This window comes from Cyprinodon tularosa, unplaced genomic scaffold (genome assembly GCF_016077235.1).
Source record: "Cyprinodon tularosa strain WSP-4 unplaced genomic scaffold, ASM1607723v1 ctg392, whole genome shotgun sequence".
Classification (NCBI taxonomy): domain Eukaryota; kingdom Metazoa; phylum Chordata; class Actinopteri; order Cyprinodontiformes; family Cyprinodontidae; genus Cyprinodon; species Cyprinodon tularosa.
Genome location: NW_024039110.1, coordinates 6,977 through 295,334, shown reverse-complemented (window position 1 = coordinate 295,334; position 288,358 = coordinate 6,977). Strand labels below are relative to the sequence as shown.

The window sequence follows — 288,358 nt, the reverse complement described above, 5'->3', positions numbered from 1 at the left end:
TACTACAGTGTGTTGAATTCATGTTAACGTGGATTTAAAGACATTTCAATTAGTGGAAGATATTGCAGGGGGGAATAAAAAAAAAAAAAGCCTAATCAACCAAAACTTTTGCGACCCCCATGCAGTACCTCCGTGGACCCCCTAGGGCTCGCGGACCCCCTGTTGAAGACCTCCATATTAGAGCAACAAACACAAGCAACATGGTGACGTCTGTTTAAACATACTTATCTAAATATAGATTACAGTAGTTTTACTGTAATACTATTTAAAATAAATATCTTTCATATAAAGGCAATTGTTACAACTAATTGTGGCTCCCCTTAAAGCCTGGTTTATACTCAGAAACCAGGTTGTCTGCATGTGTGTCGCAGTTAACACAGATACAACCCCCCCCTCACCCCCTTCTGCAGACCACAGAAAGTGCCGCAGATAGTGTCGCAGGGACGAGAGAAAGGAGGCTTCTGACTGGTCAATACTACAGCTGCTGTACACTATGCGTATTTCCTGTTTGGTACCTTACCAGCTTGTTTTGTTTGTATGACCGCCATCATGGAAAACGACTCTGAAGTTGGACCAGCTACGCTGGGACCCTTTTTCCAGCTGTATCCCTGTTCTTTTTATGTCCGTCCGTCATGTCCGTCCATTGTCACACAAACTTGCCCCCACTTCCTCACCGTCTTGGCCGTAATTACGGCGTGGCATAACATAGCGCAGACCACGCTTCAATATTCAATAAAATATATATATATATATTTTTTTTTTTTACACAATACATATTCCACACAGCACCAGAAGTAATGACCTGTGAAAATAAATAAGAACGGAAGAGTTTAACTGTTGGTAAGCCTATAGCGTCTCCTTCATTTGCAGCCTGGGGGCAACATTATCCCCCTCCTCCTGCTGACCCACCAAACAGTCACAATTACCCTGATTTTGCTGCCGAGATACAACTCTGACTATTGATCTGTCTTTCCCAACCTCCTAAACTCTACAGGAAAAAACAGATGAGGGCAAAGGTCCCTAAAATCTACCAAGCGATGAATTTGGCTGACACAGCTCACAGCGACCCCCCCCCAGGTCTTCATTCCCAAACACAGAGATTCCTGTTCCCCCTCTCAAAGCTTTATGTTGACGCGAACCTCTGAAGGACGCCAACATCTGCAAGGCAGTGACTTGCTGTTAACTCCTCAAATACAGGTTTATTCAGACAATCTATTGAACAGTTAGCCTTTTAACACTGGGAGGATTTGTCTACTTTGGATGTTCATACAATCTGTAAAAATAAATATCTCAAATAGAAAAATAAAACAAATCTGCACATCCATTGTGAGCTGTAGCCCTGACTAAATGTGGACGTCAGTGTGTCCTTGTGTCAGCAGTCGCCTCGCTGCCTTTTGTTGCTAACAAAGAACCTGGACAGTTGAGGACGTAGAGGGAAGTGATGGATTAGAAGACAAATCCATTGGCTGCCGGGGCCATGGTGGGGTCAGCCCCTAGGGGGAGTGGGGGTTATGAATACCACAGGGAGGAGGAATGAGGGTTCAGAGATAGTTTAAAATTGTCTATCATGGACTGAATGCACTGCCCTGACAATTTGATAGCAGTAGCCTACTGATGACGAGGCGTGTGCATCTGTTTCTGTCCAAGGATGGCACTCTGGATCTAATTATATTTAAATCGCAGAAGTATCCACATCCCTTAAAGTAAAGCTCTCTGTTTACATTTTTAAGCTTTTCCCCCCCGAATATTTCCTGAGAAGAGAACAAACATTTGAAATAAATACACTTTACAATGCATATGCATTAAATTACTATTAGACATGACATGAGATTTCTCCTACTTTGTTTTTGGATAATAAACCATATGGACCAACAATCCACCAGCAAATGTGAAATCAAAGCTTAAGAATAAAGGTTTGTGTTTTGACAAGTAAAAACCTCAAATCTGTGGCTTCTCTGCAGCCCTCGGTCAATGCTCTGTAGATTTACCCTAATGTGCAAGGGATCAAGTATTTCGGGCTATGTTTCTACCTGAGAAATAATTAATTCACCATAGTGCAGATAAGGTTAACAATCCTAAAGTTGTTCTCTAGATTTGATTGAGTCATTACAAAGCATGAAACCTGGTTAATCTGAACACATCCATTGCAGCTCTGGCTGTATGTTGTGGAAGATAAACCGCCTATAGTCTCTGGGTTTTTGCAGACTCCTCTATTTAGTCTTTTTGCGACACTGGAGGGCGGTGCAAGCTTTATGCCCTCTGTCTGCAGATGTTTGAGATGTTATAGTCAGTACCAATTTCCTACAGTTCAAACATAAAAAAAGATTTGATGTGACTTTTTTTCCCTTCAAACAGAGTGGTTTTATTTTATGGAATGCATAAGCAGTCATCAAAATGTGACCAGATGAGTCTGCTAGGACTCCTCCTCGAGTAAAAGGGGGAATTGTCAGAGTCAAGTTCGTGGACTTTTTTGGAGCCTTCAGTCTTCATCAATTAGATATTTGGGTCAAACAATACAAATTATCATTCTCATCTGTCCAGGGCACCTTCTGTTCCAAAGTGAATATGGAACTACCTGCTGCGTTCCTTCAGTAATAGCCCCACCATTAAAATTGTATTCATAGGGGGCATAACTAATAGCTGTGACTCTCTAACTTATTTAAGAGATTATCTATGATTAGGATAATGGCTTTATATCCTTCCTTACAGTTCTTCACAACTTTCTGCCGGCCAAATCTGCTTTGTTTCATTGGTCATCATGATGCCTTTTATTCACTGATGTTCTCTAACCCCAGGGGTTCTTCTGAAAAATGGAAGAATCTAGAAAAGCACTCTGAGAGCACATAATTCTGCAAACATTTTGCCCCATATAGTGACTTACAGCTATAGCTAAAAGTTGCACATGATCTGGATAATTAAGAACTTTTAATTAATTGTTCCTTGAGGTGCACCTTTGGTTAAAAAAAATTTCCTTAAAATGCTTTTATAAGTCCATAAGTAAGGGACTGTGTGTCTGCAGCCTCTGGTGTCTGTTCTGTTCTCACCTTCTTTGTCTTTAATCAGCAGATTGAGACTTTGAGTGAGGCATGGCAATATTTTCTTGTGTTTTTTATTTTATTTTTTGTGTTCAATATAATACATCTGGACTTTTTAAAACTGGAACTGTCAATAGTCATACGATTATGTATGTGATCATAATGTGGATTATCTCCAAGATTTAATGGATTTTTCCTTAGCAAGATTACTTATGTAACAGATTTCAGTGAAATTTTTACCAGAGTTGCAATTCATTAGTCCTACTCAATTCTAGTCAGAATATGAGTCTGATACTGCTCCATAGAGCTGTGATTATGGGGCGTGTTTTGAACGGACCAGGAAAAAAAATGCCTCTGCACTCAATTGGATAGACCTACAACCAATATGAGCAACGGAGTGCGTGACGTATGTTAAGCCAGGCATAGTTGTTGTCAACAAAAATCAAAGCGTGCAGTTGCGCGCCTAGAATAAGAAGATGAGCCTTGATCGCGTTTCTCCTTTCCTCTTTTAAAATTAATTTGCTGTCGATATCTTCTAGAACAGACCTAATAGCAGAATCTACTCACCTCAACTCTCAGGCGGCAGCCATTGTTGTTGTCGCCCAAGCGCGCTTTGGTCACGTGGTTGATTACGTTACTGTTGATCATCTGTCCATCATCGTATAAAGCCCGCCCTGACAATTTGATTGGATCGCCAGAGGGTGGGCGATCTTACTCGCGCTACTATGGAGCAGAGCCAGACCGAACTTCCCGACCTCATCTCTCCATGACCTCAAACCTTGTGGGCGGGACCAAGTTCGGAATGGCACCCAGGCTAGCAATTCATGCCAACAGACAAAAAAATATGACCAAAGACATAACTTCCTCAGCAGAGGTAAAAATATGCAAAAAAGCGTAAAAAAAATCATGACATTTTAAAACTGATTTAATTTTTCTGATACATTTATTTTACGATTCCAATATATAAAACTTCAATAATACATCATTTTAACATGAAATTCCCCATAGTGGGACAATAAAGGGATTTTCTATTCTATTCTAGATTAAACTGTGAGGATTTAAAACTTAACTTTGAGGCTGTGTAAGAAAAGACTATCCCACCTTGTACTGAAATAACTTTAATCAAATACGGGTTTGAGTCTGGATATTTGACTATAAAGTATCTTTAGAAGCAGACAATATTATTATAGCGTACTGTCAAAGCCCAGCTCTCCCATCACACACAAACTTGAGAGGTGTGATTTACTTTATTCTGTTTTTATCATTTATTCACTGGGAACAATATACAAAATGTATTATCTTAATATTCTCATGCTAAAGAACATTATCTACTGTACATTTTGTTGGCGGGGAGCAAAAACGCCCTCACAAGGAAATGGCTAAACGGGAACCTCCAACAATTAAGGACTGGATTAACGTAGTGAAAGAGATTCATGTATTAGAGAGACTTATTTCATTAATGTGCAGAGGGACGCTTTCTACGAGATGTGGTCAAATTGGAAAGAATATGTCAGACCTGTTATGAGTGATTTTTCGTAAACCTTGCTTTCATTCAGTTTGATGTTTGATTGGATTTGTGATGTCATTGTTTTGTTTTTATTAATATAAAAACGAACATTCTCTAAGCTATATATTTTTTATATATCTATTTTCTAGCATTGCCTGTTAGTATATGGGCAGAGTAATTATATTTTGATCAAATAATTTTTTTTAAAGTCTTTCTTTTTATACATTATTCTATAAATCGTTCCTTGTCGCCTGAAAATTGTATCTGAACATAAGGCAATAGAAGAGAGAAAGTGAGAGAGACAGAATGAAAAAAAAACAAAGAAGATCCACCAGACCTTTCTCTGGCAGGATGCAGGCTGAGTGTCAGCCTCGCCATGGCAACAGGACAATCTGTCCCAAAGTAACCTCGCCAGATCCTCTTTGTAGCTTTGCATGCTGATGCCTAATTGCTCGCAGGCATCTGTATGCAGTTGTTGAACTTTGGCCCAGTAAAGGGATTCTGAGTGTGTGTGTGTGTGTGTTACAGAGGACTTGCTTAGACCGGTCACATGGACCGCAGGCCTCTGAAACTGCCAGACTTTTGTCCACTCGGTCAGATAATATGTCCTGCTGGGAACAGCCGAGATGCCACAGCAAGCTGACAGTACACCCACAATAAGCCACTGTAATAAGGCGGCTATGGTAACTATGGCGACTGACACATGTTTCATTATTTACAGGACGGATGCAGCTTCCAGGTTTTTTGTCACTCTTAACATAAAAGTATTAGTGGTGCAGTTCTGCAAGCTACAGAAAAACAAACAAACGGATAGTAACCACTGGTGCACACAGACTTGTATGTGGTGCTCTGTAAGTTTTTTTATGTGGGTCATATGGGCAGTCGCCCAGGGCGGCAGTGGAAAGGGAAGGTGGGGGGGGAGTGCAGAGGAAACATGTAAACACACAAATCTCTCTGGACTAAAAGCACAGCCAGAGGACAGTATGGTAGCATGAAGATCTGCAGCTTCCTGCCGGGGGGTATAAATTAGCTTTGGCCACTTTTATCAGTGAGCCATGTAAGGCTGGTAACTGAGGACTTTTCTTTGCAGAAAAAAAAAGATCTACTTGATTTTTGTTTTCTTCAGAGATTTGAAACAGCCTAAACAAAGACAACAAAGTTTTCAGTTTGTGGTTTACTAGTAAGAGAAGCATTTTGGAGCAAATCTGGGGATTACAGTAGTTCAAGCAAGAGTCGGACAAGGCAAAGCCTCTGTTTCAGTCTGACGGATAATGCATAGGTGGGGCATGGGGATTTACGCAGTGAGCAGTTTTAATCGAGCCCAGGGAGCAGGAGGAGGTCAAGCTCCAGACAGTGAGGCAGGCACCAGAGCGTGCTCAGATCCAATTTGATCCTAAAGCCTCCGCTGTGCCGCTGGGTCCCCAGATACTGTCAACACAGCTGTCCCATTCAGTGAGCATTAAACTGCTACACTGATACAGAGCTCACCTGTTAGATCTCAGAAAGATCTGCATATGCTCTTCTCATCAAGACTGCCGTCGTGTTAAGGCGACATCCCTGAACGGCTTATCTGCAATCCAACACAGCAGGAGGATTTTTCAACATTCATTGCAGCAATAACGACAGGTCATCCATTCTTGTGCTGCAGCACCTGTCTGAGTGTTTGCATAACAAATACAGGTGGAGCTACCTGCTTGGGAGCAGAGTTCAAGTTGTTCTAGATCTACTTTCAAACGAATTCATACCTGGTTATTCATGTTATGTTTTTTAGATTTCCTGCCTTAGGATGAAAAATTCAACTTCTGTTTAGGTATAAAGTGGAAGACAATAATATATATATATATATATATATATATATATATATATATATATATATATATATATATATATATATATACAGGTGCTGGTCATAAAATTAGAATATCATGAAAAAGTAGATTGATTTCAGTAATTCCATTTAAAAAGTGAAACTTGTATATTATATTCATACATTACATACAAACTCATATATTTCAGATGTTTATTTTGTTTAATTTTGATGATTACAAATGACAACAAATGAAAATCTCAAATTCATCATATCAGAAAATTAGAATATTACTGAAGACCAATAAAAACAAAGGATTTATAGAAATGTTGGCCAACTGAAAAGTATGAACATGAAAAGTATGAGCATGTACAGCACTCAGTATTTAGTTGGGCCTCCTTTGGCCTGTATTACTGCAGCAATGCGGCGTGGCATGGAGTCGATCAGTCTGTGGCACTGCTCAGGTGTTATGATAGCCCAGGTTGCTCTAATAGTGGCTTTTAGCTCTTCTGAATTGTTGGGTCTGGTGTATTGCATCTTCTTCTTCACAATACCCCATAGATTTTCTATGGGGTTAAGGTCAGGAGAGTTTGCTGGCCAATTAAGAACAGGGATACCATGGTCCTTCAACCAGGTACTGGTAGCTTTGGCACTGTGTGCAGGTGCCAAGTCCTGTTGGAAAATGAAATCTGCATCTCCAAAAAGTTGGTCAGCTGCAGGAAGCATGAAGTGCTCTAAAACTTCCTGGTATGTGGCTGCGTTGACCCTGGACCTCAGAAAACACAATGGACCAACACCAGCAGATGACATGGCACCCCAAACCATCACTGACTGTGGAAACTTTACACTGGACTTCAAGCAACGTGGATGAAGTGCCTCTCTTCTTTTCCTCCAGACTCTGGGACCTTGATTTCCAAAGGAAATGCAAAATTTACTTTCATCAGAGAACATGACTTTGGACCACTCACCAGCAGTCCAGTCCTGTTTCTCTTTAGCCCAGGCAAGACGCTTCTGACGCTGTCTGTGGTTCAAGAGTGGCTTGACACAAGGAATGCGACAGCAGAAACCCATGTCTTTCATACGTCTGTGTGTGGTGGTTCTTGAAGCACTCACTCCAGCTGCAGTCCACTCTTTGTGAATCTCCCCCACATTTTTGAATGGGTTTTGTTTCACAATCCTCTCCAGGGTGCGGTTATCTCTCTTGCTTGTACACTTTTTTCGACCACATCTTTCCCTTCCCTTCGCCTCTCTATTAATGTGCTTGGACACTGAGCTCTGTGAACAGCCAGCCTCTTTAGCGATGACCTTTTGTGTCTTGCCCTCCTTGTGCAAGGTGTCGATGGTCGTCTTTTGGACAACTGTCAAGTCAGCAGTCTTCCCCATGATTGTGTAGCCTATAGAACTAGACTAAAAGACCATTTAAAGGCTTTTGCAGGTGGTTTGAGTTAATTAGCTGATTAGAGTGTGGCACCAGGGGCCATCAATTTTGAACCTTTTCAATATTCTAATTTTCTGATATGATGAATTTGAGATTTTCATTTGTTGTCATTTGTAATCATCAAAATTAAACAAAATAAACATCTGAAATATATGAGTTTGTATGTAATGTATGAATATAATATACAAGTTTCACTTTTTAAATGGAATTACTGAAATCAATCTACTTTTTCATGATATTCTAATTTTATGACCAGCACCTGTATATATATAAAAAAAGTCATTTTTATCACCCTTTACTGTAAATCACCGCTGAAGACAATCCAGTTCCACCTACTACCTTCAGTCAGCAGCTAGTTAGAAAGCAGTGACATCCCAAAGACCAATAATTCTGCCAGACAGCCACAAGGTGAACTTATAGAGAGGTGTAAAGCAGGGTATAGAATAATATATATGAAGGGGATAGTTGGAATAGTGGTTAGAGCAGCACGATTGTCCTCTGAGAAGGTTTGCCAGTACCTGGTTCCCCACAGCCTCCACTCTTGGTCCCTGAGCAAGACCCTTAACCCCAGATTGCTCCCCGGGCGCCACACAATGGCAGCCTACTGCTCCCCAAGGGGATAGGTTAAATGCAGAGGTAAATTTTTTCAGTGTGCGATCAATAAAGTTGGATTCTTATTATTTTAAGAATTAATATTCCAAGCTTTTAACACATCAAAGTAATTTAATTTATTCAACAAAAACAGAGAAAAAGAAAGAGCACAGCAGCAAACCTATAAAGACATGCTTGTCAAACCAACCAAAACACGCCTGGCAAAGATCAGAAATCCGCCCTTTGTGGAAGAGTTGCATGAAGGAAGCCAGAGGTGAAAAAAAATAAATAAATAAACAAACCCAGTTTTTTTTAACAAACCACGTGGAGGAACCTTCTGTAGTAGTTCTGAAACCAAAAACAAACTTTCTGTGCTCTAAAAAAGAAAAAAACTAAACAAACAAACTATGAGTAACTCTTTATCACCCTGAATTAAAGATCCCCACTGTAAAACATAGCAGTGGCAACATCATGCTGTGGGAATGCACATCAACATGTGACAGGAGTAAACTGGGATTAAGCTGATGACTGACTGCAAGGCCTTCCCGCTGCTAGTGAGTTTTGAAATCATTTCCTTTGTGCATAAAGGGTTATCCCAAACATACCGTCCTGTAATAGTTAAAGCTTGAACCCTTAATGGACGAGCTGGACAATAAAGAATCATTTGGACTCAACGTCTTGGTCCTTCTCAAGCTTTGTGCACCACAAAAAGAACAGCCAGAAAAACAAGAACAAACTTGAACCGGCGAGGTTAGGAGCAGAGCCAAAGTGTGACTGGCCGTGTGCAGACACAAGCGGAGAAAAACAGTTTAAATGACCTACATTAGCAGTGCTTAGTGTGTCGCCACAATGCGTCCCACAGTCCTTGGCAGTTGGCTTCAGTAGATGTGGAAACGGGGCGGAGGAAGAGGAGGAGGAGTAAGGGGGTGTGTGAGTGGACTCCTCATAGTGCTGATTAGGTGTGTGTTTCAGGCAAACAGAGGAATACAAAGAAAGAGGAAAACTGGCAACGCTCCAGTTCAGCAGAAGTGCAGACAGCCAGGAGAACAAAGTTCAGCTGTATTCTGTGTGCAGAAGATGATAAAATGGTGGAGTCTGTCCTGGAGTGCTGAAGCAAACACACATGCCGGCTCTCCAGGGCAGACAGCCTGGGCTTGCTGCCAGCTCATTACTGTCAGTTCCAGGTGAGTGTCAGAGTTCATACAGCTCTCCTGGTGAACCAACATCTCAGGACTCACGTGTACGCAGCTCAGAGCGTCTGAGAAACCCCAAACATTTAAAAGTCAGGCTCAAGATTTTATCCTCATGACAGAGGGAAGAGAAATAAACCTCATTCTGATACACTGAGAATTATTACTTATGGCATTAAGCCATATGGTTAAAAAAATATTTTAACTTTTTAAAGTGAACTGTTTTAACTTGCTTGACATTCAAATAAATATTATACTCTGATACATAATGGCAATGCAGGCCACTAGATGGATGGCTGTAGGGAATTTCTGATTTTTTGTGTGTATTTGGTGTCCCACAGGGCAGACCTTTTAACCTCCTAAACTTCCTACAATACATCAGGCCAGGATGAATGAGGTCACTTAGAGGCAGAACGCCAGGATGTGATTTATGGTCAGACACTAACTTCAGTCAGGTACTGTCTTACAGCTATGCTAGAAAACTAAAGAAGGAGCTAAATTTATTCATCAAGGATCCCAAAAGTATTCCTTGGCCAGAAGAGTTAAATTCTAGAAAGCACCTTCCGAGTCTCCCAGTGATCTCCAGTTTGGAAACCAGAACCACCTGAACTGCCTATTTTTGATGCGGATCCACTGGCGCCTATTTCAGCAACTTATATCCAAGAACTTATATTTTTCTTCATGAATCATACATCAGGACTAAAGGAGAGGGTAGGGATATAAAAAAAGCAGTACATCAGATCTTTCTTCGCCTCTGCAGACCAGAGCGGTATCCCAATATTTTCCTCCAATCTTTCTTATCCGTTTTTTTTTTCTTCTGATTATTTGGGTACAAAAAAACATATATGAACATTTTTGTACACTAATCTGTCTTTGTCTTCGGTATTTACTCTACATGCTGAAAAATTATGAGTTTGAAGTTGGCCTCAATTCTAAAGTATTTCATGTTTTTTTTTTTAGTTCTGGTGAGTCAGCTTAGATTGGATCTATTGTAAAATGAACAAGCTGAAGCAGACCTGGATTATACTACACATAACTGAGTTTTCTGCCTCAATTCTCTTTGTAAAAATAATAATAATTATAAAGGAGTTTTATTTTATATTTATATTTCGTGGTAGGGTTAAAAAGAATTAAGAGGAAATTTGGTGCTTTTATTGCAGGCTTTAAACTCTAAAACACTCTAAACAAAATACCAAAGGCTAAAATATAACCTCTATGTTTTTTTGTTTAACTCTTCAGGAGTGTATTGGAATTCTCCTCATAGAGGAGCTGACTGCTTAATAAAATCTGTTTTATGTTATTGTTTATATTTTCTTATGACATGGAAAACGTTTCATTGGAAGTCAAAGGATTTATGTTCAAAAAGCCCTTAAAACTAAATAATCTTTTATTAAAAATATTTGCAATCTGAAATCTGCAGTTTTCCCAAGAAAAATCTTTGTTGATTTAATTATGTTTTTCTACCTGCTTTATTATTCTTGTTATTGTGCCTGGTGGAAAAAAAACAACCCAAACATTGATTATCGTCAACCCTTGTCTGTCACTTTTCTAGCTTATTGAAACCTTTATCACTCCTTTCACTGCTGATGTGGCCACAATTAGACAGGCAGCTAATTTTTCAACCAATTTCTATGCTTACGAAGATCTAAACAATAAAGAATCTGCCTTATTTGGAAGTCATCTTTTCTTTGCCTTCTTCATTTTCAGGAACAGCTGAAAGATGTTTGCCTATGTACCAATTAGCATCCATATTCCAAGCAAGAAGAAAGTCTGTTATAACTAAACAGTTCTAGATGCATCTGATAAAAAAAAAAGTATATACAAAAAAAAAAAAAATTATTAAAGACCATGAGAAAATGAGATTTTACCCATTAGATAAAAGGGCTCAAAATAGAAAATAAAATACATGATATGAGCTATGCTACTGCAGATTAAACAGTACAGTTACATTAAAGCTTGTTCCAAATCTTAAATGTAGTTGCAGAACGATGCTTACTTATGATCTATGATGGTGACTCTGGAGGCTGGTATCCCCAACACAGCACAGCTGCTTAGAAGCTCTTCCCTCCGCTGAGCTCCCTGGTTGTAGTAGTTTCCTGCACAAAAATTGCAGATAAAACCAAAGCTTGGCTTTCCTCGAAAATTTTTTAAAAGTTTACATTTCCAGACGGCATTTAGGAAATATTTATTTTTAATACTTTTCCCTTGTCAATAGTTTCTGGTCTGATTAAAACGCAGCGCTGAAGAGATGTAGAATAATAAAAAGGAGGTAGGGAGGGAGTGCTGGCTCACTGAGTCCTGCTTTCCAAATATGCTATATCTATTTTTCAACCCGGATGGCCCCTCAAGCTTTGCGTTTAAAGAGGGAAAAGGTCTACAGTAAAATGCTCAGAAGTTCGAATTTGTACAAAGTATCTCCTTTAATCACAGTTTAATATATCAGATTATGATTTTAATAAAAGCGTGAATTTTGTGGGGCTGATTTCAGTTTTGAGGCAATCAAATGCTTTTTTACTCACTGTAGAGCTTTTTGCACCTTTCCTATCTTTTGCAAAGAGCTTCCACTTTGGAAAGCCTCCTTATCATCACCATAATCTTTAGAAATTAGCAATCAACTTGAGTCTACATTATGAGTCAATAGATAAGAGAGCATACAAAAAAACCCATCATGGATTTAATGAGTCCCTAACAGGCAATTACCTGCAATCTATTAAAAGCTTACAAAAGTTCCCAGAATAAACGATTTAATATTAAAAAAACAAAAACAGAAAAACAGATGTATGCTTTTGTTTTCTCTGTTATTGGATATGCTGCCTGTATCTTTATGTTTGTACATAAAAGTCAGTCAGACTGCTGCTGTTTCCACTTTAAATACAATGAAACAGGGGCCGAGCTAGATGGGGGGCCAGGGGTGGCCATGGCCACCCATAGCCAATCATTGGCCACCCACACCATTTATTTCCCCCTAATACAGATAATAATAAATACAGTAATAATCTCAAGTGGAATATTCAAAATATTTAAAATTTTCACATATTAACAATTACCTGACGACAAAATGGTTAATTCTGCACATCAATAAACTAACATTAACAATGATAAGTACAGAATTTACGCAGAAATGGATTTTGTGTTTTATGTGGTAAAGAGAAAATAATGTGTCTCTGCAAGTCATTCAGTAGTCTTCAGTGAAATCATAGATAAATAACTATTTTAATAAAAAAGTATTAAATAATCATTTTATGTAGATATTAGTACTTGTAAATATCAATTATATGCAGAATTATTCTTCATAAAAGTAGGTAAGTAATGACAATGGAAGACATGTTTGCCCAAAACTCAAACCTGAAAGAATTTAATCCACTATACCTTTTATTTAGAAAGCACGGATGTTTGAATATATTTGTCTATTTGTTAGCAAAGGTTGTAGGAAAGTATAGTTTGTCTTTATTTAGAAAATATGGATGTTTGCTGATTAATTTTCCTGTTGGAACAGTGTAGATTGACTTAGAGGTTTTGGTGCCTATCTACTTTCGGCCACCCCTCAGTGTACATTGGTTATTGCCTGGCCACCCTTATAAAAATTTTCTGGCTACACCTCTGCAATGAAAAACACTAGAATAATATCATATCACACCATTCTTTAATTTAGTGATACCCTGTTTAACAAATGATAGGATGTTATATGTTGTTGATAGGGTGGTGATTTTGAACTATACAAACTCATGTTATAAAAGACAAAGACATTTTCATTAAATATATCCAAAGGAGGAGCAAAATTCAACCAGGGAGCATTTAGTTTGAATGCTCCTCAGCTCTTTGTCTTTTAAAAAAATATGTGTTCAAGCATTCTATTACTTTTAACCTCTGCTTATATAACTTTGATATAAATGATTTTCCCAATTGTTTAAACACAGCTCCTACATTTACCTGCAGAGCATGTTAAATAACCCATGTATATATGATGATGTGTAAATAATCTTGCATTGCTGCAGAGAATACGTATTATTTTCTTCAATCTACTATTTTTTTACTCATTAATTCCCAAAGATAAGGTCATGATCCTTTTCAGGGTTCACAGATCAAAAAGTATGGGGTCAGGAGATCCTTTAGATAAATTAGAGATAATTAGAGATATTTCTATTCTGACCAAAACTTTGAGCCATGAGACTTTTTTAAAAATCGTTTTGTGGGTCAAAAGCAAAAAGGTTGAGGAACTTTTGTGTTATATAATCATGACTCTCACCTCTGAAGTTTATAAATATAAAAAGGGAGGTTTTCTATGTCTTCATTTGAACTTCTAAAACACACATAATCTATGTTATTTTAATTTACAATAGTTTTGAACATATGGATTTATAAAAATATTTTGAAGGATTATTATTCCTAGTATTCCTGGCGTGTTAAAACCCCTGCAATATATATATATATGGCTGAAAGTGATTTTTAACATTCTATTAATCGATTTGATTGTCATGTGTGATCAGTGTTCCTCCAGTGATGTCTTAGCTTTAAAAGGCTCGCTGTTTTTATCACCCATTGTGTTCTGTCACCATACCTTCAGACAAACACAGCAGATGGACGCGGGCATTTAACTCAGCCAGTCGTATGATTGTCGGCGCGAAGAACATACATTCATCATCCGGATGTGCAGTAACAATCAGAGCTCTGACGTCAGCGCCGTCATTTTCTCTTCCTGACGAAACGTTCATCGCTTGTTCCAGTGACTTCCTAAAAGTGTGCCGGTGTCGGTCATATATTAATTTTATCCACACCAAATACCATAAAGCTGCAAAGACCACTAGGTAAACATACATTATTTTGGCCGTTGCTGTAAACGATCCGTGTAAGTACACGATTCATACTTGTAATGGTTCCGGATGTGAAAGGTAGAAAAATAGGAGATAAAAAAGTGTGTTAACTATGCTACTACACACAGAAATGATCTGTTAGGAAAAGTAACGATATCTCATAATAATATCTACATTTGCATACACAGTTATAGTCAGCTTTACGTTTTCCTTTACAACATTAGGATGATCGGAGGGGGGATAAATACAGCAAAACCGTTTAATCTAATATACCTTTTATTAAAAAAGATTTTAGCTAATTATTTTTTTATTTAATCTTCATTAAAAAAATAAAACATTTAAAAACACAGATGCATTACCGTGTTGTAGGGGTGATTTAGGTGTAACACTCAACCGTCCTTACAGGTATATATAAAATGTTTTTTAATCTTTACGATATTAACACAATCAGATACATCCACCATATGTTATGTTGTTGTATTTGTAGATTAACATTTTCATGTAAATAGATATATTTTAGGCATCCCATATACATTTCTACCGAAAACTATTGTTTGACGCTGTCAGGACGTCGAGCGACAAATGCGGCGCAGCCTTTAGTCTGCTCAGTCGTTCACAGCCCACAAACCCGCGGATTTACATTCAACAGCTAAAACAGATTTCTGCCCGGTGTTCCCATTCTTCCCAGTTTCTACAAACTTCAAATATGGGGTGAGTACATAAGGCGGACATGCAGACAGTCAGTGAGTGTACTTAGCACACTATTTAAGCGACTCTCTGTGCGCTGAAATCTTCCTTGCAAGATGGCGACGTTGTTGCGAATTCAAAGGTGAAATACAGGCTGGGTAAGCCAGTTAGCCAAAACAACATCCTTAACGTGCCAATGTGGGCTTTAAAGTACGTACGAAAAAGCCTCGCTTTGCTTGACCTAAAAAAATTTACTCATTTGATGAAGATGCTCCCTGTTTTTTTGGTAGCAGCCCCATCCCCCCCGTTATCATGATATGCTCTAAATCCAGCTGCAGCTAACTATGTTATGGTGTCGTCTTAAATGTCCATTAGACAGCTGCAGAATTTAGTCTTTTTTTATTAGAAGCACTCCAACTATCATGGAAACAATCTGGAGGAAACAATGGTGTTATTGCATCCTTTTAGTTCGACATTATAACTAACTGGAATAGATTCATGTTTACAACCCAAAGCTGCTTACTTCCTATCTCCAAATATCTCAAATCTGCTATAAACCGATGCATTGGGGCTACAATGCATGCAAATAAAACTAATTTTTGCCTCACCGTGCTAATTTACAAAAAGGGATGCTTAATTGCACATGATAAAGTCCCCTGAGAAACATTATTAATCTTTTACAGAAAGGTTTGTGATACCTTGATTCCTACGTCCTTTAAATAAGTAATGTATTTTACATCCTGCTAAACTGAATCATTTATATAAGCATTTATAGTCTAAAGGGAGGGGTTGCTTTTAATCAAGATCGACAAGGATTACAAGATGGGCTTGCAGAGATATTTAGAGAGCTTAAACTTCACTGCCTTTTTCTATCTACAAAGGCATAATTCTTTATTTGAATGTAAATATTGACTAGTCTATGGTGGGAAATTCAAACTGACAATACTTGAAGTAAAACAGCTGGATTATTGAGGTATGCACATAAAAATATCAAATGAAAATCAGCAAAGCGATCCCCCTGTATGAAGCCATGGCTTCTGATGGGCTGAATGTTCAACTTTTCTTCATCCTTTTTGTGCACAGAGAGAGACTAAAGTATATCTGTTTTTTATTCGGAGAGGTTGGGTTTAACAGACATGTTGTCTTTCTATGTTGTTGGTCTCCACACTTTGACCGTGTTTTGCAGTCAGACCATTTTAAAATAGGCCGAATAAGTTTCTTTGTTGGATATGAAAAAAAATGTCTTCTGTTTGCCTGCTGACCTGTAAGAGTCCAACAAAAAGCTGAGCTCTCTGTCTCCTTTTTCTGGAAAACCTATTTCCTTTCTATATTGTCTGCCTGTAGCCTTATTAAAAAAGAAAAACAATGACTTATCGAAATATCATTGTGATTCAGCATTTTCACTTTACTTATAAATTCTCTGGGCAGTTTTTCTTTGCTTTTTTTTGGTGCAAACGTTTAGTTTTTTTTTTTTATCAGCTTGGATAGTTTTTTTTAGGTGCCTCTTTTACACTAAAAAAATGTAATTTGCAAAAGTTTTTAATCCTTTAGGTGATTTGTGAAGTATTCATGAAGATCTGTGGACTATTGAGTGGAAATTGGTCTGTGTGTCTGACCCACCCTGATGATTTATTTTAATAATCTGTTAATCTGAGATTGGATGCTCAGGATAAAAAAGCCCAGACAAAAGAAATGATTGTAGCGGAATGCATTTTTTTGTTTTGGTTTTGCAGAAACACTTGAAAGGAAAAGAAAGGAAAAACAAAAAAATTTTACTCCTACCGCTGCTAAAACCTTGCCCCACAGTGACGATAAGTTATCTACGAGGAGCTCTTCGGCCATCATCATTGCATCTGAGTCTTTGACTTTAAAGTAAACCGATAAAGACTGCTGGCTTTGTTGTGGGGACATTTCTGGAGAAGACCGTACAAAGATTGATGCTTTATACAGCAAAAAAACAAACAAAAACACAACGACTAACCCTGAGCAGCCTGTTCACAAGAAAATAATACACCTGCCCTCTGTTAAAGTCATCTTCAAACCTTTTTAAATCCATCAGCATCTACAAAAATCTCTGAATCAGGTAGGATGAAGGTTACATCTTAAAGCACGGTGGAGGTAGACTGATGATACAGTTATTGTTAGATGATTATTTTTCCATTTGGGGTTCATAAAACATTTTTTGATTGCAGAAAAAAGATTGGATTATTTTATATTAAGGATTAAGCTTTATTTAGTTTTTTTTTTTTTTTAACACAGTTCTGTTCTTTATAGAAAAACACACATCTACATGAGGATACTGTCTGTTTGGTTAGTTAGGCCTGCTGCAATCAGCAGCTGCTGGAGCCTCTTTCCCAGCAAACTGGTTCCACTGCTAAACTTGATTTACTAAACCACAGTACTTTTTCTTTCCACCCAAACTGTGGCTCCATTTCGCTGCTGTGCCAGTGGAAAGGACCGCTCTCATCAGGTGCTAGGGGGGCGCTTAACTACTAAACGTTTGAATACCATGTTTTTTTTTTTTTTTTTTTTTTTTTTTAATAGGTCAAATTCAAACCAAAAAAAAAAAACTGTAACAAGACTAAATAAACACTTTAAGATCACCGAGAATGACACGAATACAGATATGTTGCATTTTTTTGGTTGTATGTTAATTTGCTGAAAGTGACTTCATACAGCTGGAGAAACTTGTTTTTATTGTAGGAGTTTCTCTTCCTAAATGGGACTAAAAAGCTTGGAAATGGTTAAACAACGTTTTTAAAGCTGATAATTTTAAGACTTTGCTTTAAGCGCACAGATAGGGATGTTTTAACAGCAAGAGCTGAAAAAGGAATGAAACAGCCCTACAGTGCCAATCGTCAGAAACTCGTCTCCCTTCTATGAAGTTCCTCTATTGCTAATTGACAGTTGAGAGGAAGTTTTTTTGTTGTTTGAACATTAACATCATAAAAGTAATCATAGGTGTTACTATAAGTCTTCTCATTTCATGGTTCTTTTTATTAACACCCTGGTTTTATTTTTTGTTTACTGCTCCTGCTACTCCAATTGATCCCTGTTTTTTTGTCTTTGCTATGCTCCTCTTGTTTCCATCAGTTTTTTGTTTTTTACTCCATCTACTCTATTCCTGTTTGACATCATCCAGGAAACTAATATCAGCTGTGCTGCTACCATCGACATCTTTATTAATAGTTGATAGTTGGGCCTGCTTTTCAGTGTTGAGTCCTGTTTCTCTCCTAGAGATTAGCTATGGAATCAGCCTTCTCTATGACTAACTGTATGTGCTCTCTTTCGTCATTTTTCTGGCGTGAAAAATGTCTCACCTCGTGTGCTTAAATGTCTCGTCATCTCCTGTTTCACCTGGGACCATGTCACAGTTGGCAGCAGTATCAGTAGAGACCCTCAGTCTTCGCTCTATGCAGACACCTCCTCCAGCTCTGCTGGGCGAAGCCAGAGGTGCTCCTAGGCCAGAGAGACGGTTGTTTCCTGGGTCATCCCCTCGGCCTCCTCCTGGGGGCGACCCAGGGAACTTACACCGATGAATCAAGAGCTTTACTTTTTTGTTCAGCTCTTTCTTCAACACGATAGACCGGTAGTTGGCTGCTCACCCTGTTCCTTCTTGTTAGAAAGGAGTTTTTCCTCTCCACTGTCGCTGCATGGATGATCAGTGTGAGGGATTGCTGTTGAGTGGATAAAATGTCCCCACATGCACATGCGGGAGAGTTTTTTTCCCCAGATAGCGACTTTTTACCCCTCTGACTGAATGATCATATTGAATCGTCTCTGACTGATGCCTTGAGATGATGTGTTGTGTACTGATGTTGACCCTAAACAATATCAACACAAATGGTATATACTTTGAATACTCTTTAGAGAGTATTTTAGAATGTTAGAAATGGTTTGATCGTATCATATTACTGAAACAGAGAATAATAATCAACAACAATAACATCTGTAATAACAACTGACCCTTCAATTATTAACCAATGAGTTACATAAACCTAAAACAGGAGATGGAAGCAGTGCTCCTTTCGGCCTGCTTATATTAGAGAATATAGATCAATATGTTCCGATATTTGTTTTTATTTTGGCTAATTTTGGATCGATTGAGCCAGATATCAATATGGGATCAGGAAATGCCTAATATTTACCAATTCTCTCTTCAACCTGTCGTTTTTTGCGCCATGTTTCTCCTTTTTTCGTCAGAAATCCTTTGCGTTTAGTTTAATGTGCAAATATCTGAATGTCGTGACTGATTTCTTGTCTCTGGTTTGGCCAAGCTTTAACTTACAGTGACTGATTTTACCAGCCCCTTATTTGAAGAAAGGTGTTCAACCTTTGCTTTCTTTAATTCGTTTATGGTAAGATTATTTATTATGTGTTAGACGAAGAGGTGACGTCAAACCATGAGCTTGAGAGACCAGCTGCTAAGACTTGGAGGAGGCTAAAGAGACGAATACAACAGACATATACTGCAGTAGAACATCATTTGTGTACTAGGCATTGGTTATGCATGTGACAGCCTTACATTTTAAACTGATAAATTATAGTTAGAGCAAATTCATATTATAAGTTTAAAAATGTTCCTGTACTTGTAAGTATGTACTTCACCCAATTTAGGCTGGGGGTCTAATTTCAGATGCGTATACGCTCCTGTTTGGCAAGGAATACACAGAAAACTGTGTTGAAGCTCCTTTAGCATCACCTCAAGCAGCAGAAGAAAGTGAAAGTGCACCTTCTACCTGGTGCACTTTCTACCGAATAATATACAAAAACCTAAAGTTGTTCATTACTTATGAAGGTAAATATGTGCCAAAATGAACGAACTTGTGAATTTAATGTGAAAACTTGAGAATGCAATGTGAGAATTTGTACCATAAAAATCTGAACTTGTATGCCAAAATGTTCTGCTGTAAAGAAAAACCGCACACACACAAACTGAATTTGAAGTTGCACTAAAAGACATATCAGGCAAGAACATGTAAAAAAAAATTACACTTGTCAGTCCAATCTTCACCTGAAGAGGATTTTCACTCAAATCTGATTTAAATGTGAATGCACAAAAAAACTATTTACTGGTGTGTTCATATAGTTTTACACAAATAAAATTACAGCTGACAAATGATTATTGATAGTTTATTTGTAATTATTATTTTTTTGCATGTGTTAATCTTGCATTACAACCTCAATTTAGCCATTACAGCTTCTTGAATCTGCTGCTTCAAGAACACAAACGCGCTCTCGCGAGACACAGCACGTTGACACCGCGCTTTGACTTTTGTCACATTCCTTGCGAGATATTTGTGCCAAAACGAACTTGTGTTTGAAGATGTGAGAGCAAATGTGGGGGGGGGGGTTCTATAGGCCAACCAATCACAGGCTGCGTCTCAATTCGCAGGCTGCGTACTTGGGAGGATGCCTTTGGAGCACTTCCTGGTTACGACACGACGTCATCACGTTTACCCCAAAAACAGCGCCAAACAAAATCCGACAGCTCGAGAAATACGGAAAGAAACAACAAAAACAAAAAAATAGATATGGAAATTTTTTTTATTTTTTTTTATTTACTTGTTATTGGAGGAGGAGAGTCGCTTTGACGGCTTCGGCGGCAGCAAAACCTGCGACGGATTTTTCTCAGGCTGGCAGTGCGCAGTGGAGAGGTAAGATCTACCTGCTATTATTCTAACCCACAGGGGCCTGCTAATGATCAGAATATACAAGTTATTAAATAAACGCTTGTCAGCAGATTGATGAATATGTTTAAATATCAAATTTTATATTTATTTTTAAGTTTGTAATTTATTTGTTTGTAACTTTAGTAATTTGAATTGAATACTTAAATGTGTACAAACCCTGTAAATAACTGACTTGAATAACTACTTTCACCATTACTAATGTTTTGTTGAGAAGCCAAACTGTTGAGAAATAAATCATTTTTTGTCTAAATTGTTATCCCCTTACTGCCTGATTTTATTTGCAATTATATATATATATAGATATATATATATAAATATATATTTATATATAAACATAATACAGGAAAAAAAATAAAAATATAAAAATGAAATAAATAAAAAACGAAATAAGTTAAATAGTGGATCTAGATTAAGTGAAATTTAATTTCTAATAAATCATGTAATAAAGATAGATGCCTGAATAAAAATAAATATTTTTGTCTATTTTTTTCTACAGGTCAAAACGGCATGTGCTGTCCTGCACAACATCTGCCCGGGAGCTGGTGATATCACGGCCCCAGAGGATGACATGCCAGAGGATGAGGAGGGGAGAACGTGTTGGAGGCAGTCAGTGGTGCTCCATGGAGGGACCAGCTTTCTATGGCAAGCCAAGAAGGTCATATTTAGCATTGAATTGTCGCGTTAAGATTGAAGTTAACCCGCAAAAAACGCGCGTTCTCCCGAGATTACGCCGCTTTTTACGCCGTCTTTTACCAACAAGCGCCGCCTTTTACGCGCGTCATGATAGTACCACAAGACGCGCGTTAAATACGCGCGTTGTGTCGGTCAGAACGCGCGTATTTAACGCGCGTTTTCCTAATATGATAATGATGTCCTTCCTTCTTTTCCCACAGCCAATGCATTTGAACTGGTTGCATCCAATATCTGATCAAGGCAGCCAGACCAAGAAAGTTCAGCACAGATCTGCTTTGTGGAAAACTGCACAGAGCTCAATGTTGCAGCATTGTCAAAATTCACTGCATTGCCGTTTCACAAAGCCTTAATGTTAGGAATATATCCACTACTTACACTTTGCTGTTATTTTGAATCCATTCCATGCCTATTTTCACGTAAAAACGTTTTAATATTACCGAGAGGTGGCGTAGTGGGTTAAGTCACCGCCTTCAATGCGATCCTTTTGCTTCGTGGCAGGTTCGAATCCGGCAGAGGCCGTCCGACTTTTCCCTTTATGTTCTGTCTTGTCTCCAACCAAGCCCATTTATTTATTTATTTATTTTCTGAGAATATAATCATAAATGTAGCCTACTTCACTGTTTTTGATCCATCGCCATGCATTCTGTCATGTAATAACATTTTATATTGTACTAATAAAATGACAATAAAGGGGACACTTGTCTTCCAGAAAATTTGTCGGTCTGACTTGTTTTCTGTATATTTTCCTGCAGATCACCAACCTTTTTCCATAATACTTTATACAGCCATGGAGCAACTGCTGTTAAAATTAAATTAACAGGAACATTTCTTATTAAAAGTGTTATTAGTGCAATGAGAAAAAACTTGCTTAGTTGAGCCAGTGGAGGTTTGATGATCCCCATAGCTCATGTTCTCTGTCTCCTACACATATATATATATATATATATATATATTAACCACGTCACATAAATGTTCTTTCAGTCTGCAGATGGCGCCATATAACGAGTAGGCTACTGGCAGAGCAGCAAACAGGTGTTTGCACCAAAGCTGGGGAACAATATAGGCAAGGTGTGTCTCTTTTTCAAGAGAGAACTGGATACTGGATTCTTTCATCTTTTTTATTTATTATGAACTATTATCTATTTCCCACTACCTTTGACCACTAGTCAGTACCTTTACTTATGTGTACTAGAACAAGATCCAAATGTGCAAGAGTCTAATTACATTTTCATTGTGGAGTAGGAGACAAGGTATGGGTGCAGCACCTTCCATTGGGGGTGTATCCAGAAAACAGGTACTACGTTATTTAGATGTTACATTTAATTTTAACAGCAGTTGTTCCGTGGCTGCAGAAAGCATTATGAGCTTGGGAAAAGGTTAGTGATATGCAGGAAACATACAGAAAACAAGTCAGACAGACACATTTTCTGGAGGATAAGTGGCCCCTTTAATGTCATTTTATTAGCACAATGTAAAAAGTTGTTACATGACAGAATGCATGGCGATGGATCAAAAACAACAGAGAAGTGGGCTACATATATGGATTATATTCTTGGTTAAAGGCAAGAGAGAATATCAAAGGCATAGGTTTGATTTCAGCTTTGGTAGGGACACTATTGGTCTTCAGTTTCATCGTTCTAATGTCATTGGTCCTTTGCAAAAAGATGCATACTCTTTTTTTTAATGCTTAATGTGAGCATCAGGCTTTGATGTGTTTAAAGAGAACAGCATAATTTCTTCCTAGATTAATACAAATCTTATAAGCACTACACTCACTAGATGCTGTTTAGCAATGTTTGAAGCATCACTGGCTCTGATCAATGTGCAATTAGGACTTTTTTCACTTTGAAAATGTTTGCATTTAAACTTACCACTAAGACAGAAGGTAAATACATTCCTATTTAACCAAATATAGTCTAAATATGCCTGTTATATGTTGACGTATCATGGGTTTTCTTTTGAAGATGTATAATTGTGCAGAGGTAAACAGGTGAAACCCACTCCAGTATCCAGTATCCAGTTCTCTCTTGAAAAAGAGACACACCTTGCCTATATTGTTCCCCAGCTTTGGTGCAAACACCTGTTTGCTGCTCTGCCAGTAGCCTACTCGTTATATGGCGCCATCTGCAGACTGAAAGAACATTTATGTGACGTGGTTAATATATATATATATATATATATATATATATATATATATATATATATATATATATATATATATATGTAGGAGACAGAGAACATGAGCTATGGGGATCATCAAACCTCCACTGGCTCAACTAAGCAAGTTTTTTCTCATTGCACTAATAACACTTTTAATAAGAAATGTTCCTGTTAATTTAATTTTAACAGCAGTTGCTCCATGGCTGTATAAAGTATTATGGAAAAAGGTTGGTGATCTGCAGGAAAATATACAGAAAACAAGTCAGACCGACAAATTTTCTGGAAGACAAGTGTCCCCTTTATTGTCATTTTATTAGTACAATATAAAATGTTATTACATGACAGAATGCATGGCGATGGATCAAAAACAGTGAAGTAGGCTACATTTATGATTATATTCTCAGAAAATAAATAAATAAATAAATGGGCTTGGTTGGAGACAAGACAGAACATAAAGGGAAAAGTCGGACGGCCTCTGCCGGATTCGAACCTGCCACGAAGCAAAAGGATCGCTTTGAAGGCGGTCACTTAACCCACTACGCCACCTCTCGGTAATATTAAGTGGTGAAACATTCCTATTAATAGCTGTGAATACAAAACATTAGTTGACGATGCATGTTGATCCAAAACGTTTTTACGTGAAAATAGGCATGGAATGGATTCAAAATAACAGCAAAGTGTAAGTAGTGGATATATTCCTAACATTAAGGCTTTGTGAAACGGCAATGCAGTGAATTTTGACAATGCTGCAACATTGAGCTCTGTGCAGTTTTCCACAAAGCAGATCTGTGCTGAACTTTCTTGGTCTGGCTGCCTTGATCAGAGATTGGATGCAACCAGTTCAAATGCATTGGCTGTGGGAAAAGAAGGAAGGACATCATTATCATATTAGGAAAACGCGCGTTAAATACGCGCGTTCTGACCGACACAACGCGCGTATTTAACGCGCGTTCTGACCGACACAACGCGCGTTAAATACGCGCGTTCTGACCGACACAACGCGCGTATTTAACGCGCGTTCTGACCGACACAACGCGCGTATTTAACGCGCGTCTTGTGGTACTATCATGACGCGCGTAAAAGGCGGCGCTTGTTGGTAAAAGACGGCGTAAAAAGCGGCGTAATCTCGGGAGAACGCGCGTTTTTTGCGGGTTAACTTCAATCTTAACGCGAGAATTCAATGCGAAATGTGACCTACTTGGCTTGCCATAGCTTTCTGCCAAGGTGTCTGCCCCTGGAGGAGGGTCTACCCGACCACCATTACATTTAGATTGTCACATTTTAGCACATTTTAATCACATTTTAGCTGTTATTTCAGGGTAATGAAAACATTTTTAGTAAAGTCATTATTTTCTTCGTCATTTTAAACTTTTTTAGTAACATGGCAGCCGTCAATTGGGGCAGCTGTCGATTGGGTCAGCCCTGCAAACCCTGATGGATGATGTGGTGAACAGTGGAGAGAGGCACCCCCACCCCCCAGATGATGTCCCACTCACAGTCAGAAGACTCCAAGGTCATCTGTGTGGCATCGCATCCAGTCCAGCAGCACCACCAGGGACTCCTGCTCAGTCACAATTGTATATATATATATATATGTTCTCTAGTAATATTTACTGTATATCTTCTGTAAATAGTTGTAGTAGTTAATTTTAAAATCTAATGTCAATACTTAAAAATGTTTTTAATAGTTTATTGTAAATACTTGCTTCTCTAAAAATAAACTGATGTCACTGAGAAGTTGTTCTAAGTTTACTTAAATTATAAAGAAGTGATGAAACAGATAAAAGACTTTAAGAACACACCGACAACAATAACTTTTATAAACAATTTAATAATTTAATTTAATAACAGCAACACATAACCTGAACTTGTTAAAAAAAAAACACCAAAAATAATAATGTCTGTCCACCATCCTCTCCAATAAATGAAATAATCTGTCCATCCTTTCCCGCTTCCCTCTGCCATCTGATATCCTCCCTGATTAAATCCACCAACTCGTCTCTCCTTCTTCTCTTGCTCCTTTCCCTCCTCTCTCCTGGCCTCTCATCCTCATTCTCTTCCTCATCGTCAACCTGGTGCTGCTCAGCCTCTGCAGCACCTGGCCCTGCTGTGTCCTCAGGGATGGAGGCAATTAGGACAGGTGGGGCATTAGGGGGCCTCTGTCCTAATACCTCATCTATGAGGACAAACCAGGGCCACGTGGCAGCAGTAGGCTTCCCACTGACCCCCTGTTTTCTGTAGTGTTTCTTTAAAGCTAGAAAAAAGGAAGGTTTCATGATTTGGATGGATTAATGAAATTCTACAGAAAAAGACTTTGGAATGGTAACCTGGAGATTACTTTTTTAAGCTTACTCAAAATTAACATGAATATAATAAATGTAAGATGTAATTTCCCTACACACACACACACACACACACACACACACACACACACACACACACACATATATATATATATATATATATATATATATATATATATATATTGTGTGAGTGTGTGTCCCATTACATTATCCAAACCTGAACATACTTTGTTTTGTTTTTTTTGAAGTTGTCCCACACAAGGATCACTTCTATCACAAATATGAGATTTACAAAAAGTGGCATCTGGGCATCATTTGATGCGATCAAATTATTATATATTTGTACGTTGGTGTTTGAACAGGACTTCTTTTAACTTGTGTGACTTTTACATAGAAATGCAACATGTAGATGGAATTCTGCCTCAACTTTTCGCTCCATCCGCCTGCAGCAGTATTTTAGGCCCCGATGATGAAGTGGTCATTTTATCCACTCCTCTGTCTGCTCCCTGGAACAAAATGACATGTAAAGCATATTTCTGTTATGTCAACAGGCAAAATGACTGTTCTGTATAATTACACTGGTATTGTTCTTCAAGTGAATTATACTTTAAACTTTATTATACTGTACTGTAAATTAACTATACATTATTCAGTATTAAAACAAAACGTTTACAGTATTAACAGCCCAGTACAGCTGGACTAAAGTTATTTCTTCAGCTGCATTAAGCTTTAAAAGTTCTAATACTTTGTAATAAACTGTTTGAGAATAAACAGATCTGATTAGAGAGGGATACGGCTATCAGTACAGTAAGATGTAGGTTAAAATAAAAAATAGTGACATTTGTATGAAGGCTTTCAATTGTTGATGAACATCACGTATCAACAAGTTAGCTTTAAGCTTTAGCTTTAGCTGGTCCTACACATCCCGGTGGCACTGTTACCATCATGTATTTTAATAGATGTTCATTTAAAAAAAGCAAAAACAAACTACTTACATTTAAAGGTGTTCTCCGCTCTACTGCCGGCGCTGCTGCTGCTTTCGGTTGTCCGTAACTTCAAGAAAATCCGACTTTCTTCTTCTTTTTCTTCAACTACTAAAAAAAAAAAAAAAAAAAAAAAAAACAAAGCCAGGAAGTGCTCCAAAGGCGTCCTCCCAAGTACGCAGCCTGCGAATTGAGACGCAGCCTGTGATTGGTTGGCCTATAGAGCCCCACCCCCCACATTTCCTCTCACATCTTCAAACACAAGTTCGTTTTGGCACAAATATCTCGCAAGGAATGTGACAAAAGTCAAAGCGCGGTGTCAACGTGCTGTGTCTCGCGAGAGCGCGTTTGTGTTCTTGAAGCAGCAGATTCAAGAAGCTGTAATGGCTAAATTGAGGTTGTAATGCTAGATTAACATATGCAAAAAAATAATAATTACAAATAAACTATCAATAATCATTTGTCAGCTGTAATTTTATTTGTGTAAAACTATATGAACACACCAGTAAATAGTTTTTTTGTGCATTCACATTTAAATCAGATTTGAGTGAAAATCCTCTTCAGGTGAAGATTGGACTGACAAGTGTAATTTTTTTTTACATGTTCTTGCCTGATATGTCTTTTAGTGCAACTTCAAATTCAGTTTGTGTGTGTGCGGTTTTTCTTTACAGCAGAACATTTTGGCATACAAGTTCATATTTTTGTGGTACAAATTCTCACATTGCATTCTCAAGTTTTCACATTAAATTCACAAGTTCGTTCATTTTGGCACATATTTACCTTCATAATTACTCTACATTCAATCAGAAGATCTTTGTAGTTGTGCCATAAGAAAATACGAGAATTCAAATCTGATGTTTTTTAGGTGATCAACATATTTCATAACTTATCCAAAATATCATTGATTAAATTACTAACCCATTTAGTGAAAGTATTTCTCTGCTAAGAAACCTGTGGCTGTGTACTTTGCAGCATCGGGTGTGAATTTCCGTTTGTTTTAAGGTTAATTGGCCATTTCTATATTTCCACTGACCTCATTTGAAACACGTTGCTAATTCTTAAAATGGTGAATTTTAAATTTTTGTCTCTCAGTAAAAGCTTTCATTTCAGAGAGATGTTTTTCCCTCCTACTGTTAGAGCTGAGGTAGGGTGATCTCAGGACAATCGAGCGAATCCCCACACCCTATTTTTATGATATGATTTTCACTTCTTGGTGTTTGAAAGCACTACAACAAGGTCTGTTAAATTTTTAAGAATAATAATTTTTTTTTCCCTTTAAGGCTAATTAAGGAAGGTTGCCTGTGTGTGTGTCGCAGTTAATGCAGATAATAGCAGACACTCTGGTGCACCTCTCCAAAATTGTAGGGGACCGCAGACAGGAGGCCTCTGATTGGTCAAATCTACATCCGCTCTACACTATGCGTATTTCCTGTTTGGTACCTTACCGGTTTGTTTTGTTTGTATGACCGTAGGGCTGGGCAAAAAATCGATTTAATCGATTTATCGATTTTGTAGTTTAAAAAGATTTTTATTTTGCAAACTCGAGTTTTTTGTCAAAATAGTTTTTTCGGACTTTTCCGCGTTTCTTCCTTGTGGGTTACCGTAGCGCGATATTATGAGCCAGTCCCCGCCCTGCGTAAACACAGTCAAAACAACATGGCAGCGTGTAGCAGAGAACTAACGTCAAAGAAAGGCACAGGTAATTCCGTAATTTGGAACTGGTTTGGTTTTGATGCAGCAGACCAAACACAGACGAAGCCTTGCTGCAAAATTTGTTTCAAGGCTGTTGCTACTGGAAGCAGCAGTACAACAAATCTTTTCCAGCACCTGAGGAATAAACATCGCGAAGAATGGGAGAAGTGCAGCCGGCTCCGTAGCGAAAATGCCTCCTCTAGCACACCTGCTAAAAAGCAAACTACACTTCCTGAGAGCTTTACAAACTGTGTGCCTTATGATAAGAAGGGAGCGCGATGGAAGGCGATTACAGAGGCGATCACGTTTTATATTGCCACAGACATGCTGCCAATTTATTCTGTCGAAAAGCGAGGCTTTAAACACATGTTGAAAGTATTAGATGCGAGGTACGATGTCCCCAGTCGCAAGTATTTCGCCGATGTAGCGCTGCCTCACCTGTACAATACAACTCGGGAAAAGATCCGCAGTGAGCTGGAGGAGATGCAGTTTTACTCAGCCACAACGGACCTGTGGTCCAGCCGGACAATGGAGCCATATCTGAGTCTGACGGTTCACTACATCAACAATAGTTGGACTCTGCGCAGCATCTGCCTTCAGACAGCGTATTTCCCTGACAACCACACTGGTGAGATAATTGCCCATGGCTTAAAAGACGCTCTCAGCTCCTGGGGACTTTTGGAGGAACGACTCGTCTGCATGACAACTGATAGTGGCACCAATATCATAAAAGCCCTTAAGGACAACAACTGGCCCAGCTTGCAGTGTTTTGGCCACAGACTCCACAATGCTATAGGTAAGAGTTGGTGTAAGAATAAATAGGTGCACATACTTGCACATTGTAAAGTATATTTCAATAATATATATATTTATATAATATATAATATAATATATTTCATAATTTAATAGCCAGAATATGTTATATATTTCAACAGGTTTACACACAGACATAAATTCATATTTACAGTTTATCTTAGTTTATTTACATAAATAAACCTGACTTTTCCATAATCTTCAATGCATTCATTATACATTATGTATTAAACTGTGTTATAGCTATTAAAATTGTGATAAAAGTACAAAACAATTTTGAAAACTCACGTAATCAAATATATAGTTTGGAGTGACAAAGTATTCTAAATATCTTTTCACATTTATTACAGAGAATGGTGTGAAGGATCCAAGGATCGATCGGGTATCAGCCTTCTCCTACAGCTGGAAAAAAAGGCGAGACATGACAGAGGTGCAGGCTGAGCTTGGACTTCCCCAGCATCTTTTGATCTCAGAATCCCCAACACGTTGGGGGTCTCGTCAAAAGATGATTGAGCGCTTTCTTGAGCAAGAGAAGGCAATAACTCGTGTCCTGGGTGCAGACAAGAAAACGCGTCATCTTGTTCCCACGTGGCAAGATTTGGAAGTATTAGAAGCCACCAACAAAGCAGTGAAACCTCTCCAGGACTTCACTGATGCACTGTCAGGGGAATCATATGTCAGTGTGTCATGCATCAAACCAGTGCTGCATTTGTTTAAAACAAGTCTCCTCCTGCCAGAGGAGGAAGATTTGGAGCTAACAAAAACAATCAAAGCTAACATCATGCGTTACCTCGAAAGTAAATACTGTGATTTGGAGAAAGAGGAACTTTTGGACATGGCCACACTTTTAGACCCGAGGTTCCGTACAAAATACATTGATGCTAGCAAACTGGAAGTTGTCAAAAAAAGAGCAGTGTCTGAGATCGCTGCTCTCTGCAACTCTACCACAGAGGAAGCTGGTCCCTCAACTGTTCAAGAGAACACCCCGGCAAAAAAGAAAATGACTCTGGGTGCCTTCTTTAAAAACAGTGCACCATCCACCACGCCACACCCATAATCTGAGAAAACAAAAATTGAGACTGAGCTTGCAACATATTTCCTTATTCCAGACATAGAGCCAGACACAGATCCTCTTGAATGGTGGAAGCTGCATCAGCCAAACTTTCCAAGGCTAAGCTTATTGGCTAAAAAATATCTTTCTATTCCAGCCACTAGTGCCCCCTCAGAGAGGCTATTTAGTGTGGGTGGGGGAATAGTTACCTGCAACCGGGCCTGCCTTAAGCCAGAGGTTGTGGACAGGCTCATCTTTCTTGCAAAAAATGTTTAGAATGAGCATGCACAATGTTTCAGAGATCTAACAAGCATGTGTTTTGTTGTTATAGATAAAAGTTTACATTTGTTCACTCTTTGAGCAGGCTTTATGTCTGCCACAGGCATGTTTAATTTTTTTATATTCACACTATACTGAGAAGATTTTATTTTTTCAATTGTAATGTTATATGTTACAAAATTTGTAATTATCTGATTTCTTGAACAGAAAATTTAAGCTATTGTAAAGTTACTTGAAGTTGCACTTTTACTTAAACCTGGGTTAAAGCTTGAAATTGTTGAATGACAGAGCCTTATTTACTTCTTGTTTTGGGATTCTACGCATCTTGACTCTTGAGTAGAATCATAGCAATAAAGTTGCACTTTTGACACTATATCTGATGTCTTCAGTCATTTTTAAGTGCATTGAAAAAAAAAAATCGAAAATCGAATCGAAACTCGAATTTTTCTTTAAAAATCGAAGATTTTTTTTTTGGGCAAAATCGCCCAGCCCTATATGACCGCCATTGTGGAAAACAACTCATGAAGTTGGACCAGCTAGAAGAGCGAGGTGTGAGAACGCTGTGACCGTTTTTCCTCCTGGATCCCCGCCCTTTTGGTCCTCATGTCGTTCCGTTGTAGGACAAACTTGCCCCCCCCTTCCTCACCGCCTCGGCCGTATCTAGACCCACAGCTAGTTCCTGATTGTCCCTCTTGCGTTGTGGCGTGGAATAACATAGCGCAGGCCACGCTTCAATATTGGGCATAAATTAAAAATATCTGCGATAAGCTCGCTACGACACACTGCTGCGGGAGGATAACCAGCCCTTTAGACCCTTAAGCCTCGTTTATGTACCTGCTCTAATGTCTAAGAAGCAGTAATTTATTCTCTATGTTTGTCTTTCAGGTGGTTTGCGTCTACAAAAATGGTCTAGACAGACTCTCTGATTTGTGAGGCCACAGCCGCCCGCCAGCGTCTGAACAGGATGTCCAGCAGCTCGGGCTACCCCCCCAGTCAGGGGTCCTTCAGCAGCGAGCAGAGCCGGTACCCTTCACACTCTGTGCAGTACACCTTCTCTGGATCGCGCCACCAACAGGTAAACCAATATTTCTTCAGTTGATGCATATCTTCTTAAAGCTGCCTCTTTCTGATGATCCTTTCTGACGAGACTTGGCTCTCATCTGTTAGGATTGTCTTTAAAGCATACGGTATAGATCTAAGAACAAGGACAAACATGGGGAGAAGAAATTTAGGACTAGGATGATCTATGTCGCACCTTGTTTTTTTGCTCAGCTTGTTTTCCAAGAAAAGAAAATCCCACTTGTCACTCTAGATCTTCCTCGACTCTCAGGACGGTTTAATACCAAAGCAATTTGATGCTCTTCGTCCGTGTTCGTGTCTTCGGATAATCTGCTCAGTTTGGGCCTTGGGTCTCATCAGAACTTCCAACAAAACAAATGAGCTCTTAAAGGGAGAAAGAAACTTAACTAATTAGAGGAAATGACATCACAGCTGTGATGTACAGGCAGGTTTATGTAATCTAAAAACGTTTCAGTGCTGGGCTAACCACAACAGCGCATCTTAGTTTCTCCTTCTTTGCTGTCTTTTCCCCTCTTTCTCAGTTCTTCTCATTTATGTTCCTGAATCGGAACCCTTCTTGTTGCGTTGCATTAAGTAGTATTTTGTAAAGACGTCCCTAATGACCAAATGTTATAACTGTTGGTTTAGGCCACTGTGAAGTGTAAATAAACCTGATGTAAAAGCATAACCCCGCCTCCCGACATAGCTTGAAAAATGCCACCAAAGTGGGCAGTGAATAAGAGACGGCTTAATGCGGGGATGAGTGGCGAATGATAAACGGGTGGTCATGATGAGCGAAATGATAGTGGGTTTGATAAAACTAAATCATCTAAAAAAAATAGAACCCTGTGCTGACTGATGGGTGTTGTAAATACTGAACAGAATCGATCTTTGCTTGCGTTGCTTGCTTCTGGTTTTATGATGCGTTCCATGTGTTCTCTGAGCTCAACTTGGAGAACCTCATAGAACAATGTTTTTGTCCTTGGTGTTATAAAACTGACCCTAATGGCAATATATGAACAACTTCCACAGCATCACCTCAGAGATGATGTCACCCAAACGTTCCAGCTTCACGTTATGAGTGACGCATTCATGAACCAAGCTGCACAGTTGTAACCAGTGGGATAATTCAGCCACAGCAGCCATCTTTAACTCAGGGAATAAACCAAGTTTTTTTTTTTTTTTTTTTTTCAGGGTTTCTTGCTCAGTGGATTTAACTTCCAACTGAATAGCCTGATTTATTTTATTTTTTTAACTCCCCAAAGATGCTAACTTACCATTAATACCTTTTCATGCGATTCTCTACAAACTAGTGATAGGACTCGATTAACACTTTTACACATTAATTATACTTTAATCAAAAACCATATAATTGACAAAATAATCCAACTTTCAATAAAAAAAAAAAAAAAACATTTTCCCTCCCTAAATATTGGATATAAAATTATATAAGCACAACAACATCAAAAACGCATATTTTTTATCCAACTATTTAAGTTATCCAACCATCAGATTGGTTAAAAGTTATGATTTAGCTTTTTTTTTTGTAAACCAATGATATTTTATACAATATATGTGAAAAACTACTTTTATAGCAGTGTGAGGAGTGCATGAACATTTGTTATAACATGATTCCTTCCAACAAATATGGAACAGAATATATACAGCCAAAAGTCATGCGATGTTGCCTGTAAACCGAAGATAATAGTTAATTAGTTGTATTTCAATGTGTCCATCAAACCTGCTAGTAAATTTCTGAACAAACTTGAAATTTCGAAAAATCTTTAACTTAAAAAAAGGAGAACGTTTTTTTCAAATCTTGCTGTTACAAATTGTTTGTTAAAACAATATGAAGAATTTTATCGAAATTTCTACTAAAATGGATATGAACCTATTTTAAATACTTTTGCAATAACGTATAACTAGATGTAAAGGCTTAATAAAAAAAAAATTTTCGGACTGAAAAGTTTAATCTTATCAATTATTTGAGTTTATTTTAGTATTCTTTAGCACAAATATGTTCCTGTTCCTAATTTTGCAATGATAAAGCAGAAATAACATCAAGTACTGAAAGTGATAAATTGTTTATTATTTTTGCAATGATAGTAAACACATTATTTATTATTATTATTTAGTTTAATGATGAGAAATTAGCGTTTTTTGCCAATGTTTTAGGTGTAAAATGATTCATCCTGGTTTGAGGACCTGATGTCTTTCAGCAACGTTAGAGGACTAAAGCACTGTTTTTTATTTTTGTCTTTTATATCAGCCTATATTGAGATCTTTTGATCTTTAAGGGCATTTCTCCTCATGGCTGCTGTAAGTAAGCAGCAGCCTTGGAAACAAGCCCGACTGATCTGGCTTCACATGCGTGGGCTTGTTCTCGTACTTCCGTCCTCAGTTGGAGGAAATGCACTCAGAGAGAAAATAGTAGGAAGGTGACGTTACTTTTTCTCTGAGTTATGGTTTTAAATCGAAAGGAGTTTGTTTTCCGTCATTTGAGAACCGAAAAAAAATAGCTAAGATTAGAGTTAGTCTATTTAGTTTTTTTTTTTCTTAAAACCTGATCGGACAAGTGGGGTTGGAGTCCATTGACAGTGGTTTGTACAGATGATGGTTGGCCTGATTTCTGATGCTGCGTCCTGTTTCAAGTTACCAGGTCAGAAACTGATTAGAATGCAGAGCTTTTCTGTCCAGATGATTTTATTATATATTTTTTTGCCATGGCAGCTATTGTTATTCTTGCTTTTATGCAATCACACCCATTAATTTCAGTCGTAGCTTCTCTAAGAGCTGGAGTGTATTTAGAGTTGATTCCTGCACTCTTGCAAATAATTGTCCTTTTGTAACAGCTGGATAATGTTTCCCTGCATTTGTTTTGGATAGCATCGTTTTTGGAAGCTCTGTTTCACAGAAAACTATCAGTAGCAAAATTCCTGGCGTTTTGATTGTTTGTTTAAATCCAGGAGAAGATCAGGAATTCAAAATATTTCCTGAAACAGCAGTTTTTTGTTTTGTTTTTTTTGGCAGTTGCAATGTGCTGATAATATTGTGGACTTTATCTGAATTATACAAGTTTTTCTTTGTTAAAATTCTAGATGATCTTATTCTATTTATTATTAAAGTTTTAATTAAAACTGAATATTCTATGAATTTCTAATATCAAACCTCTCAGTTAAGTCAGCCTTACTGTTCTGTTCAGTGTGACTGACTGTGGAAGCAATTAGTGTAGCGTTAATTGGGACTTATTGCTTTTATTACATCATAAACAGAAGGAGCTTACAGGAAATTATTGGGTGGGGTAAAAGGGTCTGCCATTTTGTTTTTGCATGACTCTGAATATTTCCTCAGGACATAGTTTTCCATTCAAAGTGAGAGGTTAGTGTCCAGAATATGAAATTAAATCTGAGTTTTCATCGATTTTACAAATGTATGGTTTGCTGTTTACAACCAGTTTTTATGTAATGGATTAGCAAGATATTTTTGTGCAGTCAAACTATAAAACAACATATTTTAACAAATGAGGAAACTACATTGTTTAATTCGATCAAAATTGTTCCCTTTTGAACAGAAAAAAAGCAGACATTCATGCTGCTGCTAAATTACTTTTTGCTTTTATTAATAATGTTACTTAAAATGTTATTTTTGTTATGTTGATACACATATTTGATAAAAGACATGCCTTTATTGCCTCACGCTGGGGAGATTTTGTTGCAACAGCAGCAATAACGAGGTAAAGATTAGAGGAAGAAAAAAACTAACAGAAGACGAAGTAATATGGGGAATAAAAATTTAATTCAGGCTGTAGAGTTAAGAAAAAGATATGTCTCTCAGAAGAAAAAAAAAATTATAACCGTTCAGTTGGTAGTAAGAAAACCCCTATTTTTGTTATAAAAAGATATAGACAATAGAAAAACAGCAGCTAATTAATATAAAAAACTTAAAAAATAAATTGTTAAAAAAATACAACCAAATATTTCCAGGGCACGTTTAAAAAAAACATCCATGAGACATGAAGCATCTGGTTTGTAGTTTGTAGGTTTTGCTCTAAAAGCAGATCAAAAACTGTGATTCTACACCTCAAAACTGGACTTTATAGTCACTCTTTCCTCACTGCATAATGTTGCTGCCTTAGTGTTGCTTCAGTCAGGTTTCAGAGTTATCAGTGCAATCGACAGCCATTTCCAGGTGTTAATCCACCTATTATTAGAGCTACACTGTGAAAGAGAGGAGGGGGAGCATTTAAAACAGCCGTTAGAATTAACCCCCATTATTACCGTCCCTATTTGTTGTATGTCATCTGCCATCAGGAGAGCGCTAAAACGGCTGTCAATGCATGACCATAAACTGGGTTTCCGCGGGTCATCAGACATGTGTGTGTGAATGGGTGAATGACTGAATGTAGTGTAGAACGCTTTGGTCAAGTCTTCTGACTTGTTAAAATAAGCGCTGTATAAGTAGACCCCATTTACCATTTTATTTTCGTCAGATATTTCAGATATAAATGGTTCTAGGTGTTTGTGCGGATCTGCTTCCGGTTGATAAACGTAAAGCCATACGTTTGGAATAGAAGCTTTAGGCATAAAGCTAGAGAATGGGAAAATGCAAATTTCAACTAAAGTGGCTGGAAAACAAGGAATTCGGGGCAAGGCTGCAGCCTGTCGACAGTTAAGATGACAAAGGATTTTGCTGTGTTGATTTACTTGTCTAAGAGTGTTAAAAGGGCATTAAAAAACATTAAATTACTCATTCCTGTATAAACCTTGATAGATTCAAGGTTCACGACTAGCAAATCCATCATGATGCTTTCATTTGTTAAACCTAGTCTGTCAAACCCATGTTTATTGGTTGCTCTGCTTAAAGGAGAAGTCATCACTAGGTTGGCTGTTGAGCAATTTCTGTAGACCAAAACAAGATGTGTGACGAGCGACACCCGTATCATCATATGTAGATATTTGCAAAGGATAAATTAGGACGGTATGGTCAAAACTACTATTACTTAGTTTTGGTTTGGGCGATGCAATTGTAGTATCAACATAAACGATACAAATACCTTAGCCAAAACTGTGAAGATAAACATTTGAAAAAGTCAACGAACAAATCCAGTTTAACATTCTAGAAATAAAAAATGAAAAACCTATTTGTTGTTGGGGAGCTACAAGCTGAACAGATTAGACATTTAACCGGGTGATTTTTCTCTCTCCTCATATTTATCCGTCCATAACTTCTTGTCTCTTTTAGTTTCTCTCTCATTACTCTGGTTTCTCTCATAGCAAAACAACTTTTTAACTATCTCTGAAAATGCAACACATCATCCTCTCTGTGTGTCATACCCCCAGCTTTGACTCATTGAATCTGCATTATTACTCTGCTTTTCCTTCCTCATAATAAAGGCTTAGTTTATTTTGCACTTCTCATATTTGTCTAACCATATTCCATCTAGAAACATATAGGGTTGTCACGATACTAAACTTTTCAACTCGATACTAGGGATGGGCGATATGTTATCGTGTGCGATATATCGTCAAAGAAATTCCTCATGGTAACAATTTGTCATCTCGCGATAAAAACGATAAACTCCCGCCGGTGACGTATACTGCGCGTGACACACCTACAGTACAACTCAAGTGAGAGCCATGCGCAAACAACAAGCATGGCGGAAGGTGAAGGAGACGTGCCCCAAGACCTGGTTCCTAAAAGAGGCTCCAGCTTCGTTATCTGGAACTGGTTTGGATTTAAAAAGTCTGATACGGAGCAGAAAGTCGTAATATGCAAAAGGGCTGGGCGATAATTCAATAACGATATATATCGATCGATAGACGTGTGGTGCAATAGAAAAAAAGAGGGTCGATAAAAGTTCGATAAAAAAGAAACGCAGTTTTCCTTCCTTCTCATTGTAGCCTAGCATGTAGGTTTATGCTAATCACTACTTCCTCCCAACCAATCACAATCGTGGACCCAGACACGCCGTCACCAAGCGCCGCCCTCTCAAACCACAACACAGAGCACATGAAGATGCAGCAAGGAGAGGCGGAGGAAATTGTTTCAAAGAAGGGTTTTTGTAGTTCGGCAGTCTGGCAGTATTTCGGTCATGGCAAGTCGGACCAAAAACAAACCACAGTCATCTGGAAAATGTGTCGGGAACCAGTGAAAACCAGTCTGATAACACAACCAACTTTTTTTTTTTTTTTATCATCTCAGCCGCTCACACCCGCAGGAGTACGAGCTGTGTAGGCCCCGACGCGGCTCTCCTCCGAGGAATCTTCGGGAAATAGAAATATATTTTCAGTTCTGGGCAGTTTCCCACGTAGTTCTAACAATGGAGATAAAAATGCTGAGGGGCCAGAAACTTCAAAGTAATAACTCAGGTTAAAGCAGGAAACGGGGGCGGCGGTGGGGGGGCATTTATTTATTTGTTATATTTATTTTGGTCCCTTTTCTGGTCACTTTAGTTTATTCTTTGTCAGTATTTAATAACATAACACAGGTCTCTTAAGTTATTTTTCTTTAAAACAATTCTGTTATGGTTAAAAAAGTTGGTTAAATAAAGATTTAATTCGAAGTCTGTGTTTGTGTTTTTTATTAAAATTAAATCATTTAGCAATATTATAAAAAGTCCAGGCAGAGCTGCACATAAAATATGGTTTCAAATCTTTTCAATAATTATCGATATCGATCAATATGCATTTTTTTTATCGATAAGCTTTTTTTCTATATCGCCCAGCCCTAATATGCAAAGTTTGCAGACAACCTGTGACGACAAAGGACAGCAACACTACCAATTTATTTCACCACATAAAACACAAACTGGAACATGATACTAGTCAGAAGATACGCTGCGATGCAGCAGAAGCATCAACTTCGAAAACCTCTATTAAGAAACCGACTGCCACTCAAACAAAACTTGCCGACGCGTTTGCTGCTAAATAAAAATTATTTATTTCTATTTTAGTATTTAGATTTTTCTGTTTTTTCCCCTTTATTTATCATGCCATTTGCACATTTTTGTAGCCCAACAGCAAAAAATTTTGTTACAGGTTGATATAACATTTGAATTTTATTTTTAGTGAAGTGAGTGTAATGTATGTTAGAACTTGCACTGCTATTTATTTATCCAATATATGGCATGTTCCAGCAACTGGTAATTTACACATCTATTTATATTAGGAGGTGATTACTGATTAGTTTTAATTTTCAGTTAAATACTTTTAAGTTCTGTTTCTCAATTTATCCGGTTGTATTTACAGTTGTACTACTTTGCAACTTTTATAAGCCAAGTTATATTTGCTGTGTAGCATTTAAATAAATGTGAAATTTGTTCTCATATTTCAGACTTGTTTGATTGGTTTGATACATTAGGCTGATATTGTGTTTTTGCTTTGTTTTTTATCGTCACTTATCGTTATCGTGGTAAAACCTAGAAATTATCGTGATAAATGTTTTAGTCCATATCGCCCATCCCTACTCGATACCGATACTAAGGAAAATATTCGATACTCGATACCATTTTCGATACCACAAGGATAAAATTTCAACAGAAATATTTTGATTAATAATTAAAATACAATAAATAAATAAATACAATAAACAATAAGAACAACATTTTGAGGTTGTTTGCTGTGCACATTATTTAGCAAGCATGATAAAAAACGTACAAAATTAAAATTAAGTTTTCCTTACTTGGCTATGCTTTGCACACATAGCAATGACACTAGCCAAACCGGTTAAGAAACAAAAATAATTCTCAGCAGCTGCAGCTGTTACAAAAAAAGTCTGAAACTGAAAAGTGCGTAGAATTATTCAATCACACAGTGTTCAGAAAGAGCATTTTCCTCTATTCTGCACTTTAGATGAATGACTGTTTAGGTGCCACTGGTACTCGATACTTTTGAAAATGAGTATTGTATCCAGATACAACATTTCAGTATCGATACTTTTTTGAGTATCGATACTTTTGACAACCCTAGAAAGATACCATTAGTTCTTCACATAGATCTTTCTCTCTTGCTTCTTTAGTAGCTACCTTCAACATGGGACATGTACCATGCTATCTGAAACTGCTTAGCTTCTTAAGTCAACATAATAGAGAAGTTAAAGTATTAGAACTAGTTATTTTGTACCAAAGAGCACCTGTACAGACTAAGACTGTGTTTTTATTTTATCCTGGGTGTGCTGTAATATTAGCATCCTTTGCTGCCTTAAAAGGGGATGCATCGAATGATTTTCATCCAAAAATAACAAAAATGCACCGAAAATAGGTATTTTTATGCTTAAACTACACGGTTGAAACTTGTTATGACGCAGGGAAACGGGTCGCAATTCAGCCATCACGCAGACATGTTGTCATGCACACAAAGAAAAGTAGTGAAGCAAAAGAGCGGAGCAGTTCCTCAGAGTTGAGCAAGTGACACACAGGTTTTTATTGATGGTGTGTGAGTTTAGAACGCTTCCCATCCGTCTCACTGCTCGCTCAGGTCGGTGACACAAAAAGTACGCCGTAGAAATCCTAACAACCCCGTCACCATTCTGAACATGAGAGGAATGAGACACAGAAAAGGAACCGGATCCCGAACCTGCCCACTTTGTGGTGGGCGTGTTTGAAAGTGGTTCTGCTAAGGCAAAGGGCGTAATACAAAAATATCAGGGGTAAATCAATATTATAATTCTGTGATTAATTCATTCCAATGCCTTGATTTTTAGTGAGGTTAGTGCACATCATAGCCAAATATGCTCTGGTCCCAATCATTGATATAATTTCTTCTGGTGTTTTGGTTTTTGACATGTTTCTTTCTTTTAAAAATTTTAATTTTTGTTTCAGTTCATCCCTAGGTTCAAATACTGCACTCTACTCTGATCACATTCATAATTGTGTCGCACCAAGTGCACCAGGCTCTGCAATACGAACATGCAAAGGCTAAGATCTAAAGCTAAAGATCCAAAAGGGCCCCGATGACAGGCAAAAACCCCACATATATCCAGCAAGAGAATAGCTTTTTTTTTATTATTTTTTTCAAAATTCCTGAAATCTTTGAACTTCAAAGATGCGAGTGTTAGAAAGCAATAGCAACATGGCTGCATGCCATCACCACAGGATACAGCCTTGCATTAAGAATGGAACACATGTTACACAACCACAACATTGACATAAAAACTGTTTTATCTGACTTTAAATAAAACACTTTTTTTTTCTGTATCCCTGTGTTCTGTGAAGGAAACAATGCAGGAGGGTGGGGGGAGTTAAAGTCAGCCTCCTTTACTGCCTTAAATCACCCACAGTGCTGCTAGCAACAGCAGACTTGTATAGGGGTGACCCGGTTCCGTAGGTCAAGGGAGTGATGTAGTGAATAACTTTGTCACCTCAAGCATTCAGAAATAAGATTATATGTATTTAAAGCCTTTAGTTATCATTGTTGCTTTGGAAAAAAAAAACAACAGGAGGAAACTTCAGTTGGGTTTTATCCGCCACTGCCATTGATCCCCCAGCATGCCTCCTGTTGACCTTCACTTCCAGCCGTGCTTCTGAAAGCTCACAGCTGTCCGTCTTTACTCTCATCTAATAAATGACCTGACAGAGTTTAGAGGTGACTTTGCAGGCCCCCATTCAGCTACCTGAGGTGAGGGAAAGAGCTGCTTTGCTCTGTGATACAGCCATCAAAAACGACTTTCATAATCATGTTTTTTTTTTAGTCCTTAGGCGTTTAAATGTTGGTAAACGATATATGGTTCTTGTAACCAGCTTCATCCCTAACTGGAGCTGTTAATCTGTAGGATTAAGTGTTGTTTTTCTCTGGTGAGACCATTCTAGTGTTGACTGTTCTGATCTTCACCATATTGTCTTTTGTTTTCTTCCCCTTCAAGGATTTCCCCGTCCAAGATTACCGCACACACATGCAGGATCCGCAGGGTCGGAGAAGACTGTCCTTACTCTCAGAGTTTCACCCTGGAGTTGAAAGGTTGTCTAAACAGCGTTTTTTTTTTTTTTTTATCTAATGTGTTCATGTTACTGTTTTATTGTAGTTTCTTCTCTGAATGTTTCATGTCTGCTTTTATACTCCAGGCCTCCAGAGAGACGGCATGTTTATGAATCGCAGTTTCCCTCCGTCACATCCCAGGCAGAGCATGAAGCCCTGGAGTCCAAACGCCCTCGCATGGAGACTGTTGCCGAGGCTCATATCAACCGCACCCCTCCCACAGCTGGGGGCGTGGTGCTACCGATGCCCCACAGTGTACAGGACAGCTTAAGAGCCACTGTGGAGGTCAAAAAGGTGGGGCTCTGTTTTTTTTTTTTTTTTTTTAAGTTTGTCCTTTCCTTCATATTTGCCTTTTACTAAGTAAGATTAGTTTTTGAATTTATTTGGGGGAGGATGCTGAAAGGAATACAGTCAAAACAAATCATTGGATTTATTAAAGGAAACAGAAAATAATAGATGTCAGTAATGACAATTTGAAGTTGGATGCAACGTTACACAAGTTTTATTCTCATAAATTTTAGGATTCTTGTTCTCTTGTTTTGTTAATCAGGAGTCTCCATTCACCGTCAAAGTGGAGTCAGCCTCCCCTGGGGGACATGCGCTGCACATGGGGGATGATCAGGACAACTCACCCTCCAAGCTGTCCAAGGAGGAGCTGATTCAGAGCATGGACCGCGTGGACCGAGAGATCGCCAAAGTGGAGCAGCAGATTTCAAAGCTGAAGAAGAAGCAGGTGGGTAAAACTGGACTATAATAAACCATTTAATAATGATTCAATCTTAAAAGAAAAGGAGCAAGAAGGCCAAAATGCTTTGTTGATATTCTGATTAAAATGCAGTCGCATGAAAATGATAAAATGACAGATGTTTAAGGTAATTAAATATTGTTATTCTGGTTGCAGAATTTAATAAATTCTTTTGGAGGTTTTGTTTAAGGCAACTGTGAGTCTAACAGATGTAACCGATATAATAATGCAGGTATTGTGGTTCAGAGCCGTTTGTTCTGTTTAGCTTTCTTTTCACAGCCCGATTGACTGGATTTAATTATAAATCTGAACAGTTATAGAATAAATTGGTCTTTAATGTAGGTGTAATTGGTTGCTTAACATGCCAGCCTTTCTCTCTGCATTGGATGTTTATGCTAACCACTTTTATGTCCCAGTTTTGTCAAATAAACTCAGTTTGAAATTTTCTTTTAATGCTTTTGCAGTGATGCTGCACTAAGAGGGTATCCTTTTTTAATGTATTTATTTCTAAAATCATGACACATTATAGCCATGAATCCTTAGTATAACCTTGCTGTTCATGTGGTTTATCATGACCTTTATAGTGTGACTGCTTGGGTTCAAACTATCAGCAGATATCCTGATAAAGTCTTCATAGACTTCAGAGATCCGGGTGATTCAGCACAAACTTAATCAGATGCTATTAAGCTTCTTCTTTTTTTTGCTCTGCAGGAATAAAAAAGAATCAAAACAAAAAATGCTGCAATCAGAAAATGTGACTATGCAAAATCTGGTTCTTTTTATTTCTTGTAAGCTTTTGGTCTGAAGCTCTTATTCTGACGTTGTCTCTTAGCAACAACTTGAGGAGGAAGCAGCAAAGCCAGTGGAGCCAGAGAAGCCAGTGACCCCACCTCCTGTTGAGCACAAGCACCGCAGCATAGTCCAGATCATCTACGATGAAAACAGGGTACGTCGTCTGAACACACCACCAGCAAAGTCCAACTTTCCTCCCTTTCTGTGGAGTTTTCCCCATCATGACGCTCTTTAATTGTCTACATCCATCCATTAAAGCTGTTTTGAACAAGGAAGTGGCAAACAAGCGAAGCAGATGTGCATTTCTTCTCCCTCCCTGTAGCAGAAGGATAACCACAGACAGGCTCTAAATTTAGTTTTTCTCCATTCTGCCTGTTTCTGCTTTAAAATAAAACGGTCCATTTGAAACTGTTTTGTTGCTTCTACCATGAACTGATAATTTCTTTCTGCTTCTGGTCTCCTGCTCTAACATCCCGACACAAAGCACAGCAGTAGTATTTCTTCTCAGAACAATGATTCAGCTGTACTCACTTTTGGAATATGCTGGGCTTTCTAATTAGTTTACATGTGGAGAGAGAAAAAATAAGTGTAAATTTTTACAAGAATCGATTTCATGTTGATAATTTGTTTAACTAATTGCTCAAGAAATCATGTAAAATAGTCTACATATCATGAGAAGCATTTCTAAAGGGTAGTGCTGGGACTCTCTCTTCTCAGTCAACCATTAACCCCTCAAAGATGCGAAGGAGCTCATGCCGTTATTCTGGCAGCTGGGCTTGTTTGTCCTTGTCTGTCGACGGTCCCAGAAAATTAAACACTAAGTCATTATGCTACTAATGAGCTTGTGTAAACTGAAAGTCTGTTCCAATCAAGCAAGAGTTTCCAGGCAAGCTTCATCATAATTTTTTGACATAATAGTTTTTGCTCTTTTTATCCTGGCATTGATGCTAAATAACAGAGCTTTAAACATTTACAGACGTCGTCACATCACAAACAAACATCAATGCATTTTATTTCGGTTCTCTATTAGGGGTGAAGAAAAAAATCGATTTGAGCTCACATCGCGTTTCTAACATTTAAAGATTCGGAATCAATTCTAATTTTCTTTAAAAACGTTTTTTTTTTTTTTTTGGTGGGTGCGGTGTAGGTACCAGATTGACTCGGGCTGCCAGATTGACTCAGGGGCCTGCGCCTTTTGATGATGTCACAATACATAATTGTTTTAACGTTTGCACAATTGCGCAAAACATTTTGATTGGTCTGGACAGCTTACTAAAGTAATTATAGCGGGGTGTAGGTTTTATTCGAAAGCGGGATTGCGGTTTGTAAACGGACAATTTTACGAAGAAATTCTCCATGGTCCCTGCCCCTTCCGATGACGTCACCGAATTCGCCATGGGCCTTGCGCCTCCCGATGACGTGACATTATGGCAACGCCACTCAAACAAACTACATTGAGCCCGCGGTCTGCATTTGTAACGACAATAAATTCAGGAGAATGAAGCTAAAGGGATACAAAAAATAAACTTGTAATATTACAAAACCAAAAATACTACGAATACAAAGTATATTCAGAAATTAAAGTCCCTCTGATACTGTTTAAGTGACTGAGAAACTGCAGATTTGCCACATTTAAGATGGCGGACGCTCTGACGCATCTCAAAAGGCGCAGGCCCCCGAGTCAATCTGGCAGCCCGAGTCAATCTGGTACCTACAGCGGATGTGCCTTATCAGGCAGCGTGAGCTATGCACAGGCATCCAAGCGTTAGCCTAGCAGGCTACAGAGTGGTGCGTAGTGTTGTGTGAGCTACTGTGTTTGTTGCCTCTAAAGTATGGAGGACGAAGAAAAAGAAATTAAACCGCCTCCGCGGTCTTTAAAAGCAACCATTTGGAAACACTTTGGATTTTACCTTCAATCCGGCCCGGGTAAGAAAGGGCTTGACATGACTCATGATTTGCAGAGATTGCAACGGTAAAGTTAAGTATTTTGGGAGTATTTCCAATCCCCATTCTCATCTCGAAAGACATCACCCAGAGTTGTTGGTAAAATTTACCTTTAGGTGTTTACATTATTGCAATAGGTAAATAAAACATTTACAATTATATAGTCTTAATAAATTTACTCTTCTTTCATGCCAGCAGACTGGAATAGATCCTGAGAATCGTTTTGAATCGTAAATGAATCGTTTCTGAATCGAATTGTTTGGATTTAAAAGAATCGGAAAAAATTGAATTTTGACCCCAAGAATCGAGTCTAAATCGAATTGTGGGAATCCCAAAGATTCACAGCCCTATTCTCTATTCACTAGGACCTGCTCTTTATTTGGGGGTAGCAGACTAAACAGGGCTGAATCCATTTGAAGGTGTGTGTGTGTGTGTGTATATATATATATATATATATATATATATATATATATATATATATATATATATATATATATATGGATAATATTTCTTCAAAATACACTGGTCCTTTTTTGCCAGTATAGCTCTAGGAATAGATGCCCCAGATCTAGATGGCAGTTCAACAGCTTTGCTTTCATAAGCAGACCATTATAACTGTAGCCATGAGGTTCCACTTGATACTTGTATATTAACATTTTTTTAAAGTGGTTTATGGAGTAAATCATGAACAACTGAAACTGAGATGGAATGGGAAGTGAGAAAGGAAGGGGGGATGAGAAGTATGGGAAAGAAAGAGATGGAGACAGGAGAGAGTGCATGAGTCTTTCTACTCATGCACTCAAATTCACCTACCATCCATGTCTTTCATTATCTCTCTTTTTTTGTTGTTTAAAATTGACCTTTACCTTTTATTTTTCTTCTTTTTAATCTTAACAAAGTCTGGACCCTCCTGTGAGTCCTGTCGGGATCTTAGCATTGTTCAGATTGAGGCAGGCTGGCAGTTGTTTTGAACGGCCTCCTCCTGTAGAGTTTTTTTTCAGTCAGAAAGGCTGATTTTAAATTAATTGAAGGCAACTTTAAATTAATTACCACAGTCTTACACTTCTATAGTCTTCTTTTAGTTCTCACCATCACACTGACAATCACACATTCGCAATCATATCGACAACCAGGATCACACTGGACTAAATATCTGAGGTTTGAATAAAGGAGGTGTCATTCAGAATGCCTAGTGTGGATCAGGGCTTTGGAGCTTAAAGTTATAATGGAGGATTTCCGCAAAATTTTGAAAAGCCCCACCCTCTCCACTGATTCAAAAATGCATTTGGGCGTGCAGGTGGCGCAGCGGGTAGCGCGCACGACCCAGATACTTAGTCCTGGATGCGGCTGACCCGGGTTCGAATCCCACCTGTGGTCCTTTGCCACATGTCTCTCCCCCTCTCTCATACCCCTTTTCCTGTCAGCCTACAGTCCTGCAAAAAAAAAAGAAAACGCACATGCACAACCCTGTACTCTCTCCTGAAAAGGAACGCCTATTAAACGCATGCGAGAGCATGCAGGAGCCCATTTCTCAAATGTTGCTGTTTGCATCGCTCATACAAGCTTACTTTCCAAAAGAAGATTTGCAATTTTTCACACTATGTCACTCACCACCAGTAAGAGGAAATGGGGACAAGCACATGCGTTAAACTCCAAAGGTTAAAATGAAAATGTTTTGATGCTATTGGTCACTGAATATCTGTTTTGATGTTGTTTCTTTTCAGAAAAAAGCTGAAGAGGCTCATAAAATATTGGAAGGTCTTGGCCCCAAAGTTGAGCTGGTATGTTTATTAATTCCTACCATTTCCTTTGTTTTGGAGCTTTAAAAACATGACTAGAGGTGCAGCAATCATAGGTTTATGAACAGATTTAGAGATGCTAGTGCTGATTTTTGGCAAGTTTTCAGTATAAGAGCTGCGGTACAATATGGTATAAAACTGTTTTTCTTTAGGCTTACTGCTGTAAGACTTTGATTATTCGTACTTGCAGCCAAGTTGGTGTCTGTGTGTGTGGCATAGTATTCATAAGATTAGCATTCAGATTGATGTAAAATTAGCATCATTGTCGCAGGTAGTTTTACCACTGTAAACAGCTGTCTCCATGTTTTGAGAACCATTAGTTAGGCAGACATATAAAACTTTAAATTGTATGGTAATACTGTATATTTGCTGTTCTGCCTTCTTCTCAGCTGCTTAAAGTTTAGCTCTCTCTCTTTCTCAGCGCCTGAATGAACCATAGACAGTTTTTGGAAATAGAAATGTCAACAAACGACTCTCTTGCTGTTAAATGATTCCTTAATGAGAATCTACTCAAAAATGGACGTTATTCTTAGCACAACCTGGAAGCACCTGCATGCAAGACTTTTTCTCACTGACTTTTCGTGGATTCTGATTACCAACTGAGTTTTTATTTGTTTGTTTTGGTCAGTGATGAATTCAGTTCCTGTTCTTTTTTTTTTTTCCTTCTTTTTTGAAGCCGTTGTACAACCAGCCGTCAGACACGAAGGTTTACCACGATAACATCAAAACGTAAGTTTCAGCTTAATTTGTTCATCTTTTTTTTATTTTTTATAAAAAGATAGAGATGTTGGTTTATCGGTGCAGATGTGACCTTCACAATGAGATCAGTGGGGGAAACCGTGTAACTCTGACCTGAGTTCCCATAATCCCCTCTGATAATTCCGTCTAATCTGGTCGGCGTTTCACCTGATTGACCTGCTCCTCTTACACCAAGCAGAGCAGCGGGGATAGGAAGCAGCGATGTGTATTTGTCTGTCTGTGTCAGGCATGTTTGGAGTAAGTTGCCTGAGGGGTTGAAGGCCATGTTGTCTGGAACTTAAAAAAAAAAAAAAAAAAACCTTATCAGCGTGTACCACGGGAGCGGCGCATCTGGTTGGGCCTTTTATCAGGACAGAGACCTATTCTGTGTGAACCTGCTGAAAGGCCACGCTCTCAGGGTCAGCGCCCTCATGGTCCCGTCCCACCGCCACCAGCATTTGTAAACAATACTTCCCAGTATTTTTATCTATTTGTCAAACTTTTAGTAAAATTGTTTTCTTATTTTGAAAGGTACAAATCAAACAAACTTTAAATCAGATTTAAAACAGACTTTAGATTTTGCTACACAATCTTCTTTATGCTTTTCTTTTAAAAGTTACAGTTAAGGGTTCTTTATAAACACAAAAATGATGGATATCTGCTTTCTTTTAGAAACCAGGTCATGCGGAAGAAGCTGATCTTGTTTTTTAAAAGGAGGAATCATGCTCGTAAACAAAGGGTAAGTGTCCAGGATGCAGGTTACATGATGTTGAACTTGGATGTAGTTTTATATGTTTTGGGGACAACAGGAGAAGCTCTTTCCTTTCCCACAGTGAGTGGAGCCGTCACAGCACAATGCAGCATGTGACTCTATGTACTCGGATGACCTCTGCTCAGACTATTTAAGCTTCATTCCTAAACTTGATGGTTTAAATGAATATGATAGACTCTTTTTTTCAGCTAAGAATATAAACCAAAAAAGGAACTAGTAGGTGTAAATGTATACAGAATACAAGATTAGTCTGCATTGGTGCTATGAATTAGAATTTCAGGTTATGTTTACCTCTGCTTCAGCAGGGTTGCTGTTAGCAGAAAACTGATTATCCACATAAACCTGTTGACCTGCTGTCGCAGAGTTGGTTGGCCCTAAATGACATTATGTGGTGTTTGAAAGCCCAACCGATATCAGAGAAAGCAGCATGGATTTCAGAGTCTTGTATTTTAGCCATAGATGTGCCAGATCTATCTCATTCAAAGCTCTTCTACTGTCTCCTTTGGCATTAAGGTGCAAATTAAAACCAGTCAGCACTTATTGAAGTGTGCAATCCCAAACCTCAATTTTAATACACTCACATTATTTTGTTGATTTATGTCAAACAATTAAGTCATTTTTCTCCTTGTCGATTTACACTAAAGCCTGGAGTTGAACTGCTGCCCATAGCATTGCTGCTTTGCAAGCTATGCTATGACACTGGTTGGTGTAGAAAGACCTGCACGCTTAACTGGAAATGCACGACAGCTTTTATGAGGGAAATTATCAAGAAGCTATGTCTGTAAGACAAAGACTAGACATGCCAACGGCTGCAAATCAGTTTGTCTTGAAAATATTTTCAGTAGAGGAAAGATATGGGTTGATTAAAGGCTGTAAGTGTCCTCTCTTCCTGTGCTTTCGCAGAAAGTGGATTATTGTTAGGATTTTACTGTAAGTTCCTTTATCTTCATAGACATTTTAAAGTCTTAAAAAAGAGGCGTCCATGCCTTAAACCTTTTAACTTTCTGTCACGTTGCATCCACAAACCTGGTTTGGTGCTGTAATTATGTGTTGGAACAAAGTAGCACAGAACTGTTTTTAGAAAATGGTGTGCATTTGCTTTCTGCATAAAGTTGGATTCCTTGTTCCTCCACAGTATAATGCTGCCACCACCATACTAGATTAGGATCAGGCATTTGTTTTTTCAAATTTAGAGTCCCTCTTCATTTCGTAAATAAAAAGGTTGTAGCTTCCTTCCTCCCAGTGATCCTTAGCTTGATGCAGGACCTTTTTTTTTTTCTGAGTTGTGACTGAGTAGTGACTCTTTTAATCTCGACTGTAGCTTCTGTAGAACTGACACTTCATGTCTCTGCTTCCAGGCAAGGGAAACTACATAAACTGGAAGCCTTTTCAGCTTCTTTTGACTCAGTGGGTCATGGTTGTAGTTTTAAAAATCATCCAGATGATGTATTTAGGGAACAGGAGGCGCCTTGGTTTCCTCTGTTTGTTTGGACTCATTGTGTGGCGCAATAAAAAATTTTGTATGCAGAGGAATAATAAATATTGTCGTATCGAACGGTGTTTCTAAGAACTGCTTTGCCAAACTGCTGCCTTATCGGTTGTTTAAATTTTGCAGAATCACATAATGTTTGAATACAAAGATCTTTTTTTTTTTTTTTTTTTTTTTTGCTGCTGTGGTTCAGTGAAGCTAACCTCAGTCGGACCTTTCTGGCTCTGAACAATGGCAGAGTGCTCATGGCCTCTTGCCAAGAGGAAGGTTAACTGTTTGTCCCTCGCTGCGGACAGCGTTTTACCCCGCCTGACCCTCTTTTCTGAATCTCTTCCAAACATTTGAACTCTTTCACATCTAGACATTAAAAGATTTAATTTGTTTTTGCCACCTCAGTGAGGAACAAACTGTGTTTGGTTTAGATGATTTCAATAGAAACTTGTTTAATAAGCAGGCCTGTTGGAGAGGGATTGTAAACACAACGATCGCATCAGATCCGACCGTGAATGGGTCAAGAGACAGAAATTGAGTCAATGACAAACTGACAAACACCACAAACACAGCTCAAAGAGAGAGGGGGGCATGTAACCCACCCGTTATGCTGTTTACATTTTTCCATTCAAAAGTTAGGATTGTTTGTTGAGGCCATTATTTGAGCAGGGTCTTCCAGATTTAGTCTTCTTCGAGGTCAAACCTGTAACTTTAGATATTACAATACCCAAGAATAGCCAGAAATTAAGGAGATAAGCAGCTTTCTTAATTGAGCTCATAGATTAGAATTTACCAAATGGTCATTATCATTTATGCTTTAACGTTTATGTCAGTAGCGTTTATATTATTTATCTAACTTAAACAGAGCATCATAGGCCTGATTTTCAGCTGCTGGTGGTGGGAGTCCTACCAACCCCTGCCTAAAGTTCTCATTATTAATCATTGATTTGGGGACATCAGTAATTAGATCAAGGGAAATGTATTTGATTCTGATCTGATTGATTGGTAGACATTTAAAAACCTCCAGTAACCTGTTTCCTTAAAACACATTATATTGATATATTCAACACAGACCAATGCTTTCAAGACTTTGAGCTTCTTTATGAGGTTCTTTTGCTAATTACTTATGAGAACAATGCATTTAATGGGAACATTACATCAGTACAAGAAGGAAAAGTTTAAAGAAAATCAGGAATACAGGTTTGATATAAATTATGTATGATAATTGAATAAAGGTTGTTGTTTTCAAAAGTTTTTTTTAGTCTGACCAACAATCAGATCCTATAATATACTATACAGAATATAAATATATTCATCTTAATTTAAATTGAGTGCCATAAATCTAGTTGGGACATGACATTTAGATGTGTCTTGAGTTCTTTATTTTTAGGTTGATTTATGGAGATCTGTACTAGAATAAAATTGAAAAAACAATTGGCTAACTTAACTTATAGTTCTTTTCTGGGATGAGAATAAGCATCAAACAGATAAGAGTTTGTCTCGACTTTCCACATAAGAGCAAACAACCCCAATAAACGTGTGCCGTTTTCCTTTCGTGTGCACAGGAACAGAAGATCTGTCAGCGCTATGACCAGCTGATGGAGGCGTGGGAGAAGAAGGTGGAGCGCATGGAGAACAACCCCAGACGCAAAGCCAAGGAGAGCAGAACGCGAGAGTACTACGAACGACAGTTCCCCGAAATCCGCAAGCAGCGAGAACAGCAGGAGCGCTTCCAAAGGTGAGCATTATGGCCAGCGATTGGGGGGAAATAAAGTGGCTGTCTGTTTGGGTGCATCATCTTGAATGAGCTTTATGCACAACTCCACTACTTCCTTTACTTAAGGCAGCTCATGTTTACTGTCTTTTTCTACTGGATGAACTGATTCATCCAGGTGGTCCTGACCTCACTGCACACACCTGGATGAATCAGTTCAACCAGTAATGAAAGACGGGAAGCAAAACATCTGCCCTAAATTCAGGAAGTAATGGAGTACATAGAGCCCGTAAAAAAAATAAACATTAAAGATGTATTTCAACCTATTGTTTTTTATTTTATTTATTTATCTTTGGTCTTAAGTTTTGTTCCAAGCAAAATATTTGTTCTATAAATATATAGAATACATACATGAATAGTAGAAATAAGTTTTTTGTTGTAACAGTAAGAAAATTATTAGGCAATTACGCTTTGTTTCATGAATGGCTAATTATTCTAAAATTGATTTTCTGTTGATATAAACCTTATGGCCATCAAATAACAAGTAGGACATCTTTCTCTATAACATTTATTATCCCTAATATGAAAAATTGGCTTCTTTAAAGGGAAACGCCATTTTTTATTTTTTATTTTTTTTTACATTGGGCCCTTGATTTTACGTTATTACATCATGTTCTTCTCGCTCATATTAGTTTTGTGTCATTTTGAGTCGTTCTGAAGATATTCTGTTAGGTTATATCCAAGTAACGTCTTCCTATGAGAAACGACTTTAAGGCACAAACTAAACTGTTCATAATTTATTCTTTATGGTACGTCAGCATTCATAACATGTAGGCGAATCTCTGTCCCCCAGACATCCGCGGTTATATTTTTCATATTTATATCTTTTAAAAACAAAGCAGAGTGTGTATGACGACATCCGCGCGCCGGACTGGAGTCGTAACAGGCAGCCCGGGCCACAGGCGGCTACGCTCTACCTCTTCTATTGATTCGGCTAGCTAATCTGAGTCGTTTAATTGCATTTCCAGAGCGAGATCCTCTGTGGTAGTAGCACTAGACATCTTCCAGGCATGTGAGTAAAACTAGCAGCAGTTCAGCGGACAGGAAGAATAAACGGTAGCCGGCGTGCGTATGACGTCATACATGCGCCGCTTTGTTTTTAAAAGATATAAATATAAAAAAATATAACCGCGGATGTCTGGGGGACAGTGATTCGCCTACATGTTATGAATGCTGGCGTACCATACAGAATAAATTATGAACAGTTTAGTTTGTGCTTTCAACTCGTTGCTCATAGGAAGACGTTACTTGGATATAACCTAACGGAATATCTTCAGAACGGCTCCAAATGACACAAAACTCAAATAGGTTAGTAGAACATGATGTAATACCGTAAAATCAAGGGGCCAATGTAAAAAAAAAAAAACGGCGTTTCCCTTTAATCTCCTAGAAATGTAATCACTATCACTCAAGAAAAGGGAATGTATATTTTAATCCATTGTGCATATATTTAGCTTTTAGTCATCAGTTTTCATTCTGGCAGTTAATTTAATGTATTATTAAAGTGGATCTTCATCAGTAAAAGGTTTCTCCATGTTTTGTCTCCTCAGCCGCCCCCTTAGATAGAGGAAACATGGTGCTATTTAATGTTAGGCTGAACAGTTATTCATAAATTTATCATCATCTCAGTCTCTGTCTTTGCAATATTTATTTTGCAGAGGAGTGTTTGGTGCACGAGGATTTTTCACTAATGTGCACCAAGTGTTTTGAATTTCAGGTATTCATGCTAAACTAATATTTAGCCTGTTGGGAAGCATCTCACAGCATCAGAGGCTCATAGAGAGTTTGTTGCTAGAAATGCTAAAGGTCAAAACGTTATAGAAGCCCTGATGAAAAAAGGAGAAGGGCGAAATTGCACCTCAATATTTTATTTATTGGGGTTATATTCTACTTCTTGTTCTTGTTTTCCCACAGAGTTGGACAAAGAGGAACAGGTCTTTCTGCAACTATAGCCAGAAGTGAGCATGAGATTTCAGAAATCATCGATGGTCTCTCTGAACAGGAGGTAGGAACCGACTGCAGGATATCTGAAAAGCTCTTCAGCTGTTTCCAGTCATGTTCATGCTGGTTCATACTGTGAGGTTTTCACTTTTTTGTACAAAGGGAAAGTATTTAAGCAGCACAGGATTTTCAGTAATGTTTTCCCAACTCTTTCACAACACCATTCCATCATAAACACGCGGAGAATAGCCGACCCTAAACTCCCCCTGACCATTTATTGGTCACAATGAGATGGCTGACCGGCTGTTTGCCTCAAAGTCATATGATATTTCTCACCTTCTCCCTCCTTAGATTGGGAATGATTTCCAAATCTTGTTTAGGATATTAATGATCACTACATCACTATTTCAGCTTATTCTATTGGGGATCTGAACAATACTGGATCTGATTCAGAGTCTTGATAAATGTAAAAGATACAAAGGCTAGAAGCCAGCCTCATGAAGACCGACATGGGAAAATTGTCGCGGGTTATAGCGGTAGGCCTATATATTTAGTTGATCGCTCAGGGCTAATAAGCCAACAGTCTTGCTGCTTAAAATCATGCAATAGTTAAGTAGTTTGTCCAGCTAACGCTGCTGCTTCTTGTGGATGGTCTTCATTAGGGAGTATTTCTCCCCAAATAAGGGCATGGTGATTCGGGCTCTGCATGTGCCAGTTACGTTACACTATATGATTGGCTAAACATTGCCACAATGACATAAAACATTGTGGTTTCCCAGACAACGATAACAACGATAATAATGCAGAGTCTGTATGCCGGATTGGGAGCATCTGTGGTGTTAGTGTATGTAATGAACGATAAAGTTTTTCCTGATTTATATAAAAACTGAAAAAATCTGTTTATGGTGAAGGAAGTAACTGAAAGACCCTGATGTAAAGGGGTGAGCTGGGAAGCCCTGTGGCTAGCTGATCTCTGTAGCTAACAGGTTAGCCTCTTTTAGCTCAGTCAGTTGCACATATTAAGTCACCTTCATAAATGGCAGAGCTCAATCTGCCTTAGAACGCAGACTGATTGGAGATCTTTAGTAGTTGAAATTAGGAAACAAAGAAACCTAAAACAATAGAAAATATAGATAATGATAAGTTGTAAATCCATTTATTGTCCCACAATGGGAAAATTCAACCCCTGCATTTAACCCATCCCCTTGAGGAACAGTGGGCTGCAATTGTGTGGCGCCCTGGGAGCAGTGTGGTATAAACGTTTTTTATTGAGGAACCCAGGGTGGAGACTGTGGCGTTCAAACGTGGTACTTGTAACCTTCTCAGAGCACAAGTGCACTCCTCTAACCATCTTAATTATTAATCATTCCCCACTCCCCAGTTGAGCCTCCCAAAGAGATTTGAATCAAATGAAACAGGTGTAATACAGTTTATATGAGTGGCTTTGCCATATTGTGATGTCATCAGCAGGGGCAGTGCCCCCGAGCAGATCTGACCACCCGAGCAGATCTGGTACTTACACCATTCCTTTGGTATCAGAGCACATTTACAGAAATGAGTACACACTCGTTTGCCCTTCTGGTCTGAACCTCTTCTCTGTGCCACAGAACAATGAGAAACAGATGAGACAGCTGTCAGTCATCCCTCCCATGATGTACGACTCGGAGCAAAGGAGGGTGAAATTCATCAACATGAACGGCCTGATGGACGACCCTATGAAAGTGTTCAAAGCTCGACAGTTCATGAACGTTTGGACGGAACATGAGAAGGAAATCTTCAAGGAGAAGTGAGCCCGTGTTTCATTACCCTCCTGGTCTAGTTACTGTGCCATTAATGGATGTTTGGTCCGTTTATGGGTAACGGCTACATTTGCTTCTTTCAGGTTTATGCAACATCCCAAGAATTTCGGTTTAATCGCCTCGTATCTTGAAAGAAAGGTGAATGTAATGTTTACCCTTTTGGTCTAAATAGATAACTTAAATTAATAAAATATTGACGAAACCAGTATAAAAAAACGACATAAATGTATTTATATACCTTTTTTCTTGTTTCAGTGTGTGGCTGACTGCGTCCTATTTTACTACTTGACCAAAAAAAACCAAAACTACAAGGCGCTGGTCAGGAGAAACTACAGAAGAAGAGGAAGGAACCAGGTAAATTAATCTTTTAAGAAGATATGTAGCAGCCATTTCTCTCTGTGTAGTAAATTTTTCACCAAATAACACAATTTAAAATGCTGATAAATCACACCTTTTGGTGTGTAGATTAACAAAAGTACTTCTTATCTATCTCCCCTTAGAAGACTCTCTTTTTTTAAAACATGCATCTTTATAAAAGACCTAAGATCAAAAGAAGAAGTCATTACTAATGTTGAATTCTCCATTCCTCCACAAAGTGAGTTGTTGCAAAGTTATGGAGGAAAAAAGGCTTGTCAGAAAATATACTGTACAACTCCCCAAAAAATCTTGAGCTAGTCAGATATTCTTATCAATCGGCCTCATCAGCTGATTTATTATGAGTCTGCTGGTATAAAATGACTAAACCAACTACAAAACTCTAGAAGCACAGCATTATGGAGGGTGACGGCTTCCATAATACAATAAATAAATACCTTATGAAATTATTACTTAAATTGGTCATTTATTTATTTAAACTGGAAATATATTATTTATTTAATAAATATTTAACCTCCATTGAATATATTGGTTATATTTTCCAAAGGAAATATAATTATTTCATGATTTAATAAATTATTTCATATACCTTTGTTAAAGCACACAATGACTCAATTGAAAACTGTCACACTTCCATCAAAGTTAAGGAGGCATGACTAAGGCTATTTCTGACATCTGATTTATTAGATAAAATGCTCAAAAAAATAAAACTTGCAAAAAAAAAAGTGAATCAAATCTAACTTTTGTGAAATAAAATTGTCCACTTAGGAAGCAGCGCTGATTAAAGATCAATTGGACATGCAGTTGTGCAAATAAAATAGACAATAGGTGGAAATTATTGGCAATTAGCATTACACTCTATAAAGGGGTGGTTCTGCAGGTGAAGACCACAGACCACTTCTCAGTACCTATACTTTCTGGCTGCTGTTTTGGTCACTTTTGTGTGTTGGTGGTGCTTTGACATTCGTGGTAGCATGAGATGGACTCTACAAACCACACAACTAGCTCAGGTAGTGCAGCTCATCCAGGATGGCACATCAATGTGAGCTATGGCAAGAAGGTTTACTGTTTCATTCAGCGTAGTGTCAAGAGGCCTGAGGCGCTACCAGGAGACTGGTCAGCAAAGCAGGAGATGTGGAGGAGCACTGCCAGAGCCCTGCAAAATGACCTCCAGCAGTCAAAATTATGCATGTGTCTCTACAAACAGTTAGAAACCAACTCCAAGAGGATGGTATGAGTGCCCGATGTCCACAGATGGGGTTTGTGCTCACAGCCCAACACCAAGCAGAATGCTTGCATTTGTAGAAGAATTCCAGGATTGGCAAATTGGTCACTGGCGCCATGAGCTCTTCAAAGATGAAACCAGGTTCACACAGAGCAAATGTGACAGAGTCTGGAGACACCATGGAGGGCGATCTGCTGCCTGCAACATCCTTTAGCATGACCGGTTTGGCAGTGGGTCAGTAATGGTGTGGGGTGGCATTTTTTTGAGGGCCACTCAGCCCTCAGTGTGCTCGCCAGAGGTAGAATGACTGCGTTTAGGTAGTGAGATGAGATTCTCACACCCCTTGTTAGACCACAGGCTGGTGCAGTTGGCCCTGGGTTCCTCTTGATGCAGGCCAATGCTAGACGTCATGTAGCTGCATTGTGTAAGTAGTTCCTGCAAGTTGAAGGCATTGAAGCTACGGACTGGGGCCTGCTCCCCAGACCTGAATCCGATTGAGCACATCTGGGACATCATGTCCCAAAGTAGATTCTATTTACATAATTTGAACAAAGGGAAGCTGAAACTGCCACTCGAAGAGTTCTCTATAGAAAAGCGTTTTTTCTTTTCTTTTTTTACTTAAATTTAAAAGGTGTACTTTTTTTTTTTTTTTTTTTTTTTTTGGTTTACTTGCGGCTCCAGGTCTGTTGTTCTCTCAGCAAAGGGTATTTTTTTACAGCCTGTATACCAGTTCAAAGATTGCAATCTGGACCAATGATAGCTCTCATCCTCTCTGGGCTTTCTACCCCTTTTGCATATGCCAAAATCCTCAGTAGAGAACACTGTGTCCAGTACAGCTGCTCTGCAAAACAATTGTGTGGTTGTAGACTGTCTTTACATAGAAGGAGGCTCTTAGCCGAAGTTTTTGTAATGACTCTTGAGCACTAAAATATTTGTCATATTTTAATAAATGCCTGAGTTTCTTCAGAGTTTAACACTTTATATTCTGCAAGTACGTAAGCGTTTAAGACAACCTTGTTTAAAAACATGCAGGGAAATGTCTCTTTTTTTTGGTCTTGTTTTAGGTTGTAATTTAAAGAATTGCTTATCAGTGTTTGACTGACTTCCAAGCTTCAGCAACTGGCGTTTGAGTGAGCAGAGTGAGTCATTAGTGTGGGTTGGGAAGGGATGGAGTGAGCAACAGCAAGAGCAGAGGAATGTGGGGCAAGTGAGTGAAACTGAGTGGAAAAAGAATCTCAGTGAGACCGAGTCAGCGCTGGCAGCCTATCTGCTGATTGTGTGCTCTTTCTTCTTTGCCTTTTTTTCCTTCAGTTTTAGTTTGCTTTTACTTCTTTGGAGTGTGTGGGAAAAGGAGAAATCCACCCCTCCTTGAAATGTTGAGTTGGTACAGTCCGACCATCTGACGGGCCCAGAAACCTCCCTGTGCTCCTGTGAGTGCCAATCACAGAGGAGTGCTCAGCAGGGATTACCTTGAGTGACCCTGCATAGATTAGTGCGTGCATGTGAGATGGACGATTCTTTGGGCGGCTTAAGCGGCCTGATGACACGCTTTCCTGGAATATGTGCAGCCGTGCTGCGGCCCGGCAGCCCTTCTAAGGAGCTCTGCTATGGTGCCGTCCTGCCCCTCCACTGCTACCAGTCCCATGGAGGGACTGGAGGCTAAATTCCCATTTGGAACACGAGTTAGCGCTGGCGCTGAGCAGAGGAAAGGGCCTTTTGTTGCCAGCAAATGAGTGTGCAGGTATGTCACTAACTTTAACCCCAAAGCCTTTACTTTTTTGGTCAAATTAAGCAGTTTCTTCAGGCTCTATGTCTGGGTCTTGCCGTGTTCTGGCTGTCCAGCAAGTTTCCTAACCTAGATATTTATTTTCGGCCTGTAGGCAGTGGAACACGGCTATTTTAGGCTATGTTTTCTGGGACATGTGGGACTACCCAAATCAAACCTCTGCGGTCACCTATGTGTATTTATCTTGTGGCCTTTGGATTGTTACCCATCTTGAGAGAAAAGATTGTGGCATTTAAATTTGATCCAACACTGTTTGAGGTTTCCAAAACTACTATGGGACAAACCAACCATGAGATATCCCGTGTTCTCCGTGACACGAGAGTAAGCTTTCATGAAATTAGCCACCTGCTCAAAGACGATTATTTATACTGATGTAGAGACTTAGTTTGGAGCTGTTGCATTTGTCTTAAGGTAACATTTCATTTTATTCCCATAGTGTGTTTGGAGGTCGGTTTATATGCGTATGAATTATTGACTTAGTTATTCAGCAGATCCTCCTTTTAACACATGGGGGCATTCGTTCTGCAAAGCATATCATTCAAGCTTTGACATGTAGACTCTAAGGTATGGTAAGCTCTGAAACTGATCCTGGAAAGAGGGTAGAGATATTTAGCTTCCCTCACTCTCCTCTATAGGACACCTTTGGCTGCCATGTTGCAGAGAGAGCACTGTGCTGAGATGCTGAGCAGTCTTAACCACAGCTATGGGAAATGGTGTGAGGATGCAGCCATCCAGGTGATGGAAAAGTAGAAGTGAAGTCAGACTTGCCCACCCTTTTCCTTTCATTGCTTGGAGTTGCCCTTCCGAAGCGCGTATTGCCGATTAGCAGTGCCATATGCAGCAAATTAAATTAAATATCATCTTGCAACATGTTTGATTCAGCAGATATTAAAAAATGGCTGCAACAGTTTAAGGTCTAGCTTTTTATCCTCTCTGTCTCCGCTGTAAAATGATTTACCTCTTGTTGGGTCCTGACATCAAAGTGGAGCGTTTTGCTGTCCTTTATGTTGCAAGAAGACGTGACCTTAAATGCTTTCAGATGGTGCATTTGAGGAACCTATGGGGTGTAGCTTACAACTTGCTTCATTCACCAGAGGAATATGGTAATGCATGTGAGGGATATCCTTGAAGGAACTCCCCGAAGGTCTGAGCTCTGTTGTGATCCTTTAAGATGCATTCAATGCTTTAAAGGCATACATGGCTCTTATCGTCCCCCACGTGTTCGCTACATCTGATTCTGCAGATGAGCAGTGCTCTCAGATCAGACTCTAGAAGATCATGTCATGCCTAAGTTCTCTGCAGCCGTAGCCTTCTGCTTTTTCTGCAGCTGTTTTTGCTGTTTTCCACCACATGCTCAATTGTTTATCAGCCTTTTATTTGGGATTGGTTACGTCTTTTCTGTTGATGTTGTTTTTAGTTAATAAACAATCCCTGATCCCATGTCGGGAACTTATGGTTGACTGTAAGACTTGACGAACGTGTGCATGAAATGAAGGGATGATCTGAAAGAGCAGCTATTTTAAAAGGGCTTGTAGGTATTCATTAAAGTATAAATGGTCCTGTAATTTAAATTCTACTGGAAAACTTTGGAGCTGGATGGTGGGGGAGGTTTACTACAGTGGAGGTCCCTCATAAAGCCATCTCAATGGTGTCATCAGGCATATCCAAGAAACTTTTTGAAATGATCAACAAGAACAATGGAACTGCTCTGTCTTTCTTTGACATTTTATGTTATTTTTTAGGATGGTTTGAGTAGAGGTTCAAATCCTTTGATTAACTAAGAAACAACCTGTTATGGTGCATTCACACTGACCATCAGAAGGCAGATTCTTCTGTATAATTACAGATGCAACCAAGAGAGTTGTTTGGCTTTATTTGATGAATACAGCGAGGAAATGTCGTTGTTAAGCACCTTTTGGAAAAAACTATTACTGTGGTCCAAGTTTTTTAAACTTCAGATCTGCAACTCCTTGCTTATTCTCCTCGAGGCAAGTTGCTTTCCTCCGCCACAAAGACTGAGATAGAAAGGGCCTCATCTGGAGAAAAATTAGGACTGGCACAAACCGGGGCAATACATTTGCCCTCCCTTGTCTTCACGTGGGATTTATTGGGTTCTTTCAGGTCCTTCTATAAAATAAACAAATAGTTCACTAAATCACAAAGCTGAGCTTTTCTTCTTCTGGTTAATCAGAGAAGCTCATTTTGTTACTCATTTATGACTAGGCAATCTAAAGTATTGAGTTTTATGATCTTGATGTTTATTACATGCAGTGCGTGCAAAAAATCATTTTGAACCAACATTTTGTCTGAAATACTCAGTTTGCTGCAGGGAACCAGGACTGAATTGAAAGAAAGAAATGACTTCTAGTATTTTTTATTTTTTTTTCAAATATTTCCATTAATTTATATAGCTATATCTATTTTACTCTTTTCTAAATGTAATGCAGTTGGCTTATAATTTTTTTAAATTATTTTGTGGAAAACAAAACCATTTTGTTTTGTGAAATGTATTTTGCAAAAGAACACCAGAAAATACTGGACTACTAAATTTAAAACTCTGCATTTAAAATTCATTACACATGGGGTGCATCCCACTCAAAGATGCTCTACATGTCACATTACAGGTTGTTGTTGTTTTGCAGCTGATGGATTTAAAATATATTTATTTACATATTGATGCAGATATGAACTCTTCTGACCAATTTGCTCAAGATGCTGCAGTGCCCACATTTTTTAATAGAGTTTCTTATTTATTTTTAACCTTTTTCTTTGTTAAAATGCAGGTCCTTTAACCTCTTTTACCTTACAGTAAAAGTTATGATGCCATCTTTAAAACATTGTGCCACAAGCGACCTTCATCCATATGCAAAGCGGGCCTTGATGGGAGACCGTATCACGCACACACCATTCACCACCTCAGCAAAGGGCAGACCAAATATTTTATAGCCTGTTTAAAAGTTTACCCTTTGCTTATTTTCTATGATCCTTGTGAACAAGACATTAATTTACTTAAATGTAGAATGCTGTGTCACCCCAAATAGAGGAATAAATGGACAGAAGTCACCAAGTAGTATCAAAGGCTTTTTTTTTTTTTCCATTTCCTGCAGCTTCATCCTTTGAAACAAGAGTGAAAGGCTTTTCTGGTGGCCCCAACGCTGTGGCAGGAAGTTGAAGGTTGACTTGTGGCGTTGTCATTTCCAAACTCAAACAGAACTAGTGAATCAGCAAAAGAGGGCAGCTATTAAAGCTCTTAAAATATTTCAGGACAGGTAGGACAACTGTTTTGTTTAAAAACACAGAGGGACCACAGACACTCATTTAGGTTTTGGAGGAGATCCTTGCAGAGGCTCTGCAGAGATGTTTAGTTAACTCGGTACGGGAAAAGTACTGGGAGTGCCGTGGTCCTAGCCCAGAGGCAAGTCTAGGTATTTCCTAACCCAGCTGGTGCGGCTTTAAAATTAAATCGGACCTCTTGGCTTAAAAAAAAAATATCACACTCATGATTTTGATTTAGGAATATTCAAAGGCAGATTTGTCTGTATATAAACTGAATGAACATCAAATAGAAGTAGAAATCCTGTTAAAAAACACTTTTATAATAGTTAGAGTTTCAAATTAAGCTTTTTACTCAAATAAAAGTGTAAAAATACCATTTAAAAATTACTTAAAGTATAAAAGTTAAGGTAATGCAGGAAAAAATGTTAAGGACTGAGACTTTACTGTACTAATCTATTAGAGCAGGGTTCTGCAACCCAAACTGTTTAATGAGCTACACTGGACCAAAAAAAAGAAAAACAAATATTTCTGAAGCCGCAAAAATAAATGAAAATAATTCCATAGTTGCACAAGGAGAGGGAGGAGCAGTGAACGCTCTTACCTCATGGAGGTCACCACTCTTCACTGCACGGTTTGTATGTATTAGGTTTTGTTGCATTGATGAAATGATAGAAACACGATAAAGGAATCTTTCTATGGTGGACGTGTTTCTGTTGGGAGGAGTTGATGAGGAACCAAGCAGGAACTAACATCCATCAGTGGAGTGATCTCTAAACCCGAAATCTCACATCCTCCATCCCCAGCGTTCCTTGGTGTTATTTTTATTTTGAGGATTTGGGGAAAAACTGGAAAAAAGTTTGTTAACCTGCATGAGAGCGTTACCTGTTCGATCTGTGAACAGTTTTCAATACTTGCAGGAAAACTAGCAGCAATAGTGGAGTTGGAGATGCAATCTGCTTCTTAAATCTATCTTTGATTTCCTCTAATTTATCCTGAAGTTCTTTAGTCACACTTTTTCTTTCACTTCCAACTTGATTGTCTGCTGCATATTTTGCATCCCTTTCCTGGAAATGCCTTCCAAATTACGCTTTTTTTATTTCTTGACAACTTCTCATTACAAAGCAAAATTGCAGGCAATCCTTCCGCATTGGTAATGAAAGCAAATGATCCAGTCCATTCTTCTTTGTATCCTCTATTCTCATCAGCCATCTTCCTTTTTCTCCCTTTGGGATCCATGGTCCAAGACACACCCGCCGCTTTGTTTATGACAGCCACCTGCCTGGCACCGCGCCGTGCCGAAAGGTGTGCTGCAGCTTACGACGCAAATCTTTGTTGACAGAAATGTTTAGATTTGTTGTTTAAATTTATGTATTTAAAAAATTTTGAGAATTGGAAAACATAATGGATGTTTGTCTGACCTCGTGCACATCATATAAAAATAAACAAACAAAAAGCTCCATCTGTTTCTATTTTTTATAAGTTTTTGAAAATCCTCCAGGGAACCGTAAGGGGGACGCTAAGGAGCTGCATGTGGCTCCGTAGCCGCGGGTTGCTGACCTCTGTATTAAAGGATTATTTTTCTACAATTCTGAATGGTAACTTCCTTATACTTAATTTTCTTAGTTTTATAAATAATGGCAGTTACAAATTAAAATTTGCATCATCTTAAAAAACGATTTATTTTGATGTGTGGTGAACAACTAATTAATGCAGCACACATAAAGTAATTGTCTGGATAAAACAAATAATTTTTTCTTTGTAATTTTTTTTCCAATACCAACAGGTCATAATGAAGATGAGCTTAAATTGAACTATCTCTATTTTAAAATATAAAGAGTAGAAAGTAGAAATAACTGCAATAAAGTAAGGACTAGAAGTAGAGGTGGGTATTGGCAAAGAAGTCATGATTCGATTCGATATCACGATTCACATGCCACGATGCGATTCTATCACGATGCATCACGATACTTGAAAAATTGCGATGCATCGCAATATTTCCACTGAACACTGTAAGAAAACGATACAGGGGCAAATTTTCATAGTGTCCTCCATGTTTTATTTCATATGACTCATCGCAGTATCCCACGGCCGGAAATGCTTGTGACACAAGGCAACGTCAACACATCCGCAGCGACATCTGCTGGACTGGAAGTTGTATTACACTTGGTTTGGCTGATGTGCGCCAACCATTCATGTATTTTATTTGTTCATTTTTTGAAGTTAAGAATCGATTCTTGCCATCAAGAATCAATGCAGTAGATCACAAGAATTAGAATCGCGATGCATTGTCACGGCGATTATTTTGCACACCTCTAACTAGAAGTAAAGGTTGTCTAAAAAATTATTTCTCCAGTAAATTAAAGTAACAAAGTATTTGTACTTTGTTACTTGACACCTCTGATGAACATACATCAGAAATGCCGTAAAAACCCTCCCAATAAATTAATTATTAAATGGCCAGCTCTTCGGTTGGTTGTAATATCTGTCCACCAGTCGACTTTTATTTGGTGACCAACCAACCCTCCAGGTTATCGTTGGGACCCTAAGCACACCACATTCCATGTGCTCCCACTCCACCCCCTCTACTTGCCAGACATCGTCTTAGCGAATGGAGCTAAAAATAAACCTGGCCTTCTGTAAAAGAGAGGCTGCTGCAGATGTGCATGCAGTCAATTTCTGAAAACCCCCTCACATAAACTACTGTTACTGCTTTGTGTTTGATTTAATAAATTATAACTAAGTCTCTGAAGAGTTTACTGCATAAGGAGGAAGCTCAAGTCTACATATTTTACTCTAAGATGCACCACCATCAGACGTGCACTATTCTTTTTTTAATATAGCAACATTTTAACCTCCATGGTTCACTGAGCAGCCCCAAGCTTTTCCTTTACATTATGCAACGACTGTCTGACTAGGCTGGATCTAGTAATATATTTATAACATGGAAAAAATGGAAGCGGCGATTACATTAACAGAAGGTAGTGGGTCAATGCTGTGTCTGCTCAGCTTAGTACATTGCATAAGTGATTTTAGGAGCAGAACATTTCTTTATGTAACGGCCAGTCATAGCGGTCCTACATGATTTCTAGGCGCAGCCAAGGGCCGGAGGGGGTCTGGCTTTGGGACCAGCGGATTTCATCCCTGCTTTTTGTGGCTCTGCTGGCTCCTTCTTGCCAAGACCTACTGCGTGCGCTGGGGTGGTTTGTCAGGATGAAGATCAGCTCCTCCATGCTTGGTTCTCAACCAAAAGTTGCTGGCTCGCCTCCTTCATGCTGGACAACCATTCCTGCCTCAAGTGGAGGAGTTTAAGCATCTTGGGATTCTCTTCATTAGTTAGGGGAGAGTGGAACGTGAGATCGATAGACTAATTGCTGCGTCTGCCGCGAAAATAGAGGTCCTGCATCAGTCTGTTTGGGTGAAGAGAGTGATGAGCCATTAGGCAAAGCTCTTGATTTACAGGTCAGTCTACGTTCCAACCCTCACCTATGGTCTTTAATTCTGGATCATTACTAAAAGAATGAGATCCCAAATACAATCGACTGAAATGAGCTTTTTGAATTAAGGGGGGCTGGACACTCCCTTAGATATAAGGTGAGGAGCTTGATCTTCTGGGAAAACCTCGGAGTAGAGTCTCTTCTACATTATTCCGCACAAACCTCGAATTGACACCATCACACTAAAAGAGGAAGTAGAAAACAGCCGTTTACAACTTTATCAAAGCCTCTTTTGTCGTTGGATAGCCACAGCAATTTCTTTCCACAATATGTTGATAGTGGTGATGTTTATGTGTTAAAACACAGGATGTCTCCAGGTGTCTACATTTGCAAACCCTTGCTAGCAGGAGTTGCTGCTCGCTCACGATATTTTCGGCACGGATCTGTCCACGTAATAACACATTTTCATTGGTCAATGGTGCCGAAATTCTGTCAGCACGGAAGCGGCGCTGAGGGCCTTGGAAGCTAAATTTTACTTAATGTATGCATTTCGCAACTCACAGACGCATCAAGCATTAGACAAACTTAAGTCTGGCCAATCACTGGGATTTCCTGCCACTGTTCATAGCTGCTGGAAGTGACTATAGAGCTTTTAAACAGCAAGTACCTGATAGTATAATTTAATATTTTTCACCCCAAAATTTTGACATTTTGAGTTCCTGAAGATATTAATTTTAGAACTTTTTCACCACATTTTAAATATTTTAGTGCAGTGATCATTTACATATATTATTTTTCTGGATTTATGCTGACGGCTCTGCAGGAGGAGCAATAACAGCTTGGCTGTTGTGAAATTCTTCCAATCAGCTTATCTGATTGGTTCATGCACCATGTTGAGCTGCAGCATTTCAGATTTTAACCACACACACACAACAGGGTATTGGCGCCAACACAATCCAGCATTTCTGACTTCCATGATCTACAATCGCAGTGGTCCCGATAATTCTAACCAAAATACATTAGGCAGGATGTCTCGAAGGGGAAGATTGAACAAAAAAAAGTCCAGCCTTTCTGTTATCTTTAGAAAGTCGTGCTCTCTCTTGCCTTCTCAATCATGTTTTTTAATTGTTTCTTTCATCTTTGAAAATCCTTTAATTTTCAAAAGTATTGCTGTTTCTAAAATTATTTAATTATAAGCTTGGCAGCGGCAACAACTAAAAAACATTGTTTTTTCATGACCTAGTAGCGCTAATGTTGTGTTCGTCAAAAGTTCATCGGTCGTAGAACAGATAAAATTTTGCTTTAGTCTGTGAATAGCTTTAACGGTCAGAATCAGTCTGATTCCAGTCAATGAAATAAAAAATGTTGCTGCTTTGAAGCTAATGCTGATGAGTTCATTTGGACCTTCCTCATGTATAATCATGTTTTAGCTGTTTTTTTTTTCTTCCACTTTTGTTCCTCTTCCAGAAAAGAAGTACCCCTATCTGTCTTGTCTTTACCTCACCTCATATCTTTCTGCCCAAACCGTTGAGTGAAGCACATTCCTCAGCCCCATCTGGTACCAGCATGGGATGTTTGGCTTGGCATAGCCAGACTTGTTCCAGCGCCGCACTTTCATGGAACAGTCAGGAGGAAGCATTCTGTGGCGTACCGCGCCTGCACTGATTATCAGGAATGCTGCTCTGTCCTCCATCACGCCATCACCCCAGTTGTTAAAATTCATAAATGTCGTTCCCTTTTACCCCATATTACATATTAGCTGGTTAAACTAAGGAGTAACACTGGGGTGCTTATTCTGTTTGACATAAGGCCATTTGTTATTGTCAGAGTATATTAATTTTAAAATTGAGAGAAATTATGACCGTCTTATATTTTTGATCAAATAGAAAATCTCTGATTTCTGGTAAACCTCTTTAGAGGTATATTCTGGTTCTATATGCTTCTAAAACAGTGACATTAAAGCTGAAAATCATCACAAACACTTTGATATAAAAAGCAACTCATACTTGATTTCCCCCATCTTTAATCATTTACATTAAAACTAAACTAAAAGGACAATTGTTTCCTTATCTCTGAAGTTCTCTTCTCCATTGCATAAAAAGATAAGATTTGAGGGCTTCTAAAGATTTTTTTACAAAGTGAAAAACATCAGATCATTTTTGAAGTCCACCTTTTTTTTTACCTGAATCAGTTTTTAAATGTTTTTTTGGTTTTTTTCCCCCTGCAGCAAATAACACGTCCTTCACAAGAAGAAAAGACAGAAGACAAGAACGAAGAGGACAAAGCGGAGAAGTCTGAGAAAAAAGAGGAGGAGGAAAAGAAGGACGAGGAAGAGAAAGATGAAAAGGAGGATTCTAGGTGAGCTTTGCCTGATGGCATGGTTAAAGCTTCCCTCTGTCTGTTATTAGCCTTTTTCATCAAATGCTCCTGAAAAACAAGACTAGGTAGACGTCATGGTGTTACTTTCTGGACAACAAGAGAGATAGCTGTACAGACAAGGCCAATAACTGGAGTGACTGCAGCTTAACAGTTGTTAATAGCTTTCCTGTAGCTTTCAGAGTTGATTTTATCTGCCAGTCAGCTAATATTTCTCACAAGTTAGCTATAAGAGCTTTAAAAGCTTGAAAAAATTAGCAAGTGGTCAACTTAAAATAATCATTTATATGCACAGCAATTAAATAATGTGAAATGAGTAACAGCTATGCTACTGTAAAAATGAAAGTAATAAACTCACCGTTGAGTTAGGGTTAGCTCGCATGACCGGCTCCGTCATGCTGGTTTTCCTTCAGTATGAGCGCCACAAGCGTCACGTCATGTGACTAAGAAAACGTAACGGGATTGGCTGGGTGTTGGACACCACAATCCATTGCTAACGTCTGTGACCTGAAGTAACCCCTTCCCTTTTTACACTGAATTTAGACGCCGAATTTAAGACAGTGAAATAGAGCCAGTGGAATCTAAGGAGGCTGAAAATATTGAGTTTGAATTTTAAAAGGTTGAATTTTTTTATATGCAGATTTTTTTAACAGTCAAAAATTAAACTGAAAAATAAGTATTAAAAATGTAATCACTTTGAAATAGTAATGTGAATTTTTAGCTTGAAGAGAAAATAACAAATGAAATTTCAACTATGTAGAAATAATGACAATAAATTTTTTTTAAGTCAAAAATGTGTTCTGACTATTCTGACAGTAAGTACAAACGTACAACATTTAAATTTCAGTGGCATTTTTAATTCAAATTTCAGCGACACAGATTTACTTCCATAAAAACACCCAGAGTTGGTTCTCTATAGTTTACTTTGAATCACTTTGATGTTTGGACCAATTCACTTACCCAATTTAAATGTCCAGAGGCAGACTGGTCTGTGGACAAGCATTTAACAAGGGATAACTGGTGAAACTGGAGATGCAGCAGTTATAGATTAGTGGACGATTTCTGATCTCAGTGTTTTCTGTGATCGTGAAACTGTTTCTGTGATAGTTTAGGCCGTGTCCTGCTGCGCTTCACTCAGCTGCAAACCAGCTGAAAATTTTTGATTTTTGTCACCAAACATACATCACTAGTGTAGGTAATGCTCTGCTTTTCTTCTGCCTAGCACGTCTCAAAATCAGTACAGGTGTGCATTTAATGTTTGAAAGCTCAAAGAGTTATATTAGAAGCAGTTCCTTCTGAATGTCGTGCATTTAGAACAAACTTTAAAAAGGTTAAAAAAAAGAAATTGTTAGACGTGTTTTATCATATAACGTTTTTCCATCATACAATGATGCTACGTTTGGCTGTAATAAATAGGAAGCTGAGTTCCAAACTAGCATGAACCACTGATTAGTAATGGATCAAGGCTTAATGAATGTCTGGCAACTTGTAGTTTATCAGGTCAGCTCTACTTTATTGGAAACAGCTGATCAGTCAGATGGCGTAAAGGTTCTCTACGTCTGAACTTATTCTACCAATCTGTTTCCATTTCATATTTGCTGTTTTCTTTTAAAAAGTTAAAAACCACCTTAAGAAACATAAAAAATTTTTCCTAACATTTGTGCCTAAAGATCTGTATGTTTCTTTTTTTTTTTTGTGAAGGGATACTCCAGCACCCCATCTATTCATTAGTCTTCGGTTTTCTTTAATAAAAAAACTTGACAGCTCCCTTCAACAAGTTCTGGTTTTAAATGACTTTTTAGGAGTCTTAACTTGTCCAACGTAAAAAAGAAAAGCTTTTATTTAAAAGAAAGAAAATTCTCAGTTTAATTGGTTGCCTGAAAGTAAAAGTAACCCGACATTAGCCTTATGCATCCTGTATAATTTCATCCAACAAAACCGCAGATTTCTGACAGTTTAACATGTCCATTCGAGTTGGATATTGACAGGTTTTATATGCTTTTCTTGTATTCGGTCAGTTGTGAAAAAAGCCGATTCCTAGAAAGGCCTTTTATTGCTGCATCATGAGGGAATAGATATTTGCTGCTGCAGCAGCTAAAAGCTGTGTTTTCCCCCCCTTTCCAAAAACCACAGGGAGATTGGCAAGGACAAAGACAAGTGTGACGGTGGGGAGGACGAGGACGGAAAGGAGCAAAACACGCCGCGTGGCAGGAAGACTGCCAACAGCCAGGGCCGCCGCAATAGAAGGATCACCACACGCTCCATGGCCAATGAGGCTGCGTCCGTCGCAGCCGAGGACACGCCTCCTCCTGCCTCTGAGCCTGCCTTGCCAGATCCTCCACAGCTCCCTAAATCTGATCAGGCACAGAAAGCCTTGAAGGAGCCTGCAAAATCCCTCACTCCGGTTGCAGCAGATTCTAATAAAGGTGAAAAATTTTCCCTTTGCTCAGAAATCAAAAGTTTCTCAGTGGTTCTTGCTTCAGCTGCTGTCTGGATGAAATCAGTAAAAATGGTTTATTTTGCCAGATTTGTTAGAATATTGCAGATTTTAGTTGAGCGGCTCTGATTCCAAGAAAATGCTCTTATCTGGTATGACCAAAAAATAAAAACCTTTTAGGCTGACGTGCAAATCTATCTCCCTTGACCTGCATCTATATGCTGAAACATGTGCATTGAGGTGTGAAAATGCTCTTAAATATGCACAGTGGAAATGGTCAGAGTTGTTGGAACAATAAATGGAGGAAAAAAGTTAGAGGAGGCTTTGAGAATAGAGGGCGTGTTCAAGTGGGATGCAGTGGACAGATTTGGCTGAAAAGAACGGCCTAGTCAAAGTCCAGACCTAGACTGAAATGAGAATCAAGGAGCATTTTCATTGTTAATGTTTTTTGCTCTTTTGCAAAGAAAAATAGGTGATGCAGATAAATAACTCTGGTATGGGATTCATAAAGCCTTTCAGCTGTAGATGCAATACTGAATATTGCCTCTAGGGGAGCTGACTCAGAACCGATGCCAGTGTTCATTGATTTGTTCTTCAGGAAACACATTTCAGGGACATAAATATGCTCTGGAGGACTGTATTTGCTTGCTCTGTCGTAACCTATTGTGCTTCTTAGAAGTGAGCTGGCCCAGTTTTAAAGTGTGGCTGTGGGTCAGTGTTGCCTAGTTGAAGGCGTGCCAGGCAAGTTCAACAAGCTGATACAATGGGGGTTGAATGATTGTTAATGTGGGTTAATGTCAACTTCTAGGTGGTCTGCCACGATGTTGCACATATCAGTGACTCTCCTTACATATTAGGGAATATCAGTCACACGAGGTGGGTGGCTGGTCCGGCTGTTAACCCCCTCTTTAATTAAAGGGCAGATCTGCAGCTGCATTAGTCCAAATGTTTACGCAGTGTCAGTGGGCGCTGTAGAAGAGAGCAGGCTAGAGTTCATTTGCCCCTCTCCTCTCTCACTGTTCACTTCTGTGAATTTTGCTCCGAGGGGGGTGGTGAACTGTGCAGCCAAGAAGAGGAAAGGAGGAGCGTGTGTCTTGTGTTTGTGTCAAACACCCAGCGTCATAGTCCAAGTGGTGGGAGGGTTTGGGTCCTGGAGGCTCTATTTGCCCATTTGTCTCCATCCAAGGCCATTTCCCAGAGAGGAAGGCCAGCAGAGCTCGGTTCCTCCAGCGTCTGACGCCGCGTCAGCTGACCAGGAGCCCTCCCCTCCTGGATCAGAGAGGAGGAGAGAGAGAAACGCAGTGGGAGGGTGAAAGCAGGCGAGTAAGTGAGGGAGCAGGTCTCAGCAGCCCTGAATGTAAACAGATTATTAGATTAGTGGCCATGAGAAGGCGGCTGAAGAAAGGGCCTCTCTCTCTCTGCTTTTCTCCCTCTCTCTTTTATTTACTGTCTTTTTTTTCCCTTTCTTTTCCCTCTTTTCTCGCTGTGAGTGCTAATGGAGCTGCCTCTCCTCCTTTTGTGATTTAGCTGGCGCTGGTGAAACCGGAGAAACTTCTCGCTGGACCGAGGAGGAGATGGAAGTGGCCAAAAAAGGTAGCGTTTGATTCATTTCTCCACTTCTTTTGTTTTTCTGTGTCTTTCTGCAGCAGCTCTTCTTCAGTTTCTGGTCATGCAAAGCCAGTTTTGTTCATGAATAATATATATTTCATCACCCTATCTGTTTTGTTGCTTGCACTCAAGTATGAGTGAATACATCAATTTGCACAGAAAGAGAACTCCTTGCACTTTATTTTAAGATGTATAAAATCCATCAGGATTTCTTTTCCTCCTCAGCTTTTCTGCTTTGCTTTCTTCTCAGAAGTGATCAATCATTCAAGAAGCAACAGTGTATTACATTTAGATCAGCTGAGAGTTACTTTTACCCTGCAAATACCTTCCCTTATTGGATATTTAATGTTTGCTTTGATGATTTTTAAGCACATTTCATTACAATGTCTCACACTTTATGTCTTGGTCCAGCCTCTTAGAGCAGATTCCTGAGTCTTGGTAGCTTTTAGACCAGGAGTGAATAAATCTTGGCTTGATACAAAGTTTTCCTCTACAAAAATCCGTCTACTGGATTAGCGTAGCAGAGAGAGGCCAGTCATATGACAAGAGCTGGTTCAAAAACGCTTTTTAAGCCTCAACACATTTTTGCTTAGGCCAACATGGTGTGGAGTTTCTTTCCTTGGTCATAAAACATGTTCATCTGCATTAAGTGTAAGAATGCAGGGTGAAAACACTGAAATCCACAAACTGGGAGTTTTTTTTTGTTCTTTGCGTTTGGTGGTACACTCAAAGTGTGGCTCGTGGGCCATTCATGGCTCCTGGATGAGTTTTATGTGGACACCAACCACAGTTCAGGAACGGTACATATTTAGCAAGTCAGCACATGCAGTTTTTTTCTTTTATGGCAGGACTTTTACAGATAGATTATATGAAGCATTACACAAATGATTCATCCTTTATTAAATCCTTTTATACTTTTAATTTTGATTTTATATAAACAGGATCAGAAATATCCAGTGACTTTTGCTGCAGGGGGCGGGAGCCATTGTGTTTTCCAAAAAAGAGGGACCCAGTCTTTGCTTGCTTTTTTTTTTTTAAACAAAAGAAAATCAATCCAAAATATGTCAGGAAGTCATAGGACTTATTTTAATATAAAAAATAGATACTGTATTGGACTTAAAAAGATGTTCCTTTATTTTTACTGTGGCAAAAGAGTTTCACACCTTTTATTTAGATTTGATTAGAAAATCAGCCCTGAAGATGATTGCTCTGTGTTGTTCATGTCTATAAAGACAGTTTTTATCAAATGTTTTTTTGACAATGGCTTATATGATTGTTGGAAATTGTGATTGTTTGCAATAAAGCTGAGCAATCAGTTGTGAAGTTGTGGTCCTTGAAAATGAGGAAAGCTGCCTTGTTAACAGAAACGGCAACATTTGGCTATGCAGGAATTTTGGAAATAAATCCTTAAATATTTCAATGTTTGCTGATGCAAACCCCATTAAAATGCTTTGATATAACTTTATTTGTGTTTGTTATACTGCTGGTAATCACTAATAATCCTGTGGGACGAGTGTTTTTGGCTGATATAAATGAAATAAGACATTAGTCTTTCAACAATCCCTTTATTCCACCATTTAACAGGAACAGTTCTGGCGTTTTGTGATTATTTGGTAAGCTGCCAGCATCCTTGATTTAAGTAGGGCCGGTGGGGGGAGTAAGTCAACGTGGGTTACAGGATATCAAACAGAGACACCCTAATGTCAAAGGTCAATGGCTGTCTGCCAAGTTCACTGCAGCTTGCTGAGCAGTTTTCTACAGTTTGGTCAACTCGAAGCTAATTGGTGGTTTTTCCATTTCTCTCTAATGGACCATGGCTGAGCGCACAGTTTACAAAAGCAGCAAGGCTGACATAATAAAAGAGCTTAGATATTTATTTTCGGTGCTTTGACCTTTAGAGATTTGCTGTGACAGTACATCTGAGATAGCTGCTGTTCCATTTAGATGAAATGTCATGTTGTACAGGAATATCCAGATCCGCAAAATCTTAACCCTGATGCCGTTCTGACTGATTAAAGATTTGTCTTAGCAGGCCCCTTGTCTGGTACCCTTTTAAATCTAACCAATGCCTGTGCTTTAATAAATAGATGCCCAAGAAATGCAGTAAAATACAATAATATATTTGATCAGTAAAGCCTTGTTTCTGAAGTTTAATAACGCACATATAGATCTAGATTCCTCAGTGAAATCTGTGACTTGCCAAAGTGCTGGGCTAACACTAGCATGTTTCAATTATATACGACTTGTTGATATTGAGGTAATCCATTATAGTTAGTTGCTGTACAGATAAGCTGCAGAGAAAAAAAAAAGCTTAGTTGATTTACTTAGAATGTGTTGCAATTTAGCTGCTCTCTATACATCTTATGCCTAAAGTCCCCTTAGCGTCCAGGAGGCGTCCAAAGACAGTCACATAGCAAACCGACAGGGAGCTGAAGCAAGCAGTGATCTCTCTCTATCCCTGTAATGATCTAAACTTAAAATAAGCCTTGATACATTAATTCCCTCTCATTTTTTCTTTTTTAATTAGGCTGTTTTCCATCAACTGTTTTATGCATATTTTCAAGTATCACATTAGAAGAGCTTGATAGCTACGGCAATAGTCAAATTAACTAATTTAGCAAAAACCTCTTTACGCTCTTTTTGAAAAAGTAAACAACATCAAAAGAGTATAGAAACCCATTTTTTTTTTTATTTACACATTTAGATTCATTAACTCATCTGTTAAATAAGTTCTGTTTTATCAAACCTTTATCTCACCTGATGATCAGCTATTTCCCTCGCCGCCATCATGAATACAGCATTAGAAAAGCATTTCATACCTGACTGGAACACATTCATTTAAACCTCAGTCCATCACTGATCTTTGTTCTGGGTTCTACTTGTTTTTTTATTACAGCAAAGCTTAACCTAAACATATGATGACTTTCCTGTTTGCATCCCCCAGTAATCCACTCCAATTGCTGGAAACCCAGCTAATTCATATTTTATTTTCTAATGTTCTCTTTACATGAAACTTAATGGAAGCACGGCAACTGACCATGCAGTTTTTAACTACAAACTCTGCTAGTTATGGGGCTGACATAAAACCACATACAGTCGGCTAACATGCATTAGGAGGTCAGTTTAATCTGACACACTCCCATAAAAAATGCCTCGATGAGGACGGTTATTAAACTATATGGAACAGATCAGATCATCACTAATAATTTCAGGTCTTTCCAACTAGTCCCTATCCGATTCTGACATTGGAAAATGGTCTGATATTAGCCATATATGAGCTTTCCTCTTAATCCTCTGATATCAATAAAGCTGATTAAAACATTCCACTTCTATCCGCTTCTTTTTCAAGTTTAATAACCCATTGCTTAGTAGTAAGTGGTCATTATTTTTACCTAATATTGTTCTCTGTTTGATAAAATCACCTGATTAAACATTTTCTAACATTCCATGCATCAAAATGAGTAATGAAATCACGTATAATTTGGATTAATATCAGTAGTCGATATCCAAATGAGTCGATCCTACGTAAAGCAGTATAATCTGCACCGTATTGGACAAGTGTAAAGTTTGCCAGCTCAAGTGTAAGCCATCCGTCCTGCAAACAGTAAACCTGAGTTCGTATTCCAGCCGGGGCGAATGAGCTGAAAGACCCTTTACTCTAATGCCTGCTTTGGGGGAGTGGCGACCTAGTGGTTAGGGTTAGCGTGCTTTGAATCCTGAGGTTCTGAGTTCAAGCCCCACTCCCACGGACTGACACTCTTGGTCCCTGAGCAAAGACCTTTGTGATGTCCGCACTGCTCCCCGGACATCACACAATAGCTGTCCACTCCCACTTATGGGTTAAATGCAGAGAGTTCATTTCATTGCTATGTACTTGTGACAGTGTATGACAATAAAAAACACTGTGCTTTCTGTGCCAGGGCTCGTTGAACATGGCAGGAACTGGACAGCCATTGCCAAAATGGTGGGCACCAAAAGCGAGGCACAGTGCAAGAACTTCTATTTCAATTACAAAAGACGTCATAACCTGGACAACCTGCTGCAGCAGCATAAGAAGGTAAACTCCAAGACGTTCTGCTTCCTCTCAAGGTCTGTGCCGTCGCCCGTAGCGTGCAGCACGTGTCTACAAGGCAGTAATCTCTGTCTGTTTCCCAGGATACTCGCAGAGCTCGTGCCGATACGTCTCAAGGGGAAGGCCAAGCCACAGCATCACCTGACGATGACGAGGACAATGCAGATGACAGTGAAGGTTAGGCGGATGAAGGATGGGGAGCATGTGCTCTTTCTCACATGTTCACACAATCTTTCATGTTCCCACACTCTTTCCTTCCTGTTTATCAGAGGTCCAAGTCCAAGGGCAGTGAGGGGGAGTTGGAAATGCACATCTGCGACACGTTTGGTTTTGGCTGCATCTCTTGTCCCCGTTTAAGGGTTGCACAGCTTGAGCACAGTCTGTGAAAAGAATGTCAGATAACAGGTCAAAGAGTTCGGGACGAGCAAAGTTCTAACTTTAGAAGCTTGTCGTTCTAAACAGATGCAGGACTTTAAAAGCGGACTTGAATACATTAAGAAGTCATCTTAAGGTGCATAACTAACTTTTATGCTGCGCTTTTAGTGTATCTGCTGATATTGCTATGGAAACAAGCTTCAACAGGCCTTTTCTTCAAAAGATTGTAGTTTATTGAACGAAGACCAGCTGCTTTAGACTTTTTGACCTGCTGTGTATCGCAACAAAAATCATTATTCTAATGACCCTCCTACACTGTGCAGTTTTAGCAGTCTTATAAGGACTATTCAAAGACTATTTTATAGCATACTGTGCAACGCACATTTAAAGTAAATAATCTTTGATATGGTGTCAGATTTGTTGTGTGCATATTTTACAATTACTGTCTACTACCGTTATGTTTTTCTTCTATCAGTATGGATAAATGCATGCTAAATGCAGGGAGGGAGTGTTGGCTTAGCGCGCTTTTGCTCTGAGGAGGTTCAAAGTAATTGGTTCGATCCCAGCCGGCACTGTTGGTCTCTGAGCAAGACCTTTAACTCCATGCTGCTCCCCGGGTGCTGCACAGTGGCAGCCCACTGCTTCCCAAAGGGGATGAGTTAAATTCTGAGAGTTAGTTTCTCCATTGTGAGACTAATAAAGTTCAATTTCTATCCTTTTGTCCGATTCAAAGGTGTATTCAGCAGCCCTATCTTAAGATCCTGCGGAGGGCATGCATTGCTGCTCCCTTGCATTTAGCAAAATTGGGGCCATAAAGTTGATTTAAAGGCATCTTTTGGTAAAAATGAAAATCTTTTTTTAAAACTGAAGGTTAAAAAAAAAAAGTTAATTTGGAAACATGAAAGAAAATATTTGAATCTGAACAATGTTCTTAAAACTGAAAAAAATGGTCAAGTATGCCTTAAAGACATTTCTGTTGTTTAAAACATTTTTTCCCCCCAGTATCAAATCTTCATTCAAATACATAATGTTACCAGAAAAAAGAAAAAGCAATTTTGGCTTAAAAAAAACCAGCGACAAAATATCAGAAGCACATATCTGTGATCAGTTAGACTGAGGTCAAAATAATCGGTTCAATATCTCACCTCTATGGGCAAAATTACATCAGCCTACATGTTTGAATCTTCCTGAAGAATCACCACAATCCAATAATTTCAATGATAAATTGTTCAATTATAAATTAAAAGGGTATATATGATGAATATGTTTAATTAAATTCTGAAGTCCTTTAACAAATAAAAGAAAAAGTTTAAATAAAAAGTCCATAATTATTCAGCGTATCGAAGTTCGCTACTGATGGATTAAGAAGCAATTCAAGACAAAGGACATCCCCCATCCCATGGGGGAAAATGGCCGAGGGTTGTAGGAGGAAAAAGTGGAAAAATTGCAAATCTTGTTTTAAAGTAAGCTTGTATGAGTGATGCAAACAGAGCGTGCACCAGGGGAAATGAGCTTGTGCATGCTCTCACACGCGTTTAATAAGCGTACCCTTTTGGGAGACAGGGTTGTGCATGTGCATTTTTTTTTTATAAGTGGAGAGGGTGGGTCCTTTCAAAAAATACGGAAAACCATCCATTGTACCTTTAAATTCTTGCAGTTCTTTGTTAAAAAAAGGTTGCTTTTGTTTACATATTAACACAACACAAACAAACCTATATTTCTTTCATGTCTATGGCTCAACACGGCCATTGTGGAAATTTTATATTTATTAGGTTGCTCATTTCTTACTGCTTGGACTTTCAATTGATATGTGATGTTCTGCTGGTTTTTTACATGCTTCTCTTCTGTGGATCATAAAAAAATCCTGCAAATGGATCAGCTTACATTTATTTTCTCTTTCTGATCTTATTGTGGTGCATCTCCAGCAGCAGCTGCATACCTATTGGATGGTCATTAGACACAGGTTGTGGCAGCTATCATGCTGATCCTTATTCTAAATATCAGAAACTGTCAGACGGTATCTCTAGTCATCTTACAACCTGTTTCACAGTACGGCTTAAGACCAAACATTTAAATCCATTTTACTGGCCCATAATTGCAGCGTGTTCTCATCATACTATATTCTAAGAACAATGGAGGCAATAATGTGCTAGAATTCAGTCAGGATGAAGGAAATCTGACTTTATATGTTGACAGGTGATTTTTAAAATGTGAAATATACCTTTGAGGTTAATTGCCTGATTCCTCCTCAGGTGGTGAAAACAGCTCTGATACAGAAAGTGCACCTTCGCCGTCCCAGGCAGATTCCTCAAAACCTGTGGATGCAAAGAGACCAGAGAGCAGCACGGGGGAAGCTCCTTGCACCGACCAGGAAAAAAGCCAGGCCAGCACAGGAAAACCTGCAGAGTCTTCATACGGGGAGCTTCGTGTCAAAGAAGAGAAGAGCCCAGAGAGGGAGAGCGGATCTCAGGAAGAAAAAGTCAAGCTTCCCTCTTTTCCTCTTTCTGGCCCCGTTTATCCCAAAACCGAACCCCAGGATGTGGACCTGAAGACTGGAGAGGTTCAAGTCAAGGTGGAACCCGAAGTCAAGGAGAAAGGGGAAAAGGGAGATCCTGGTGAAAGGCAAAGAGAGCTCCACTCTGACAACGACTCGAGTGCCACCTGCAGTGCTGATGAGGATGTGGAAGCTGAGCCTGATAGGCAGAGGTGAGTCTCCAAAGCATATTTTTACTCCACATATAATCTATTTTGTTTAAAATCAGAATTTGGAGGGTTATACATTGTTTGGCCATCTCTGCAGAATGTACCCCATGGAAAAACCGTTGATAAGCCCCCAAGGGTCGGTGCTAGTGTCGTCTCCTAAGCAAGCCCAGCTCAGTATCCAGCAGATGCAACACAGGGCAGCCTCCATCCCATCCATGGTTGGTTTTAGCTCTCTTTATTTGGAAGGCTGCTTTATCAGTTTATACAAACAAATATTCAAGTTTATTGACATTCATCTGTTTCTGTACACTTTTCTTAATGTTTGGCTTCCAGAGTTTATTTTTCCATCTGTTTTCATCCAGGTACCTGGTCCTTATGGCCCAGGCGGCATACCCATCAGTGGTTTAGTCATGCTGCAGCACCAGATCAAAGCAGTGCATGACTCTTCACATCAGGAGGAGAAGCAGCGGCAGGAGCAGGGAGACCTGGAACGCAGACCTGCCTTTCGGACCCGCAGCCCTAATGTGCTGGACAGAGACGGTACGACAACGGCTGATCCTCATAGAGGGCTGTTTTATTTGCACACTTTATTTGCTATTCCATTGATCTGTATAGCAGATCCATTATTTGAAAACTGAATTCTTTAGAAAAAAATTCTTCTAAATTTATTTCATGACTTTTATTGTTAGATTTTGTAAATTTAAATGAAATGCTGGACTGAGAATTATGCAAATTAAGTATGATAGAGCATGAAAATTTGGCAGTATGCGTCCATCAGAGGATTTTGTGGGTTTTGTGCATTATTCAGTTAAAATGAGATGAAGTCTTCTCTGATGATCCTCATAATGTGACTTTAGGTGAAAGCTGCGTTGTTTAGAGCGCCGAATGCTTTGTTCTCCTGGGTGGTCTGACATCGTTTGGATTCGGAGTGTGAAGGAGCTGCAACGTCGTATATTTGAGTCGGAAAAGCTTTTAGCACCCTAAAGCCAAAGTCCTGTGAGGAGCAGAGCAGTTGGCGAGCTGCTGATGGAGCAGACTTTTTAGCAGATATGTGTCCGGGGTAAGGGGGGGGAGTTGTTTACACAGGTTTGTCCACTATAGGTCAGCATCAGTTTTCTGCCTTAATCTTCATTAGTTTTACTCAGTCTTTATATCTGTGTACCTGACATGATGCTGATTTCAGCAGCTGGAAAGCTCAGCCAGACTCTAAAGCCTCTTTCCCACAGAAATTAGCAGAATAAGGCAGGTTTTTAAAGCACGAGTAAACCGGCTAACAAACAGCGTTTGGCTCCCTTCCTACATGCAAAAAAAAAAAATGGGTCTAACTCCTAGCTGGAAACCTGCATGGCACCTGTCCCCCCACAGCTGCGTATCTGGTGATGCCATTATGCTGGGTTAGCTTTGATGATGTCACCAGTGCGACAGAAATCAGGAAAGTAAACAATGGAGAGAAACATTGAAGGGAGCCAGGGCGTAGTAAGGCCCCGTCCACACGAAGCCAAACCCTGGCCTAAACGCACAAATTTTTCACCAAACCAGCCTCTCATCCATACGAAGCCGGCGTTTCGGGGGTCTGTAAACGATCTTTTTTTTATTAAGCCTTCAGAGTGGGAAGATTTTGAAACGCTTTTTTCCCGTTTCCATCTTTAAGCTCTAACCGTATTTTTTTTCTTACACGCATGCGTCATAGCGTCGCCTCTAAACACGCATGCGCGACACAGTATCACAACAACAATGGCGCCGTACTGTGTTGAATGGTTGCTGCTCATGCTACTCACCCTGCTGTCGGGCTTACAACAGAATCTTCTTCTTCTGGAATATCTCCAGGAAGAACAGAGCAATATCGACGACATAGTTCAGCACCTGAATTTGACTGAACCACGAAAATGGACCCGCAGGGCAAACAGGTATAAATATTAGTGCGCATGCCCAACATTTCACTCACTCATTTCACATTTCACTCATTTCACTCACCCTCTGATGGCGCCGCAGATGGCAGCCACGGTGTGTTGGTGCGCACTTTTTAGTTTATTTTTACTACTTAACTCTGGTTTTTGCGATGCTACCCGGAGCTCTTTCACCAGAGAAGAGCTCATGAACATCAGGGCAACATCACCAGAGGATTTATTCCCCACTTTTCTTCTCCCTACGCTGGAAATTTTGGACATTCTGGTCAAAGGTGCGCTCACCTTTGCTCATGCAGCGAAACGCCGGAGGAGAGGAAAACGCGCTGGGGCGCTCGTGCGGCACCGCAAGCGCGGTCTCCGCTCAGCGCTACCGGGCATGATCCTGTCCAACGTGCGTTCCCTGCCCAACAAACTGCACGAACTTCAACTGATGCTGGGATATAACAGGGACTTCTCCTCATCTGCTGTTTTATGCTTTACGGAAACATGGCTGTGTGGATTGATCCCAGACTCTGCGCTGCAGCTGGCAGGCTTCCAACTCCACAGAGCGGACAGAGACGCACAGCTCTCCGGCAAAGCGAAAGGTGGAGGGATCTGTTTTTACATCAACAGCGGCTGGCGCAACGATGTGACAGTGATCCAGCAGAACTGTTCAACAGACCTGGAATATTTCATCATAAACTGTAAGCCTTTTTATTCACCCCGCGAGTTTGCTTCATTCATTCTGGTCGGTGTCTACATCGCGCCGCATGCAAACGTGCAGGACGCACAGCGCACGCTCGCTGATCAGATACTGAGTGTGGAGCGGAGCAACCCGGACTCCTTAGTTATTGTCCTTGGTGACTTTAATAAAGGTAACCTCAGTCATGATCTTCCTAAATACAGACAGTTTATTAAATGCCCGACCAGAGAGGATAACATTCTGGATCACTGTTACACCACCATCAGGGATGCTTATCATGCTGTCCCCCGTGCTGCACTGGGCCAATCCGACCACGTCATGGTCCACCTGATTCCTGCTTACAGACAGAAACTAAAGCTCTGCAAACCTGTGGTGAGGAAATCAAAGAATTGGACCAGTGAGGCTGTGGAGGATCTTCAGGCGTGTTTGGGTTCTACTGACTGGGACGTCTTCAGGGCTGCTACCAATAGTCTGGATGAGTTCACAGAGGCTGTGACATCATACATCAGCTTCTGTGAGGACTGCTGTATTCCAACACGAACCAGGGTGAATTACAATAATGACAAACCCTGGTTCACTGGCAAACTCAGGAGACTTAGGTTGGACAAGGAAGAGGCCTTCAGGAGCGGAGATAAATGCAGATTCAAAGATGCAAAATACAAGTTTAGCAAGGCGGTGAAAGAGGGTAAACGACTGTACTCTGAGAAGCTGCAAAACCATCTTTCTGCCAACGACTCTGCCTCTGTCTGGAAAGGGCTTAGGCAGATAACAAACTACAAGCCTAAAGCCCCCCACTCCATGAACGACCGACAGTTAGCCAACGACCTGAACAACTTCTACTGTCGTTTCGACAGACAAAGGGACAGTCATGCATCCACCCCCCACAACACCACCCAACAGATCACCTCCACCTCCTCAGTGACAACTCTTTCCATAAAAGAGAGAGATGTAAACAAAATCTTCAAAAAACAGAACCCCCTGAAAGCTGCTGGACCAGATTCTGTCACTCCATCCACTTTGAAGCTCTGTGCTGACCAGCTGTCTCCAAATTTCACAGACATTTTTAACACCTCACTGGCGATATGTCACGTGCCAGCCTGCTTTAAATCCTCCACCATCATCCCTGTCCCCAAGAAGCCAAGGACCACAGGACTTAATGACTTTAGACCCGTCGCCCTGACCTCTGTGGTCATGAAGTCCTTTGAGCGTCTTGTGCTGTCACACCTGAAAGAAATCACGGACCCCCTCCTGGACCCCTTTCAATTTGCCTACAGAACCAACAGGTCTGTAGATGACGCTGTCAACCTGGCCCTTCACCACATTCTCCAGCACCTGGACTCCGCAGGAACCTATGCCAGGATCCTGTTTGTGGACTTCAGCTCGGCCTTCAACAAAATCATCCCAGCTCTGCTCCAGGAGAAGCTCTCTCAGCTGAATGTGCCTGACTCCACCTGCAGGTGGATCACAGACTTCCTGTCGGACAGGAAGCAGCACGTAAAGCTGGGAACACAGTTCTCTGACTCACAGCTCATCAGCACTGGTTCCCCCCAGGGCTGTGTTCTTTCTCCTCTGCTCTTCTCCCTGTACACCAACAGCTGCACCTCCAGTCATCAGTCTGTCAAGCTCCTGAAGTTCGCAGACGACACCACTCTCATCGGACTGATCTCCGATGGTGACGAGTCCGCCTACAGGTGGGAGGCTGACCATCTGGTGACCTGGTGCAGGGAGAACAACTTGGAGCTCAACGCTCTAAAAATAGTGGAGATGGTTGTGGACTTCAGAAAGAGCGCAGCCCCTGCTACCCCCATCACCCTCTGTGACTCCACCATTGACACTGTGGAGTCTTTCCGCTTCCTGGGAACTATCATCTCCCAGGACCTAAAGTGGGAGCTGAACATCGACTCCCTCACCAAGAAAGCCCAGCAGAGGATGTACTTCCTGCGGCAGCTGAAGAAATTCAACCTGCCCAGGACAATGATGGTGCAGTTCTACTCCTCCATCATTGAGTCCATCCTCACTTCCTCCATCACCATCTGGTACGCTGGTGCCACCGCTAAGGACAAGAGCAGACTGCAGAGTGTCATCCGGTCTGCAGAGAAGGTGATTGGCTGCAACCTCCCATCTCTCCAGGAGCTGCACGCCTCCAGGACTCTGAGGCGTGCAGGGAAGATTGTGGCTGATCCCTCGCACCCCAGTCACAAACTATTTCAGTCACTACCCTCTGGCAGGAGGCTGCGGTCCATCAGGACCAGAACCAAAAACAGTTTTTTCCCATCTGCTATCGGCCTTATCAACAAGGCCAAGACCCGCCCGTGACACTGGACAATGTTTCTCTCCCCCATTCAGGATTTCTGCGTTACATTAACACACAGTCTACTGTTTCTATATAGCTTCTGTATATATATATATATTTATATATATTCTATCTTATTTTGTTATTTTGTTTTGTTTTGTTTTTTTTTTTTGTCTGCACCAACAACACCAAGTCAAATTCCTTGTAAGTGCAAACCTACTTGGCAATAAACTTGATTCTGATTCTGATTCTGATAGGGATGGGAATCGAAAACCGGTTCCTGTTCAGAACCGGTTCCGTATTTTCCGATTCCATGGCATCGTTTGGCAGCTCTCTGAACAATTCTTTTTTCGATTCCTGCAGCACCAGAGCCTAAAGCGCCGGCTCTGGGGAGCACGACTTACGTCACGTTTTTACGTAAGTTACGTAAGTTACGCAAGTTACGCACGTTGGAAGAACTATTCGAGGAGGAAGACAACGAGCTGCGGTCACTTTGTGAATCAAAGCCCCGTCTTTCCTTAGCCCAGAGGGTAGATCAGGAAATCCAGCTCTATAAAAGCTTGCCCTCCATCCCCTGCAGGGATAGCGCCACACTGTGGTGGTGGAACAAGCAAGATACGCCGCCCTTGCTATCTGGACTGGCTGAAAACTACCTCTGTGTGCAGGCTTCCTCCACCCCATCTGAGAGGGTGTTCTCCACGGCTGGAGACACCATAAGACCTGAAAGATCCCGTATCCTTCCAGAAAAGCAGATATGCTCATCTTTCTGCAAAATAACTGTTAATTTTCCCTACTACTGTTTTATAATTAGTATTTTTTGTTATTTAAAATAGGTTATTATCCCATCATTTGTTATTAGACATTGTTGGTTATTAAGTTTGTTCTTGTATTCATTTTTCATTTAAACACGGATGTTACTCCAGTTTCACATTTCCTGTGGACATCTTGATCTTGTTGATTTTGTAAGATTGTGCAATAGTTAAGTAAACAAAGTTGATGCTGATAATCAAACTGTTTGTTCTCCTTTTTCCCCCAATTTGGAATCGAAAAAAGAATCGATAAAGAATCGAATCGTTTCATAGAATCGAAAAGGGAATCGGAATCGTGAAAATCTTTTCAATTCCCAACCCTAGATTCTGATTCTGATTTCGTCGCCTATTTTTGCTTTGGCACCACAGCGCCACTTACAGGCCTGACATACATTTAGCAGCGTTTTCATGCATTCGTGTGGACGATCACATTTATTTTACGTCTCCATCTTTACGACAAACGTTCTGGAAAATATTAGCGTTTCGTGTTCGTTTTGACTTTGTGTGGACAGGGCCTAAGTGTGCTTTATTCTTATTATTTATACTAATTATTTCGTCCCTCCTAATCCCTCTTACCAGTGCTCCACCATGTTTATGAAATGTAAACAGAGTTCTTTCATCTTGTTGGATCAGACGGGACTGGCACTGTGTTGATGTCCGTGTGTGGCGCTCGTAAACTAGCAGGTCGGCCTGGGTCTGATGTTTCCTCTGTATGCAGATTGGTGCCAAGTCATTTGACGCAGGTCGACTCGGGTCAGTGAGCCGTTCCCATGCCACTTAGGAGCTGATTGTTCCCGGTTTTAAACAGGTGTTTGGCCAGTGTGAAAGGGGCTCTACTAAAGACTTTCAAGAGCAAGACCTAAAGCCTGACTCCTGTGTCCTTCTCTTAAAATATGCTTAGAGGTGAAAGAAGCCCACATCCTCACTGGGTCCACTCATTCCTGCCTCTGGTGGAAATAGTCCTTCTGACAGCTGTTCCCTTTTCTCCTGGACTCTGTTACCTCATGGTCGACTCTGTTAGCAGCATGACTTTACTCAGTAGGTTATTTTAAGTGGGTATTGCCTATATCTCACTTTAATATGAATATTACTTGAATCTACCAGCCAGTGTTGGTGATGCTGCTGACGAACATGAAATTAGAACTCTGTTTTTTTTATAACGGCATGAACAGTTCAATGAAAACTGTTTTATCACAGGTTGATGTACGCTATATTGTAGAGTTGATATGTGGAGGGAGCCCAGCATTAGGGTAAATAGGCCTTCCAAACCCAGAAACAAATCTTAAGAAATAGAACTGTAAGCACACAAAAAGCCTGGTTGGCCATTAGAAGCAGCATTTTAATGCAATAAAAAAAGTATCTATTGATTATTTAGACAGGAACAGATGATCTAGAGGAAGTTTTTTTTTTTTTTTTTTTTTTTTAATGATCCACCTTTTGCACCGTCTTCTACAGGTGCCATCATAATTCCGTCAAATAAAACAAGCTTCCTGCATTAGGTTTAGATGTTAGCGTTAGCTATGTTGGAAGTCTATGAATAATGAAGTAGACGACTGTAAGGTTGTTATTGAGGCAGCAGCTGACCTGATGGCTTCCTGACATCCATTATGGCAGAATCATAATTTTTTGTCATTGTTTCTCATGTTTAGTGTAAGAAAGATAAATGGGCATTAAAGCTGAGTTTTACCGTTTAGTTTTATTTAAACTGAGAGAATATTTTTATTGAGTTAATGTTTACGTCTAAATCATGGCCGGGATTTTTAAGATCATTTTCCTCCCCACACAAAAGTTTTAAAGCCTAAAAGGATAAAATGCTCTGATTCAGCCTTCCTGTAATCTGTTTGAACTGTAGCTCTCTTTCAAAGATAGATGCGTCATAGAAATGTGAACTTTCCTTTAAGCAGCTTCTTACATCTACCTAAATCATGATTAGTATTACTATTGATTATATTTACGTTCTGTAAGGTCCCCCTTCCAAAATGACATTTTGCATCTTTGAAGCAAACATCCCTGTTTTTCCTCTGACCTCATTTCTAGAGTCACTCACTGATGCTGAAACTAGCTGGTGCTCGGCAACAACCTCTGCCCTGTTGTTTTATTGGCTTTGTGCAATGCTTGCCTTCAGGCATGGTGCATTCACTTATCAGAAGACAAATGGATTTGTTTTTATGTTTTCAACTGTCCACTCATCCATTAGAGTTGATTTACCTAAAAGTCACTGTTTCCGAATCCCAGACAATTATGTGCGGCTTTTAAAAAGTGAAACACTAAAAATTTTGTCCAAATTTGGCACTTGGACTAGAATTTGATTGATACAATTATTTTTTTAAGGCTGCTACCAATTATAATGAAATCAGTCTAACCGATCCCGAAACCGAATCGATACGTTTTTGCCGATTATTTTGCCAGGGCTGATTCTTGAAGCAGATAAATCCTTTTCTTCATTTATTTACATAATATAAATAGCAGAATGAAAAAAAATGCTAATCAAAGTCCCCATTTAAATAAAGAAACACAAATGAAACAAAAAATGAACAATAGTTGGCAAATGAAGGAAGGAGAAATGCATAAGCTTCACATGATCTCAAGGCATGGGTGCAGAATGCCCTAATGAATTTGGTAATGTACGCCAGATTGGAAGGTACTGATACAAGGAAGACAAAAGATACTTCTATTAACCGGAAATATCAGCTTATATATTGTTCAGTTTACAATTTGGGGGGAAAAAAACAACCTTGTTATGTTTGTTCTTTTGTCTATCAAAGACTTTGAATTAAGCAGTTTTAGTAGGACCTGGATGGAGCACTTTTAGGATATTTTTTCTTAACTTTCAATAAAATCAATCAATCAATAAGATGACCAATATGGAAGCTCTACCTTAAATTGAATTTTAAATCTGTATTCAGGTTTGTTTTAATGGTGCTGCAGCAGTGAATGGGTACACAGGCAACTGCAAATTGTTAGTATAGTTCCTTATAAAGCAGTGGAAACAGAGCAGTAAGTCGGAGCCATTTGGGTTAGCTGTGTCCATTTCTGCATTTCTCTTTCTAATACTGAACTTCTGACAGACATCCGCACTGCTGCAGGGCTTTATAAAACTTCTTATTAGTTTCCTTTTTGAGCCGCCATCGTGCCATCTGCGGCCGCTGGTAGAAATCTCCCCTCCGTTTGCATTTTTTATTTTGCCGAGTGCAGAACACGAGGTGCTCTCCCTGCAGAGAGGCTGCTCAGTCTGAGTGGCCGTGTATCTGTGGTTTGTTATGAACTGTTTTGTCTGCTCTGCTTTCCCAGGGTGCATTAAATCAGACAGGGAGCACAGGCCAGTTACTTCTGTCTGAAGAGAGGCCATTAAACTTGGAGGCTTACCTCACCGCTCGAGAGTGCTATCAGAATGACTCTGAATATTTGCTCCTGCAGGCTTTATTGGAAAAGGAACAAGAGACGTTAAGAAAGGCTTAAGTGATTTCCATTGTAGACACAATAAATCTTTCTTTTGTTAGATATAGTTTCATCTGCAATGATTTCATTGCACACTTTAACATATTCATATTTTCAAGAATGGAGGAACTCTTTAATATCCGCCAAGAGGATTATACAACACTGCAATAAGATATGAATAAAAACCCAAAATAATCTAACTAGTTGTTGAGTTTCCTGTTTTTGTCTTTCTTTGTCTCCAGTCCTTCACCCCGCCTCCAACCAGCTGGTCCAGAGCATGAACGACGGGGTCCGTCTGCCGTTCAACAGACACAGTCGGCCTCCTAACATTCCCTCTCCTCCTCCGCTCATTCCAACCAACAAGCCCACAGACAAGCCCTCCTTCATCCACGGAGGCTCCATCTCCCAGGTAAGGCCCTCAGCTCTCTCCGTGGAGCCGCAGTGCTGTAACAGACTTCACGTGGGCAGTTTAAATACAGTTAAAGCTGTTTGTTTACTTCAGTATGACACACTCCTCTCTTTAAAATCTCATTTTATTCATGCATTTCTTCTTTCTAGGGTTAGGGCTGTAATTGATACCGCACTTATACAATATTCTCATTAAATGAGTTTTCTTGGTTAGTTTTTTTTTTTTTTTTTTACCATGTGAGATGGTGTTGACGCCATAAAGATTATCGGTATCACTTGACACCACTTTATTGTTCTCATAACCGCTGTGACCTGAACATGAGATGAACTCTTTGTCCGCTTTCTTTTCCAGGGAACTCCTGGCACATATTTGCCCTCGCATGCCATCTATGGGCCAGAGGGGACTAAGAGCTCTGTGGGCTCCATCTCTCTGGGGCTGCCTCGGCAGATGGATCCCAACAAGCCCGGTAGGTCCAAAGATCATCACATGATTACCCAAAAATATCAGCATTAAAACCCAAGTTAGTATAAAAACAGAAGCGTGCCTCATCAGACAGAGACCAGAAGAGAAGATGGCTTTTAGTTCTGAAGAGAATAAGGATCACTATGCGCTTTTTGGCTTTGGGGCTGATTTGGAAGCTGCAGTATAAGCTTACTGTTGTTATATTTCAAATCTGTGGCATTTCCTCTCCAGCAGTCTGTGGGAAAAACATTTTAATCTGGGATTACATCAAGAACATTAACCAGTGCGCATGTCCTAAAAAGTCCAAGAAAAGTTAAAATACTTTTATATTATTTTATTGTCTGGATAAGAATTAAAAGCATTGATATAATGTGGAAAATATTTTTTTTTTAACTGTGGAGGAAGATAAAATTTTTCTAAAAGGTCCATAACTTAATCATACCTTGTTTTTCCATCTACTCTCGAATGTACACACATTAATCATTTTAGTCTCTAAAGACAACTTTGATGTTAGGTAGAATTGGATCAGTGATTCCTAGATGAGGTTTCAAAAAGCTCAGATTGATCCAGGTTAGCCTATATGGGCAAACATTTCAGATATCCCTGTATCATAAATCTGATGCCATATTTAACATTTTCCTGTGGTACCAGCCAGCATGACCCAGCTAATATTGTTCTCATGGTTATATAAACTGTGAAAAAGCATCAAAAAACTTTGAAAAAGAAAAAAACAAGAACTCAGCACTGACAAGATAGTAAAAGGGCTTTTGTTAGTTAAGCACTTAGTTACATCTATCATCAGAAACAGTGTTTTATCGTAACTCTTCTCCTTTGCCACTCAACCTGGTTCTGCAGGTTCCTCCATCCAGGACAGCAGAGGCAACCCATCAAAGGTTGGCGAGGGCCTTGCTTTCAGAGGATCCATCACTCAGGTAATAAACTACTTTAAAAATGTTGTTTTTGTTTCTATTCACCTAACATTGTTTTGCTCTCCAATGAAACAGGGCACTCCGGCCCTGTCCCAGCCTAGCATAGCTGCTGACCTCCTGAAAGGCACAATCACAAAGCTGGTTACAGAGGACCTGGGCAGCCCAGATAAGGCCAGGGGAGAGCAGCTGGCTAAAGTTATTTATGAAGGAAAAAGTGGCCACATCCTCTCCTACGATGGTATGTCACTTTGTTATCATTTAAACACATGATAGCTGTATTTCTTTACCACCCATTGAGGCCTGATGTTTTCGTGTCCAATAGGTATAAAGAACCCCAGGGAAAACACAAGAAGCCCCAGAACGGGTCATGAGCTGAAACGCAGCCATGACATGATGGAGGGACCTATAGGAAGAGCACATCATGGCAGAGAGGGGGCTCCATTTGAGGGTACTGCAATAATCCTTTTATCAAACACATTTTCACATTTCACTGCAATGCATTTTGGAGGCTTTTATGTGAAGGGTTAACGTGGTACCGCATAAAAGCAAAGTTAAAGTAAAGCTATCTATGTTCATTACATTTTCTTTGCAAATAAATTTCTTATCAGTGTGGTTATCAGGTCCATTAATGTTAGGCCACTAAAAAGAAACTAGTCCAACCAACAGGATGGTCATCAGACATCCACAGCTCAGATAGATGGATCAGAAACCTCAGCAAAGCAAAAGTAGAACAAATATTTAAAGTCGTAGGGAAGTCGTATTTAAATGTCAAAGCATTCAGGCTTAAACATGTATATAAATGTACTCTTTATCAGACGATATTGTCCCAAAATTTAGAAAATTACTATTTAAAAAAAAAAATCCTGTCTTAAAATCTGTTTTTTTTTTCGTTATCTTATGCAGGCCAGTTAGTTATACGTCAGCTTGAACACCTAAATTCGGCCAATCATATATCAACGGTCATCTGTCAATCTTAATTTTTTCGGTCATAGGATTTTGATTCATATGTTGCAGCTAATATACGCAACGGTTGAAATAAGAAATAAGAATCATTATTTACTTAACCATTGAGCTACATCATAGTGTTCACAGGGATGGACGTCTGTGTCTTCGGCAGGCGTAGAGCTAACAGAACTGGCAGCGTTATGAGACAAGGGCTCAAACATGTACGGCTGTAAGCCTTCTACACCAAAACAAGCTTCTGCTGCCCTGGCGTCTTCTTCCATAACAACTTTGTCCCCGCTTTCCTCCTCTAAATAAAAAATGTATGACGGAGGAGACTCATCCACGACATTCGACACAAAACTCTGTGTTTCTGCTGTCCATAGTGTTCCTTGACAGTGTCGTTGCTAGGTCACCAATGTGATGCTACTTGGTCCCAATGGAATTTCCCATTGGGAACCTACTAGCACTAAGTTGCTAACTGGTTAGCAAAATGCTTCTGAGACACCGGCCACAACCAAGCATGCTTGCGAACCTCCCGCCACAATATTCTTGACCCCTTGATAAACGACCAATCACATTCACTTTATTCACTGGTGTAAAGTCGTGCAACACTCGGGAGAATTCGGGAGAACGGTTGGAATGGCCGTTTCCCTTGGACTTTAAATCATATAAAACTTCACCATAACGGTAAACCATGGTGATCATAGAGTGATGGGTTTAGCACTGAAACAGTCAGATTAATTGTTATTTATCACAATTAATCAGCATCTAATTTAGTAATCCATCAATAGTTAACTGGTGTATAGAGACTTTTAAACATGTTTTTAGCTGAAAGAGCAGCAATTATACAAAAAATATATAAAAATTTCGCGTTTATCTTAGTTTAAGAAAAAAAAAAAGAAAATGTTTTGGTCTGTTATTAGTCTGACTCGGTCACCACTCGGGAGAATTCGAAAATGCAACGGTTGGAACAGCCACTTCTCTACGACTTTAAAGATGAAGCGAAGATATGAAATATATGTTAAAATACTCACTAAGCGAAGAGATTAAAAAATTAAACTCAAAGGGTTATAAAAATTAGATGTTTTTAAGTGAGTAAAAACAAGAAACAAGGGGTCGACTAAAACCCTGAGTTCATGTTGGAGTTCATGGGGACTCTTTACCCCCACACTGCTCCCCGGGTGCAGCATAATGGCAGCCCACTGTTCCCAAAGGGGGGAATGGGTTAAATGCTGAGAGTTCATTTTGTTGCTCTTTACTTGTGACAGCGTAATGACAATAAAATACTGAAAAAAAACAGGAAAACTAGCCGTTCATATTGTGATGATCCCCACAGGAAAATACGGCAGTGGTTGCTTCTTTTCATGAACAGAGCTGGTCAGAGATGATGGGGAGAAACAGGGCAAATAACCAAAGCAGAAGCCAGGAGCCGAGGTGGAAACCAGGTTTCACTAATACAGAGTTTATCCATTTTACTTGCTCTCCACTCCCCTTTCAGGCTCCTGACCACATCTTCCAAAGCAACCCCACATGATCTAAGCAGGGCTGGGCGATATGACCTCAAATCAATATCACGATAAATTGGACAGTTTTACCTTGATGAATATAAATTATTTTTATTTATTGAATAAAGCACATTACATATTAGTTTCTATTAAATATTAAAGTCTTGCACCCATTCAGCTTTAAACATTTAACAGTGTCTCATTGAACAGGAGAAAAATGTTACCTCTCTTGCAAATGTTGTTGCGCAAAGCTAATGGAGCCTTTTGCACATCTTAGAACTCAACAGCGTGGTTGTGCTGTAGGGGTGGAGGTTGGATGTGTTTCTTTGGGTACTCCTTACAGTTTTCAGACAAACCTTGCATTTCATGATTTTGCTCAACATCTATGGCGTAATTTTGGTGCCACTGAACTTGCCGTGCAGTGAGAACAATGTGCATCGTTTAAACTCACACACCCTGGCTCAAAACTGGTCTGCCGCTCGCTCAACTCTGACAACGCGCTCTTCACTTCTCTGCGCACTCAGCTTCATCTCTGCTCTCACTCGGCTACACAGGATTAAATGATGTAGTTTCATTTACAGCTGTGTTACACGCTTCTTCAATGGGCTCATCCGCCATTTCTCTTTGTTTACGCTTCTGACTGGATCGGCGGAGTCACGTGATAACACACATGTCACCGCGTCTTAAAGGGAAAGGAAATACCAGCCATCCTCGGACACAGGACAAAAACGGCAGAATTAATTTTATTATTTTTCCGACATGGGGATATTGTCGCCGGTTATCGTAGTGAATCACGGTAACGATAAAAAATCCGGTTTATCGCCCAGCCCTAGATCTAAGGATGCCTGGTCTTCTCCTTTTCTACACATCCGATAACATCCTCTTGTTGAATATCAAAGCCCTCGGTGAATTTCCATCTAGATTACGCCTGGTCTTGGAATGATTATAAAATATAAAAGATCTTAACATTTTTCTCACAAGTCTGTTGGTTATTTTCACAAAGAGGAATTATGAAGAATTTTAGTCTCTAGAAAAGCAAAGTTGGTGAATAAAGTCCACAGGCTGCAACTAGAGTGGAAGGTGGTTCTGCAAAGCAGCAGCTTGGAGGCTGTTTAGAGATTTACTCCGCACTATTCAGATTATTTGTAAAGAAATATTTAAATCTGTTTCATTTTACTTTTGCTTTGCAATTTTGTCCTAGCTGCTTCACATAGTATCCTAATGAAGTAATTTGGGGCTTAAGGCTGCTAGTTTAGGAGCATCTGAGAGTACCATAAATGTATTTTCTAATTTTTAATGAGTAATTCTTTGTTCACAGGCTTGATTAGCAGAGCTCTACCAAGAGAAGGGCATCATGGAGACTCCAAGGAAAGACCTCTGATCCCTGGATCCATAATGCAAGGTGGAGAGCCGTAAATCTGGCAAACATTTGAAGTTTCTTGCATCAGGAATGAATCAAGGCTGAAGTTTTTGGTGTTTTTTTTCCTTATTTTTTAAAACCTTTTTCCAGGGACGCCGAGAACTACTGCTGACGTTTATGAGGATGCTGTGAAATACAAGCGGATAAAAACAGAAAGCCCACCTATCCCGACGTTTGAAGAGGTTATTGGCAAAGGCAAGCCGTACGAAGGAGTCAACACGATCAAAGAGAGGGGACGCTCCATTCATGAAATCCCCAGACAGGACCAACCTGGACAGGACTTGTGCAAAACTCCTGAACTGCCAGACAGGAGGGTGATAGAGGGCACAAGCTCTCAGGTTTGTGGAAAACATTAAGTCAGTTTACAAATCAAATCCATTGAAATGTAAAAAAACTCGGATGATATTCTGATTTATTGAGATGTGGCTGTAACGCAATGAACCAGCACATTTCTTATCGTTGGATTCGTTCTCTTTAACGCTGTGTCCTCTCCTCGGCAGAATTACTCCATGAGCCAGCCCACCATCAAACACAATGTCAAGTCCCTGATCACCAGCCCCAGCAAGCTTCCCCACAGCATGCCTCAGCTGGAGGCCATGGAGCGAGCCAAGTACGAAGAGAGCAAGGCGGTGCGGCATTCTGTGGTCAACAGCACTGCCTCCGTCCTGCGCTCCACCCACCAGGAGGCCAGCAAATCCCAGCACAGCCCCAGTATGTATGAAGACAACAGCGCTCGACGGACCCCCGTCAACTACAGCACCAACCCTGTTTCCAGAGGATCCCCTCTGCTGGTCCGGACCTCTGAAGGTAAGTTCTGCAATCGTTAAATGGTGCAACGGATTGTTAATTTGGTGCTTTCTCTGCGAGGATATGGTGTTAGATCGTTCTATCAACTCATTGAGTCTGTTTCTCCATGAAGGGGGCATGAGCGCTTCCAAATCTGCTGGGCATGACAGAAAGAGCGCCATGACCCCGACGCAGAGGGACAGCATCCCATCCAAGTCCCCCGTGTCAGTAGGCGACCCTGTCGCCTCCCACAGCCCTTTTGACCCCCACCACCGGCCTGTGGTTCCTGGAGAGGTGTATCAAACCCACCTGCCCCCACACCTGGACCCTACGCTGGCCTTCCGCCACAGAGGGCTGGATCCTGGTACGGTGTTTAATGATTTGATATTTTTTTCCACTTCAGCTATAAATAAAGCAGGTCTTTAAATGTGAGCAAACTGATGAAAGCAGATCAGGTGGTGTAATTCATAGTCATCAAGTATACCAGATCTCTTTCAGCGATTTACGTCAGCGATGGAGCCTTCTCTTCATATTCATTGTTTCGTTTTTGTTCTTCTGCAGCAGCGTTCATGTTCTCCAGGCAGCCCTCACCGACAGGCTACCACAACTACCCGCTGTACACTGTGGAAAACACGCGGCAGACCATCTTCAATGATTATATCACCTCGCAGCAGATGCAAGTCATCCCTCGGCCTGACATGGCCAGAGGACTGTCACCACGGGAACAAACTGTTGCCATCCCGTATACCCCTCGAGGTACGTTTCCCGGCAGACTAGTAGTATGCAAACTGTGTGCTTGTGAAGTAGTGGCTACCTTTTGCAGACGCCCAGAAGCAAATGACCTTTATAAGTGTCCTAATTCAGCTGATTTGCTCATTCAGTCGGGGCTGCAACTCATTTGGCTTCTTACTCTTTCATTGAATCGGAAGTAGAACTCAAAAAATCTCCATCTGCTGAGTGGTTGCCTCTATGCCGCTCCGTGCAGCCCTGTTGCTTTCTAATCAAAGTGTATTTGGGATGAAGGTGATGGGTGACAGCTCAGTGTTTACATAGTTTCAGAAATTGATGGATCGGTTCTTGTTGTTCACCGTTGGCCCTTTGCTTCTGTCTGTAAAAAGGGAATATTGATCTAAACCAGATGCCTCCAACTATCCTGTTGCCTCACCCTGGGGGAACAGGTACTCCCACTTTGGAACGCAGCGCCTACTTCTCTGGAGCTCAGCCCCCTTTCCCTCCTAGGGCTTTCAACCCAACCTCCATATCGCCAGGTGAGGACCCCTCCCTATTCCAAACCTACACCCTGTCTTCCCTTGTTTCTACTGCCACAAACACTCAGGGCGAGTCTCATCTGCTCAGAAAGCTCAGGGGTCACACTGGGAACGAATTCATATGAAGAAGTTTCTGTCTAAACGGTTCAGGAAGAATGAAATTACACTCTAGTTCTGGTTTCACAGTTTTAAGATTTCTGCCTGCATTTGTTTAATTTCTTAACTTTTAAGTCTGAATACTGGCTTTCTAACTCATAACTGCTTTAAAGGGCATCAGCAGCAGATTTGCAAAAAATACCTAACTGTCTGGAAACAGTCATAATCTTTTGCATGTGTCCAAATTTGCAGATTTCTCTCTCACTGCATGCAGGTGTGCAGCAACTGTGTTTTTCTAAATTATAACAATGCAGGAGCGCTCATCTTTCTGCTGCGGTGGGGTTGCAGCTCTGAGTGCAGCGGTTTCCTATATTTCCAGAGCATCACACAGTTGGAACTATTGATGATGCTGAAGGAAACTGATACAGGATTTTTCTTTAACTTCTTTCTTTTAAAACGGCATCTTAGATTGTGTTGTTGTTTTGTATTCATTTTCTGGACCCACCTGTTGGTGCAGTTAAAGCTGCAGGTCTCTTGTTGGATGTTTCACTCACCTTTACACATCAGAAAAAGTTCATCCAGTCCTCTTTGAAGAATAGCTCAGCCTCAGGGTTGGATGGGGAGCATCTGTAAAAATCTGCTCTTAGATAATGCCTGAGACTCATGAATAGATTTAGATCTGTACTTTGACTAGGCCATTTTAACATTAGCTTGATCAGAACTATTCCATTTTGAATGTGGCTATATATTGACAGTCGTACTCCTGCTGGAGGTTGAATCTCATCCAGGATCTCTCTGTATTAAGCTTCCCTCTTCCTCCCAGCCTCCATGTTGCTGTTGAACATAATCCAACATTTTATTTAGGGATATCAGGAAAAAGAGAAATGATGACATATTCAGACTTTGACAACTTTCATTGTCGTTTTGTATACACAGTGTATACAAAAGGTAATTTCGTTTATATAGCTTTCCGACAGCAAATGAGCAGCAGCTTAGCGGTGAAAAAGAACATTTCCATTCATAAAGTGCAGCAGTGATCAAATATAAACAGTGTAAGAGAGACTTGGTGGGAAAAGGGCATTTATTTGGACGTACAGCGCAGTGCAATGAATATATATGGTGCAAAAATGCAGTATTCAGATGGTACCCTGTTTAACAGCGTAGTGTTGGTCGGAAAAATCCACACCCTTCTCTTTTTTCACTGTTTTGTTTTATTGGCCAAGCTCATCATAAGTAACAATATCCAAGGAGTTAGAGGTCATGTTGGTCTGAAGTTTGAAGTTTTGTGTCTATGTTGTCCCTGTTTTCTTCAGGCCACCAAGCCCACCTTGCTGCTAGTGCAGAGAGAGAGCGGGTGAGAGAGCAACAGGAGAAGGACCTGGAAAAGCAACAGAGGGAGAGGGAACAGGACATGAGAGAACGAGAGCGGGAAAGGGACCGCACCAATGAATACATGCGTGGAGGTGAGCCGTCGTCCAGCCGTGGCTCTGTTTGTCATCTCTGGAGGAAAGCTGCAAAGTTCATCTTTCCGCTTTATTAAGGTGCCCCAGAGCAGCCGGGCCGGCCGGGGAGTCGAGGTTATCTGCACTCCCCCTCTCCATCCCTCAGGACTCAGGAAGTCGTCGTTCAGCAGCGGCCAAGCATCTTCCAGGGGAAGAGTGTCATCACCTCTCTAATGTAGGTTCAGAACAGATCTTACCAGCTCCATCATGAACTCACTTTAAACCTGTCAATTTTTCATGAGTTTTCTTTTAAAGCTTTTTCCTGAAGTGGAAGCATCTTTAATGAACCGCTGGAAAAATACTCTCATTTGCCTTTAGACCCCATCCGCCTGTGGCAACATCAGCGTCACCGAGCAGCTCACGCTTCAGCACTGCGGCTGATGCCCTGGCCGCACTCGTGGACGCCGCGGCCTCCGCTCCTCAGATGGACGTCAGCAAGGTTAAGGAGAGCAAACATGAGCGGGATGACAACATGTCTCCTTCCCCTGCTTCGCGGCGGGGGCCAACCCACTCTGAACAGCAGCAGCAGGAAGCAGAAAGGCGATCCCTGAACTCTCCCTATAACACCATGTCTCTGCCCGGAGGAAAGCCCCATCCTGCTTACGCCGAGAGCCCTGGGGCGGGGGGTAAGGAGAAAGGTCCTCAGACAAAGTCCCGTATTGAAGAGGAGCTTCGGACTCACGGAAAGACGACTATCACAGCCGCCAACTTTATCGATGTCATCATCACACGGCAGATAGCCTCGGACAAAGAGTCAAGGGAACGAGGCTCCCAGAGCTCCGACTCTTCCAGCAGCCGTGAGTGTCTCTGAAATTTAAATTTAAATGGTGAATCAGCATCTGAAGAACAGATATGATCTCCTCTAAAGGAGCCTGGTCACATACGTCAATTAAAAACCAGCAATAACCTTAACTTCATTTGAAAGCAAACCTTAAAGACAGACTTTTGCTCTGACAGTGTTTACTTTGTCCTTTCTGAACCTGAAAATGTGGAATCAGCAGGCATAAACTTTGCTGTGCACCATCGCCATCTGCTGGCCAACTTCCTCGCATGTTTGTCAACTGGTAAAGCTGTAGCTCCAGCTTTAAATGAACACCAGCATTCATATTGGATTCATGTCTGTTATCCTTCTTGGTGTTTGATATTTGCATTTTTCATATATAATCTCAGAGTTCTCTTTTTCTTTTTTTCATACCTCCGCTTGAGGTTTCTTTGCTTCATTACTTGTTTTCTCATGTTGTGCATAGGCTATGCTGTACCTCAGGTCTTGTTGCAGTAAATAAAGAAAAGCTGCTATTTTACTAACAAATAAAAGGAAACAAGGTGAAGTGATTAACAGTAACTCAGTTAGCCGACAAGGTGCCATAATTTAATTAGAAGTAGAAGTGACTAGGCTCCCTTCCTTCTATCTTTGTGTGAAACTTTACCCTTGTGTTTGTACTTTCTATTGCAGTGTCATCGAATCGCTATGATAACACTGCTGGAGGAGCCATTGAGGTCATAAGTCCTGCTAGCTCTCCAGTTCAGCCCCAGCAAGACAAAGCGGAAGACGCACAACAGCAAGCAGCAGGTGGGATGACAATAAACTGTTTTTAATTTGATCATAAAACATGTCTCCACCAGCTGTGTGGGATAATCAGCTGGGGAAGTTATAGAGCTCACGAGCAGACTGCTAAAGACCGGGCATCCTGATGTCGGACTGCTCGGTCAGCAGTCTGCACCGTGTTATTTGAGCCGCCTCCCAGCAAATGTAGAGCAGCTACTTATAGCCTGAAGCATGAACTGCACCCTTTGCAGTTCATCACCTCTCACTTCAACGTCATGATGTTAACGAGACGTTCGTGTCCCTGCTCGACCTTGCAGTTGGCATGCGGACCTACGAGATGGGCCGATACCGGCAGCCTGTAGAGCCCCCGCAGCCCCCCTCCTCCCAGGCAGACGGCTACTCGCAGGTCCCCAAAACACACAGAGTCATGACCTTGGCTGACCACATTTCGGTAAGAGATTAAATTATTTGTAGCGCAAGAATATATAATGAAGATATTCAAATGTATGAAAGATTTTAGCTTTATTTTTGGGGTAAATTTAAAGTCAAAAGTTTTGTTTCCACTTAGCATAAAGGTTTTATATCTTTTTATTTACATTTAAAATGTCTTCTCAAGGTACTTTACCAGACAAACATGTCCAATTAAAATACTTAAATAATTTGGTAATGAGATCGTTGCCTAGAATAAAGGTACAATGACTGTAAACAGGCCATTTGCTGAAAAATAACGGCAGTAAATAAGACAAAAATCTGCAAATATAAACTAGAAACATTTATTAGCTTAGAATATATACAATTAAATGTATATATAGTGTATATTATGTACATGTACCGATTTTTTAACATGTTTTGCCATTTGTAGTTAATTTGGAATGCAAAATAATGTTCTTTTTTCAATATACCAAATATTTATTTATAAATTTACTAAAATATCTCCTTTTAGACTAATTGGAAAACATATCAATAGTTTAATGGAGTCCTACAATAATCATAGGTGCAGGCCCTAAAAAACAGTCTGAATGTTGGTAAATGGGTCATATTTATATTTTCAGCTGATTGATGGTAACAAAATAACTCTTAGTGTTACCATTACATTAGACATTGAAACATAGTGAACTTCAATGCCAAACCTAAATCAGACCTAAACTGCTTTTCTGTCCCTCTGCTCACCTGGTTCATTCCTGTGACATCAGTCTTAAACTGGCAGCTATACGTACAGGAAGTGAGGCAGCACCTCCTCCTTTCACTCCTCGATCACAGTAATGAAAAATAATAGAAATGCACGAGCTGACAGTTTTAAACTTATCAGAACTTTTCAGAGTTTAATTCAACCAAAATGTTAAAGAAGACAATCTGTAAAGATGGAAATCATACAGATTATTTATTCGTTTTCCCAGTTTTACCCCTAATTCTAACCTGTTTTTTTTTTTTTTTTGTCTGTCTTTGGAACACAGCATATAATTACCCAAGACTTTGCCAGGAATCAAGACCCCCCAGTCTCCTCTTCAGCTCCCTCCACATTCCAGAGCTCCATCCCACCGGTGTCGTCTTCAAGTCGGGTCAAAGCCCCCAGCCGCTACAGTCCTGAGAACCAGGCTCCGCACCACCAGAGACCCTCCAGCAGGGTTTCTCCAGAAAACGCCTCGGATAAGTCGAGGGCCAGGTATTCCATTATTAAAGTAAAATACAGGAGACATTTATACTCCTCAAATATGGCTTGAATTATTATTTTTCCTTCAGGCCCGGTAAGTCTCCAGAGCGAGGAGGCAGGCAGATGGAGAACTACGAACCCATCTCTCCTCCGCAGGGGTACCAGGGCATGGACAAACAGGAGGCTGGAGGGCCTCCATCCCAGAGGCGAGACACGGACAGCTCTGAGATCAGGTATGCAGTTTAAAGGCCGCCTCTAGCAAGACATTTATAGCCTTCATTTTAAACACAAATGAGAAAACTTTTAGAGATCCTGGCTGATTCTGGACAAAGTCAGAAATGTTCTTAAAAATCATTGTGTTAACTGAAGCTTAGAATGTACATTTAAAGAATCAGTCTTTATACATTTGATGGAACCAACTTGTAAAGTAGATTTCCTGTAGGATAGTTTCCTCCACCTGTAGCTTAAACCGTGTAGTCAGAAAGGCCTGCTGCCTCAGCCGCTCTCTGTCTGTCCTTTGTGCTCTCCAAGGACTGACTCACGGTCCCCCGGAAGCGCCAGCTACCTGCCTTCTTTCTTCACCAAGCTGGAGAGCACCTCACCGATGGTGAAATCCAAAAAGCAGGAAATCTTTCGGAAGTTGAACTCCACCTCTGGTGTTGGGGATTCTGAAGCTGGTAAGTGGGTCTGCTCTTAACTTTTCTTTAACCTCATCTTTCCCTCCAACTCTTCTCACTCACAGCACGTCTCACACTATCCGCTCTTCTTTTCCATTTCTTCCTAAACACTTTTTCATGGCATTGCAGGAAATGCTCAGCCCGGCACAGAGATTTTCAATCTACCTGCTGTTACCACCTCCGGTAGGCACAAAAAAATGGCCAAAGATGAGATACTTAACCTTTCATTGCAGTTTCTTCTCTTACTGCTGATATGTTGTTTGTAAACTGCAGGCAGCATCAACCCAAGAAGTCAGTCTTTTAATGACCCGGCCAGCAACCTGGGCCTGGAGGACATTATCCGCAAGGCTTTGATGGGCAGCTTGGAGGGGGGGCAGGAGGAGCATCAGGGAGGAGGAGGAGCCGTTGTCACAGGCAACGCGTCCAGCACAGGCAGCGACAGCCGACTGGAGTCCAGCGCGTCTCCCAGTATGGGTAGGTCCAACACAAGAGAAACTAAGACCCTGAGTTCAGATGTGGCCACATTTACTATGTGAAATATTAAAATCAAAGTATGCTGCCTTATTGAGACCTAATATCCCAAGGAAAGCGTGTAAATCCAGCTTTTAATCTAAGCACATTTATTTAAAATTTATGAATTCTTAAAGATGACAAAGTGGGCAGAAAAAAAAACAATAATGGTCAAATTTAGGATTCAAAATGTCTTCCTGGTTAAGAAATAATGTTTTCTAAGTAATCTTTATTAATGTTTTGTCTTTTTATTATTCAGGGAAGGGTTTCTGTGTGAGTGAACTTACAGATGAGCGAGAACATCACATTTTACTAGTAAAAAGTATTTTTTTCAGTGCTAAGTTGTTTGGTTGGGGCTATGGATTATGTTTAGGATTAAAGTGATATTTAAAAATTACAAAACACTAAACCCTAGCAGGTTGCTGCTTCTAACACGTATTGCGGCAACAGTAGCCACTAGGGGTGTAAATCACACCCATCATGGCGATTCGATTCAATATCGATTTCCTGACCCAACGATTCGATTATTTTCGATACTCAAAAATACACCACGATATGATTCAATTCGATTAATTGATTACTTTTTTTTATTTTATTTTTTTAAAGACCTTACAGGCTAAACAAAGTTTCCAGTTTGAAATAAATCAATGAAAGCTTTAATATCGTTATGCTTTTTTTTTTTTTTTTTAGAAACAACAGCAAATAACAGAAGTAGAAAAGTTGCATCAAAAAATACTGCACATAATCATTGCAATGAGTTCAATGAAATACCTCGGCTCCAGACGTCCCGCCCCCTCCACAGACGCTCCGCTGCACCTCTCCCAGATTGTAGTTGACCGCAAACAGTGCAGCAGACAGGAGGCCGGCTTGTTTTGTTTTTATGACCGAAATTGTGGAAAACAACTCATGAAGTTTGACCCGCTAGAAGAGCGAGGTGCACGAGAATGCTGGGACCCTTTTTCCACCTGGATCTCCGCTCTTTTTGGCCCTCATGTCCCTCCGTCGTCGGACTAAACTCGCCCCCACTTCCTCTCCGCCGCGGCCGTATCTAGACCCACAGCGTGTAGTTCAGACCACGCTTCAATACTGAGCATAATTTAAAAGAATCTGTGTTAAGCTTACTGCAACACACTGCTGTAAGAGTATAACCAGGAAGCGAGGTAGAAGGGCAAAATAGGTTTAGCGCCACCGCAGTACGGGAGGGAGAATTACGCCCAGGAGCAAATGGATAAAAATAGACCGGAGGAAAAAAAACAAAAAAACATGAATCGATTCTCTTGCGGACGTGTCGATGCATCGGATCGTCGGCTGTTGGATCGATGCATTGATACAAAACGATTATTATTTACACCCCTAGTAGCCACTGTGTGTCAGAGAGCCTCAACAACGTAGATTTAACCATGTGATCTGAAGTGAAGCAAAATCTGTAAAAGCTGGTAGCTAGTGTGACAAAAATAAACTAAAAATAAAATGTGACCTTCAATAAACTGAAACCTACAATTCTGTCCCAGCAGGATTGGTATATGTTTACAGCATCTATTGTTATGATTTCCATGGTAACGAGTTACACTGTCTAATTAAACTGAATGGAAAAACTTAGTTTTATGCTAATTGAGGCAGTACAGTTAATTCACTTGTCAAGAAGTAACACGGTAACTTCAGCTTCCCTTTTAAAATCTTTCACCTTCATTAGCTCCTACCTGGAGAAGGCTGGCCCGAAGTTTAACTTCTTTTTTTCTGTTATGGCTTTGTTTTCATTGTCTTAAGTTTTCTTTTCCGATAGCTTGGAGATGGTGAGACCGTTTTTTTGTGCTGCTGCTGTATTTGCACGGTCCTTCATTGTGCTGCAGTAGTTCAGACTTAATTGTTTGGTTAGCGTCTCATAATGATCTTTACCACATCTCAGTCACCCTGAACTTCCAGCAGGAGGAAACGTGTTGTTATTCCACAGGTTCGCACTATTTTATCCCTCGCAGGCGTCCGTACTTTAAAGATGGCGGACTGTCATGGCGCTTCATAAGTGGGTGACTAGCCTTATGTAAAATTATTTGCTAATGAAAATGCATCTGATTATTAGTAAAGATAATAATACACCAATAATATAAAGTATTTTAAATGCAGTCGCCGATTACGAGCAGTAACAACAGATATTGATACACAATGTGTGGATTCAGTTTAGGCTGACGTCATAGTAGATTTAAGAATTAGTTGCAGTCAATAAAAGGTCCTCGGTAACAACCTAAAAAGCGATTTTTGTGCGTGTTGTCCTACAGCTGTGGAAACAGAGCTGCATTTAAGGATTTGTTTTTAACATCTTTAATAATAATTCCCCCACCCCTCTGTCTCTGATTTGTACATGGCTGCTGGTGTGACTCCACAGGGAAACAGAAGCAGAGCAAAGCAAACAGTCGGAAATCCAAGTCACCTAACCTGGGTCAGGCCTACCCTGGAGGGGAGCGTCCCTCGTCAGTGTCCTCCGTCCATTCTGAGGGGGATTATCACAGACAGACCCAGCCTCAGTGGACCTGGGACGAACGGCCCTCGTCCACCGGTGAGCTGCTCGTTCATTGGACCCCTGTGAAAAAAAGACTGTGATAGTTTTTCATTCTTCTTCTCTCTTCTTCACTAAAGGTCCGATGCAGTTTCATTACAGCCCGCTGACCATGCGGATGATGAACACACCACCCACGTCCATGGCCTCGCCCTCCATACAGAGCCAGCAGCAGCAGCAGCCCCCAGCAGGCGGGCAGCAGAGAGTGTGGCAGCCTCTGCTGTCAGAGCAGTACGAGACCCTGTCTGACAGTGACGACTGAACCAGAACCTGGCTGAAAGCCCAGATACAAGGGGAACTGCCCACACTCAGGCGGCTCTGCCCACACCCCTCTCCCAGAACTAACCTCACTCTTTTTGCGAGTGAGGAGCGGATAGGGTGGCGTCATGTTTTTTTTTTTTTTTGGTTTTGGTGCTACAGCGCCGCCTGGCTGTTAGCTCGGAGCAGCAAGCAACAGGCAGGGCTCTCCGGAGCAAGACTTGGATTTTGCTCCGGGAGCTCTAACCAAGTCTGTTGGAGAAGTTCACATAGTCGGAAGGGGGACGACGAACGGCGCAGTCAAGCTGAAGAAGTTCTTTCATGTGTAAAAAGAAGCATAAGAAGCTATTTCTGAATTTTGTCTGATTCTGTAAAGATATACCCTGTCGAGAACATTTGTAAATAGTGACCTTTTTGCAGTGTTTTTCTTAACTCGATTGTTTCTTATTTCGACGTCGCTTTTAAATCGATCCACTTTAAATTGGAAGAGCTGTGGTGTAATCTTTTAATAACACAGCTGCTCTCCTAAAACCCCGGCCCAACCGGCCCGCGGCCTCCCACATGAACAATATCACCTGCTGAAATCTTTCTTTACCGTTGCTTCGCGGAGACCGGACCTGTGGTTAAAACATCACCCTCTGCCCATCACGGCTGGCGCCGCCCCGGCCTGAAAGGTGCAGACAAAAACCCTGCAGCAGCGCTAATGCACGGACCGTACAATAAACAGACAGCGGAGGGATCTTCTCACCCCGCTGTGACGGAGAAACAACATCACAACAAGCTGAGAACACTTGCGTCATAGCAGAACGGTGACGAGTCTGAAATAAGCTTGCTGGAGACGATATGGTTATGACTACTCCTGGACCCTGTCTGAATGATGAAAGTGAGCCAATGTGGTTTTTATTTTTCTTGTTTTTATTTTCTTTATTTCAATAGAGCAGACAACACAGCGTGTTACATTACTGCAGTTTAACTTTCCAAGCTGTCCAGAATAGATCTTGCTTAAAAAAAAACAAAAAAAACCCACGTTGTTGAAATGTGATTTTGTTTTGTTTTTTCTTTTCTTTCCTGAGGGATGATTTTCACCACGCCTTGTGAGTTAAGAGAGAAGGCAGCTTTAAAAACTTTTTTTTTTTCCTCAGATATGCGTTGGTTGTATTTGGATTAGTTTCTCTATAGTCCCTCTTTTTTTGTGTCCTGTCTGTAACAATCTGAGCTGTGTAAAAATGTCTTTTCGTTACACAAAACGCAGAATCTAACCAAACGTAAAGAATGCTCTGCACCATTGTTGCACTTTTTTTGTTTGCTTTGTGGCTTTGGACAACAGAAAGCATACTACCTGCTGTGTAACTTAATCAACCTCCAGCCCAGGATTTATACTAAGATGTGCTTTAACTTCTCCCCACCACTCAATCAAAACCTTGCAGCTGATCTTCCTCTTTCTTTGACTGCTGGTACATAATATATTTTGGTGTTAACACCTGCATCAGTTACTGTTTTAAGTGCATGGTACCGTCAAATGTCTAAGAGTTTGCTGTCGCAGTGATTCAGAATCTCGGTAATTTAATATCTGCTTTCGTTGTGTCTGTCAACAGCTTATGAGACGACTCCTGTTTCATCAGCATCATAAACAGCAGTAGCTCACTTCACAAAGGTTTCCCTGTATAACACCGTATTCTGGCTTTCACTTTGCTTAGTTGGGAAATGCAACCTTGAAACTTGATATTCTCTCCTTTAATTTTAATAACAAAAAAAAACATTTATTTTGTTGTTTTTTTGTTTCTCATCCTGTTATTTTTTTTTTTTTTAGGGATGTTTTGTGTTTACAGACGCCGCGATAGAAAAAAGAAAAAGTTTACAAACTTGAATCTTAAATCCGACATGAAGCCGAAAAAAGAAAATGATTTGGAGCGTCTTTGGTTTATTTTTTTAAAACTTTTAAATAGTACACCGTGGTGAATCATTTTTGCAAAGAGACTTGAAACCCCTTGTGTCCTATGATGTTAAAATGCAATATTTGTATCGCACAATGTCTCTTAGTAGGCTAATCCAACAGTTCAGACCAATTGAATAAAGTGGATCAGTTCTCCACCACTGACGGATCTGTAGGTTTACAGATGTGCCATCTTTTCATTGATTGCTTTGAATTTTATCTTTGACTGCACACTGTCATCATGCTTGGTCGCTGAGGTGTTCTTGCAACTGTCACTTGGATCTTTACTGACAAGTTATTGCATTATTAAATAAGTCATGGATTGCAGTATAATGAATATGTAATAACGCATGTCAGTCTATCAGAATAAACAGGCTGACCACCAGTATGCAATTTATTTTTGCATTTTACATTTCTTCTATTAAACACTTTTTTGGTTTCGCACAGTTGCACAAAGGAAGAGAGCTATAGCTGATATTTTAACATATCAATTATGGAGCTGTTAGAATGAAACCTTAATTATTGAGTTTGCTAAAGGTGATGGTTTTCAAAATGCCTCCATCAAGAAGCTGCTTATGAAATCTTCTGACAGCTTTTACCAGGTCTGTTTAATGCCTAGACCACACCATTATCACCCCTTTCTAACCTAATAAGATTTTATTTTTTTAACCATAGGACAAACACAAGTGAAAATATTGATTTAAAATGATCGTAAATATTAATAGAACATTTGGAAAAATTTTAAGAAAAACTCTTTGAGGTACAGAGGCTTTGGTCTTTGACTTGGCCACCGCTATTTCAAATCATGGCCTGTTGATCTTTCCTGTCTACTTACTTTAATATTAATTAAAATAAAGGCTTCTAGAGATCTAAAAATATTTGAACCCATTTATGCTGCATTTCCCCCCCTAACAACTCACACTTGAATTACATACAGAACAGACTGACATCAGCACAGAATATATAACATGCTAGAAAATTGCTAAAGCTCATTAGGAATCCTGTAATATGGGGGAAATCAGTAGTAGAGCAGTTTTTATTATACCTTGTTTTAAGATTTTTAAATATGATTGAAAATGAACTATGAATTCAGAACCCTGGGAGGAGCCAGGAGAACCTTGCCTTATGTGAATTGTCCAGAACAGATAACAATAAAAGAAAAATGTTTATCCTAAGATTAAAACTTGATAGAATATTTGGGATCAATTTTAATATCTGCTTTAATCTTTTTTACTGAGGAATTTCACCGTATTTACACCAAAATCTGGTACACAGGTCAACAGAAAAGCAAATGCATCACAAACTATGGCTAAAGGTGAGAAAATTAACAATTTTCATTAAAATCTTTGAACCAAAAAGAATTTTATTGCATTGGTAAATAAATTAATTTTGAGATTGATTTCCCACATTTAATTTGACATACATTATTTAAAGCGAATCGTTCGTCCTTTCTTCTAATTTTTATGAATAAACTCTGAATTTCAAGAAAAACATTCCTTTAGGGGAAATCATTGAACTGTCTTGAACTATCTGCTGAGTTGAGATTTTATTGACCACTCTGGTAATTTTCCCAATTTCAACAGTTGCACACAGATTATTTTCTATATTTTAAAAAGGTTTTATTACCTGGACTATACCTATGGCTTTTACACTATTGTCATCAAATAACACCAACAAAGACAATGGCTGCATCATTCGAAAAGCTTATATAAAAAAATATTTTTATATAAGCTTTTGATAGGAATACCATTCCTCCATGTTTCCTTATATGAAAAAAATGAATTAATCTTGTTGATAAAACCTTAAGTTATTTCAACAGTTTCACTAATTTCATTTGTAACTTAGAAAAAACTGCCACTAAGCAAAACTAATACCCTATTTTTTAAAAGATATTATGTTGAATTAGGCGGCATAAATAAACAGGTATCTCCAAATTCTTTGATCCATTTCCTTTTTCTAAGTAAATATCGTTAATGAATAAACTTAATTTCTTTACAAGGCACATCATCCTATTAAACCTGAGAGCATGGTTTAAGCAAACACACCGTTAACTTTTGACAACAGCATCTTACCAAAACTAGAAAGAACCCTTTGCAGCAACATGTTAAAAAGGAACTGAGCTTTACTAAACAGTTACATTTGCTAGAAAGTAAGTCGAGGTAAGGTGGTATTTATGGTTCAGTTTAATTGCATCTTGTTAAAATTTAGGTTTGTTAGTTAAAAAACTCTTTTTGTATTGTATAATCCTGCTTTTTTAATAAAATAAGAGTTACCAATGAGTATTAAAACTTATTTTACAGTTTTAACCCTTTATAGGCCAAGTTACCGTTTTTGATCAATTGCATTTGACCAAGTAGATGAGCGCTGGAATGATATATTGCCTACTATAAATTAAGTTGAAAGAAACAATTCAAGAAAAACGGGTAAAAAGCTCATTAAAAAGTTAAGAAGCCTAGTTAATAACTATATTTAGGTTTATAAACTACAAAATGTAAGTGCCAGTATCAGCATTAATGCCTCTAAGGTTATGTTGTACCCAGTGGCTTAACAACACAATATAAATATATAAATAAATAAATATATATATATATATATATATATATATATATATATATATATATATATATATATATATATATATATATATATATATAATAGGCCCATAAGCGACATTATCTGGGTGGGCCCCATATGAAGTACAACACCTCTGGATTACCCATAATTCCAAGTCTTAGTGTAAAAACTAAAATACTCAAATACGTAGTTCTTTTAAGATATTTATTGCGGTTTGAAACATATATGAGCGTATTTTTTTTTTTATCAACCGTCTAATGATAACCGCAAAATTCCGATGGGGGCCTACCAGGTGTCGGTGAAGGGGCCCTTTAGAGGTAGGAGTGTTTCTTATAGAAGTACTTTTGTTATTTTTTTTTAAATATATTTGGGCAAGTTTTTGCCATCAAAATATCCATATTTTTGAATGTTACAAGGGTAAAAAAGGTGTCCTGGATTCCCATAACACTATTGGCTTAAAATTTAGATTTTCAAAGTATTTCACTGAGTGCCCTATAAAGGTTAAATTAACATGTACGGAAATAGTAAACTTGATTTGGAGACCTGCAACGACTTTTATTTTGAAAGGAAAACATCAGAGCTCTAAAACAGCGGAAGTCGTAATATTATGCTCGTCGCTTATTGGCTGATGAAGTGCGGTAGAGCCAGAAACAAAATGTGTGAAAATGCGGTCCTTTTTACCTGCAGTGGCAGAACAGCTTTTCAGAGATATCCAGAAAGTCTATCGAGAGACGACTCAAAGTAAGAAAAGAGCAAGAGGGGATATTCTGGGATAGAAGAGCGCTAGCTAGGCTGGTTTACTGAAAACCGACTCTTACGCAGAAATACCAACTTCCCGTCTTTCTCTTGGCAGATTTACTCTTTGCGTATCGAGTTTCAACTGCCTTTGTGCACGGTTTACTTTTCATTTGAATAATTAAACGTATGTTTTCTTCATTCTAAGAGTGGGAAAAATGTGGCTTCATTACAGCTGTGTGTTTTATTGTAGTTTAATATCTCACACGTAGGGGGCGCTATTGCATTGGGTTATATGTTGAGCTCTAGCTTTTGTTTGAGGCTTTAATTATAACATCAATTCAGCAGGCAGGAATCTATAAAATCTTCCACAATTATTACGTGTGGCATATTTTCATATAAAAGTTGAACTTCGTTGTTTTCTGTCCAGTCTTTACGTTTTAAGCAGTTTGATTGTTCACAGTAGACAGCTTTATACATTAGAGCTGTGAAAAAATAATGTTTACTTTAATTCTCCCTCCAACAGTTCACACTTCATGTTTTAGGTCATCATAAACATTTTATGTGACAAAGATTAACTGAGTAAACAGATTTAACTCAAGATTTTATTTCAGAGTGGGGGAAAAAAAGCTCTACCAAACCCACCTGGCTCTGTGTGAAACACTGATTGTAAACATTTTAGGGTAATTTTTCTTTCATTAATTGAATCAGAATATTTCTTAGCAATTTGAAAAGATCAAACAAAACCCATAAGAAATCTTTTTCAGCAATAACCTTTATATGAGACCATTAATAATAATAATTACAAAGCTTTTACCGTGTTTGATGTCTAATTGTTCATTTTATCAATTGGTCATTCTATTTCACTTTTCTTTAAATTGCTTTATTTTTCTAAAAATATCTTTGCTAGTGTTTTTCCTCTGTCTTTAAGAATTTCTGAGACATTGTTATCATTAGGCCATGTTGTGCTAACTCATTCAGCCAACTATTACAGCATGTTTACTCGGCTGTGCTAAAACAAAAGCCAGATAAATATGATGCAAAACTGTTTTCGGTCGCTGAACTATCTGGCCTTGCAAAATATTTCTCAGGAAAAAAACAATGTGGAGACATTTATTCTTGAGAAAAACTGATGAACCTTAAAAAAGCATCATAGTTGCCACCTTGTTGCACCACCTGTAGTCGATCCTGTGGTTTCTGATGTTTGAGGCACACATTTCACAGACAGAAAATATTTTTCTCTATTAGCGAATGTTCTGGTATAGCAGCTGGTCATCTATAAATGTTGAAATCTACACATTTTTCTTATCTTCTGTTTTGTTGCACAAAGAAATCTAGCTTTTTCTTCTTTCCTAATGCAGAGCCATGATTCATCACTGAATCCCATTTTGCTCCAACTGTCCACAGTCCATCACCGCTTCCTGTAGTCAATTAGAACTTCGGTTCCTTAATTTGAGACAATCAGGTTAAAAAAAAAAGACATAAATGTCACTCTACCTAAAACTTTTTTTCAGGTAAGGTTATAGTTAGGATAATTATCATTGACCACCTTGGTTTTGGCTGCCTGTTGCGTGTCAGAACTGATGTTTTAATCTAATTAAGACAGTTCCTCTGTTTGGATATACAGTTATAATCTTCATTCTGTACGTGGCAAAGATTTGGAAGTAGAATGAGAGCGGTTTCCTTCAGCTAAGAACAAAGTGTAATATTTTGATAAGGCTTGATCCATGGATGTGTCCTTATCTGCTAACGTGTATGATGTAATGCTGTGATGATGTGGCAGACTGGAATTATATAAAATGCCTTTTTAACTGTTAATGGGGGCCACTTCCTGAGAGGTGAGCCCAAAGGGAAACGGCTGCCTTCTGTAAGCTCTAAGCAACATCTCTGATCTGAGTAGGATCACAATTTCTCTCAGAATCTGTTGTCATATCTCCTGGTTATTTAATACATATAAGTTATGAAGTGTTATTTAAAGAGATTGTCCTGAGTGATCTCTTTCTATGTTAAAGAACCTGAGAGATAGAGCATCAGGGTGCAAACAGAGCCTCTTTAACACTATAGAGAGCTATCTTCTTGTGCCTGCTTTTGACACATAAAGGAACTCCTTCAGTTTCAAGCTAAAACTATTCTCTGGCTGTAAAATCAGGATGTTTTACATTGTCCTGAAATCTTTGTTTTAAAAAAAAGTGTTTTATAAAGCAGACATTTATAAAACTTTAGAATGCAATGTTTTTTATAAATGATCATGCAACTTTTGGGACTCTTAACAAACTAGTAGCAATAAGGGAAAATGGGTTAGTTACTCACCCTACGCTATGATTTCTAAATGTTAATCATTTCTATTTACTCTTGCTTGCTTGTTTTATCCATAGCTGATCAACAACAAGTTTTTCTTTCTTACCCTCCAAATCCAGCTGCCTCCTTGAAGATGTTTTGTAATTCATTTCATTGGACAGATCTTTGCACCAACTGATTGTGCTAACTGATGTCTTCGAGCTCTCTCTGGGGCCCAAATCAAACTTATGTGATTATTTGTTTTTACAAATCAGTTGATGTGTTATTTTTTCCCTGAACTTGAGCTAAGTAATATTATTTACTACAGAGTATTTAGATATTTTAGGTACATTTTGCAAATGCAGAATGTCCAGCTGCTGAATACAGAGCATTTTCCACCAGTTTTCTCTCTGCTCCAAAATAAAACACAGTCATCACACAGAGGATTTGCATTAGTTTTTTTTTTTATATCCCAGTTACTTTACTTGGTTTTATGTCTCATTAAAAAAATAGTAGTTTGTCACATTTTAAAACAGGTCTTTTTTATCTTTTTGCAGTTCCAGATGATCTTCTGATTGCGTAAGTACCAACTTTCCTGATAATTCATACATTTGTTCCTGTACTTGGTGCTATTTATGAGCTTTAGTAACATTTTTACTTCTGTTGGTTCTTAAAAGCTTGTAAATGACCTCTGTGGGATTCCCACTAGCACCAGTCATCCAGTGTGATCATAGTCGTGACGAAAAAGGGGAGTGTATGCTATTTCAGTCAAGTCAATGTCATGTGCTAAACCACACTAAGTAGGAGAAATGAGGCATTTTTATTGCTTGGTTTGCCCCAGGTGACGTTGAGACAGAGACAGTGTGTCATGACGGAGACGTTTCCTGGCCTGCTGTCAATGAAGGGCTGCTCTCTGTCTCTGCGGCACTGTCACATCCTGTTTGTTCACCAGGAAACTTCTAGTTCATGGACTCACTCTGATAAAATCCCTGCTTGTTGAAATTCATCAGCAAATATTTCACTTTTTTAAAATAAACTGGTGCAATATGAATATATTAGTTCAATACAGCTGTCTGTTTCTCAAAAAGTCACAATGCCTATCCTACTTCTTTTCATTTTCTATTGATAGCATTTATTCATTTCTTTACTCTGGAGGTTTGCGGACTCATATTTATTTATTTTCTTGCAAACTTAAAACAATAAAAAAAAATTTGTTTTTAAATGAAAATTTGAGCAAAAAAAAAGGATTTTAGCATAAGGCAGGAAAATCTTATGTTCGTCCTCCTCTTTTCAACCTAATGAAACCCTATTGGATAATCTGCACAGGAAAATCACTGATCCATTCGGTAAACGCCTCATTCTGTCAACATCACCAACATATTTTCATACAAAAGTTTTTATAGCTGGAAAAGAAAGTTGCCTTTTCTCGATATTGGACGAATATATAAAAACACATTCAGTAGGAGAAAAGAGATAGGAATCCTTTTTTCTGCATATCTGTTGTTCATTCAGGCTGCAAGAGAGCAAGCGAGAGCAATGCTTTCAGGCAGGAAGTAGGAAACATCTGTTCCATCCTATTGAGCGCTTTGGCTTGGTTTATTGTGAAGCATGTTAGCAATCTTTAGGAACTCCCATTAGGATCTATGTTCTTTATTAAATGGACAATAAGGCTAATATTTTAGGATTGATGATTGATTGGAGCAGTGCTAACAGCTAATAACAGATGCTAAAAGATGGGGAGGATGCAATCTTGGCTCATTTTATTTTTGTTACATAATGTCAGGAAAGAAATTTTTAAAGACTGCATAAATGGAAATCCCCAGTTTTCTTCTAAATGCAATTTAAAGCTGGTTTGTGAAAAAGTGTGTAAAAAGTTTACCAACATTTCAAGTTTGCACTGTGGCACTAGAATTAAACTGTCTCGTTATTCCTGTGTCAGGATTTGGTGTTTTTAATTTTGGTGTTTCTAAAAGTTGGGCTTCATGTAGTCAGCATAGACCCGCCCCCTGCTGGTCCAGAAGTATTTAGCGTCTTTTCAGACCCCTTAAGCAACAAATCTAGCAATATTTTCTTATCTGATTGAAGACTTTGTTGTCGACACATAGAACTCAGATTGTTTACCGTCTCCAGCAAACAGTGAGTGAGCGAGCCCCTCCCTCCTCCAAAACATAGGGACGCTGTGTAGCTTCCACTGATCCCCTTGCATTAGCAATCAGAATGCAAATATAATATTTAGCATGTTGCTGTGAAATAGAATAACGTATGGGCATGGTTTCAGCAGTCTAAGTGGACACAGCCTCAGAAATGTTTTTTCCTTATTTTTGAGAACTAATACTATATATATATCCTTTTGTGTTTTAAATCATCACAGTTCAGATAGGTAACTAATAAAACATATTTTGGTGGTGTGAAAAACTAAGTGTCACGACTCAGAACAGAAGACCCAGTATTCAAGCAAAACACACAGTGGGATAATTGAAAAAAGCTTTTATTAAATAAATGGGCTGCTGAGTTGCAGTAGCAGTGGCTGCGGCGTCTGAGTCAAGAAACTCTGGAGGATGACTGACGGAGGATGATATGAACGCGTAAGTCACTAACCTGGTTTATAGTACAGTCTGTGCCCAGAGAACGAGGGCAATTCCAGCCGCTCAGCAGACAAGGTGCAGCAGTTTTCCGCACGTTCCAGACGCAGAAACCTATCCATATAATCCAGAAGGCGAAGTCAGGAGGCAGATGGAGGAACAGTCCAAAAGTAGAATCCAGTAAGAATCCGAAGGCAGGTCAGGCAAACAGATCAGAACTGGAACAGGCAGGCTCAGAGGGCGAGAGGCAGAACAGATCAAGATGAGGTAATCAGAATACAGGTACGCTTGACTGATTCTCACACCAAAGGCTCAAAATGAATTAGGCCCTGATGACTGGGAGCAAACAACTTAAATAGAGGCAGGTTGATCAGCTGAGCAGAAATGAGAAACTGGGCAGAGTTAGACAGGTGAATTAAATGACTAATTAAGCTAGTCATCAGCACCAAGATGATGATAATAAGAACATTGCTATTTCTACTTTATGCAGTCTTTAATAGCAACCACTTTTAATCTGGATTTGGATTTCATGTGTTACGCTTTAGTTTTACAAATTATTTCCATCAAATATGTTCAGGGAAAGGAGGGTCATTTAAGTGAACTCTCTCAGCTGATTGGACAAAGTGTCCATCTACCAAACTTGGATTTAGGCAGTCGCGTTAACAAATGATATTGGCCTGAAAACCAGAAATTACACTTTAATGCTCTTGCTGTCCGTCTTTCAAAGATGAAATCGTGGATAACGACTGAACAGATGTGATAGCAGCAGCTACGCGTGTGTCCTCCTGCGCTGCCATGGTTGTTTTGGTTTGGCTGTCTGCTCTAATATCAGATTAAAAAAACACAGAAGACTTTTTAATCCTGTGGAAAAAAATTCACACAGTGTTGCTTTAAAGAGAAAATAGAATATGCAAAACGATCAGCATCAGCTGATCAAAGTGTCAAATGGATTCAAAATTGTCCCAAATAATCAAAAATTGCTGGATATTTATAGAAAATTATGAAGAATCATTGAATAAAAATCAGTTATTTGCAGTGTTGGCTTTAAGAAAAAAAAAAAAAAGAATGTTTTATTGACCCTCCAACCTCTTTACATTGAATAGTTTTGCATTGTTACTTTTGCTTATAGATGGAAGTCATTTGCTTCCTTTTTCTCCTTGTCTTTGCAGGCTGAAATTTGTCTTCGGCTCATGTGCCTTGCAGGCTTTGGACCTGGTTGACCATCGCTCTGTCACCTGCCTGTCTTCTCCCAGCGGCCGCAAAGCCTTTCAGGTCGGGTTTGTAGTTCTCATCAATGCACAATTTGCACTACTCAACAGAACACCTTAGTAATAATACTAGTTATTTTATGTTAAAAGAACCTTTTAAAATCGAATTAAAAACAAAAAAACATAAATCAACACAAGCATAGAAATGAAAGACTTTAACATTTCCCTATGACAACAGCACAACGACAGCCAGATTGATTTGGTTCTTCACTCAGTAGTATATTACAAAACTGTCTACTTTGATTCACGGTTCTGCAGACGTATTGTTCTCCTTGGGAGACTCTGGCAGCGATGTGTTGAGACATGCAAGCCCAAAGAGGAGAGCAGCTTCATTTTGTTTAGTCAATAAAACCAACATAGTGTGTCTTATAAAGAAAGAGGACAGATTATATTGATTTTTTATGTTGATGTTATTAATATTAGTTCCTTCATGAATGAAAAAGAGTGAAGCTATAGCTTTTAAATCTGGTGTTCCCAAAAACATCCACACCTTTGTTTTTTTTTTTTTGTTTTTTTTTTACTCTATTTAAAAAAATCTGCCTTCACAAATTTAGTAGGGGTGAGTATTGGCATGGGTGTTGCCATACAATACGTGTCACAATACTTGGGTTACAATATGATATCGCAATATCGCTGTATATTTTGATATTTTTCCCTGTTGTCAAAATTGTATTTATAGATAATAAAGCGAGTGCTGTATATGTTCATCAGAAGATATTTATCATTTACTTTTTTTGTATTCATGTTGTTTGGGGTTTGAGTCAGTCAACGTCTTCCACTTTCACTGCATCAACTACAGATATGATGCTGCGCTTCACAGCAAAAAGACTCCACAGCACTATCTGCCAGAATGGTGGGCAGAGGTGGCCCATTCTCACTCATTGTTTTAGGTAGTGTTGCACCGATACCGATACCAGTATCAGGCAGAGCCCCAATCCAGCACTAAAATTGTGGTATCAGCGAGTACCAACAAATAGGGCACCGATACCATTTTGAGAGCTAAAATTCTATTCAACTATTGTCACCCATTCCAGGTAGGAAATAAAAAGTTTTACTGGATTCACTTTGTATTAGTCTATTTCCTGCTTCACAATTATTTTACATCCAAGTAGTATGTAGTTCTTCATATATACACACACATCAATTTTAAACAGATGGTATCGGTATCGTCCGATACTGCACAGCCAGGTATCGGTATCTGGACCAAAAAACGGCTTTGGCGCAACACTAGTTTTATGTAAAACTCTTTTTTGTTTAAAAAAAAGAAATCCTTACTAGATTCTGAAAGATCAATATTATATCAATCAGCCAAAAATCATGATATATCACCACAACGATTTTTTTCCCCACATCCCTAAGATTTAGGGGTGAAAATAGATATTTGACGACCATGTCAACATGCTGGTCAGGTCGTCTTTCTTTCAGCTGAGGAGACTGTGGAAAATCAAACTCTTCCTTTCTAGAGACAGCAATCCTCGCTGTTGGTCGGGGTTAATCAGGCCTCGCTGTCACGATTATAGCTGGTGCAAACTGCTGCTGCATGATCTTTTAACAGGTGAACAGAGCACATAACTACCCTCACTGGCTTCCTATTTAGTTTTGAATCCATCTTTTTGTTTATTTTTTAAGTCTTTGGGTGATCTTAGCCCTTTTTAATTAGTGGGAAGTATTGCATCTTTATATGCCACCTCTTAGATCATCTGACCAGATGCTTTTAGCAGACCTAAATACCTTTTATAAATCCTGAGGAGACAGAGCCTTTGCAGCTCTGGCTCCTAAATTGTAGAATGAAATGCTGCTGAGGGTCAGACCAGCGCCTTCTCTTTCTGTTTTTTAAACTTTAAAAATCTCAAGTGTAAGCTAATATCTCTTTCTTAATGTTGCACTCATTTTCTTTGTATTGGTGATGTTTGGATTTTTAATTTTCATTATTCTTTTTATTGTTCTTTGTTTTTCCTAATATTTATAAAGCTTCTACAGAAACAAATGTGTTATGGTGTTGATGAAAACTTTGCTGTATTGTTTTTAGATTTAAATTTGATCAACTAAATTTAGTGAAGTCTAGTTGTGAGGTGGGATGAAAATGATAAATGGTTTCAAAACATTTAAAAGAGAAAGAAACTGCAAAATAATTATATTTTTTAACTGTCTCAGCCTCCAGTTTATAATAATTAGCTGTAAAACCAGCTGTAGGTTTGCAAATATACAGGCTGAGTTTATCTGTCAGTCTTCTTTGTCAGAAAAGAGGGAGGTTCGGACTTTGACTGGGCCAATTTAAAGCGAAATATACTTTAATCTAAGCAGTTTTTATTGTAGCTCTGGTTATAAGTTTATGATTGTTGTTCTGCTGGAAAGTGTTTCTTCCCTCTAACCTCTCCATCCTCTCAGGACGCTGATGAAGAAAGGTTTTCCCCCACCATGATGCAGCTTCCCCTGTTTTTCATAGTAGAGGTGCTGGGTTCAGGGTGACAGTTGCGGATTTAAGAAGTTTGAGGCCCAAGGTGAAGGCAGACATGGGGCCCTCTGAAATTAGAAGACTAAACACAAAACAGCAGGTCAAATATAGAGATACAGAGATTTTAACAGGACATACTTGCATTTATTGATTTACTGTTTATTCCATTTCCATCGTCTTCCTCTCCCTTCTTTTTCTTTCCTGTGTTTTTAGTGTTTTTTTTTTTTTCGTATTTCTTTGTCTTTTACTCTTTTCTTCTCCTTCTCTTCCTCTTAAAAGTTTTCCATTGTCTTTGTATTTTCTCCCTTTTGTTCCTAAAATCTTGTATATGAGTTTTGGCCTCTTGTAATGAGGTGATTGATACCTCCTGACCTAAGAACCCCCAAAGCCTGAAGCCTTCCTTCAATTTCAACATGACCATAACCATGCCAAACAGAACATCTGGATTTATACAGATGTTACATAACATAAAGGTGGAATCTGTTTATTACGGGAGTTTTAATGGGAGTTGATGGCGCTGGGTTTTATTTAGCAGGATCAGAGCAAAAGTCTTTATATGCAAATTAATTTAATTTCTCTTCCACTTCGTGTCAGTCTGTCATCTTACATCCTATTGAAATTCATTGAAGTTTATTGTAGTAAAGTGAAAAAAATTGGGAGAAAAAAAAAGTGTGAAAACTTGTATAAATCTAAAAAAATATTAGCTGAATGAATGTTAATGAATCAATCAGACTTGATGCAGTTATTTACGTATCAAGCAATTATTAATTTTACTCATCAAAAAAAAAATTAATTGCAGGTATATTTTAGGGGTGCACTATTTGCATTGTTCTGGCCTATCTTTAAAAAACTAATGTTGCTGATTTTAGCGGAGCCAGATTTCTTTAATGAACAGCGCTGACAGGTGACATAAGATCCTAATATGTCCTCAATGTTCTCCTCTTAATTTATGTAAATATTAAACAGTTCTAGTAAAACAAGACAAGCTAGTTTTAATTGCACACTAAGAGGAGTGTCATCAAAGCTTAAAGCATAGACTGCTGCTGATTCTCAGACCTTTCCTTATGTAGATTAGATTGACTTATCCGACTGTTGGTTGATCACCCAAAATTAAAGAAATCAGGCTGATCAATTATCTGTCTAGCAGGTTAGGCGATCTGATTTTTGCTGACTTCAAATAATGAGCTTTATCTCCTCCTAGAGTCGTTTGAACCCAGAGTCAGCAGCAGCTCCAGGTCTGAGTCTTCGGTTTTCATAGCATAAAGAAAGATGGACAGCTTAGCATCTGGGATCCATCTCTGGACGTCCTGAGGGACTTCAAGTGTCTTTGTTTCTGGATAACTGGTGGTGATGTAAAGGAGAGTGAGATGGATGGGTCGATGGCGTTGTAGCGTAGCAGCTTTCTAAGTAAACATATAATGAATTCCAGCTGTTCTCCTAACAGACATTCATCCAATAAACGATTGTTTTTAACCATCAAGAGTAAAGCTTCAGTTAATGGTTATGAAAAGTGCTTTATTCAAGCTCCGTTGGATGTTTTTAATTAAATAGATGTTGTGTTGATGAGTATGGTTAGAATAAATATAAAGAAAATAATAGCTATGGAAAATATGTTTTGTTCTATTTAGAAAATAAACTTGAAACTTGTGTTAAAGAACTTGTTTTAATGATGAAAACCTGAACAAATGAATGACTCACTTCCGACATTAATTACTGTGGCACTTTACAGCAATATAAATGCTAAACAGTCTGTTTCTCAGCCAGAACAAAGAAAAAGAAAACAATGAAACCCTGAAGCCCATGCTGCTCATTTTTATAAGTACCTGTGACGATTATGAGACAGATATACAATTAAAGCTGCATTCAGAATAAATTATTGTATAAACTTAAAAAAAAAATTAAGTTAGACTTTTGAAATTAATTTTCCCAATCTCTATAATTTAGCTCACAGAATTGAAATAGTGACATCCTTAAATCATCTTGTTCTGGGTTAAAATGGAAAAGTATGTTAAATATAAGAAAGACATTTGTTTACAGTTTTTTTTTTTTATTTATCTATTACGGTAGTTAAATCTTAAATTTTTTTTTCATATTGTACTTTTAACAGAAAGTTGTGAATAATTATTAAAGTTAGTCATGATGGTTTTATAGCTGTGAGTAAACACATCAGATATAAACACTTTAGAGAATGTAAATAGAAAAAAATAATAAAGTTGAGTCTGATTTGTTTGTGAATTTTAAATTTTTTATTTTGTCCTGTTAAATAAAAGAGTGAAAAAGTCTCGGATAAATTTTGAATTTATATAAAAATAATTCACACAGTTCTAAACAAATTATCCAGTTTAAAGCAAGAAGAGACAGGTGGGATATTAACACTTCTTCTAAATCCCACATTTCAACTGCATTTCTCTGAAAAAGGAAAAAAAAATTCTCCATCCTCTGAGTCTTGTCTGTCAGCAGGGCGTAGATTGCTTGTGGTGGGAGAATCGATGCCATCCATTACCTTTATGGTCGTTGTGCCCCAGATTTCCTGTAAACTCCTTCAGGCTTCTATAAAAATAGCAATGGGAGCCGTTTTATTACAATGCAACCAAACAGGAAGGAGGGTTTGGTTCTGTTTGGATCATTCGTTCCCATCAAGGCTGGCTGCTTTTTGCTGCCGAATATGAACAGAAGTTTTTACTCTTTCCCTTATAAAAGCTGTCGACTTGTCGCCACAGAACAGATGTTTCCTTTTTGTTCCTATTATTAGCACAGTTTCACAAGGTTTCCAAAAAAAACATCTTATTTGTTTGAACATCATTGTTCAAATTAGAGATTGACCGATTCAGCTTTTTTTTAGGCCGATCCCGATTATTTTAACATAATTCTAACTGATTCCCGATTTGTACTGCCAATACTTTGAGGCCGATTCTTGAAGCTGATTTTACTTTTTCTTCTTCCAGTTGCATGATAAAAATGATTGGAAATATTACACAAGAATCTTAAAAAAAAAAAAAGAAAATCAAAGATTTAGTAACAAATCAAACTAAAGAGTATTAAATAGAAGTGGGACTTTATGTGATCTCAAGGCATGGCTGATGTAGTGGTTGCCAAACATTTCTTCCTGGGTCCAACTTTGTATCTACAGTACATATTGGAACAAAACAAACTATAATATACTGTAAATCTCAAACTACCACCTTTATAGCGCATTTTTAAGTTTAGCTGCTTGTTTTTCCGTTTAACAGATTTTCATATTTATCAATAAATAAAAATGTCAAACTGGATCATTTATTTGTCTGCCTACAATTACACTTCTACCCCCCCAGTTTAGGAACCACTGCATTAATAAATTACATTACATGAACATATCGACCGATACCAATACAAAAAATTCACATATGGGCCAGCTGATGTACTGTCCCTCAACAAGAAAGGAGTGTTTAGAGTGTTACACGGTGTAATGTGTGGATGTACGAGGGGCGTTCAATAAGTAATGCCCCTGGCCCACTTCCAGATGTTTGATCGAGCTGAAATTTTGCATGTGAAGTATTTTAAATCTCTATAGATTAAATGGCAAATTACAGCTCTGAACTAATTGTGGTTTATGATTAACAGGTGTTAAAACTGAGTCAAGTCTGAGTTTTTGCATTTGAAGGGACACACACAATGGGACTTTTGATCAAATGAAAGTAACTTATAGTGATAATTTCCCATTAAATAACCTTGTAAAAATTTTGCAAGGTCATATAATGGCCATCATCACCATAAGTTGCTTTAATCTCATCAAGTCTCCCGTGGTGTGAGTCCTTTCCAATAGAAAAACCGGATCACTGCTCGACACTCAAAAGGCTCCATTTCAGACTTTACTCAGTTCAAACACCTGTAAGTCAGAAACCACAAATAGCTCAGAGCTGTAATTTTCTACCTAATCTATAGAGATTTAAATAACATCACATGCAAAATTTCAGTTCAATCAAACATCTGGAAGTGGGTCAGGGGCATTACTTATTGAACAAACCTCATATATGGAGTTACAGAAAATATATTTGTTCTTTTATCTTTTGATTTAGCACCCATATGTGCTTCTTAATGAGTTGTTTTGCCTTTTCTTCAGCCAAGCAGCCTTTTATTTTTCTCTTATTAGGAGTATGTATTTAAAAACATGTTTATTTAACCTAAACTCCTCTAAGACTGTGGTGAGGTAAATTTAATGAGCCACTGGAAGCGCTTTCAGGGAGTGGGTGAAAACGGTGCTTTGAGGATCCGAAGTTGTGCTCTGACTGCTCTGACAGCTCTGATCTTTTAAGCTGGACAGCAGGATGTATGTTTCAGCTCAGGGTACATCATTGTTGGACAATATCCAACTTAGAAAGCTGCACTGAACTTTTAGCAAATAAATCCAACTGTGACATTTCTCAGAACTTAGTTCCATCCTTTAAAAAAGCCATCGAGGATTCATCTACATACAGAAGATTACGCAGAGATTGAAATTACAGTCATTTATTTACTATGGATTAACTGGAATAGAAGACAGCTAATTGAATAAATACACAATGTTCCCAGCGTCCTGTTGATATCTGATGTTTTTTTTTTTTTTTCCTGGTAGATTGTGGTGAATTTCTCACATTACGGTTAGTCTCTCAGTCTATTTCCGCTAAGGGAATGAATAACTCATGAGAACTTGGCATTTCACTGCTTGGATTTTCACCTTATCTCATTACCAACATCCACTGACCTTTACATAAGGAATGGTAAACCATGTCAGCTCATAAACAGAAGCATAAACGGAAATACCGTCTGTGTAACATTTGAAGAATATAAAATAAAACAGCATGAAAATAAAAGCAGATAGAAAAAGATTAACTTTTCTACCTAATAGCTTTGTTCATACTGCAAAATGAGAGATTTTGTGTCAGTATAATAAGTGATGCATTCCACACTATGGGATGATGAATAGTGGCTTTTTTCCTGATATAATATCTTAATCCTGTCCATTTTGGATTAGTTAAAGTGGGTGATTATTCAAACAGGGCTCTAGCATTGCTTATTTTGCTAATTAAGCTAGTTATGGTTTTACTCGATCCTAAAAAGTGATGTGAGTCAACATTAACTCGATACACAAGGGTTCAGAAAAAAATATTGCCCATTTTAAATGGTCTGAAATCTGTTAAATGCTCAATTTAATGTTTATTAATTATTCTCAAAGGGTTTTGAATTGAGAATATTTACAGAAAATAAGTCTTTGTCATGTTAAATGCAAGATGTATATAATTTTTTGTACATTTTTAGCTTTATTATCTCTCTGGGTTGATTGTTCTTTTAGCCAGAGCTGCCAATATGTCAAAATGTTTCAAATATTCCCTCTTTTTTTATTCAAAAGATCAGATTTGATTGTCTTTACTACAATGGTCTATGTTACATTATAATTATATATTTACTTATGCATGTAAGATATATTTCAGCCATGTTTATCTATGGCTGTTTGTTTAAAAAAATTGAAATTTGCTTCTTCTTTTTTTTTGGGCTCCTCAGTGGCGCAGTTTGTAGCACTGCTGCTACCTTGCAGCAAGAAGGTTCTGGGTTCGATTCTCGGCCCGGGGTCTTTCTGCATGGAGTTTGGATGTTCTCCCTGAGCATGCATGGGTTCTCTCCGGGTACTCCAGCTTCCTCCCACAGTCCAAAAACAAGACTGATAGGTTAATTGGTTTTTCTAAATTCTCCTTAGGTGTGAGTGTGTGTGCATGAATGGTTGTTTGTCCTGTGTGTCTCCGTGTTGCCCTGCGATGGACTGGCGACCTATCCAGGGTGTACCCCGCCTCTCGCTCATTGACTGCTGGAGATAAGCACCAGCACCCCTCGTGACCCCAATTTGGACAAGCGTGTCAGATAATGGATGGATGGATGGAAATTTGCTTTTTCTTTTGTCATAGAAAGGCTTATATACAAGTCAACAAGTGTATCTGATCAGTGATGAATCATAATGCATAGATGTAGATTAATAGCATACAGCTGTGGTGTAGGATCCCTGTAATATTTAACAGCAAGCCATGTTTGGCGTTGAGGTTCCATCTCTCAGGTCTTGGTCCTCTGAATCATAGCATCCATCTTTTAAGGGCTCTTATGTGGGTCTAACCCCAGCTCCATGCGCCGCCAACACCTGCCAAACATTGATGTATTGACTTTTCTAAACAACCGTGGATCCATGTCTGCGTGTTCCTGTATGGTTTGATGATATTAGCTGCTAGGGCCGCTGTGTGAGCTGCAGCAGAGGAACATTTCTTCACAGCCAACAGAAAACCAAAAGAGCGACAGTGTGAGCTGCCTCTCAATAAGCCTACCTCTTTAGAAAGTCTTAGCCCTGCTTGTTTCAGTTCCCACCCATTCCCTCCTCATTCCAGTATTCATGGGGGTTTATTCATCTTCACCCTTCTGCTAGAGTCCATGTAATTTTCTCTTTTGTGCCTTATTTATAATGAAGTGTCAGGCTGAACAAATGAGCTGTTTTTGACTTCAGCAGGTCGTAGGGGAAGGTAATTTATTGTTACTCAGTGGAATAATGGTACCGAGTTCGATAGGCTTAAGTTATAGTGCAGTGTCATGCTAATTTGCCAACTTGATGTCCTCATTCGCTCTCACAAGCATGAGAGAGGCACTTAAATCACTGTCCGGAGCTGGGAGAGAAAAGCCGACATGGTGGACACGACGCTCCGTCAGCCAGGCCCATTAGATGTTCTCGTGGAGGTTATTTAAAATTACAGGATTTCTACACCCTCCCTTCTGAATAACTCATGGGAAATGATGAGGTTGGAGAAGATTGCATGACATCTCAACTTTATATGCAGCAGTGAACATTAGAAATGACTCCCTAGAAATGAGAGAAATAAAAACATAATCTTTAAAAATGAGTTATTTAAGCTGATGTTTTTTTTGTTTTTGGTTATATTATTGAAAATTAAAATCCTAATTATAAACAATTAACCCAGAGTGGGGGGGAAAAAAGACCAGCACAAACTGAAGGTTTAAACAGTTCAGCCAGCTGCTGCCAAACGTTTCTTAGCAGGATGTGACATTATGACTCTGACCTGAACACAAACAGACAACTAAATAATTCACATGAGCAAAAATGTATAGAGTGGAAAAGGGAAAACTTATAGAAGTAGCCCCTGTTGAGGTTGTCAGACAACTACAGTAGATGTGCTCAAATCGGCTTTTAGTAACAGTAAAATTCCCAATATTGAGGAAAGTTCTAAGTTAAGAATCATAATAATAATCAGAGATGGCAAAAGTACTCACTTTCCGTACTTCAGTAAAAGTACAGATACTTGTGTTAAAAAATACTCTGGTAAAGGTGGAAGTACTGATTAAACTTCTTTACTCAAGTAAAAGTAACAAAGTACAGGCTTGTAAATTTACTTAAAGTATAAAAGTAAAAGTAGAAACCACTTTTTTCATGCCTTTGCCTACATTTTAAATAGATGTCTGCCAATAGGACTAGATCTCCATTGTGTTCATTTTCAATCATCTCGTCGTCCATGCTACTATGCTAACGCCACCGCCACCAAGCTGCAACGATTTGCCGTGAATGAATGCCGCCGAATCTGTCGATTCATCTTGTAGTGGTGCGTCAAATGCAACGTAGATTCCCATCCAATTAGACTGAATTTGGTATTGATGACGTGAAAAATAATAACGGTAACTCCATTGAAATGATTCAAAACTAAAGTAACGAGTCAATTTTTAAAATGTAAGGAGTAGAAAGTACAGATATTTGTGTAAAAATGTAAGGGGTAGAAGTAAAAAGTTGCCATAAAAATAAGTAGTAAAGTAAAGTAAAAATATCAGAAAAATCTATGTGAGTACAGTAACGAAGTATTTGTACTTCGTTACTTCCCATCTCTGATAATAATAATGGGCCTGATCCACAGCGGCAGATCGATTTTGTCTATTTCTACGATGAGTTAATGTTAGATTCAAAATCTCTAGAACAGTAGAAAGGTTTACCTCTTCTGAATCCATACAGCTGCATATTTATTTTCAGAATAGAACGGGTCCATGAATTACCTAATTTTATGACTCACTTTTGCTAATCGTAAATGCCTTTTGGGTTATACTTCTGTGCATTCTTACATATCATGCTTGCAGACTGGAGATAATGACAGTCTAGTAAAAAATCTACAGTGATGATGATTGTTAAAGCAAACAGAGCCCTGGTATTAGAAAGGTATTGCTATCTGCATACGTCCAAATTGAGGCATTGGAGTTGGATCAGAGGTGAAAAAAATGTAGATTAGTGCATCTAAAAACAGAGATAAGCCTATATTAATACAAAATGTCACAATTTTAAAGGATTATTAGGTTATTTAGAGAAAAATAAGATCCATCTTGAATATCAGGCGTCGATTGTTTGCTAGGTCAGACCCGTTCAGCATGGACGAGCTTGATTTCACATCTGCCAGACAGCACAGGAACTGCTGACCTAAAGTAAATTCAGTAAAACAGGCTATAGACTTATAGATGCATCTGGGCTGAACTACTGATGTGTTAGTATGCGCATCAAACGATGGTTTAGTCGTAAAGGTTCAAATAAAAGGGCTATTTGAAAGATCTTTTCAAATATATTTTATATTAAAAACGTACAAAATACCCTTTTAAAATATTATCTCACTTTTTGAATCAGATTTAAAATAAGTTGTCATTTTGTTCAGTTTAACTGGCTGCCCTGAGGAGTCGATTCTTCTGGGGATGTCTGTTTAGTAGAACCTGCCTGACAACATGAAGTAGGCTTAAACAGCAACGCATCACAGATCAATCTGAAGAAATCTTAAGAATTAAGAAAAGAAGCTTTTATTAGCCTAATTCTGTTTTAAACTTCTCCACAACTTTATCCCTAACCTGTCTGACAGCATCATAAATGGACTTTATGATGCTGTTTGCACCCCGATATTCTCTAACCAGACCTCTGAGGCCCTCACAGAGATCACACTCACAGGTGGACTCTTTTCAGTCATTAGCAATCATAAAGCTACTTCTGAAGGCGGTTGGTTGTAGTCGGTGAAAAGGGAGCTGAATACTTTTTCACACTGCATTTTATTTAGTTTTTGAATTGAATTTTTTTTTCTATATCATGTACAATTTTCGTTCTAATTCACAATTCTATACGACTTTGTGTTGATCTTTCACAAGATTCCACATAAGATTCATTTCTTTTGGTCGTAATGTGACAAAATATTGAAAAGTTTGAGTTTGAGGGTTACAAAAACTTTTGCAAGCTGCTGTATTTCTTCAATCTTTTGAGGATTCCTGCAGCTAAACCAATATGTGTGCTGATATATAAAAGGCTGTGATGAGTTACCCGCCTTCTCCCAGCTATTCAACAAAACATAGGCTTGTTTTCATGTAGAACCGGCGGCAAAAGGCAAATATACAACCGTACGTAGTCAAGTCTTAATCTAGTTTGCATGAATTCTTTGCAGGTAGTTGGAGGCTCGGGTCGTTTGTACACTTGCTTCTTGTCCTGCCACTACTGCCCCTGCCCGGCTTTCACCTATACTGTTCTACGCAGAAACCAAGGGCTGCTGGTGAGTTTCCCAAAAAAGGTTCAGTTACACAAATTAGTTGAAAGCAAAAACACTAATACCTGTAACTCAATATTACAGGTATTAGTGTGTTATTTCCTTACCATACTCGAGAGATATTAAGAATTTATAAATACTTTGAATAACTAGTGAGTCAGCTCATCAATATTCCTGCACCTCTGTTTCTAAACATCCAATGCATGTATTTATAAACAAACATTGCAAACATGAAACTGTCTCATCAGGCTGCTCCTTTTAACAGCAGCACCTGGACCCAAAAGTGGCATATGCCAGTTGCGAACTAGTTTATGCCAGTTGGGGAATGGCTTTTCCCACCGGCTTATGCCAGTTAAGAACCAACTTATACCAGTTGCAAACCGGCTTATGCCAGCTGGGGACCGACTTATGCCAGTTGTGAACCTGTTTATGCCAGTTGTGAACCTGTTTATGCCAGTTGTGAAAAGGTTTATGCCAGTTAGGGAATGGCTTATGCCAGTTGTGAACATGTTTATGCCAGTTGGGGACCGGCTTATGCCAGTTGCACACTGGCTTGTGCCAGTTGGTAACTGGTTTATACCATTTCCAATACTGGCATGCCAGATACCAATTTTGGCTCTCTCTATCACTCCCTTTTAACATGACTTTGATTTATCTTTTGAACTTGCATCTTACAAAAAGCCTGTGGTAACTAACTCTCTTTAATGTTTAGGTCCAGATAAAAAAAAAAAAATGTTTGGAGGCTAGATGTTAAAATCTTAAAGATTTTTCTTTTAAAATACTTGTTTTTCAGTATTTTGGTGTCAAAGACTCAACAATTTATTACAAGATGTTCCAGCAAAGGAACAGCTGTTTATTCCCTTGTTCTTCAGGGGAGTTTACTATTTTAAGGAACCTGTAGTTCTTAAAGGAAGCTTCGTTTTTCTGCTTACATTTAAGCTGAACTCTAAAAATACCTGCGATAACATCACTGCATTGTACATTGTGTACAGAAACGTTTACAGATGTTAAAAACCTGTTTCTCTGCCTCGCTGTCTTCTCAGTGAAGCATGCATCTCGGAGAAAAACCTTTGGCCTGTCAACTGAGACGAAGCACACCCTGCAGTGTGTGCACAGATGCGTTGTGGTTGGGTTGTATTTTTGTCTGGTCACTGATGGGTGTCTCCCCTTCGGTCTCTCCCTGAATATCTTGAAACAAACAAGCTCTACTCCTTCTCTGCCTGCGGGGTTGATTGTTCTCCCTGGAGGATGCAGCTAAAATCAGTGTGAGAAACGAAGAGCTGCAGCAGAGCATGGAGACTCCCCATGAGCATATCAGGAACATTAATACCACTCCCCATGAAAAAAGACGGACAGCAGAACATCTTCAACACGACTACTAAAGTCAGGCTTAGGAAAGGGACTCACTCTAGTCTTTTGTGTATTTTTTTATGTTCTAAGCAGCTGGAGTCACAGAGTCCATTCAGGGAACATGTAGACTAACTTGGCTCGGCTCATTGCAGTATGGACCAGGTCCATTTTGTTCAGAGAAGTAGGTCAGAGGAGAAAAAGCTGAGCTCTTGTACAAGCAGCTCCAAAATCTTCAGCCCTTCCATACTGAGAGCAGACCTGCTTCGGCAGAAACTGTAGTCAAACAATAAAAAGTGTAAAATTCACAAGGAAAAAGTTACAGAAGTGATCAACTTAAGCCACCGTACATTTTAGAGTTGAGGAAAACTCAAGTGACGACTTGAGGTTGAAAACTAGTAATGAAGTGATCAGAAATTTTCAGGCTAGTTTAGATTTTTTTTTTCCCAATTGACATTAGTTGCTACAAATGCAACAATAGCTGTGAGTGTAGAATTTAAAATCCTATATTTGCAAGTGGCAAAGTTAGCATCACTATCAGTAAACGGCACTTAGATACAACAGTGCAACATTTTTCTACCGTTTTCAGCCTTGCTGTTATCTGCTAGCCTGGGTGCCATTCCGAACTTAGTCCTGCCCACAACGTTTGAGGTCGGGAAGTTCGGTCTGGCATTGCTCAATAGTAGCGCGAGTATGCTCGCACAATATATGGCGGGCCAATCAAATTGTCAGGGCGGGCTTTATACAATGATGGACAGATGATCAACAGTAACGTAATCAACCACGTCACCAAAGCGTGCTTGGGTGACAACAATAATGGCTGCCGCTGGAGAGTTTAGGTGAGTAGATTCTGCTATTAGGTCTGTTCTAGAAGATATCGTCAGCAAATTAATTTTAAAAGAGGAACAGAGAAATGCGATCAAGGCTCATCTTCTTATTCTAGGCGTGCAACTGCACGCTTTGATTTTTGTTGACAACAACTATGCGTCTCTTAACATACGTCACACACTCCTTTGCTCTTATTGGTTGTAGGTCTATCCAATTGAGTGCAGAGGCATTTTTTTTTCCTGGTTCGTTGGAAACACGCCCCATAATCACAGCTCTATGGAGCAGTATCAGACTCATATTCTGACTAGAATTGAGTAGGACTACGTCAGGCTAGTTATCTGCTGAAAGTCTCGCTCTCTCTCGTTCCCATGCAACTTGAATCTAGGATTTGTGCCCACCTGCTGTGGGGAATAGTTTTCTTTCCAAACAGCTTCTGTTTCGTGTCTTTTTCTAAATTTATTTCTTAAATCCGATTAGATATTGAAACTAGCCACGTTTCAGAGAAGTTGCTTAGAGTTTACAGAAGGCAGCTGCTCAACTCTGGGCTCACCTCTCAGGAAGTGGCCCCGATTAACAGTTGAAAAGCCATTTTATACAATTCCAGTTTGCCACATCATTACATCATACATGTTAGCAGATGAGTAGACATCCATGGCTCCAGCCTTATCAAAATATTACACTTTGTTCTTAGCTGAAGGACACCGCTCTCATTTCATTTCCAAATCTTTGCCACGTACAGAATGAAGATTATAACTGTATATCCAGACAGAGGAACTGTCTTAATTAGATAAACTATTGTGGAAAACATCAGTTCGAACACGCAACAGGCAGCTTATATTAAGGTGTTCTGTCTCCTTGAACCCCAGTCGGCCTCAGCAGATGGCCGCTCACACTGAGCCTGGTTCTGCTGGAGGTTTCTTCCTGTTAAAAGGGAGTTTTTCCTCTCCACTGTCGCTACAAGCATGCTTAGTGTGGGGGATTGTATTTGAGTCAATGAGTCAATGCAATCAACTGGTTTTCCTTAGATAGAAAACTTTGTATCAATTTGACTGTATGATCTGGTTGAACTGTAAAGTGCCTTGAGATGACATGTGTTGTGAATTTGGCGCTATATAAATAAACTGAATTGAATTGAATTGTTATAAACTGACACATCATCAATGATAATTTTCCTAACACTTCTTCACTGATTAGAAAAAAACATTTAAATTTTTTTTCCCCATTTGGCTGGTCAGCAGGTTGAAGATTGTCCTGTTCCAACAGCCAGCTGTTATTTTAGAACATCTGTCGGGACCGTAATAAAAAGCTGTTAAACTGCTGTAATCCAGCAATAAGGCCTTGAATAGCAAGCTTCTAGGAATTAATAAAGTCCAATAACTCCTGCCATCATTTACGCTGCTGATGTACATTTAGATCTGGACTGATATCTGAAATTAGTCTGGCATTTGCTGTGTGACTCACACTCTAAGACTAAGGGTTTCTTTGATGAGGCGTTTTAGTGGGAATTACTAAGGACTCTCATTACAGCTTCATATCCGTTACATTAATCATTTTGCTTCCGGTATCTGTGTGATGATTTTGTCTTTTATTTATTTATTTTTCCTCAGTGCAAACACATCCTGGCCATCTACCTGTGCCAGGCTATGGCTGTGACTCAGCAGGAGACTGTCTCTGATCAGCAGATGTCTGCACTGCTCAGCGGCACCGGGGCCCAGTAACAGGGAGCGGACCAGAAAACGGAGCCGGTTCCCTGTCTACATCCCTGAAACACTGGCCTGGTTTCTGTTATCTGAAACACCACGGATGTTACTGTTTTTTCTTCTAGTAATGTTCTTCATCTCAAATACTGGCAGCTTTATTTTTAGTTGCTTTCTGTCTGAAGCTCCATCGGTTAGGGAGTAAGAACATCTGGACACTGAGGTCATTTCCTTACTTCTATTGCACGGCTATCATTTCCTTCTCATGCACAGCTACTAAATATAAATTATTATTTAAAATGTGGGAATAAAATCCAATCTTACCAATATAAACATTGCCTTTATTAACAAAATAATTCACCATACATACAGATTGCATCATGTTAAATAGCAACATCGGCTGTAGTTTTGTTGAACGAACAAAGTGCCTCTGGAGAGAAAGTTGGACATCAGCTTGACCACAGTGGAGGCATTTTCCTGATTAGTAACAACAAAATAGCACACTTAAAAAACAGGAACTTGGGAATGAAGTGAAGGAATGTTGAACTTGCCATTGGCAGTATTACTTTTAAAATAAAATAGAAAGGCAACAGTTTGACATCGAGCAGGAAGCCGGACACCTACAGTACTTATTGTCACACAAAAGTCAACAAAGACAAAATTAGATAAGGTTACAGTTTAGACGTCTCCTTTGGAATGGCCCCAAACGTTTTGGCACTCCTGTGTTTTAGCCCTTGAAGTCAGACAGAGGAGGAAAACCAACAAATGCAGAAAGATAGAACGGCAGCACAGACCCAGCGCTCCACGTCAGAACACAGATGAAGCGCATAAAACGGTAAAATAGAATGTCAGCATTGTTCATATGAGTAGTGAAGACTCCCAGGTGATCTGAACAGTCTGTTAGTTCATAAAACAGCCTCTCCTGCAGCTGTAAAGCTTTTCTTCATATCATAGTGCCTATATGTTTAACGATATTTACTATCTGCTTCACTGGTTTGTGTTGGCACACCTCAGATCCGTTTCACAAACAGGTTTAACAAAGTTGACTCAAATCCTCAACTCTGAATTGAGGAATTCGAGTTTCCAACCTTTGGTGAGTTTTCGATTTCACAAAGGCTGCTATGAATTAGTTTGATCAACTCTGAGTAGGTTCGCTCAATTAAAACACTCTCCGCTCTGTTGTGCCATTTGTAGATCACTAAAATAAGATTCTTATCAAAAACACGTCTATTTGGAACTCTGATAGATTTCCCAAATTACATTTTTGCAGCAGAAACTGAATTTCAGAAAGTAAAAAGAAAATATTGTTTTAGTAAGAATTAAGTTTCATATGCCTGGAAATCTTTATACGTTTTAATAGGCCATTTAGACATTTATCAGCAGACTGAGTATCTGTTCATATCTGAAATAAATTTCTTCCTAATCAAAATATGTCCAGTAACAATAATGAATATTGAGATCTGAAATTTGTTTCTAGACATCCGGAATGTTTGTTTTAGATATGAAGAATATGATTTTTCTTAAAAACGTTTATTTTGACAAGGTAAAATGTATTTCAGATATCACAGATACCTTTTCAGACTAATAAATACCTTAACGGTCTGCCATAGCCTGGTATAACCAAAAAAAAAAAAACATAGCAGAAAACTAGTTGTTGAATGGTAGTGGATTTATGTGCAATCACCTGTCAGCAGGTGAAGATGAAGTATAAAAATGTCCTAACCGGTGCATCATCTCATGGGGTTCATCCTCAGTTTGATCCGGTCTTCCATTACACAGTAAATACTAAGTGGCTGTCGTCAAGTTCTGTCTAATCCCTGTTAAAGATGTCTGTGTAATGCTGCAAATATGAGGAAGGATAAGGTCAGGATGGTCGTGATGGATTGTGAGGCGAAACAGTATAAATATAACTTTCTGAATATGAAAGAACGTCTGATGACCCTCTCCCTATAAATATTTCTCTGCGAATTAATGCCACTCATTCTTTGATTGGAGTGTCTAAAGGACATGCTATGTTTGTGTCTAACAAATGATGCAGTGACTGATTTCCTTTTTATTTTTTGCACAAAACTACACTAGAAGTGTTCTGATTAAACCAGGAAATAAAACGTGATTGGCTTTAAGGAGAGCGGAGACAGAGGACACTTGAGTTTGAGGAAAACCTGCTCCTGAACAGGTTGGCTCATGGGAGAAGGTTACTATGGTAACAGAGGTTGAGGAAACTCTCTTTTTGAGACGGCAAACTTTCCTGATTTCGGGTCTAGAAAGAGCTTTCTGTAAACCTGCTTTGTGGAACGGACCCCCTGACATTGTTCGGCTTAGTTGAGGTCCATCAGTGCTTTATACTTAAATGATTAAAATTATTTTTTGTTAATAAATATTTAATTTCTTGGACTTTTAGGAGTGACTGTTGGGGAAGGGTTGAGGAAAAATATTACTCATATACCCAGAGGACTGACAGCTGTGGAGTCTTATGTAAGCCTCTGCAGGGGGTGCGACTGAAGCCTGGCTGATGGGGGGGGGTTATGTAACGGACCAGTGATTTGAAGTCTCATCATGTGGTTCAGTATAAAGCAGCTAAAAGTCTCTGTGCCGATGCAAAATCACTATACAAGGTTCAACCTGTTCACTTCCTGAGCTTATATGAGGGTAATGAAACCGAAGGTGAGTTTGAGGCTGAACGAACTTTCCTCTGAGAGTTAGAATCAGACACCCTAACCGTTTCCTGTGGAATAGACAAAAGGGTGGTTAAAAGACGATGCAAAAAGTGTCTTATTTCAACGTTAATAAAGTAAAAACGCATTGCATTTTGAAAAAGGTTCTGTTTTATATTAAAAGAGTTCTTTTCTATATTAGCTAAATCTGGATTAGCTGGTCCTGCAGCTAAAGATGAAAACACATCAGGGTTCCTCCAAACACCATAACCATTGATCACACTGCTGCCATTAATAATTTACTTAGAAAAAGAGCTGCAATTAACAATAATCTATCTGGACTGAATTACTGCTTTGAGAGGGATGTTCTCTCAGCAAGTAACTTGTTTTAGATATCTAAATACTCAAGTTAATAATTTTATTATTAAATTAATTGATGAATAGTATGATTAATTATTTAAAAACATATGTATGCAATGTACCTGTAATGGCTTTTTAGGGTTCTGTAAAGCTGAGTTTACCTGAACAATTAGATATTTAGATCCTGTAGTTCTTTCCAGATAACATTCATTTCTGTCAATTAGCTTGTGATGTGCTAGTAATGATTTTCCCTTTAAAACATGCCGAGGACCTAATTTAAATAATAAAGTGCATTACTCATATTTTAGAAAGTTTCTCTGACTGGGAAAGATTGATTCTCATTGAACATGATTGTAGATCTCTAAAATTAAATCATTTGTCCTCCAAGCAAAGAACAGAATAGAGGTGAAGCATTTGATTAAACAGTGTTTGCCTGAAATACTTTGACATTTTTGCTACTGAATTGTATAAAGAACCAAAGTACACAGCTTAGTGTTTTTTAAGTTAATAGTGGAATTGTGTTGTTCAGATTAGCCATCAGCTTTAAAATCCAGGAGAAACTAATCTCTAAAACTTAAAGACCCCAACAGTCATTTACCACAGTTATTACATTTTTACCAGAATTCTTTACACATGCTTAATTAGTAATGCAAATACTATAATCTCAATTTAGGCCTTAAAACCTTTAAAATGTTGACATTCTCCATGCAAACGTTCTTAATTGAGGAATGTCTTGCATTATATATATAGTCCCAAATTTTGATTATACCTTTTCTTTTAATTTCTTGTTTTAAAGGTATATTACCTGAACAAAAAAAGGTTGTCCAAAATAGTTTTTCCGTGACTGTTTATAAATGTATGTTTTCATGTTTTGAACTCTATAAATCAAGCATGGCGTCCATCCTGGATAAATGTTTTTAACTGTCACTTGTTTTAGTTTCTGAAAAGGCTGCGGGTAGCCAGTAAAGACCCAACAGACTGCCACTCTCATTTCCCCAGGTTTCTCCCCAGGCACTCCAAGCTCTGGATGTGTTCAATACAGAAGAAAAATTTCATTGTTACACACAATTGCAATGACAAATTTCACCAATATGGCTGTAACGAGCAGCTTTTAAAGGTCTTAACGTCAGGTAATGAAAATGGAAAAGCACAGGAGTTTTTGGAACCAGATGCATGTTATTGTCATTCATGCAGGATATACAGGTCTCCAGTTTGAATAACAATAAGCTTTAAAAGGTCTTAAATGCGATTTGCTGTTCTTTTGAGCTGAATTTTATAGCTAAAATGCTAAACCAACTCTTTAAATGAACCTTTTAGCTCTTTACAAACTTGGCACTTGTTTAAGAAATAGTGAGGTGCGCTTATCTAAGAGAAGCGTTTACTAATGGATGATATGCAAAGATGGACCCTTTCACCCTTAAGGCCTCCTTCCTAATTAAATGTATCAATAAATTCAGGCTGAAAAGAACTATTCCTGCTCTCAACAAAGGGATGAAGGAAGATGATTTCATTTGAAAGGTCTGTGAGCAGCAGAACACCCACAGGTAAGGATTACTACCACTGTACTTTTGTTTAGCTCCACAAGTACAGATCTAGCCACGCTTGCACACACACATTTTTTTGATCATTACATTCTCAAAAGACATGATTTGTAATAAATAAATAATTTTAACACTGGCACTGAATGTTGGGAGTATAAAAACAGCAGGGCACAAAAAGAGGAGTGTTTGTAGTTGGAACAGGGGGAATTCAGAACAATAAATAGCTTCTTAGTTTTGGATCCTCCGCAAAGTATTACAAATCCAGTTAGCCTCAACTATTTACCAATTAAAACTCTTTCAGTAAAAACAAGTTATTTAAGACTTTCTAAACAGTTCACAGTCCCCACCCCCAACCCGAATCATAAATAGTCTACATTCAAGGGGGATTGACATCGGTTCATCTTCACATTGCTCTGTAAACATTAGAAACTCAAGACAATGATGTTGATACAGTCCTCTATAGCAAAGGATCGATAGTCATCTTGATCTGGTCTCTGTTCCGCCTGCTGCCATTGGAGCTGAGGTAAAGCTCCTCCTTGTGGCAGAGGAAGTGCTGGGCCAGGATTTTGCGGAAGGTATTCCTAAAGTCCTGGATGCGGTAAGCGTAGATGATCGGGTTGACCGCTGAGTTGGCGTGCGACAGAATGATGGCCACGTACATGACGAGATCTGGCCTCTGCAGCCCGCTGTAGAACAGCGTGAGGCAGTTGAGGATGTGGACGGGCAGCCAGCAGAGGGCGAAGAGTCCAACGATGATGGAGAGGGATTTGGCGGCCCGGATCTCCTTCTGCAGCAGGCCTTGGTTTTGGCTGTCCCCGTTGCCCACGCACTTGAGCTCGATCTGCCTCAGCTGCTTCCTGGCCACGGTGAAGATCTTCACGTAGATGACCAGCATTATGAGCAGCGGCACCAGCACGCACACAAAGAAGTTAAAGTACACCATGTACTTCATGTCCACCACTTTCTCGAAGAGGCAGGGGCACCCCTTAGTGTAGTTGAAGCTTTCGTTCTTGCACTGTGAATCCTTCATGTTCCACCCAAAGAAGGGAATAAGGCCGATAACAAAAGACAGGATCCATAAAATAGCTATGATCTCTCTGGCAACCTTTCCTGTCATCAACTCCTTGTACCTGGAGAAAACAGGGCACAGATTAGTTGTGTTTGCAAAAGGTCACGATGATCTCACAAAACACATTTTTATCCATAACTCACAATATCCCAAAAGGTCAGAGTCACAGTGAGCTCATATGGTCTCTGATCAATATTCAGCGTCATATTCAGGAGCGGAGATTGTCTCTGTAGCTTTAAGTTAGTCTGGGCTTGAACTGTTTCTGAACATGCATCCTATTTTACAGTTTTCAGATTATTTGATGAAGCAATTAACGAAAGGAAAACAGACAGAACTGTTATCTGAGGGGTTGTTGATTTTTTTTTTTTTTTTTTTGCAAAACCTTACAAATAAAATGAATTGTTTGCTTATTTTTTTGGCACAGATCTACTACTAAATGTAACTCGTATTTTCATATTTAAAACAACCTCAGATGAAAACGATACATATCCTATCTTTCTATCAAAAACTGAACCAAAGTTAGCAGGAAATAAGTCTGCAGGTACTGCTTATCAATTAAATCAACTCTGCAGGCTTTCACTTCATTTTCCTAAAAACACTGGCTCAGTTTGACGCCTTCTTAACCACAGACACAATGTGTCTGCGTCAACTATGAACGCCTCTGCACACCGAAGGCTTCCTACATTCAAAGTTGAGGCTATTGTGGCCTTCAGCAAAAAGCAGCTTTCCTCATAGAGGTGAAACCGGTATGCCGGTGCAGACTTTTATAAAGTACAGCTTATAAAAAAATAGCTATGCAGATTTATTGATATTCAGTTAAATGATTGTGGGAGTTTTGCACTGTAGGGCAACACTTTCAATAAAAATAGACAGTTTTCGCATTGTGGATTTTTAGAAGAACCTCTGCCCTCCGAGAAAAATAATAAATACCGGTAGATAAAAATACACTGACAAATTCCTCTGACTAGATCTGGAAAATCAGCTGACCATGAGTCTGCCACGATCGTTTCCAGAAATGTATCCTCATCATCTGCTGCACAAATGACAGTCTGCTGAAAACTGCAGATTTACGGCTTTGTGGACTTAAGGCGGACTGACAAGCATGAGACAAGGCAGGTTGACACAAGCAGCAGTGTTTGCCAGGGGAAAAGTTGTTTAAATAGGAAAATAGCCACACAAAAAAAACTAACCCCAAACTTAATAGCATCAGCCCAGGTTTCTGCCGCAGGTAAGGGAATGAAATGCTAACTTCATAATCTGGAGAACCCTTAAAGCTAAACTGGATGATGCAGTTCAATTAATAAGCAGAATATCAAATACTAAATGGGGAACGGATTCAAATGTGATCATTGCAGCAGAGCAGGTAGCTGCAGCTGAAATGTTGCATACAGTTGTGGTCAAAAGTGTACCTACACTTGTAAAAAATCATAATGTTATGGCTGTCTTGAGTCTTCAATAAGTTCTACAACTCTTATTTTTCTGTGATAGAGTGATTGGAACACGTACATGTTTGTCACAAAAAACAATGTAACCAAATCTGCAGGGTCAAAAATATACATACAGCAACATTAGTATTTGGTTACATGTCCCTTGGCCATTTTCACGGCAACTAGGCGCTTTTGGTAGCCATCCACAAGGTCCTGGCAAGCTTCAGGTCGAATGTTTGACCACTCTTCTTGACAGAATTGGTGCAGTTCAGCTAAATGTGATGGTTTTCTTGCATGAACCTGTTTCTTTAGCACTGTCCACATGTTCTCAATGGGGTTTAAGTCAGGACTTTGGGAAGGCCATTCTAAAACCTTAATTCTAGCCTGGTTTAGCCATTCCTTTACCACTTTTGATGTGTGTTTTGGGTCATTGTCTTGTTGGAACACCCAACTGCGCCCAAGACCCAACCTTCGGGCTGATGGTTTTAAGTTTTCCTGCAGAATTTGGAGGTAATCCTCCTTCTTCATTATCCCATTTACTTTCTGCAAAGAACCAGTTCCACTGGCAGCAAAACATCCCCAGAGCATAATACTACCACCGCCATGCTTGACAGTAGGCATGGTGTTCCTGGGATTAAAGGCCTCACCTTTTCTCCTCCAAACATATTGCTGGGTGTTGTGGCCAAACAGCTCAATTTTTGTTTCGTCTGACCAGAGAACTTTCCTCCAGAAGGTTTTATCTTTGTCCATGTGATCAGCAGCAAACTTCAGCCGAGTCTTAAGGTGCCTTTTCTGGAGCAAGGGCTTCTTTCTTGCACGGCAGCCTCTCAGTCCATGCCGATGTAAAACACGCTTGACTATGGAGACTGACACCTGTGTTCCATCAGCTTCCAAATCCTTGCAGACCTGCTTCTTGGTGATTCTTGGTTGACTCTTGACCATCCTGACCAATCTCCTCTCGGCAGCATGTGATAGCTTGCGTTTTCTTCCTGATCGTGGCAGTGACACAACTGTTCCATGCACTTTATACTTGCGTATAATTGTCTGCACAGTTGCTCTTGGGACCTGTAGCTGCTTTGAAATGGCTCCAAGTGACTTCCCTGACTTGTTCAAGTCAATAATTCGCTTTTTCAGATCCACACTGAGTTCCTTTGACTTTCCCATTGTAGCTTTTGTAGCTGAGTCTAATCACTGGGTCAAATGAGCCCTATTTAAATGGGCTCATGAGAAGTCAACAGCTGTAGTCAATCAGAATCACTTAGAAGAAGTGAAGAGGCCATGACATGAAGCTAATTTGATTGACACAACTCGCTACATCACCAAAGTTGACAAATTTTGTTGCTGTATGTATATTTTTGACCCAGCAGATTTGGTGACATTTTCAGCAGACCCATAATAAATTTATGAAAGAACCAAATTTTATGACTGTTTTTTGTGACAAACATGTATGTGTTCCGATCACTCTATCACAGAAAAATAAGAGTTGTAGAACTTATTGAAGACTCAAGACAGCCATAACATTATGATTTTTTACAAGTGTAGGTACACTTTTGACCACAACTGTAAGAGGAAAAAAGTGGGAATAAGTGACGGACAGCTGTATGAAACTATAAATAGTGTAATGGATTCTCAGAACATGCTGTTATTTTCCATAAGGTATTTTTGTTCTCCACAGAAGCATTAGAGTCTACCTGCAGCCCTTGATGCTTCGCTTCCTCCTGGCTGAAACTGAAAGCATAAATCTGATGTTGCAGCATCAAAAAGTGCATTTCACATCTTGTTTATTTTTCCACATCTAAAGATGAGCAAGTCTGGCTCATGGGACGGTTTGTGGTCAGGTTGCAGCTCACCTAAACGGAAAACTGGCAATGAAATAAGCTGGAAGCAGATTTTTTTTTTACAGGATTATTATGCTGAATCTGCTCTACAAAGTTCCTCTAAGGTGTTTTTATAACAATATTACACATTTAAAAAAGAGCTCTTGAACTGAGTGTGTTTTCCCAAATAAAAAGATGCAGAGGTATAACTTGTCTGCCTGTAGGGAAGACAGGGTGAGTCATTTTGGGTTTGTGTCCTGATCGTCCCCATCATGTGAAGCTCGCTGGAAGCCTAACAAGCATTTTCCTCAAAGTGATTCAAAGGCACAGCCGCACGCTAATGACTCATACTGCTGCTCACAGGCACACACTTGTAACACAGGGGTCAGTCTGAGCTGGAGGTGTCAAATGTAATGTGTCTGAGTGTAAGTGCTGCACAGCGGCTCGGTGAATAAAGGAGAACACGGCGCTTTTCTTAGCGGACACTGAGGAAGCTTCTGAAAGGGTCGGGTATTGTGATTGCTGTGTGTTTACAGACAACAGAGCAGACATATTATATTAATGTGGCACATGCAGCTCAGAATATGTAGCAATTACAGGCCGTGCTGGAAAATTGGCGGGTGTTGCATATCTTAATAATGATAATATAAAAGGTGGTTTTAAAAGTTAACTGTATAAAGCATGATCTGACAGAGTCAGCCACAGCCTGTGGTAGGAGGTTTCTTCGTTCCTGATGAGAGCAGACGTCCATGATCCTGCTAGTCTGAGCAAATCTATATAACAACGCTCACATCCCAGAAAAAAAAAAACAGTCTTCGAATGTCACATCCTCACTGAGGTATAGGAGAGAAGAAAGTGTTTTTGAAAAAAATGAAGATTTTACTCCATCCTCATATTTTTTTTCCTCCAATGATGCTGAGGGACATCATGGAAAACATACTGCAATCAGTCACAACCCTTAAACATTTTCCCATTTTTAAATTGCAGCCAGACAGACTTGTGTGTTTTACTGGGGTAGAAAGCAAGCGTAAAGTGGTGCATGATTAGAAAACCAAATGAAAACAAAATAAATAGGTGTTGCCTTTAATGGTGTTGAGGTAACATGTTTTGCAGATTACAGCTGCAAGTCTTTTGTGGTAAACTGCTGCCAGGTTTGTTCATCTAAAGTGTGAAACGCTCTAGACATTTTTACTTTAACATGCTGCTGGATTTACATTTAGTTTTTTCTTTAGGAGGTGAAACGTGCACATTTCATTCAAAGTTTCCTAGCATTGGACCTAATCATCCCTGACCATTTTCACTGTCCCTGCTGAAACAAAAAAGATCCTATAGCATGAATCAGTGCAGGGATGCTGCATTAAGGTCCTTCACATGATGTATGCTAGATAGGGAGTTTAATTATAGTCTGATGTGATTGGAGCACCTTCCCTGCATGTAATAGTTGTGTCCCTTACATGGCAAACTCATAACTAGACTTTTTGCAGCTTCCTTTCAGCCAGTTTTTCCTTTTAAGTCACTTTTTAAACAGCAAACCCTTGTCCCGTAAACAAATACTCCCACCTAAGCTCTGAATCTCTGCAGCCGCTCTGCTCGTCCGGTGCAGTTTAAGTGGACGGCCAAGTCCGGGAAGGTTTGCAGTTCTTAGAGGAACCTATGATGCCTTCACAGACCTGCTGGAACTATACTGAGATTCTACACATGATGGGCTGGATTTTATTTATGGGTATCAGAAAAAAGACTTAAAAGAAAGTTTTGGTTTTGGTAAAACTTTAAAGAACTATGAATCATTTTCCCTTCACGTGACAATTATTTTACTTTTGCGTTTAAATCCTAATAAAATGAGCTGAGAGTTTTGGTTGTAATGTATTTACTTCATGTTCTCTAAACCAGCGGTCCTTCAGTGTCTTCTGAAAACAGAACAACTCACCAGAGGCCTAAATTTGACATTTTATTTGTGTCTCTTGCTCTACTTTTATAATCCTTTATTGAGCATTTTATTACAATAATCATATAATTATAGAGATTTCAAAATGATAAAAGAAAGCTAGCAATTAAAATAAACAGTAAAAATATGTTTGTAATGTATGAAGTCCCAGTTCAAAGGTCAGTATTGGCAGTCCTTCCTCTGACTCCGTAGCCACGCAGTAGCCCTCTGCCCTGCTCTTTAGCGATGGATGGATGAATATGGTGGTAAATGAACAACAGTTTTCCTTCTGCAGAGCTGGGGTAATTAAATCTGGGATTCATGGCAGAAAACCTGTGCTTCTGTTTCACAGATAACTTGATAGTAAAACAAAAGCCAGGTTACCATAACAGCAGAAATTATTTTTTAATCGGGATCCCGTTCTGCCCCTGCTTTATCATAATTCTAACAGTTACTGGTTTATGAGTGTATGTGGGAGCCCCGCCTCTGTCCTGTGACCCCTGCTGGGGGCCCGGCGGCTCGCCCCAGGGGCCATGAATAATACAACAACGCTGGTCAAAGCGACCAGGAATCCAAGGAGCTCATCAGGACCTGCGATCTTCCTTCATTACCACAACATCCTGCTGTTGGTCTCCATCAATCTGCTCTTCTTTTTAATCACAGAGCACAACAGAGCGTACAGGATCCGTCTCCCAAAGGGCCAATGTCCTGCCCTCCCCACTCCCTGCTTTTCATCCATGGAGACAGCGAGCAAACCGGTGCCTGAACGGATTAGTCCTGGCATGATGACAGCACGCTGGCATCTATCTGCTTTCTTCTCCAAACTCCGCTGAGCTTCCGCCCCCCAGGGGCCACTGACCTGTGCTATACCACACACAAACACGGCCCCAACATCCGCTTTGGTGTCCAGCTGTGTCCACAGCAAACTGTCCGACGGGTGACGGCCACGTTCATCCCTTTGTGTGCAAACTGACCTGCTCAGCCTTTCGATCAATTCAACTCTATTTAGTTTGTTTCTGCAAACTAACTAAAAACTAACTAAAACGGAGGGTTGAGAAGAAACATGCAAGATATTTACAGGGGTGAAACTCCTCTTCCTGGCAACACAAGCAATAGAAATAATCCCTAATTATAAGAAAAGCTGTTATTTCTTTAAGAAAACTCCAAATTTAACTTACTGTCCAGGTTTTATTCAGAGTATATAAAGTGATTGGTTCACCATAGTAATGGTGAGATGAGAGAACAACAAGTAACATCTTCCCAACTCCTAGTAAATATTACAATACAATCCAATAATAATAGAGAACAGATTATTACTAAAACTCAGCTAATCAGTATAAAGTCATTTCATGAGATCTAGATCAGCAGAAAGACCAGAATTGTCATCAACTACATGGATTACCTCCATATGCTGCTGTGCATTGCTGGTCAGCTGGCTGAGGGAAGCAAACCAACTAGGAACACATGATGTTATGTGAGCCGATGTGAGCTGTGGAACTAAAAGTGAGATATCGTCCATTCCACTGATATAAAAGGCACAGTGTGTTGTTAATCATTTCTCAAACACAACCAAAGGATGCTTGAGTCTGTCTCAAGAGGGAAGCTGAAGTAAAAAAATGCCAGAGTGGAAGTTTTTCAGTTTCAGAAACAGGAAGGAGAAAACCAGTAACTGTGAGGAGGTCTACTGAAAAAATTATCGCTATCTGTTAAAGTGTAAAGTATTAGCGTATTGCAGCTGCATTAAGATAAAAAAAAATAGATATTATAATAGGCTGACATCAAAATATTGATTCTATTCAATTCACAAGACTGTGATCAATACAGTGATACACAATAGAGCAATTTAACATCATTAACGTCTAAAGTTTATTCCTGTTAAAAGGAGTTTTTCCTCTCCACTGTCGCTACAAGCATGCTTAGTGTGAGGGATTGTATTTGAGTCAATAAGTCAATACAATCAACTGGTTTTCCTTAGATAGTAAACTTTGAATACATTTGACTGTATGATCTGGTTGAACTATAAAGTGCCTTGAGATGACTTGTGTTGTGAATTTGGCGCTATAGAAATAAACTGAACTGAATTAAAACAACCCAGAAAAAAAAAACATAATAATTAAAATAGATCACAAGGTACAGCTGGAGCTGGAGAGTCAGAAAGAAGATATAAACCAACTTTACTTCAATGTAATGAAATCATTATAATCATTTTATCAATATATCAACACATATTGATGAGTTGTAACACATAATAACTATAATAAATATAACTGTTCTGAAATCATTACTGAGGATCAGTCTCATAAAAAAAGGCAAAATAGTAAAACACAATAAATCCTTGAAAAGAACGTATAAAAAATGCTAGTTTTACATCTGTAAAAATCAATACGTTGTGTTCTTTCAGCAGCAGAGGGAGTAAACTCATTTTTATTGTATATAAGCATTGATTTTTGAGCAAATATCATTGTTTTAAAGCTTTCTAAAGTACCTTACTTAACAGCTGAGTTACAGACAGAGTTGATGAAGAAGGCGTCCCACTGGCTCATCTCAGATTAACAGCTGTATTCTCGGAAACCAAATAATCTGGATTTATTTTTTAATAAAAACACCAAGAAAGACTTTCACTTTTTATAAGATCGTAATGTAAAACCATAACTCAATCTCTATCTGAAGAGTATTAAAGGAATAGTACACCCAAAACATGATTAGCCTTCATTTTCTACTCACCCCCATGCTGAACAACACTCTGGAGTACTTTTTTGATATCTCAAATGCATCTGGAGATCTGGGAGGCTTCTTGCTGTCTGCTGACACTCAAATAATGGAGGTCTATGGTGCCCGAGGCAGAAAGGTCCATAAAAGTCCACAAAAAATGTGTCAATATTCCTCCATACTGCTCGTCCAATGTATTGCAAGTGTCCTGAGTTGGTAGCGTCCATAATTTACTCGAAACTAAGTCATTTAGAATGAGCATAAACAGTAGTGTATAGGATTTCCTAAAAGCGCGCGCCTGCGAGTTCACGAGCCTACGGAAACCGCGGCAGACCAAACTAGATGAAAGTGCGCATTCAGCGTCTGCTCTGCCGATAATGCAAGCGTAGAAGAAGAAATGTGCTGTTTACCTGTGCAAAGAAAGAAACAACGAAAGAAAAATGTCTGAGGACTTCAGTGTTGAGGAAGAGCATGAGTTCTTTGCCGAGCTGAATGCGCACTTTTATCTGGTTTGGTCTGCCGCGGTTTCCGTAGGCCCGTAAACTCGCAGGCGCGCGCTTTTAGGAAATCCTATACACTACTGTTTATGCTCTAAAAACATTCTAAATGACTTCGTTTCGAATAAATTATGGACGCTACCCACTCAGGACACTTGGAATACATTGGACGAGCAGTATGGAGGAATATTGACACGTTTTTTGTGGACTTTTATGGACCTTTCTGCCTCGGGCACCATAGACCTCCATTATTTGAATGTCAGCAGACAGCAAGAAGCCTCCCAGATCTCCAGATGCATTTGAGATATCAAAAAAGTACTCCAGAGTGTTGTTCAGCATGGGGGTGAGTAGAAAATGAAGGCTAATCATGTTTTGGGTGTAATATTCCTTTAAGACACAAGGTAGACATTTTAAAATGGTGAGTTGTTGAGAAGAGAAAGTTGGATTATAATGCATATACTTAAATGTCATTGGTTAGTGACTTATTAAGAGGTTTCACTGTAGTTAAAGCTTCAAAGAATGTCCTTCATGCGTTCTGCTGTGGGGCTCCCCCATCACGGTGAGGATGACTGTGCCGATGCAGCCCGTGGAGGTAGACCTCGTCATTGAGGTTAAAATAAAACCATCTGCTAATTCTGAGAGTGATTCATTGTCATGTACGTTATGACAAATTCAATATAAAAAAAAAAACAGAATTTCCTCCCAGCATTAGAAAAATTAAAACTGTGATATTGTTCCAACCACATTTCGGATTTTTAAAAATGTTCCTTTGCTCTAAACCTGCAGCATGTAGATGTTTTACTCCAGGGCTTCATTGTTTTCATGACCTTGAATGCTTGCTTGTCCAGAGTCCATTGTCAAAGGGCTTTACTGTTACTGCTGCATGGAAAGTTCTCACTTCTACTCACATGCATGGACCTGCATGCCAACTACAACTCTGTCTCTTACTTCTTTTGGGCAGCAAACTCACAATGAGCTTACTTTATAACCCTATAGAGCTGGGGTGTTTTTGAATAAACACAATGAATTGTTCAGCTCTGGTTTAAACATCTAAAGTTTAGAGCCTCTGTAACTGGAAAACAGTGTTTAATTAAAATACAATAATGTTACGAATGCAAATGCTATTTTTCAAGTTTACCCATTGTAATTGTCATCATAGATGAATGTTCATTGAGAGACCTAATCTAAAAAAAATGAATCCAGAAATAACAATATATGATTTTCTAACAATTTATTTGTATGAGCTGCAAATAAGTATTTGAACACCTGAGAAAATCTCAGCTTCCACCCATCTTCAATGCTCTAACTGAGGGAAAGAGGGTTGTCTAGCAATACATGGCCCCCGGCCATCCTCTCCTTAATACAGTGCAGTCGCTTTGTCCCATGTGCAGAAAAACTACCTCAAAGCATGATGCTACCACCCCCATGCTTCACAGTAGGGATGGTGTTCTTTGGAGAAGGAATAATGATGAGTACCATCCAAACACGGTTAGTGGAATTATGACCAAAAAGTTCTATTTTGGTCTCATCTGACCACATGACTTCCTCCTATGACTCTTATGGATTATACAGGCCTTGACATGTGCTGGTTTAAGCAGGGGAAACTTTGCCATTCAGCCACAGGTCGCATTTGAAAAGATCAGATTTGTATCAAATTCAGGACCACATAGCTAAGCGTCCTGGGTCGCATTGGAAAAAATTGGATCTGTGCTGTTCAGACTGCCATGAAAAGATCAGATCCAGGTCGCATATGGGCAAAAAAAATCGAATTTGGGTCACTTCAGGCTGCATTGTGAACGTATCCTTAGTGTAATACCAACAGTAACCATGGAAACGGTGGTCCCAGCTCTTTTCAGGTCATCGACCAGCTCCTCCCGTGTAGTTCTGGGCTGATTTCTCACCTTTCTTAGGATCATTGAGCCCCAGTCTGAGAGAGATTGACAGTCAGGTTTAGCTGCTTCCATTTTCCAGTGATTGCTCCATCAGTGGACCTTTTTTCACAAAACTGCCTGGCAATTTCCCCGTAGCCATTTCCAGCCTTGTGGAGGTGCACAAATTTGTCTCTAGTGTCTTTGGAAAACTCTTTGCTGTTGGCCTTGTTAGGAGTTGGGTTTTACTGATTTTGTGGGGGGACAGGTGTCTTTATGCAGTTAATGACCTCAAACAGGTGCATCTAATTTAAATGGAGTGGAGGTGGACATTTTGAAGGCAGACTAACAGGTCTTTTAGGGTCAGAATTCTAGCTGTTAGACAAGTGTTCAAATACTTGTTTGCAGATGTATCATACAAATAAATATCCATCCATCCATTATCTTACACGCTTGTCCCAATTGGGGGTCGCGAGGGGTGCTGGTGCCTATCTCCAGCAGTCAATGGGCGAGAGGCGGGGTACACCCTGGACAGGTTGCCAGTCCATCGCAGGGCAACACAGAGACACACAGGACAAACAACCATTCACACACACACTCACACCTAAGGACAATTTAGAGAAGCCAATTAACCTAACAGTCATGTTTTTTGGACCGTGGGAGGAAGCCGGAGTACCCGGAGAGAACCCACGCATGCCCAGGGAGAACATGCAAACTCCATGCAGAAAGACCCTGGGCCAGGAATTGAACCCAGAACCTTCTTGCTGCAAGGCAGCAGTGCCAACCACTGCGCCACTGAGCAGCCATATACAAATAAATAGTTTTTGAAAAATCATATAATCCAAATGAAGCTAACGCATTACATAGATTACAGGCAGTACTTGACGACCGAATAAAAACCTGGACGACTCTTAACTTTCTGCTCCTGAATGCAGACAAAACAGAAGTTTTAGTCTTTGGACCGGAGTCTGAAAAAGAAGCTGATTAGTCAGTCTCTTCATTTGGATGGGATTAAACTGATCTTGGACCTGTCATTTAAATCCCATATCAAAGAGGTTTCTAGAATTTCCTTCTTTCATCTGCGGAATATTGCAAAAATTAGAAATATCTTGCCCAGGGGTGATGCTGAGAAACTACCTATCCTGGCTTCTCTTCATTGGCTTCCTGTTAAATCCAGAATAGAATTTAAAATCCTCGTCTCTCTTATAAAGCCTTAAATGGCCAAGCTCCATCTTATATCAGAGATCTGATTGTTACTTATGTTCCTAGCAGAGCACTTTGCTCTCAATCTGCAGGTTTACTAGTGGTTCCTAGAATGGGAGGCAGATCTTTTAGTTATCAGGCTCCTCTCCTGTGGAACCAACTACCAGTTTTAGTCCGTGAGGCAGACACCCTGTCTACTTTTAAGGGTAGGCTTAAAACTTTCCTTTGTGATAAAGCTTATAGTTAGAGTGGCTCAGGTTATCCTGAGCTATCTTTATAGTTATGCTGCTATAGGCTTAGACTGCTGGAGGACATAGGGACCCCTATTTCAGCATTCTGCTTCATTCTGTCTCTATTCTCCCACAATGCAGAATCTGTTAGTTCAATCTCTAACGTTATGCTCTCTCTGCTTTTTCTCATTGCAGCTTCATCTGGTCTTTTGCTGTTTGGCTGTGACTCCATCCTGGAGAGAAATATCAGCTATGCTGCTGCCATCAACATCTTTGTTTATAGATGTTGGAGATCGGCCTGTTTTTCAGTGTGACTGGCTGGATGTGCTCTCTTCATCCTCTGACATGGGAGCTGCTCAGAGCTCGTCTGCCTGGCTGAGTGTTTCCTGGACGGGGCCGCCTTTTATAGCTGCTTTTTGTATCTCTGCTTCTGTCTCCTTGAACCCCAGTCAGCCTCAGCAGATGGCCGCTCACACTGAGCCAGGTTCTGCTGGAGGTTCCTTCCTGTTAAAAGGGAGTTGTTCCTCTCCACTGTCACAACAAGAATGCCTAAGGCTGGTTTATACTCAGAAACCAGGTGTGTTGCAGAGAACTAAAATATGCCCCCGCCCCTTCCACAGACACTCTGGGGCACCTCTCAAAAATTGTAGGTGACCGCAGACAGTGCAGCAGACAGGAAGCCTCTGAATGATCAAATCTACATCCGCTCTACACTATGCGTATTTCCTCTTTGGTACCTTACCGGCTTCTTTTGTTTTTGTGACCTCCATTGACGGACCAGCTAGAAGAGCGAGGTGCACAAGAACACCCTTTTTCCACCTGGATCCCTGCTCTTTTTTTGCCCTCATGTCACTCCCTTGTTGCACAAACTTGCCCCTTGCATTTTTTCACTTCCTCACCGCAGCTAGTTCATGATTGTCCCTCTTGCCTCGTGGCATTGAAAACTTTGAATCAATTTGACTGTACGATCTGGTGAACTGTAAAGTTCCTTAAGATGACATGTGTTGTGAATTGGCGCTATATAAATAAACTGAATTAAATATATTGTGATTTCTGGATTTTTTTTTTTTGTCTCTCACAGTGGATATGCACCTACTATCACAATTTACTATCCATGATTTCTAACTGGGAGAATTTGCAAAAGAGAAGGGTGTTCAAATACGTATTTTCCTCACTGTATTGCATTTAAGATGACAAAAACTTCTTTTCTTTAAATATGCTCTAATCAGAACTCTTTGAGGAGAACTTATGAAAATTAAATTGAGCACGTTTAACACATTTTTATCATTTAAAGTGTGCAATATTTTTTTTCTGAACATTTGCATATTGAGTTAATGATGACTTATCACTTTTTAAGATCAAGGAAAATTATTTCTATTTCTATATTTCTAAGTGGGAGAACTTGTAAAATAGCAGGGTGTTCAAATACTTATTTTACTCACTGTATAATATGTCAGGCTACATTCATATATAAATAACACCAGTGGGGGGATTCTCTGTGCAACAGGTTGGACTGAAGACACAACATTGAGCCTCTAGACAGAGAGGAGCCTTAGCCACAAGATACTTATCTGTTATAAGTTTGTTATGAGTGAAATCCCCTCTTTCATAATCTGTCTTATGTTGCCAAAACCCAAAATTGTAATTTTGATTTTTATTTGGCTTTTCCTCCACAATAACCACGAGCTGTTTGGCTTTAGAGTTTCATTGTTTTCATGGCTTTCAATGCTCTCTTGCAAAGAGTCCTTTGTCTCAGGACTTTACTGCTGCTGGAAAACTGCCTATTGTTAGCTTGCATACATGGATATGTGCACTAGCTGCAACCAGCTCTTCCCTTTCATGTGGCAGCATGTGTATTACTGCAACCTAAAGGGCTGGAGTGAGACACTTCGGTAGGTCTGTTTTCTAAAAGTGGGATTATATTGCCAAGGTCTTTTATCTGTCACCCATAGTTTAGACAACTAACGAATCCAAATATAGAAAGGGAAGCAGACGTTACTTTGAATTTTAGTTCATTACCAAGAAAGGGGAACAAACCCCAATTCAAGATGCCCATCATGACGCAAAATAGCTAAAGATTAGGAAATTTTCCATCCTACAAATTAGCCTTAACGATCAAGTGCCATTTTGAAATATGCAGGAACAGGAAAAACTGGCCAGAGACCCCCCCCAAAAAAAAAGAAATGAAAGAAATCCTAAAACGAGTCTGTAAGACTTGAGACCTGAGAGGAGGAGGAACAGACAACCCGAGCCACACTGAGTTGGTTTATATCAACTCATATTCATGTGTTAGAATGGCCTAGATGCTTTTCATCAAATATTCTCGAGTTCAAGGTTTTTTTGTTAAGAAAACTGAGCAAAGATTTCAGCTCTTAGATACGCAATGCTCAAAAACCTTTGAGGTGTTATACAAGAGACAGGAAATTCTATGAAAGTTTGATCCTGGAACGGTAAATGTTTGCCATATTTTACATATATCATATGTGTTAAAAAAAGAGGTTGTTTGTGTGGATCTGTCATATAAAATCCACTTAAAATGTGTCAAAGTTTATATTTATAAATAGTCAGGCCATTGCTCGTTTCAGCGATAGTGAAGGTAAACCTAACAGACCACACTGAAGTTAGTTTCAGATTCAGCAGTCTGATTCTCCTCCATCTGTGTCATGTCAGCCTCTCACCCATTTTCCACTTTGTTTGCATACAGTTAAAACTGAAGAGAGAAACCAAGCTTTCATCTAACGTTCAGCAAATATTACATTTGTGTTTTAACAAAACAGATAAATAGTTTGTATGTGCGTAAACGTGGCAGCTTTCATACTTATACCCCAAAACAGCAGTGAGAATAACAGGAAAGATATGATCGTTGGTTTTCAGAGCAAAGCCACAAAACCTAAAGTCCCCTAAGATTCAACTCTTATTGACTCTCATTTGTTTCTGTGACTCAGTCGTCTCTCAGTGTGTGTTCTGGATCCTGAAGCTGCGCCTTTTCCCATCATTGTCCCTATGAGGAATCATTAACTATGGATCAGCTGTTTTGAAGTCCAGCCAGCTGCAAAATTTTGAACTTCAACTCAAATTTTTAGCCCTGTGAGGCATCCAATCCATCTCTATATGTTTCCAACAAAAAAAAACAACCGGATCCCCTTATATCTGGGGCCGATATCTCATGGAACTGGACCTGCTTTTGAAGAACCAGCCGACTCTGAGTTCTCAGATTTGTCTTAGTTAAACACGACAGACCAGAGGAGACAAAGTAGCCAAAGGGTCTATTTGTGAGAAGTCAGAACAGCGAGAGCGTGTGGTGTGGATCAGTTATCTCGTGGGGATTGAAGCATCTGGCCTCTCTTCCATATAAACCATGTGCAAAACACTTTTATCTTTGGCAGAATCAGGCCTTTGCAGACCTGCAAACAGACCAAACTTGCATTCAAACGCCTGTGGAAGTGTAACCTGAGCTCATCACACACATGCTGATCTTATTTTCCATATGTACAGTCTGCGGCTGGGCGAATCATTCAGTGCCAACCACCGTGACATGAGGATGTTTTCTGTTTTTTTTCCCCTCTGTCACTACCTTCAAGTATTTTGCAACAACTGGTCTGTCCTCCCTCTACTTTGGAAGAATTTTGGCCCAATTTTAAGATATGTTTTCTCAACGATTGCTTTAACTTGGCCCCATCGGAGAGGTTTCTGGCATGGAGGGGCCGTGTCAGGTTACATCACTAAAACTCCTGCACAGAAACAGGCTGTCACAATGGTCTTCCTCATATCTTGGAGTGAGGAAGCACACAGAGCCTTAGAGTTAACCGCAGTGTCTAAGATGGTAAAAACTTCCCCAAAAAAATCCCTTTATATCAGGGCGCGTAGTAGGGCTGGGCAATTAATTGCATTTGCAAAACTCCAGCACATTAGGTGGCAGTAAAATGTTTAAAGTGGGTTTTCTGCTACAAAAAAGGAAAGAAAAACTTCCATCTAGCATGTACATCTATGCATGCTAGTAGAAGTTAGCATTTTTCCAAACAAAGATTAAAGTATAAGCCTGCAAACAATCAAATTTGGACAAACAAGCTTTCCAGGTCATGAAAAAGTGAAACCTTGGAATAAATCGCAATAACAATATTGGTTGAAAATAATCTCAATTCAGATTTTTTGCAAAATCGCTCAGCCCTATTGTGTGACTAGGTTAAAATGTGGAGATCAGATGAACTGTCCATAAAAGCTCACCTTCAGAAGATGAAGACTTAGAAATGTCACCAAAAAGCAACTTTTTAATTTCCTAGATGATACAAATATCGCTGCTCTAATGCTATGTTCACACCAGACGCGCTTTGGGCACCCTGTGCAATAACCGGTTTCTCTATATTTAACACCCAGTACAATATATATATATATATATATAAATATAAAAACACCCTGTGCAATAACCCCGTATAATAATCCTGCTATATATATATATATATATATATATATATATATATATATATATATATAAAAAACTGTCCTATGTGGACACACTGTATATACTGTATATATCCCATGCCCCTTTTTCTTCCTCAGGGTTAGGGCTCTTCTTGTTCTTCTCCTTTGACTATTTGAGCTGAAGTAACCAGTAAATTTCTCCACTGTGAGATCAATAAAGTCAATCAATCAATTAAGGCCAGTAAAGTGTGTCCAGGTGCGTCTGCTGCTTCTGCTGCTCCTGTATTCAATGGCAGAGAGTGACTTTGTTATATTTGCTGTGATAAACTGGTAAAACATAGTTTTAATATATTTTTAAGGGTGAAAGTCACCCGTGGGTACGCTGTCACTGGGAATCCCCAGCTGGGGGTTTTCCACTACTATTTATCACGGCTGGAAGCATTAGCATTTTTTCCAGGTATGTGGAACAAACTGTAGGCACCAGAATTATAAAAGCAAACATGTTTTGCTGGCAAGTTTTGACATTTTAAGTTATTTTAATCAGTAATTAACTGTTTCAAAGGAGTCATCATAGTGATCTGCATCAGCAGTGCTGTGTCTGTCTCCCTGCCAGCTCCCAGATCAGCTTCTCTGATTGGTTGATGTGGTGCAGCGAGCAGCAAAAGTTAAATTTTTCCAACTTGAGCAGCTGCTGCTTGTGAAGTGTGTCACGCGCCTCAGATGCTCAGAAGCTCATGAGGCGCTGCTTCAGCTGCTCAGACTCATTAAGATGTGCTGATCCGGCTGCTTGATATCGTATCGGTTCTCTTATTACAGATTTTGTAGCGTGGAATGTTAGAAAGGTTTTATCAACTGATGTTCATGAGACAGTGAATAATAGTCAACCTGTATAAGGTTTAGAACAACTGACCTATTTAATATTAACCAACAGGTTACGCACAGTTTAGACAGAAAGCAGTGGGTTTCTATCAGTTGTGATCCTAATGGTATCTCTATTTGTATCCTAATAGCCATGGCTATGGGGAGGCAAGACAAAAATGTCTGTATGCATGCATATTGTTCATAAAGAAATAAGTCAATTTATTTGGTCACGTCTTTTTCTAACTGAGCTCTCCTCACCTATCATTGCCATTTCCCCTCATCTGGTAAAATCATTAGATCTGTGCAGCTTTTCTAGAGCTTTAACCTACTTCGTGTTTTCATTAACGTTCTATCTACTTTTTTCCCCGGACATGTCAGGTCTGACGTCACTAGTACATGTAAACCCTTAATAAAACGGTTACAATGCAAAAACTAAAAATTAAATCACTTAATTTATATTAAAATAAGAGTCTTCCCTTGATTTGAGCAGAGAGGGAAGCTTAACAATGATTAAAAAAACTCCATTATCTAATATAAATGCAATATATCAAGTTATCTCGTCTCAAAGGCAAAAGCATTAATCGCATTGGAAAATCATGTTATTTACCCATGCAAATTTGCACTTATTTATTGTTACCGGTACCTATTTTCAGATCAGTTTTTGCTTCAAACCAAGTTTAAGCACTTTATTTCAATTAAAGATTTTACCATTATCCAATGAAACAATAATTTGAAAGCTCCCCTTTTTTTTGTTTTTTTGTTTAAATCTTCAGTGATAAAACGAGTTTAAAAGAAACGCAAGGAAAATCTGTAGGGGACTAAAAACTTTTCCCCAGCATGGTTTTGCAAAAAATGTCAGAATGAGAAGTTTTCTACAGGATGCTTTTAGTGTATTTGTGTTTTACAAGTAATTACTTTGAGTGCTTTTTGTTTTAGTTTAGGGGAGTGATAAGCTTCAAGTTTTACTCCAAGGCTCAAAAATAGATGTGCAAATGGGGACCTTACGAGCCGCTTGCTTGGTGGTGTGGGCGAATTTCATCCTGAGCTTGTGTCAGACTGTCCTTTCTTTCCAGGGTTTTTTGAGCATAATGGAAATGACAGGAGATCCAGCACAGCACGAACAGCCTGCAAAACCAGCAGCCTTAACAAGAGTAGCGGCTTAAAAAAAAAAGACCCTGACAGCTCCCTGAAATGGTCCAAAAAACAACACCACCAGCAGACAGACACTTCCCATCTGATCGTAAAGCCCCTGTTCTTCAATTCATGGAAATATCAAGCAGCGCCATGCCGTCCCCGCTGGCAGCTCGATCTGTCTGTTTCTGTTTTCAGGAGAAAACGCACACAATGAAAAGCTGCAGAGTACAACACACTGGCCTCTGCCATCAGCTCTGACACTCAGTGGCAACTATTGATCCAGTGGCTTCGCCTTTTGTCTCTAATCACTCCAATCCTTTTTTTTTTATACAGAAGAAGTTAGAATGGTGCAAAAATGGCAGCTTAGTGGATGCAGACATTTTTAAAATAAGGAAATGTTACAGTTAGCTTTAAAAGTTTTTGAATATTATAATTAAACTGACTCGCTGATTATTTTAAAAAGATACTCATTATAATACTCCTTATGTTAGGAGGTGCCAACGTGTTTATTAAAGTTCATAAAGGAGGAAATGACTCAAAGCTGTAAGGGGAAAAAATAAAAAAAACACCTAATGGAACATTAGTGAGGGGGAATTTATGTCTAAATTACTGCTTAGTAAAAACATTTGTTTAAGATACATTTATAAAAGTCTGAGTTTTTTTTTATTGTCAACCAGAGAAAAAGCAGAGTTGTCAGTGCTGAACAAAAAAGCCTGGGAGAGAGCCCTGATTGGTTGTGGCCTTTGAGGCCTCAGGCAGCAGCATTGGAAACAGATTAAACTCTGGTGGAAAACACAGCTTGAGCTCAGGAACCATGCTAAACAGCTCTCTGAGTGAATTCATCGCTGTATCCAAAAGTTTACTTTCTACCAATTTATGCAGCACTGAGGAGATCACTGCCATCGCAACCTGGACTTTAAGTCACACAAGTGCAGAGTTATGTCAAATCTTTGTGCTAGATGCATTTTATTAAGTCTCTATAGTATTCATCGACTTTAAACTTAAAAGAAATACCACCTTCTGCAAGCCTAGAATATTTATTTCAGAAATAGACACTGGTATCCAATTTGAAAAATCATGCATTTGTAAAAATCTACGTATATCATCAATATAATATGTTCAGAGATGCTTATCTGACACTGATTTCTGATTTTCTTTGAGGTTTGCTGGTTTAAATTTAGTCAGATACTGTATTATTTTTAAGAACTATAACACAGACCTTTTTATCTCAATCTGTTTTTTATTTAACGACTAAATGAGCTGCAAGATTATCCCCATCCATGCATGAATGCAGGTGGTAGCCTTTATCTGATTTCCCTGAATTCAAAGGAAACCGAATCTTAAAATATGCTCTTAATGACGTCAGACAAAAAACAAGAAAGAGTTTTAGACGATTTAAATTAGCCGACTTTGCAGCAATTATCTCTTAAAGCCAAAAAAAAGAGACCTTTAATTTTTGGGACTACTAGCTGATTAACTGGTGCATCAATGGATGTTTGGCATTTAATCAAATCATATTAATATTAAACTGTTAATGAGTGCACCATGTAAGCATCAGACCCTTGAAAAAAAAAAAAGAGCTGCATGTTTTCCTGTAGAGTTTATCTTTCTTTCTACCAACCAACAGAATATATGATGGAAAATAAACGCAGCCTGCTGAGGTACCGATGTGGATCCTTCGTCTTTCTGTTGCTTTACTATCAAATGCAGAAGGAAGTAAACTCCCATTTCCCAATATGCCACCAAGGTTACAGAACAATCTCAAAGCGCTGGCTTAGCCCAGAGTTTCATAATGTGATTATCATTTCAAATTTAGATGAGGCAATAAGCTTCATGAAATCCCTGAGCCGATACTGATCTTTGCGTCCTCCTGCCTGTTGAGGATATCTGACTGCACCTGAGGACAAAAATGATCCAGCTAATAAGAAGATGCTATGAGGGGAGGTCAGCCTGCTTTTTTTCATCTCTGTATTTCTCACCGCCTGCATCCAAAACATGCATGATTACAAAGCTGTGCTGCCCTCAGCTGAGCTTCCAAAGCTGCTGATAAATGAACATTAAGATGTGATTAATTGAAGCACTGCTTGATGAGATAAAGGCTGAATCCCATTTCACCGCCTAACCCTCCAACCTAATGTTTCTAAAGAACAGAGGCTCCCTATTTGGTCTCTGCATGGAAAATAAAGATTGAGAAGCAATGAGTTTTATCAAGAGCAAACCTGAAATAAAGAGGCAGATGATGTCATAAATGTGCAAAATATGCCAATAATTTGTAAAGTTTTAACACATCAGACTACAAAGCATAATTTACTGCTGATAATCAGAATAAGAAAAATGTGCTATTATGCCGTATCGTTGAATTCATCCCAGTAGTCTGGAAATAATGTTCTTCTCAATGAGCCAATGAAGTGAAAACACAGGAAAAAAATACATGAAACTTCTACTTTAACGTGTTGTAATCACAGATACACTAATTAGGCTCCTATTAATAAAAAGTAGTTTGTTGTTTTTGCTGATTTTTTTTTTTAAAAGCCCACCTGTGGATTCTGATTTGTCACCAATCCCTGTTTTAATAAGACTATAGTGGATAAAAGAAAATAAAACGAGCAGCTGGTTCTTTAACTGAAGTCAACAGCATTTAAAGGAACAACAACATTTATCCATCAAGTCTCATCTCAGTTTTAATGTGTTAAATAAAAGTTTCCATCTTTTTGTTTGTGACCCACAATCAATGATCAACGCTGATCAAGGGAAAGATTGTAAGATTATCTTGTTGATTTATTTCTACATCTCTTATTGTTTAGATTTCAGATCAGTATTGCACTTAATTTTCAGGAAATATTTAATTACAATAATCACAAGCTGTTATTTAGAAACAGCCTTACACTGTATACCTATACGTGGGGTATAATGTGGTAGTATTCACAATACATTAACACTTTATATGCATTACAGTCCTTTACGGTAATCAGTACCTTTAAAAGCTTTTAAATGCTTGTTTTGTATTGTTAAATATTTACAGGATACAAATGAGCGCATTAAGTCACTCAATATGATGTTTTATCTGCATCCTGAAGGACGGACTCAATTACAGTGATACATTTTATCACTTTTGATATTGAGTGTCTAGATGCAGACAGCCGTTTCCTGCTGCTGCTGCTGTTTTGCATGAATATTGTAATGTGTGGCAACCCAAAAAGATTTGACTATACTTCGAGAAAACAAAGACATTTTCTTAAATAGATTTTTAAAAAAATTGGACATGTGTCATTTTAAAAATCTGCTTCTTAATAAATAATACATTTTATGAAACTTCAAATGTTCAAATAAATTCTTGAGTATAATTTTTCAGTATGTAACATTTTGTTACATAGAGTTTTAGAGATGATCCATCCAGTGCTTCTAAATGTACACGATTTAATAATTAAATTCAGTTTATTTATATGATTTAATAATAATCCATTCCAGTCAATAGGAATCCGATATTAAGCACCCAACTTATTCAGGATAATAACAATAAATAAGAACCACACTGGAATTTTTTCTTAAAATAAGTGCATTTTTCTTGGATTGAGGAGGTAAAAGAGACATTTTGCCAATGGAACAAGACAATTTACACTTAAAAAAAGGAAACACCATTGCATTGTGTTATTTCGAGTGCATATTATCTAATTGTCTTATTTTAAGAGTAAAAACGCTCATTCCATTGGCAAACTATCATTTACCAACTCAGGTTTTTCCAGTGTAGTTCAAGCTTAAAATATCAGCTTTTCTGAGCTGTTGATTCGCCCATAACATAATTTTCCCCCTGATCAGAGAGCCATACCAGATCCAAAGACATGACCCTCAGAATAAGTTCATTTTTTTGTTTTGTTTATGATTGTCAGATGCAGTTCAGGATAAGTGATAACATGCTACTCACCTCAGAGGGATCTTCACAGCCAGATATCTGTCAATGGCGATGGCCAGCAGGCTGAAAATGGAGCTCTGAGTGAGAACCAGGACGAAACAGGCCAGGAAGAGACAGCCGTAAAAGTTCAGGTGGAGACCGAGGCTGATGATGATGGCAAAGGGGATGGCGAGGCAGCCCACCAGGATGTCAGCCACAGCCAGAGACACCAGAAAGTAATAGGTAGCGTTCTTCAGAGTGCTGTTGATGGCGACAGCCCAGCAAACCAGCACGTTGCCGGAGATGGAGAGAACAGCGATGACTACTTCAATCACGATGTAAAACGTAGGCATCTCAGCAAAGTGTGTCCGGACTGAGATCTGCAGGTGGGTTACATAGGTGACAGGTCACCCGCATCACCTCTAGTCCCAAATCAAACAAGTCTGTGAGCTGTAATCCAGGAATAATCCACAAGTGGCTGCAGGATGTGCCATCGGCTGCGAAGTGAGGAGAGCAACAGATGATTTCAACTAACTTGGCAAAACGGGAACCTCTGTTTGCGCTGAGCATGAGTGTGGCTCACATTAGGAGCCCAAGCATCGCTTCTGGGTGTCCTCCTCACACATGCGGCTTCCGAGCAGAGGAGCGTCCGAGCGCCATCTGTAGCTCCGCGGCGCGGCCAGAGTCACGCAGCTTCCCACAGACAGCAGCTTTCATGCAGAGGAGGAACCGCATGAGGGGGTGGGGGGGCAATTTCACACGAGAGCCACGCCCCGAGACACACACTCACACACAAAAGTACAGTAAAAAAAAAAAAAGGTGGAATCCCAGGAGAGCGTCAGCGCTCCGCTGTGCGTAATTACGCGCCGATTAAATGGCATTCAACCACAGGGTTCCCTGGCACGTAAACGCTGATCAATCCACACCACATGCAGTCAATACTACTGGCTTTCATCTGACAGGAATTAACTCACGAGAGAAGAATTGAATCCCAAAGCTTTATTTCCTCAGTTATTTGCATGTGTAAGTCCTTCTCAAACTATTGTAATGCAGTTCATTATTTTCCATAATGTAATGATAAAACTTGAACATTCATATATTTTAGATTTAATTATTGCACACTAACTGAAATATTTCAGGTCTTTTATTGTCTTTATACTGAAGATTATGGCATACAGCTCATGAAAACCCAAAATACCTATCTCACAAAATTAGAATATCATAAAAAAGGTCTCTAAATGAGCTATGCACTTAATCATCTGAATCAACAAATTAACACTAAACACCTGCAAAAGATTCCTGAGGCCTTTAAAACTCCCAGCCTGGTTAATCACTCAAAACCCCAATCATGGTAAGACTGCTGACCTGCCTGCTGTCCAGAAGGCCATCATTGACACCCTCAAGCAAGAGGGTATGACACAGAAAGATATTTCTGAACCAATAGGCTGTTCCCACAGTGCTTTATCAAGACACCTCTGTGGGAAGGAAAAAGTGGCAGAAAACGCTGCACAATGAGAAGAGGTGACCAGACCCTGAGGAAGATTGTGGAGAATGGCCGATTCCAGACCTTGGGGGACCTGCGGAAGCAGTGGACTGAGTCTGGAGTAGAAACATCCAGAGCCACCGTGCCCAGGCGTGTGCATCAAATGGGCTACAGGTGCCGCATTCCCCAGCTCAAGTCACCTTTGAACCAGAAACAGCAGCAGAGGTGCCTGACCTGGGCTACAGAGAAGTAGCACTGGACTGTTTTTCATGTCATTTGGAAATCAAGGGGCCAGAGTCTGGAGGAAGACTGGGGAGAAGGAAATGCCAAATGAAGTCCAGTGTCAAGTCCCCACAGTCAGTGATGGTCTGGGGTGCCATGTCAGCTGCTGATGTTGGTCCACTGTGTTTTATCAAGGCAGGGTCAATACAGCTATCAGCAGATTTTGGAGCACTTCATGCTTCCATCTGCTGAAAAGCTTTATGGAGATGAAGATTTCATTTTTCAGCAAAACCTGACACCTGCTCACAGTGCCGAAAACCACTGGTAAATGGTTTACTGACCATGGTATCACTGTGCTCAATGGCCTGCCAACTCTCCTGACCTGAACCCCATAGAGAATCTGTGGGATATTGTGAAGAGAAAGTTGAGAGACGCAAGACCCAACACAGTGGATGAGCTAAAGGCCGCTATCAAGCATCCTGGGCCTCCATAACACCTCAGCAGTGCCACAGGCTGATTGCCACCATGCCACGCCGCATTAAAGCACTCATTTCTGCAAAAGGATTTCAGACCAAGTATTGAGTTCATAACTGTATATAACTATTTGAAGGTTGACTTTTTTTGTATTAAGAACACTTTTCTTTTAGTGGTTGGATTAAATTTGCTAATTTTGTGAGATAGGAATTTTGGGTTTTCATGAGCTCTATGCCAAAATTATCCATATTAAGACAATAAAAGACATGAAATATTTCAGTTAGTGTGCAATGAATCTAAAATATATGAATGTTCAAGTTTTATCATTACATTATGGAAAATAATTAACTTTATCTCAATATGCTAATACTTTGAGAAGGACCTGTATTGTACTTTTAATCGAAGCAAAAGTAAGAAATCTAATAGAAAATACTTAAAGATACCTTGAAAAAGTATTCATGCTCCTCCCATTTCTTTTCTCAAATATGATTTAATAAGACTAAGACAATGTTTTTTTTTTAATTTATGGTAAACAATAAAAAAATATTTGACTAAAGTGAAAGTGTACTTTAAACATGTTTTTAAGAAAGCAGCTGTTCTATGAAGTCCTCTGAAGTTTGTTGGAGAACGTTGATCATGATACAGAGCAGACAGGACATGTGGATACAACTCCCAGAGCTTTTTGGTCCATTTAAAAAAATGGAAGGAGTTTGGCACTGTTATACCACCTTTACCCCAAACCTGGAAAAGGAGAGATCCACAGCTTATGTTGGGAATCTGCTTTCATCTTAATTATTAGTTTGATTCGTTTTACCCTGATAGTGGCAGAAAAATAAATATGTTCCGGTCAAATGGAAAAATGAATGGAATAATTATACACTGGAAATATAAGAGACATGCAGTGGCAGCATAATCATGTGGGACATCTACAGGACAAGGAGCTGATCAGAGTGGATGGGAAGATGGACGGAACTAAACTCAGGAGGAGTTTAGTTCTACAGAACTGAGTGTTACAGGAGCAGAACATAAACCTTGGATACACTCAGTCTATGCTTTACATCAGAGTATTCATGTGTTAAAACAAACCAGCTGGAAGTCCAGCCATAAAACAAATGGTGAGACCTACCTCAATCCTGGACTGCTTTTCATGGCCACACCCAACATCCTTACACTTGTACAGCTTTGTCAAGCAGTGTGAAGACATTTGAGACCCACTGAGTTTAAACAAGGAAGATATATCCACATCTGCATGTTTTCCTATATTATAACACCTTATGATGGTCAGAAATGTATTCATTTAGTTTTCTCTACATTTTTAGTTCTTTCAGACGATGTTTTATGTGCATCGCCATGCAGCCACAGCAATGTGTTACAGTAGAAACAAAGGCGTACTGTAGAAAGCCGGCGGAGTCCCACTGAGTGTTCCCACTGACCTCAATGTTTTCCAATCGTGGCACTGAGCTTTAATGGGCACAGCAGGAAAGCAATTCATCCCCCATGGAGAAGCACAGGAGTACGTTTATAACACACACACTGACAGTGGCACGGGAAGGGGGGTGCTGCGGGGGCTGCAGCCTCCCTCGTCATAGCATCAGCCCCCCATGGTGGGGGGCTGTGGAGTAACATAATATTGTACTTAAAAACATGAAATTATTTATGTATTTATTTTTTAAAAGACTGTGTTTGATATGGGATTAAAATGATGGGCTGTGTATAAGATATAAACTAATGATTCATTATTTTAATATTTCATAAAAAACTAGGCTACTCCCCCTGAAGTGCTTCCGCTGTAGGTACCAGATTGACTCGGGCTGCCAGATTGACTCGGGGGGCCTGCACCTTTTGAGATGCGTCAGAGCGTCCGCCATCTTAAATGTGGCAAATCTGCAGTTTCTCAGTCACTTAAACAGTATCAGAGGGACTTTAATCTCTGAATATACTTTGTATTCGTAGTATTTTTGGTTTTGTAATATTACAAGTTTATTTTATGTATCCCTTTAGCTTCATTCTCCTGAATTTATTCTCGTTACAAATGCAGACCGCGGGCTCAATGTAGTTTGTTTGAGTGGCGTTGCCATAATGTCACGTCATCGGGAGGCGCAAGGCCCATGGCGATTTCGGTGACGTCATCGGAAGGCGCAGGGACCATGGAGAATTTCTTCGTAAAATTGTCCGTTTACAAACCGCAATCCCGCTTTCGAATAAAACCTACACCCCGCTATAATTACTTTAGTAAGCTGTCCAGACCAATCAAAATGTTTTGCGCAATTGTGCAAACGTTAAAACAATTATGTATTGTGACGTCATCAAAAGGCGCAGGCCCCCGAGTCAATCTGGCAGCCCGAGTCAATCTGGTACCTACACCGCCACCTTACATTCGTTTAGGCATGGCTAGCAATAGGCAGCAGAAATGTATTTCTGACTATTTCGAGGTAAGAAATGGTTTTAATTCCCCTATACTGCCGCATTTAGCGTTATTTATGTGCCTATTCATCTTAGTCCTGTGGCTGAAGAAGTCTACGCTAGAATAAGGCTGCATATCACTAAATTTTTATGTCTGTATTAAGCTATTTAGTGATAAAATATGAAATTAGTTAATTTTTTTTTTGTGTGTGTGTTTTTTGTTTCAGATATGAAATCAAGATGTTCAATGCTCAGTTTAGGCTATATTTAGGCCATGTTTTATTCAAGTATTCCTGATCCTGTTGATTGGGAGCTGTTGTTTGTTTTGAATGATTAAAAGAGAAGAAATAAAGTTTAAAATGTTCATGCTTTGTTCCGATGCATTTTAAATGGCAGTTTTTGGCAACAAATGTAGGCCTACAATATTATGTTAAAAACGTCAGCCACAGCCCTCAACATAATGACGTCATGTGTTTTCCAACCCAGCCATCAGCCCCCCTCGCTTGAAACAGCTTCAAGCGCGCCTGCACACTGAGGCTGAACCGTTCACTCACAATCAGTCATTGTGTTAAAACATTTAGAACAAAAAAAGCAGGTGTAAAAGAAATCCTTGATAATTCTTTATTAATCCATAATTATTGAGGAGAAAATATCCATCTGCAGAAAACAGGATTCAAATCTATCGATTCATTTAGCCACTCTTGAAAATAAATACAGGTGCTGGTCATAAAATTAGAATATCATGAAAAAGTAGATTGATTTCAGTAATTCCATTTAAAAAGTGAAACTTGTATATTATATTCATACATTACATACAAACTCATATATTTCAGATGTTTATTTTGTTTAATTTTGATGATTACAAATGACAACAAATGAAAATCTCAAATTCATCATATCAGAAAATTAGAATATTGTGAAAAGGTTCAAAATTGATGGCCCCTGGTGCCACACTCTAATCAGCTAATTAACTCAAACCACCTGCAAAAGCCTTTAAATGGTCTTTCAGTCTAGTTCTATAGGCTACACAATCATGGGGAAGACTGCTGACTTGACAGTTGTCCAAAAGACGACCATCGACACCTTGCACAAGGAGGGCAAGACACAAAAGGTCATCGCTAAAGAGGCTGGCTGTTCACAGAGCTCAGTGTCCAAGCACATTAATAGAGAGGCGAAGGGAAGGAAAAGATGTGGTCGAAAAAAGTGTACAAGCAAGAGAGATAACCGCACCCTGGAGAGGATTGTGAAACAAAACCCATTCAAAAATGTGGGGGAGATTCACAAAGAGTGGACTGCAGCTGGAGTGAGTGCTTCAAGAACCACCACACACAGACGTATGAAAGACATGGGTTTCTGCTGTCGCATTCCTTGTGTCAAGCCACTCTTGAACCACAGACAGCGTCAGAAGCGTCTTGCCTGGGCTAAAGAGAAACAGGACTGGATTGCTGGTGAGTGGTCCAAAGTCATGTTCTCTGATGAAAGTAAATTTTGCATTTCCTTTGGAAATCAAGGTCCCAGAGTCTGGAGGAAAAGAAGAGAGGCACTTCATCCACGTTGCTTGAAGTCCAGTGTAAAGTTTCCACAGTCAGTGATGGTTTGGGGTGCCATGTCATCTGCTGGTGTTGGTCCATTGTGTTTTCTGAGGTCCAGGGTCAACGCAGCCACATACCAGGAAGTTTTAGAGCACTTCATGCTTCCTGCAGCTGACCAACTTTTTGGAGATGCAGATTTCATTTTCCAACAGGACTTGGCACCTGCACACAGTGCCAAAGCTACCAGTACCTGGTTGAAGGACCATGGTATCCCTGTTCTTAATTGGCCAGCAAACTCTCCTGACCTTAACCCCATAGAAAATCTATGGGGTATTGTGAAGAAGAAGATGCAATACACCAGACCCAACAATTCAGAAGAGCTAAAAGCCACTATTAGAGCAACCTGGGCTATCATAACACCTGAGCAGTGCCACAGACTGATCGACTCCATGCCACGCCGCATTGCTGCAGTAATACAGGCCAAAGGAGGCCCAACTAAATACTGAGTGCTGTACATGCTCATACTTTTCATGTTCATACTTTTCAGTTGGCCAACATTTCTATAAATCCTTTGTTTTTATTGGTCTTCAGTAATATTCTAATTTTCTGATATGATGAATTTGAGATTTTCATTTGTTGTCATTTGTAATCATCAAAATTAAACAAAATAAACATCTGAAATATATGAGTTTGTATGTAATGTATGAATATAATATACAAGTTTCACTTTTTAAATGGAATTACTGAAATCAATCTACTTTTTCATGATATTCTAATTTTATGACCAGCACCTGTAAATACAACCTTTATTCAAAAAACAAATTATTAAAACAAAAACAGGCATCTGTAGATAGAAGCTGGAGCATCCTGTGTAACATGTAAAATCTACATTATGCATAAGTGAACGTTGCATACAGATACGGATGCATTTGGTTTGCAAACTGCTTCATTGCTGCATTTCTTCAGGAAACAGTGATAGAAAACATGGAGAACCTGTTGCAGTGTAATGGCAGGAGTCATTCCTTAATGTTGGGAGTAATCTAATCATGGAGGTGAATGTGTTTCTGTTAACATGTCTCTAGAAAAGCCTTCAGCAGCTCTTTAGTGTGATAAATAGACCTGTTGGAGGCTCCTGGTTTAGATAAAAAAAAACAAAAACAAGAAAACAAAGAAAACATGATCTGAGAGTTTATCAGAGGTTTGGGATTTTTCAACACTAAAGCCGTTTTAGCATCAGCTTTCAGAAAAGATATCCGTTGACGATGAAAAGCATCAATAAAAAAAAATGTAAGGGTTAAATCCAAAAATGGAACCAATTCGGAAGCAAATCTGAGCTGTGCTGTAAAGAGCTACAAGATGTCAGAACGACTTTGGACCTCAATTAGTTTCCCCGTGAAATTAATCGCTCTGATTTGCCGACTGCGGTTCATCTCCTTTTACGGCCTCCCTGCTGACGGAGGAGATGCGTTCAGAAACGTCTGGGGCAGTTGATGAACGTCGGATAGGAGCGGCGTTAGATGGCAGCCTTCAGCCATTCAGGGAGAAGTCTGTTCCACAGAGAGACGTCCCTCTGGTCCTCTTCTCTGGTTTCCTTATGCATCAGGTCTCAAAGTATTTGTAAATCTGGGAGACGTACTGCATGACGCTCTGCCAGTCGGGCCTGTCGGTCTTCATCAACTCCTCAATGTCCTGTTGGTGCAGCAAAACAGCCAAAGTGTTAAACTGGGTTAAACCAATGCTGCTGATAAAGGTAAAACTAGGCTTCATTGATTCATTAGAAAACAGCAGAGACTCAGGAGGACTTATTATAAAATCAGTCTGTTTTCAGTTTTCCATGGACATCTGATTCATTAGTTAATGGATGCAGTTGTTGCTGAATAATGTCAAAGAAAGGCGAATATGAATCAGGAGCACGGCGCCTTGTGTTGTCTGATCTGATGATAAATATTTATACTGAACAAACATAGATATACAATAAAATGCCATCAGTCGCCTACTCCAAAATCTTTGATGTCTTGTCATCTTTAGTTACTTTATGCTCCAGCGATGAGACATTTTCTTGAATGGAGCATAAGGAGATGATGTATTAAAAACTCCTTCTATTTTTATTCCTCTTGTTATGTTCCAGACCTAAATTTCCATGAGACTAATAGAAGTGCTTCCAAGAGGCAATTCATCACTTAAAGCCGACTGGAAGCTTTCCAAAGATACCTTAATAAATACTCATCGTCTAAACCAAGAGAAAAGCATGTGATGAAGCACAGGCTTAATGAACACAGTGAAAATATACTCTAAAATCAGCCCCACAGCCTAAAGCAGAGATGGCGGTGTCATGCTGAGGGAATCATTCCTCAACTAATCCGTCTGATATATCAGACAAATGGAAATGATGATAAGATTTTTAGCTGAAACCTTTCCTAAGTGCTCCTAACCCTGAACTGGAGAACAAAGTGGGAAGTGAACCAAAAGTGAGCAGAGGCCTGTTCTCTATATCCTTAGATTACAAGTTGCAGAGATGGCAAAAGTACTCACTTTCCGTACTTGAGTAAAAGTACAGATACTTGTGTTAAAAAATACTCTGGTAAAAGTGGAAGTACTGATTAAACTTCTTTACTCAAGTAAAAGTAACAAAGTACAGGCTTGTAAATTTACTTAAAGTATAAAAGTAAAAGTAGAAACCACTTTTTTCATGCCGTTGCCTACATTTTAAATGGATGTCTGCCAATAGGACTAGATCTCCATTGTGTTCATTTTCAATCATCTCGTCGTCCATTCTACTATGCTAACGCCACCGCCACCAAGCTGCAATGATTTGCCGCGAATGAATACCGCCGAATCTGTCGATTAATCTTGTAGTGGTGCGTCAAATGCAACGTAGATTCCCATCCAATTAGACTGAATTTGGTATTGATGACGTGAAAAATAATAACGGTAACTCCATTGAAATGATTCAAAACTGAAGTAATGAGCCAATTTTTTAAAATGTAAGGAGTACAAAGTACAGATATTTGTGTAAAAATGTAAGGAGTAGAAGTAAAAAGTCGCCATAAAAATAAGTAGTAAAGTAAAGTAAAAATATCAGAAAAATCTACTTGAGTACAGTAACGAAGTATTTGTACTTCGTTACTTCCCATTAGAGACTGACATTTTTTCGGGATGGGAGTCAGTATTAGCAACGATCACGGGATTGGGACGGTACAGGATTAAACATTAACGGGAGCAGACGGGAGCGGGAGCAAACCAATAGTAACTTCCGCTCTGAGTTTTTCACCCGCGCTCAAAAACAACAAGAATGGGAGTGGTGCAGGAGCGGGAGTCATTCTGAATGGGAGCGGGATGGGAGTGAGAGTAATTTCACCAGGAGTGGGACGGGACAGGATTTAGATTTCTACTCTGGCCCGGGATCGGGACGGGACACCATTTTTTTCTGTGGGAGTGGGACAGGACAGGAGTGAAAACCCACTCCCGTGTCAGTCTCTACTTCCCATCTCTGACAAGTTGTGACGGCATGTAAAATACTGTTACTGAACAAAAACAGGTAAGGTTTTTAGGAAACTATACAAAAAGCTGGATTAGGACCCTGCAGACCATCTCTATAGCAACCCAAACATAGCTTTAGAGGGGAGGGCTCCTTCCAAACCGCCTGAACTTAAATATTTCTGCCAGGAAATATAAAAAACTCATCTTACAAATAAAAGCTCACAAAGTTCTGAGGAATGTTTCTAAAATAACCCTGGTCCCAAAACAGTTTATTTATGAACCGTTTTAACTCTTAAGGTGGAAAAGCTGCATGGCATGACCCAGCGAGCTGCTGCAGTAAATTGGGATGTGATACCAGAACCAGTGAGTCATGGAGCGAGGAACTGATGCTCACATCACGCCGCTTCTGGTGACTCAGGTTTCTGCAGCAGCCGCAGAGGCCATAGTCTTAAATGATCCACTGTCTAGGATGTGTTCTAAACTTTTATCACGAAAGCAGAAAATAACATTTACAAGCAGAGAGAAAGAGAGGCAGGATTTACCATGGGAACTATTCTGTCCAATCCAGCTTGTGACCGCGAGCGTGTCACAGAAAATGTATAAGTTGGTCTAAGTGAAGAAATCAGACTGAGTCACTTCACTGCTGTGGTCAAGCTTCCAGATTCTGAGTTTTTCAAATTAAATCAGGACAGAAGTTTTCCCTGCAATTTTGGAATCAACACCTCGACTCGTCAGGTCCTGTTTTTTTTTTTTTTTTCCTGTGCATAAAGCAGACAAACATGTTCCAGATGCAGAATCCCCAGATTTGGGAATGATTTCTAGTCAAATCTAGTCTGGGTTTTAGGTCTAACATAGATTTTGCCCTGATTTGGTCCCAGGAGAGACTTAATGTGAGTGAATTCCATAAAACACACCTATTTGGGGAAGTTAAAGCTGAATATGTGCTGCATATCACCTGCCGAAACAGGATACACTGTTTTCTGCCGTTTTCCTGTCAGAAGAAACAACTACTTAAAACACGTCTTCGCTGTAAGTGATGACATTAATTGTATGGCCCTGAAATATCTTGATGCTTGATATTTAAATCAGACCAATTTAAGGAGAACAAAAAACACTAACTTCTTTGTAATTGATGCTAGACTCCATGTATGAATTGTGTAATGTAGCTATTTGCCACTAATAAACTCCCTGCATGAATTATTTCCAAGAACAAGGTGCTAAATCGGGGTGTGAATTTGATCCGGACAGATTAATGATCAATTCCATTAAGTCCCTTTCAAATAGTGGCAGATCATGGATTATTTCTATGTGATTCTGATGAATAATATAAAAAATACCACTTAGTGTTTTTTTTTCTATTTAAAATAAATTAATGTTGCACTGTTTGAAGAATTAGGGACTGATCTTAAAAAGTTTTAAACAAGGAGCACTAAATTGTGTGGGCAAAGGAAAAAATGTGATTACAATAAGTGAGCATTTTGTAGGCTGTTTACAAAGACTTCTCACACAGGATGACAAAAGTGCCAACAGGTTTAGTTCTGACCCATTAAAAAGGGTAAACGGTGTGCTACTGGCAGCCTTAAAGTGGCTGTAAAAGAAAGACTCAGGTTTTCCATAGAGATGGAGGTGATAATGGCGCAATAATTCAGTTCACCTATGGTGTTTTTCAGTCTTTATTTAATTCCCACTAATATGATTCTACTATTGTTTTGTTTTTCCTAATATTCAGTTTTCTTTACAGATTCTCTATTCATCATCAGTCATGTGAGCATGTGCCCACAAATACTACAAAAGAGTGGGAGCTTGCACCTGACTTTTGAAAAAAGTAATACCTCTGAAATTAGTTCCAGGTTTAGAAAAAAAAAAGTGTCCCCCACCTATAAATTTGCATGGCTTGATCATAAACATATTATTTGCATATTCATAAAGAACCGCAGCTTAAACACATTTTTATTTTAAACACCAAAATTGCTTTGCAGCTGGTATAAAGATCAGCTTTGCATGTTCTAGCAAGTGTGCATGTGTTTTTTCTACTGTTTTCATATTGTGTATTTAAATTAGCCAGCTGATCATTGTTTTAGAATAGAAAATCCCTTTATTGTCCCACAATGGGGAAATACATTTTACTGCAGGGAGCTGAGATACAGGAATACATGACCCTGATTGGCTGAGGAGCAGTAATGTGGGGGTGTTCAGTAGACTTCAACCCAGACTGATGACTTTTTGCTGTTTTTTTTCTAGAATAGTGTAACATCTGTTAATTCTGTTTTAAAGGAAATGTTGCTTTTGTGAAATTGCTTGAAAATAATGCTTTGCAGCTTCATACCAATTTATTGCCAATTAAAGACTGTCAGCGTTTAAAATATAAAGTTATAACATGTAATTTGCTTTGTTATGTTTTATTATAAGCAAAAAACATAAATAAACCTACATAATCACAATGTCTAGACTAGTTTACATGTTTTTAATGATAGTTATTTTAAAAATTAAATCAATCAATATCTTATATTTCATAATTAACCTTTAGCTGTTTTTAAAGTTCAGATAACAAGAAAATTATCCAGTCATTTTAGATCATTAAAAGTAACTGCATAGTTACTTCGCCTTGTTACCTTTATTGTTACTAACACAGTCACTCATTTAGAGAGGTAACTAGTAACTATAACTAGTTACTTTTTAAGTAACGTTTCTCAGTAGCACTGTGTTGTTCGGCCATTTTTTTTCCCGATCCTCTGTCCTTATTGACTGATCACCAATCAAAGCCTCAGAATAATCAGTTTGAGTCCAACTGACTGATGGCCTTTATATTCCAAACCCCCCCCAACATAAGGAGGCTTCAGACGATGAGCCACATCTATCGTATAAAAAAAAAAAACGATTGAGTTTCTTCAATGATTGTGATCCTACAGTACATTTAGAAACAAAAATCTAATTTTTGACTTTCTTTTTTTGACTTAAGCAAATGTAAAGCAGCACGTCTTCCTTCTCTCAGGGGTGTAGCCATATTGACTCTCACCCAGCTGACATCAGAGATGGCAAACTGATTGAAAACGCTTGAGTGATGTTTGAATTAATAACAATAAAAGTCAATAATGCAAATGTAATTTGAGGAGTTGATCAGCGTGCTGGAGCTGACGCAGAGCGGATGTTTGGACATAACCTATCGATGTCTCTTCGACATTTAGTCCATTCATAGGATGGATTATCAGTTCATTTAAACTAAATAAAAAGTTTAACTAAAACTCAGTTTCAAACTAAGAATTAATGCCTAAACTGGTTACCGTATTTTGCTGATTGCAGAAAGGTTTTCAACTCCACGCTCCTTTAATATGCCTTAAACATATCTGTCTATTTCTTTCAGCATATAAAGCATAAATTGACTTGTGCTTAATAAAAACACTCTGGAACCAAGCATTATCTATAATAATAACCTGACATGACAACACAGTGTGAATAACTGAACAGGCTTCCAGTTTTACAGGAACATCCCAGCACTTTACCGCACTATGTGAGGCTTCAGTGGAAGAAAACAGCAACCTGACTTTGTTTACTCAAAAAACACCAGGATTTCTCATGAAGAGTAAATATTACCTTACAGTTGACTATTACTCACATTACTCATGTTTAACAAGCTGTCAGAGGCCATATTGTTTTTCTAATGAAAAATAAGCCGATTTCTAAAGCCCAGAGCGGGAATAAGGACATAAGATCGTTAACAGCGAATGAAGAGCTCCACAACTTTAGGGGAACTCTCATTTCACATTCATCATAAGGTTATTGGTATAAAATCTATTATAGCTAAAGAAATGAATGTGTGGTATTTTTTCTTTTTTCATCTTTTTTATCGGACAAAATCATCTCAACACACTTAAAAAAAAAACTAAAAGAATAAAACAACTAATGAAACGAGGTCCAGAGTTAGTGTGTGTGTGTGTGTGTGTGTGTGTGTGTGTGTGTGTGTGTGTGTGTGGCAGCTCGGCTCACCAGGGAAGGTTTGATGCCAATGCTCTCGGCGGCCTGGAAGGCTAGGGTCAGATTCCGGACCTGGACCAAAGAAAACAAACAGTCGAGTTTTGAAAAGACATGAAAATCTCTGCAGCAGCAGACCGGGAGGTTCGCTCCGCAACAAAAACAATCACACAGCTTCACCAATAAACGGTACAAATCATACAACTTTTTTTCTAAACTACTGTAATCCTCTGCTTGTTTATGCGCATTACATTCTCCTCCATGTTTATGTGATGATTGGATTAAAAAAATGTTTAAATGTCCTTTAAATCCTTTACTTGATCCTGTCTTAATCAAACCTCCAAATAAACCAATGGTTAATCTTTTTAAGAAGGTTACCTAAGGCTAATGGTTGACATATATTTAGGAGCCAGAAACTCCCCCCAAAATCTTTAAAAAATATTGTATTAGGTAAAAATTGGCTTTAATGTTTTTCAATGCAGAAAATGTATTCTAAATTTAAGTTTAAAAAAAGAAAGAAAAAAAGAGCCCTGAGAAACACCCCTCTAAAACCTTCAAAGGACCACAATAAATGGACACTGATGTTTAGTGAGGAACTGCTAAGCAGGAAACAGATTGTTTTCAGGACAAAAAGGCCTTAAAATGTGTCAAATGAACGTTTGGCTGCTCACTGATAACATACAAATAGATGGAGAACATGTTAACTGCTCCAAAGGTTCCGCATGAAGAAAAAAAAATCTCTAAATTTTAAACATTTGATTATCATATACAGGTGCTGGTCATAAAATTAGAATATCATGAAAAAGTAGATTGATTTCAGTAATTCCATTTAAAAAGTGAAACTTGTATATTATATTCATACATTACATACAAACTCATATATTTCAGATGTTTATTTTGTTTAATTTTGATGATTACAAATGACAACAAATGAAAATCTCAAATTCATCATATCAGAAAATTAGAATATTGTGAAAAGGTTCAAAATTGATGGCCCCTGGTGCCACACTCTAATCAGCTAATTAACTCAAACCACCTGCAAAAGCCTTTAAATGGTCTTTCAGTCTAGTTCTATAGGCTACACAATCATGGGGAAGACTGCTGACTTGACAGTTGTCCAAAAGACGACCATCGACACCTTGCACAAGGAGGGCAAGACACAAAAGGTCATCGCTAAAGAGGCTGGCTGTTCACAGAGCTCAGTGTCCAAACACATTAATAGAGAGGTGAAGGGAAGGAAAAGATGTGGTCGAAAAAAGTGTACAAGCAAGAGAGATAACCGCACCCTGGAGAGGATTGTGAAACAAAACCCATTCAAAAATGTGGGGGAGATTCACAAAGAGTGCACTGCAGCTGGAGTGAGTGCTTCAAGAACCACCACACACAGACGTATGAAAGACATGGGTTTCTGCTGTCGCATTCCTTGTGTCAAGCCACTCTTGAACCACAGACAGCGTCAGAAGCGTCTTGCCTGGGCTAAAGAGAAACAGGACTGGACTGCTGGTGAGTGGTCCAAAGTTATGTTCTCTGATGAAAGTAAATTTTGCATTTCCTTTGGAAATCAAGGTCCCAGAGTCTGGAGGAAAAGAAGAGAGGCACTTCATCCACGTTGCTTGAAGTCCAGTGTAAAGTTTCCACAGTCAGTGATGGTTTGGGGTGCCATGTCATCTGCTGGTGTTGGTCCATTGTGTTTTCTGAGGTCCAGGGTCAACGCAGCCACATACCAGGAAGTTTTAGAGCACTTCATGCTTCCTGCAGCTGACCAACTTTTTGGAGATGCAGATTTCATTTTCCAACAGGACTTGGCACCTGCACACAGTGCCAAAGCTACCAGTACCTGGTTGAAGGACCATGGTATCCCTGTTCTTAATTGGCCAGCAAACTCTCCTGACCTTAACCCCATAGAAAATCTATGGGGTATTGTGAAGAAGAAGATGCAATACACCAGACCCAACAATTCAGAAGAGCTAAAAGCCACTATTAGAGCAACCTGGGCTATCATAACACCTGAGCAGTGCCACAGACTGATCGACTCCATGCCACGCCGCATTGCTGCAGTAATACAGGCCAAAGGAGGCCCAACTAAATACTGAGTGCTGTACATGCTCATACTTTTCATGTTCATACTTTTCAGTTGGCCAACATTTCTATAAATCCTTTGTTTTTATTGGTCTTCAGTAATATTCTAATTTTCTGATATGATGAATTTGAGATTTTCATTTGTTGTCATTTGTAATCATCAAAATTAAACAAAATAAACATCTGAAATATATGAGTTTGTATGTAATGTATGAATATAATATACAAGTTTCACTTTTTAAATGGAATTACTGAAATCAATCTACTTTTTCATGATATTCTAATTTTATGACCAGCACCTGTAGTTAAAGAATCTAAAACGCTGAAACTGTTAAAAATGAAATTTCCCTAGAAAATCAAACATTTTAATCCATATTGGTCGAAATGGTTTTTCGATGAGAAATACTTTATTTCATTTGGTTTTTATATATTCATTGCATGCTGAAGTAATGGTTGAACCCTACAAATTTCCTTTCAGTGTTTAGAGACTAAAACATACATTTCTTTTCCTGATCATGTATGCAAATATTCAGTAGATTGTTGTAAAATCAATCCACCAGATTCGTAGCTTTCACTTCAAAGGGATAGTGGAGGATTTTTGTGAATTTTTAAAAAGACCCGCCCACACCCCTTGAAAAAAAAAAGCACAATCTACACAAAATGCACCCAGTACCTGCTCCCGACCGCCTATTAAAGGCATGTGAGAGCGTGCACGAGGCCATTTCTCCTCGTGTACGCTCTGTTTAAAGGGGCTGTTCTCATACTCATACAAGCTTACTGTGTTCGAACATCCGCCCTAACCCCTGAATCACTACATAGAGTGGGGACATTATAGCAAACTCATTTAACCTACCGTACAGACACATGATCACTACTTTTTACTGCCCGTCGGTCATGTCATTTCTCCTCCACTCTATGGTGCCTACACCATCTTTGTTAATAGTCGCTGCTGTCGGGTAGCAACAGACTATGGCGACAAACAGCAGGCCGCTGTGACAGCAAATCCAAATAATGCTTTGCGAGGAGAGCTCTTCGCTTTTCTTTTCTTCTCATACACTTCGTAGACACTTTTTGCCTTAAGGTCCCTTAGCAATTTTCATAGAACCACAGTGAGAAAGGTGATCCTCAATGAATGTCTGAAACTGTAGGTCACCACAGATAAACGCCTGAAAGTGCACATGTGCACAAAAAGATAGCTGACGGGACGATCACATAAGACCGCCTTATGCAAACATATCACCAGACTGATTGACAATTAGGAGGACCACTTAATTAGATGGTCCAACCGGAAATAAGAGATCGTCATTTATACCTTTCAGTGACTTTCAGTGACAGTGAAAAATGAAATTTTGATATGAGATTGATTAAGCTCTGACTAAATCAGGTATCTCTGAAAAGATAAAAGAAGCAACATTAAAGGAGCCAGAAACAGGTTTTTATCAAAGCCAACTGGACTTTCTTTCAGTTCAGTTCAGTTCTACATCTATCCAGGGGTCTTTGTCAGTTTCGGCAGCTTGCAATAAAACAACCCAAATTTGAAGCACTGGTGTTTGAAGCATCTGCAGGCCCATCCTCCTAAGCACATTCCAAGTCAGATGCCAATCAGTGACCCAGTATTCATCCAACGACCCAGGGTTACGACTGGAGGGTCACTGATTGGCATCTGACTTGGAATGTGCTTAGAAGGACAGGCCTCCAGGTGCTTAAAAACACCAGCGCTCTAACGCGAGCCAACAGAAATGACAAGGACTCCTGGAAAGGTGTCGAAACATCTCAATATCTCTCATAACTGAGAATTTGCAGGGGTGTGTTAAAGGAGCGACAGGTGAAATAAAAGCACAACCTTTGAATAAAAAAGGGCACTTTGAAATAATCTGTAGCTATTTGAAAAGCTGTGACAAACTTTACTCACAGCACACCAGTCAAACCTGTTCCTAAATGTATTCACCAGTTTTTCACATGTTTCTACAGGTATTCAGATGGCTTTGTGTCTCTGATGAACTCAAAGTCTTGGAAAAGGTATCATTGCCACTGTCACCCCAATTTTTCAATCCCTCTATAAATGTTTAAGTTGTCTGAGTTGCTCGAAAAAAACAAAATCAAGATTACTTTTAGTCAGATAAATTTGTTGGTGAAATTAAAATATGCTTTTACCAAATTTGCCTGGGATATGAATAATTTGACCTTTACTGCAAATGTAGATTGCAAAAACTGCCTGCTTACTGTAGTCATTTTAAAGCCTCACAATACTCTGTCCATAGAAACACAATCAGTTGTATACTGCACAAATGTGGCCTTCATGGAAGAAAACTGTTTCTTAAAGATATCCATAAAAAAGTCTTCTTTAAAATTTGCCACAAGCCTCCTTTGGAGACACAGCAAACATGTGAAAGAAGATGCTGTTGTCAGATGAAAGCAAAATCAGACTTTTTAGCAACAATGCAAAACATTATGCTTGGTGTAAAAGCAACACAGGCCCTGAACACACCTTCCCCACTGTGAAACATGGTGGTGGCAGCATTGTGGTTTGAGCCTGCTTTTCTTCAGGAGGGACAGGAAAGATGGTTTAAATTGATGGGAAGATGGATGGAGCCAAATACAGGACCATTCTGGAAGAAAACCTGTTGGAAAAGACCTGAGTCTGGGATGGAGATTTATCTTCCAACAAGACGATGATCCGAAACATAAAGGAAAATCTTAAATGGAACGGTCCACAGATAAACATATCCAGGTGTTAGAATGTTAGAATTCACAAACACCCTCCATCAAACCTCACTGAGCTCCAGCTGCTTAGCAGAAAGAACGGGCAAAAATGTCAGTCTATCAATGTGAAAAACTGATAAAGTCAAAGAGACTTGCATCTGCAATCACAACAAAAGGTGGCGCTGTAAAGTATTAACTCAACTGGCTGAACAATTTTGTACACCCAATTTTCAATTTGGTAGAAAAGTTTAAAAAATCCAATACATTTCTATCCTCTTTATGTTTGTGCCCCCCTTGTTAATTTTTCACATAAAATTACAATTTTATATCTTTAATGTCTGAAGCCTGAAATGTGGCAAAAGGTCAAAAAGTTCACAGGGGCTGCATACCTTTGCAGAGCACTTTATAGAAACAACTACATTTTGACAGTGAACTGTACTTTCATAGCTGAGTAGGCAACCAAACAAAAATCCATACCACAGAAAGAAACTATTATAATTTACCCTAACTCCTGATATAAAATATGCATTGCATAAGAGAGTTGCATAAGAGAGCATGTACCCAATGACCCATTTTCTTCACCGTAATTTTGGGTGGCCATTTTGTTTTGCCTTGATAGATGAGTTAGGTGAACCAATATTAGTCTGAGCATTCAGCTTTTTTCAGCTCATTTTTGTTATTTAAAAAAAAAAAAAAAAAAATATATATATATATATATATATATATATATATATATATATATATATATATATATATATATATATATATATATATATATATATATATATATATATATATATATATATATAAAATTATAAATCCTGAATAAAAAATTAGAAAAATGAATTAATTTGGTTGTTTCTGTGGCTGTTTTACCAGCTTCACCACCCAGGGACAAATCCTAGCAACCCTTTTACCTAAACTCTAAGTAGACCTGCCGTGTTATCTTCCTAAAAGTATCTATGACAAAAGGTGAAGCAGGTTAGTAATGGGATTATTGCGAGGACAGATTACGCTGGGAGAAGGCCGGGTGTTTGGGCCTCAGGGAAAGTCACTCAGAAAGAGTTATTAAAGCCAACACGGGTCTATTGAATTATTCAGAGAGATGGGCCATGCAGCGTCTCAGTCATCAGCTCCATGTTACACATTTGCAGCGACACGGCCGCACACACCCACCTACACACGACTAATTTATCACGTAGAACATGTCAGGCCTGGTCGAAGGTGTTTATCTATTGCTGTAATGTTGGAGCAAAGTGACAGAACCCACAGTCCCCAGGGAGGAAGCATATTGTTTGCAGCGTCACTGTATATACAAGCTGCTTGTTCACATTACAGCGCTGTCACCAACAGCATGACCACACAAACATTGGTAATTTATCTTTATGCTCTGTTTTAATGCAGCGTGGACGACGTAGAAAACTTATGACAAATATACTAGTCCACACAGGATGCATGTGACCATTATTGGGTTTTGTTTTCACTTTTCTGTCAAGCTCACACTATTCACACATAAATCCAATGCGTCTATGTGCAATTTTTGTTCAGAAATTTCTTTACTCTCGAGGCGAAACAATCAGATAAATAATAATAAAAGGGAGACTGGGGATAAAAAACATAAAAGGCAGGTTAGAAAAAAAAAAGTGCTTTTTTGAGTGTGAGGGAGACATAAAGAGGAAAGGACTTAAGTGCAGCATCGAGTCTGAAGGTGGGTGGTGCTTTGCACCGCACATGTAAGATACTTGGTGCTCTGATGCAAACTGACAATGAAATGTAGAAGCTGCTCTGAGTCATGCAAGCATCTCAGCGTCTTAGCTAAAGGTGTCAGGGATTATTTGTGTGGGCAGAGGGCCTATAGGTGGACATCGTTGGTCCTTCTGAACCAAAATGCCACCGTTGTCAACCTTTGCTGCTTTAATTAAAAAGAATGTTGCAGGTTTCATCATAAACTCCTTCTTACCAACAAGGGAGGATGTGCTCTTCATGCTTTTATTCCCTCGGTCAAATTTATCCAGGTTCATTATCTGGGTTGTGGTGGAAACTGTAAACCTGCCCCTTCTTCAACAGTGTAATGAAGGTGAAGGAGGAAGAGACAGGATGCATTAAACATGTTGAACGTATGCGCTCTTTCAGTAAATGCATTGATTTCCAATCACTTAAAGCTACAGTGTGTAATAATTACAGGCATATAAATTCAGAAATTTAATATATTATACATAACTATGTTATTTATCATCACCTATGAGCTCAGCCTTTTAACCATAACATTTGCGTTGCCTTAGAATTCGTTATTTATAATTACATAGGAGCGGGTCTCGCAGCCATGGAGGCAGACATCTTTGCGCTACGGCAGCGCAGAGGCAACAAACTAGCGATTGCGAGATCTCCCATGACGCTCGAAAATAACTACGGCAAGTTGAGAGAGATGAACTGAGACGGTACTGAACAGTAGATGGCAGTATTATGCCTGAGAAGCGTTTAGTCTGCCTGAAACCAAAGAAGAAGAAGAAGCAGGTATACTGCGCCTCAGTAACAAGAAAGGTAAACAAGGCGGCAGGCGTGAGTGACTTTGCAAACTGTTTGGCACTGTGTGGCCAAACATCAGACGAATGGAGGATCATGCCTACTCTGTATCACAACGAAAAGCAGGCGGACACCGAACCCCCGTCATCTAAGAAGCGGAAACACGACGAGAATAAACGCAAGAGTGACAAGAAACGACAAAAAACACGGATCAACATTGGCACGGCATTTACACGATGGAAGTCACTGATGGAGGAAAAAGGTTTTCAAAGTGACGCTCAAGTTGCCAGTTTTCTCTTGGACAGGTAATTAATCCTACACACAATTGTCTAATATCACTGCAGTTTTTGGAGTACAGGATGCTCAGACCTGTCTAAAACAATAACATGCTGCGTGATGATGCTGTTACTCTCCAGTATACTTATTCAGCAACGTCCCTGACGTTTCACAGGTAATGATTCAGTAATTTTCTGTAAAATAATTTTCTGGATATATACCTCGGTTACTTCTCTCCGGCTCCTTTGGAGATCTTCAAGCCTTTCCTCCTCTGCTCTCACCCCGCTGGCTCCCCTCTCTCGCCTGGCCCCAGCTGCACGCTCACCCCGGCCTCTCTGCCCTCTTCCTTTCCCTCTTCCTTGCCTTGTAACCCCCGTGCCACAAACAAGACTTGGACTCTGTAAACGGGGAATATATATTCTTCCAGCGAACACAATCTCGCTGTTAAACTAATGACTACAATTACTTCGTCTGTTTATATCACCATGCAAAGCAGCTCACCAAAACGTCACAACGACGTAGAAAAAATAACGGGTATATTTATTATCTTAAGTCTACATGAAATCTATACCCTACACAGACTAATGAAATACTATCTGTAAAATTATCTATGTAAACAAACCTCATCACTTGAGAAGGTAGGTGATGCGGACGTCGTGGAAGACATTTTGTCCCGTAACGCTCGCCGTACTGTTGGGGGGGAGAAGCGGTGGGGGGGAGACGTTCATGTTGCTGCAGTCTGCAGTCTGACCGCTAGATGTCGCTGAAAATTACACACTGTAGCTTTAAGTTTGGTGAGCAGAGTCCCTGATTATGTGCTGATGAAACACTGACCTACTAATTGAGGAGATGCTGCTTAAAGGTACATAGTCAGATGTTATACCTTAATAAAAAAAGACCAAAATCTAGTGGATTTGATAAAGTAAGGCTATATATTGTTAACGTATTTCTTCATGATCGTCCTTTTTGAGCCCAAATAGAACCACAGCTAGGGGCATGGTGAGGTGACAAAAACAGAGGTGGCGCCATCTACTTAACACCCAGAATTTTCCCAGCATAACTTCCCACCAGGAGTCACTTTCTGTTTTTCACAACTTGCCTGTCTCCATTGTTTCAGCCTGTTGACAGCTGTATGATTTTGCAGTGATTAAATCCTGATCACATGGTGTTATAGTAAATATATACAGAAAGGTTATATTTACCTTAAAAATGAGCGATAAAAAAATCATGACAAAATTAACAAACGGTGCATCAGCAAGACATCGTAATCCGTCATAAAAATGTAGCACCCAGGGTGAGCTACTGCTTGATCAATTTAAAACAGGCAAAATAACTTCACTATGTTACTTTAAATAAACCCCAAAGAACAGCAACTGTGATGAGTTTAACTTTATCTACCCAATGCTATGATGCTCTATTTAAGCTACTGGAACCAGAATATGTGTTTTGCCCTGAATTTTAAATGTCACAGCCCTGAGCAAAAGCTTTAAACATTTAATCAGGTTCCAACCACAAACTTCAGCATGTTTAATCTGGACTGGGTGGTAAACCAACATGGTGGGGCTGTATAGTTTTAAAAAGACAGGTTGCATAAGGAAAGTATTCTTTATAGAAATATCTGATGGTGACTTTGGAGAAGCTTCTTTTTTGAGATTACAGCTGTTAGTCATGACCTCCACAAACCTGATCGCTATTGAAAAGGTGCAAATAAAAACTGCTGCCAATTTATCTGAGGTGCTTCCATCATTGGAAATGCTTCTAGATAAATGTGCACGCTCCACAATCAAACAAATGACCACAGCTATAGCCCATACAGTATTGTGTGCAGGTCCAGTTCCCTCGTTTCCGTCATCGCGTCACTGCACCACCAATAGGTCTGACATAACTTCACAGCCTTTTCAGGAATATTTTTACTTTCTTGTGGAGGCGGACATTTAGCGAGCTGCTTACACAGAGTTTCTGAAATGATTAGCCTTTTCTCTCCATATGGAAGTAGACTAATCAATATATTCTCTTAATATTGAACCTGTGTGCAGGCAGGTCTGCTCTGTTCAATATTTCCCTAAAAACAGATTGGGAAACGATGCAGCCAACCTGCTGCAGATTTAATGTTAAAGGTTTTCCTGTCCAGAATTACAGCTATTTAGTTCCTGGCCTCCTTTATTGCTTTTTTAATTTCCCGCACCTCTAAACAGTATTACTTTTTGACCTGTCTGCCCACAAAAGCTTTTATTCTCTGGTAAAATGTTTTTTTTGCAGTATGAATGAGAGCGCTCATGCTTCCTGTGGTGTTGTACCTTATCTTGACCGATGAGCTCCTGGTAAGGGATGTGAGCAGGCAGGTACGTGTGCAGCAGGGCACAGAAAGCCAGGCCATCACTCCAGCTGCTGCTGAAGTTGGTCACATCAATATTCTGTTGACAGAGAAAAGTATTTATTTATTAATAATCATTAATTACAAGCAGCAGAAGGGGAGAAAAATCACTGTGGTGCAGGATGAATGACCTTAAAAAGCATCCATAATTTGGCTGAGGGAGTTAACCGCCTCTTGGCAACATGACCAGCCCATGAAAAAGCCATTAAGTCAGAGAGCAACGAAAAAAAAACATGAAAATTAAAATTTAATGCTATTATGTCTCACTTTGTGTTTTTTTACAGTCCATTTAGAGCTGCTTGTGTTTCCATCAACAGAAGGTAAGAGGATCTTCCTAGACTCCGATTGCTGCAGATGAGCTCTCTGATCTGCCCTGTGGGCGACGAACGTGCACAGCAGCACGTCCAGTTTCTGCTGTTTTGTGGGATTCGCAGGGAATTGTCACCTCGTACACGGTGCATTCAGTGTATTCTGGGCCCGAAAAGTCTTGAGGAGTTTGAAGGAAAGACTTCCTGCAGCCCATTGTTTAGAGGTTGCACACTCCCCGTTGGATAGATAAGTTATTTACGGGGTCTTCCTGTTTCATCCCTCTCATGAGCTTTGGGAACCAGCCTCTCAGCTGAGGAGGCTCTCCTACTTGCTTTCCCGGAAAAAAATGCTTCATCTCCAACATTAACATCTCAGTTTATAGAGTTTGCATGTAACACTTGGCATAGACCAAGACTGAGGTATGCAGCTGCAGTATACTCACAGCAAAAAGTGTTGCGCAAACAGAAAAGAGACCAGATTTACAGTGAATTTGTTTCGGATATGTGCTTCCCAGCCCAACCTGGGCGCCGGGTTTTGTTTCCATAAGAAACTAAGACTTGTTTTCATAACTGCAAAAGCAAGACACAATAAGGTTGGACTTGCTGTACCAAAATATATATTTTTGGGATAAAGCAGCACAATAAATATCTCAGAGTCCATCTGCTTTGTCCGTACACAGAATTAGCTCCAGAGAGATGTTAAAAGACGTGCTGCGCTTCCTGGTGTTTGTTTACCGTTGCTTGAAGCTAGTGGTCTTCAGTCTTGGCCCTGAGGACAAGAGCGCTGCAGATTTTCATTCTGCAAATCTAATCAGTGACTGATCCATACTTGTGACGCCAGGTGAATGCAATTAACTGCCTGATAGGATAAAAAAAAAACAGCACAACTCTGAGTCCTGAGGACAAAAATTTAAAATCACTCAGCCAAGGCAATAATAAATAAGCCTTGAGCTCTGAGGGATTGTAGACAAATGGGGAATTTCTGACTGTCTCCATTTGTCTGAACGCCTGTTAGCATCAGCATTAAACCAGATGCACATTTAGAGTGGAGCTAAAAGCAGTAGAAGGAAGGGAAACACTGGTATGGTGTTAGGCATGTGAATAAAATAAGCATTACATGTAGCAACTTTAAAAAGAAAAAAATTGTTATAGAAATTGAATTCACTCACTTTAGAAAATTAAACTAATTATATGTGTCCATTAAGCACAGAGTGGAAAATTACACGTCTTTTATTTCATGTAATGCTGATGAGTATGGCTTACAGAAAATGAAAATCAAAAATTTTTTGTTTTAGAAAAAAATTGAATATCAAATATTATCAATATGAAATTATATTTTAAACATGATTTGGGGTTTCTGAAATATATGCTCCTTTCTATGCACCCAGTACTGGTTTGTGGCTCCTTTCGCATGAATTAAAGCATCACTGCAGCATTGCATGGAGAAGATAAGGCTTTGGTTCTGCTTAGCAAGAACTTCAGGTTGTCTTCAGGTGGTCTGCACCGTCAGGTCTCAGCAATACCTCATAGACTCTCTATAGAGCTCAGGTCAGGCCACTAAGCGCAGTGACAGCATGGCCATTGAACCAGCTTTTGGTAGTGTTAGCTGTGTGGACAGTAGAGACTGACATTTTTTTGTGGATTCCCACTGGTCACGGGATTCCCGTGGGATGGGAGTCATTATTAATAACGATCGCGTGATTGGGACAGTACAGGATTAATCATTAACGGGAGCAGACGGGAGCGGGAGCAAACCAATAGGATCGATGCCAAAAAATAAAATAAAATAGAAAGAAAAAAAATCCAGTACTGGCGCCGCCATTTTGTAGTTTTTTTTCCTTGAAGCCTACACTATAATGCGAGTCAAAAAAACTACACGACCCAAAAACCAACAGTGCTTCCGCTCTGAGTTTTTCACCCGCGCTCAAAAGAAATTCAGATTCAAAATATTGGCAGAAATGTTACTGAAGACAACAAGAATGGGAGTGGTGCAGGAGCGGGAGTCATTCTGAATGGGAGCGGAATGGGAGTGGGAGTAATTTCAGCAGGAGTGGGACGGGACAGGATTTAGATTTCTACTCTGGCCCCGGATCGGGACGGGACACATTTTTTTTCTGTGGGAGTGGGACGGGACAGGAGCGAAAACCCACTTCCGTGTCAGTGTCTAGTGGACAGGAGGCAAGTCCTACTGGAACATATATATATATATATATATATATATATATATATATATATATATATATATATATTTATATCTTCATTAAGCACATCAGCAGAAATAAGCATGTTGTACTTTATTTTTTCCTGCTAGACTGCTGCATCGACTGTAGCTGACAGGGTGGTCAAGACCAGCTGATGAAATTAAAAACAAAATCACCCCTTACCTTAGAAATGTCACTCTGGACTTTAAGCAATGTAGAGTCTAGAGTCCTCTCAGTTTACGCCTTTCACTTGGTATAAATAGAACTATAATCAGACTTTTTCATTTAGTCATTCATGAGGCCTTGTCTCTCCTAAACAATTTATCAATTAATAAACAATCTTCCAAACTTAGGGTCCTGTCACACCTTGATGATCAGCGTATGCCTGACATCCCACAATCTCCTAAAATGCTGGCATACGCTGAGCTTTCTATGTATTTTTTCAATTTTGGGCGTATACATAAGAGTATTCGTAGCAAGTCCAAAACTTAGGTTTAAGCACGGCAGCGTAAAACCCATGAAATGATGCACTAGCCAGTGTCCTAAAAAGATATCTATGATCGCAATATTAACTTGGCTTCTTTTAAACACCCACCCAGAAAAAAAGTTGGTTAGCAGCCGCAGCAGATTCAGCGTCATGTCTGCTAGGAAGTTTTTTGGCCATGGCCATGAATACAGGGAGGATCCTTCACACTCACCTTCCCCCTCACCCTATGATGGGGATGAAGTCTGGAGGAGAACTGAAAGTTTTCTCCTGTGAGCCCCCTTTCATACCAAAATGCTGGTAATACGCCATTATATAGTAGCTGTAAGTAAGAAATACATTCAGCGGTCGTCTGCAACACGTCAAATACTTTGGTATGCGTTGGACACAAGTTCATGACTCCATGACTTATAAGTAACTTACACTTAATATTTGTCAACAATCAGATAACTTACCTGTAACTTACGGCTTACATATGAGCATATGTGGCATCGGTCGGGAAATTTTAAGCATGCTCAAAATTTCTCGACGTTCTTGTCATATGTCGACGTGTGCCAGCGTGTTTTAGCGCGCTCATAACTTATACAAAACGTACCCATAACTTATCCAACGTATGCCAGCATTTTGTTTTGTTTTTTGGAGTTTTACGGCACTAGTAGCTTGATTTTTCAACAGTAGGCTGACAGGAAAGAGGGTATGAGAGAGGGAGACATGCAGCAAATGACCACAGGTTGGATTTTAACCCGAGTCGGCCGCGTCGAGGACTAACGCCTCCGTACATGGGTCGTGTGCGCTAACCACTGCACCACCTGCACGCCCTGCCAGAGTTTTTGCCAGATTTTCAATATGTCTGGCATACGCTGGTCTAAACATTCAAAGTGTGACAAGAGCTTTAGTCCAACATACATCTAAACAGAATAGACCAGGGGTCTTCAACGTTTTCCAGGCCAAGGACCTCCAAACTGATGGCGAGATGGAGCGGGGACCCCCTAATTATATATATTGAATGAAATAGTGTTCTATCAATCTGGTTCTATAGTCACTCTATCACAGGTGGATTAATGTAACTAAAGTAATTTCTCCCTGGGATTATTAAAGTATTTCTGATTCCTGGTTGATGGGACAGGTGTTGTGAATGAAACGGTGTCCAGCTTGAAAGAGCTCCTGTGTGTCGCTGAATGTGTGCATTGATGACTGAAAGACATCTTCTGCCTCCATTTATCTGTTTAATACAGTGTGTAACAATTAATCTTAATGTGGATTTAAAGACATTTCAATTAGTGGAAAGAATTGCAGGGGGGAATATAAAAAAAACGAATCAACCAAAGCTCTGCGGCCCCCATGCAGTTCCTCCGTGGACCCCCTGGGGGTCCCCCCCTGTTGAAGATCTCTGGAATAGAACAAAAAAGAAAACGAGGAAATTACTTTACCACCAGAATAAATCAGGCTGTCCTCTCATTGCATCTCTTGTAATATGGCTGCACACAAGTGTGTCTAATTCTGCAGCTCAGATATGATCTACTGCACTAAATTAGTTGGTGCTAATCCCAAAATGATGAACATCATTAATATCAGCATGTGGGTTCATGATCGCACCAGTGCAGCATCACAGCGACACCAGCTTCAATCAAATCTACCTAACTGAGCATTTTAAATGCAGTCAGAATGAAGTTTTATCAACAGGTGCTCAGATCTTATGTCTGTCTGTCACTGCTGTAGGTGAAGGACAGAAAGGCTTACATTCCTCCAAAGGCCAACCTCGCTCTAACAGCTGTCTCAGATGCACAGAGCTTGGGTTATGCATGTGTAAACCGACACACAAACATCACATTGGGGGAGCAGCAGGGGGTCAGTCTCACTCAAAGAACAAAACAGACATAAATAAGCTGCTGATCCGAGGAAAGGACAGCTGAGGACAGTTTGTGTGAGGCGGCATTTCCAGGTGTCAGGTGGTCTGGAACCAGCCAATCGTAATCGAGGGTCAGTAGGTATGTTTGAATTCAGGGAAAAGAGGTTAGCCGATGGGAGGGTTTTTGGGGGGAGAGAAGAGGGAGAGATGTGAATGCTAAAACAGCAGAGGACAACAGCAGCTCTCTGGGAGCGCGGCTCAGAAAAGCAAACACAGCATCAAGCGACAGGAAGCGCCTCGCCCGGCACAAAGGGCAGAGCTGACGCTTCTTTCAGGGGCTCAGAAAGAGAGGAACAGAGGAGGACGGGACGTTTTGTTGGAAGGAGTCCGTTCTGGTTCAGCATGACACCAAACAGAAAGCAGAGGAGGTCTACAAAACTTTATCTTCCTAAAAAGTTACAATCTGACCAGACATAAAAAGTAATTTTTTGGATTTATAGATGATTGTTATGGAATAATTTAGAATATCCAAAATATAGACCTCCTTTCAAAATGATTAAAAGCTGAATAAAAAAGCGTTACTGTGGAAGACCTGTGAGCTTTCCATGGACAAGAGCCTTCCTCTGACCCTGAGAGAATAAAGAAGGTGTAGGAAACATTGAATGGGTTACGCTGGGTTGCATCATCTCTACTGTAAACAACAATTTCCCTTTGATACGTAATAAACCAAACTCCCTCTAAATGTCAACGATTTCCCTTAAAAACTTAAATGAATCACTTTTACCCATAGAAAGATTGTACACTGAATCTCTTGTCTCTATCTGCTCTCCTCGTTGAGAGAAACTCCAAAAGTTGACGTCCAGAGGCAGGAGATCCACTCTGGATAATCTATGATTTAGTACAGCCAACTTTGAAAGACGCTTATATACAGCAGCTTGTTCCAGATTTCCTGACCAGAGGTAAGGCTCTCTGTCACATCAGGGTTGCAGCATCTCCCGATACAGAGCATTTATATTGGAAAAACACTGTACAGTAGAATACTTATTTGTTCCCCATTTTTGGACAATAAAGGGATTTTCTATTTGATTCTATTTCTATTAAAGTAAGAAATATCTCCTTTTGAAGCTGTATGATGGTGCAAATCACTGCTTAGTTTTACAGAGGCTGATAGCTCACACAGCATCTCTATCCTGCAGCAGGATGAAGCATTTCCTTGGAATAGAGGGTCAGAAGAAGATGGTCATTCTATGAACCCCCCAATAATAAAAACCATGAAAGCCACAGTCTTCTTCCTTTTTTGTGGTTGAACAAATATCTGAAGCCTCCTTTTACAGAGCAGCTTCCAAGTGTAGCTGAAAAGTGTGACTCACCACACACCATCTGAAAGTCACGGTTCTTCTGTGTTTATGTCATTTCTGCCATTCATCGGGCTTTTGTAAAATGTTTTTAAGCACATGGCGCCTAGAGGTCTGGAAATTGACTGAGTTCTTCTATAGATGTTGCTTTAGCTTTCAGGCAAACAAACTAGTAAGTATGTTGGTATAAAATATGGTTCAGTAGTGAAGTTACAAGAAATGTCCAGTCATCTGTGTGCTTGGTTTGTTACTATCTGTACTTATAGGTGTCATCTCACCTTTTTTTTTAGATGTCACTTTGTGAGTCATGCTGCTACAAACAACCGCTTTAAATGAAATTATGCCTAATCTTTTTTACTAAAGAGCTTTGACATAGTGTTTAAATAATATCCCTATAAACTTTCCTAAAAGAAAAAAAGGCTAAAACTAGTTACCAAGTGGTTTACTGTATATTCACATGTAGGATCTGAAGCCTATCTCACAGCAACACCACTGCAATCAACAGGTAGGCAGAGTCATCGCATCGCCAACAAATAACACATAAATAAATGCAGATTCTCATTCCTATTGGTGTGTCCATTAATTCATGTTTTTAGATAAATGATTAAACCAGAGGAACAGGCAGCCAAACAACACCAACTATAATAGCAAGCAAATATAGCAAAAATTTAAAATAAGTGTATTTGAGCAGGTAAATATGATTCCCAAAAATAATTAGTATTTGTCCTTAATTTAAGATAATTAAATATTATGCATTTAAAATAACATTACTTAGTTTTTGTTTTGCTTATTTAAATGTAAATACTCCACTTGCAAATTGTCTTACCTTCTTAAAATAAGAGAACATTCACTTATTTAATAAAAACTGACTTGCGCAGGTAAGTAATACCATCTTCCAATAGTATAAGATGATTTCCATTTAAATTACGAAAAAAACAAGTTAATTATCTAAGTGCATCACATCTAAGTATCTCATTTTAAGGAAAAAAATAAAAATTTTATTTACCAGCTGAAATTAAGGGGAAGTACACTGATGAATTTTTTTTTTAAATACTTTTTTAATCTGTTTTTAAGTATTGTTAGCCTTCATTTGATGAAAGAAATACACACAATTGTCATGGAAACAATTTGAATCTCACAAAAGCAAAAGATAAATAAAAATTCTGTGAAAACGAACAAATGAATGTCTGACACATCTTTTCATTCATAATTTAAAAAAACGATTTAAAGAAATAAACTTGAAACAGGGCTGGACAAAAATAGCTGCTTCACTTAAAGCTACAGTGTGTAATAATTACAGGGATATACAGTCAGAAATGTGATATATTATACATAACTATGTTATTTATCATCATCTACGAGCTCAGCCTCTTAACCTTAATATTTGCGTTGCCTTAGAATTCGTTATTTATAATTACATAGGAGCGGGTCTCGCAGCCATGGAGGCAGACATCTTTGCGCTACGGCAGCGCAGAGCCAACAAACTAGCGATTGCGAGATCGCCAAAACGTCACAACGATGTAGAAAAAATAACGGGTATATTTATTATCTTAAGTCTACATGAAATCTATACCCTACACAGACTAATGAAATACTATCTGTAAAATTATCTATGTAAACAAACCTCATTACTTGAGAAGGTAGGTGATGCGGACATCGTGGAAGACATTTTGTCCCTTAACGCTCGCCGTACTGTTGGGGGGGAGAAGCGGTGGGGGGAGATGTTCATGTTGCTGCAGTCTGCAGTCTGACCGCTAGATGTCGCTAAAAGTTACACACTGTAGCTTTAAAGGTATAGTGGAGGATTTTCATGAATTTTCCACCTCTTCCACGTTTTAAAAAAGGTTGCACATGCACAACCCTGTACCAGCTCCCGAGAGGGAACGCCTATTAAGCGTGTGCGAGAGCATGCACAAGCCTATTTCTAAACGTGCACGGCCTGTTTAAAATTAGCTGTTTAAATTGCTCATACAAGCTTACTTCTCAAAAGAAGATTAGCTATTTTTTCATTATGTCAGACTTACCACTGGTAAGGGAAAACGGGGAGGAGCACGTAGGACAGTCTTACGTACACATATCACCACCATGATTGACAATTAGGAGGTTCACTCATCCACACTGAAAAACAACACCCTCCACTACACCTTTAACATTTTGCTGCCCAACCTTTGAGTTGATCACCACAATAAAATGATTCCTGAATCCATTACCGAGATTTCTGCTCCTCTGCCTTATCCAGACGGCGTGTTTCAGCTTTTTCCAAAGATGCTCAATAGGATTTCTGTCAGGTCTAATAGAAGGCAACTTCAGAATAGTCCAATATTTTCTTGGCTGTTTTTATCTGTGTGTTTTGGTCATTATCCTGTTAAAAACCTGTGACCTGAGACTGAAACCAAGCTTTCTGACACTGGGCAGCACATTTTCTCTAGAATCTCTTGATAGTCATGAGATTTACTTCAACCCTGCAGAGATTCAGACAACCTGAAGCCGGGCGTACACTGCGCGATTTTTTCAATCATTGCACAAAGCAAACAGTGTCTTCCAGTTCCGTCGTACAGTGTGAGTTCACAGCTCACGATTTATGTTTGACCCGACGCTCTCATGTGATCTACCTGCTCACACTGCACAACTAAAAAGCAAGTTTGACTCAGCTCCACAGTGAGATGGAGCTGCTCTGACGCATCTATCCGGAAGGCAAACAAATAGAAGAGGAATATTAAGCTCACTATAGTGAAATGCGCTACCTTGGCAATTTGTGCAATTTTGTGCTGAAAGCCCTAAAAGGAAAAGGAAACAAGGTATTTGGAAAAAAGACATTGCTGATCAAACGTGGCTACTACGGTCTGTCAATTTCACAGACAGAATTGCATTTAACTCATTGCACCCCTTCCATGCTGATCAGCAGCATGATCAGGCTGAAAGATTTTCGCACGACTGGAAAATCCCCCCGAAAATCGCACAGTGTACGCCCAGCTTGACTCAGATGAAGCAAAGCAGCCCCAGAGCATAACAGAGCCTCCTCCATGTTTCACAGTGTTATTGATATCATTCATTTTCTGTCCATGAACATACAGATGATGTGCCTTAGCAAAAAGTTAATTTTTTGTCTCATCTATCATAGGACATTCTCCCAGAGGCTTTGATTCTTGTGAACATGTATTTCTGAAAATTCTGGTCTCTCTGATTTGTTTGTTCTGATTTGTCTTCAAATTAAGACCTCTTTGGCTAAAACAATGACCGACGGTGGAAGCTGACAGATTTTCCTTGAACTTGAAGTTCACCTTTAATCTTTTTTTTTTGTGGAAGTTTTTACAGCACTAGTGCCTCATTTTTTTATACATTCGGCTGACAGGAAAGCAGGTAGGAGAGAGGGGTAGAGGCATGTGGCAAAGGACCACAGGCTGGATTCACACCGAGGCTAACGACTGCCCACCGAGGCAAGCCCCAACCTTTTTTTAAAACTTTTTTCTGGGCTTTTTTGTTATCATTCAGATTATCCGTCATCGCTTTTTCTCCTACAGCCACATCCAGGGAGATTGGCTACAGTCCCATGAATCATAAATGTCTGAATATGTTGTCTACTGTAGTTACAGGAACATTAAGCTGCTTGGAGAGAGTCTCATAGTCTTTACTATTAACATCCTTGTTTATAATTTTCTTTCTATTTTCTAAGAAAACTCTTTCCTTTGTTTCCTCTGGTCCATGTTGAGTGTGGTAGACGCCATGTCACCAAACAGCACAGTGACTACCTGTAGACCGATATATAGGCCCAGTGAGTGATTACTAGATTATAGACACCTGTGATGCCAATTAGTGGATACACCTTGTTTGAACATTTCCATTTCATATCATTATTTCAGTTTTTTCTAGGGGTACCATAATTTTTTGTTTCATTTTGTAGAAATAAGGTTGACAAACAATGTCCGACTTTCATTTGTTCATTTTCATAGAATTGTAATCATTACTTTTGTCAGATTCAAGTTATTTCTATGACCATTGTGGTTTTTTTTTTCTAATTCAAAGAGGGATACCAGCAGTTTTGTCCATGTGTGTAGTGTCTACTGGTATGAAGGCGTTAAAAGTCAACTTTAAATAACTGTTAGATATTTTCCTCTGCTTTTATCCCTTTGCACCATCGTTAATTAACAACTCTGGTAGCTTTACATTCAAAACATCTGCTTGTTAAAGTTATACACAAGCTGCTAATTCATATACATGTAGAGCTGTTATATCAGTAGCACATTTGCTAATAAACTGATTCTTATATTTATTATTTTTACATTATAGCTTTCTGTTTTGAATTAGGCAACCATTTGTGGAGGGCATTACAGAATAAGCACAGTAGATAGAGATAGGCCTATGCTAGGCGCTAAGCAGCACACAGACAGGTTTAACAATGCAGCAGCGGGAGCTAAATGTGTGGCTCCTGCTGTTTCCACACAGATCACAGCCACTGGTCATAAGACCAACCAACTACGGCTGCTGTTTAATAACACTTAACACTCCAATGTCAACATGTCACTGCTGCAATGTGCAACTCTTACTCTCTTAAAATTGGAAAACCTGCAAAACAAACCTGTAAATGTTGTAATGAAAAAGATTTTTAATTATCATGAATTGAGAACAGCTTAAGGCTCGACATGTCACAGATTTTCATGTAGTTTGAAACCATTTTATAAAGTAGGAATAATCTGGGACGGGTTCCTAACACATTTTTGTCTGATTTAGCCAAAAAATTCTCTAAAAAAAAAAAAAACTTCTGGTTTTAAGCTATACTTGGTGACTTTTACTGTAGATCAGTTTGATAAACACATTGTCTGCACATTTCTAGCTCCAGTTATTAACAGACTAAAATGTTAGATGCATTGTAAGATCCATGCAGCATCAAATCATGGAGTGATGTTTTCCATCTTGCAGGAGTTACAGTCACATCGACCTCGCATAATAAGAAAAAATAAAATACACTTACTATTTAGTGTACTTTGGTTTAGTATCAGGCTGCTTAACAAAGAAAAAACATTAAAATACATCAAAAAAAAAAAAAAGCAAGAAAAGTAGGAGAAAGATGCTGGGAGGACAACCCGACCGCAACGATGCACTGAAATGCAGGATGAAGCCGGACAAAGAAAAAATAATTACACTCCAGGGGAAGAAACCAAGCCTGCTGATTTCACAGAGCTGAACGGTGGCGGTAGTTACAGCAGAAATAAATGAAAGGCCAAACATGCTTTACTTCTGCATTTCTTCCAGATAAATAACTTTTAAGGAGCTTTGTGAACTTTTTTTCCGCAAGCAACATCTTCGACTTCACTGACCTTTCTAAATATTTCATCGCCTCATCTGGATAAAAGGAGGAGAAAAATTGTAATTCGATGCACTGTTCTCGACATGAGACATCTCATTTCCTTTCTTTATATAACATCTACTTAACTCTGACTTTTAAAGGGTTTTCCCATCAACTCATCACTCAACCAGTTAAAAAAAGTTCAGTATATGTTCAGTAGTTGAGACAGTTTAGATATGACGTAATTAGTATTTATAATTCAGTTTCCTGGTCCTGTGTTTACAATAAACTTATCTCTAAAACCCTGTGGAAGAAATAAAATGTCTGACTCACAGATTCTAAGGAAACAAAACTGAAAAACTAACAATAAAAGCAAAACAGACGTATGTAGAGTAAAGGTTATCATCAGCTCTGGTTCTATATGTTCCTCCTTCATAATAAGAACTGTAATGTCTACTCTTTGAACTTCTATCCTCTTCCCGTCCTCGATGTCTGACCTCCATTGCCCGCTCTCCCGGGGGTCCGTTCCGCTCCTTCAATGGCTTTTGTGTGAGCGTGAGTGTGTCTGTGTGAGTTTCCCAGATGAAGCCGGATAGGCCCTGCTCTTTCAGGCCCAGCTGAGCTAAATGTTCAGACGCTTTTCTCATTGTTCCCATCTTGAGCAAACAGCACATTTATTTTTGTTTGGCCTCTGTATCTAATTGAGAAAAAAAAATGCAAAAAGTGTCCGGAGCTGTCCTAAATTAAGACATCAAAGCCCTTGATAAATATACAATGCAAGTGTAGACTGTTTTTCCAAGAAGAAATGTTCAAGAAAGCTTCTGCTTCTAAACAGTAACAAACAAAGCTGAGAGGCTTTATAATTACAAATCATCCTCTTATCTAGTGCTTTACCTTCTACATCTCTGAGTGTGCGTCTAAAGGGTAGCACATGGTGGTGATATGGTAGTAAAGCTTTGAAATCCATGAAACTGCCTTAGAACAAGCATTTTTAAGCACAACAAGATTGCCAGTTTGAAGTTTCAGCATGCTTTACGCCGTTCAGAGTACTGAAGAGTGCACAGACATGTACATTGCAGAGACAGAGCCACCGCTAGACAGGTGCATGGCTAAACACAGAAGGTTCAACTCCTCAGGACAGAACACAGTTGTTTGCCTAAACCTGAAGACTAAAAGACACTCGTTGGAGGACAACAACGTCCATATTCTGGCCAGAGAAGGCAGATGCTTTGAGAGAAGGGTTAAGGAAACCATCTTTGCTAACCTGGACAAACCATCTCTCAACAGAAGAGGTGGTCGTAGACATAACTTTTCACTTACTTACAAAGCACTTTTAGCAACAATACCCAAAAGATTCACCTCTTGCTTTCTCTGACTCACACTTTGAGGCATGTGATTAAAACCAATCTGAGGGAGTTAATGACGTATCAGAACCCCCTAACAAAACACCATCAACATCCCCAAGGTGACCGTTACAGCCGATCCAGTAGAAGGGATCATAGCAACCTTTTGTTTTTCCCCCCTAATTCTTTGTTACACCTAGGCTGTGTCCGAACATCCGCCCTAACCCCTAAATCCCTCAATCACTATATAGAGCAGCGACTATACTGTATGCTGCATTTTATAGTCAGCATACAGTATGATGCTTTGTGAGGAGAGCTCCCTCATTCCAGGATATATCTGCTCGGCTAGTGACCTTTGATAATCACTACTTTTGTGTAGTGTACTCTGGGACATTTCGAGTCCACTACTTTTTCATCCACTACACATTCGAACAACATCCATTTAAAATGGCGTAACCACTATATAGTGCCCTATATAGTGGTTAGGGGCAGATGTTCCCCCAAAGTCCTAGAGTATACTAATCTCAGTGCTCCCCATCATCACCGAAAGGTTTTATTTATTCTATTAATTCTTAGTTTTAATATTCATGTTTGGTGATTTTTCAATTATCTCCTCTTCATCATTCCTTAGTCTTGACTCTAATTTTATTTTGCTATTCATTGTTTACAGTTATCTTATGTTTCCCAGTTACTCTCCATGACCCCCTAGTGTCACCTTTCTCTTTTTTTTCATTTTACATTTCATTATTTAATATTTATTGTACATTTATTTTATATTTTAATTCCCTAATAAATGTACAATTACTTAGTAAAAGACAAACCCCTCTATATGTAAAAAGATTCTCATTTGCTTTAGAGATATTCTGTTAGTGCTGCTCTATCTCTGTCTTACTAACAAACTGCCTCAGAGGTGTTGCTACTGCCTGTGATCGATTTATATTCCTGCTAAAGAAACAACACTAAAAATAAACTGAACTTAAAGTGCACAGCCTGTGGTTCAAATGTTTGACCACATATTAGATTTAAATCAATGTTGTTTCTGACCTGTGGTGCAATATCCCCAACATCTTTGCTTCTCAAACACAAAAACAGAGTGTTTTTCCACACATTGATGTTAGTACTGGAATATTAGACCTGAAAGAAAGACTGATTTCATGGATGCTCAATCCAGCAGACTAGATAATAACCGGAGCTCCCAAATTTGGGGTCATGGGTTTTTTAAATACTAAATATCATGGAAACTACGTTAGTGAAAGAAAAGAATATACATAAGTGAGATCTTTGAAAGGTGAATTTCAGAAAGCTTTTTGTGAAGTTATCTTTCAATTTGAGGCAATGGGAGTGCGATGTAAAGCAACAGTGTAAAAGTGAGTCGCAAAAGAAACACACAGCTGAAAAAGCAGCATCTGTCTAATACTGTCCTCCAATAGAATCCTTATCTGAATCAACCTAATATTTTATCAGCCCCCCTCAGATCTAATAAGCAGGGAATAGAACCAGGACCTTCTTGCTGCGAGGGGACAGTGCATTGGACTGCCCCACCAAGCAACCCTTCCTCTATATAGAGTGAAATCAAAGTATTTTTAGAGAATAGCTAGACCCAGCACTGTTATTTTGGGATGTTCTGGGGGGGGTTTTCTTACTTTTTTGTGTTCAAATCGACTTGTGTGTTTTTCCCCTCCTGATCTTAAAGTTTGTGATCAAGCTTAAAGCACTTTAAGACATCAACATTTTCCAACTGTTTAATTCAAGATTGTCAATAGATGCATCATAGTCTTATTTCTATTGATTTAATGCTGTAATCAATCCTATTGTTGCCTGAATACAACCGTGGAAGAATGGAACTTTTTGCACCATTTGCTGATATTTAAGGTTAGATATTTTTAAATATTAGATTGCATTGTGACGCACAACAGACACAAAAGATTATTTTAAGGTTGTTGTTTTTTTTGTTTCAAATCTTTACAAGGGAATGCCAATAAATGTGTCCGTCCCACTGTAGGAAAATATCAGTTAGTCCCAATGCAATGAACAGCATGAAAGGCAGTGTTGTCTTTAACGTGTTCCGTGCAAGGCTGACGTGCAATTGGTCCCTTGCGAATACTAATTTCCTGTGAGAGGTCGTTTGAGCCTGTCCCACAGGGCAGAGTTAATCGGAGACTGCTTTTAAGGACCTCACCGATCGATCGATACGTGCTTCCCAGAAACTGACAATTGAGGTTGCAGAGCCTGTCTGGGCTCACATCTCACCGTCCTCTGAGGGTCCAGCTCATGTCAGCAGTTATCCTACTTTTAGGAGCGCTGTGTTTTTAGGGTACGGATGCAGCTGCTGGATAAACATGCTGTCTTACAGAACACCATGTCCCTTGGGGGTTTCATGATGTTTACTTCTCCATGGTGATGGCATGCTCTTTATCTCTAGGCTGGTTTTTTTACTTGTGTTGCAGCAGACTGGAAATGTTAAAAAACAGTATGTCATTGTATATTTATCTAAGAGAATCTCAATACAATTAAATAATTTCAAGGTTATTAAAAGACAAATTAGATATCAACGGCTAATATGAAAATATGAATGTTACTATAAAACATATCCAGCCAGTTAGTAGTTAATTTTTCAAAAAAATAAGCAAGTTAGTAATTCAGTTACTACACAAAGTAACTAGTAACTAGGTAAAAGAACTGGTGTTACTTTTAATTATGTAAAATTTCAAAGTACTTTGATAAATGTCCTGTTACTGGAATTTTATATTGAAAGGGTTTAATATAAAATAAGAAGTTTGATATTAATGTATAAATTAAATAATCAATAGCATGAGTAGCTTTCAGTGTTGTTGTGTCCTTGGGCAAAACACTTCACCTGCATTGTCTACTGATGGTGGTCCAAGTGGCTGGTGGCACCAGTGTACGGCAGCCTCGCTTCTGTCAGTGAGCCCCAGGGCAGCTGTGGCTACAATCTAGCATGCAACCATCAGTGTGTTAATGTGTGTGTTAATGGGTCAAGTCAGTGGTGGTCAACCCAACCCTTTAACAACCAGAATGTGCACAGAAAAACACAATTGTTTGTCCAAACCAAAAGCTAGCCCATCAAACCCAAGTTGATCTAGATTATAAGCGTATTTTCTCCCCGAATATCGTAACAAAACCATTTCGATCAGACCTTGCCCTCTGGTCCAAATCCTGCCCACTTGCTGACATCATGGAATTAACGTTTTTGTTGGAGGATGCCTTCGTGGGGGCATATGAGTGTAAGAACCTGCGCTATTCCAACATAGCAGCCAGGACAGAGGACAGATGCTGGAAGATAAAGGTGTGCCCAATGGAGGTGTGGTGGGGGGGCTTTGTAGCTAGCACTACAGCAAAGCTCCTGAGTGAGGCTGGAGTCAGAGAACAGGTGCACATAGAAGCCATCGGGAAGCTGGCCAAAACTGAGGAGAGTACCAACCATTGGCTGTGGCCGGAGAAGAGTGAAGCCACCTGGGATGCCAAGGCAAACATTTAACTGCGGGAAACACGGCCAGGTTGTATCAACTTGTGGTGGGCCTGCCTGCGTGTGATAAATGGCTGAAACATCCTGTGGAACAGGTAGAAAACTGATTATGTGTCCCTGATAAAGCCTATATGAGCCATTCACCAAGAAGTCCAGAAGTAAAAGTGGTGCAAAGATCAGCGATTGCACCATCTAGTCCTTTAACCCTTTAAAGCCCGATCCAGGAATAAAATAAAACAGAAAATTACTATTTTTTTGGTTTGAAGTCCTTATTTGGCCTTTTAACAAAATATGCAAAAAGAAAAAACAGAAATACATTTTTGATATTAATAATATTAATTTATTACTATGCGATAAGTCAAGATTATTTTTTGTGTAGTCTTCTGCCCTCTGTTATCAGGTATATCTGATTGTGTACAATAGGATTTTGAGCAAAGTTTTTACCATTAAGTTAAGCAAAAGGTGTCAGACGCAAAAAATTTCAGAAACCGTATGTATCAAATATGATACATTTGGCATTACAGGGTTAATGAATCCTAGGTTGAAATAGGAGGACTGGAAGTTCAACCTAAGCCACCTGTAATGCACCATAAAAGACTATTTAAAACAGATGCTCTCTGCTGGGAAATAAAACATGTTATTTGATCCAGATGCTTGATTACTGGATTGTTTCCTTCTTTTAAAAATGAATGAAAATTCCTTTGGTCACTTATAGCCATTGGTGGTGTAGAGAAAAATAAAAACAAACTCTGATCTGACAGGATGATAAGGCTTGATTTGATCTGACTGGGCCCCCTTACCGACTGTGTGTCCTGTTTGTCTGGAGGATGCTGGCTTTTTGTAAGTCATGCAGTGAGCAGCCTCTACACATTACAGGTCCTGTTGACCTACCAGAGATTCTGAAATGCTGATCTAAAATCAAGTTAGATTCTATTACATTAAGTGTCTATGCAGTAAAAAGATTCTAATGCGAGTTATTTTAAAACCCTGTGGATGTCTGGGTCAGGTATGGGATATGATAAGAGACAAATATGAGTCATTCATGCAAACCATCTGTGCACACTCATATTTCTCTTCATTTTCTCAAACTTATTCAGCCATCTGAACATCTGCAGAGACACCATCACGTGTACAAAACATGTGATGACACCAAATCTCAAATGTGTACACACCTGACTCCAAACCATTGTGACTGATATCTCTGCTTCACGGACAAGTAAAGATGAGTATCAGCTATTTGTAAAACCTGATATTAACAAATAATTGAGCCAAGTGAAGGGTGGTTAGGCTCGTTACAACACCTCTAATAGCCCTCTCCTTGTGATGGTCACACAAACTCATCCCTCTCATTGTCCTATTGATTTCAGGAAAGAAGCGAAGAATGACATCAGGCTTTGTGTCCGGCTACATTCACAACAGATTTATTATTCCCTCAGTTGCTATAAACCATCAAATAATCTCCCATAATGCACACAATAGCAGCCGGGTGCTGTTTCACTTTAATTAGGCAGTCGTTTGACAACAGGTTCTGCCAACAAAGGGATCGTAATAACGACTGGCACGGGGCTGACCCTCACATCGACTCCGTCTCTGGCTCACACCATGGCTTTTGGCTCAGAGCTGGCAGACATATATCAGCTTGACTCTACAAAACCACTTGAAATCAGAGAGGGCACAGAAAGGGAACAGCAGCGGCCAAAGCTTCCTCTTTCAAACGACTGTTAATTATGTGGCCCAAAGAGGCAGAGAACAAACTATATATAACTCACAGGCTGTGTTATAAAAGGCTTTTCAGCACTGAGTTATAACTCTGATTCTGTTTGAGATGGAGAGAAGAGGAAGTGAAAGCTTTTACAGGGAACGTTAGATAGAATTTTCAAAAAGTTTCAGATAAAATCATCATCATAGCAGCAAAATAACACTAAATACTTACCTTTTAAAAGCGCTTTTACTAACAAATAATTGTTTTCTTTAAAAGTTAGTCTTGTCCCATTTCAATATGATTGATGGCTACAAGAGAGAGGCATCACTTAATGGTGGTCTTTACCTTGGAAAACAACCTGTGAGGATGTGGCCATATGTTTGGGATCATTATCCTGTTAAAAGACTCAGCAGTAACTGATTCACAGTCTTCTGAAATAAAATAAACATTTTCCTGGTATTTCAAAGAGTTCCCGGACAGGGACAGTAGCAAAGTTCCCAGGGCCCAATTAGGGAGTGTGACACGAAGCGGACCCACAGAATCATAAATCCTCCACCATACTTAACACTGGCATGAAGCCACATACTTCCCTCTTTGTTTTACTCCACATCCACTTGGAGTGCTTAATGCTGAAGCTAAAATCCTATTCAGCAAAGTTGAAATATTTATCCTCAGGACATTAGGAAGGAGAAGGCTGTAGCTGTTAATGCCAAACAGTCAGCTGGCATGTTTATCATGTGTAATGCATGTCTTAGTGACCTCAGGATGCCTCTGTCTGCTGCTGTTCTTCAACAATAAGCTTTGAAGATTTGTTTTAGCTTCACTTACCATCCTGTTTACTGTCGCTAGGTAAATTATGGATCCTTGCTCAGCGAAGGGGCCTGTGAATAAAAGAAACGGGCCTCTGTCTGATTATGTTTATGCTTCAGACAAACAGGAACTTAAGTATTACTAACTCTAAGTAGATCGATCGATACTGTATTTATTTTAAAGGTTGATACTGATATGGATTATTTTGACATCGGCCTAACTGATCCCTAATGTACGCTGCAGATATTTCTGGGATGATTCTTTAGGAAGGTATTGCTTTTTTTTCCTTCACAAGACAGACATGACTAGGGCTGAAACAATTTATCGGAGTAATGGTGATCAATCGATTAATAAAAAAATCATTACCTAATTTACTAATCAATTAATTAGTTAATTGGAGCATCGAGACTCTAAAACATGCCTTTAACTCACAGATAAACCCACTTAGAGCAATAATTATACCAAGATTGTAAAAAATTAAAGCTTTTCATCTGTCAATATGCTCTATCCAGAACTCCTCAAGTGGAAAAGTATTAGTTTCCCCTGGTTTAATTTTCTAAAAGCTTTTCTTTAAGGAATCTTTTACTATCCGATTATTATTAATTAAACAACAAAAAAAAAAATCTATAGATTAGCAATTTGCATAATAATCTTTAGTTGCAGCCCTAGACATTACTCAGTGACAACACATGTTAGACAAGTGTCAATTTAAACCACAAAGGAAACATCTATGAACTAATCCAACAGAACCTTAATGATTAAAGGGAATGAAAATGCATGCACTATACATGATCTCAAGGCATGGCTGCTTAATGCACGTATGAACCTGCCAACAGTGGCAGATAACCATACAAGAAAAACTATGCTAATATTATCCAAAATATCATCTGGCTGACATATCAGTCTAATAATCTCTAATAAGACATTTCTACAAACTGATCACAATGCAAAAATTGACCTAAAAAGGAGTATAAACTTCTTGAAATAAACGTATTTGGCCTTCGTTTGAGCAGGTCAGTAAAATGATCGTCCAATTAATAAGTATTTTGGCCCCTATGATAACATAATTATATATACACCAAGTTTGAAATAGGATAACAGAATTTTTTTTATTTTTCTTGTTCAAGTGCAAAAAATGTTAATTCATCGTTCCATATGTTACTTATCTAGACAAGTCATTGCAAATGCAGATTTTATAATAAAATCTTGCTTATCTTTAGTCAATCCTTTGCAGTTCATCATCCATCCATCTGTTTTCCGTCACGCTTTATCCCTGCTGGGGTCGTGAGGGGTGCTGGTGCCTATCTCCAGCTATCTACGGGCGAGAGGCGGGGTAACTCCTGGACAGGTCGCAAGTCCATCGCAGGGCACTTTGCAGTTAAAATTTTCAAAATTCAAGCTAGATTTTTCATTTCACTTTTATTCCAATACATCAAGTTAAATTTGATAATTTATTTGCATCATTTGTGAATCTCTAAGAATTGCTTTATAATCTCTCATAGATTTTCTGCACAATACATGAGTCAGATTGTGTAAATCAAACTTTGTAAGAACAAAAATATCCCACTGATGATGCAGAGCTCTCAAAATCTCATGCATCAAATTTAATATAGTAGATTTTAAAGGGTTAATAAATGGTTTCATATGTTATGGTACATGTCAAAATTAGGGCTGGGTGTTTTGGCCAAAGTCCTATATCGATTAGATTTTGATTCATACAGTTCTAAATCGATTAATTTCGATTCAATCTGTTTTTACAATAATGAAAGTGGTTCAACTGTCTTTCAAAATACTCATGTCAAACAAGTTTGTCTTAAAAGTGCAAACTTTTTTGTAAAAAGTGAAAAAGTGAAGCCTCACTCGAGCAAGCAGACTTGACACAGCAGACATGTATGTGCTGCTTTATCTTTAATGCACAAACCATATTTGCAGCGTTGTCTGTAACAACTACAGGGTGTTTTCTGGTCAGCCCCCATTTGTTAATGTCTTCAGTCAACCTAATGGCTATATTTGAGGCTCTTTGGCTTGAAGTAATCTTGGTGGTCTGTAGCACAGGATGCAAAGGACCACCAGAGATGGGAAGTAACGAAGTACAAATACTTTGTTACTGTACTCAAGTAGATTTTTCTGATATTTTTACTTTACTTTACTACTTATTTTTATCGCGACTTTTTACTTCTACTCCTTACATTTTTACACAAATATCTGTACTTTCTACTCCTTACATTTTAAAAAATTGGCTCGTTACTTCAGTTTTGAATCATTTCAATGGAGTTACCGTTATTATTTTTCACGTCATCAATACCAAATTCAATCTAATTGGATGGGAATCTACGTTGCATTTGACGCACCACTACAAGATGAATCGACAGATTCGGCGGTATTCATTCGCGGCAAAACGTTGCAGCTTGGTGCTGTGGCGTTAGCATAGTAGTATGGACGACGAGATGATTGAAAATGAACACAACGGAGATCTAATCCTAGTGGCAGACATCCATTTAAAATGAAGGCTACGGCAGGAAAAAAGTGGTTTCTACTTTTACTTTTATACTTTTATACTTCAAGTAAATTTACAAGCCTGTACTTTGTTACTTTTACTTGAGTAAAGAAGTTTAATCAGTACTTCCACTTTTACCAGAGTATTTTTTTAACACAAGTATCTGTACTTTTACTCAAGTACGGAAAGTGAGTACTTTTGCCATCTCTGGGGACCACTCATTATCAATGTAGTGGGAAGTCACCTTAATGTCACATATCCAGCACATTATCTTTAGCTGTTTTAAATCTGAAATGGTTCCAGACATCAGACTTCAGTTGGGACAGCTTGCTGAGCAGTGTGTTACTTTGGTCGGCATTTGCGAGGGTCACTATAAAACTAATCGATTTCATTCCCTACACGTCGTTTTTGCAAAAATTTAAAGGAATCGATCCTAAATCGATTAAATCGATTTTTTTACCCAGCCCTAGTCAAAATAGTGTTTCTTCTGCCTGAATTCATTCCTTCAATTTTTCTTATTTGTATTCATTCCTTTCTTTTAAAGCTACAGTGTGTAATTTTCAGCGACATCTAACGTCCAGACTGCAGACCGCAGCAACATGAACATCTCCCCCCCACCGCTTCTCCCCCCCAACAGTACGGCGAGCGTTACAGGACAAAATGTCTTCCTAGACGTCCGCATCACCTACCTTCTCAAGTGATGAGGTTTGTTTACATAGATAATTTTACAGATAGTATTTCATTAGTCTGTGTAGGGTATAGATTTCATGTAGACTTTAGATAATAAATATACCCGTTATTTTTTCTACATCGTTGTGACGTTTTGGTGAGCTGCTTTGCATGGTGATATAAACAGACGAAGTAATTGTAGTCATTAGTTTAACAGCGAGATTGTGTTCGCTGGAAGAATATTTATTCCCCGTTTACAGAGTCCAAGTCTTGTTTGTGGCACGGGGGTTACAAGGCGAGGAAGAGGGCGAGGAAGAGGGCAGAGAGGCCGGGGTGGGCGTGCAACCAGGGCCAGGCGAGGGAGAGGTGCCAGCGGGGTGAGAGCAGAGGAAGAAAGGCTTGAAGATCTCCAAAGGAGCCGGAGAGAAGTAACCGAGGTATATATCCAGAAAAGTATTTTACAGAAAATTACTGAATCATTACCTGTGAAACGTCAGGGACGTTGCTGAATAAGTATACTGGAGAGTAACAGCATCATCACGCAGCATGTTATTGTAATGGGCGATCTCGCAATCGCTAGTTTGTTGGCTCTGCGCTGCCGTAGCGCAAAGATGTCTGCCTCCATGGCTGCGAGACCCGCTCCTATGTAATTATAAATAACGAATTCTAAGGCAACGCAAATATTAAGGTTAAGAGGCTGAGCTCGTAGATGATGATAAATAACATAGTTATGTATTATATATTACATTTCTGACTGTATATCCCTGTAATTATTACACACTGTAGCTTTAAGTCTTTAGAAACAAAAGGAATTTGCACATAACTTTATGTTATAGTCTGTCTGATTACATCATTTTAAATATTAAATAAGCTACTCAGTACCAGGTCCTTTTTACTCTTACTCGAGTAGAAACCTGTTGAAGTACTGCTACTTTTACTTGACTACATTTCTTTGGCACTGTGACCACCTCTGTTAATGAGAAAAATTACAAGATGTAATATGTTCCCCTCCTATGCATGCATGCCACTGTTGTCGCTTCAGTCTCCAGATGGGGGGAACTTCTAGACTCTGAAATTAGCACCTCATGCTCCTTTAAAAATAAAAATACTGCTGTTATATTATTATTGTTAAGGGTATCAACACTGAACTAGAATTACAGTGGCTGCAGTTAGTTTCATGTGTATAAAAAGTTTTTCATGTGTATGAAAAGTTTTTCATTACACATCCTTACAGTGTTGATAAATGTGATAAATTACTGTAGGCTCCTAATTATTCACACACATTCACATGGATAGTGGCATGTAGCACAGTAACCTTCCTCCAGACATTTGAAGCCCAACACATCCTCTGACTGCAACCTTTTCTCACAGATCGGCATGACGCTCCAAAAGGCTCTTGTGGGTCACTAAGGAATTACTCAACTGGGGCTTCACTTTTCACAAACTGCTGTGCATACGTCGGCTGACCCACAAACATGCATTAAGGGTCACAACTTCAACAAAAAACAGATATCCTTCCGGAAAGTGGAGAGTTCAGCTGAAAGAAATACAAATCTCAAGGGCCCCTTCCTGGAAAGCTCTGCTAATTGTTCTTGTTGTCACTTATCAGTGGTTTTTCCTTTTTTTTGTGCTCCTAATAGAGTCGTACAGTACAGCGTGTATTGATTACTCTGGACAACGCTGAGGCTTTACATCACAGCTCAAAAGAGATGTCCATGAAAGAGTTAAGAGCCCAACAGAGTGTTAAGAAATCCACATGGTGTTTGGAGAAAACAGCCCAACACGATTGTTCACAGACCAAATCATGAAAGGTGACCGAGAAGGGAAATGATTATGAAACAGACTGAAACACCCCTAATAACCAAATCTCCTTATTGCATTCCTGATATTTCCAAACAGTCTGTCTTTGTAAGGAGGGATCAAAGCTTACAGTGAAGAGTTTATGCTGCTTAAGTCATCTGTCCTTACCTGAACTGATAGCATGTTTGCACTATTTTACTGTTTTAAAATTCACTGCTTCCCAAAAGTATTCACACATTCTCTCACTCTACAAACAAAACTGCACTTTATCAAAGTGAAGCATAATTGTGCCAGAGGGAATGGTTAAAAGACGCTCTAGGAATAAAAATCTAAAATGCGCCGATAACCCTTAATAAAACCTGGTGGAACCAACTTTCTTCAGAAGACAGTAATATAGAAATAAAGCCCTCCTATGCTAATTTAATTTAATCTCAGTAAACAATTATTTATATACAGTAGGAAGTGGCAGACGGAGAAAGCTGATGACAGCGTCTAAAGACCTGCAACAAGACACCTGATGAGTCAGCTTCTACAGTAATGCACTTGTTAAGGGATCCGTGTCTGAACTCCAACATGATCGCTGGGTGTGACCGCAAAGCACCAGAAAGCACTCTGAACCCAGCTGGACGGGGTTGATGGGAAATGGATGGATGTAAATAATGAGTAATCCCAGAGGGATAATCTGCTAGAAACAGTTAAAGACTTGAGGTTAAGATGGAGGTTCATCTTCCAATAGAAAAGCAACCCTAAACATACAGCCAGAGCTACAATGGAACAGCCTAGTCAAAGTCCAGACTTGGATCTAACTGAAAATAAGGATACAATTAGATGGAGTTTAAGCTCTTTTGCACGAACAATTTGAAATTCAAAGTTTACCTAATTTAAATGTTACCTGCTTTATCTTTATAGACAATATAAAGACCTCATGCTGAAGTAGAAAAAATCTAGACAGCATTTCTGCAAAGAAATACTCAGCCTTCTCTTACCGAAGATTTTCATTACATTTTTAAGTAAACCGTTTCTCAGAGAGCCTTCTGCTGTGATTGAAATACATTCAAACCACTGATTCTCTTTTATCCTGAAGCTAAAAAAAAAAAATCTATGTCCAACCAGTCAGGCTATCAGTTATATCCCACCTGGTTTGAAGGTTTTAACTGTAGAGGATCTCCCCAGTGCGTGCTTTACCAATATCTCCAAACTGTGACCATCAGGTCCCCAGGCTAAGATAAAAGGAGGGTGACTCAAAGTTCACACAGCAGCATTGTCTCAAGAAATAGGAACTATTGACCTGCCGGCATATTCAATAATTCAATACATCACTGGAAGAGACAGGTCTATATAAATAGCACGTTTTTTCATGTGCATTGTTTTATATAAACAGTTAAAAAAAGGCTTTGGTGTATTTTTAACTCTGCCCACAGGGCTGAAATGATTCCTTTCCCTCCAAAGTCTGCAGACTGCAGCTCTTCTGCGTGCATGAAAAAGTTCCAGCATGATGATTACACAGGCTAATCTGTAATCCCACTGGGCATAATGGGCTGCTTAAACTGGCTATTAGGGGAACAACTCAGCTTGTTTATTATCACTTGCTTCTATGGCACCAGAAATATTTTTTTTAAACTGAAAGGTTGGAGATATGTTCTGATATAAGTGTCTGGACACCTTTTCCATGTTAAAACCACAGACTTCTAAGTTTCAATAAAATTCTAGGATAATATTACAACAAAAAACAAGGCCTAATTATTAGTGAAAGGAAGTAAATGCGTAGCTTTTTTTTTTTTTTTACAAGAAAACAACAAAAATGAATGTTTAATAATGCTGATTTCCCAGAAACAGAACTTTGTAGAATGAGATTATAGAGACTGAGTGGATGGAGATTATCTACTGAGTTTAGTTTTTAGGCCTTACCAGAAAATAACAGCTGAATGGAGATTTGGACTTTGACGAGGCCGCCCGTTCTAATACATGATTTGATCATGGCAATACATCATGATACATGGTTTGATCACCAATCCGTTCAGCAGAAGCTAAGAGCTGATTTTTAACCCTGGACCCTCACCTGCCTGGTTTAAAAAGTGACTCTATGGATCTTTTTAGTGCAAGATGATTGGAGACAGCGCAGAAGCTTAATAAGTGTTTACTGACTTCTGACAGAGAATACAAAGATGTTTATTCTTTGCAACAACTCCTCCTACTAATAGGTCTCTTTTCAGTTTTCTTGGCCATTTACTTGTCCCACAGAGACAGATTGCAGGAGGAACCTCATCTTGATACCGTTGCTCTGTAGATGTGCAACGTTAAAGCCGGAATGAGGCTGGAGTTTCACTTCCACAGTGCCACACAGAACATGGAGGATTTTATTCAGTTTTGTGGTTTTAAAAAATTTTTATGTACTGTGTCAGATGAAGGACAACTACAATTTAACAAGCTCCTCATTTAATGATTTTTAGCTGACAATTGTTTTACATCAATATTTGATTCTATTGTTTGAATTGTGTAAACAAAGTGTTGTTAAAATCCAAAATCCAGTTTCTAACCACCGTGTTGAGGAAGTTATCCCTGGAGAAAAGACACACCTTCTCAACAGCTGTCAATCACGGCGTAGGTTAGTTACCAATGAAACGATCCACAGTGGCTGAGAGACAAACAGTTCAAATGTAGAAAGGATATCGCTAAAAAAACATTTCCTCTGACGTTTTTTAACCTGACTTACACCATGATGATGAAGCTATCAGTTCTAAATGTAATAAAAGAAAAAAAAATTCTGTGTAGTCCATCTATATCCATAGTGAGACAGAAAGCTATGCTACAAACAGGAAGTGGAAAATAAAGCAGACATGCGGTGCAAATAGGGAAACAAGGGAACCAAAAAAAGAGAAAAGTCTACTCAAACGTTTGAAAAGAATCTTTTGAATCCTGATTTTCTGTTCCTCCTTTTATCCCCTCTAAATGGTGCTAACTTGGGTCCAGAGTAGCAGCCATGCACAACACATATCAACATCTGTCATACCCTCCCCTTTCTGCGTTCTCCATGTTCCTCAGTCTTCATGATGCTATTTGATCACAGACATCCTCTAATGCAGCGTTTTTAAACCCTGGTTCTCAAGGCACAATGGTCTGCATGTTTTAAACATTTCCCAGCTTTTGCACTAATATGCTATCAATTGACAGCTTATTATCAGGTTTGCTTAACTCCATCTGACTCAGGAGAGTTGAAGCTGAGAAACATCCAACACCTGCAGGGCAGTGTACATTGGGGATGAGAGTTAAAAATCACTGCTCTAACAGACCTCTGAGGCCTTCACAAAACAACTGAATTATAGCAACATTAAACAACTCAAGAAAGTAAAAAGGTGATGCTGTATTTGCATTTTATTTAAGGGTATCAGGACATCTGAGACTGAAAGCTGATCACATTGCTGAAATACATCTTTTATTTTTTTATCCCACTGGCATTTAAACTTGATTAAAGTTTGTGGTTGAAAAGTGAAATTGACGGCATACAAATGTTTCTGCAATGCCCTGCAAATATGCAGGCTAAACCTTAGAATGTTTGTTATTATCAATGAGATGTCAGTTAGTTCAATGGTGTGTCTGCAGTGTGCTATTATAGCTGAACACCTCAGTGATGGCTATAAAAAAAACTATGAAAGGTAATGACCGCAGAACCAGGGGGCAGACTAATCGATATCATATCATGCAATATAAAGGAGGTGTCATCTCACTTCTTACTGGAAACCAGAGGAGTGAAGGTTTGAAATCAAACTGTCAGATGTAGACGTGGAGGAGAGCTGGGCGTGAAAGTGTGTGGAGCACGTCTCATGCTGGAGAGAAGTCTGTGGCCTGTGATCCCTACCGGATAGCCCTCTGTTTTCTTCTGGCACCACTTCAGTAGAGCGTTTCTCTTAGATCCTCCGTACTCCCGCGCCAGAGCAGCCAAGGGGTCCGTTCTTTCCACACTGTCACCAGGGGAACACGGACCGCAATCAGAGGAGAGGGAGAAAGAAAGATGTCATCTGGGGTACAAGTTGCTCAATATTCAGTTCTACTCCGACACCCCCCCCTCCCAAACACTCCAACAGACTCCCATATATTTGTGTACGTGAAGGAAGCTTGCTAATCATAGCTGGTCTACTGTTGGTCTGACGGCTAAAATTATCCTAGATTAGAGCAGCGTTTGAACTTACAATGAAGCCATTGTACAAACTAATTTCATTTCTATGGCCCGATTAAAAAAACAAAACAAAGAACACCCAGACATGTTTCTTATCATATTTCTCCTGAAACTACTTTAAGTTTCACCTTTTTTTTCCTCCTCCTTTTGTAAATTTCTTGGAACCAGAATAATAAAAGATAACAACCCAATGGATCACGATAAACTTACAATGTCATCTCTTTAAACAAGTTATCCTAAATCTAGTGCGTAATTAAAATCAGGTACAGAAATGCAGGGCCGGTCCTAGCCCTTTGGTTGCCCTAGGCGAGATTGAGTTTTGCGCCCCCACCCCCGCACTTTTGCCGTGCGAAATACCAGTACTGTTTTCAGCATCTGTTTAGTGCTTCATTGAGTTGTGTTTACAGTTCCACAAAGAGTGCTGTGCGGTGAATTGTGCCTACAGTTGTGCAAAGTGTGTGTTACAAAATTGCAAATTGAGTGCAAAGCAGTGTTTGTTCTTTTAGTTTTGTGAACTCAGTGAGTGGATTTGCTATAAGTATTAATAGTTTTAGAAATTGTGCTATAAGAATCAAGGTTGTGTTTAAGCATTCAGAAAAAACTGTAACTTAGCATGGAGTGATGCATAGACAAATACCAGAATAGGTTTCAGTACCTTTTCTTTTTTATTATTTTAAATAATTTATTACACACTCAAAGTTAGGACTGTGTAAAAACACTTTTAACCATCTGTAAGGACACTTAGGTAAAGTACAACTAAAAAACTGGATTGAATCATTGAATGAATTTATTTCAGACAATTAACAAATTTAACACACATTAAACAAATATTAAATAAATCAATTTCAGAAATTAACAAATAACAATAAAAAATAATAAATTTAAGAAATTCTTCAACCAAGGACTACATAAAAAAGTAATTGATAAACATTAAATTAAATTTTCTGTTCCAGTTCAATTAAATCATTTGAACATAAATAGAAATGAGATAAACAAAATTTTCCTCTAAATAAAATATATCAGGTATATTTACCCTGATTTCTGACATTGATTAGTGATTAAAGAAAGGATTAACCCTCTACAAACAAAAGTGCTTTTATGAATACCATTACAAAATTAAAAGTTTGAAGTTGTTGTTTTTTTTGTTGTTCACATATTCTATGATGAACAGCCATAACTTCATATATTTTGATGATTATTTGTACATCCCTTTTGAATACTCAATGCAGATAATCACTACAAAATATTTTATTTATATTAGTATCTTCTACCCATTCTCAAGCTAATAATATAGCACATAATTCTGCTGCATATATACTGAGAAAAAAATGATGTCAACATTAGGGATGGGGATCGTTAATATTTATTGATATCGATACCTTTATCGATACTCCTTATCGATCCGAGTCTTTATCGATACCACTATCGATACTTTTCTGTTATTTGGTGGAAAGACGATTCAACAAATTTTTTTTAACAGAACTGGTATTGCTTCTATTGCTTAACAAGTGAGCATAACAAAAACGTTTCTAGCCTTCAATAAACATGGCTAATGTAATAGGCCACTTTGAAATGACATAAAACTAACTAGAATATATTTTCACAATTGTTGGTTAATGTATTGTCTACTGTCACTTTTCATCATGTTTTTAGTGATTAGGAAAATATTTAACAAATAAATAATTGTATTTTAAATTAAATGTAATTTTTAATAAATGTTGGCATCAGTAGTTTAATTATATATAGAGCAATATACAACTGTATTACTCATGTTTCTCGCCAAAAACAAAATTTCCCGTTTTCTTTACGTTACACTTGAACGCATCATGATAACCTAATTGTCGTTTTACTGAGCCAATCTGAACACATCATCACGCAGCGCGTCTGAAACTTTATTTACTTTTCAAGCTAACTAGCTTGTATGCTTCCGATTACAACACGGATTTCACAATTACTATTTTTAACTGACCGGACAAGCTACAAAGTCTGTGTGCGCTTACCAGTGGTACTCTGAGTGGATGATGAAGATGGGCCCGACTGTGGTGGCAGGAGGAGGAGTCTTTTCCGTTCAGCCATTCTCGAGTCGCGAGCAAAGTTAAGTGCCAGTTCACTTGTTTTACTTTTAATATCTGTTTGCTTACAATTTCATTCCAAAATATTGGTGTACATGCTGCAGTGATTGACGTCACGACTTCCGGGTTGGAGGGCGCTTGAAAAGTGATCAGAATCTTTTCCGATTTTCTCTTAAATGTGAAAAAATAAATTAAAAAACGGTGGTATATTTATTTGTTCATATTTTGCTATTTATATATACGTAAGGTTAAGTCAAACTGACGGACGCTTCATAACCGGTTTAATTCGCTTTTTTTTCTAATTCTATGATTAATGGGAAGTAAGCCTAAGGGCGACGCTAGAGGGCGCCCCCAACACATTTGTCGCCATAGGCCATTGCCTAGCTCACCTATAGCAATCGCCGGCCCTGCAGAAATGTTACCGTCTGCAAAACAGGGACATAAGCCAACATGCAGCTTAACAGAAAAACAAATATATTCCAACAGAAAACTATTTCATGCTAAATAATTAACCTATGACTGAATTTGAATGATTTCATAACAGAAAAGCTATTGATCGGTGATTTGTGTTGCATAGGAATAAATTAAATGACTATTTTTAACCTGATTTGCATTCATGTGTGACAGTGTGGTTCTGTCACACAGGAATGACATATGCACTATGGCTGACTGGTCAGCATGCATGACTTTCTTTCTCTTTTACTTTCTTTTTATTAGGCAGCAATGCAAATTACAATAGTGTACTAGAATAAAAATGAAGTACTAGATGTGTGTCCATGTGGACACCCTTTTCTCATTGGGTAACAGTAATTAACGATATGTACATATTGACATTGTAAAAATATTGTGCAACTTGTTCAAAAGAGTTGAGAACAAGGCATACAATCGACCTCCTATGGTGTTTTTGTTAATTTAATGCTACCAACAGTACACCACAGAACTGAAAAAAAGTAAAATAAAAAATCTCACCCGGGTCCTCTGCCCTGAACTTTGACACACATGTATTATATAAATTCAAAGATTTTGCTAATTTTATAGGTAGTGAGCAATGCAGAAAAATAACAATCAGCTTTGGAGGGTTTTAATAAATTACTTTTTGATTTTTTATTATTATTTTAATATATGAAGTTGGTTTAATTTCTTATCCAGCCAGAACATTTGAAGAAATCAAAGTAGGCAAACTAATGTAGCTTTGAAAAAAGAAAATAAACTTTATTTCTCCTTTTTTAAGATGCTATTAGAAACAATAGCCCTGAAAATTAGGTCTGTCATAAGTAATCGTTTTTTGACTACAATCATGAAACAGATAGTATATGCAACTTTTTCAGTTGTTTCAGAATGAAAAACCGCCTAAGTTCAGTATTTTAGCTTTGATAAAGTCCTTTTTTATGGCATGGGCCCCCCCATCCCTGTGGTCTCATACTGATGTTTAGAGACACGATGTACAAAATGCACAGTTGCAAAGAAGAGAGGAAATAAATCATATGCATGATGGATGTCTATCTGTAGTATTATTCTAGGGATTTGCTCCCTGGAGGCTGAGGCCATGGGAAGAGCAGGAGACACTTTCTTTCCACTCTCCATGCTAAACATTTCACACGTCACTGCAGCCCTGCTGTTGAATTCATAGATAGTCCACTCCATCTTCTTCACTGGTCACCCTGAAGTTTTCCTAGACATGGCTGCTGGCTGAGCTTTTAAGCCACTAAATGAGAACTCTGATCTTCTAGACTGGAATACTGACCCATAGCTTAGCTTAGTTGTGTTTCTCTCCTAAAGGAAGCCACTAAATGGGGTACTGCTGCCATTAATCTATTAATTTCTCCTCAATCAGTGTTTCTGCGTTCTCTCTGTTTGTCTGCTTTGTCTCCTCAAACCCCAAGCATCGGCAGAAGGCTGGCCGATCCTTGTTCTGCTTGGGGGTTTTTCTTTCTACTGTTGATAGTCATGGCCAAAAGTTTTGAGAATGATTCAAATATCAATATTTACAACGTCTACTGCTTCAGTTTTTATAACGGCAATTTGCATATACTCCATAATGTTATAAAGAGTGATCAGCGTAACAGTAATTAATTGCAAAGTCAATATTTGCCTAGAAAATGAACTTTATGACCCAAAACACATTTCAACATCATTGTAGCCCTGCCTTAAAGGGACCAGCTAACATCGCTTCAGTGATTGCTCCATTAAGACAGGTGTGGGTGGTGATGAGGACAGGGCTTGAGATCAATCTGTCATGATTAAGTAAGAATGACACCACTGGACACTTGGCTGGTGCTTGGCATCATTGTTTCTTTTCTGTGAACCATGGTTATCTCTAAAGAAACATGTGCACTGCACAAAAATGGCCCAACAGGAAAGAGAGTCACAGCTAGAAAGATTGCACCTCAGTCAACAATCTATCGCAACATCAAGAACCTCAAGGAGAGAGGTTCATTGTTGCCAAAAAGGCTCCAGGGCGCCCAAGAAAGACCAGCAAGCGCCAGGACCGTCTCTTAAAAGTGTTTCAGCTGCGGGATCGGGCTACCAGCAGTGCAGAGCTTGCTCAGGAATGGCAGCAGGCAGGTGTGAGTGCATCTGCACGCACTGTGAGGCGGAGACTCTTGGAGCAAGGCCTGGTCTCAAGGAGGGCAGCAAAGAAACCACTTCTCTCCAGGAAAAACATCAGGGAAAGACTGATATTCTGCAAAAGGTACAGGGAGTGGCCTGCTGAGGACTGGGGTAAAGTCATTTTCTCTGATGAATCCCCTTTCCGATTGTTTGGGACATCTGGAAAAATGCTTGTTCGGAGAAGACAGGGTGAGTGCTACCACCAGTCTTGTCTCATGCCAACCATAAAGCATCCTGAAACTATTCATGTGTGGGGTTGCTTCTCAGCCAAGGGAGTCGGCTCTCTCACAGTCTTACCTAAAAACTCAGCCATGAATAAAGAACGGTACCAGAATGTCCTCCGAGAGCAACTTCTCCCAACCGTCCAAGAGCAGTTTGGTGATGAACAATGCCTTTTCCAGCATGATGGAGCACCTTGCCATAAAGCAAAGGTGATAACTAACTGGCTCAGGGAACAAAACAGAGAGATTTTGGGTCCGTGTCCTGGAAACTCCCCTGATCTTAATCCCATTGAAAACTTGTGGTCAATCATCAAGAGACGGGTGGACCAACGAAAACCTAGGAATTCTGACAAAATGCAACCATTGATTGTGCAAGAATGGATTGCTATCAGTCAGGATTTGGTCCAGAATTTGATTGAGAGCATGCCAGGGAGAATTGCAGAGTTCCTGAAGAAGAGGGGTCAACACAGCAAATATGGACTTGCTGCATTAACTCATTTTAACGGTCATTAAAACATTTTGTTACTCATAATATGATAGCAATTGTATTTCTGTATGTGATGGCAGCATCTGACATACACACATGGAAACCAGAGGGCAGCAGATCTTGTAAAAAATAATATGTGTGTCATTCTCAATACTTTTGGCCATGACTGTAAATGCATGCTCAGCATGAGGGATTGCTTTTAACAGCACAAGGCTGCCAACTGTCACTATAGGCTCATCCAGGAGGAGCAAACTCTGTGAGTTAATGGCTTGATGCAATCTGCTTGGTTTCTTAAATAGAAAACTTTTTAAAATCATTAGAAAATTTAGAAAAATAGGATCAACTGGATCAAGAATGTGGGTTTGGACTGAACTAACTGTAAAGTGCCTCGAGATGACGTGTTGTGAAATTGGCGCCATATAAATAAAGTGAATTCATTATTTCACTGCTTGATCCTCTCGACGCCAGAAGCAGACACCTTTCCTCCCTATTTGAAAAGACGTTATAAGTGTTCACTACTTGCAGTTATATAATAACAAGTAATACGGTAACAGAAGCGGCTGATCTCTGAGAAGAAGGCATACATGCAGTCGCAGACAATTAGCTTAGCGGCACCGTTCCCTGTGGCACTAATCAAACTGTAAATACAGATGATGGGGAGCAAAGAGTTCGGTAATGGCATGATGTCAGATTTGGACAGACAGGGCTTTGTGTCTGTGTGACCACAGTTTATTAATGTTGGCTGGGTTTTGGCAGAAGAAGAGGGTGTTCTCCTTTACATGAGCCAAGCATTTGAGAGCTTTAATGCATGTAATTGCATTTAATCTAACTCTAGTAAGACTAGCTCCTGTTGTAAAGGAGTTTTTTGTTTGATCATCTATAAAAAAGCCAAAAAGAAATGTAGGGGGAATGGTAAAGGTGAATTTGTCGTCTGTTTGAAATAAAGTAGTGGGTTGATTTAATTGAAGGTTTGCTGCCTAAAGTTTTCTGAGCCTAAACAAAATAGTTTAATAATTAAATTTTTTCATCATGTAATCAAAGATTATATCCTTTTTTTTTTAAGCCAACAACTTTAATTATAAAAATTAACATTTAATGGCCTGTTCTTCTGTCTTTCTCTTTTTGTCAGCATCTGTTTCACATATCTATATCAGAAAGACCTGAATTGCTGAAAAATAGTCAGACAATCTTATCATCTTAAAAACAAAGTAGAAAATAATTAATAACACTTAATACATAAAAGCAGCTTTTGAGTACAAAAAAATTAGGTGCAAATGGTTTTGTGGGCACTTCTGTTTCTGAGCAACATCATTTTCTCCATCAATAATTTAATGCAGACAAATGAGAGGTTTAAACATGTTATGCATGAATTTATGTTTCTGTAAAATTATGCTTTGGTTTTATTGCTTGCTGCGCTTCTTTACACATTTTTTTCTTGTATTTATGCTAAAAGGTTAAGCAGATTTTTAGATCAGTATGAGAGTACCTGAGTTTGCTGCTTCCTCGACCGTAGCTGAACGACGACGCAGTGCGGCTGCTAAAGGAAACGGGGCTTTTAATCACACTCTCAAGAGAAGGGCTCTTCCTCATGAGGCTGTTTGGTTTCAAGTCCTCACCAAAGCTTGACAACTTATCTGCAGAATCAAAGGAGACAAGAGACGGATGTGGACACAGAAGAATGTGACAAAAGAGTCAAAAAACAGAGCATATCCTGGAAATGTTTGCTTCCACTCAGGAAACTATGTTTCTATAACAGCTCCTCAGGGGAGCTTTGGAAACAAATCTTCCACGAATTATTAAAGCACATTTTCAGAGTCGGGCACTGCATTTACAGTATTTGTTTTTCTAAGAAAACAGTTAAAGTCCAAGAAGGAGGATATTAGCGTTTCATTGTCTCCATTCGTTTCACTTTCAATGAGAACATTGAGTCAGCAGAACTTTGACCTTAAAATCCGTCTTTGAGCCACAGGAATTTGAATGAACATGTAAATTTAGCAGGAGACAATAAAATCTGATGGTCAGCTGTGTCCACTCACTGGGTGAGAGTGCACTGGTCTTCTGGGACATTTCTGCTTGCATGCTGTCCCTTTGACAAGTTTCATCCCACAGATCATCACAAGGTGAGATTACTATTCTAGTTTGGCTAAAAGTAATCGCTGAAGAAGCTGGCCATTTCCAGAGTGCTGTATCAGAACGGATCAAAGATTAAAGCCAAGGTGCTCATGGGAAAAAGTTTACCATTAGATGGCGACGGGTGGCGTACAGTAATGTTTATTACTGCTGATGTTGCTCAAAGCAATTTCTTTCAGGTTAAAATTAAATAAGTAAACACCATCAGTATAAACCCTCAGCATAAATGATTTAATTCAAAGATTATACATGTTTTTAGTGTTTTTTTTTTTCAAATGGGTAACTACCCAACTAGGCCCCTTTCAGAATGATAATGAAGGACATAGAGCATCTGTGCAACAAACCAGATTCGTAAATGACATGCAGAGCATAAATGCATGGCATCAAAAGCAGAACCTTACGACAGCAACATGGTGGACACTAAAAACGCATTGCAATAATGATTAAACACATCATGCAACTCTAACATTAAAGCTATATTAATGCACATCCGTTCAGTAAAGTTTTTAATATTTCTATTAAGTTTCAGCTAAGTGTTTTGATTCAATAAATTAATAATAATTAAAAAAAAACTAGTGACCAGACTGTAAATGTCATAAGGAGTATAATACTGTAGTGACTGGTTTTAAAGGGAAATCAGCTGAATTAACTGAAATTAAAAGAGTAGAAGATAACTTTAGGAGACTTATTATCACAGCTAAGATTGGGAGGAGCTCCAAATTGCATGATGCCGACTTTTTCATCACACAGGCGCCATAATAAAACTAGAAAATTAGTGATCAATCCCCTGTTAAATATCTAAGCTTGTTCAGTAACAAAGGAATGAGCAGTTTCTATTTTTAATAGTAGGTTCATTTTTATTATAGAGACAAATATCAACAAAAAAATAAAATCATTACACAAAAGATAAAACTTGATTTGCACATATTTGACTTACTTTGAGTAGAAACATTTGTTTGCAATATTCTAATATTAGTATTAAGTATGTTTTAGGTCAGTTTCACTGTCGGAGGTGAATCGATGATTCCATTAAAAACCTACCTTAAAGGAGGTTATTATTTAATATTTTACAGCACATGGCCACGTTACGTATTGAAGACATCCTGCACCCTTACAGTAGTATAAACTGTTTTCCCAATCATCATGTTTCGGTCATGATGTGTGGGGGACGGTGATCCTCATAGGGACATAACCAGAATATTAGTACAGGGTCGTTGAGCGATGTCTGATAAAATAGGGCACTAAAGATTTTGGCTTCATTTTAATCTTGTTACTTTGTCTCAAAACCATTCTGAGTATTACATACCTCGAGGATTAGAGAAGTCGCCACGGTTTATTCTTTTTTCCAGCATCTTTGACAATGGTTTAATGTAGGAATGTCTCTGAAAAGATGCCAAGAAAGGAGGAACAAGCTCAGTTCCATCAAGTTTTAAAGCTGATTCAGTGTTTAAAACTTGTGATATTAGATACCTGATTGGGGGAGACAGCTGCAGCTGGTGCAGAGCGTACGGGGATCCCACTAAGCGGGCTCCTCAGGGACGAAGGCGCTTGAACTGCATGAGAAGGTCCATCTGTAAAATCCAGAATCATTTATGGTGCAACAGCTTAGATTTGTAGATTTTCAGCAGCAAAGTAGTTGGACTGAAAACATTATTATGATCAAGAAACCAAAAGAACAATGCTTTACCCACCTTTAAAATAGAAATAGTAAAACCAAACCCAAGTCAATAAACCGGTAACACTTTCTTTACAGTACATCAATAAAATTGTAATAACATGGTAATAACATAGCAAGTAATACAATATTACTTGGTAACAAGAAAAACTTTATTTGGTAATTACCCTAAAATTAAGGTATATAATTTTATGGTAATTACCTTAATTATTACAATTGTATATTACAAGGGGTGGGGCTGGGTGTTGTTCGGGGATTTTCGGGGTCGGTGCCGGTGCCTTCGCTACGATGCCGGTTCCTGGGCGGTGTTTCTTTCCTATGCCGGTTCTGTGGTATCGGTTCGGGGAGGGGGGGAGCTGCGCGGCATGGTGGGGTGCGGGTCTTGGGTCCTGTTTTGGGCTCCGGTTTTTCCGCTCGCACTTCTCCTCTTGCCTATTTATTTTAATTGTAATTATTAATTAATTTATTTATTTACCTATTTATTTATTTATTTATTTTTTTATTTTTTTTTTTTTCTCTTCCTCGGTGGGGGGGAGCGGTTGCGGGCGGGTCGGTGTCTGGTGTCCGCTGTCGCATTGTGGGGGCCCCTTTTTTTTTTTTTTTTTTTTTTTTTCTCTTTTTTTCTTTGGGGGGTTTGGCATGTCTGTTTTCTCGGGGGGCAGGCGGGCCTGCTGGGTGGGGGTCCTGCTGGCGGCGCGCCGCTGGTGTGTGGGGGTCCGGGCGGCTCCGGCGGGGGTAGTGTTGGGGGGCCGGTCTGGGCGGGCTGGCTGCGCTGGCTGGGTATTCGGGTGGGTTTTCCCTCCTGGAGGCATGGCGGGGCTGCTCTGTTCCCACTGATCGCGGCGGGTGGGGCTGCGGGGCGGGTGTGGGCCTGGGGTGGCTATGACCGGCGCGTGGTGGGGGGCCGGGGCGGCGGAGCTGCTCTGGCCGCGTGTCGGGGCCTGGTGCGGGCTGCGGGGGGGGTGGCGGACGTGGCTGGGCTGCTTTGGCATCGTCCGGTGGGGGGGGCGGCGCGGTTCGCTCCGCTCTGGCTTTGTGCTGCCCCTCGGGCTGCTGGGGGGGGTGGTTGCGCCGGCTGCGGTCTGCTCCTCTTGCGGTTTTGCGCCAGGCGGCTTTTCTGCTCTCGGGCTGATTCTGTGCGCGGTGTGTTTCGTTGCGCGCTGTTGGCATCGGTCTTGGTGGGGTGGGGCTGGGCTTTTGGCCGGGGGGGGCGTTTTGGGGGGGGTCCCGCGGCGCTCGTGGCCGGTTCGCGGCGGATGCGCATGGGCCCCGGCCGGGGGCGGGGCCGTCTTAGTGTTTTCCTGGGTGGTGCGGTCGCGGTGGGTGTTGCGGCCGGTCGCCGGGGCTTGGTGCGGGGGGGCGGGGCGTGTTTCGGTGCTCTGTGGGGCTGGGGCGTTTCGGTCGGCGCCGTGGGGGGGCTGGTGTTCGGCGCCCGGCCCTACTTCGGGGTGGCCGGCTGCCGGCGGGGCCCGCGGACTCGTCCCCGCGGCTCCCCGGGGCGCCGGCATGGCGGTGGCTGGGGGGCTTCCTCGTGGCTGTCTCTCCTCCTGCCTTGGTGGGGTCTGATTTCCGGGGCTGGCCCCGCCTTGGTGCCTTCGCTTCTGGGGTCCCCTTGGGCGCCTGGGGCTTTGGGTCTCCCGGCGCTGGACTCAGTGCTCTGGGGGGTGTGCCTCTCCGGCTCTCCACAACCACTATTGAGCATTTTTTTCTATGGTTAAAACTTTACATGCACAAGTTCACCCTCACAAACAACTACAGGTGCTAGGCTTCAGGTACTTAGAGATTCACTTCCAAACAGAAACCCCACATTCATATCTTCAGGTAACACAGAGTACATGTCAGACTTAATAATATTACTTTAGTGATAGTTTCAAGGTGTTTGCTTTATTGTATATCTCGTACCATGTTTTTTGGTTGTGCTGTTCTTTTTTCTTCTTTTTTTTTTTTTTTCTCCATCTCATTACAGGTGTTGAAGCAGACTGAAAATGTTTTGTCATTGTCTCCTTCCTATCTCCTCTTTCTTTCATCTTTTGTCCTGTTTTTTTCTTTTTCTTTTTCCTTCTTCTTCTTCTGTTTTTCTGCTCTACTTACATTGCAGTGTCCATATGAACTGTAAAACTCCCTGCATAATTATAATAAAGCAATTTATATACATGAAACAAGTGGAGCGGTATGGCAATTGCGATACCGCTACACTTGTGAAAGTAAAATCTGTTGGGCTCCTTTTGGCATCAAGACAATTATTCTTATTGCCACCTTGCCAGACAGGACACTGTAAAAAAAAAAAAAAAAAAAAAAAAAAAAAAAAAAATATTACTAAATAACAATGGAGATGTTTGGTCGGTGATTACCATTAGGTTACCACATAATAGTTTATATTATTTGCCACCACCTACCATTGGCTAACAAAGTATATTGTGACTGATGATCAGGTAATGAAAGCCTTATAAAAATGAACTCAAGTTACATATAAATAGGAGTTTAGTTAAGAAGATTGGCTTGCTGTCTTCTAGGTTTGGTTTTCTGTTCAGTAATAAACTGCATTTTACTAGATAATAACACATCAATTTATTGCTGTCAGTGAAATGAATGAGTTACATGGTAATAATAACTGTTTGAAAGCTAAGAAGTCTGACTTTACCTTTTTCGCCTCCTATTTGAAGCACATCACGTACCAAACTTCTCCATAAAGTTTTTCCTGTTACCTAGTAACTTGCACTGTTATTACATGGTTATTGATGTACTTTAAAAGAAAATATTACCTATAAACCCATGGTAGCTCTGGAGGAGCAGCAGAGATCCCAAAATCATGTGAAGACAGAACATCTATCAGTTATACCCTACATAAATCTGAAATGAGCGCCATAAAGGAAGCCATGAGAAATCACATTAAAGCCTAAAGTCTGACTGGTAAGTTTGCCAAAGGCTTTGTGATGCACATTGCTATCATAAATCATTGGACAGAGTACAGCTTTACGGGTGGAAAGCTTGTAGAAAAAAAGTATGACTGGACAAAATAAATATGAATGCTATATGCTCCTAATCTTTATTTTGCAAATACATCTTTTTTATATCTATATTTTAAGTCAGAATTAATCCCCATTATGTGATTCGTTTGAAATCCCACAAATTAGATCCAGGTAGATAAATTGCAAGGTTCTATGTAATTTAGTCCTAGTTACTTTTATCGTAGTAGTGGTTCAATTTCTAAAGGAAATGACGGAGAGGCCCACAGAAACTTCTTAAATCTTTGTGTTACTATGAATTTAGAAACAGCAGCTCCTGTAATTTTTACTCCTTGTTAGATTCTGAGAGTAAAACCATTGAAAGAAACCATCTGCAAAGGTGTAGTAACACCTCATCTATCCCAGATTGAAAGCACATCTTATTTTTATGACTGTGAAATGATTCCCTCTCAGCTCAGAGGAATGACAGAGAGGCATGCTGCAGACCACACCAGCTCATCAGCTGTTCTCCTCTACAGTTACACTGATGTGATGGGATGCCTGGCCAGTGTTTGCGTCTGTGTGTGGAGGTGCTTCGTGCTCACTCTGTCCGACCGTATCAAAGGACTTAATGAGGGATTTGACAGTAGCTCCAGGCTCGGAGCTGGCATCTTCGCTGGCGTCGGCGGCTGTGCTGGGGATCATGGAGGTGCTACACCATTGGCTGCTGCTGCTGGAGTCCAACACTCTCCCCTCGTCATCTTGGGACCTGGCAGACACAAACAGGATTGCTGCATAGAGTCAAGCAACACATATCGGTGGTGGTGATTGGGCTACGACTGGACTATCCAAACCCTTCATGCAAGTCCTGATGTTGGGATGATGCATGTTCTGAAGATGGGAAGTGCAATTATTTTTCTGATGAGATGAAGTGGAACAGCTCTTTACAAAAGTATTTAGAAATCCTTGAAACTTTTTCTAGTTTGGTCACAAACATCCAGACTTCAATATAGCTTCCCTGATATTTCATTCCATAGATCTACACATAATTGTTCATCATAACTGTAAAGTGGAAGAAAAAGTCAATTTGGTTAATCTTATCTTAAATCTGAACAAAGTGGACATTTTAATTCAGTTTTCTAAGTAAATCCTGCACAGATGATTAATCTGTATTTAGACAAATGGGAGGGACTCATTCTTCCACATGAACATGCCTCATGGTGTGTTCTGTGTGATGTGCTTGGTTTGTTATCCACTCACACAATTCTCATATTTTCCCAATTTGAGTTAGATTGTGAGGATCATCTACTCCAACCAAGACTTCTTACGGCTCTTTCTATAAATGCAGGGAATCAAATCAACTGACATTTTCTCCGTCAGCCCTTTTCTTTCATTTTATCATAATAAACGCACTCACTCTTAAGCTTAACCATCCTAATCAATAATATCTTTACCGTAAGTGGGTGTAAAAGAAAGACAAAAACTAATCTGAGGGCCTGGTACCTTCATGTTGTAACCGTGCATCTCTGCTAATGAACGTTCCCTTCTATTACTTCACAAGTATTCCACTTTGTATATTGCATAATAACCAATTAAAATACACAAGAACTTATGGTTGAACAAGAAAATGTACAAAGTTAAAGGGGAGTGAATAATTTATGAAGAAATTGCATGTATTGTATTCATTTTAAGGATTGCTAACCCGACTGTGCAATGAAGTCATTTTTCACACGCTGGTCCAGACAAAGTGGATTTCAGGCTGCAGAATGTGATGTGTGAGATCACTGATTTTTTTTATGAGTGGTCTGTAGAGTAGTCTGATGTATTAACAAAAGCCAAAGGCCTGGAGTAACTTTGTTTATTCATTGACCGAAAGAACAACAGTCACATTTACATAGAATACAGAAAAAAATAAAAATAGCCAAGCCTAAGTCGGCAAAAATAAATGATCACAACACGAACCTCTCACCAGAACAAAAGGATTCCTTTGAACATTTCATCTCGTCTTTCATAAGTTAAGCTTGAGCACCAGTACCATTGACTGTGGCTGCGTAATATGGCTTTTTAAAAATCTGTTGGTAGGAAGGACCTGATATTTGGCACCTTCAAACCCTACAATGTGTTCCAAGAGTGTGAGAAAAATCTATATTAAAAGGAAAACCATTTCATTCATCTGAATCTTTTAAACCATGTGGTCAAAAGTATAAGAATTCATTAAAAATCCTTTTTTTTTTTCTAAAAAGCTGGAATATAGAAGATAGATCATTTTTAACTATTGTAAATATTTCAGGGACACAGTTTTATTGGTCAATGACTTTTTAATTTTAAGGATTTTGGTTTTAATAGAATAAAAATGGGTCCAGAGGTAAACTGTTTAAATGTTTAAGCTACATATAAATTTGGCATGACATCATAAAATGTATGTAACAATCATTTTTTTCTCAACAAAAAATAAAACAGCAGATCTATGTAAATGTTGAGACGCACAGTGCCATCTAGAGGTTACAAGATGGAACTGCACTGTATTCCAGCGACATAAGAAGAAAGAACAGTTGTCAGTGTTTATATCAAAGCCTCTAAGGACTACATGACAGAGTTAATTAATTGCACTTTTTTCCTGATCAAAAGGACGTGAGAAAAAAGCATCTTTTTCTAAAATAAATTGGTGAAGAAATCTAATTCTACAAGTTGATTTGTGGCTGGTCATAAGAGCAGTGTCAGCTGAAACAGCAGAGAGAAAAAAATTAAATCATCTTTGAAATGTGGTGGAAGATACTCTGTCACTCCCAGGTAGCTGTGTCTACATCCATGAGGAAGCATAAATAAAATGGAAAGGGTACAATTGTAAAACAGAGAGTCATCCACATAGATTAAAAAAATAGCAAATGTCAGGAAGTCATAGAAATGTCATAAGCTTTGAAAATGAAAGACAGAAAGAGGAGCAAATGTTTGAGGAACAAATAAATCAGCTGGGATCGAACTGAAGCAACGAACCATAACTTGGATGCATACTTTATAAGACCATTTTAAAGATTGCTAAAACCAAGCAGGGATGAGTTTTTAACTGTCCAGAAGAGACATTTAGTTACTGTGGTGGGTTTGCAGTCAGCTCTAAGGTCTACCAACTTAAACAAATAAATAAAACTAAGGTAGAAACCAAGGAGGCATCATGATCAAATACTTCAAGCTTCCCTTCAGAGGTACTCCTGACCCTATCTTTCATTCCAGCTGCTTGCAACCCTGACTTTCACATTTTAGTCATGCTCCATATTTCACAAGGATCAAAACACAAAGATAATTTCATTTTCTTGCTTCTCTCCTTCCCCACAGCATATATCAGAGCAGTGCCTGGAGTACAGCTACTTTCGTCCTCTTTCATGATTAAGATTCATCGATAAGTATACTCGCCCACTTGAGGCAGAGACCAGCCTACTTTTTTCAGCTGAGGCAATTACCTCAGACCAAGAGGATCATCTAGTGTCCTAAAGCCAAATGACTTGGCTGTTAGGATGGCTGAATATTCCGTTAATTTTGGCTGCACTTAACAAATAGAAATGTTCTTTTTCACTGCTAAGCTGCTGCTCACCGTTGTAAAGCTGTATAAACAAAATTTCATTTTGCATACACTCTGTGTATACAAAATGGCAATAAAGTTGGTCCAATTTTAGTTAAGCCTTTTTATATAGCACCAGTTCACAACAAAAGTGAGGCCCAGAGTGATGGATCCCAAATCTGTATTTGTGCCTTGCTAAAAGTATTTAGCTCTGTTGAACTTTTCAACCCTTTGTCACATTTTCAGGCTTCAAACATAAAAATATAAAAGTGTAATTCTTTGTGAAGAATTAACAAGTGGGATACAATCATAACATAGAACGAAATCTATTAGATATTTAAAACTTTAAAAAAATAAAAAACTGAAGTGTGGGGCATGCTAAGTTAATTGACCCCTTTAATTTCAGTGCAGCAAACTATCTCCAGAAGTTCAGAGAGCATCTCTGAATGATCTCATGTTGACCTAAATGACTGATGAGGATAAATAAAATCCACCTGTAATCAAGTCTCATATAAATACACCTACTCTGCGATAGTGTCTGAGGTCTGTTTAAAGCACAGAGAGCATCATAAAGAACAAGAAACACACCAGGAAGGTCCAACATAATGGTGTGAAGTTTAAACCTGGATTTAGATACAAAAAGATTTCCCAAGCTTTAAACATCCCAAGGAGCACTGTTCTAATTGTAATATTGAAATTGAAGGAGTACCAGACCACTGCTAATCTACGAAGACCCGGCCGTTCCTCTAAATTTTTATAAAAAACAAGGAGAAGACTGATCAGAGATGCAGCCAAGAGGCCCTTGATCACTCTGGAAGAGCTGCAGAGATCTACAGCTGAGGTGGGAGATTCTGTCCATAGGACAACAATCAGTCACAAATCTGGCCTTTATGGAAGAAAGCAATTTCTTAAAGATATCCATTAAAAGCCGCGTCTAAAGTTTGCCACACGCCTCCTGGGAGACAGAAAAAACGTGGAAGAAGGTGCTCTGGCCAGATGAAACCAAAATCTAACTTTTTAGCAACAATGCCAAATTTTTGGCGTAAAGCAACGCTGCTCATCAGAACGAACACACCATCCCCACTGTACTGTAGAACACGGTGGTGGCAGCATCATCGTTTGGGCCTGCTTTCTAGGGACAGGAAAGGTGGATGGAGCCAAATACCATTCTGGAAGAAAACCTGTTGCAAAAGACCTTAGACTGGGACGGAGATTTATCTTCCAACAAAACAATGATCCAAAACACCCAAAATCTACAGTGGAACAGTCCAGATAAACATATCCAGGTGTTAGAATGGACAAGTCAAAGTCCAGCCCTGAATCCAATCTAGAATCTGTGGAAAGAACTGAAAGCTGCTGTTCACAAGCACCCTCCATCAAACCTCACTGAGCTCCAGCTGTTTAGCAGAAAGAATGGGCAAAAATTTCAGTCTCTCATTGTGAAAAACTGATAGAGACAAACCTAAAGAGACTTGCAGCTGCACTAACAGCAAAGGGTAGCGCTGTAAAGTATTAACTAAATGGGCTGAATCATTTTGCACACACAATTCTCTGTTTATTTGTTAAAAGTTTCAAATGTCCAATAAATTTCATTGAACTTCATGCTTTTGTCCCACTTGTTGCTGATTCTTTAAAAATAATTACAATTTTAGATCTTTATGTTTTAAGCCTAAAATGCACCAAAGTCAAGGCACTGTATGCAGAAGTCGCCGTGGTGATGAAACTAAAAGTTGTATAATTACAAGTTATTTTGTTCACATTTATTCTTTTGATATTTGATTTGTAATTGGATAGAAAAAAGCACCTTACAGGATATAGTTTTACATAATGTGAACCATTTGGAGTGAATGTACTGATAACTATGGATTTTCATCATAAATACAAAATGTTTATATATTTTTTGTGTTTTGGCTTAATTTCTGCTCTAGTTTGGTTGTTCTTTCAGCAAATTGCTTTTTTTACGGTTTGTTGATGTAAAGCTGTGAGCAGGAATGATTTCTAAAGTAAAGCTGGTTTTGACCCACGTTTTAGCTGAGAAAAAGAAGAGAATGAAGCTCCTCATGCAGCAGTGAGTCCATATCTTTGCCAGGGGTTGAAGAAATATTACAAACTGGTTTTTGTTTCCTTGCTCTTGCAATGATGGTAAAATCCAAACGCTTTACCGACCCTTAAACAGCTTTTGGCATTTTATCCACAACGGTTTTTAACATTTTCCCATCTTTTCAACTTTCTCAAAAGGCACAAAAGATTTTCACACATCAAAAAAAGAAGTCTCTTAAACATGTAGTCCACAACACAAGAAACAATACGGACACAGAGTATGCAGTGAGAAAATAAAACTGTACTTTTTTTTTCTTTTTTAAAAGTCCCCAAAAATAATTAGGCCATATAAGAAAGATGAAGCTGTGGCAAATAGTCCTTCTGCACAGTGACTCAAAAGAAAACTGGTTTCCACAAAATATAAGTGCAACAATAACACTGTCTTCTTCACAGGATGCTGGGATGAGGGAACTTCTCTAGTGCCCTTCGACTGCAGTCTTGGTATCAAAAGTGGCTCCAGTGCTCATCCTGAAAAAAACAAAACAAAAGAAGACATTTTAAAATCCATAACATACAAGGTCTAAAAAAACAAAACAAAACTGCTTCTTAATGTTATTTTGAAAAGCCAGACCTCTGGTTTTTTTCTCATCTCTTCCATGCACACCTCATTAGATTAAAAACACTCATTCTGTCAGATCACCCTGTGATGGAGACGCTATGGAAATGTATCTGAATCGTAAAAACAGCATGAGTTCAGTCCAGTCATGCCAGTGCAGCCATCTCATCCTGCTTTTTCATCAAAAAAGTAGGAATGTTATTCATTAAAATCAACAGCAGGTGGCACCAGATACATCTACTTGAACTACAGACTTAAAAAGAGCCAAAGGAAGCAGACCGGAGAGGAATGGTAGCCCTAAAGGTGCAGTCAGCCAGCATATGGAGAAAACAGACAGTCAGACAGGCTGAAGGGACAGCGTGAAGCCAAGCACAGAGAGGAAGGTCAGTGAGCATCAGCAGCACACAAGGCATGGGGAGACAGGCTGACTGGGAACTCACCTGGACTCCAGGCTCGTCAGATGGACATCGTTAACAGAGACACCGCAGGGAGCTGATGGAGGTGGGGAGCGGACGCAGCATAACATCTTTTCTTGGGGAAAGTTTGGTGATAGAGATATAGTCTAGCGCCAATAACTAAATTCTCTACCTTACCCCATGTTAAAGGAAGTATTTTTTCTGGTTTCAAACAAGTTCTCTAATTCCTTTACTGATTTAAAGACTTAGAATCAGTATCAGACAAGCAGCTAGACTCTTCTACACTGATGATCGACGATTAGAAACCACCACAAATTTTATATTGTTGCAGTTTTTTCTTATATTCATACATAAACCAAAGATATGCTTGTTTTTAAGCACTTTCAAGGAGAATCTTTAAACTTTTTTAGTCTTTTATCACACTGCAACCACAAACCTCGATGTATTTCGTTGGGATTTGATGAAATGCGTCAAACTTCTTAAGCTGACAGAAAATCTGAGTTTTTAAAATATCTTTACATATAAAAATAAGGAGAAATGTGGAATGTTTTCCTTAAACAAGAACTTTCTGAAGTTACCAAATAGGGGTTTTGACAGAAAACATTGCAAGGCAGAATTTAACCATTTTTTTCATTACATTTCTATCTCTTCACATTTATCTACTACATTATGTTGCTCTAACACATAAATTCACCCTCCAAAAAAATCTGTTTAATTTTGTGGCTGTGACATGAACATTTATAAATGGGGAAAAAATACTTTATGCTTTACAAACCCAACACCATACAGCGGGGCATACCATACAAAAAAAAAGAGATAAACTGGTGTAGTATGTGTTTTTATGTCACAGATGGATGACTAGAGAGCTGTGTACCTTCTTCAAGGTCTGAATGTGAAACTGAATTGCTTAGCTACACATCACAATATAAGTTAAAGAGGGAAAGAGGAAGGGCAGCAGCTTAAAAAGGAGTAAATATAGAGAGGGAAAATTAAACTGCAGGAGATGGCTCATTGACCTACAGAGTCTGCCAAATCCGAGAATCATAAACACTGTAACTCTTATTTATGTCAAGGAAAAAAACATCTGTTAATAAGAGGCAGAAAATTTAGGAACCTCTTGAACAAAATTTTCTTTAGAGTATTGATCATTTGGGACGACTATCTGAAGAATGGCGATGTGCTGAGATCTGGCAGGACTCTAGTAGGCTTGTCATATCATTGTATACGTAGAGAAAAGAACTGCATCCTGAAGAGGCTGGAGGAGATGGCTGTGTGGGTGGAAAAAGGGGATCATGATGAGGATAGTACCTGACTCCCTGCATGGCCTGAAGGTCTGCAGAAAGCTTCGTGCTGCGATCCTGCTCCTCCTGCAGCTGCCTCCTGAGACTGCGCAGCTCCTGCTGAGCTTCCACTTTGATGTCATTGGCCACCACCACCGCTGTCTGGAGGTCTGCCTGAAATCGCCGCCACTCATCTCTTTCCTCCTAAATGCATAAACACATGGACCAGCTCAGATTTAAGCGCAGCAGTTCATTTATACAAACACGAATAAAGGAAATAACACAGGAAATAAGGGTATACCATCCGTAGAGTCTCAAATAAGTGGTCCAAAACAAAAAGCTAAAAATACCTAAAGGAATGTTGTTCAAAAGCACTGCGTTAAAAAATAGAATGAATCACTCCACAGGGTCCCTGAATAAATAAAAAGGCTTTATTTCTATTATAAAGATTGGTTTGATTACAGCGGCCAAGAACCATTTTAAACAATCTGGAAAATAGATAAATCTCAGGGTTTAAAGGCCTGTGGCGGCCATGCTTGGCTGATTAAACAGGATTATAAATCCTTTGGGATTTTATTATGTATTGCACATTAAAGACCGGTCAGGATTCAGTCTGGATTTTTACCCAGAATCATAAATGATTGTTGCACACTTATAACACCAAATCAGACAAAAGACTGGATGACATTTAAAATAAAAATATAAAAAGCAATGATTCTTCTAATCTGTCGATACAAACGCTGTACGTTTCTGTTTGTTTCATCCAGATGGGGATTTTCTTGGCTGCAGTTTAGGTCTGAAACACATACCATAAAAAGTATATAGAGTGAAAAAGCAAACTGTTGTTATAATTAAATTTCCCTATATTTTAACTAAAGCTGCAATAAGAAATCAGCTTGTGACCATAATGGGATTGATTTTCTTCATTGGGGGACATGATCAAAGATCCGTCAAGTGAAAATGTACTAATCTGATTATTTTTCCCAATCTGTTAATGCACAAGCCAAAAACAACAAAACCTGTTCAGAGTAGAAGTTGGTAAAATACTAAGTGAGGAAGACTCAAAGGTCAGCTTTTTATTAACACTGAGGTGTTTAAAAATGCAGTGAAAAGAAACAGGAAAAGCTTAGTAGGCTCCTAAAAGCTAAACTTTATTTTCTATGGAGGAATGTTGGCTGCTCACTCAAGCTTCTCATGCTAACTGTGCTAATAATGCTAAATGGTTATATAAAGATGATGAAAACAATTATATTTGTATGCATGTATAATATATTATACATGCATACACATACATACTATATATATATATATATATATATATATATATATATATATATATATATATATATATATATATATATATATATATACAGTTTATGTGTTATGAATACACATCTAAGAACAAAAAGTGATGAAATGATGTCAGTCTGTTGTGAAGTCCATAAGGTGGATTGCTAAAATCAACAACATATATTTTTTATTATTATTATTTTATCTTCATAAACAGAAAATGTGATTAATCAATAAATGATTAATTGCGCAGCCCTACCAGAAATGTTGCTCCATCTAGTTTAATTAATGAAAATTGCTTTTCAGTCCCTGACTGTAAAATCCGCTGCATGTTTGGTTCTAGCTGTTCTACAACAAACCTTGAAGCTGTGTTTAGGTCATGACAGGAGTTCTGCCCATGCTTGCCCTTTTGGCTCTACATCCAGCCTGATAACAGCAAAGAGCTTGACTTCGGAGGGGGTTGGCCTGTTTGCTCTACTGTCGTTTCTTATTTAAGAACTTCTTTGGGGGGTATAAAACAAACCAGAACTTCATACGAGCCATATTGGCAAAACACAGACTGAGCCAGAACTAACCGTCCTTTGGCAGGTCCTAAAAAAGCTGCATATTACAGCAAAGTTACTCCTTTTAAATAATTCTATTTTGCAACAGGATGAATTTGGAAATGCCGACAGCTGCTTGGAAATCCCACGGTAAAGGTTAGGATCTATATTCTCCTGGGAAAACACATGGAGAATGATTCTTATTAGGGCTGGATATTTTTGACAAAGTCCTGAATCGATTCGATTTTGATTAATAAAGTTCTAAATCGTTTAATTTCGATTCGATCTCTTTTTACAATAATGGAAGTGGTTCAACTGTTTAAAAATACTCATGTATTTTACTTTTTCCTGTCATATTTAACACAAAGTGCAAACTTGTAAATCAAATAGTTTAAACTTGAAATGTGAACAAAACTGTCTCATAAGTGCAAACTTGTTTGTGAAAAATGAAAAAGTGAAGCCTCACTCACTCGGACATGCATGAGCTGCATTATCTTTAATGCACAAACCGTATTTGCAGCGTTGTCTGTAACAACTACAGGGTGTTTTCTGGTCAGCCCCCATTTGTTAATGTCTTCAGTCAACCTATTGGCTATGTTTGCAGCTGTCTGGCTTGAAGTAATCTTGAGTGTATCTTTCGTGTATCTTTGTACTAATCTATCTCATTCCCTAAACATCGATCTTGCAAAAATGTAAAGGAATCGATTCGAAATCTATTAATTGATTTTTTTACCCAGCCCTAATGCTTATATCTAAGAAAGCTAATAGTACAAGGAGCTAATATATTAAAGTCAGCCTAAAATTCTAAAATAAGGTTTATTTTGTCTCTGGTAAAATACAACATGACCCAGCCCAATGTGAGCCTCTGATTGTTCACAGCAGGAAGGCTAGAAAGAAACCAACAATACTGGGAATTCCAGTTCTTATAATTTGGGTAGAATGTCTATAAATACATCCCAAATCATGTCACCCTCGCTTGGTTTTGTAGCCATTGTACAATGAACATGAAATAACAAGTGCACTTACCCTGCATTTTGAGGGATGTTAGTCAGTGGCAGGTATCTTTGCTCTGTATATTTTTAAAGACCTATTATCTATTTTAAACGTGCTCCAGCATTTATCAAAGCCATAGCTCTTTAAAATTAAAGCAACAAATAACAAAAAAAAGACTCTTCAACATTTCTCATAATGCTGTTTCTAAGTAGCACCTTTAACCGGTTTATTATCAAAATGCCAAAATGTGATGAGTGAAATGTGATTGGTTTTACATTTAGAGATTAAGAACTAGAAGATAATCTCCTAGCCTTGCATCTCGACATAATATCAAGAGGAAAATCTTAACGAAGACAATGCACTGATATTTAACACCTATAAGAATTTGTTTTTTAAAACAAAGAATTAAAAAAAAGGAAAAATTTACCAACATGCTCCACAAAGCCTTTTGAGCAGTTCCTCAGTGGAAAGATTTATTTTGGCATGAAAGCGAGGGAGGAAACCACAAGGCCTGGGAGAACATCCTGAACTTCAAGTGACACTGGACAAAAAAAATATTCCTCGGGAATATTGACTGCTTTCAAAATAAATGGATGTCAATCTCCTATCATACTATCCTATCATATGTGGATTCCATATAGTCAAAAACAACATAATTTAAGATTTAAAACTGGATTGAAACGTATTAGGGTTGTCAGGAAAACATATTGCTGTGATGACATCAGTAGGGGTTAACCCCGCTGTCCTTCGTTACTTCCTGTGACCTTCATCATTGGCCACTAAAGCCTATTTCCGATTTGGATTTAAAGAAGAGTGAAAAATCACCGAACTGACCAAATGAATTAAGCTTCTTTATCAGAAACACAGAACACACTATATAACTTGATCTGATTTGGACCTATTTGTCTTGGGATAACATTTGTTATGAGTTTTTGGCCCAAAAGTAAATTAAATTGAACAAAAACTTCTGCATACTGTACCTTTCCTCAGCCTGATAACTGTGCAAATACATATTTCCTAAGGAGGGCTAAAACTGCTTTCCTTTTTAAAAAAATCCTGTCTGAGCTAAATGGTTAAAAAAAAAAAAAAGTAAAAAAAAAAGTTGGAGGATTTCTTACCTTCATCTGTCTGTTTAAAACTTTCAGCTGTCGCTCTGCTTCAGCCTTCTGCTCCTCAAGCTTTTTAACAAGATCTGAAACAGCAAAGTTCAGGTCATTAAACTCCAGCTCATCAAATGTTAAATCGTACCGTAGAGGAAGTCACTGCTTTATGAACAGTTTGATTATGATGGAGAAACAGCAGCCAATTTATACAATTATCAACTCTAAAAGCCATGCTTCCACTAATTATTCTTTAAGTACTACATACTTGTCAGAATTATTTTATCAAACCAATATAATCTACTTCTATTGATAAAAGTAACATTCACTTTCTTACTGTACTTGTTAATGTCTATTCGTCCTCTAGAGAGAAGTGCTGTGAAGAATAACCTTAAAAACCAAACAGTCCTCTACTAAATCATACTGTATGTTTATGTGTAAATCTTCAGTTTTTGTTAAAGCCATTTTTTTTCAGGCTTGACGACAATTTTGAAAATACCTCTACTCTTTATTCTACCAACATGTAGTGAAAATCTTTTAGTGAATAACCGCTAAGTTCAGTTTTGTTTACTTTTTGCATGTGGGGATTTTTGTAACTTGAAGAGGCTACATCCTCCATGCAGACACACCAGTGTTACTAAAGGCATTCCAATGATATTTTAATGTCATTAATATGATAATTTCATAGTCTTATGCTGCACTATGCAGATGCTCTGTCTTCACTTTCGAAGATTTACTCACCTTGGCATGATACATTTTCTAAAGTCACTTCTTTTGGTAAAAATAAGTTCAGCTTACTGATTATTTCAGTTAATAATCTTAGCATTACCTATGAAGCCCATAATATACTATATATACATGTAGGATATTGAATTTCCAGCTGTCTGTCAGGTGGTCATCGTGTGTGGAAAACACTGAAAATATGGCAGTGATTAGCAAAAGGGAATCCAACTATAACTTGGCATTGTACACATCATCTTTTAATGCAATTTTTTTCAGATGATTAAAATATACAAAAAAAAACACATTGGGTTCAATACAAATTGATTAAATTTGTGTGTGTTTTCACAAGTAATCAAGCCTCTTATTGATTTAAACTTTATAATTTAGGCGCTTATAGCAAAAAGTTTGGACAGCAATAGTCTAGATCAGAGGTCACGGATTAGCAGACCAGAGTCCGCATCCATCCAAACATTTATAAATTACTGCATGTTGTCTGACGACAGTGTCTAAAGGTCACTTGTGCTGCTTCTTCTGTTTGTATGGTAGAGCTTTTCATATCAGCCAGCCCCAGGCTGCACGTGATGCAAACTAGCCAATGAGCTGCTGTCAGTCAGGGCTGCTGCTGCTGCTACTTTTAGACACAGTAGGCAAACATGTGGCAAACAGGGTGACGGGAAAGAAGGAGAAGACGATGAGAAAAAGAGAAGAGAAAGTGTGCACTACTGGAAGAAGCACGGTGCACTAGTGAAAGTAAAGTGAAATGGCATGCTCAAAGATGACCCTGCACATTTACTGTAGAGTATGTTTGGCTCAACTTGCTGCTGTGAAGCAGGATTCTCCACCATAAATAATCAAAAATAAATATCAATCCAGGCTCAAAACAAGCACTTTGATATGTGGTTGAGAATGGCTTTTTCTCCAATCAAACCCAGGTTTAAAGTCCAGCAGGGCAGCCTAAAGCCCACTGCTCTCATTAAACCGTAGTGTTTTATTATAAAAAGTGAGTCAGGAAATTGTCTATATAGCAAACTGAAAGATGGTTGTTCTCTACTTGAAAAACAATTTAGATTTTAAAAAGGAAAAACTTTCTATTTTTTCTATTTGTTATTTAAAAATCAATGTAAAACATGGATGCATAAACACCTGCATTTTATTTCAGTGTTAAATTCTGTTTAAAGTAATGGATTATAATTAAAAATGTCTACGGACCTTCACTAGTTGTTGATTTTCTTTATTCGGACCCAACTGATTTTTAATTGGTTACCCCTGATCTAAACACAACATTAAGTGCGTTTTAAGATATGATGCCATCCCGAAAAGGCAAGAAACAATTCTGAATGGGCTTTACTGTCCCAGCCACAATTACAACTCAAATACTATAAAACATGAAGTGATTCATGGTGCATTACCGTAGGCCTGACGTTACACCTATTACTGCTTCCAGAAAAGGAAGTTGTTTATCCCTGCGAGTATTTGCAGTTGAGTATTTTAATTTTATGCAGTTTCTCTTTTTTTTTTTTTTCCCCAGTTTGACATCTTCAAGCGCATCTGTGTTACTTTAGCAGCAATACATCTAAATTATCCAATCAGGGACATTAAAGAATTGGATTTTTTTTTTAATGCAGGTTAAAACTCCACCCAACAGTGCAGACCCATAAAGCCTGTTATTTGTACATACTTTCCATATCCAGGACAGCCTGGTTGGTGTGACAGTTGACAGCCCTCTGCTGCTCCACCTGGTCCTCCAGCTCAAAGATTGTCTCCTTCATTTCCTTCACTTGGTTTTCCGCTTGAACTCCAGCTTCCTCCAGAGAAGTTACCCGGTGGCTCAGCTCCTGCTCTCTCTTCTCAGCTTTCTCCTGAACCTGCTGGCAGGCAGCCTCCACCTGTGTATGGACAAAGTGTTCACAGAGGCCGCCTCAGTCACTAAAAACCTAAATACAAAGTCAACGCCAATGTGAGCTGGTCCCAATGTACAGTATGTAGTACGTATGTATATTTTGTTGCCTTTTCTAAACACATTTAAAAGTCCAATTAAGTTGTTTCAGTCTTTCCTACTTACACGTTAAAGTATCAAATAAAATTAGCTAAACAGAAAGCAAAGGCCCATTTATTGTAGTTATTGAAGATGAGGTCAGAGGGTAGATCTCTGTCAGGATAATTTACTTAAACAAGTGAATACTGACGCCATGTGGGATGTGACGGGTTAAGATGTCTGTCAGGGAAGTAATGGAGTCACCTCATTTTCACACCCTGTTGGCAGAGGACAGCTGTATGACTCAAGAGGTCATACAGCTATGCTGCTGGCACCTCTGCCACCTCCCAAAATAATGACATTCTTCTTCTAAAGGAGACACACCTAACACTGTAGAACCAACCCTGACTCACTGCTCTGCTTGTAGTTCTTTAGACAAAACCAAACCAAAGAGACTAGAAACAAAGGATTATAATTTGAAAGAGGATAAATACAGAGTGATGTGCTGGTGTATCTCCCTATCCATATTTACATGACTCAGCAGAGAGACGTTAGGACAACAAAGAACAAAAATACACATATCATGAGCAGTAAGGTCAAGGTATTTATAAATAAACCTGAACCACTTCTTTTCTAGAGTAAAAATAAGAAACAAAAATAACTCATAAATGATTAAAAAAAATAGTTAAAGCTACAGTGTGTAATAATTACAGGCATATAAATTCAGAAATTTAATATATTATACATAACTATGTTATTTATCATCACCTATGAGCTCAGCCTTTTAACCATAACATTTGCGTTGCCTTAGAATTCGTTATTTATAATTACATAGGAGCGGGTCTCGCAGCCATGGAGGCTGACATCTTTGCGCTACGGCAGCGCAGAGGCAACAAACTAGCGATTGCGAGATCTCCCATGACGCTCGAAAATAACTACGGCAAGTTGAGAGAGATGAACTGAGACGGTACTGAACAGTAGATGGCAGTATTATGCCTGAGAAGCGTTTAGTCTGCCTGAAACCAAAGAAGAAGAAGAAGCAGGTATACTGCGCCTCGGTAACAAGAAAGGTAAACAAGGCGGCAGGCGTGAGTGACTTTGCAAACTGTTTGGCACTGTGTGGCCAAACATCAGACGAATGGAGGATCATGCCTACTCTGTATCACAACGAAAAGCGGCGGACACCGAACCCCCGTCATCTAAGAAGCGGAAACACGACGAGAATAAACGCAAGAGTGACAAGAAACGACAAAAAACACGGATCAACATTGGCACGGCATTTACACGATGGAAGTCACTGATGGAGGAAAAAGGTTTTCAAAGTGACGCTCAAGTTGCCAGTTTTCTCTTGGACAGGTAATTAATCCTATACACACAATTGTCTAATATCACTGCAGTTTTTGGAGTACAGGATGCTCAGACCTGTCTAAAACAATAACATGCTGCGTGATGATGCTGTTACTCTCCAGTATACTTATTCAGCAACGTCCCTGACGTTTCACAGGTAATGATTCAGTAATTTTCTGTAAAATAATTTTCTGGATATATACCTCGGTTACTTCTCTCCGGCTCCTTTGGAGATCTTCAAGCCTTTCCTCCTCTGCTCTCACTCCGCTGGCTCCCCTCTCTCGCCTGGCCCCAGCTGCACGCTCACCCCGGCCTCTCTGCCCTCTTCCTTGCCTTGTAACCCCCGTGCCACAAACAAGACTTGGACTCTGTAAACGGGGAATATATATTCTTCCAGCGAACACAATCTCGCTGTTAAACTAATGACTACAATTACTTCGTCTGTTTATATCACCATGCAAAGCAGCTCACCAAAACGTCACAACGACGTAGAAAAAATAACGGGTATATTTATTATCTTAAGTCTACATGAAATCTATACCCTACACAGACTAATGAAATACTATCTGTAAAATTATCTATGTAAACAAACCTCATCACTTGAGAAGGTAGGTGATGCGGACGTCGTGGAAGACATTTTGTCCCGTAACGCTCGCCGTACTGTTGGGGGGAGAAGCGGTGGGGGGGAGACGTTCATGTTGCTGCAGTCTGCAGTCTGACCGCTAGATGTCGCTGAAAATTACACACTGTAGCTTTAAGTGAAATGAAAGTAGGTCTATTAGCAGCAGCTTATAAAAGGGCTGTTTTTTAAATGATATTTGGGATTTTTAAGGGATCACTAAAAAATGAAGATGCGTCCATATTTACACCATCTGACGAAAAATGTAAACCAAAAATCTGTGAGAATTAGAGCTACATAATATAAAGAAAGCAAAGGATGTGTGATCTTTTTAGGAAACGTAATCATGACTTGTGATAAATATGTAAAAATAATTATTTTCTAGCGCGAAACATTTGGTGAAATGTCATTTTTCTTGACTAAATAAAGTTTTATGAACTATTCTGTCAGCATTTGTTTCAAAAGGAGGGCTGTTTTGGTGTGGTTTTAGGCTCAGCTTTAAACCTGCTTCATAGGCACCGTTTCCGCCGCCACATAATCATTTTTGGGGAAAAAATCCCCTTACATAACAAGGAGGGCAGCAATACGAACTGAAAGCTCATTTTGATAAACATAATCAACTTAAAACACTTGACATGTTAAACCAATAGTTAGTATTGTATTAGGACTACACTTCCTCTAATCGTCTTCCTCTGCTACCTGTTAATCTCGGTCTTCTCTAGAGACATAGTGAATGGATAGCTGAGGAAGTCAGGAGCTTGACGAGCTGCTGCTGCTATACGTCCAAAGGAGTCAGGTCAGAGGGTTTTGGGTTTGAGGGCGTCTTTAGAGGACTTGTTTTGGGAGGTTTTCTGGGCACATTCCCGCTGGAAAAGACTCCTTGATAAACCAAGGTTTAAGTGAAAGTACTGCATATCATTTCTGTCCTGGAAGAACCCTGGGATTCCTCTAAATGAGAGAGAGAGTGGCAGTTTGAGTCTGGGTTTCCTTCTGGGGCCTGATTTAGGAGAAATCACCTGATGCTGATGGTAACTATTTGTTACTATTCAATGTTCTTTTTGGAAAATAAGCAGCTTGTTAACGGCTGCAAAAGTCTGATGTTAAGAAGGAATGTGGACTCCTGTAAAAGTGTATCTAAGTTAAAATAGTTACTTTAGTGGCATTTTGACTCAACTAAGCGCCTCTGGTCTTGTACAATAATCATAAATACGCCCACAGACATGGCCCGTGATAAATATGGTGGAATACTTAATAACCAAGTTAGCTATAGCCGCACTGATTCCTGGTTAAAAAACTGTAACATTATGGGAGGGGGAGTTGGGTGCTGGGATGGATGAGGAGCAGTGGGAGGCTGCTAAGAACTTAATTCATAAGTCCTCGATCTGTGCCCGGCATGTTTTAATACAGTGCAAAATATTCTATAAAGCGCATTACACAAACTCAAAATTAGCAAAGATTTACCCATCAGTCAGCGACATTTGCAATAGGTGCGGACAGTCACCAGCTAACCATACCCACATGTTTTGGGCGTGCCCAAAGCTAACCGGATATTGGGGTAACATTTTTAAAACACTAAGCCAAGCATATAATCAGACAATTCTCCCCAATCCATTATCGGCTATATTTGGCATCCCTCCAGACCCGGGCCTTTCGCGTTCTTTGAAACGAGCCCTAGCCTTCACTTCCCTTTTGGCTCGAAGACTTATTTTACTTAGATGGAAACTAAACGTCCCCCCGTCTCATGACTATTGGGTCAGAGAAGTTCTTTACAACCTGAAGCTGGAAAAACTCAAATTTTCACTTAAGGGTTCCTCCAGTAAATTTATGGAGACTTGGAGACCTTTCCTATCTATTGTGGGTAACATGACCTTGCTACCTGATTCAGAAGAAAATTAAATTATCTATAGGCCTTCTCATTGATATCCAACCCATTTCTTTTCTTTTTAACCGATATATACTCTTCGTTTTATAATTTATTTATTTTATTTTATTTTATTTTTTTTTATTTTTTTTTTCATTTGTAATTTATTTATATACATGTTTAACTTAATAATATGCATGCTTAAGTACATATTTATTTATTTACTTAGTATCAGTATTATTATTTTTATTTTTATTTATTTATTTATTTATTTTTTTTTTTTTAAATCTCTTTTCCTGCCTCCTTTCGAATATGGGTGGATGGATGTGTGTGTAAGTTGTGTTGTTAGAAACTGCTATAGGTACTGGATCCCAGCAGGCTGTTTGTCCTGTGCTTGGACCTGGACAGGGTGTGTTTGGGGTGGGTTGGGTTCTGGGAGAAATTAGCTTGTACTTCTTTGAAAACTACTGTGTTTTCATTGTTTGTTGTGTGTCAAGTTGTAAAATTCAATAAAGAAAGTTGGAAAAAAAAACAAAAAAAAACTGTAACATTCAGGAAATACGCCCGTAAAATGATTTAAATTTTTTCACTAAGGATCAACAGATAATTAACCTAGATGCATCAAATGACAAACAACATTAACTGAACTTTACTGATCTCATATTTGAGATATTTACCTCTGCACTTAACCCATCCACTTGGGGAGCAGTGGGCTGCCACTGTGTGGTGCCCAGGGAGCAGTGTGGGGTTAAGGGTCTTGCTCAGGGACCCAGAGTGCAGGCTGTGGGGTTCGAACAGGGTACATTCAACCTTCTCAGAGCACTATCGCACTGCTCTAACAGCTAGACCAACACTTCCCTATATACCAATAACCACAGTCAGTAGCATATGCTGGAGAAGATTCTTAGTCATCCAGGTCATAGCCATTAAAAAAAAATTTTTTTTTTAAACAGTCCACTGGACTTTGTTTCCAAGTAAACAAAGAAAAAACAACCTTAAACAGAGGGACTGGACTCAGATTTCAGCTTTCAAAAACCTACACTGCAGCAATTACGTTGATTCCTCACCGCTATTATCTCAACCCTAACCCATTGCATTGCAGGCTAACAAAAGAAGCCAAACGACCCCCATTCCAAACGGGTGGACCCATTCGTCTGTTTCAGTTTGCATGTTTTCAAAACAAAAACAAGGCTTTGATGGAGTACTGTATAAAACCTCGAACTCAACGCTATTCCTTACATTTTGAATTGAAAAAGCTTCCTGGATGGGAAGAAAAATGTCTTCAAACTTAGAAACAAAGTCCAGTGAATTGTTTAACTTTTTTAGAACACAGTCAGTAACCGCCTAGTAACTAAAATTCGGATGGTGAGGTATTAAGATGCGTGTGGAGAACATAATCCTGGAGCAGCTGGTGGTGTCTTAGCTGGATTCTCCTACCTTTGACATGGTGGCTCTCACATGCTCGGCCTCAGCCTGGGCCTTGAGCAGTTCCTCTCTCAGCTCTGTCAGCTCCACCTCCAGCCTGTCTCTTTCGGAGTGGGCAGTCTCCAGCAGGTTCTGGAGGTCGGTGCTGTCACTGGCACTCTGCATGGCTTTCAGCTCACCGATCTTCTGCCTCTCAATGTCCACCTGCGCTTTGAGTCGACTGTTTTCCAGTCTGAGACCCTCTGCTGTTGCTTTGTGTTCCTCGGCAGCTTGTGATGCTTGACCACTGCATTTTGCCTCCTTGTCCAGCTGAACCTGCAAACTGTCCAGCTCCTCCTTGAGGTGGCGGACTTGACCCTGAGCCTCCTGGTGTTCCTCTTCTAAAGCCCTCAAGCTGCCGGTTAGTTGCTGCTGGATGTCCACCAGCTTTTCACGTTCGAATCGAGAGCTCTCAACCAGCTCAGCATACCTCTGCTCCAGCTCTGCCAGCCGAGGCCCTTGGCTTCCCATCTCCTGATCCCTTTGGGCCTGAGCCTGCGCTTGTTCCTGAAGTCTGAGAGCAAGCGTTTCATTCTTCTGGGCCAGCACCTCCAGACGTTCTCTCTGCTGCTGAAGCGATGTCTGCAGAAGACGTTTTTCCTCAGCTAGACGCTCATTCTCAGCAGTAAGCTCCTGAACCACTTGTTGCTGGTCGGCGAGCTCCTGCAGCGTTGCCTGCAGCTCTTCTGCGGTGCTGTGTTGGTTCTCCTCCATCTTGTGAATCTGTTCTGTTAGTTTTTGCACAGACACATCTTGGCCTCCAGAACTGTTTACTGTGACTGCGTCGCCACTGATGCTACTGCTCCCTGATTCTGAACGGGATGGGATCTTCTCGAACTCGGAGGAGTCTGGTGAAGGTGACTCCTTGGTAACATCTGAGCCGGACGAGACAGAGGTTTTGAGTGGGCTGGCAATAGAGACGCGTTTGTCCTTTGGAGATGCTGGATGGTTTGAAGGAACCCCATTCACCAAGGAAGCAGATGAGGAGCTTGTGCTTTTATTAGAAAGAGGCAATGCTTCCAAGCAAAGCAGCCTTTCCTTCAGTGTCTGATTCTCTTCCCTTAGTGCTGCTAACTCTCTCTGAAATCTTCCGTTCTTCTCCCTGAGCTCGCCAACCTGGACAAGGGCTTCAGCCATCTGTCCCTGCTCATGATCAGCAGCATGCTCTTGGTGGGAAAGAGAGCTGGGAGAGGGTAAAGATGAAGGAGAAGAGGTTTTACTCTTGCAGCGCTGCAACTCTGTTCTCAGATTGCTGATCTCCAGATCCTTTGCCTTTGCTTCAGCAAGGAGCTCTTTCACCTGGTTCTCCAGGAGGCCTCTTTCTTGACTTTCTGCATCTGCACGGGACTTTGTGGAGCTACGGGTCTGCTTTGCCAGAGTGGAGAGGCTGGAGGTGCTGGAACTGGTAACGATTCTTTTAGTCGAGGAACTCCTTAGTTGATCTCTAAGAGAAACCCGATCTTTGGAGGGAATTTCTCTTGGAGCAGGGATTCCAGACTTCTTGTTTGTCTGTACACCTGCAACACAAAACAACAAAAGCAGTGAGCCTTTAATAAGGTCCATGTTAGGAAAAAACAGTATTTCTTATTTAAATTAATAACAAATTTCTGCCTATTCGAGGTCTTCACATTTTCTCATAGATCTGAGGAGCAAGCAAAAGCTACAAGCTGTGTTTATCTGTTATCCATTTTAATCTTTTTATGATTGAGGGTTGCATAATATGCATCATTACAACAATATCGATGCGTGCAATATTCATATCACTAAGGACCGTTTGCAGTAATTCAGTTGTGAATAATATATTCTGGGTGTTATAAACATGCATTCCTCATGTTTAACGTGATACTTAATCAGGAGACAGTGTGTCACAGCAGCAGATACTCATCAGGACATTGCTTCAAATTTTAAAGGTGCAGGAAGCACAAATAACAAAGAGGAGGAAAAAGGAAAATATTAGCTAATATTGACTCATGCCTTTGCAATATTAATAATATATTGTAGACCCTGGTTTATTTTTGTCTTATTCATGCCTGAGGAAAAAATCATACAGCATTAAATCTCTTCTGTTATAATCCTTACAATGAGATGCAGAAAATGGCCACATGTAGGTCTCTGTCTGTAATTACTCCTCGGTTTCTGGGGTTCTCTGTAATTTTAACATTTTGAATATTTTCGTCAGCTGATTAGCAAAATACTAATCTGTAACATGTATTTTTTTTCTGCATTAAGAGAAGGATAACTAACCCATCCACTAAGTGGTAGCTTTGGAAGCAATCATTTTCTGACTAAATTAGACTGTTGTCATGAGCACAAAGAAAAAACATATAGCTGGCTGTCATCATCATAGGTTTGGTAAGCCATATTTTGTAATACACATAAAAGAGTCAGAAAAATCTACTCTAAAAGGATAACAGTTTACAAAGAATAGCTCACTGCATCTAAAGAAGTAACCCTGCCCCCAGATAAAATTGAGAAATGCCATCAAGGTGGTTGGGGCCAACAAACCCTAAGGAGCAGGGTGGTGGGGGATGTGCTCAGAACAAGAACAAGTGGCCGCTAGCTTAGCTTAGTTTAGCCATATTGTAGTATGGAGAGTGAACCAAGAGACCCTGGTAGTCACACTAACAACACATTTTTGAGGTGGATTCCAGCAGCCAGCCCCTAGAGCCAAAAGGGGCATATTGCATATATGCCAGTTGAAAACCGGCCTATGCCAGTTGGGAAGCGGCCTAAGCCAGTTGGAGACCGGCCTATGCCAGTTGGAGACCGGCCTATGCCAGTTGGTGACCGGCCTATGCCAGTTGGTGACCGGCCTATGCTAGTTGGTGACCGGCCTATGCCAGTTGGTGACCGGCCTATGTCAGTTGGTGACCGGCCTATGCCAGTTGGTGACCGGCCTATGCTAGTTGGTGACCGGCCTATGCCAGTTGGTGATCGGCCTATGTCAGTTGGGGACCGGCCTATGTCAGTTGGTGACCGGCCTATGCCAGTTGGTGACCGGCCTATGCCAGTTGGGGACCGGCCTATGCCAGTTGGGGACCGGCCTATGCCAGTTGGTGACCGGCCTATGCCAGTTGGGGACCGGCCTATGCCAGTTGGGGACCGGCCTATGCCAGTTGGGGCCTGCCTAAGCCAGTTGGGGACCGGTCTATGCCAGTTGGGGACCGGCCTATGTCAGTTGGGGACCGGCCTATGTCAGTTGGGGACCGGCCTATGTCAGTTGGTGACCGGCCTATGCCAGTTGGTGACCGGCCTATGCCAGTTGGGGACCGGCCTATGCCAGTTGGGGACCGGCCTATGCCAGTTGGGGCCTGCCTAAGCCAGTTGGGGACCGGTCTATGCCAGTTGGGGACCGGCCTATGCCAGTTGGGGCCTGCCTAAGCCAGTTGGGGACCAGCCTAAGCCAGTTGGGGACCGATTTATGCAACGGTGTAACGACACAACAATAGGCCCGTAAGCAACATTATCTGAGTGGGCCCCATATGAAGTAAAACACCACCAACCCCTGCATTCTTTAAGCAGCTCTTTTTTCCTTTTTCTTTTCTGCATACTGTAAGTACCTCTTTTTGGTATCCATCGTCGCTAACACATTGTACGTAACGGTTATGGTTTTAATCTCTGAATTACCCATAACTCCAACTCATATTGTAAAAATTTAAATACTGAAATACATTGTTCTTTTAGGATCTTTTTTGCGGTTTGAAACATATTATATGAGTGTACCTACCCTCTAATGAACTATGCACAGCTATTAACATAGTAATTAAAAGAACCACTGTCTTGCTGTGTCTTGCTATTGGTGTCGTGTTTAAATCTCCCATGTGTTGGGGTATAAATATGGTCAAGTCAGACAATGTAGTATCAGGCGGGTTTAAGAGGAATTTTGCGCAGCATTACTTCTGCAAAGACACGCCCTAGTCAACAATTGTGTAGGGGGCCTACCAGAGTTCGGGGCCCCTAAACAACTGCCTACTCTTACCTTGCCTGCTTACTCAGCAAAGCCTAAAGCCGAAGATGACTCACTATGAAGGTGCAGATCTGAATTACTTACTTTTACACCCAACGTGGGGCTATGATGAACAAAGTCTATATGTATGACAGACTCTTGTACTTAAAATCTTAACACGATAATTTGGGGTACCATCATGATAACGATAAAAGTGACAAGGACCAAATGTTTATATATTTTTTTTAGGCAACTATGTCTGACTGCATGCCACAGCAATCACAGCTCCACATTTACAAACTCATGAAGTATATACCCATTTAAATTAAAAATTAGGACACCGGTTGCATAAAAAGCATGATTTCTTTACTCAATAAATTGCAGTAAAAACATTCTGACGGAAAAAGAGAAGTTGAAAATTCTACTCTTCAGGATTATTGGTAGAATCTAAACATCTTTGATCCCACTTATGGCAGCAGTAAGTGGGTTTCAACACAAATATAGCAGATCGAAACAGGATCATACAAAAATGAAAAATAAATTAAATGTACAGCTAAATTAAAAGAGCACCCCAAAAGGCCCAGTTTATCTGCAAAAAATGAATGAACTTGAGTTTCACTTTCAAACAAAAAATGAAGAAACTTCAATTTGATCATATTTGCTATTATTTAAGACTTTATCTCACAAGGTATTTGTATTTCTACATGTAGTACAATTAAAAAGTTCATGATTAAGACTTTTCTTTGTGAGTCACCTGTTAAAATTGTAGTAAACTACACCAAAATTGAGCTATAGTGTTTTTTAACCATTAGATAAATTAGATTTTAGATTGTTCATTAGCAAATTGCACAACAAAAATCTGATCACTGAAAACAGAGGGTCGCTGGTATGAGCATTTGTTATTTTGCATTCATGAAAAGAGAGTATGTTACATTCATACTTGCATTAATCAGCACTACAGTCAGTGTAGCCTATTCTCATATTGTTCTCTGTTTGGACAACATCACATCTGCCCCACGCCGTCTGTGTTGCTGTCTGAAGCCATTCAAGGCTATAGCAGAGCTTAGCTTTGGCATTTCATAAAATGTATCAATGCGGGTCACGGGGAGGAACCTTTTCTAGACCCCTTTTGAATATGAAGAGTATCTACTGACGCCTGGCATGAGCTGGTTTCTGCCTAAAAATGGTGTATTGTTTTGTTTTTTTGGACCATCAGCAAACAGCAGTGCAGACACAAGAGAATTGCTTGTTTCAAATGACAACACAACGGTCCCTGTGCACGTGGAGCATTTAGGCACAAAGCAGCTAAAGCAGTGCATGGACAAAGACAGCAGTGTGTGCATCACATTCCCACATCATCATCAAACCCACAAAGCAAGAGGCAGACAGACAGCCTGTGTCAGGAGATAGGCAGCACATCTTCCTGATCAACACTCTCACACACATTCAGTAAACATGCACACAGAATCCTCGAACAAATGGCCCAGTTTGGAATGGAAATCCTATCCCTCTGCGGAGCAGTCTGCCACTGATAGACACTCTGCACAGAGTATCCCCTTATTGAGCAGGCAGGAGCTGCCAGCCTTTGCACGTTTGAGCTGTTTAACATTCCTTTTGTGAGAGGCTGGGGCTGAAGGTCGAGGGCCTTCATACTGACAGATTTTTGAGTGTTAAAAAATATGTACGGGTTTATCCGTTTTTGTAAACAATCAACACAAAGATTTTAGAGTTGCTAGCCTGTGCTAGTTCTGAACAGCAGTGCAACCAAATAAATCAGAGGCATCACAGGAGACAATTTAAAGATCCAATGGGTACCATTAACATCCACAGTCACTTAAGTCTGAAACTCACTTGAGAAAATTTCATGAGTGGCAGAATGAGGCCAATGTGCGCTCCTAAATTATGTACTCTTTGGAGGATGTAAAGGCAAAGTCAGCAAGGTGCTATAAATGATTCCTGAGCGTTAAAGGGAGCCAAAGAAAATCCAATACCAAACAGCTCATGCCAGTCTTACAGGCAGTCTTTATGGAGGGCTGTAGGAGGAGGGTCAATAGATTAGAGTTAAATACACTGATGAAGACCCAGCCATTCAACTAAATACGAGCGATGTTGAATTAAAATTTAATTTGTTTTTACAGCCAAACAGTTTATCAGTGGCACAGAAAAAGTGGATGTTGACCAGAATTAGAGCTTTTTTCAGATTTACTAATACCCAAGGTGTTTTTTTTATTTATTTTTTATTATTCATTACAAAAACTTTCATTTGAAATTGATAACCTCAAATAATTGTAGTATTACAATGTTAGTTTGACTCAACATTTAAAACAGCCAACACAGAATCAAGGATATATTTTGGACCTGGTCATCAGCAAAGGTCAAAAAATTTGTAATGTTTCTATAACTGACCTATCAGACCATGTTTCTGTTTACTTTGAAAACATTTCCCCCACTGAACTAATGACCTAAAAATATTTTATAACAAAAGGTGTTAGAATGGAGAGTACAATTATTAACTTAACCAGGGGTTATAATGCGTCAACTTAACTCAATAGATGAGCTTGTTGATCATTTCATTTCTAAAGTTCCTGACATCCTTGATTCAATTGCTCCAGTTAAAGTGAAAGTGGTCTCTGGGAACATGAACTCTCCATGGAGAAATGCTCCAGCAGTGAGAAAAGAAAAGCGGGAGCGCCAAAAAGCTGAACGAAGGTGGCAAAAGAATGGACTCCAGGTTCATTAAGAAATCTATAAAGAGAAACTTCACAGATATAAATTACAACTAAAAGAAGAAGAGAATCTTTCTTCTCTCAGATTATGTGGCTCAATTTTTTTTTTATCCTTTCTGCAGGACAGCAAATTACCAAATTGGGATACAGGCATTCCCGAGATAAGTTTTTACATAAACTCTTAGAAATAAAGGATATAAAAGGCAATGGAGGCAGAATAAAGAATGGAGAAAGTGAGAAATAAAAAGCCCAGAAAGGATGGCAGTTAAGGAGATAATTAACCTCCAACTGCTCCGGTGTAGCTTCTCTGGCACATTAGATATTCCCAAGAGAGTTTGGCCAGACCAAAGCTTTCAATTACCTTGAACACTTAGTGTTAGGGATGAAAATTATCGATAAATGAATTATTTTAAAGTTGACCTATCTTATTGATCAAATAACGATTAACTGACAAGAGGCCTTTTTTTAAATCCTCCGTTTTCTATTGTATCAAGAGGATCCTTCTATAGCATTAAGGCCTAAATGTTTTTAATGTTTTTAAAAGCATCAATGCTCAAAGCATTCCCATCTTGCTCATTTCCACCATCTTTTTCTATCATGTAACAAGTGTTTTTGCCCTCCACATTTCTATCATTACATTCTCTCCTTCCAAGCACAGGAGAGAAGTCTATGCTGCTCTGCAATGCAGAACAGCTTAATGGGCAGCATTTAGGTGATGCTTAAAGGAATAGTACACCCAAAACATGATTAGCCTTCATTTTCTACTCACCCCCATGCTGAACAACACTCTGGAGTACTTTTTTGATATCTCAAATGCATCTGGAGATCTGGGAGGCTTCTTGCTGTCTGCTGACATTCAAATAATGGAGGTCTATGGTGCCCGAGGCAGAAAGGTCCATAAAAGTCCACAAAAAACGTGTCAATATTCCTCCATACTGCTCGTCCAATGTATTCCAAGTGTCCTGAGTGGGTAGCATCCATAATTTACTCAAAACTAAGTCATTTAGAATGTTTTTAGAGCATAAACAGTAGTGTATAGGATTTCCTAAACGCGCGTTCACGAGTCTACGCAAACCGCGGCAGACCAAACCAGATGAAAGTGCGCATTCAGCGTCTGCTCTGCCGATAATGCAAGCGTAGAAGAAGAAATGTGCTGCTTACCTGTGCAAAGAAAGAAACAACGAAAGAAAAATGTCTGAGGACTTCAGTGTTGAGGAAGAGCATGAGTTATTTGCCGAGCTGAATGCGCACTTTCGTCTGGTTTGTTTTGCCGCGGTTTCCGTAGACTCGTGAACGCGCTTTTGGGACGCTACCCACTCAGGACACTTGGAATACATTGGACGAGCAGTATGGAGGAATATTGACACGTTTTTTGTGGACTTTTATGGACCTTTCTGCCTCGGGCACCATAGACCTCCATTAGTTGAATGTCAGCAGACAGCAAGAAGCCTCCCAGATCTCCAGATGCATTTGAGATATCAAAAAAGTACTCCAGAGTGTTGTTCAGCATGGGGGTGAGTAGAAAATGAAGGCTAATCATGTTTTGGGTGTACTATTCCTTTAAGGAGTTTATCCAGTGTTTAAATTTACAAACTGAACCAACGAAAGTCCATTCTGTTTCCTTTTCACTTTTAAACAGTGAAAATAATCCAGACCAGACATTAAGGTACACAAAAGGAAATTCCCAAATTCCCATTCCCATTAAATCATTCTTACAGCATAAAATACTCTTAATTAGGGGTGTAAATCACACTCATTATGGCGATTTGATTCAGTATCAAAGATTCGATAATTTTCAATACTCAAGAATGCACCATGATACAATTCAATTCATTGGTTAATTTTATTTTTTTTTTTTTACCTTACAGGCTAGACAATGTTTCAAATTTGAAATAAATCAATGAAAGCTGTGATATCGTTATGCATTTTATTTGAGACACAACAGCGAATAACAGAAGTAGCAAAGTTGTATTATACCTAGGCATATCAAAACCTCATTCACTTAAAAATAATAATGCCCCTGTGTTAGAGATTCTGAAAGGCATTGCATCAAAAAATACTGCAAGCGGAAAGAGGGTAGTGGCTAAAGGAAGCGAGTTAGGAAGGCAAAATAGGTTTAGCGCCACCGCAGCGCGGGAGTCAGAATTACGTCAAGGAGCAAATGGATAAAAAAAGATGGATTGATGCATCGATACAAAATGATTTACACCCCTACTCTTAATCATAACTGGCATCACCTATGTTCACAGTTTAAAACGTATTCAGAAACTGCTTGGAGGTCGTTTAAAATTCTGAAATACTCTGTTAAGAGCAATAAAATCATGCTGAAAATCTGCACATTTTATGTTCCTCAGCCAGTTTGTGTTAGGTACTCCTCTATTTCAGCTCCCCTACCCAGTCTCTGCAGTAACCCCCCCACGCAGCAGAGGGACTGTGCTTATGAAAAGTCACTTTTTTTTTTGTAGTTGTAAAAAAGCATGTATTAAACCTCAAGTAAAGCAATGGCATTACCAAAACCTGAAAATTCTGCCCAGGAACCAGAACTCCAGACTGACCAAAGGCTAAGTAGTGGCTGACATCAGAAACAAACTGCTGCAAAGCAGACTTTTTGCAACATTTCTCAGTTTCAGGACTTTCAGAAAAAAGTTGGTGATGTGAAGCTCCCTGATGTTGGGCATGTGGAACAGGGAAAGCCCTGATGTCTGGCCAAGCTGCAAAGACTGGATATGTGAGAAACTCACAATAAAGATGAGGAGAGAGGTACAGGTCTGGTAGAAAAAAGTCAGAGAGAGTTTCCGGCTAAATAATTTGTTGCTTTGATAATTTTTTTTATAATTTTATGTGTTTATGTTTGGGTAAAGACACACCAACAGGTTGAACCACAGTACGCCATGCTGACATATTTTAAGGTGTTTATTAAGCTGAAACAAGCTTTATTTCACTAAGGGTTTAAACACTTACAAAATGTATGCAGAAGAAGTGTTGGAGGTTATGTGGACAGAAGGGAGTGGGCCATACACATATTATATATTTTAGAGATGGCCAAAACTGAAGGTATATGAAAGCAGGTCTTAGGTCATGAGATCCCAAAGACAGGTGTAGTGTTATATCTTTGGAATCGGACGGACGAAAAGACACATGGCTCAGATGAATACCTAAAAAAGGCACTGCTCGCAGCCAGTAGGAAAATGATATATATATTTGGTTTCTTTCTTAATAAAATGTATGTATAAAAAAAATTATAATAATGTGATCACATTCCAGATTTCTCAAGATAAACTTTGCTTCTCAAACATACATTCCATAAAATTGTCTTTTCATTGCATCATATTTATTTATTATGATTTTAAACCATGTCTTCCTTACTTGTACATAGTAGGTTAGTTTAGTTGAATTTCACTAGTTTTAATCAAGATTTTTTACCTGAAAAAAGTTTGATTGGAACTCAGTGATGTTTGTTAATAAACCACCGGCACAAACCACTAGCTTAAAACACCACACTACATGAGGAAGTAGAAAACAGAGACATTTCCACCTTTTTCAAAGACTCTTCATATCATACAAGAGTGACGTAATTTCTTCCCAAAAGCTTTTCCTAATCTGTTGGTCATAGTGATATTTCTAGTCTACATTTGCAAACCATCGCCAGTAGGGCACTGTTGCTCATCCACAATGAGTTTCTGCGCAGAGCTGTTCGGTAAAGCTACACATTTTTTCTAGGTGTGTAGAGTAAAAATTCTATCCTTGCAGACACTACTTGGGGCGAAGAAAGAATTTCATAGCAAGCATTCGAGTCTTGATCTTGGCACATTGTCTTGGTCTCCACTTAGAACTAGCTTCATGCATTTTATCCTACTGGCTCCTTACTAAAATATATCATCCAGACTATGTTAATGCAATAAAGCAGAAGATTAAGATTCTTATTAAATCTCTGTAACAGTCAAGTATTTCTCCTTTAGGTACTAAGCTATGAAATACTCGAGCAGATAACCATTAGTTTAGGGCAGTCTTTTATGTATAGCTTGGCAACTCTCTCTAGGATGAAGTAAATCTACGAAGATCAAAGTATGGGCTTGTTTATAAGGTCTACGGAGGAGAACTGCTCATTTAGCAATAAAAACACCCATGTGTTGTTTGCAGCAAGCAGCTCCTACAGATGAGAGCACATAATTATCAACAAGAAGAGATTAACTAAGGTTGAACATATGCAGGTAGTGTCCTTCATGGCATCTATAAAGAAATTACCTTAATGTTTAAATGTCAACTTCCAGTAAGCCGAATGCATTTTGTTAATTTAACAAACAGTCATGTGCTGTGCAGGTCTCATTCTTCTTAATGAAATGAGCTTTCAAATCACAGCAGGAGACTTTTGTCTGGACAGCGTCCAGCAGCAGCCGAAGAGCTGCAGCCAGCGTGTCAGCCAGTCAAAAGGTGACAGAGTGCATTGTGAGCAGAGAGTGGAGAGGCTTGAATTTACAGAAAGGGAGGGTAATGGTTGAGGGGTCATGATGAATTAACGACTGCAGGTGGTCACAGTGTCACAAAGTTGGCATCTGAAATGACGCACTGGAATTGGGAAAACAAGCCCACTATGTAAAGGAAACACTCTCTGCCGCTCCCAGGTCTTCCTCTTTGGTTTTGTGGAAATGTAAAAAGCACTAATTTTTATTATTCAGGTGGGAATATAATAAAAAAAATCCACAGTCTATGTTCATGGTCTTCCCTGAGACAAAGTTACAGGGCATGAAACAGGCGTCCATCAGTGAACAATCTGGACTCTCAGGCATTCCTTTCCTCTTACACAAAAGAAAGCAATACGGAGACAGTTGAGCCTGTATGACCGCAACAGTGACTGAGCAGAGACAAGTCCAGTTGTACTAATGTGTCACTGAAAATGCTCTATCACTGTCAAAAAAAAATCCTTCATCGTTTCATATACAATGAAAAGCTTCAACTATATTGAAAAAAATTCATAAAATAATATATATATATATATATATATATATATATATATATTGCACAGTAGCCAATTGGTAACTAATGTAGATTTCTTTTTTTTCTTCTTTTTTTTTCAAAAGGCATTCAAGAATTCCATCAAATACACTGCTTTGTCCCAATTCCTGGTGCAAGGTCTAGTTAATTTCCACCACTAAAAGGCAACAGCCCTGATCACTAATCTAAAGGTGTAGATGGTGAGGGGAGGGTTTCTGGTTCAGAAAATCCTAGAGTCTCATGTAGGATGACGGTGTGGTTCTGTCCACCTTCACAGTGAAAGCACTTACTATGGCTTCTCCAACTACCTAAAAAAAGGTGACTCCTCTCTTTAGGGAAGGGACAGTCTCTGCCCTAAGAAGATGGGTTCAGATATCCTGGAGTATAATGGACTCTATAATCTTAATGACTCAAAGCCAAAAGGCAAAGCTCTCAGTTTACTAGTTAATCCAAGTTCCAACCTATAGAAATTATTTAATAGGAGAAGATGAAATGAGGGTTCCTTAGCTAATCATCCAAAGTGTCCCCAATGCAGAGCCTCTGCTCCTCCCTTTGGAGGCTTTCTGGAGAAGAATCATTAAGGATAGACACGGGAGCAGACCAAGAACCTGCTGGTGGGACTTGAGCGCCTTCTTTCCTCTGAATCTCTTAGGATACACCATCAGTAAAAGCAGAGTGTCTGTGGAGAGAAGAATAATGTGGGTTCCTCTCCCTAATCCATTATCTTATCGACCCATTTTCAGATTAGCAGAACTCAATAGATGGATATCTTGCTGAAGCTCCGGTCAGACATGGGTACAATGCATTCAAAGTCACAATAAAGAATGAGGCCCTATTTCTCAATCAAAATGGCATCATCAGTGCCAAAAACCTACAAAAAAATGTGCTTCCCTTATTTAATAGTGGTTTTAGACTTTAGGAATTAGAAACCCACCTGAAAGCATCCACCATCCACCAAAAGTACATAATATTGCTAGACACTGATATAAATAATTGAAAGTAGCTGTAATAAAGCTGTAATCAAAGGTAATCCAGCTTCAAGGCATGCAGCTTAGAGGCTTAAGCAACGATTGAAATCCAGATATTCTTGTCCAACATCAGTCTATGGTCTTCAATAATTACCATAACATGCTTCTAAACCTTGTGGACAGTCTTCCTAGAGGAGTTTGAGCTGTTATAGTGACAAAGAGTGGAGAAACGATTTTGGGCATAAAAAAAAACGTGTCTCTTTACTGTCAAAATGAGGCCATGATCAAGCACCAAGTTGAATGTAAATTAATTATACCAAACTCTCCCCTGCCAGAACTTCCTTGCCCTTAAGCAGGCAGGCATTTTATTATTCACCGTTTAACCCAATTTAATCTACAGCTTTGTTTAGCAGCACCATTAAAAAGCAGCAGGTTTTCTGTAAAACTGGAATGTTTAACAAAAATTAATCACTTATTTCCTTAAACTGTACACATCTTGACATTTCATAATTAGTTTAAAATTTTTTAATCGAAGGGTGGGAGCGGCTACTACCTACTGGAGTGGGGAAGCAGTACTTCACCCGCCAGGGAGAACGAGCAGCGAGAGTCTACGGCTAGGTGAGGCTAAACTATGGAGGTTGCTGTAGGTGGAAGAATGACAGAATAACACCTTAATTTGGTGCTATTCAGGGTGGGATGTTATGACTGTATAACAAGTAAGATTCTCAGGCTAATAGACTGTACTGTACCTTTATATGGGGGACTGTTGGCCTAGCGGTTAGAGCACTGCGCTTGTACTCTGAGAAGGTTGCTAGTACCCAGTTCGATCCCCACAGCCTGCACTCTGGGTACCTGAGCAAGACACTAAACCCCACAATGCTACCTGGGCGCCGCAAAGTGGCAGCCCACTGCTCTCCAAGGAGATGGGTTAAATGCAAAGGTAAATTTCTCCAATGTGAGATCAATAAAAAGTTCAATTATTATTTACTGTTTGAGACTGAGAACACCAGAAATAAGAAACTAAGTTTCATCTAGTATAAGTATCAGGCAGCCTTAGTACTCTGATCATTGTTTGGGCTATTGTTCCAAGAATAAAACCGCCCCTAAAAACACAGCAGAACTGCATCCAAAGCTAACCCAGATGTCACATTACCGACCTGGAGATAAACCAAAGCTAGCCTCTGAAAGATATAAAAACCACATCAGGATAGGCTGCATTTGGTATGCCCTAAAAATGTAATCACGGTCCAGGCTGATGGACCGCGAAATAAGAGACTTTTTATGACCCGCAAAGTGCTATAATATATTCACTTTAATGTCCGATGCAATGGTCTCAGTTACACTAACAGGACACTCAAACAGAGCACACCTTCTTCAAACACAAAGCTGTGTAAAAAAGCCCGCTGTATTTACCATACCAACTGCTTACTGACACGGAAAGTATGAGTAACTTCCTCACATCCATCAGATGCTGGATAAATCCCTCTCTACGCCACTGTCCTCTGATGTGGGACCAATGACCCTCTCGTTTGTGTCCTTCCATGTTTTTTGGCTTCAAACTCACTGGAGTGGAAATCAGCTGTGACTGGTATTGCTCACCTACAATTTATCAGTGCCAAGAGTAGCAGTAACACTCAGAAGGCATTAACTGTCACCGACTGGATTATCCTAACAGCCAATTGTCAAAATGTCAGCTAAAAAGGGAATACAGCTGGTTTCTCCGATGCTGTATTTGATTTGCTAGAAAAGCTTTAAGCTACATAAATGAATGGCCTCACACCCACATTTAGCAGTTTTTGGCTGAATACCAGAAAACAATTCAGAAAACCAGCAGATTTGCTAATTGTGTTTTTTGATCAGTACAACCATCAACAATTATTATTACCAGTACAACCCAATAACTGTCCAATTTAAGATCCTGAACGCAAAAGGAACATGTTAAAAAAATATATACAGTATATTGTCCAGCTCTACACCGTCGCTCATGCTGACTTGAAATTATTGCCTCAATCAGACCTTCAACCACAAAATATTGACTGATTTTAGTTTGTGACCAAATGCAGTAGTGCCTCCAAAAAGGTAAAAACGAGCAAAACCCAAACAGAAAAATATTACGGAGAGGCTGAGATAAACTCTACATATAATCTTTACCTTAATGTGAAAATCTTGAGATTTAAGTGTAAACTTAAATGTTTATTCTGCAGCAGTTAACAATGTTAGTGCTGCCTTCTTGAAACATGGCTACTGTGGTTGAATTTTCTAATTGGTTAAAATGGTCCAGCTTACCGTAGTAAGTGTCTACATCAAAGGACAGAGATCAGGTATAATGAAAGGTTTAGGTGGACTGAACCTGCATGGTGCTAGAGTTCCTGCTTCCTATACTATGTTTCCTATAGTTGATATATAACCACTACGACAGCTGTTATAACCCTAACAATAAGAAAATTACTTAAGTATTTTGTGCATGAAGACGGCTAGGAAACATAGCATCTTATAGACAGTTGAAACTGGTCGTGTACGACTGACTAAATCTCACATCTCACAAAAAATGCAAAAAATAGTCAATGTAATAAAGTTTTACAACTCTTGTTGTAAGTAGCAACTATCATGAATGCGGAAGTCAAGTATTACTATTATTTTCCAGCGACAATAAAGTTGAAATGTCCTTTTCTGAGGTCAGAAACTTTAACTTTTGAGGATAAATGGAAGGCACAATAAAGTCTAACATTATATCTCATTTACCAGTAATAGGTTGTTTAAAAGTGTCCAACATTGCTGAATAAAACAAAAAAAGAGTGGGCCAAAATTCAACCAAACAAATGAAAATCATTGATTAACAGTTATAATAAACCCTTGGTAGCTGTTGGCCAACTAAATGGTGGTAAAAACAGTTCGGTTACCTTCGTCTTATGCTGAAAATGTTTCGGCTACAGGAAGATGAAGTGTGAACAACTAAGATTTTGATCTTAGTTTTTTTTTATAGCTCCAGATCACAACAAAAGCAGCTCAAATAGCTCTATTGTACAACAAGAAATAAAACAGGCTGTTCAGGATTTATTGAAACATGTTGATCTGAAAGTAACTGATTTGGTAAATCTTTCTTGAGAATGTTTAACACTAGTTTCCTTGCCCTCTTTATAAGAGAGGATGCTGATCATAATCAAGATGAAAAATATGTTGGAGCAAAAAAAAAACTACCCAAATGGGTCCTCAAAGTTTTTGTGTCACCCTCACTCCAACCCCACTCCTTAGAAACGACACATTCAATGTGTTTTTCTCTTATTACTTAAAGTTGCCCAATGTTACTATCCCACTAACTGGCTAAAGACAGACTCTTTAAATGTAACACACTACCTGCTGCACTGATTTTGGCCACCGCCTTGTTTGGAGAAGGCTTGGCAGCTTCCTGAGAAATTAAAGTGAAGAATTCCTATCTATCATCTGCAACAAGAAAGTGTTCCTGATTTTCCATTTTTGACCAAAACTTTCATTAAACAAATATGTTGGAACCTTTTTTGAACTAAAACCTGCACAAAAATGGGCATGTTTGAGTTCTAGCAGAGAAAACACACTGAACACTTGCTTTGGCTTGTTTCCTCGTGTGCGTGTGTAGAGGGGCAAGGGGTTAGAGAAAAGGTTGTCAGTGTCAGTTCAGTTTAGATAACGACCTGCTTATCATGGCTGCAGACAGCCAATCCCTTCGACTTTTAATTCAGAGATAACACCCTCAATGAAATAGGAGTTTCTTAGGTTCCCACGTCTCTTCTCCTGCTTTCAGCATTAAGCATGTTATCTAACTTCCCACTCATAAAAGGTTTCATAGATGTGGATGATTTATTGCCTGGATGAAATGCAAACGAATACAGAACTGCAATAGATTTAAACCTAGTATTCAAGATACACATGCAACACATGATAAACTGTTCCTTTATTAGTCAGAGGCCTAGAAATCTATCATCCAAGCCAATTGTGTTTCAATCTCACCGAAGTGCTGTAGAATTACAGCCAAAAAAACTTTTTAGAATGTGATTTTTAAGACAGTTTCAACTGGAGTTTTGTGTTCTAAACAAAGTTGCTAGAAAGAAAAGAGCACTGCTTCATTAACAGCATATGGCTGACCTCAGCACTCTTTTGAGGAAATACAATTTAAACACCTGCCCCCTAAAGACACTCCAACCTCTTAAAATGAGGGAGACTAAAGGCCAATTTATGCTTCTGACACATAGCCTCTGCAACCGTGTGTGACCACGCCCCCGTGCAGAGGTTCTGCAACTGTCGTTGCGCACCTAAAAAAAATCCTGACTACGCGTCGGACGGTCGCAAACCCGCACAGACCTCAAGCGGAAGTGCGTAGAAAAAAACAACAACTGTGATTGGTCCTCGGTATGCCTTTCTGGCTGTCTGTGTGGTCGTTCTTCTCGATTCAGTGTCGGGGCATGCCATTTTTAAAAACCGAGGAACGACTACAATGGATGACTTCGACGAAAGATTAGCCGGTTTTTTTTGCCAACTCTACTAACAGAACATGTTCCTCTTCAATGTCTAGCAACTCTAGATCCCTCTTCGTGACATTGATATCTTGCAGACACGCCATTGTCGTTTTGAAAGATAAACACTCCCGAAAGCGCCGCCGAAGTTCTTGTGACCATCTGCCGAAGTTCTCGCGAGTTCTCGAATAGGCTCCCTCTTGCGCTTTGGCGGGAAACTGCTGTGCATTCCTAGGATTTCCAGACCGACGGTGCAGAAACATACCAGCAAAACTGGCCCAAGCGACATTTGATGTGTGCGGTTGCAGAAGTCTAATCTGCCCTTAAAGGGAAGCAAAATAGTCGCATTGTTTTAATTTGGTTTGAGAACCCTCTGAGTGTCTGTGACATCTTGTAGAAAGCTAAACACAGCTTGTAACAAATAACCTTTTCATTTAAAATGGAAATTCATTTGGATATCTTCAGAGAAAAAGCATTAAGAAATATTATGGTTCCTAAAAATCAGGCCCCCCCAAAAAACAAAGCAGGTCCCAAAATAGCACTTTGAGGCACACCACAAGAAGTATGAGCTAAAGAAGATAAAATCCTACCCTGGAGGATAAAAAATTATGCTCTTTTTATTCCAAAGCTGGACTTGCAAAAAAACATGAGTTTGGTTGGAGTCAGAATTCCTGCTAGGAAAGTCAGAACTAACATTGTGATTTGGGATAAGGCTTCAACACCTTTAGTTGATGGTGTAAACCATTTCTTTGTTTCTCTCACCGTTTCTACCCCATTTAACTGTTAGCATGCAAAGTGAACATGCTACTTGTGTTTATTTAAAGAAATGTATATTATTTTTTAGCATGTATCGCTAAAAATGTAAATGTATGTGAAAACATCCCAATAGCTTCTCAACTTGCAACTCTACATAAGTGTGTATCGTTGCCAGATCTGGGGTTTCATTTATTAAGGGTTGCTTGGGTTCTAACTAAAAGTGTGTGCACAAAGCTGATTAATTCTCTACAATAGCAATTCAACCAGAATTGCTCCATACAAAGCACCACGTAAATGTCAATGTGTGTTAAAATGAGACAGCTGATCAATGTTTTTTTAATAGTTACCAATAGCAAATACAGGGAAGTGAGCAAAAATTGCAGTTTAGTTGTGTTGGTGAGAAAAGTGGAAAGTTGGATAAATATCTTTGCTAGCGACAGTAGTCCATGAAAAAAAAGTGTTCAAATGCTCAATCTGATATATGGACTGATGGTAATAATAAGGGCATTTGAGACGGCAGAGGGTACTGCCCTTTGTGTTGGCTGTGATATCTCAGATTTATGGATCATGTCATATAATTTTATACATTTGTTCTTGGGCTGAGAGGTTTCATTTGTGAGTCTGCACAAATCACTTTGAAAGAACTTAAGCCAGGACTGTCTTTATTGATCTCACAGTGGATAAATTCACTACTTTTGGACTCAAACATTTGAAAACTGATTTCAAATTTTTTTTGGGATCATTTTTAGCACCTTTTAGTATTTTTACACTGATAAGAGCTAATTACCAGGAACCACAGAGGGGATACCAGCTGTAATCACTGTATGTGGACTGGATCAATGTCTATTATTAACCTGAGAACAAAGATCCAATAGCAATTCTCTAGACCCAGGGACAGGGGCGGATCTAGAAAAATATTTATGGGGTGGCAAGAGGGGGGCAGGAATTTTTTAGGGGTGGCAACATATGGCATTTGTTTACACTGAATTTAATCACAGTTATCACAGTTTGGTGAGAATATTATGTACAATACTAGTGTTTCATGTGAAACAGTTCATATTAATAATACATCGTACAATGTGATCTCACTTAATAGGAGATAGAAGAATGATTACACTACTTCTAGAGGGGCCTTATGACAGGAAAGGTATTAAGGTAAGACACAGGTGCTGAGTCACAGATGTGTGAGATTGACTGTCAGAGAGGCAGCTTTGCAGCATTTGCACAAGAAGAAACTATAGAAAGAAAAAGTTACCCATCAGAGATCTATGGACTGAGCTGTACTAAAGTGAGCAGAACTACACAGTAGAAATAAATGAGTCAAGGCACCCAAACAAGGTACTGGACATCTATGTAATGTTTACTCTGAACACACATTTACCCCATTTGTTCCTCAGTAACTTGACATACAGCAGTTAAGGCAACATGAAAGGGACATTTCATGCATGTAGATCTGCTGTAGATAGAGCTGTATATGGAGGACCAACTCTGCCATATTTAAAAATAAATACAGAAATAAATAAATGCTCAATAAATAAATAAGCATACAATTAATTGCCACCAAAAATACAATCAACAAATAAATGTAATTAGAAATTATATTATAATGGCAGGCAGAAATGTTAAAAGGGCAGGCAGAAAGAAATAGCGGCGAAGAAATAACTAGGGTAAAAAAATACAAAGGAAGAATAAAACAGACAAAAATATGATAACATGCACATAAATAAATACTTAAAAATATAAGTAATTAAAAAATGAAGTTGAAGATAATAAATAACAAAAAAAATAAATAAGGTAAATATTAAAAAGGCAAAGAAATAAAGAAGCCAATTAAAAGAGTTATATACCGTTATGACTAGCTGTATAATTTAATTTCTACTTACATTTATTTGTTGTTTGTATTTTTGGTGGCAATTAATTGTATGCTTATTTATTTATTAAGCATTTATTTATTTCTGTATTTATTTTTAAATATGGCAGAGTTGGTCCTCCATACTGCTGTATCAACAAATCAACAAAAAGGCGGGTTCTGTATGTTACATCAAAATCTCCACAAATCTGAAAAGAAGCAACATAAAAATACATTTTGCCTGTGAGTAGGTTCATACGGGTCATTTCTGGATAATTTCATATTATATATACAAAAAAAGAAACAACAACACTGCTTCATATTAAGCAGGATTCACACCAGTATCACATTTTTTACTTTTAACACTTTTGGTTTTATTAAAGGAAATATCAGATTTTCTCAGGTGCCAAAACAAAATGTAACAGCTGTGTAAAGGCTCACCAGAGAGCATAACATAAAGTTAACATGACTATAACAGCTGAATGCAGTGATTTCCATGTTGCTCAGCAAGGCGCTTCACAACTTTATTTAGATCCAATGCCTTTGTGCATTTTGATTTGAGTAAAACCAAACTTGATCGTCTCTTTTCTGTCATAGTTGACCGAAAATATGTCTTTATGAGGCTGAGACGTCAGGCCTGACTAACATCATAGTTAGAGAAATAACATTCTGCAACCTGATTTTTATCATCTCAAAATCAGCATTGCAGCTATGCTAGCAACATTGTGTTTTCATTATGATTTCATTTCTCGATAGATAGTTAATCAATTTTTACCTGTTTCATCCAGTTTCTCCTCTCCCTATGACCCCTAGCTCCCTCGCTTTGCCCCATTTGGTTTTCAAAACAATCAGTCTCAGTCACTCTCGCGTCATCTCGTGCTGCATTCACTGCAGTCCGACATTGGAAATTAGCAGTCATAATTCTCAAATGATCCATAATTTATAAGCCTCGCCACCCCTACCGCCAACTGGGGTGGCAGCAGGGGTGGCAAGGCTGTCATTTAGGGTGGCATTTGCCACCCTATGCCACCCCAGTAGATCCGCCTATGCCCAGAGAGTTTAATAAACTCAAAAGCCAGTCATCACCGTGGGTTAGGAAATCTTGGTGATCCCCAAAAACACGTTCCCTGTTACTAAGTGTTTACAAGTCCTCCAGTCGGCCGCCGTCCATCACCAACAATTAAACATGGGTGTCACAACAGTGTTTTAATATTTACAGCAAGTGGTGTAAATTGGCTCACATCTTTTTACATTTATGTATTGATCTGTGGTATGTCTCACCCTGAAGATCATTGGGAAGAGGAATGTGATCATCAGCCCTTTTTTTAAATTAATTTTACCCCTTTCCCACTGGCAGAAAAACCTGTTTAAACCCGGGAACAATCAGCATTTAGTGGAAGTAGGAACAGCTCACTGACGCATGTATACCCAGGTCAAACGACTCAGCAAGTAAACCGCGTTAAATTGAACCCGCCTCGGCTCTGCTCGGCATGCAGTGGGAATACCGGCCCCAGTCTGACTTGCTAAATTACGTGATGACTTTAAGCTCAAGGTAAGTATGTCACAACATTGCGCCGGTCGCGTCTTAAATAACAAGCCCAAACAACTCTGCTTATATTAGAAAAACATGGCACAGCACTGGCAAGATAGAGATATTTGGGAGCTCTTTCTTATCTGTGGAAAAGAGGTCGCCAGGTTTCAGGCATCGTATGAGTATGCTCTGGTTCCCGTCAGTGTTGCTCTCAAATTATTTAATTCACAGATTTCCGTCACACTGTCGACATCAGCAATGCCCACCCAGTATGATGCCGTCATCAGACACGCAGTGGTGAAGGACAGTGGCCACGCAGCTTTCCAGCAGGTGGTTAGACTCGGCTTTTTGGTCACTTGAGAAAAGAGCCAAAAGCCTATTGTTAGAGGGTCAACTCGGTTTTAATAAAACCTGGGTTTTCATTGTGAAAGCGGCTTTGGAAAGGTCCTCATACGTAGCAATGGTTCACCAGTACAAGCCAGTAAATTACAATGTGATTTTGGGTGGTTTATGATGATGTTTGACCATGATTAATATTTAATATAAAATGAAAACTAAACATTTTGGAGGACTTAGGCTACAGCCACATTGTAGACAAATGATTTTTCTCTGACATGCAACTTGTGTCTGACTTTCTCATTTTCAGAGCAGCCCAATTCCCATCTTTTCATCTGCAAAAAAAACCTGACTTGGGCCACTTCCATATGTGGTACTACATGAAATACAGAGTATTTCTGCTTCTGTCTGTCTTATTCTGGTTTCAAATCTCCAACTCATCATTGATGCTGTTGTTCTCTACTGTCCTCCAAATTGTGGGTATCCTGGGTATGGGTGAGGGAACAAATTTGTTTTTTATAAATCCCATCCTTTGCTTGGAAAATGGCGTAGCAATTTTAAAGCCCCCTTTGTGGGAGCTTAAGCTTTATATAACACCCCTGATCTCCAACCTTTGAGATAAATCAAACAATCTCCCTTATAGATCAAATCTGAACCGGAGTAAAGCCAAGCATTTTATATTGACATGTTTTTTGACCTTATAAACTATGTGCTTATGTCATGCCTAATTCATTGAGATATGACATAAAAAGAAAATGTTGAAATAAGGTGTGTAAATAAATATAAAAATATGAGTCTATATTTCTAAACTTTAGGTCAATCAGTGGGCAGACCAGCAATCCATTTTATTACGAAGCTTCTTGTAGGAATTCAGGAGTTAAGGAGTGCCACACTGAACACAGAGTAAATATTTACATTTTTTAGAAAAAAGAAATACTGATTACACAGAGAACTCCAACTTAAAGCCGTAGCTACACACTCTTATTACCTCTGAGTATTTATTTCTGCTGTGAGTCTCTTGTCAGTAGCAAACTAAATTATTTTGTTCTGCAAGCAGAAAATAACTACTACAACAATATCTTCATCTCATCATCCTTCTGTGTAAATAATACATGAAATGTTAACTGTAGCAGTGTGCACACAGAAAAAGAAACCAGGAGCTAATCTTTTCCAGCATACAACAGCTTGTAATTGTCGCCTTCTATTCTGAGACTACAGCGCTCTATCATCCAGCTGCACCCGTCCCTGGAAGGATGCAGCTTATTACAAACCCAAGATAAAACACTGTTTGTGTGTCTCTTCCCACGGAGACAATTGGTACACACATAAAACGTTGTAATAAGACAAATGCTCTTGGCTGTCCTGGTAAGCAGTGGTTAGAGGGATGTGGAGGAGCTCGGTTGTTTTGTCCCTGGATAAAACTGAAGCTGCTAGCGAGTGCAGTTCAGGGCAACTTTGAAATGGAAATCTCAGAGCTCTGGGCAGAGGACGGATGTGACTGTGAGACTGATGATAGCATCTCCTCAGTAAGGTGCCCTATAGTGCTTACAGTTAAATCCAACTCGGTGCCTTCTCTCTCCTGACTACTATAGCTGACACACATGCAGACCTGCACAGGTTGTGTGACGAAATACACCATCAGGCGCAAAATATGATTGATTGTTGGCAAAAATCCCGGCAGAGTAGCTGCACAGAAAACTATGTTTCCTAAAAATAAGTAGTAAGAATCAGCCACTACTTTGTTGATGGTATCAATCAGAACTCGTCTTAGTCCAGATTTATGAGCCCAGATCTATTGTGTTCTGGTGCGTTACACAAGTAAAAAAAAAGGAATGATCGGATGAGAGCAATTCTAAAGCACATGAATCTAACCTGACTCCGTCTCCTCCGGTCTCCCTGCTTGGTTTCCCATGTTGGTTCGCTCCCTGACTCCCACACCCTAGAATGAGGCAGACTAATCCAAGAATCTGTGACTGCAGGGGGAGAGGTGTGTGTCAATGTCCAGACCACCGTCTCTGCTCGGCTCTCACAATCACCTCTGGTCAGTCACATGTCGACAAAACCATAAAAGATAAAAAAAAAAAATCCTCCTCTCCCTCTGGTCCTCGCTGCTTCTCTCCACGTCTCGCTGGGGTTGTGTAAGTGTGTGTGGGCATGTGTGCGGAGGCAGGCAGTGTGTAGCGCCAGTTTGTGAGACGGAGCGTGTGTGAGAATGTATGCAATGCCGTTCGTCCTCCAATATAGTGACAGTGTGTCACTCTGGCATGCAGCAGACTTGTGTGCACCTCATTACTGCTGTGATCACTGGGAGGAGTGGCTTTCTGTGAACACACACATGCATGCAGACGCCTCCTCCTCCCAGTTTACTCTCAACAGTAGGAGGTAAGCAGTGGTGACCCATCACTCTCAGGACATATAAGTGGGAGAAGGATGAAGAGGAAAACGGAAAGACAGTCAGGATGTGGATTTTTGCCAGAGGAACAGTACCGCGCCTGCTTTGAACTTGAAATTATTTTACCTTCAAGAGACAGAATTTCAACTGTACTGGGGTGGTCTTGCTTCTGTAATTCAGAGGAGATATTTTGGCCTTCTAGATTAACTGGCCTATAGGGGAAGCAGGGAACGATAGCAAGGTAGTGTTAAAGCTTTAGCCTGGGCAACAAGACTGAATTATATGGTGTGTAATTTACAACAAACACAGATCTGGCAGGACCAATCACAGCGCAGAGGGCGGGACTTTACGATGCGTGAGTCTCAATGCCAGAATTACCCAGAACACAGCAGCGTATTTCTGCTAGCATTACAACAAGCAGGTGACCAGAGTGGATCTATTTGGCAATGAAAATCAAGAACGTACTACAGAGCACATCTTTATCATCAGATTTTGTAGGCAGAACCGCCAGAAATCTTTCACTGGAGAGTTTCTTCGACATTTTGACATGTTTCACGGACTACACAGTTACAAACATAGAGCACATCTTTGGAGTCATATCTGTAGTAAGCTGATTGGTTCTAACCTGAGGCTAAACCTGTTAGTCCCGCCTCTGACATTGAGCTCCTCCATCCCTTACCAGACTGTTATGACGTACCAGTCCGGATGACCAGCATAGTACTACTGGTGTGTTAAATATTGCTTTGTTCACCTGGCACACAACTTTTCCAACTGGACATACAAAAAAAAAAACAGTGTTATAACAATAACCATTTAACTCTTTCTAACATTTTTGCAGTACTTTGTAAAAATGCACAACCCTTAGTAAATTTAAGTTTAAAATAGAAGCCAGAGCAGGACTAACCCATATAAACCCTGCTAAGTAATGATAATCTACTGTGATAGTAAACAACCACATGAGAAAAAATGAAAGTAATGAATTCTAAAAAGACAAAATAATGGAATTTTAAAGGTTAACAGGATAGATTATGCATAAGAAATTATGTTTGGAGACTACTGAACTAGCTATCTGATTCAGCCTCCTGAAACATTCTGATTAACACGATTTAAAGACTATGAAGGTCACCAACAGTAGGTAAGATATAAACTATTCATTAACTTTGCTTTTAACGACGAACATATTTCCAAATAGCCAAAATTGTACTACCTGTAACAAAGGAAAACGTACACAGCCAACTTTCAGCCAGCTGACCCGCAGCTTGCAGCGAAAGGATAACCTGCAGTAACTTAAATGCTTTATGCTCTTTTCAGTCTGAGAAAAGTAAGACCGATTTTTTAAAAAGCCATGTTGTACCTGAACAAGCAGCCTTTAGTCAATTTTAACAAATAGAGCGATTTTTCTGATGGACTCTGATGGTTAATAGCAGCAAGAAAGCAGTGTGGATTGTGACACTGATGAAAGAGGAATCTTTAATATGAGGAAATATATAGGAAAGTTTTTATCACCAAATAAAATTTGTTCTCCTGGAAACGCTACCTTTAAAAGATTTATCTAAATATATAATTTTTTTTAGCCTATAGTTATTAAATAACTATAGTATTAAATCACTGAAAGTACAAAAATGGGTTTTATAGTTTTATATAATTGAATGGGTAGTTTTTGGGGTTTTTTCCGCATCTACTTGACTTAGGAACAAGTTTTCAAGAGGAGTCCATTCTTTTTAGTAAACAAACACGTCTCTAATCCATCTAGGAATGTTCTGCTCACCACAGGAGGCCTTCTCTGAGGACCAACGGGCCCTTTTGCAGAACCAGTAGGACCATTCTCTCCTGTGTCTGCCTTTCACACATTTGTTTGGGATGAGGAAACTTTCTATGCTTTAATTGATCTAAAACAGGACAGCTATGTTTTCTTAGTTGATTCCAGCCACATTTAAACTTATTAAAAATTATGCTTCTCAAACAAAAAACATTTTCCCGCCAGCACACAACAGGGGAAACTTTTGACCAACTTTAAACTGAGGATACAACACAGCAATACATACTGTTCATTTGCACATGTGAACAAGGCAGACCAGGAGATATTATACAGGATTCATTATGATGGCATGATTTTAACGTCTGGCAGCATGTCTAAGCATGCATGTCCTTTAAATCATTGACTGTGTGTGTGTTTTTAAGCCTGAGTGCTCATGCAGTCTGACGCCTCATCGTGGACTGAGGTGCACATGATTAATTAATCTGACAGATAGGAGCAACTCTCAGACCATGCCTCTCGCTCTCTCAGTTGCAATTAGACAAAGTCAAACTGCAATGAGGTTCCTGCTGTCTTTGTAGGCTTTACGAGCACAACTCTTTATAGAGTTCATCTTATTTAGTGATTCTTTAGATCATTGCCATGGATAAACCAGATTTTAATTAGACAGTCTTACTCTGAAGTTCCATTAATAAAATACAAAGAGGACAAACAAAGAGGAAGTAGAACGTCATAAACATGCTTGGAAAACAATGTAAGAAAGGCATAAATCACCACCTGATGGAGCTTTTATAAAACAGAGCCAAAGAAAAGTCTTGAAACTCATCAGCCAATAGGAATTTTTGTCAGCATGAGACAAGCTGCGGATGCATAGAGTGACGTATCTGCAGTAAGACTGCTGACATTTGACAAACAGTGGTCCTCGATGGTTTAGAGTAGGTATTCTCAAAGTCGGTCGTCGAGGGCCACTGTGCTACAGGTCTTGGAGTTTTTCTTCTTTACTACATCTGATTCAGATGACTGCAATTCAGTAAATCACTATCAGCCATCAATAGAAATAAGCTTTGCTGAAGGAACTAAACCTTTTAAAACCTGCAGGACAGCAGCCCTCGAGGAACGTCTTTGGGCATGTCTGGTTTAGAGAGATGTTTGTTCATCAAAAAAATCCACTCTGTAAAACCTAATTTCTAGTGAACAGAACAAAATTTCCATTAACTTGATGCTTATTCTCATCCTAAATAAGTAATCTGAACTGATCATAAATGCTGGATAACCTTTGACGCCTTTTAGCAATGGGTGTGGCTAGACAACACCTTGAGTGACAACACAATATAGTCATAACGCTTATAAATTAAAGTTTAATTAGTGGGGAGTAATAATGTGACCTGTTGATTACTCGATACTTCAACCTTTGGTTTTACATGGATTAAGAGTAAATGAAACATGACAATATCTTTATTGATGCCATAATTACATCTGAAGAGTGTTTTGGGATCCAAACAGGAAGCTTCCTGAAAATGGATGGTTTACTTTGTTATCCTAATTTTAAAAAAACTTTACCAAACTAGCTTAAATTAACCTTATAAGATATACAAAGTTTTTGGTACACTGAAGGAGGACTGTTCAAAAAATGTCCATCTACCCATGTCTTACAATCTTAGATCTAGCCAAAAACTTTTCTTGGTCTTTTTTTTAGACTGATATGCTAAACAAGAGCAGAGTAGGGATGCTCAGATTCAATATTAACATCAGAAATCATTCCATGTCCGACAAAAAACTAAAATACGAATATATCAGCCTGCATCTAAAATCTCAAGCAAATAGAGGCACTTTGCTTTTATCTGCTTCTGTATAAATGTCACCTAATGGTAATTTAATAATGATCCTTTAATAATAAAAGGGTGTGTTTTTCTCATACCTTTTTTTCTCTATCAATACCATTTGATAAAGCCTTTTCTAACATCTCACACTATATAATTGATATCAGCAGTATGTGTGTTTCTTGCTGATAGCGTATCAAGAGAATATCGGTATCGGTCAATACTCAAAGCTGAAATGTTGGTGTCAGAAGTTAAACAGCTATATCAGGAAGCCCATACAAGAAAGTCTCCTGAAATCAATTCAAATCAGTTTATTTATATAGCGCAAATTTACAACACATGTCGTCTCAAGGCACTTTATAGTTCACCAATTCATACAATCAATGAAAATACAACATAGATTAAAAAAAGACATTAACGTTTTCAGATTTGTTTGCAGGACAATCACACATGTCAATCGATTGTATTAACATCTGTAGGATCCATGTGTGTCTATTGGCTCTTGAATGCAGCTTCAGTCTATGAAGCTACATCAAATTCCTTCTTTTTCAGACAGTCCTCTCAAGGCAGTAGCTAAACCCGGTACTGGTGCATGCTTCCTACCCCCTTCTGTTCTATCTTTCCATTTAGCTTTCTACAAATGTCCTTGAATAAAACACTCTAAACAACCAGCTTCTCTAGCTGTGACTTTGTGGCTTGTTCTTGTGGTATGTGTGTGAATGACTGTCCTCTAGACATCTGTCCAGTCAGGACTTTTCCCGTCGTTACCATCAGGGCCAGAACATGGCTGCTGCGTGACATGTATACTTTAAACATGCTTATTTTGTGTTATTTGATCTTTTACTTTATGAATCACTGGATTTTGGGGCTCTTTAACATTAAATGAAATGCATGAAATATTTAATCTTTAAGTAGAAGATGTATATAACCTATAACCTCAAACAGACTGCAAAAAATATGAAACTACATGTATACCTCATGCTGAATCCCAACAGCATGCATATACAGCGTTGAATGGAGATCCATCTAAGAGAAAAATCTAGTTCAGTGAGTGGAATAGATCAGGGACAAATGAATCAGCGAGGGTCCTTTTGTTCAGATTACACAAACACCAATGATCAGCGCGAGGGGATCAATTGAACAACAGTGAAATAAAGCACCCATCAATGAAGAACACATTTATCCAGTTATGCCTTGCAGGCATACCAAAGAAGCTTTTCATTTATAGATCAGGGAACTTTTCTTCTCTTCTGTTGTTCCTCGGGGACCCTTCCCTGAGTGAAAGCCTTCCTGAATTATTGATGAAGAGCTTTAAATAAGTCATCACTATTGGGTTGGATTTTAACTCTTTGTCTGGCAGAGTTGGTAGAGTGCCAGATGGAACTGGAACAACACCCCATTAGCAAAAATAACAGTTTTTGACTCATTAGTGAATCCTGCTGTGAGGGTAAGGGAGGGAGGGGGCCGATGGGAGGCCAGGGGCTTTCAGAGTGTGTGTGCGTGCATCTAAGCAGCCAGAGGTATTTAGATGTTTTTTGTTTTGTTCGTCTTTTTTTTCTACAAACATTAAACCCTACAGTAAAAGTATAATCTAAAAAAACAACTCTGTGGGAGGAATCAGGGCTCATATTTTCATGCAAAAAGAAAATGTTATTAATAAAAATGGAGAGCTGTGCAAAATAGTTCATTTAGCAGATGTATTTTTTTTTATGTTAAAGTCACAAATCTCTGCATTTTTCAGTTAGATTTTATATAATATCAGGCAGTTGGGGCTGCAGTTATATAATTTTCGTTATATTTCACCTCTAGAGACAAAAAAGCAAATCAAAATACAGGACATGGGATTTAAGATGTTCAAGTAAAAATACTGATCAAACTATAGATCAGGGGTGTGCAACCTGCGGCTCCAGAGCCACAAGTGGCTCTTTGGATCCCTGAATTGCTCCTAATAGTGGCTAAAATTATAAAGAACCAACCAAACCTTTTAAATACACTGCCTGGCCAAAAAAAAAGTCGGCACCAAAAAAAAGGTCACTCACTCTAATACTTTGTTGGACCGCCTTTAGCTTTGATTACGGCACGCATTCGCTGTGGCATTGTTTCGATAAGCTTATGCAATGTCAAAAGATTTATTTCCATCCAGTGTTGCATTAATTTTCCACCAAAATGTTGCATTGATGATGGTAGAGTCTGACCGCTGCGCAAAGCCCTCTCTAGCACATCCCAAAGATTCTCAATGGGGTTGTGGTCTGGACTCTGTGGCCAGTCCATGTGTGAAAATGATGTGTCATACTCCCTGAACCAGTCTTTCACAATTTGAGCCTGATGAATCCTGGCATTGTCATCTTGGAATATGCCTGCGCCATCAGGGAAGAAAAAGTCCATTGATGGAATAACCTGAACCTAGACCTGACCAACTGCAGCAACCCCAGATCATAACACCGCCCCCACAGGCTTGTACAGTAGGCACTAGGCATGGTGGGTGCATCACTTCACCTGCCTCTCTTCTTACCCTGATTCGCGCATCACTCTGGAACAGGGTAAATCTGGACTCATTAGACCACATGACCTTCTTCCATTGACCCACAGTCCAATCTTTATGCTCCCTAGCAAACTGAAGCCTTTTTTCCAGTTAGCCTGACTGATTATTGTTTTTCTTACAGCTACACAGCTGTTCAGTCCCAATCCCTTGATTTCCCTTCGCATTGTGCGTGTGGAAACTTTCAGTATTAAACATAGCCCTGAGTTCTACTGTTGTTTTTCTTCGATTTGATCTTGATCACGATCATTCAGGATTTTTTTCCAGCCACATTTCTTCCTTGAAGATGATGGGTCCCCACTATCCTTCCAGATTTTAATAATGCATTGGACAGTTCTTAACCCAATTTTAGTAGTTTCTGCAATCTCTTTAGATGTTTTCTCTGCTTGATGCATTCCAATGATTTGACCCTTCTCAAACAGACTAACATCTTTTCCACGACCACGGGATGTGTCTTTCGACATTGTTGTGTAGGAAATGAGAAGCAAGTCATTGCACCAGTTGGGGTTAAATAACTTGTTGCCAGCTGAAAGATAATCGCCCATGCAGTAATTATCCAATAGAAGGCTTGTACCTATTTGCTTAGTTGAATCCAGGTGGCGACTTTTTTTTTGGCCAGGCAGTGTATAACAACATATTCTGCTTTTCATGGCTTTAGCTTTTTTAAATGAATTTCAGTCAGTTGAAAATTCACCCAAAGAATGAATTGAAATAATCAATACTAGTCATATGTTGTTAAAATTTTGTTTTTTTTGTCTTACTTTCGAAAAAGGATTTTTTTTTTTTACATAATTTTCCACAAACATTAACATCCAATAGACGAAAATCGGTGCAATTTAGTATTTTCCTCATTTCTAAACCTACAAATAGAAAGAAATGACAACAGATTTCCTATAGCAGATATATGACTTAATTAGTAAGCTATGTTTTATTAAAAGTTTGTGTGAAATTTGTGGCTCTAAATCTCGTTTACTTTCCTGAACTTGAGGAGAAATGGTTCCTTTGATTTCAAAAGTTGCAGAAACCTGCTATAGAGGTCGTTATTTGCTGAGAATTTTGAAAACAATATTTAAAACAAAAAACAATTTTTTCAAAGAAAGACACTTAATATAAAACACAGCGATACTATTCTGTGTTTCTTTAAGGCAAAGATGCTCAGAGCCCTGACAGCAATGCAACACAGAACATATTTTGCTTCATCAGTAAAGAAGTCTGAAAACATCAGGATTTAAAACCTCTTAAAGATATTTTCAACCAAACATCAGTCAATGCTAACATTGAAGACTTTTCAAAGTAGCACATTTCAAAGGCTAGTAAAATATCACAGGTTATCACCCTACTCTATATTAAAATTGTTTTATTTATTTTTTAAGGATATCTAACAGCCATGAAGTCAGATTTTAGATTTGGCATTTAGGGCTGCATAACGACTGTGGAAGCTTACACACATGGTTAACCAGCGCCACCCTTTCAGGTGTCACATCGCATTTTCCACACTCGAACTAGCTTGCTTTTTGAAAGTGACTTGACATATCCACTCACCGTCTGGTTTTATATGTCAAGATGCACAAAGGCGACTTTTCACTGAGTTTCCACATCAGGGAGCAAACAAGGCTGCTGGCCTGAGGGATGTTACAGGGAAAGCAGAAATTCTTTTTTAAACGTGCCTTATAATTGTTCTTTGTTAGATAATCTAATAAAAGCCAATCAAGTGTAAAAAGATCCTAAATAGAGAGTAAATCCTTTATAGCTCCATGATATAAGGACTCAGGATGGTTTAAAGCCTAAATTCTCATCGACAACCAACAGTTTCCTACAAATCTAGGTCAATTGAGAACAACAACTTTAATTATTTATCATGAATTGCAAAATGTGAATTTCTTGTCCTCGGGTGTGAAAAAAAGCCCAACCTGTTAATTAGAGCACAATGCAGCGAAAGTTGATCATGTTCTAATTATGTTTAAATGGACAAAGAGCAGAAGGCTTTGATTTCTCTGCTTCTCCAGAGTCTTTCTGCGACAGAGGATGAGCGAGACCCCTTTGAAGGAGGAAATCACGAGCAGAGAAGCATCCACACACTGTGGGAATCAATTTCTACCGTAGTTTCTTAAACCGGATCTCCAAATCATTTTAGCTCCTCCCATTAAGTGATATGCCAATGTATGTATTGAGTGTTTCAAATCACTGCTGATCATGACATAATGACGGGTTTTTATGAACGCAAAAAAAGCTGAACAACCAGAAAGTAGATAAGATGCATAAAGTCTCTATGCAGGAAATAATATGAATAAATAAGAAAACAAGGTCAATCTATAACCCATGGCACATAATTGAGATATAAACAAGTTACCCTAAACCAACATCTAAAGATAAAGAGAAGAAAGAGCCTCTTAACTTTTACCTGTTTCCTTATTTCACTATTAGATCCCTTTAAAAAGGACAAACCAAAAGAACAGTGAAAATAAATGAATGGACTCAGCTTTTAGACTGCCTGTTATCACTTCAGCCTGAGCTCCAACATAAGCTTTAGTAGAACGCTGAGGCCATCTAGCTGTGGCAGCAAGTTATTACACCATCAGTGCAGCGCAAGAAGTTGTGGTCGCCTACCTGAAAGGCTGCGAGGACGGGCCTCTGCCAGATCAGAAATCCCTCCAGTAGTGATGGTCTTCTTCATGCGGGAGCTGGCAGCTGCTGCCCCAATAGCAGGCTTTGTCAAGGCATCATCGCTGCTGGCTCGTTTCAGCTATAAACACATCTTAGGTTAGTGATATTACACAGCAAAAACATTATTCATACCTCGTAAACATTTTCACATTTCACCAACAACTTCAAGTTATAAACACAAATTAAAAAAATTATAAAAGAGTGAACAGCCTTTGTTTTAGCCCCGTTTTTACTACGATTCCCCTAAATTAAATCCAGTGCAACCAACTTCACCTATTCAGTGAATGGGTTCAACCTCTTAGGTAAAGAATATCAGTATAAATCATACTGTGAAGGCATCAGAGCTATGTATCATGAAAACTGAGGAACACAGCAGAGAGGTCTGGAAGAAAGTTGCAGTGAAATAGAAACCAGGGGAAAAAAAGAACATCAAAAATAAAAAAGGGATTTGACAAAACAAGCAAGACATGGTCGTCCATCTAAACTGAAAGAGCAAAGAAAGCAGTGATCACAGCAAGGCCGTAAGAGGTCTGCAGTCTATCAAAGGTGCTACAGGACACACTGCTGAAATGTGGAGGGATGAGCTCTGGTCAGAGCTTTAACTCAAGAAGGGTGAATATAAACACACAGCATACGTTAAGATGGAAAACGTTTCTTCCATCTAACAATTACACACTAAATTAGTGTTAGTCTATTACATAAAATCCCACAGCATCAAAAAAATAATCAAAATGTGAAAAAGCTCAACCATCATTAGAATAGGGACCCTCTTCATTTGCAGAGTGAGCACTAACAAGGGATTTGTCTTTAGCGTCCAATGCTCACATCCCATCACTGTTGCTTAGATTTGTAAAGACTTTAAAGGAAATTAAAAATAAAGATTGAACATGGGGGAATTAGCAATACTCTTCAGATTTAATGATCATATTCTATGTCCAGGTTAGCAAACAAACAGCAATCTGCATGTTACTCACCCTGCTGAGGCGCTGGTCTGAAGCCATCGTGTTGGAAGATCTGGAGGTCTTCAAGGCTGCAGAAGTTGAGGTAGGGGACGTCAAGGAGGCCTGCCTCACCTGAAGACCTGGCCTGGGAAGCCCCGCCTTGGTGGTGCCCGGTTTAAGCATGGCTGTCTGTTAGGGTGGGACGACAGTATAGAGGATCAATCTTAACAAACTTACTTATTGTATTGACTACATATATTAATTTAGGACCTTTTCCAAAGATGAGCCAATGATCAGCCTAAATACAATAACGTATGAGCATTTTTTTTGTGTGAAAGCTTTTAACTCTTAAGCCAGGAGGCTCGCATTAAATCACTAATCTGATATAAATCAAGTAAAGCTCCAAAGCTTTAAAATGTAAAAAATAAACATGAAAAATTTATTTAAAAAATACATTTGGCAGATTTCTGCCCATTTCAGCACAGGCGAGCTAAAACAAATAGCATAAAATACCATAAAAAGACTGTTATTCCTGACTAATTATCTGCAGTCAATATGTAAGGTAAGGATGCTGGAAATAAAAAGCAAGTGTATGACTTCCTCATCAACTGCCTCTAGAATTTGCTTTCGCTGCTTCTTAGAAATCTATCTCTGCATCACGGCCCCTTATAATTTCCTCCATGCCTCCTAGAGGGTTAGTTCTCTCTTCTTTGCCATCGTGACGACAGGTGATGACTAAAAATCCGCACAGCCAAAGAAACAAACCAAAAAACAAACCAAAACAAACCGACTGCGTCTGCTTCTCACCTGAAGCAACATGTGTGCAAAGCAGCCATGATCAGGTATTTTATATTCTTTGATACACACAGAAATGATGTCACCAGGACAAATCACACAAAGAAGTACCTTGTTGGAAAGGCTAGAGTATCTAGTTTCCAATGACTCTAGCCATGTGGGGAATTGGGTGTAGCATGTCTGCTCAGCAAAGCATATTTTTAAGAATGTCAACAATTTCTGATCGACAGATAAATTAAATTATACTGTGTTTAAAGTAGAGTAAAACTAAAAATATACAATCAAAAGACAATTGCTGACATGTTTTAAAACACTAAAGCCTCTTCTTTAGAAGATTTAGAGATAAAGAGAGTGACTTAATTTTACCTAACCTTAAAGCTCGACAATAAGCCCCGCCTCTAGCATCCCATAGAGGTAACAGTACTGTCATTCTTAGGGGATTAAACATTTATTCGACCTGAAAGTTAAAATCTATCTGAATCAATTAATCCATATAATTTCAATGTCCTAAAATTATTATTGCTCAACAGTTAGCCAGGTTTGGATCTGATAGGAGAGCACAAAGGTAAATGCAGCACTGTAGACTACAGAACACATTTACGTCAGTAACATACTTATAAGGCAATAACAGCTTCCGGTGGCATTTCTGCTGGTCCAAAATACACAAACATAGAGCCGCTGTAATAAGTCACCCCCCATTGAACCACTTCCTGCACAAGGGAGGAGAAAGAACAGCCTCTCTTATCTAATTCGCCCAAATTGGAGGAACTTACCAAGACTTGACATAATATGGATATATGTAGGAGGTATGCAGAAGGCTAAAGACATAGTGGTTATCTCTCTGGAAAATATATGTTTTTAAATCCCACACAATGAGGGGTTTGTGTTTCCAACAGGATGTGGTCAGGATGACCATTACAGGGTTGTACTATATGGTTCAAGGGAAAAGAGCATTCATCTGGGGAAAACGCAACAAAGGAAAAAAGGAGATGCATTATACATGAGCATGTTCAGGCTGTTGTTCCCTGGAGAGAGGCTGACTTATTGATTAGGGTTTTAGTAACCTGAGCTCCTGTGCCTTTAAGGGAGACTGGACTATTATTGAGGATTCCCCCTACCATACAGGTGCTGGTCATAAAATTAGAATATCATGAAAAAGTAGATTGATTTCAGTAATTCCATTTAAAAAGTGAAACTTGTATATTATATTCATACATTACATACAAACTCATATATTTCAGATGTTTATTTTGTTTAATTTTGATGATTACAAATGACAACAAATGAAAATCTCAAATTCATCATATCAGAAAATTAGAATATTACTGAAGACCAATAAAAACAAAGGATTTATAGAAATGTTGGCCAACTGAAAAGTATGAACATGAAAAGTATGAGCATGTACAGCACTCAGTATTTAGTTGGGCCTCCTTTGGCCTGTATTACTGCAGCAATGCGGCGTGGCATGGAGTCGATCAGTCTGTGGCACTGCTCAGGTGTTATGATAGCCCAGGTTGCTCTAATAGTGGCTTTTAGCTCTTCTGAATTGTTGGGTCTGGTGTATTGCATCTTCTTCTTCACAATACCCCATAGATTTTCTATGGGGTTAAGGTCAGGAGAGTTTGCTGGCCAATTAAGAACAGGGATACCATGGTCCTTCAACCAGGTACTGGTAGCTTTGGCACTGTGTGCAGGTGCCAAGTCCTGTTGGAAAATGAAATCTGCATCTCCAAAAAGTTGGTCAGCTGCAGGAAGCATGAAGTGCTCTAAAACTTCCTGGTATGTGGCTGCGTTGACCCTGGACCTCAGAAAACACAATGGACCAACACCAGCAGATGACATGGCACCCCAAACCATCACTGACTGTGGAAACTTTACACTGGACTTCAAGCAACGTGGATGAAGTGCCTCTCTTCTTTTCCTCCAGACTCTGGGACCTTGATTTCCAAAGGAAATGCAAAATTTACTTTCATCAGAGAACATGACTTTGGACCACTCACCAGCAGTCCAGTCCTGTTTCTCTTTAGCCCAGGCAAGACGCTTCTGACGCTGTCTGTGGTTCAAGAGTGGCTTGACACAAGGAATGCGACAGCAGAAACCCATGTCTTTCATACGTCTGTGTGTGGTGGTTCTTGAAGCACTCACTCCAGCTGCAGTCCACTCTGTGAATCTCCCCCACATTTTTGAAGGGGTTTTGTTTCACAATCCTCTCCAGGGTGCGGTTATCTCTCTTGCTTGTACACTTTTTTCGACCACATCTTTTCCTTCCCTTCGCTTCTCTATTAATGTGCTTGGACACTGAGCTCTGTGAACAGCCAGCCTCTTTAGCGATGACCTTTTGTGTCTTGCCCTCCTTGTGCAAGGTGTCGATGGTCGTCTTTTGGACAACTGTCAAGTCAGCAGTCTTCCCCATGATTGTGTAGCCTATAGAACTAGACTGAAAGACCATTTAAAGGCTTTTGCAGGTGGTTTGAGTTAATTAGCTGATTAGAGTGTGGTACCAGGGGCCATCAATTTTGAACCTTTTCACAATATTCTAATTTTCTGATATGATAAATTTGAGATTTTCATTTGTTGTCATTTGTAATCATCAAAATTAAACAAAATAAACATCTGAAATATATGAGTTTGTATGTAATGTATGAATATAATATACAAGTTTCACTTTTTAAATGGAATTACTGAAATCAATCTACTTTTTCATGATATTCTAATTTTATGACCAGCACCTGTATTTAGGTATGAAAACCACATGTCTGACGTACAGTAAATGGTTTTAAAACTACCATTTGGTTTATGAAAAGCTGTTTTTAATCCCAACCTTTTTCTGATTGTGTTGATAAAGCGGAGATCTTTAAGAGGGGGACCGTGACCCCTAGGGGGTCCACGGAGGTAATGCATGGGGGTCGCGGAAGTTTTGGTCGATTAGACTTCTGTTTATATTCCCGCCTGCAATTTTTTTCACTTATTGAAATGTATTTAAATAAACATTAACACAAATTCAACACACTATAGTAAACAGATAAATGGAGGCAGAAGAAGTCTTTCAGTCATCAATGCACACAATCAAAAAATAAACAACAAGCACCAGCCATCTATGCTGACTACAGGAAACAAGAATGGAAACAAGAATGCAGGAAATAACAAACCAAATTTGTCATTGTGTGAAATTTAACCCCCCAAATTAAACCATTTCAAGGCAGGTGTCTATTGTTATGGTCATTTGCAAGAACTTTCCAGAACCTCAAACTTGTTTGTTTTTGTCTTATCAAATTTACAAACTTTCAAGAACTTAAAGATCTCATAGGCAGCGGCGTAGGAAGCGGGGGGGACGGGGGGGACATGTCCCCCCCAATATAAAAGCCAGGTGGATATGTCCCCCCCAAAAATTGTACCGCAAAATATTAGATTTTGACAATTTTTTAACTGTCGTGCTTTTATTTTGAAGGCGCAGCATATCGTTACGTCACTGTACTCCCCCTCCCCTCTGTGAACTGTTGAGTGTTTGAGCACTCAGAGGGAAACAGCGATACAGAAAGTCAGAAACTTGTGAATGAGGTAAAATGGTCTGTCGGGAATGCTGCTATGAATATTGCTTATTTATAACGTCTTGTTGTCAGTTCACTTTCATATATAGCAACTGAATCTTTTTGGTTTAGGCATCTTAGTCTTGTAGGAAGAGGATTAGGGCCACTGAAAAAAGTTAACTGATTTTTAATTTTTTTTTAGTTTAACATGGGGGAAAAAGTCAGAATTCTGACTTTTCTCAGAATTCTGACTTTTCTCAGAATTCTGACTTTAATCTCAGAATTCTGACTTTTTTCTCAGATTTCTGACTTTAATCTCAGAATTCTGACTTTTTTCTCAGAAATCTGACAGATGATTAATGTTTCTAATCAATTTACAGTTTTTTTTTTGGTGGTGGTGGGGGGTACTATACAGATATATAAAAATAACCAGAATATATGTTTAGAGTAAAGATTGACTAGTGTTTACACAAGCACACAATTTTAAATCTGCTGAGCTTGCTGTGCAAGAAAATGTAAAATATACGTATAAAGAAATATAACAGGAAGTACTGCTAAAACAAACTAAATGTTAAATAATGTAGATATTGGTTTAAAAAATTCTTCAGATTTGGAAATTTGGAAGGAATACATAATTCTGAAATTAATCAACAAATCTGGTAAAAAAAAAAAAAAATAAATAAAAAATAAAAGTTGCACTTTTTTACTTGAGGAATTTGTTGAATAACTTCATAATTATGAGTTTAACTAGTTGGAGGTAATGCTACACTTCTCTGCTTCCTGTCCTGCTCATAAAAGGTAAACATTATAAACCCACCATTAATTTTCTACACTATTTGGAAAACACAACACAAATGTAATATAACAAAAGTATGTTTAACAACAAACATGTTAGCATCAAGCCATAGCCATGTCTGTTTTAGAGCCTAGCTCTCTTGTTTAATGACCTTCTGCTCCTCCATTAATGAGGGGACCCCACGGGCACGTAAAAAGTTGCCTAATTCTGTCATTTTCCACCAATGTGTCACTGGCTCTCTCAAACAACTCACATCTTTGTCAGTGAAGCTGAGTGCTCCACATCTCTGCCTTCATGGTGCCCATCTACATTAAGATCCAAAATTCTGAGAAAAAAAGTCAGAATTCTGAGAAAAAAAAGTCTTAATTCTGAAAATAAAAGTCAGGATTCTGACTTTTTTCCCGTATTAAACTGAAACAAAATGTAAAAATCACTTAACTTTTTTTTTTTCCAGTGGCCCTAATCCTCTTCCGTAGTCTTGGGCTGATCACTCATCCAATATTTAACTGCTAACTTTCTCTAGACGTTTGCCACGCTAGCCAAAATGTTTTTTTTATATATTTTTTTTTATATCTCATTTCAGTACAATGCCACCACCAACTAAAAGGCTGAAACAGCAGTAGGACTTACTCAGATTTTTTTAAAAGAGAAACGTCAGTGTGAGTAACAGTCACCTAACACAACTTGTGTTGAAATTAGCCCGGTCTGGGCGTGCGTTTTACGAGGATTTTTTATTTTTTGCATGGTTTTGATTCGCCGAAATGGACAGATGTTATACCTGCCGCGCTCCTGATCGTTAGTTAACCACAGGGAGAATTAATTCTAATTCTTAGCAGCGGCGGCCGCATTGGTCGTGCAGCGGACTGCTGCACAACCACTAATTAACCAACTAATTAACTTCTGCATCTTTATTTCCTCAGATAAACTGCTGGCTCCTCTTTTTACACTATAAACAGATTAACACAACATTGACAACTCTGTAGTTTTCTCTGTTCTGTACTGCAAATTGGAATTAAAGACGCCATTTCTACCAAAGGTCTGGACAGACTGGCCACCTGTCTAGGGTGGACCCCGCACCAGCACCTCCCGACCCCACTAAGGGACAGGGTGTACAGAAAATGGAAGGATGGATGGATTTCTACCAAAGGTTGATAATGCGTTTTTGAACCAGATGCTTCAAAGCGCCCTGTCCATAATTCTTCAACACACTGTCAGCTCCCTCTGTCAGTCAACCTATATAAATTCATTTTTGACCATTATTGCAAGTTTGACAAAATAAAACATATCAAACTTTGCACTTGTGTGGCCTACTGAATTGTTTTGATTTTCTAGTGCGTATGCGGACACTAAATATGCCAAGGGCTGAAGCCCTTGAAAGACATCTCCCTTTGCTTAATAAAAGACTCCAGTTATTTTGTTTGGTGATATGCTCACATCTTATGAACAAATGCATTATGTTAATTTTAAATGCATTATTTTTACAAACACATTTATAAAGGAATAAAGTAAAAGATTAAATAGCCTTTTTTTTTAAGTAGCGTACTTAAGATATGTTTCTGTTGAATATTTACGAATCTCAGATTTCCGACATGTGTCCCCCCCAATTGTAAACATATTCCTACGCCCTTGCTCATAGGAACCGTGTTTTAAACACATATCTCCAGATTTAAGCTGAAGAAATCTGCAGAGTAAAAAGATGAGAAATCGTGATTATTTTAGGGGAGAAACATTTACTTTGAGCTTAGGAGATAGAGATGGTGCAACCCTGCAAGTGTAAAAAAAAAAAATGCATAAATGGACAGACGTCAACCAAATAACAATAAAATTTTGCCTTTCTCAAAGCAACTGTTTTACTTAAAACTTTGAGATGGCCAATGCCAAAACTGTTCCCGGATATACCGTTGTTGATCTTCTGGTACAATTCTTGAATTGGCCTTCTCTTTCTCAATTTACATGATAATAATGACACATTAACAACCAATGTTACACAAGTCTTAATTTAAACAATAATGTAACTTTTATTAGCAAATCAAACCAAACATAAACAATGGACAGCGAATGAAGGGAGTGGCACTGCATTGGCTTCAGGAGATCTCAAAACATGGCACTAATGAATCAGCACTAATGAATCAGAGCATGCATGTATGGTTCCGATATACTAGAAGAAATCACCAATATCAGCCAAAAATATTGGCCGGCTGAGGTAACAGTCTCTCTAGAAATCACTCTTATTTACATATTTCTTATATTTGACTATAATAAACATCTGGTCCAAAAATTCAAGCAGAATTTAAAAAGAACAGTAAAAAAAACAAGTAACCCTTCAATGGTACTTCATAACCACCTTTGGCAATGATACATAATGACTCATGAGAAAACAAAGGGTGAAACTGATTGCTGTACAGTGCACAATCATCACACAGGAGGATTCAGACACAAAGTTTATTATAGTTTTGATAGAAAAGTTTGTGGAAATGTAAGACTTGGTGATAGGGAGCCTATAATTTTCTATATTTTGTGTTAGGGCATGTGTTTTTCTTTAGGCCCATCAGATGATCATCAGGACTTCTCGGGGCGGTATCCTGTGACTAACCCCTGCTTGGGTTGGCTGTCCAGCTTCTTAGCTGTGATATCTTACCTCGTCTCATGTCAGTTTTTATGGCCAGGGTACAATAATGTCAAGCACAAGTTTGACCTGCTTATCGCGCTGCTCTGAAGGCAAAAAGACAAGAGCAAAGAGGTCCAAGCTTACTTAAAGAAAGAACTAAACACCTATTTAAACATGAATGTAACCAAGTAAAACTTTTTGGTTTCACCTTTTTTAGTCACTGCAGAGCTACTGTATGTTCTGCAAATTTGACCTCACCATACTGCAGAGGGCCGATTCTCAGGAGCCAGAATGGTGTCCCACTTTTTTCTCAATGACCTAGCTGTGAAACCTGGATTTCTCTGTGAAATGGACAGCAAGGCTCCCTTCTCATCTTTGCATGGGATAAAAGTTAAGATGAGCGAGTGTGAAAGCCATTCAGCTGAAAAAAAAATTCATAGAAATCTAGAAACTGCCCCTAAGGTACATCTTCTATAATATAATGTTTTTTTTGTTTGTTTTTTTAAATCCACATGCAGAATAAAGAGGCCACAGCTTGTAAATATGGTTAGTAGAGCACTAAATATGGATCATGCTAAGAAAATACAAACCTTTTAAAAATGGGCGTAATATGTGGTTCTGCAATAAGTCATAGGCAGTCAGCTGCCTTAATTGCTTCCAAAAATAGTAAGTTAAACGTTAGGCTGAATATGGAACAAAGTGCTTGAAAGAGTTTTTTAACCACTGGACTGCACTGCAGAGCAGAGGTATAAAAGACAAGGAAACTTAAGGCTATCTGCTGAAAATGTTCACTTTCAAATCATGTACATGTTTTGATTATGCTTTTTTGTGTTGGTTTGATGTAAATTCTAATCTCAAATGTTGAGTTTTTATTAGCTTTAAGTAAAAACCCTCATAAATAGCAGCAACAAAAGGCTTTTAGACAGTCTAAGTGTAATTCAATCAATGTTTATCTACATGGCACTTTACGATAGTCCTGTTGGTGATCACCGTGCTTTACATATCAAGAAAAGATTAAAGAGAGAGAAAATAAAATGCAAAGAAATGCATTTTAAATTTATATTAAAACATTACTAATAATATATGAAAAAGTAAAATATCTAATCTGTGTAAGAAAATCCAGGTGAGTAAAATATAAATGAAGCATACCTAAAATTTGAGGGGGAACAGGAGCCTGAAAAGATGTATTTTTAAATATGATTTAAAAACTTTTAGATCAGCAGTTGTATCATGGGCCCTAGCTCTGCTGTCCATTAGTATATGTAGCAACTAACACACTCCCCTATTTTTTTACGCTTTTTCCAGGAGACATGCAGAGCTCAGCCCTGACATGGTTTCATAAAGTTATAAACTTAAACAAGCATGCTGGAGCAAGAAGGTTGATGGCTTTGATAACAAACAGCAGGAACTTAAAGTTTATCCTAAAATGTGTAACAACCAAGCGGAGAGATGAAAAAAAGAGCTGCTATTTAGACCAACTATGAAGCTTATGTAGAAAAGTCTGACTGGCTCCAGGATAGCAGGGAATCTTTCATGTGATATTTGTTTGGTCTCATGACCTGATAGTGATGCAGCAAACGATTGTTTATAACTGAAGCAGAGAAGCAATGTCAGCTGTGGTTGGTCTTTCATGGTTCAAAGGGAGGGTAAATGCATCTGATATATGACATCACAAAATATCAGCCATAACAGACCAGGTTTCCATGCCGGTGCATCACTAAATAGAACTGTTTTTTAAGAATACAGTTTTTAATAGATATTTTATAACATTTAAGGCAAAAACTTAAAGTTCAACAAGTACTTTTAGTCTTTTGTGTGTGTCTAAACACTCAGGTATCTGTACCTTTTCTCAAATAAAGAATGAAAGAGAAACCTCCATCTGGGGTACAACCACTCGGTGGAAAACTCATTGAGTTCTAACCAGCTCAGTTAAAGGGACAGTGGGTCACAACTTTGGCTTTTCTAAGCAAAATCAAGTATTGCTTTAAAAAATTCATATTCTGCAAAAGACTAACATAACATTTAGAATGAAAGAGTTCTCATAGCTCAGAATTAGTAGCTTATAAAAACATAGGGGGCAGTGCACCCGATGAAGGCGCCATGTTGCTTTGCCATTTTTTAAACTGAGTAGCCTAAAGGGGCAAACCTGTCCGCTTAGTGCGTTTTACCTGTTTCTTTTCCAGCGTTTTATTTTCATTACGCTGTCACAAGTAAAGAACAACGAAATTAACTCTCTGTATTTAACCCATCCCCTTGGGGAGCCGTGGGCTGCCATTGTGTGGCGCCCGGGGAGCAGTGTGGAGGTTAACGGTCAGGGACCCAGAGTGGGAATGGGGATTGAACTCAGAAGCTCAGGAGTGCAATGCCCAAACCACCTAACTAGTGGTTAGGTAGTTAGGTTCACGCCAATGGTGGCCTAGTGGTTAGAGATTACTAGGGTAGGTAGAGTGACTGTAGATCACTCTACCTTCCACTTTTAGTTGCAGTGGAGGACCGTCTAAGTAGAGGAAAGAGAACCAAATCGAAGAGAGACAAAGTGATAATAAATGTTTAAGTTAATTTAATGTAAGGGGAGCTTTTTGGGTGTTGTTAGAAACAGGGCATGTAGTCCAGCTAGGCTGTTCCCCTGGCAGAGAAGGCTAGTTTGTTCGTTAGCCTACACCAGACAATCTACGCTGCAACACCTACCAGCAGCACTAAGGCCCCGTCCACACGAAGCCAAACCCTGGCCTAAACGCACAAATTTTTCACCATTGAAAAATTGCATGTTTTTGCCTATTTTTGCTTTGGCACCACAGCGCCACTTACAGGCCTGGCATACATTTTGCAGCGTTTTCATGCATTCGTGTGGACGATCACATTAATTTTATGTCTCCGTCTTTACGACAAACGTTCTGGAAAATATTAACGTTTCTTGTTCGTTTTGACTTCGTGTGGACGGGGCCTTATTCTTCACAAAAATCATACAAGCAGGTGACTGTAAGCTTATTTCAGCTTATATGTCAAGGGTGATTAATGAGACTCTGTCCCCATTTCAGAGACAACTGCTTTTTATTTTTCACTGAAGTCATGCCAGCTAAAGGACGCTGGCTTCTTTCATCTGTTTGTGGAGAGATTTTAAATGTCTTTCATTGTGAGTTTTAGCTCATTTGAAAGAGGTTGATGTGTCCCTTGCATTTAGAAAGAGTATAAAGCCACTTGACATTTCTCAGCTTCAGAGGGCACAAAATGCTGATGTCTCTTAACAGGTTGAAGAAAATATGATTATATTTCCCTAAGCCCTTAATGGCCTTGCCCCACCAGCCTGAGCTTCTACAACCGTACACGCCCTCTCATTGCCTTAGATCAGCTGACTGCTTGTTACTGAGGCGGCCAGAGACAAAGCACAACCCCAGAGCGCTTTATCCGTTGCATCTCCCCAGCTGTGGAATGAGCTTCCCTTTAAACAGGCCTCTTTACTTTCTGTTTTATTTTTTATCTTCTATAAGGTCATTTCTTTTCTTTTGAAATCTGAGATGTTGACTTTGTCTTACTTGGTTTATTTTATTTTTCTATTACTATTTTAATACACCGCTTTATAGTTTTTATGATGGATTATTTGTATGTTAAGGTTGTGAATAAGACTTTGGCCCTGCTGGGTGTTGAAAGTGCATTATAGATCAATTTGGTATGGTGTCAGAGGAAGCACAGAGATGTAAAAAGATTAAAAAAATACATTTTCTACAACATACTCATGCAAATGAGTAAGAGAGAGCAAAACATTTAGGAGATAACAG

General features: G+C 39.2%; 5 protein-coding genes and 1 long non-coding RNA gene across 10 annotated transcripts in view; 2 read left to right on the top strand and 4 right to left on the bottom strand.

The window, feature by feature from the left end:
* The window catches only part of pigl (phosphatidylinositol glycan anchor biosynthesis, class L), a 23,606-nt gene extending 9,183 nt beyond the window's left edge, over positions 1-14,423 (bottom strand). The window contains exons 1-2 of the mRNA XM_038297595.1: positions 14,127-14,423; positions 11,565-11,664 (exon numbers count right to left, since the gene is read on the bottom strand). Of these exons, the coding sequence (XP_038153523.1) occupies positions 11,565-11,664; positions 14,127-14,385 (359 nt within the window). The 5' untranslated portion in view covers positions 14,386-14,423. The remainder of the gene's footprint in view (positions 1-11,564; positions 11,665-14,126) is intronic.
* A 512-nt stretch (positions 14,424-14,935) lies between these two features.
* On the top strand, positions 14,936-105,493 carry ncor1 (nuclear receptor corepressor 1). Of its 4 annotated transcripts, none has more exons than XM_038297608.1 (46): positions 14,936-15,090; positions 31,619-31,808; positions 41,651-41,745; positions 41,850-42,057; positions 42,314-42,496; positions 43,341-43,454; positions 46,969-47,025; positions 47,720-47,772; positions 48,454-48,520; positions 51,599-51,771; positions 53,722-53,812; positions 55,216-55,260; positions 55,356-55,534; positions 55,631-55,685; positions 55,803-55,901; positions 67,871-68,001; positions 70,153-70,445; positions 71,984-72,049; positions 75,985-76,121; positions 76,220-76,313; positions 78,764-79,217; positions 79,312-79,432; positions 79,577-79,754; positions 88,586-88,752; positions 89,104-89,218; positions 90,070-90,146; positions 90,219-90,381; positions 90,466-90,591; positions 93,912-93,995; positions 94,104-94,351; positions 94,514-94,820; positions 94,933-95,163; positions 95,361-95,555; positions 95,978-96,067; positions 97,477-97,626; positions 97,705-97,840; positions 97,984-98,462; positions 99,119-99,235; positions 99,529-99,662; positions 100,666-100,874; positions 100,952-101,095; positions 101,394-101,539; positions 101,669-101,722; positions 101,813-102,013; positions 104,430-104,600; positions 104,681-105,493. In XM_038297608.1, the coding sequence occupies exons 2-46, from the start codon at positions 31,698-31,700 to the stop codon at positions 104,860-104,862; spliced, it is 6,930 nt and encodes a 2,309-aa protein (XP_038153536.1). In that variant the 5' UTR covers positions 14,936-15,090; positions 31,619-31,697; the 3' UTR covers positions 104,863-105,493. The 4 variants fall into 4 exon arrangements, with proteins under 4 accessions (XP_038153536.1, XP_038153534.1, XP_038153535.1 ...); XM_038297606.1 differs by having other exon boundaries at positions 95,918-96,067; XM_038297607.1 differs by lacking the exon at positions 55,216-55,260 and having other exon boundaries at positions 95,918-96,067.
* On the bottom strand, positions 26,375-27,016 carry LOC119791479. Its single transcript, XR_005281866.1, has 2 exons — positions 26,911-27,016; positions 26,375-26,421 (listed from the first exon to the last, which is right to left on the bottom strand). It is a non-coding gene; the product is annotated as an uncharacterized LOC119791479 (long non-coding RNA).
* A 4,476-nt stretch (positions 105,494-109,969) lies between the features above and the next one.
* On the top strand, positions 109,970-133,327 carry zswim7 (zinc finger, SWIM-type containing 7). Its single transcript, XM_038297615.1, has 5 exons — positions 109,970-110,106; positions 112,935-112,956; positions 116,129-116,231; positions 128,141-128,245; positions 132,022-133,327. Exons 1-5 carry the CDS (start codon positions 110,031-110,033, stop codon positions 132,130-132,132), a joined length of 417 nt encoding a protein of 138 aa, XP_038153543.1. The 5' UTR covers positions 109,970-110,030; the 3' UTR covers positions 132,133-133,327.
* On the bottom strand, positions 132,432-160,449 carry adora2b (adenosine A2b receptor). 2 transcript variants are annotated; one of them, XM_038297613.1, is made up of 3 exons: positions 160,297-160,439; positions 159,747-160,210; positions 132,432-137,796 (listed from the first exon to the last, which is right to left on the bottom strand). In XM_038297613.1, exons 2-3 carry the CDS (start codon positions 160,064-160,066, stop codon positions 137,124-137,126), a joined length of 993 nt encoding a protein of 330 aa, XP_038153541.1. In that variant the 5' UTR covers positions 160,067-160,210; positions 160,297-160,439; the 3' UTR covers positions 132,432-137,123. The 2 variants fall into 2 exon arrangements, with proteins under 2 accessions (XP_038153541.1, XP_038153540.1); XM_038297612.1 differs by having other exon boundaries at positions 159,747-160,449.
* Positions 160,450-166,627: 6,178 nt separating this feature from the next.
* Positions 166,628-277,044, bottom strand: specc1 (sperm antigen with calponin homology and coiled-coil domains 1). The gene is made up of 14 exons (XM_038297610.1): positions 276,890-277,044; positions 275,859-275,994; positions 243,127-244,670; positions 237,566-237,773; positions 235,183-235,256; positions 231,268-231,443; positions 223,940-224,103; positions 220,185-220,285; positions 220,021-220,096; positions 218,071-218,218; positions 210,877-210,979; positions 183,155-183,271; positions 173,292-173,351; positions 166,628-167,516 (listed from the first exon to the last, which is right to left on the bottom strand). Exons 1-14 carry the CDS (start codon positions 277,037-277,039, stop codon positions 167,427-167,429), a joined length of 3,147 nt encoding a protein of 1,048 aa, XP_038153538.1. The 5' UTR covers positions 277,040-277,044; the 3' UTR covers positions 166,628-167,426.
* Between the last annotated feature and the right edge of the window lie 11,314 nt (positions 277,045-288,358).

Bases quoted from the DNA above. Each gene is read 5' to 3' on its own strand.
- ncor1 (XM_038297606.1), top strand. From the start codon at position 31,698: ATGTCCAGCAGCTCGGGCTACCCCCCCAGTCAGGGGTCCTTCAGCAGC. The intron at 90,592-93,911 runs GTACTGCAATAA...CTTTGTTCACAG, and splicing joins AGAGGGGGCTCCATTTGAGG to GCTTGATTAGCAGAGCTCTA. The intron at 99,663-100,665 runs GTAAGAGATTAA...TTTGGAACACAG, and splicing joins CCTTGGCTGACCACATTTCG to CATATAATTACCCAAGACTT.
- zswim7 (XM_038297615.1), top strand. From the start codon at position 110,031: ATGCGGTCCTTTTTACCTGCAGTGGCAGAACAGCTTTTCAGAGATATC. The intron at 112,957-116,128 runs GTAAGTACCAAC...TTGTCTTTGCAG, and splicing joins CCAGATGATCTTCTGATTGC to GCTGAAATTTGTCTTCGGCT. The intron at 116,232-128,140 runs GTCGGGTTTGTA...AATTCTTTGCAG, and splicing joins GCGGCCGCAAAGCCTTTCAG to GTAGTTGGAGGCTCGGGTCG.
- adora2b (XM_038297612.1), bottom strand. From the start codon at position 160,066: ATGCCTACGTTTTACATCGTGATTGAAGTAGTCATCGCTGTTCTCTCC. The intron at 137,797-159,746 runs GTGAGTAGCATG...TGTTTTCTCCAG, and splicing joins GCTGTGAAGATCCCTCTGAG to GTACAAGGAGTTGATGACAG.
- specc1 (XM_038297610.1), bottom strand. From the start codon at position 277,039: ATGCTTAAACCGGGCACCACCAAGGCGGGGCTTCCCAGGCCAGGTCTT. The intron at 210,980-218,070 runs GTACTCTCATAC...CCCTGGTGACAG, and splicing joins CGAGGAAGCAGCAAACTCAG to TGTGGAAAGAACGGACCCCT. The intron at 173,352-183,154 runs GTACAACACCAC...TCTTTGGTCCAG, and splicing joins AGCTCATCGGTCAAGATAAG to GTCCGGAATCTGACCCTAGC.